Genomic DNA, 288,358 nt, shown 5'->3' with positions numbered 1-288,358 from the left:
TGATGTCCGTGACGTGCCTGAAATAGCGTATAGCGTATAGCCACTGTCAAAAACACGACTTTTGAGACACAGCACCATGGAATGGGTGACATTTCCAAACAATTTCCTGTACTTGGATAAAGTTCATGCAACACAATGCGATTCTGAGAGGATGCCGTAGGCTAACGTTCACCTCTCGTGGTCATCATGGAAAATGGAGTGAAGTCCAATTCGAGACTGACATACCTTGGCTGCTGTGAAAGAAATGAAACAAAATTAAAGAGAAGATGAAGAAGGTGATATAGACCTCTTTCTTCTTCTGCAGACAGGCTGTTAATCCCAACTGTAAAGTTCATTGGTGTGAAAAACAGATTTCTGAAATTAAGAAGTATGTATTTGGTCTTGTTGACAGTGATTGAAGAGTAAACTTGTTTTGTGTTAAATAAGCCAGTCATGATGATTGGCAGCTTTGTCAAGCAGGGCAAAAATGTGGGAGGCCGGCAGCTGCATAACTTCATTTGCTGTTTAGAGAACAAAGTCAGCACAAATTTCTCTATATTAGACTTGGAGAACTTAACCCAGCGAGGCAGCTGGACTCCTCTGAAGCGAGAATCCATCATGCCAGGCTACAAGCTATTCTCTTGTGGCTGTAGCATGGTGGTTTGAACCAATCTGCCTCCATAGCTGTGTGTAATGACAATGGCAACTCCTAATTAATGTTTCTTCACTGAAAGAAGAGGGGGAAAAAACACGACACTGAAGGATTTTAAAGATTGGATAAGATGTTGTCGGTCTTCTGCTGCCTGGAACAGGAGTCGTTTGGTCTTTGGTACATTGGAAAAGTTAACGTTGGTTGTCAATCTTTAATGGTAAATTGTCCATAAACAGCCCTTTTGCCTTTTTTTCTGTTTACAAAACGACATGCATCAGCCATGTATTCGCTCTTGGCATGAAGTCCCGCTGTTTGTCAGAGCAGGCTAATTCCTAACCAGGCAGCATGTAGACAATGAACCACAACTTGCCCTGTTAATGTGTCCCGCTGCATCACACATGAATTCCATTGACATCTGTGAATGCTGACCATTATCTTTCAATTAGAGCGGTGAATTAGAACCGTCCCTTGATGGCTGCCGAGGATTGGGATGAGCCAGTGATGGATGTGAGACAGAAATTGCCACACAAACTACACACGCCAAATTGACTTGACAATGAATAGGTGGAAATGCGAGGGCTGCACACTGAATCATGTCTTATTAGCTTTCAATTTAATCTCGTTCAGCCCCGCTGCAATTGAGGGACTTATTACAAATGTGTGGCCTGATCCACCCCATTACGTGCTCACAAACGTAAGGGCAAAGTGTTTTGGGGTAAATTTGTGAGAGCTGGGACTTCATTATGATTCCTCTTACTCTTACTCTTTTCTCAAGAACTTCTATTCTTGTTCTCTCACTGTTCTCGGAGTGTAGCACCATCAGACCCTTGTAGTGGATGACACTTTGGTGGAATGGAGGGGGTGTCAATGAGTAAGTGCTTTGATTTTTTCTGTAGCTTTCTCTCTGAGAAATTACTCCAGCTCTCGGTACTGGGCTTGGAAAGCACAGCCCAGGGTCAGATCCACGGAGACACAGGTCCCACTGGGAAACTTATTGATCACCCCGACCTCGAACTTTTCCAAGTATCAAAATCTAAAGAAAGAGAGCAGAAGAAGGAAAAAAGCCCCTATTAAATAACAACACTGAATTGTACTTTTTGTTGTAAACTTTTCCATCAGTAGGTGACATTAGATAGCTGAAATTATGTGTAAAACAGAATTTGTAATTATGTTACCGTCCGTCTGCTCTCATTTTATCCTGAACCCAATTGTCTATCATCCATTCAACTTGTTAAGTCAGTGGTAACAGTAAGCAGCCACCAGCGTGACTGGTTGATTCTGATGGTTTAAGTTATAATCCTGAAGATCTCAATCCTGGTTGATTTGGAGATGGCATGGTGGCATCAGGAGAGTGACCTGACTGTCCTCACTCCATCCACCATTGTGTCTTGAATAATAATCATGGTTGATGATGATGATGATGAGAGAACAGCTTTGTATGTTTACTGGCTAATTTGCTGCCTCATGACTGACATGGACACAAAATTCCCCTGTAGTTGTTCTATGTGGAATGGCAATGCATTTACTTGTGTTCCTGTTTCTGAACACCTTCAGAGTTGGTTTGGCCAATTACAATTCATCCTGGGTACATTTACTTCTGCACTTTCAAGTCTTCAAGTTCTTCCCTAATGCACTCAGATCACCCAAATAGATAAATCAAGTCCAGCCGCACTCAGGGGCTGAATGTTTTACTTCATGATGTCAAATTATTTGCATCTCTCGCAAATTGAAGTTTCAGTGTTCATCAAAAACTATATTTCTCATATTTCATTTCATTTACCATAGGAGCACATCGACATGATGAATGATTTTAGAGTGAACTTTGGATTTCACTGGTCAGTAGTTCACTTTGGTTTAAAACAGAGCCCGGATTATGCAGCTTTCAGTTCATTGTCTCCCAATCTCTCCACGGCAGATGTCCTGTGGCACATGTGACTGTGGGTGACACTCAGGCTTTATGTTGGATACAACAGTTGGCAGTTTGGAAGCCTGACTTGCTCTAAGCTCTTGGGTTACAAGTATACATATAGGCAGACCACCAGGGGCAGCAAAATAAGAATAACCCCTGCTTTACATAAGGTGGCTGGCCAAATGGGTATGACAAACCAATAAAGATTTAGTGGTTTTGTGACCAGAACTGGAATGTTGTTCATTTTAATCTCCAGGAAACTCTTGGCAGTGAAATGAAAGAGTTATATGTGGTGCCTCTAAGTAAAGCACTTAACTCTCAGCCGTTGCAGTGCAGTTGTCTAGCAGCCAACACTCAAAGACTGTGGATGCAAGGAGCAATTGAAGGTTTCACAACAGTATGAATGTGGTGCAGAGCATTTCTGCATGCTCCTGCACGCTCAGTAAACCTTTCTGCATTAATAGAGGTTCTATTTCACACAGGATTTAACTCCTGAAAGAGCTTCATAGGCTTGACTGCATATCTTTGCACCCTGTATATTTGCTTACCCTATTTAACCCAATGGGCACTGTGACTCTGAAAGGCCAGCACTCGATCCATTAGTCAACCATACTTCCTAAGTGAAAGCAAATGACAAGTAAGGCTAAAGCTTTAACGTGAGACCGCAAATCTATATCCTCCTAACCCATGATGCTTCATGCTACTTTTGGCTAAGAATAGAGGTCATTTGGAACTTTTAGACTGGAGAAAACAAAAGCCACGGCCTCATCTGACAGCAGGTTGGAATATATGTTCCACTGGTGCACAACCATCAGTGTAGATCAGGAACCTGTTAAATCCTAGAACCCAAAAACAAGGTATTGGCAGAAGAGAGTTTTACACAAGAAGGAATCAGACCATTTCCCACGCACATATTCTCATTCTTAACATATCCTTTCGTACTTCTGAGAGATCTGACGTTGGTGCAAATTACTCGTCATTAATTTGAGTCACCAGTCAGCAAATTTGACTGACCTTGAGCTGCAAACTTGCAAGTCCAGCTCCCGCAATTCATCTTGTAGATTTTCTGCAAATGCTTTAGGAAAAACTGAAAATGTGCGGTCACTCATAATTGAATGTACATTTGAACAGAAGTGTTGAGTGTGTGTTTGGTTGATTAGATATTTCCTGTTGACAAACCCCCTTTAAAGAAAAATAAATCATTCATGAGTCAAAGAGTTAATTTAGACTGATCCGTGAATTCTGACGTCAAGGATTAGATGCTTTAAAAGCTAAGATGAAGAAGAAGGAAAGCCTGGCCAAGCATGTGTGCATCATTGTTAATCCCTTATTCCTGCTTTTGGGGGGTTCTAATTAATTTAAGGATGCATGGCAGAAACCAAACAGTAATCTCCAAAGCTGTACTCTTTAATTCCAGCTTCATGTTTTATGACCAGTGCCTAAACAACTAGTAATACTGTCTTGGCCGGCAGCTTTCTCTCTCTCCTCTCCTAAAACATCATCTTCTGAACATTCACTCAAACACACACACACAGGTTTGCGCAGCTATCCTTATTATGACTTGTGGACAGCCTAACTAAAACCCTACCTAACCTTAACCTTAACCTAACCACAATTCACATCTTATCCCAGAGCTTAACCAGGACCTCAGAAGTGACCCTGTGCCTCTTGGGGGCCAGACTTTGCTCTCCATCAGGTCTACTAGTCCTGAATAGGCAACCAAAATGAGTACACTGACTCACACACACACACACACACACAATTTTCTCTTTTTCTGCTCCCTCCCGACATTTGCTCCCATCTCCCCTGCTCAACATAACTCTCACTTCCACTCCTACTTGTTTGCCAACTAGCTTTTTCTCCAGCTATCTCTTTAAGGTGTGATCTATTTTCAATAGATGGGAGTTTAATGAGTACATTTCTATTTCACTGGAATCTTATCATGTCGTTAGCAAAGAAGAAAAAAAACTGATGAATAATAGATCTGACGGTGAGACATCCCTGGAAACATCTCAGAACTCTGCTGGTGAGATGAGAGGGACAAGACGAGGTGCTTTTGTTTTGCAGGACTCCATCTCCAACTAATTAATGGATCATACCTGATCTTGAATCAGCATGAGGGACAGCTGACAGATACGAAGCAGAGTGAGTGAAGCCAAATCGTTTCATTTCAAAGTTCCCACAACTGTTTGGGGATTTTTGTATCCAGTGCCAGAGGAGTCCTCTTTTGGAGCTGTGTGATGTCACTTCCCACCCCAGCAGGGCTTGTGACTGGGCTAAAGTGAGCACAACCCCCCCATTGGTTCTGTGTAGTTCCCAAGGCGAGCACACCCTGCCAGTTCCTCTCCATACACAGCACTCTCAGCTCTGTCAGCTTAATTGGCTCGCCTCCCATCAGTAAGATACCCCAGCACCGTCGTAATTGGCTGCCTTTTAGCCACCCAGCCAATGCTATTGTTCAGGTACACAGTGTGTCACTATGGATGCAGTGATCACTCGCACATGAATTCTGGAACAAAAGGTCCATGTGCTGTTTCTTAACCAGTTTCCGAAACTGCGGCTATATTTCTGCCAACAGCTACCACAATGGCCTTTTTTAATGGCTCTGCGCCGACGATAGCATCTGTATGTCTCTCCATCCGTCTGGCCCAGTGTTATCCATGTGATGATTCAAGAACGCCTTGAGGGAATTTCTTCAAATTTTATCCCAAACCTCACACTTCACTTGGACTAAAGGATGAACTGATTTCGATGTTGTTTGCCGAAGGTTAAAGGTCAAGGTCACAGCCACTGTGATCTCAAAAAATGCAGTTTTAACCTCTGATCTTTACACCTGACACAAATCTTCACTTGAGGTCAAAGATGAACTTATTAGATTTTGGTGGTCAAAGGTCAAGGTAACTCAAGAATCCCAACACTCATTTTAACAACTTATCATATTTTCAACATCTCATTGGATAAAATAGTGAAGTGATGACATTTTGTATACAAAAGGTCAAAAGTCAAAAACACTGTCTCAGCATTGTTTACTTTAAATTTAAATTTGACTGGTTGGCGGAGGCATACAACCATGTGGCAGTCATTTTAGTTTTTAATGTCTGACCCTTCAAGCTAATAAATGAGCGCCTTCTTTGGCAAAATGTCATTTAATCACTGACTGCGGCTCCTCCCCATGATGTAAGATCCAATGACAGCAGCTGTGCCGGCGCTGGCGCATTGGGTGCAAGTTCATCTCATGATCTGTTCGCATAGGAAGATCATAGCGCTCCACTGAATGCAAGTCAACCACACAGACCAGAGTGAGAAATAATGATTGAGAAAAGAATGTGAGAGTAACTTTGTGTGTGTGTGTGTGTGTGTGTGTGTGTGTGTGTGTGTGTGTGTTAGAGAAAGAGATAGTTGAGGCTTCTCACAGGCTGCATTGACTGGAGCCAATTGTGGTTCTGTCTTAGTAAAGGTAGTCAATGTTACCCTGATGAGTGTCACTTTGGCCCCGGCTGGGTCAGTTACCTGCCAGTGTGTAATGAGCCCCAATGAGGGTGAACTCCCTGTTCCCCTGTGCCCTGGCCTGTCTCGGCTAATGAGCTTCTGAATATATCAGTGTGGTTGCCCCCCATCCCCAGCTTCTGGTCCATCCACCGATCCCTTTTCAGCTCACTCACCCCCCCCACCCCCTTCATGCCTTTTTCCACTCGTACCCGTCACCTTACCTTGTCACCCTGCCTCGTAATGAGCCCTCAGGAACAACCTTACATCCCCTTCCAACATTCCGTGTCTCCTAATTGTGAGACTTTGTTTTGTGGGACAGTCTGACTTTCCCATGTTTGAAGACTTTGAGATTCAAGATCTCCTCATGTCAGTTTTGAGCTGAGACGGCATCTCTGTGCTCGGAGTGACAACCTGAATCACACTGCAGCTTTCTCATCAATTCTTCTGGTTTTAGCGTGATAAATAATAATGACCCAAAAAAATGCATTTGCATTCGTCTGGTCTTAATTTGGTTCCTGTTAAGTCACGGGGGAGTGAATGTCTGTATTGGGCATCTGGTAGACTGACAGAGTCTGTCTTCATAAGAGAGAGGTGATGATGAATATTGCTATGGATAGATTATTGAACCACAAACCTACCCACGCCCCCAAGGTGTGGTCCAGGTCATGCATGGCAGGATGACTCGTAGTAAAATCTTTCAAAAATTTTGAATATGGAAAAATAGCAGTTAGATAATACGAGTAATTCTTACTGGGCGAATATGCTGTAGTTTTTAATTGGTTAGGTGATGAACTGCAAGTACAAATCAGTCTCTGTGACATGACGCTGATAATTCCACAAGAGGCATTACAACACAAGCAAACAAAGAAGGTCAGTCAGTAGAAAGTGTTTTGGGGAACCCAGAGAAAAAGAGGTGAGCCCTGAGGTGAGAGTCCACTTTGAAGTATAGTCAGCACTGTTGTTTTCCACAGATTGTCTTTCCAAGGTGACTGACCCCTGAGCAAACGTTACGAGTCAAAATATTGGCTGCCATGCATCAGGTTTAAACATTAAACACAATTTTTCTTTCACCTCAGTTGATTCGCTTCTTCACAGATTGCCCAACGCAGAAAAGTTATCAGTCGGCTGGGGGGAATCAATCAGGGGGTGACACTATTCCAGACCAGAGTGTTGTTTGCCAATGTGATGTCTGTGATGCCTGCAAAACCCGGGCTGCTGTTGCCAAGTCTCTCGATGGTGTTGGTTTTGGATTTATTTTTCATTTTAGCCCTTTCTTCCCTCCCTCCTCGGCTTTGATTCTCTCCCTCTCTCTCTCTTACCCCTTTATTTCTCTCTCTCGCTCGCTCGCTTTTCACTGTTACATTTATGCGTCTCAGTACGAACCTTGGAGAGTATTGATGTAAGAAGTGCCAGTGCTGTTTTTGGAGATGCTAACAAATAAGCTTGCTCCACAAAGGTGACTGCCAAGCAGGGATTAATGTAAAACAGAAAATATTAGTGTTCAGAGCCAGATCTCAGCAGAGAAGCAGTGCCCACTTTAATAGCCCCCCCCCCCCCTTGGTTAAGTGATTCATCTTCTCTTTCCCTTCCTATACATTCCTTTCTCTGCATTTGGCAGTATGAGTCGATACATTCATGCCATGTTGTGTCCCCTAAGGATCTGCATTATACTGAGCATAAAGAACTCGGATATCAATTTGTCCGACATTATTTGTACACTATGTAAATCCAAAGCAACTCCACCACTAATCACAAATTCCCTGCAAATTCCATTACAAACAAATAAATGAACACCTTCACTTTGAAAGACTCACTGAAGGGCTTCAGGTGAATATATATTTGAATAAACTGGTAAATGACTGTAGTAAGGCCAAAGAAATTCTCAATGCAAAATAACAAAAAAAAAGAATCAGGAGCTTATCACTGAAGAGGGGAAGGGACTTCACCTCTTTATTTCAACCTACCTATTGATCGCTGTCTGTCTCCGGAAGCCTATCTCATCCCGATACGTGGGCTGTACACAACTGTGTACGATTGAATTCTTTATCAAGTTTAACCCCAAGGGGGTCCTCAACACAATAATACAAGAACATTTGACATTTAGACAGCATATTTAACACATATTTAAATTATATTAATAATGATAAATACATAATATTTATCAAAATGGGGCTGGGCAATTAACCGAAAATGTATCGAAACCGACATCTGAACCTTGAAAAAAAAAGTCCAACATAATGTGGCGAACACCACATCAGGTTTCAAGAGACTGGAACAATCCGGATTGATGATCTGACATCATCGACAAATAACTTAATACATGTGATGTGTGCAAAGAGAGACAGAGCTGAGCACACACACACACACACACACACACCTGCAAACAAGAGATAAATTATACCCGCAGATTATATATATTATATTATGTGTATAAGATAATCGTTCATTAATTCATTAGAAATGAGAGAACATTACCATACTTATTATTATAGGTATTAATATTGGGGACATGTACAGCTAGTCCTATGATAAAAAGACATTTTGGAACAAATGGAAGGATGATATGGAATCGAATATTGGGTCGTAAATTATTCCAATCAGGAGGAGCGTACATCATCCCGATACGTAGGATGTACACGACTGTGTGCTGTGAACTGTCAATATCATGTCATCATCTACTGCTCTTAAATATTGCCATGTAAATCACATGCTGTAAAATCAAATTTCCTCTTGGACGACAGTGGAGGATTTTTATCTTATCCATCTCAACTTTCTGGAAGACTGTGTCTTAGCCGAACAATTACAATCTAATCTATAATGACGTAGAGAAATGGGGGTAGTGATCCAGGGATAATTTAAGACCAAATATCAGCTCATCTTTTGTTTTTGATTTTTTAATAAGTTTGTTTGTTGCAACATTAAACACAGAACAATGGCAGGTTTAGTCAGACATGATTGTGGTAGGATAAGTGACACTTGGCATCATTCCAGAGATATAAGGCTGTTTGTAAGAATCAGTGAACTGACACAGATCTCGAAGGCACAACTCACAGACAGGTCTAAAAAAAGTCCAAGAATTACACCAGAATCACTAGGATTGGGCAATGGCAAAAATCTGTAAGTCCTCAATAACACTTATCTAACATAAGATAATTATCGTTCCAACATTTGACTAAAGGACATATATGACCTGACACAGGGGGAAGGGGAGACAAGTGCTTTTCTCAAACCCCCTTCTCTACCCTCTCTCTAAACCCACTTCCCTTCCATGTGTTGCGAGGAGGGTCAGCCACATAAGCACCAATCCAAACCAATTTGTGGGAAATGGAGGTGGGCTACGTCTTCAGCTGATTTACTGACCGATTCACTTTACCGCCAACCGTGTTAGTTGACAAATACTTTAGCAAAACAAACAAAAAGCTCATAATTATCAGATTTAAAAACGAGATGTTTACAAAAAGAATCTCCCAAAAATGCTTGGTAGTAGGTTTTCTCGGGAAGAAAAAATATTGTTAGCAAAAGTTTCGAAATGGTTATTTTTTTATAGCGGAGTGTAGGAAGTTCATCGTGTATCCGTACCACACACCTTGCCAGAGGGGTGTTTCAGTTAGCTGTGGGTGTGACTACAAACAAGTTAGTATGGCATAGGAGGTGAAGCATCTGAATTAACAGGATAGGCTAGGACGCCAAAATAAAACAAGAAACAGTGATAATGAGAAAGACAAAACAAATAACCTTGAAGAAACATAATGAGACTTCATACTGTTAAATAATTGTAGGCTATTGACTTGCTTGCTAATTAGTGAGTATTAGAGCTTATTTAGGTAAATTAATTAACTGTAGTTTGTGGTAGCTTTGCAAAAGTGGCTCACGCATGCTTTTAACTGAATTAATTTCCTTATTATCACAATAACAGAAGATGTTGCTTATGTACAGACAGCAGAAGAGTGTGGGTGGGCTGCTGCTGAGACTTGTGTTTATGGAGGTGTACATCATGGGAATCAATTCCAGATTACCCAATCTACAAACCTTTTGCTAAACCTTAAAATGTAGAAAATATTTTCTCCACACCCTCTAGCTCTTTATTAGCATTCCCACTCCGGACGCACAGACATGGTTTTGGTTCAGTTGCTCCATACCAGTATTTCCATACATTAATATTCGTATGCATAGTAAGCTGTTCCACCAGAAAGACTTAGGACTCCAGCAGAATGCATGCAGTGAAAATGTATATGTGGGCTGCCACAAACTAAGTTTTGGTCCAGTGACTTTGCCTCAGGCTACATATGCACTGCGTCCAGACAAGAAATGGTTTATACATATGCATATGTCATCTACCAGTTTCACCTGATCAGCAAAATATAAATTTGAACAATTATACTGAATATTTTAACTAAAACATAAGTCAAAGCATCATTTCCAGCCAATCGTCATTCAGCGTTTGCTTAGAATAAAAAAAAAGTATTTCAGTGATCTACAGGGACTTACAGGTGGATTGAAGAAATCAGAAGAACCTAGACAAGACAACTCAGTCTCGAATTATGTGCATACGTTTATTTCTGCATCAGTAGCACAACAGCTTATTTTAAAATACTCATTATCTATGTCCAGAATATATAAAGTAAAATGAGGTTGTTTCCTCGTTCACTATGAAGTCCAAAATCTGGTTTCTGGAATCAGGTTTCCCAATCGCACTTTAAACTGCACATTCTAACCCAATTTGCTTCCAGAGTGGTTTTAATGTCACAAAATCCTGCCTGTACAAACAGGTATTTGTCAAACTCTACACATACATCAGTCTGCACAGTGAAGAACAAACACAAAGTTAAACTCTTGTTTTGTAGTGGAGTAGGACTTCAATGACATAACCATGATTTGTCCCACATTTTTTCTGTAACCCTTTTTAGATGCCACCCACAGATATGTTGCCACTGTATTACAGTATATTTCCAGCTAAATATTTGAACTAATTGCTAATCCAAATGAATGTGATACAGGGAAATTTACATACGAGTCATGGAAAGCATAGTGACGGCTAATTCAGATGTGATAACACTTATTTAATCATTTTTGGTAAAAAAAAAAAAAAAGAGAATCCAAACTTGAATAATGTGCTTTGCTTTGACAATGAGTATCAACGCGTTTCAATATTTATTTTACTTTAATTTCCTTTACTTCACTTTTGCCTTCATTTCAAGCCAATTAATTTTATGCTTAGCCAATTTGATGCTTATCAAATTAATTACCATACTTAAAATAACTACAGTGTAGACTATAATGAGTCTATGTTTCTTCTGTGTCAGATGGATTTTTAAGACTAGTTGAGAAACACCATGAAATTAATAACCACAGACGTGACAGATGTCCCCGATTTCTTTGAAGGTGTCACAGGCATTTTCTCCAGCGAAACCCTCTGAGTGTGGGTCTCAGCCGCTCTCTGGGAGTTTTAGTCCCTTCTACAAGTTTTGTCCAAAGATCTCCTCCAGCTTCCTGCCAGGTACAGCTCCAAAGGGACACACACATTGAGTTCACATATCGAGTAGGTTCAGGCAAGGAAATGAACTCGCCCATAGGTAATTCCATTTAAGTGCTTGAGGCTACTATCAATATTGTTTCTAACTGCAATTCGCTGGCTGGGAGTGGTGTGAGAAATATTCAGGACCAAAAGGGATGTAGAAAATATGAAATAGATACATTTAACTGAAAAAAAGATACAATGAATACAAATGGCCAAATGCTTGGTTAATCTTTTCCTCTTATGGTAAATACTGTCAAACAAGTGAATGATGTGATCTATGGCTACACTGCAAGTGAGCATTTACCCTTTTAAGGGCATATTAATATATAACCGTCAATTACAAATAGTTTCTTACTTATTTCTTACTCCTTTTTGTATGAATAGTCTGAATCTTAAAACAACAATCCAACCTTGATTGCAATTACAAATCATGCTGTATTAAATATACTGTTGTGGACAATAATCATACATCATTATCCCATCCGTGTCTGCAATTTCAGTCTATTTTAGTCCCAGCTCAACCAAAATGACATGATTTAAAGATGCTTCCCCATTCCTCAAGATGTGCTGCATGAATGGGTGATGACTTTTATGCCTTTGGCCGGAGGCATTATGTCTTCGAGCTGTTTGTCTGTCCATTCCTCCATCTGTCCCTCTGTCTCATTTTGTGAATGCAATTTCTTATGAATGCCTTCTGGAATTTTTTTCAAATTAGGTTAATAATAAACTCATTTGATTTGAATGGTCGTAAATGCCCTTTATCAACAAAAAAAGGAGACTCAATACCTTTTATTCTATTAATTTCAGAGGATGCACTATGTATATATTGTGTATATGAGTCAGGACAAACATGGATGTAGGCTCTTACTGGACTGGTTGTAACCACGACAACCATGAGGCCATAATTGATGCTGGTGAGAAAAGGAGAGATGCCATTCTAAGTTTTCCTGTCTCAGCAGGGTCACACAAATCATTACAGTGTAAGCTTCCAGTCCCTATTCTCTTTCTGCAAGATTAATAGAAAAAAAAAGTTTGCTGAACTGAACAATGTAGGATGGAAGAGACATTTGCACGAGGACAAGATGAAATGTAATGGTCTGCAACTCAGATGACTGACCAGATGGAGAGCCCTCGCTGGGGGTGACTCACTCCTCCTCTGTAGTACTCCCACTGCCACTACTTGCATCTCTCTTCCTTTCCTCTTCACTCCACCTGCTACCACTACTGCTGCTTCTACCTTTTGGATTGCTATATTTGTGACTGGGCCCATTGATGTGGAAAAAGCCATCATCTGGGCCAGTAGATCTGGAAATAGAGTACTCGTCGAGGTCGGCCAGAGACAAGCCTTGTTCCGTGAGAGCTCACCAAGCCAAGGGCGCGGGGGGGCAATGAGTTCCAGCTTGGGAGAGCCAGAGGTCTCTGCTGGCTATTTCCTCGACATTCACTGAGGAGCCTGTGGAGTTCTGAAGCTAACACAATGCTTCCAATATCACTAAAATGCTTTTGAGACATTCTCAGAAACACAGCATGCTAGATTCTGCCCTCTGACTGAAAATTTGAATTTCTAAATGATTAGGTGGAAGCAGGAGGCATGAATCAATAAAGCTGGCTAGAAGCAGCTCAGCCAATTAGGCCAACAGGGGGTATTTGACAAGTAATATGAAGTCTTATAAGGAAACAGAATGAGAAAGCTACAGTGATGTGATTTATGATTTTTGATGACATCTAATGGAAATTGTAACACTCAAATATAATTTAAGCTTGAATACTTATTGTTTTCACTCTGTGTAGTAATAAAAGTAAGGCCATGGCTTCTTCTTTGACACATTGACAGCATATTAGCAATAAAGACTAATTCATGCTCACAGCCTTCTGTCTGTACTCTGCGTGCATTTTTGCTGTATTTCTGCAGGTCTTCTGAAAGCTTATGGGTACGGACAACACGGAAGAAACTGGGCAATCCCACCAGAAACCCTGTGTCTCGCAGAGTCTTCCCAAGAGTTAAAACGAGACCAACCATAAGACACAAGGAACACATTTTAAGAATTCACCGTCCACATGTCACTTTTGTCTCTTTCATAAGAGGCACAACCTCAACCAATGTCGCCATGTGGTTTGCTGTCATAAACTCTCAACTTTGCGCTGCCCTCTAGTGGATATATTATTTAACAACCATGCCAACGCAAAGTTCGCATGAGCGTAAGCGGACAGAGATGGTTTTTTTTTAAATGTTTTTTGTCTTTGTTCGCAAAAGCAGCATAATGAGCTTTAAAACTATGTATGAAGATTCTAGTGGCAACTGAAAAAACCATTAGGTTCAGATTTTAAGAGTTGATGATGTCAGTGATCAAAAGCAAAAAATATTGTTCCTGCCATATTTAATATAATGTGCCATTATCCCATAAACATCTTCTTTTTTTTCCCATTCTAATAATTACAGGTATATTTTAACCTAAGAGATTTATGGGATCACAGCACTTAGCTCATCTGGGAGTGAGCTAACCTCTCTCCTTCATCCCACTCTAAAATGGCCCTTAGGCCCATATTGTGGCATAGTTAATGGAGTGCGCCTACATGAATTATTAACAGTGCTTACATTCCCTTCATACTTGCCATCGTATCGATATTCTGCCCTTTTGCGTGCCCCTGGGTATGTGGGCGAACTTTTACACATCAGGATGAATTGCCCTTTTCACACACATGCCAGTCCCTCTCAGATAAATATCGCTCATTCTGTGGGATGAGCGGAGAATGTTGAATAAAACATCTGACTTGCAAGAAAAGAAAATAAACCCGAAAAATATATATCCTTGCCACACTTACAGTCAACAGATCAGAATTTAAGTGCCGGTGACAACAGTGAATTGTGACAACGCGGTGCTCTCAGTCCTGTGGTTTTATGCTGCAGGGGCACCTTGAGGTGTACATTATTAAAGCATACTTGGATTTATACCGTCATCTTCCATGGGGAGTAATCTAAGAGGTAAAATCAATGGCCAAAAAACAGTATCCACAAACTATAAACCATCTCCTCTCCTGCAAAGTGCTTGTAAACCTTTTGGCTATCATTGCTGGACTCGACAGGAGAGCTCAGGGGAGATTCACATTAGGAAAATAAGAGGGAAAAGCAACCTCCTTGAATCCTTATTAGGCAGATAAGGGAGCTATTACATTAACTTTCTCTCCTAGTATGGTGGGACCTATGATTAGATTGTTCCCAGTGCAACATAATGCACTTAAGTCTCGGACCAAATTCTAGAAGCGTCTTCCCAAGGGTTCATCATTTTGTTACCTCAACTATTGATTGTGTGTGCGTGCGTGTGTGGAGGGGATTGTTTGTTTGTTTGTTTGTGTCTCAGAGAAAGCAGATCGCAATTAATATACCACAGGAGAAAGAGCAAGCCTTTAAGCAAATTCATGTTAACAGTCAGTAACACTTTACAATAAGGTATGAACATGTGAGTAGATACTGACGACTAGAAGAGGAAAGACTTCTTACAACTACCTGTAGTAATTGTGCATCCAAAAATAAAATAATGCAAATTGAATACACAAGGAACACAATTGAGCCTTTTTGGTAGTTTAACTGAGATAACCATCTGAGTAAATCACCTAAACAGTACAATCTTTTTTGGGGCTTTTAATTGGAATGCCATTTCACTTAAAACCTCAAGTCAACAGGATGTTGATGCACCTTAGGGTTTATTTAAAATTGTATTTTTCTTATTACATTTATCGAGTAGCTGTCATCACCAATGTATCATGAAATATTGTTTATTTTTAATGATAAACAATAGGCTGTATGTCGAGTGAATATTTTGAATAAAATACTTATTGGAAAGCATGTCCTTCCATTGTTAGAGCTGGTTTTCTCTGGGTATTCCATCAAGTGTGAATGTGAGTGTGAATGCTTGTTTGTCTCTGTATGTTGGCCCTGTGATACACTGACCTGATCAGAGTGGACCCTTCCCCCGCACTTGTATAGATATATTGTGATGTTATGATGAAGTTACAAAGGATCGATATTATATAGTTTATATAGAGTAACCGCTCAGTTACTACTCTTAAAGTTCTGATTTGCAGAGAGAACATAACTGATGATTAAGTAATACATAATGAATGATTGAGGAATAATCAGTAATGGCTTATGAAGAAAGTGATGATTACTCTGTTTCACAGATAATTATGAACTATTCATCACCTCATGATTCATTAATATTGTATATGTCGGTCTGTTCTCTAGCAAATACATATTACAAAAACAATAAACTGATGGATATCCTAGTTTTGTTAATGGTTTTCTAATGTCACCTCAGTTTGAAATGGTTAGTTTAAAACAAATGGAGGGTTAGGGTCTCAACAGCTGCTCATCCACAATGTTTCGCAGTCAACACTGGACTTTCTCCCGCTGAGTTTGGAGTCAGTCAGATGAGCAGTTAAAGGAAGGACAGAGATTTCAGATTTATTCGTCAGGTTTGGTCCTTAATTTGGAGTTTGTACAGTGTCATGCCTGTAAACAGACTGTCATTAAGACATTCCCCAAAGTGCTAGAAGAAACCACCGCATTGTTTGTGTAATTGATGGAGGAGCAGTGATCTATATCAGGTTTTGTTGTGTTCGAGTCTGAATTTAGATCTTACCAGTTGTTCAGCGACACCACCTTGACAAAGACAGGTTGTAGGAAAAATCTAAACAAATGAATCACCACGGAGCTGAGAAAATGTATTCACTGCCGACTTCAAGGAACCGACAGAATAATAAGCGCAAATGTATTCCAATATGGATTAATGAAAATGTGATGGTAATTGCAAAAGATTCTTCCCCCCCCCCCTCATGCAACTTTGTGATTGTTTGTGCACTGGGTAGATAGCATGGTGATAAAGTATGCTAACTACGCTGCTTAGAATAGCAGCTCTGAAATGATGAATGTGTGAAAATGTGCGATATTGAAATTAGTTAAAGCACTTTTTTCTTCTCCCGGAGCTCTCTCATTCTCTAGCCTTCCCCTTTTTTTCCCTTTATTCTCCATTGGTTATTTATCTCTCCATTCCTCCACCCCACTCTCACCCTCTCCTCCTGCCTTCCCAAACAGTCTCCTCTTTGTTCTGCCAGCCAATGTTTTCTCTCGACTGAGTCAGACTCATCCCCACCCCCCCACCCCTGAGGGCTCCGGGCATGCAGGTCCTCGGTCTCCTCAGCCTCTGTGGCTTCCTGTCTGACTGTATGAAAATGAATTTCTATGGGTTTTTAATAGACGGCCCACTCGTATACATCTCATCACTCTCTGACACCATGAGGCTGATTGCCCACAGTGAAGGCACTGGTCTGTGCAGTAACCCCCTCAGCAATAGATCCCCTCCTCTTCATCATCGGCTCTAACTCGCTCTGACCTAAGCACACAGACTTATTGAAAAGCCTGTTGTTCCTCCAAGCATCCATATACACATCTATAAATGTTTCAATTTACATGTAGCCTACCACAGTTTGGCTCACAGAAAACAAGGATTTTCTTTTCCAGACATCCTTGCAAATGCATCATTGACGTCAAATGGTTTTTCAGCGTTGGCATGAAAACAACCACCCGTATAACTAGAGTAATATTATGTACTGTATTGAAGCAGACATATTAGTGGTCGCGCAGCAGTTGTTAGAAGACTTGCTGTGTGTCTGACCCCTCCAGTGTAGTTAGAGGACAGTGTTAATAAAGCCATTATAGGTCAGGAGGCTCTGGACATATGGCACCCAGTGTTTAATCACAGCAATCTAACATTGCATCCTCAGGGTTTTTCCTTTTTTACAGAGAGAACTTATTAATTACAGTCTCCTATGTGAGCCTCGTAGCCCTTCGCTGTTTAAACAAGTGCGCCAAATGAATGCTAATGGGATGCATGGTAAAGAAAATGTGATTCCATGCACTGTTATTAACATACTTCCTCCTGATGAGCCATTGGAAAATAAATTCTATTCTGGTAACTAGCTGGGGAGTGCAGGAAGGGGCAGTTTGAACTCTCAAGAACTCATTGTTTCTCTTTCATTAGGAGGAAATGCGTGGCTTTCCCTTTCTGAAGAGTTAAAAACCGAGGTTTGGGCACAAACTATTCTTAACTCTGCACCCAGCAGGGCACATTCAAGCTATTTCTGTTCTTATGCTAATTTGCCAGTAATTGTCGAAGCCACACACCAACACAGTAATTCAAGTGTCCATATTAATGTACCCTTACAGTAACAATTTCTATTTCCAGCGTGTCAGCACCTCTTGGCAGAAATGGCATCTTTGTAAAGACCCTCTCGCACTCATTACAGCGGGCAGGGACACTGAAATAGAGCAGCATCTTTTTTCACACAGTCAAAAGCAATGTGCCTGTTGACAAAGATGTTTCATTATGATGCAATATTTTCAATTTGTGTAGAAAACTTAAGTGAAAGTGGAAGTGCTTTTGTCCTTTACAAATATGAATGAAACCTGACATTCAGCAGATTTAAATTTGAGATTACAGCGAATGATTATGAATATTGTCATCAAAAATATCAATTGGAAAAAATTGATATAATTTAAGATGAACCAAAACAAATTTTAAGTACAATTAGGAACTTTATTACATTGAAAACCGTTCAAGTCAGATAGTGGTGATTAAAGAAAAAAAGAGCTCCTCGTGAACACTGCAACAAGAGCGAGCAGTCGGTGTACCTAATAAAGACAAACTATTCCCCTTTAAAGTAATGAGTAGTTAAACAGTGGTAATTAGATACAGTATTTCTCTGTCTTCACAACTGGCCACATAAACTTTCTCTCATTTAAAACCTACATTAAAGATCGGCAAGGTGATATAAACGTTAGACGCTTATTCATCACAGCTTCTTATTATACGTCCAAGGTATTAAATAACAGGATGTAGACAAATGTTTGGGCCTAATGAAACCTGTATTTTAGTCAAGCTGCTCACAGAAACCACACAACGTGCACGCACCATAGACTGTATATAAAGATGGATAACGCACCTCCACTTCCTCCTACTATCGCATGAGGCCACAATATCCCAGATGCGAGCGATGCCATCTTGCACATTTTGAGCCACAATCTGCACAGTGGCAATCAGGGGATGGAGCCGCGGACCCAAGCTCCCACTAACACACTGGCTTGACCAATAGTGAGTTAGTCTAAGCTGTCAATCATGATGTTTCATCCCGATTTAAAAGCAGCAAAATCGAATGAAAATCAAACTTAGGCCTGGTGCACACTAGAGGATTATCAATTCTTAATTGATTTTTAAAACATATTGACAGATTTAATCCATTTTTTATGGTTCGATCCCCAGTCTTCCCCATTTGCATGCCGAAGTGTCCTTGGGCAAAGCGGTCATCAAGACCAGAAAAGCGCTATATAAATATTCAGAATATAAATAAATTAAATATATATATAAATTATAAGAATAAACACCAGACAATTTGACCAGAACATTTTCCCAGTGGCAATTGCAGGTACTTGAGATCTAACAGGAACTTCAGAGGAAACACCAACATGGAGAAGGATCAACGTGGTCAGCTGGCAGCACTTGTATGTGTTCTGTTTTATAGCGAAAAACAAAAAAAGGTAAAGAAAACTATGAATGAAGTCAGTATAAGAAAGTGGAATAAGCTTTTGCTTGAGTTTGAGTTGAGTTCGGTGTATTTCTTTTTTCTTTTCTTTTTTGCATGCAACATCCGGTTCCCAGTCAGATCGCTGTCATGCGGGTTCGCTCAGAATTCTGTCGGAGCCGGTTATCGTAAATATCATTAATGCTTCAGGTGTATTTGGGCAGATGTTCAGCTCTGACTGGCCTCCATTCGGGAAAGCCCCTGCAATTGTCTGAAAGGGCAAATCGGGTCTAAAATCGGCCTTATTATCCTAAAGTGACAGAAACCATCTTTGAGAAAAATGTATTTAATCTACCTAATCTAAATAATTTAAATAAACACATAAAGTCAGACTACTGCATAAACCTACTGCTGCCTCATTATCCCATAGTGCGCACCAGCCCTTAACGTACAAATTAAAACATCAACAGTGTGATTAGAACAAATGAAATTGACAGAAGCCATCGACTATCATGGAGGAGGTGGGATTCATGAGTTGTACTGCAGCCAGCCATTAGGTGGCGATCAAGATGCTTTGGCCTCACTTTTGAGCAGCTGTCATCTCGTCCATCTTTATACCCATTGTACAGAACAAACATTGCACATGATGGCTACACTGACATCATACAAACTGTATGTTACAGTCGCTTAATCATTCTCGATGTTTGCTAATCTACCTAAGTTGATTAAACACATAAAGTCCAACTACTGCGTGAACCTACTGCTGCCTTATGAACTTTCTCACGCGTAAAACCCAAGTTAAACATGAGCAAGGTGATTTAAATGTCGGCTCACATACACACACACACTGAGGTATGAGTCGTTACTTTGAGGGGCAGGTTTTCGCCCCATAGAGGAATCCCTCTGGTGTCTAGGCAGTGGTACACCCAGATATCCTGTGTCAAATCTTAAAGTGCTTTGAGAGCCACTCTGTACACATCTGCACTGACACTGTGTTTCTAAAGTTTTTGGTAAATGTAGCCATCCATTGGGAACAAGCAAAGTCTATAAGATCATTATTACACAGTGCACACGCACACGCACACGCACACACACATACACGACAGCCTTATATGAGCAAACTCTGTCTTTTTAGCACTGGCACTGAAGTTCTAACTATTAGTCAGAGACCCTACTGAGAATAAATGTCAGGGATAGTGCACATTTTCTGAATCCTGAATCAGCAGGACTCAAGAGGTAGTTGAGATAAAAGTTTTTTTCCTCTGCATCATCGATCAAAGTGGCCGCAGTGTTACTTTTTCTGGTTTGGTTCACTGTGTTAAGTCAAGGCAAGACAGGCACACGTTTTTAACATTTCTTCAAATGTGTTTCCTTTTTAAATCCTTGTTTGAGAATCTGTGCAGGTGTTCTCCGGCGACACACACTGCTTTTGGAGAACAAGGAGACTGAGAGACATTTTCTGACTTCATAGACAGATACTGCATTTACTAACTTGAAGACATATAATGTTTCATTTCCAGTCATCTGTCTTAATCTTCCTCCAAAGTATGTTTTTGATGTTGATTGTTAAATGCAAATGTGTAAGTAACAAACCTGAAGCTGCTCCACTAAGAAATGAGCTGATCGTGATGCAAAATGAAAAGGAGAAAATCCACATTAGGGGTTGTACGTACACTTCAAGAAATATATTCCACAAATTGTAATAAATTACAATTTAAACAGGATTTCTGCAAATAATGTGTACGTTTAAATTAAAAAATGACCAAAGTTAAAGAGTTATGAGGAAATAAGTCAGTATACAAGACTTGTACTGACATATTCATATTCTTTGATGGATTTGTCCCATCATCTTGTCTCACGTCAGTATTTGAGAGCAGCATTTGACTACAGCACAGACAGATCTGCGGCGCTGTCATTTGTAAATCACCTGTGCTAACTGAGGATGCCTTCCTTAAACCCAGCCATGTATCAAATTAAAATCAGCTTCACAGTTTCAAGATCCATAAGAGCATAGTTCACAGGTAACTTGTTTTCACACACAAATCAGGGAAATGCACTTGTATCATTTGTCTCCAGTTTCTCACATGCTATTGTTTTTTTTTGATTTTTCAGAACAGAGATCGAAGTATTTCTTGGGACAGAAGAGGTCATTGTTTATGTGTAACTATAGAAATATGAAGACCACGTTGCATTGTGTAAATTGTTCTTGCTGGTTGGTTGTTTGGCAGTGGGAGAATCAGGGGAGGGGTGATTGCCTGGACTTTAGTTTTACAGCTAGAAACCTGTTGGAGACCTGTGTTAACAAGGCACACTGTCACACTGTCATAGCAACGGTCTCCCACAACACACATTTTCTAACTTTTGTGAGTGGGGAAATAAAAGAATTGGGTGAGGGGCGACTTCATCACAGCTTCCTATTACATGCCTTAAATAATAGGATGTAGAGAAATAACAGGCCTAATGAAAAGGTAAATTATTATTTATTCACAGAAGGGCCACAATGAGGACACATATTGTACGTGATGGCTACACTGACAGACCAAATATTTGACATACACTACAACAGTTACTGTCTGTTAATCGGTAATAGTGTTTGTTAATCTAATTAGAATGAACAGATAATGTCAGACTAAACCCGAACAAGAAGTTCAAAGTGCAAAGATGTATTGTCATATGAAGAAATAAGTTATCAATGCACTTTCATATCCAATTAATGAAATACATCATTCACCCATACATGCTGAGGTAGACAGTTATAACAGTGGTTAAATGGAATGTATGTGTGGAATGTCTTTTTTATGTTGGGGTTGGCAGTGGTCTTCAGATTTACAGAGATAGGAATTTGATGACCGGACTGACACATGAAAAAATAAATAAATCTAAGGGGGGATAATTAAATATTACCTAGTTACATAACCTATATAGAATCATTCTGAGGAATATAACTTAAATTAGACAGAGAGCACAGAAATAGTCCTTGGCTCTGACCGATTTAAGGTCAATTACAATTGTGATTGATATTAATTGTAAGAATGATTTTGTATTTAATGAAAGCAAATCGCTACTAATGTTGTTTTCTTTTGTCTTGTGTTTGCGAGTCACAGGTCTTATAACATTAAATGACTGGACACAAAACCATTACAAATTCTAATTAACGTGCACAAACAAATTTTATTCTAGTGGTAAAGTGATGAATGTTAAATATTAAAACACCACATGACGAAAAAAGGAAAAGGGGTGGTAAAAATACAAATCTGCAGTGGGATAATCAGAATACAAATCTAATTTGAAGACGATATCCAAGCTCTAAAAACATATTATATGTTATTCTGAGAAGCAGCGAGTCAAATTAGTCGTATAACATATTCATTGTGAATTGCAGATAATGGTTATGAAGTACGAAAGCACCATGATCAAAAACATGTTGACTGGAGATTTGATAATTGCATGCACCCTGGGGGAATCTTCTTTCTCTTATGTTGCAGAGTTGGGTCCAAATATTGTTTTGCACTGGTTAACTGTTTGGATCTGGGTGGGGTCCAAAATCTCCTCATGAGCTGGCGTTGAAAGATTGTCTTAGCTTTCGACTCCCAGCTGTCTCTCAGGTGGGCGATTTTTGTCGAGTCTTTCTCTAAAACACCCAGAAGCTACAGCCTAGCCAATTATTGCATTGTCCTGGGGAGGCAGTCGCCGTCCAGAGAGAGTTGGGAATAAATTTGAAGCCTGTTACTCTTTTGACTGAATATGTGATTAGCTTACTGTAGCACAAAGCCTGAAATCAAAGAAAATCCACCTACAGTACAAACACCTCTATGTTTACTCAACCTTTGGACTTTGCTGGTGATTCTGGTCTTTGTTACTCTTAGGCTGTGTCCCAATTCAGGGCCTTCCTCCCTTAGAGGACGCTGTCTACAGGATGCAAAAAACCTGAAAGGCTGATCTTAAATGAGACGGCCTCGTCTAGAGAGGATGTACGTGATCTGTGTCACCAGCTTGTCGCATCCATACCGTTGTCACCTAGCAACAGAGCTGCACTTGTGTCTGACGAGATGGTGTTAGTGCTTCTTGTTTTGTTTTTTAACATGTGTACCATTCGCTGTTTGGTTGAGTTGAAGCTTGACACCAACATTTTGGTCTCCTCGCTTGCCGACACCATTATTTCTATGTAAAATAATTTGTCACCAAAGCGCAACGAATCCTTGGATAGGTTGGCCCTGAGATGGATTCACCCATCCAAGCTTTTGTTTGCGCTGAGTTGAAAAGATGCGTTGGTCGGCAGCATTTGGAGGGAAAGTAGTTGCCTCGCTGGTCTTCAAATGCAGCCCCTGAATTGGACACAGCTTTTGACAGAGCCAGGCAATCGTTTTAATTTCTCTCTGCTAAGCTAAGTCGCTGTCTCTGTGCTAAGCTACACTGCTGTCAGCTATAGACATGCTTACATACAAAGTGCCAGTAATCTACTCTTCATCTGGTGCCCAGCAAAAAAGGGAATGGTATATCCAGAAAGTCCAAAAGAGCGGTCTAAAAATAAACTATTGTTTTCATCATCTGAATCTCACTTGGTGTATGTAATATATGGCAACAGTATAATTCACACAAGGTTGCTGATGTGATAATGCTTAATTATTTTTATATCAAGGTTTTGGGGTAAAACTACAATGTTGATAATTGAGAGATATTTGATGAGTGTGACAGACAATCGCTCATATTTGGATCAAACATTACAAGTAGAAATAACCCTTTGGTAAAAAGTTTTTTTTGTATGCATTATTATTGTCATTATTACTATTATAAATATTATTAGTCATGTACTTGTTCTCTTCACCCTGCCCTTTTGGCTGATAGCTCCTAAGGTGATCGGTGTCAGCAACACCCCTTCAGAAACCATCTGGATCTGAACAGGGCGCCCTGTGTAGCAGGGCAGACCTCTATCCCAGTCTCACCAAATTGCAATCATAATTCATGAAGAATATACTCATAAAAATGAATGGGTTATTAATCAGTGTCCCCCCACTGGACTAGTACCTGCAGAAATTTTATTAACTTTATTTTGAGCACATTACTCTTCTATTACCCTGTTGGAATACACCATATTCAGAGGTGCGGCTTAATTGTCTCCATATTTCTATGTTGCCACTGAAAGACAATGATGAGGGGGTTTTAGTGGGTCTCTTAATAGAACTTCCTCTGCACGCTGTCATTTCCAGAGATTAACAGATGTGTTTGATACATTCATTACCTTCCCGGCTCAGGAAAACACAGAACTGAGGTGGTGTTTTGCATGATAACCACACTAGACGAGTCTTTCAGTTCTGTTTAAGACATTTAACCCGGGGGAAATTGATGCTGTAAGCCGAGCCACTGCTGGCAGATGGCAATAGGTGGGATGAAAAACAGGTCGTAAAAGCCTCAGGTCATGATTAAGCGGACTGCTGAATAAAGCACATTGCAACACTATGCATGTTGCATAGTGATCAACAATTGTTGGGCAGCACAGGAATCATCCGTCCCTTCCCAACACGTCTCAGGTCAGTGCAGATACATACAGAGGATTCCTAAGTCTTGTGTGTGCGGTGACTCCTGTAATCAAACGGAAACAGACCTTTAAAGACGTCCCACTAAATGCTGTGGGTAATCTGTACCTTTGGCCACGGTGGTGGTTGCTGCTAGATGAACTGGAGCTTGGTAAAACAGTAAGGCCTGACCTACTGGACAAACTGGAGTCTGAAGATACATTTCAATCAGCTTCTGAGAGGGAGAACCTTTTATCATGCAGATGAATGACTGAGCGCAAATGAAGGACTTCTTTCTTCTGCAAATATCTCATACAGGTCAGAGCAGCTGAGACCGAATGTTGCCAAGGAAGGGATGAAAGCTTAGAGAGAGAGAAAGGAAAGTGGTGACTACCAGCATCATGGCCCTCAGGAATACACTGAGGTTGGTTAATTAATACATAAATCATAAATTGTCATCATTCCTTAGACTGGGGAACTTGAGCTTCAAACTCAGGAGTCTTCAGTGTGTGTGTGTGTGTGTGGTGTGTGGGTCCGTGTGTGTGTGCATGGATTTTTGGATGACTCTGACTTTGGAATAGAAGGAGGAAAAAAAACTAAAAACTGCTGCTCTCCTCCCGTTCCTCGCCCTCCCTGCCCACACCAGCCCCCCCCCCCCCCCCCCCGAGGAGGTGATCGGACGCATCTGTTTCCCGGAGATAAAGGGCTGCTCACCACATCCCCAGAGCTGGGAGAAGTTGGCACCACGCACGCTGGCAGCCTGCTCGTGTAACAGACCCTGTCACTGACACTGAGGGAGAGACAGAGGGAGAGTGAGGGCGAAACGGGCTGAGAAAGACCAACAAGGGGAGGTGAGATGTTAAAAGGGTGTAGTCAGGGGGAAAAAAACAAATAATTCATGGAAACAAGTATTAACAACCAAACACTGAAGGGTTACATCCTCACACTGGAATGTTAATGTAAAAGGAATGAAAATAGTTTCATCTGAAGCAGAGATTTATACAAAATCAAAAATTGCCCTCAAGGACAATGTGTTTCTGCAAAAAATCTAAAAGGAAAGTAGAGGTTAACCTGCTGCATTGATTGCCTCCACGAGGGAGGTTGTGATTGCATAGGTGTTTGTTTGACGGTTAGACTGTTAGTTAGCAGGACTAGTTAGAAACTACTCAACCGATTTCTATGGAAATGTGTGGACGTGTGGGGCATGATCCCAGGAAGATCCCATTAAATTCAGTTCAACAGGCTGAGCCTAGATTTTATTTTTCACTTTCTGTGACCCAGCGAGGGTTTTAGGTATTCACTCCTCTGAGCAACCTTCTTTTTGTTACTTTTTTATGTCAATAAACTGTTATTTTAGATCATGAATAAAATGTTACAACACACGAGGACAGGTCCTCCCACCTAAACAACAAAATAGGTGTCTATGTGTGACCCCCCAAAATAAACCCTATCACCTTCTCAAACCCGACTCATGCCCAGGCCACAAAGTGTGTGACGGCTGTGTTGTTGATCTGCTCCAGCGTTTCTGCGACAGAGCTGCTACTTGAGTGTTCTGGTATTAATACTGTATTTCTTTGAATAGAAGTAAGACTATGCAGTCAATTAAATATGAGGACACTACAGTATGAAGCCATGGATCCTCCAGTCTCGCAATAACAATCTTTTTTTTTTTTTAAACTGATGAATAAATTCAGTCCACTGAAACTTTGAAGACTAATTGTGCTTACGTGAGTCTTGCTGTTCTTGGATTGTACCCTCATGGTTGAATGCACTTGTAAGTCGCTTTGGATAAAAGTGTCATCTCAATGATACTTGATGTAATGTAATGATACCCTAGAGTGCTTTTACTTTGAAATGGGAACAGGAAGAAAATATTGCAAATATTTATGTTCGTGACAGATTTAACAGATAGACATTGAAACTCACTCTCTATCTTGCTGTGGACCGTTTTCTGTAAGTTGAGAAAATATGTGAGAACCGACTCTTTTCAATAGGGGACCGCGGCACACACGCCGGCAGTGTGGCCGCTCTAACCCGATAATATGGACGCCGAAATAAAAAGCAAGACGTTCAGTGACGTACTCGTGCCACTCATGCATCCAGTGTGGCCCGGCTGCCAGCGTTTGCTAAACTGCTGCTTATATAGTCCTTATTAGGGATTATTTGCTTTCCTTTAAAGAGATGGACGTGGTCACTTATGCCACTGTCACATCTGTCTGGTAAATATGCAGCGACTGCATCTGGCTAGGGGGCATACAGCAAACAGTGAAAGGAAACCCACCTGTCAGCAGCCGTAAAAAACAACAATTTACAACAGTAACAGGGCTTATGTGGAATCCTTGATTCTAGCCTTTGAGCTAAGTTAAAGTACTTGGCAGCTGATACTTTATATTTACTGTCGGCCAGATATGACAATATCAATTCTCTCTCTAATTCTCAGTGAACAAGCATATAGTCCAACAGTTCCTTAAAGCAACTAAAATAAATCTACATGGTGAAGTGTAGAAAAAAGGACGAGACTCTAACTGTGGTGTTTAAGTCACATATTTTTAAGCATTTTAAGAAAAAAATGTAATTTCTTTCCTGTTAAGGAAATCCTCAACTACAGTAGCTGTAGGCAAAAAGAAAACCAATACTGTATATTACTGTATATGTTTTTAAATGGAAAGTGTAAATGGCATGCAATGTATTCTCTTACATTTAACACATTAAAGAGTATTTGGATAAATATTTTACTCACTTCCTAACATATATAGGCTTCTAAAACCCTTTCAAGTTTCTTTCATTACCTCATTACCTTGCATCTATCGTTAATATCTGCCTTCTAATTAATTTTCGTTTGGTGAGCTATCGCTCCCATCTCTTCACGCCTGAGTGCGTGCTGGAGGCACATGAATCAAAATACACACGTACACAGACATGCCACACACCCACCCACCCACCCACCCACACACACACACCCACACACACACACACACGCGCGCGCGCACAGTGTACACACAAGCCCCCTGAGACCAAGCTCGATACCAGTCTGTGTACAAGCTTTCCACTACAGCGTCTCTGCTTTCATTTTCCCAAATGAAGGCTGTCCCATATGCTCCAGCACAGGGAATATCAATACACCAACTATAGTATTCAAGAAGATCAATACAGTAGAATATTCTCTCTCTCTCTCTCTCTCTCTCTCTCTCTCTCTCTCACACACACTTTGTCTTTCTCCTCCTCCTCAGATCACTGGAGCATTTTTATATGGGGTCACTGTGACACAGATCCTGAGTGCTGTTATTCCCCCCGAAAAACTAATTTAGAAGTTTGGTGAGCAATGGTCTGTGTGACCCAAATAAGAAAGATGCCCTTGTATTTAGGTATTTAGGTTGCGGCTGGAGTTTTCATACGTATGAAAGATGAGTCTCTTGACAGTTGTATGCTTGGTGACGAATACATATAAACCCCATTAATAATGTTTTAACAGTTTGAGCACAGTCTTAAACTTTAGTGATTCTTAATGATGGACCCCCTTCTTCAGGTCTTTGGAGAGAGACGGAGACAAAGGGCCAGCTGCATATGCAAATCAATACCAATACAAGTAGAACAAAAGTAATTATTATGTCAGTAGTCCATTAAAAATAAATGACTCAACACTCTGCACAGAAGAAGGCATGTTTAATGTATACCTTCATAAATATGTATCGAGTGAATAATGTTATGTATTTAGTAAAGTAGTAATATTAAATAGGAGATGTGGACAGAGAGAAGGAATAACCTGCAGGAAGCCATAGACTTAAATACAGCACAATACAGAGTGTGAATAACAGCAGCAACTTCAGTTTTGTGTGAGTGGTGTTTAGTAGGATGCAGTTGTGGTGTTACCAACAACCTTAACCATTGGAGACATTTTGTGTAGGACTTTTTTCCCCCTAAAACGTCAAATAGAGTTCACGTGGACAAAGCAAACCACAAAGGCACCACATGAAGAACTGCTGGAGTTGTTTTAATGACTTAATTACTAGTATGGCAGTAGAGCACATACGTCAAGAGCCAACACCCCCTCCCCCCCCTTACATTCAATCAAGCCGCACTAAATTGCACACAATCATAGATAGCTGTCCCCTGAATTTGCCTGACTTTTGTCATCGTGATCCACACAATATTCCCTGGAAAATTGGTGAAAATGTTTAAAAACACAATGACAAAAATCTTGCAGTGTTAAAGGAACTGAAACAAAAAACAAAAAGGATTCCTGGATCTGCCAGGTCTGCACCAAATTCTTGTGGAGGGGTGCGACATTGACCCAAGGAGGAACCCTTAAAGTTTTTTTTTCTAAGTAGAGATTACAATGAAACTTGGTGGAAGGCTGTGGTAGGAAAGCATTTGGGAGGAAAGCATTACAATTCAGTGTGGATCCAGGAATTATTTGTAAAATTTTAAAATCTGGTTGATATCTATGTGTGCAATTCGGTGCAGATAAAAAAGATTAAAAAAAACAAATAAAACTTAGATATAGTATATTTTAGTGCGGTTTAGCAAGGGGACTGTTGAGCCTTTGTGGATGTATGCACTCTTCTGAATGCTAATTTAGTTTCATATAGTTATTAACCAACAGTAATTTATCCCAACATCTTAACTATTTCACAAATCTGACAGAAAACAGTATTATTTGCTTATATTTCAACATTATGTTGACGTTTCATGACAAACTGGGACAAACCGTGTGCGTGTTACAGTATATCATAATCACATAATCTCATTTGTGGTATTGTCACATAATCCAGTTTGTGTTGACAAATCCATATGTTCACATAATTCATGTCCAGCATAAGCTATTTGTGTTTCCAATCTGGCTTATTCATTTAGAACCCAATGCATGAAATGGCACCAAAAACACAGGGCTGACAGCAGAGTTAACAAAAACTGATTTGACTAAAGGAAAAATGTCAGTTGAAATGAAATAATAATGAAACTAATATTCATGTAAATGGAGTCTCTCTGTTGTTCTGTGTCCATTCAACTCTATGGCTGTTATCTGTGTACAATTAATTTTGAGCGTAATCATTCGATACACAGCGGATCAAAGCATCTCAGTGGGGCCTCTGATACAAGGGATACACATCTCCCAGCTAATTATTGATTGGTTACAACACTGTTAATGGTTGTTAGTGCAGAGCGGTGATGAAAGGCAAATCTCTGTTGTCAGTACGTATTAATGATTGTGTTACGGAAATTTAAGAGTTTCTTTCTTTCTTCTTTGTTTCCCTTGTTAAAAAATTCTTTCTAATGAGGGATACAGTTGCCAATTGGCATTTAATCTCGCATGTTGCAACTCCTAATTTAACTTGCTGCCCTGCTTTGAATCAATACCCCATTATTTGAAGTTCATTAGGGACCTATTATTGTTTGACAGTAAACTCGTTAAAATGGTGACTTGGATGGATAATTGAATTGCACACCTCCTACAGCAGAGAATGGCATTTACTTATTTATTAATTTACTTGTTTGTTATATTGTTCTGTAGCTGTGCTTGGTAACGGTTTTGTGAACATTATCTCTGAGCACTTCTCGCACAATATTTGCAAAAGGGAACATTTAGAATTTTAAATTACTGTACACGCCTTCCAAAAGACACAATTTCCTTTTTCTTTCATAACTTAGAACTATAAGAACTCATTCTTCAACAGATGCCGAGATCTTTGAATCTTTCACAACACCTCATGTAAATTCTGTTTTATAACACAAGCTTCACACCTGACTCAAGGCCACAGTTGCCTTATTTTACATGTATTACTCTGTTGAATCACCTTGACAGGATTGTTTTTTATTTCGATATGTGTTTTTAAAAGTAGGTTTTGAATAAAGTGCTATTGGCCGAATTAAACAATATTTATGCTGATGCAATATATTAAAGATATTAATGCACAAGGTGAGAATGAAAAACTGAAATAAAATGAGAGAATCTAAGCTTATCCATCACTGGCACAATTTGAGGTTTATAAATAATGAAAAGAATATTTATCTGTACATCTGTCCTTTTTCGAAGCTGTTTGGTTCAGGGTCACAGAGACGGCAGGACAAGCTGACCCATCAGTCCGTCCCAAAGTCTCTCCCCAGTCAGTCATGCCTGGAGCAACTTCAAGCGAAGGTGCCCAGGGGTGCATCCTTCCCTGTCAATATGGAGGAGCGACACCTCCTCACCTTTGAGCCTGCGCCAGTTAAATCCACTACAGTTTTCAGACCGACTGTGTCGACACCTTTAGGTTAGGGTCACAATGCAGATCACGTTCGCTATGACTCTGCTGTTTACGGTTGGCTACACCTTTGGTTGTTGCGGTATCTAATTATGTGCCATATCACAACTCATCTGCAAATCTCTTTGTCTTTTACCGGTACCTGTATCACCACTGCACCATGACGGAGACTAAACTAAAACTAAGATTCATATAAAAAATTACCTAGGACAGTGATAGATTCTTAACAGTGTCTATGAATTTCCCATATAATCCATTGATTCATCCATCATCTATACCGCTTATCCTTTTGAGGGTCCTGGGAGGTTAAAGCCAATCCCAGCTGACATTGGGCAAGAGGCCCAGTGCACCCTGGATGGGTCGCCAGTGTATCACAGGGCCAACATACAGAGACAAACAACCATGCACGTTCACGTTCACACTTACAGCGAGGTTAGAGTTGACAATTAACCTAACCTGCATGCCTTTAGACTGTGTGAAGGAGAGCAAACCCATGCAGGCACAGGTAGAACATACACCCACCAATACATAAATGCATTTTATTTCTAATTTAAAAAGTTACCGTTTGGATTAAAAAAGCTATTGAATCATGCACTTGATCAAAATATAATTTTTTGATCCTCAATCAGTTATTTTCCCATGCAGCTATAGTGTTAAATCTCAAGAAACACACATTCAACTTGAAGATGAAATCAATTCCTTATAATGAATGAAAACAAAGCAGCTTCAACATGAAGCAAAATGATATAGAATATAAAATTGTCCCTTGTAGTTTCAGTTTTTTTCTCAGAGGAAAAACAGGATGTGGTGTACTGAGCATAGCCTTTAAACTTTGTAACCATGCGAGTATCAGAACTTCACCCAACATACTCGATTACATGATGTATTAGCCTTTGAGCCTAGCTGTCTGCAACAGACAGTTCTCTCTGCTGTTAAATATGAATACATTACAGTGTATTTTTACACCGCAGGATAAAGTCACCTCTCATAAACAATAAGGTCATGATCATTTCTAATTTGTATCAGTGTAAAATCCAACACAGTTTATGACAGTTGATTAATTTGTCACTTGTTAAAATAAGAATAACGTTAGCTGTGCCAACATCAGAGAAGAGAAACCTCACAGCTATTTTAATCACTCATTCAATTTAAAGATGCGGGGGCGATTCAGAGAAACACTGGTTTCACATGGAAAATCCAGAAACATGACTGTACATGTTTGATTTGGGTAAATACGCGTACTGCACGTCTTACTGCGAGCACAAAGTACTTCTGAAGCCCACTGATGTTTCCTCAGAAATCTTCCTAGAACTAATCAGTTCAAATAACAGTGATTGCTCTCAGTAGAAAATTAATCAAATTTTCTGTCAAAGCAGCTGCCAGTTACTTAAGATCTGATCTCTTTCATTCTTTCACTCTCATATTTCCCCCTCCCTCACTTCCCCACACTCTCTTCAGGCCCTGGTTAATTAAAATGGAAAGGAAATGATTTGCAGTCAGTAATTCAGGACAACCTATAGTAGAAGTTAATTGCAGGGCACAGTGAGCCATAAAGAACATTTTCAACTAGTGGCTAGAACATAAAATACACGTTAACCTGTTGGATAAGCTAAATTAACTTACTGAAAGTGTGTAACATGTTAGCTGAGCATTTCATTTATTAGACCAAATGTCATCAGATTGGCTGAGATCTGTTTATATACAGCATTTTCTTGATTAGTAATTGATATAATTACTTCTACACATTTGGTTTTGCTGAAAACTGTGCAGTGGGATATGCATTATTTCATAATTGTGTTTCTGTAACACCCGCCAACACACGCACGTATACACTAACTAAATGTATCATTAGAAATGTAACACTCCCAGTGGGAGGTGATCTCCATATATGTTGTGTTAGTGATTTTACTTCAAATTACAAAGGAGCAATTTTCCTTTGTGATATTTATGTCTTATTGCCATTGACGCCATCTTTGAAAGTGTTTGTATGTATATTTATTTATAACATCCTGGAAAATAAAATGCATTTTTTTATGCCAAGCATTGAAAGAAAAACATGTTTGGTGGCTGGGTATATGTTTTTTATTTACAACATTATTATGTTCATGGAATTATCATTCAGCAGTTTTATGAAAGAAAAAATGCAGGATTTACAGGTGGACAATGGTCAATTCTAAGCTTTTCATATTTTAGAGGATACATGTAGTTTAATAATACATAAAATAAAATAAACACAGAGACAAAATGTAGCTTTCTTTCTAAATATTATATAATTAAATACATATATATATTAGATCACCTGGTTCAGTTGCATGGACCAGATCACAAACAGAAACAAAGAGAGCAACGGGTCTGGGGAATGCTGGTGGATTTAGGCCATCAGTTTATAGTGCCATCACAAATTGCAACTACCACCCTAAGACCAGACCTGATGCTCTGGTCCAACACCCTGCCTGTCGTCTACTTCGTTGAATTGATAGTACAGTGGGAGGCTGCTGATGAAGCGAGTCAGAGGAAAAGGCTGCGGTACACAGAGATGACATCCGAGGCGGAACAACTTGGCTGGAAAGCAATAGCTCGCCCGGTGGAGGTCGGCTGCTGGGCTTTTACAGTAACATCCACCATTAGGTTGCTCAGAGATCTAGTAATCCACAGACAAGCCCTGTGCCAGATCATAAAAGAAAGATCACAGACTGTAGAACACTGCAGCCAATGGCTCTGGATCAGGAGGAAAGATCCCAACCCAGCCCGAGGTGTTAGGGACATGCACCCAGGTCTGATCAACCTGTGATGGGCCTGCCGTGGAAGAGGGTGTCTTGTGGTTAAAAGGCCAAAACCCCTGGTGACCCTAAGGTACATAACTGAAGATATGTCCCTGAAATCCACTGGTGGTCCCTCACATCTGCTGCTGGTTGGTAACTTAACTAGTGCAGAAGACATTCAAACACACAAGTGATGTTCACCATCTTGTGCTATGTTCTAAAACACGGTTTGGTTTGTAAAAAATATGGAGATGAACTTGTTGAAGGACACATTTTGTAGGAGAAGCTATAAAACGAAGGTCCAGTCAGACTTTCTTCAATGAATTGCCAAGTAAGCCAATATCCAAAGTAAAGGCGGTAAATATTGACTTTTGCTAACTAAAACTCTTGAGTTACAATGCAAAGTGCCATGTGTGAAAGCATTCACCTAAAGTGGTGCCTGCCTCCAAGCGTCAAAGTCAGAGAATGGGGCAATAATAATAATAATAGTGGCTGTAATGAATGGAGCCAAATGCAGGTAACTTCATGAGGGGGGGGGGGGGGCCTGTATAAGAGCACCAAGGACATTTATTTGGGAGTGCTGCATGTTTGGGCCAAAGCCCAGAGTCTTATAGAGTTCTGTACAATGATTTTAAAGGCTCACAGTGCAACTGAGGGGGAAATATGTCAGGAAATCCCAAACTCATACCTGCTAAGAAAAGGTCTTACTCGTGCAAATGTGCAATAAGTGTTATGGTTTCATGGCACACAATGGCCATATAATTATTACAGTACTAGAGCAGTGCCCTTTTTTAACCTGTCTGTGTGAATGCTCCGGAGCTACTTCAGAATTATGCCATGTCAGTAGTGAGTTACTTTTTTATTGTTATTGTGCCGGACATTGTGTGCTAAGCTTTTTTATGAACTGTTTACGGTGCAGAGAGAAGTTAGAAAACTTTGTATTTATGATACCTGGTTTTATCTGCAGTGAAGATTTTATCGATAATGTTTTTCATTAAATGAAACTGAAACTTTATGACTGTTCACGTGTGTGGTTTATAACTGCTTTGCTGTTATTTTCTTCATACATTGGATGTCGGCTATTTCAATGGTCTGTTCTGCAAAAAACATAATCTGTAGACCTAGGTTCACAACTGTTCAAAATAAAGGCTCTGTAATACGGCTCAGTAAAGAGCATCACAGCAGCAAGACGAACATTAAATGTGATTCTCTGCATGTTGTTGCTATGACAGCGATCAGCTCCCATCACGGGTCACTCCGTCCGTCTCAGCCTTATTTGGTGAAATAAAACGATGAAATTATCAAAATGATTTTTGACTTGCAGTTTGACCCACTTGCCAACTGCTGCCACAGTTTAACCAAAGACGTTGAAGACAACATGATCAACTCGGTCACACACTGACTGCTTCAGAGTGCCGCCTGTTTATTCAATGTTATCAATATTGTATGAACCGCGTGTCTGAATCGCACAAAACTCAGCACTGTGCACTTCCCTTGGCCATAAACAATACACATGGCAAGTGCGAAGCCGATAAAATAAACGGTTTACAAGATATGCATTTCACATACAGACACATTTGTGAGATTAGTAGGACGCTAATATCAAATCCTGAGAAACAAAGAAGCGTTAATAAGACCAGTTTCCATGCTCCTTCACAAAGGTTGTCACATCCCTGAGATCGTTCTCGTAAAATGTTGCGATTATGGATCTAATAAGTTTGTCTACGATCTACAATACTGGTTCTGAGGATTATAGATTATTAATGAATCATTAAATCTTCTTGTTAATCAAACCACTAGTAATCCGCCATGCCAATATGGAAACACCCGCATTTGGGATGTTTCTGGTTCATTTATTTGAGCTTTTCCTTACATCACCTCATATGTCTATGATCACATTTCTCCTGTAGTTACTGCGTAAAAATGTAAATATTTCCAAAGACCCACACTTTCCTGAAATCTGTCATGTTTCCTGGATTTTTGTTTTTCCTCTCCAACTATTAACTACCTTTTTATTTGACTCTCTTTAAACCGTTTACTCTTTATGTTAAGTCAGACAAAGCATGACGACAGATAGTTATCATGTCTAGGAATAAGCATTAACTATTGTTAGCATATCTCTGCAAATTCATGCAATTTCATGCTTCTCTTAGTAGATCCAGCCTATAATCCCATTGTTCACTGCATAAAATCCAATTTGCACCAATTTCATACACTGCTGCACTGAATTTACACCAATCTACAGAATCTACCTTCAGCATTTGAATACATTTTGCACTTCCCTTATATCGTCTTACAGGAAGTGCTGCTGACAGCTGTATAGCTAGTGGGTTTTTTTGCTTTAGTTTTGGACTGCACATCCTGTAAAGTCATCACTGTTATCACACTTGTATTCCTGATTAGAGAAGTATGAAGCAAACCTGACACTGAGTCAACATCTATAATCATTTGTATCAAGTTTCAAGTTCTGTTTGTCGTGTGTAAGTTAACAAAGGGTCAACAGCACGATGAAAGGTGCTGGACGAGGAGAAACAGGTCAGCTCAGCAGTGCAAACATGTCATTCAAATAAAATCAAGGTAGAAAGAGCTTAAATACAATACAATACTAAAACTATATTCATCATGTTCATATATTCATCAAGGTGCAGTGTGACATTTGTTGCAACTTTTAACTGTATGAGTGTGTGTGAATAAGTTATTGCACATGTGTATAGTTATTGCACCGTGTGTGTATCACTTATCCCACATTTTTTCCAGAGTTGAGTGAGATAAAAAAAAGTGTTGGCCTCCTCATCAGATTGTCATGAGGGGATTATCAGTTATCCCGAGCAACAGAAGGAATTTAGACTGAACGTGAGAGCATGGAAAGAGAGAAGTGGAATATTTACACAGAAATATAATTAGATGCCAGTCATACAGAAACAAACGATAATATTACAACATTATTGTCAGTGCAGAGAATAGAATTGAAGGGTTGGTTTCAAATACACTTAAATGGTAGTAGACTGACAAAAAGATGATGTGCATCATCCAAAACAGTCAAAGGGCCTAGTCTGCTTATAGGTGCAGCATGCCGCAGCTGCAACTTCTGTGCTCTTGCATTATTGATGCTGCTGAAGTTATTCAGAAGATCGCGCCAAAGTGACATTTCATTATTTAATATCCCCAAAAATGATTTGAATATTCTTTAGGCTATCATTCAGATAATCTGCGCAACCAAAAGGCTTTATCGCCTCCTCAATGAACTGCCGATGCCAACCAGCCATAGCAACATGGAAGTCAAGCACGAAAGAGAAGCAGATGTGTGCTGCTCAATGAGAGGAGGAAATAAATGTAGAAACATGTTTTGCATTCATTCAGTCATTTGTGCGGGGGAGATGAGTTTCAATGCGATGACGCACTCGTTCAGCTTTCATTGATTCACTGAAGAAACTGCTTGTGGATGCAGTTGGGGTCCATTAACTATGATACTTTTCCCGGATGCTTGTTGTGTGGACCATTATTAAACTCCAGTTAACAGCTGCAGAAGGCCATATTAGCTAAACAGAGATTGTTGTTCGTGACACACTCTTGTATCCCAGCACAGCGAGAGTACTAAGAGACTTTGTGCCATTCTAAGACATCTGCTTTCAAACATTAACGATGCTTCGTAGCCTCTAATGGACTCTCCAGGGTAAATATGTCGATTTCTGAGAAGTGTTACACACGCAGACTTCTCTACATTTGTTTATTCCTTTTTAGAGAATTTGAATACTTTGATTTTCTGTGGGTGCAGGGCGTTGGTGCTTTCTTTTAAACTGGTCAGTAAGTCAGTGCATCACGGTATTGGTCTAAGCAGCACCCTCACAAAACAAACATTCGAATCCCCCATCCACAGAGATTGGGATGTAGCAAAGTGCATTTACTCTATTGGTGTATTGAAGTACTGCACTTTATTTGATTTATTTTCAGGCACTTTTACTCAACTACTTATATCAGCAAATATATGTACTTTGTACTCCACTACATTTTTACAAAGCATTGTGTTACATCTTCGCATTATTTAGTTATTTAATTGAACAGGTAACATTACGCCCCGCCTGCTTCAATGAAGGCATGTGTGCATTGGAAGATGCCACTGCCGGGACTTATAAGCTACACTCTGCAAGTACTTTTACTTTGAATACTTTAAGTATCTCTAAGCAAGTGCTTACTATTACCCAAATGAAAAATGTAACATACTTTTACTTGAGCACATTTTTGTCAATTTGTACTTTTAATTAAGTAAAATGTTTGAGGACTGTCTCTACCACTTTCCATCCAGCTTAGGTTAATCGTGAGAATATTTTTGTCCCCTAGATGCTACGATGTGTCAGATGCAACTTTTTATTTCATCAAGATCAACAATCAGACAATTCCATTCATCTATATACCCACTAGTCCTGAAAAACTCAATATTACGTTATCAAGAGCACATGTGCAGCATCAATCTCCACCTTATGGCTCCCTTTATTGCAGGGCCAGCATATCCTATATCTCCCTGCAGTAACTAATATGGGATTTTTCTCATTATAGGCTGTGTGATCACTAGACAGAAACGGGAGCTGTAAGTAGAAAAGGAAGAAAAACAGATGCACCACAGCAGATAAAGCGGTGTTGATCGATACCTTCAAATTCTAATAAGATTGACCCCCCTTGGCAAATTGCATTGATCTGTAAGAAAAGATGCAAGAAATAAATGAATGGACACAAGGAGATCTCCACTTGCTGCATTCATTTCTTTCTTAGTGAGAGTCACCTTGTGAGGGAATGATGTGCATATGTTGCAATTAACTTATTGTTGTATTCACATTGTTATATTCCTCCTTTTAGATGAAAAGCATTCCACGAGGCCTAACATGACTCTGTAAAATGGAGATTATATTGAACACTATAATGGCGCTCTGAGAACACATACTTCCACCAAGGTTAATGCCCTATCTTGCCATGTTAAAGCAGTGTTTCCCATTAATTATCTCAACTGTGGGGGCATATTCTAATTTGCCTTGCCACAGTTTCATAATGAACAGAAAACAATATTTACTCGTATTATTACTCTTACTCTTGGTGTTTTGCTCTGTTACTGCATTGTGTGACTGTGTACAGTGCCATTTGCCATGTGCTCACTCATGCTATCGCACGCTCACGCTGTCGTCCTTTAGGTTTTTACCGTAAATGCAGTAGAACCTCAAACCTTGAGTCCCTGCACGTGGCATGCAATGCAGCTGTCCCTCCCACACAGAAACCTTTCTTTCACTCTTTACGGTCACACATACGTCAATGCAGACAAACGTCCTGGGTCAAAGTTCACCAAAGTTGAACTCCACGCAGAGCCACGTTGTAGATTTGCTCAGCCACAGGAAGCAAACGTTTTATTCCTCCTCGCTCACACAGATTGGAAGTGGTGGTGAGGTGAAGGGGTTTCCACCTATACACTCGCATACGTGTGACCATGCCCTCTGTGTACCTGTCCCACAGTACACATTTATGTGAACAGTATCCCCACTTAAAGCCATTTTGTAATTTTATAATCTAACATAAGATATTGTACCAAAGTCAGATATTGATGATAAAATGTAATTCCGCATTGCAACATAACCGATTCATATTTGCTCAACACATGACAATGAATTCAGCGGGTGTGGAGACATACAGAGATTTTGCACCAACACTCGGAGTACAGTTTTTATGACCCTCCGATTTTTTTCAGTGGGACTGAAACTGCAAGCACTTTCCAGCCGACAGAATGATACATCAATCAAATTCAGTGGATACATTTTGAGACTAACCTTTAAAGTCACTCTGTTCTGCACAGTTAATTACAGAGCTGGCAACGTCCTCCAGTAGGGCCAATGATTCTCAAGATCAGGCCACAGGTCATTGATTTCAAATAGTTGAGCCAGTGTACTTGATCATCACTTTATGGCTGGCCTCTTCAACTGGGGATGAATATGTTACTCAGACAAGACAGTTCAGTGTACAGGCCTGGCACAAAGCTGTCGTCCGTTTTTCTCCGCAGGCACATGATCAAAAACATTCTCTAAACACGAGTCTTTGAATGCATCTGTATTGCACAGCTTATATCGTTTTGTGTAGATGGATTGTTGGAAGAAATGCCGGACTCGCTTGTTTGTCGCAGAGCGAAGACATGAGTCTCTTCTCGTGTTTGGTTCTTTCACTCCCAGTCTGGCCACAAGTTTAAATATTATTCCTTGCCAATTGTTGAAAGTCATTTCTCGCAGCACAATGACCTGGGGCCTCATTTATAAACCAATGCGTAGGATTCATACTAAAAGTGTACGTGTGCACAAAAAGGCGAAAAATGTCGTACGCACAAAAAAAAAAATTGATTTATGAAGCCTTGTGAACGCACACCTGAATCTGCCTAATATCCCGCCCTCTACACGTCTACATTCAACCATGAATGTCCGATGCAAAGCACGTCATGAATATTAAATTATGCTGCTGACCAATAGGTTCCCAAGGTGAGTGATGACAGAGTCACAGCATCAAGCGACGAGAAGAGGAAGCGAAACATTAGTGTTAGTGAGGTGGAGGTGAAGAGCGATTTTATGGGACAGCAGTGATGTCATTAATAAAGAAAATACACTGATACACTGCTGCTGCTGCTGTTACAACAGTGAGTAAGAGTGAGGAGGAAAGAAAGGCCGGAGCCTGAAATGAAAAATAAAGCTTGTTGTATCACTTGTTCATATTTTAATCATCCAAAACTGCAGGATTATTTAATTCAGAGACAGCTGTGATGTCCCTAACTTGAACACAATTATTTTGATATGCTTGTGTTTTGTACTGGGATGGTTCGGTTCTGTCGATCGATCTAAAACGGGACTCAGTTCAGCACAAAGATCACAGATCACAGATCTGTAGAATCTATATCAGCTGATCAGTCATCATCATGGGACCAAAACTCTTTGTGATCGCTGAACCCTTGTTTCCTCCTCATCCTTCCATTCATGTGCATCCATCCCGCAGCATTACGCACCAGTGTCAGTATTTATATATTTAGAGCAATCGGACCGATTACTTCACACATCAGTAGATCCTAACCTCCACTCTGGGATATTATTTAGAAATGAAAGTTTGAAAGTGAATAGTTTCTTTCTTTTTTGTAAGTAATCTCCAGTGCGCTCCGTGCGCCTGATGGAACAGTCACATTCACTGCAGTGATTTTAAAAACACACACAAACACACACACACACACACAGACACACAAACTGTATGAAAAGAGGCAGATTTGATGATAGACGCACAGTGTTAGAAGATATTGTTAATAACTATTGATGACTCCGCTGTTTATCTGAACGGAATTTGCTGTAAGTTGTTTTATATCTTTTTCAATTGAAGGTTCTTATGGAACAGTTGTGTCGCGTGAGCACAACTAACACTGACGGTTTTAATGTTAATGATGAAGTGGATCGATAATCTGCTTCAGTTCACCTCCTCACGTCTGCATCGTCATTTTCCCGTCTCCAAAATGTTCGTACGCATGGGTCAGAGTTAGCGTGGAAATATAAATGAGGCCCCTGGTTTGACATATTGACTGATTGGAGTCAAGCAGTCAGACTGAAGATGACTTTCAAACCAACTCTGCTTCCCCTTCATTCCTTTGCCAGTGTTGCATATATTACAAACTGCAATGGCTTCATTTGACACTGCAGTGTTTTTCTCTGTGATATATGCTTTATTTATCTGCCTCTTTGTGTGTTCTGCTTCTCTGTTATTCAGGAACACTCTCACCACTTCAGCTGTGTGATAAGATAATACAGCATCCATACACAGGAGCCTACAATAATGGTTTATTCAAGATTGATGTGCCATAGTCTGTTAGCCTAACATATCCCTATCTTTTGACTGTATGCGATATCAAATATTTTCTAAATAGTTCTAATAAAATATAAGTATGCAGAGGTGTAAACCCTCCCAGTCCTTGACAAGACGAGATACTACGTTTAGACAACACATAAAACTCGCTAAAACACTAGCTCACTTTATAGTCTTCTCCTGAAAGCACCTTTGAGTGCAGCTGGTGCCATAAACAATGACCATTATTTGAGCGATAAGAAAGGATGGCATGGAAAAAGCAATGTCTCTCAGTGGCTGTGCACACCGGGCTTATTTATTAATTTACTTTAGTATAGAACGAAGCCCCGGGGAGCAGAATGTTTTAAAAATCCATGATTAATGAAACATTAATCATGAATTTTGTACAGGGAACAGGAAGAGTTGTCACTCTCTATTTGGGCCCTTTAGTAGTTGGATGGAAGGAGGAGACAGGCAAAAGGGAATACAGGGATGTCTTGTGGAGGAATAACATTTGGGGTTGAATGTCAAGCACGGAAAGGAGGGAGGGGGGACAGAAAATGAAAAGGATGTGGAAAAATCTTTGGAAGAGGCCTTTGACAATACCAGGGAACATATACACAGACACACACATAGTATATATATATGTACACACACACTTTATTAATTCATTTTGGCATCCACCTCTTTGTGTTCTGCGTGCAAGATCCTCCCATGTGGATGCAAATCATGAGGCTGTTAGAACTACAATAGCACTTGTCAATATTTGTGCCAGGTACAACAACCTTCTGCTGAATGCTAAGTGCCCAAATCGAAGAGAGAGGCAGCAGAAACAGGAGACTTCAGCGTTATTCCCTCCGAGGCAAACATTCCTGTGTAGAGTGGATGGATCGGGATGGGTGGAATGAAAGGATACGATGAAATGAACACGGCAGCTGCTTCTCTTGTCAACTTCCAGTGATTTGACAGTGGTGGCACCATCGAGCGGCTGCTGATAACAGTGGTGGCGGCTTTGAGAGAGCAACAAAATTCTGCAGTGTTACCCCCTGGCATACTAATTCAGCCTGCAGACCATGTGTGAGGTTTAACTTCTGTCTGTTACTCCCATTAACATTCATCTCGGGTGATCCAATCACAAGTGGACATGTCTGCGGCCAAGACGTACTGAGAAGACATTTACATCTGATTACATCTGATAAATTCAGAGGGGGTTTGGGACTCACACGGCCACGCTCCTTTTTTTGGACTCCTGGGCCACATGGAAAGAACTGTCTGCTCAGCTGATGTCCTCTGCCTGACAAAGTACATACAACTCCCACAGTTGGTTCTCAAATCACGTAAACTAGTTTTTTCTGTGTGGAGTCTGCAGGTTCTGTCAGTGTCTGCGTGTATATCTACGGATACTCTAAATTATCTGTAGATGTGAGCGTGAATGAGTGTTTGTCTTTTGTATCTTAGCCCCAAAACAAGCGGTATAGATAATGGATGGAAGGATAATGGCTTTGTCCATTGAAACTTGCCAACAGGGATTGTGTAAACAATATTCACTGTATACACAATTTCTTTGTAAATTTACATTTAGTCAGCAGTGACTAACAAGCAAGATAAACGAGATGATAAGACGAAAAAAATACCACATCACACACTTTGACTTGTTTGTTTACATGTTCAAAAATAAAAAGCAATGTTTTTTGAAATTCTAATCATAATCAGAGCAGAAATGCTTTCACACACGCACGTTTCTATATATATAATATATTCAATAATATATGGACAATGTCATGCTGGAAATGTGTTTTTGCAGGCCTCCATCTCATTTCTGGTGTGAAATTCAAAACTGCGAGAGGCTTGATCTTGCAAATGAAAACTGAATAAGGTTGCGATTCATTACTCTGCTCTCGCCGAGCGCAGCAGTAGCGTTAGGTGGAGGAGAGGAGATGGAAGTGAAGATGACGCAGAGATGATGGTGGAGTGGATGCAGGGGGGTGGTTGGTGGCATGGGCTGGAGTGGACTTTTTTTCTTCCCTTTCTGCATTCCTGCCATCCCTTGCCCCGCAGGGCCGGGGTACAAAGACATACTGGGGCCACTAGGGTCAAGTCATTTCCTCCCTCTGCACCAATCCAGCCCTTTGGCATAGCTTGCATCTGACACCGATCCCACATCTGTCTGAGGCTAAAACCTGCTTGGCTTTTGATATAATCTTTGGCCCACTCCTGACTGAAGCTCTGGCCATCCTGATGGGAGATGCACGGCAACATCAAAAACATGACCAAAAGAGTCCCCTCGATCCCCAGAAAAGAGGCAGATTAAGAGCTGCTGTGGCTGTGAGCGATTCTGTAAAATACTTCACATGACTTACTACAGATATAGTTTTGAAGATAATGTGTCAGAAATGAATAATCATAAGTGCAAACACCTCTGGACAGTGGAACGTCACGGTGCTTGATCGGTGATACATAGCAAATTAAGTGTTGTGTTGGTGAATCAAAGGCCTTCCTCGTGTTGTATTAGAGGTGCTCACAGTCAGATGCCTGCCCCCTGCTCCCACTTGCTCCCACCCCCCCCCCTCTATCGTGTTGCTCCATTTATCAAAAGCTGAAATAATGTGGCAGGGATTTATTATCTTATTCAGGAGCCAGGCTTCATTTGCACAACAGAGACCACAATCCTCAATCTGGCATTGATTTCTTTTGATTTATGTGGAACACGCAGCGTTCGGAGGGCATGTTCATCGAGCCTGGTGCCCCCCTGTTCTCCTTTGTTTACAGTGACAGTGATACGGACGATGATGAAACATGGGCTCATATCAACACCACGAGCTCTCCCGTGGATGAGCATTTAGGTGTTATGTTGCTCAATATTAATTTTGGAAATGAAAATAACGTGTCTGATTAGCTGCAGTTGCCAGCTTTTCCTGTTGCTAGCTCTGCATCTGGCTCTACTGGAAATATACTTTTTTTTACATGCACACATGAGACATTGATGTTATTTTAGTGTTACATTGTGTATTCAAGTACACTTCAAAAGAAAACACTTCACAAGGTTTAGAAAGATGGTTAACATGACTGCTCCTCGAAAGTGAGGCTAAAGCATCTTGATCACCACCTGGTGGCCGGCTGCAGTATAGGCCATTAACTCCAAATCCTCCATGTTAACAGATGGGATATGGGCCAAATTAAAAAGTCAAAGTCACATTTTTCTCAATGATGATCTCTGACATTTATGGTAGTTGTTATCACGCTGATTTGTGTTTGAGTGTTTTTATTTGATTCTACAAAAACAAGGTGATAAACGGATGAGACAGAATTGCGATGGACGAGCACGTGTATTTGGCAGGACCTCACTGTTTTGTAGCTCAATCTCCATACACAGTAGCTTTCTGTACACACACTGGCTTCAAATGTGCAAAATGGTAGCAAATCATCGTCCAGCTCCACATCCAGTCTTTGGCTTTAAAGTTCAGTCAATTGAGGTTTGTGTGCAAAGAGAAAAAAATGTTAAATAAACAATCTGGTTAAGCAAGGAAGGAAAATTGTTGCATATTTAAAATCTCAAACTTTGAGTCTTGAATTAAAACAAGGTCATGTCCTTTATGTTGCAACTTTGACCATATAACTGTAAAGTGGACATTACAGCAGCTTAGAAGAAGCATTGACCCCAAACTTGGTTGATCATGGTAACAACATTGTTTCTTAAATGGCAGGAATCTACCAGAGAACCACGAAGAAAGCAGAGCAGGTAATTCTGCTGCCATCAGGTTGAATTTGAGGCTATTTACATTCACAGTCAACGAACCATGTAAGAACTGCTGCCCTTTCTGTTCTTAAGGTTAAAGCAAAGCTGCTTCTCACACTCCTAACCCAGAATCAATGTGAACACCAGTGGAAAGTCAGCACTTTCACCTCACAATCGTTTTACTTCCAATGTGGTAAAAGAGGGTAAAAAAAAAGGAAAATGTAACACTGACTTAAACTGCATAGTGCCTCTAAATCCTTAACTTTCCTTCGATTCAGAATATCCAGTAGGCTATCCATATTTCAGTTAAAAACATATTAGTTATGGTACGGTTATACAACTACACTGTCATCTGTTATTGTGTGCATGTCGATGAATTCTTCTTTTAAGCGTGCGAGCAGCTCGAGAGCCTGTAAAGTCAAATGTTAGAATAATGAGAGGCGATTCTATAACTCGAACAATTGCTTTTTGCTCAGCCGAGGCTGTCTCTATCTGGTAATCCTCTCTGTGCATGAGTGGGTGAGGAGTAGTTGTTACACCTCGTGAAATGATGCCTAACTTAAAGTTTGGACCTGCTTGCGTTTCTCCTGGCAGGTCAACAAGGTCCGTCTTACTCTGTCATCTTCCTCCGTCTCTCCCAACAGCAACAGCTGCGAGCGGACTTACGGTGGCAACCAGAGTATGAATCACTGCTCACTGATCATGGCTGACATGACTTGTCAGTGTTGTTTCTTTGACAATCCTTATGCATATTTAGAGGTTACGTTCGGGGGTTTGAACACAAACAACATTCATTATGCTGTACGTTAGTTAATGGTATACAGTTTGGAGGGAAAGTTGGAAGCAGCAGCAACCGGATCTTCAATCAGATTTATTGAACTTTGTATTGATTCGAGCCGAAGCCGTTGGAGGCGAGCTGTACAGGCTTGTGTGTGTTTTTTGCCTTTGACTGAAATGCTGTTATATGTGGGTGCCGTTATTGTATATTAGTAGCTTGTGGGTTAGTGAGGTCAAAGGAGAAAAGAAAAAGACTCGGTGCCTCCTGTACAGTTTGACTTGTATATTTCATGATGGATGGAGATGATTGAAGAGCTGCTGCAGTGGATAGTATGGAATATTTACTCTGGGAGAGATGATTTAGAACGCAGCAGTAATATATCATAATTAAAACTATACATGGTACATCCCTGGTTAATTAACTTGTCAAACCTATGGCTATTGTCAGCTTGTTTCCTATTGAAAAAGTGGCAAGCTTACATTGTATATCACAGAGGAATATTGTTCATGAGATATTTCACATTCAGCATGCACGTGGTAGAAGCTCTCCTTGAGTTTGTGCTGTTTCATTTCTTAAGTATTAAAACGAAAAAAGTCTCCATTCTTGTTTTCACACTAAGTATGAAGGGGAAATCGTACTGTCCACATTCCAGGTTGTCCGGAGGGAATCGATCCAGCAAGCTTTTCGTAGGAGGCAGGACACTGATAATAACAGATTAGTCTATGAGGACACTACCCGGGTTTCATATTCAAAAGCCACAATATTTGACATATTGGCACAGCGGAGATGAAAAATTGTAATTGTTTGAACACAAAAGAATAATAAGACATTGAAAATGTTTCTTTCTTTTGTTTTTCTTCAGCCAACTCTAAAAGGATATTAACAATAATGTATGTCACTGAAATCTAATATTCCAGTAATTTAAAATCATTTTTATGAAAATCCTTTATTAATCACTGCATATATTGCATCCAAACTTTCGTAGCAATTTACAGATGTTCCGTTCCGCTCCTCCATCTCAGAGGTGCTTCTTTTGTCCACTTCCACTCTGAAGCTGAGCTTGTGTGACTTTTACCAGACAGCACTCCCTGTGGTCACCAGCTGTAATGACGGGACTGTGGCATTTCCCTACATTTCCCATGATTCTCCTGAGCCAGTTCCCAAATTACATCATCAACAATCAGCCTGACAGAGAGCTGAGTGGAACAAGACCAAATGGACACAACAAGCAAGTACTCCAGTGAGGTGTGTTTACTTCCTGTGTTGCTTCAAACCCGTCAACATGTTTCCCTGTGATGAAATGTAATAGTAATGCCAGTCGATTTAGAAGTTAGTGAACTGTCAGCTCTGCAAGTGGACTGAATTTAATGAGGGTTTGCTGCTAATTTGTACACTCAAAAACCACATATATTGATTACACTGCACATAATTAGGCAACATCTGAAAACCCAGTTTCTCCTTCTTTTCAAGTAAATATTATTAGGATGCACAAGTTCAAAACCACATCAATACATTTACAGGAATCACATTCATTAAATGTCTATCAATCCAAATATAAAAAGTACTTCCCGCCATTAGCACACACATCCATCCAGTTGGAAATAAAGCACCCAGGCGCCTAAAGACACCACAGTGAACATCACCTCGGTATAAAGACTTGACATTTTCAACTCCTCCCGCTCGCTGCTGCATGCACAACAGATAAAGGAAGGTATTAAATTCACTGTGTCTCGCAATCTGTAGGGGAAGCTAAAAAGAGATTGTGTGAACTCCCTGCCACACCTCCCAATTCTGTTCCTCCTCATTCCCTATCTTCAAAGAAGGGAAAGAAAACCACCAGGAACAGGGTTTAGGTCCCGGGAGACACTCAAAGAATGGGATCTTTCGATTGCTGCATGTAATATTTCAAAATTTCACCTCCTCTGGTGATAGTTGAGGGTGGATTAGCGCACATCATTATTAGAAAGATAGTGATTTTCGATTTAAATGTAAATCAGTCTCTTTTTTTTTACAATTATTATTGTGCTGCATAACTTTAGGTGTGCAAGCAGAAATTGATGGGTCTCAAAACTTAGAGAGGAGTCCTGAAACATGAAGACAAGTCTGTCGAGCATCATGCTGGGTCTTCACTGACAACCTGTGCTGATGAATGAATCAGGAGGTGTTGTATTGGAATCCTCATCTGACACTCTGGCTGCTTTCAGACATGCACCGAACTCCAGATAATCTCCTGCCCTGATTCGGAGGGGCTGACATCAAGAAAATGTCAGAGTCAAGTTGCTGCGGAATTGAGTTTCTCCGGGCCATTGTCATTGAGGACTTTTCTCGTAAAACAACAACAACAAAAAGAAACAATACAATTAGTTCGAGATGAAGAAGAGGTTATGCTGCGCCACGGCTCACCTCAACTCTCCTGAACGGACAGTTACTGACAGCAAGTCCTGACATTGCAGACATTCTCCAACATTCCTGAGTCCGTGTCTGAAAACGTCTTCAGACACATGGGAACGAAGCCTTGAAGAAACTGCACCATATTGATCATTTTTACAGCAAAGTCTGATGCAGCAAGATGCTCTCATGAAATCATAAGGATGCAGTGATTCATCACAAACGAGGATGTACGGGCTTTTTCAGAACACGACAAGACTTTTGAAGAAAAAAATAACGTCAAACGCGGCAATAAATCCTCCGACAAGCTTCAGAAGTCCTGACGGCTGACTTGAAAAAGCATTTTCTTGGCAATCTTCCACCAATCACTGCTGTTATCACGGAATGCTTCAAATGTGGGTGACCATCCAGCAATTCCACTTTTTGTGTGATGAACAATTCTGATAGAAGATGTTATCATTGAATCGCTCACAGCAAATTCGACTCTGCCTGAAATGTGGTGACCATTATACATATGGTAGCATCTGTCAGGAGTTGGTGTTCAGTGATGGAAGACGTCCGGAAATACTTTAATGCTTCCACAAATAAATAAAACCGCAATCCCTCAGTTAAAAGCAGTTTGCTGTAGGAATCAACTGCAAATGGGCAGCTCTTTTTTTGACTTCCCAGTGAGTAGATTAAACATGTCTGCCCCAGTTTGCGCAATCGAGTTTACGCTAACAGACTCCCTGCTGCTCCTTGATGGCACAGCCACATCACAAATCAAGCTTGATAGGGACGGACTTGATGCGCACACACACACACACACACACACACTAATTACCCACTGTGTACACACTTACGCACACGCATTACCCAGCCAGCCGGTCCCTAGCTGACAATTTGCATACCAGCAATATAACCTAAAAGGTAAGAATGCACAGGAGAGATGGCTCTCAGTTACGGAAACGGATAAACACAAGCACATTAAAATGTATGTTTGGAAACCCGGTATTTGTTCGAGGTCTAAGAAACACTGGTCGCCAATTTGCATTCATCACCAGTTGCTTCTGAGAAATTAAGTCCGCACTCTGTCACTCACAACAGTTTCTGCCTGTTCTGGTGGGCGGGCGTGCAAACAGTGCCTTCGCTAAGTGTTGGGAGAGGATGACTTGGAGGCTGGTCAAATATGGCTTCAGACTAAACGGCCAGTCTGGTTTTTCGTCTGTTCACACCCCTTCGACAGGACAGAGACGCAAAAAGTGAAGATGACACAAATAAAGATGAGGGATTACACACAACCCAGTTCTGTCGGTCAAAGTTAATCAATCCTGTGTTCCAGCATAGTTCACCGTGCAAACTCTTACAACATAGAGCTTGAACATTTGACGTCACAGGGGCAGGACCCTTGAGAAATATTAACCTCCATCCATCCATCCATCCATCGCCCTGAAATTTACTTATATCGCTAATCCTTGCTACCCAAGTTATGTTTCACGCACTTGATGTTTCTTTGTGGACTACTTTGCTTAAATAGCCCTTTAAATAAACCACAGCCCCCACATCCACCACCTTATACATATTGGTCTTGCTCTCGTTAGCCCGGCCTGATTTCAAGTGACAATACTAGAAAGACTTTTAGCTTGATGCGTAGTTGTAAAATAACATTGATTTATAAAAACCTTTAATATTTACTGGTCTAGATGAAGGTTTTTACAGTAGCAGCCTGAGAGTGAGTCTAATTGGAACGTGCATTGTTGCTGATGTGGGCTCCAGTATCTGTCTGCATGAGTGGGCATTGTTGTTAGAGGGGACTTGTTTTTCATTCCTTTTCTCTCGACTTGAATTAAACTCCCCATTGACTGTTCCCTGTGTGATACATTTTTCAGCCTGGGATGGACAAAGTCAAACGTGTTTGGAAACGCTATGCTTGATCAAACAGCAGAAAACGATAGTCTAGACCAATTTCGTAAAAACAACACAACGTTGAGCTTTAACTTTAAAGGAAAAGATAGAATGTCAGTGATTTTGAAAAGGGTTACTGTACTTAAAATGTTTCAACTGACATCAGGATAAAGCTAAATTCATTTTAATCTTAAACTACCTATTTATTTATTTTAATCATAAAATACCTGTTTATTTTATCCAAATTATTTATTTTTGTCGAATCCAACACATTAAAAGTCTCTTATGCAGCATGTAGACGACAAGCTAATTGTGGAGATTGTCTTTCCTCTGTACAACACACATTGTTCGATAAAGATTTTGTCAAATCCCTGCTTGTCTGATTTTCATAACAGCGTGCCTACGTAATGTGGTTATCTGGGTCCGCGGTGACATTCCGCTGGAGAGAGCTGAACGGGATGGATGAGGGCCCCTGTGAGGGGCCTGGCAATTGAAGAAAGAGCTGAACGAAATTAGAGGGCACATAAAGTGTTTCTGACACTGGTGAATGCATTTTCCTCGGCAATTACAGCGAGATAGCTTTTATTTCATCTCTGGGGGAGGGTGGGGTGGGGGATTTCTTTCTGGGGGTGGGAGCGGATGGGGGTATTAGTGCTATGGATGTCAGCAAATACGAGCCAAATCTACAGCCTACAGTAAATCATGTGGGTTTTTGAGGATATTTTAATGGCCTGCCTTGTCCTTTACATGTCTCACAATCTGATTATTAGTAGCGGAGGACAAGAGGCTAATTGAAGTGTCACTCAGCGCTAAAGTGTTTTTCTTTTTCTCCGTTTTTCTGTTGAGAGAGGAGAGTCATCTTTTTGAATAAGTCATCAGCACTTGAAACGTAGAGATAGCAATTGATTATTTCCCAAAGGCTCACTCGGGAAAAAAAGGAGAAAAAAAACACAAACGAGAGAATATGCAGTAAAGTAGAAAAGAAAACATACATTTCTTATTTATTATATACCCAACGTATATACATACACATGTATATTTATTTTATTATAATTACTTCAGCTCAGTTAGAAAAATGTACTGTAAACAAGTGCTGTTTCCTTTCAAATGAAGGCTCCTGGATTTTCACCGCAGGTCACATTGATTCATTCCACATTCGCCCTGCATACAGTAATGCCTCGGTCACGTCTTCTGTTCACACAGCCGTCACTTAGCCGGGAGTTTAACTGTATTTTATCTGGGGAGGATGATGTAACGGTGGAAGCAAATCCGTGTGCTGGGTTAGATTGTCGTGCTGTGGTTTTTTTGTCTCGGCCTGTATCTCTGACAGCGATGAACACCTTTCATCTCAGGTCAGTGTGACACGCCGGGCCATTAATCAAGAGTGCGGCACAACAAGGGAGTGGTCAGGGCTCGTCAAAAGGAAAACAGTCTGACCCACATAACACCCTCATTCAGGGGAAATAGCCCCATTGATGCCCATAGGATCTGCATGGACAGAAAGTAAGGCATGAAAATATTATGTCAAAGCTACTGTAGCAAACGGACGGAAATTATTAGCCTCATTATGTAGCAATATGTGGACTTAATTGTTATATTAACATGACTATTAACCCTTATTATGTGGGATGCTAGTTATTGACATGTCAGGGTAAGCCAAAATGCTTGGAAACAGTATAGCCTACCAAGCTTCGGAGAAACTAAATACATTTTCACTAAGGAACCTGCAGGAATTAATATAGTTCTTTCTTTCAGTGAAGGCCATTCCCTCCCTCTCCTCTGTGGTAACTCCCTCCCATCAGCACCCCCAAAGTACCTGGCCGGAGAGCAGCAATTTCAATGTTGCCTTCCCTCAACTCTTGCATATTTTATAACGGCATTCAAGCACAGTATTAGTCTGAGCATGCTTTATTGCAACTGGTGGAAGAATTCAGCTGGAGGCTGCTCTCTGTAGTTGGGCTTTTGTGCAGCGCTACATCGCGCCGCATGTTCTATTCATTCTATTCTCCAGGGATTATCAATGCACAGTACTTACATACTGTCTGAATACTGTGCTGCTGCTTTAATCAACAATTTTCTTGTGAAAATAATTATTTTTGGGTTTTAAAGGCTACTTGCACACCATGTGATGTCTACTCTCCATTCAAACATAGAGCTGTGCTCTGTGGTCGGCCCTTTACAAAACATTGTGAATAAATATGAGAATAAAAACTAGTAAAGATTCAATATGGGCAACATTTAGGACGAACCAGTTGTGTGACTCATTTCTTGAAACAAAATAAAAATGTGTGTAGATCCAAACATAACACCAGATTGCCTTTTCCACATGCCTAAACCTCCTTGGTAAAAAAAAGCTTGATACCGGAAGCTGTAGAAACAAAAGATAGATTTACTGGAAAAAGAGGTTAAGGTGTAACACAAACACCATCTAACAGGATTCTCCACAGCTGCCAGAAAGACCTTTGGCATCCTTCAAACTGGAGAGAACGCCTTTACTTTGAAAATATGATTAACCTTTCACAGCATCACAAAAAGCTTATTCCCAACAATAGGAGCAGTTGACTTAAACAAATATTACACTTGGCTGCACAATGAGGATAAACTGCTGCTGGTAGCAAATGTGGAAAAAAGACACATGGTTTTCACACAAAGGGACAAGTTTCAAGCAGAAACCTGATTTATTTGGAGGATTTTTCCCAAAACTAAGATCAGCACCAGGACTATTAAATGACTACATGTGTTGAAAGCGTGAACAGCATTGACGTAGAATACTCACCTCAGAATTCAACAGTGAAAGGCACAGGGGAGAGTCATGGATGCTTCTGATCTGAGGTGCAGTTATTACCTTTTTAATGTATCTACAATCATGTTACATAGTAAACGGAGAAGAGAGGCATCTTAGCCTCTGTTTACACATATGTATCGTGTGTATTTTACATTAAAGACATAGTTGTCACGTCTTCTTAATTTGGCGGCCACCTTTGCGACTATTGAACATTTAGATGCATCTCTGTCCACCTTGTTCCCTATTTTTTAATTCCACCAGAATACAAGTGGAGTAAAGTGTTTAAAGCTTCAGACAATGACAAATCACCATATATGCAGAGTTTAGACCTTGGTGTTGGACAGGTAAGCATGCTTTGGGTTAGTTGCTGATGCAACAAAGCAATTTAACAATGCTGCTGAGTGTCGACATCGATGCTTCTTGAAATGGGAGGAATTCTAACTGTAGTTTTAATGCTACCAGCTGAGTCAGTGCTTGATTCAATGAAAATGTGCAAACTTTGGTTGCCAAATATCAAATATGTTTGTTTTATACAAACATACTCAGTTTATGTTGAGTACATGAAATATAATTCAGAAAACTGGATGAGTTATTATAAAATGCAGGATAAAAGATCTCAGCTCCGGCTGATTTAATGTGACTGTATACTGTCGCATGTCTGTGTTTCACTGTTTGCTAAGCGTGCAGGTGCATAACTTAACATAACACGCCCATGAAAGAAAAGTCACAACTCAGCTAACACATTCCTCTGGCGTTAAAGTGTTGATGGATTAGAGACTTTGTTATATCAGTGTAAAGGTAAGACTTTCAGTTTTGTAAATGAGATAATTGATACATACAAGTATGTGTTTTTACACACAATGGAGTGTACTGTATTGGTTTGTCTATACCCCGGCGAGTAATTATAGGATGAACTTTTAGTTGGAGCCGATGAGCCTCTGTGAGGTGTGCACATCTGCAATGATCTTGGGTGAATGGTGTTAATTGGCAACACCAAGAGCTGCTGGCATCCTCACATTATTGAGCAAACTATTGAGCACAGAGAGAGACCCCCCTGAACACCAGCTGGTGTGAGGTTGTGAGCTGGATTGTTGTACTGAATGGATTTAGAGAACACCACGCTTCAACTTTGTAGTCAAAAGGTCATATCGAAAAAGCTTATTATTATTATGGGTATTCTATAATATTTGATATATGCTAAAAAATACATGTGGGTGTGGTTGAAACCAGTAATATACAAAATATATTTTTTTTAAATAGTAAACTGTTCAATACAGGTTATATATAGAGAAAATAGGACATTTAAACAGGAGAAAATATGTAGAGAGATGAACATTAACCATTCAAGTTCCTATTGTAACAGTCCATGAAAGGACTGCTCAAGATTATAAGAAAACAGCACTACCACAAAGCAGAGTGGCAAAAGAAAAAGAACGTATCAAATAACATTGTTTTGTGTACCGATACAGGGAAAGCTGTTCTCATGAATCAATAAGTGATACAATGATTTACCAGGCCAGTGCAGTGTTATCAGGGAGGATCTGGATTAACTCGTGGGGTTGTTTGTCTCACGAGGATGAAACATCTGAGGACCCCTCCGCGTTGCATAGCAGATGGAAATACATTCAAATTTAAACGTTCCCAGCATATCATTTTCTTACGGGCCCCACATTTTCTCTCGCATAATTTGTTTATGATGGTAAAGGCTTGGCTTTGGGCAACAGGGATGCGCAGACTCTGAATTTTCAATTAAGACCACTGGCAAAACACTTACAACTGAATATTATTAGTGGAGACTAATAATGGGCTGAATCAGCGTATTCTGTCATTTTCTTTTCTGCACAACATCAGCATTTTGTGTGTTTTTGATGTTTATGCCATCCTAACTCAACACACTGTAACCTCTGCTGGGATGCTTCGCCCAGAGATATACCCTAAAGCACCACACGTGTCTATATGCAAGAAAAATAAATACATATGTTTGAGTGTGACTTTTAAAGAAATGATTTCAAATCAAATGTAAAGGCTGAAGTAGACATGATTACAATGGATTCAAATTCATTTTCCATAAATTTACACTGCTCGACCAAATATGTTAGCAAACACACATTGTTGTTTGTTTCCCTTCAGCTGATGTGTTCACTTCTCTTTCGTAGACATATGGAGAGTCCTCCTTCTTTCCTGAGGGCGAATCCATAGTGCAACATATTGCTTCTATTTACCACACACTTTGGCAGGGAACCGACGCAGCAGAAGTAATGCATGCAAAGAAGATGTCAACGGTCGATCTGTCAGATGTAAAACAACATGCCCCCAATTCCCGATCAAGAAGGGAATCCATCTTGACTTATGCAAAGACCTGTGATCCCTGGCAAGCTTTCTTAAGGTGCACATTGCTGACCTTTGCTCTTTACCTATCTCCAGATGAGCATGGCAAACAAATCCATGCTGGCTGTTTTGCATACCGTGTTAAAAAAGCCTAATTTCCATGGTGCAATGAAGACGAAATTCAAATGAGGGAGTCAAATGCCCCAGCCGCCCTGTAGCAGTGTGAACTTGACTGAGTCAGAGAGGAGCTCCAAGCTCAAACAGGCTCTGGACATGTTTTGGAAACAATGTTCTCTCAGTTTACATGAACAACTGGACATGTTTGCAAATTTTTTGCTCAGGCCCAAGAGATTTTCAGTAGACTACACTTTTTTTATTATTCAGCAAACATATGTTATTTTAATTAATTGTGGGTGAGGTTTGCAGCCATGGCTTCTTTAGTCATTATTCCTCGTGAACCAAGTTGCCATCTTTTTGCTCTTGCTGTGCAGCTTGTATTTCACTTCATTTCAGAGCATGATTACATCTTAAGTTCACATCAGCGAAGTCAGCAGTCTGTCCCGGGGAGGGCGAGTGAGCTTGCGTGTAGGTGAGACATCAGTAAGGACAAAGCTTTCAAATGAAGGAGTACGAGGCAGCGGAAAGTGATGGCTGCAGTCTTGGCTACTAGTCTTTTCTCGTTCTAAACTGGACAGCATGGCAGCGCAGTGGGAAACACTGACGCCTCAAAGCAACTGGTTTGAGTCCCATGTTGGCCGAGGTGAAGTTTGAATGTTTGTCTAGTCTCTGAAAGTCCAAAGACAAACAGACTGCCTTAAGGTTAATACGAGGCTTTAAACTGTACGTAGGTGTGAATGGTTGGGTGTTTCTGTATCTTAGCCCTGTAATACATGGAAAAGCGGTAAAGATAATGAATGGATGGATTTTAAACTGGCATTAGCGGCAAAAGTCTCAGCTAGAACTTTAAGTAAAGAGCATGAGGAGGTGTGAATCGGTGCTATACCGCAATTAAACAATTGGCAAAAAATGCCAGGCTATCTTCAGCATTTCTATTGTCTATTCCTCTATTGTTTTCCATTTGATTCTACAAATGAACCGTTCGCCATCAGCTTCCAGTTTCTTTGTCCTTGTCGTAAAAAAAAGATCGCTCTGGATGAAATGAGATGTTGTCATTCTTCCAGCTTCCTTCCAACACCTTGCCATACTGTTTAATTCCATTCATTTAGGCCCTCTGCTGTGCCACTTTGCAGTCTTGATTAGAATGAGAATCTGACGCATCGGGGCCTAGAGACGGGGCATCTCTGGGGAATCATTTGACTGACAAAGATTGAGAGGGTGTCCTTCCTTGAAAGACAACTGGCTGATTTGCTAATTTCAAAATACAAATTGATGGTAACACACACACACACACACTCGTCCGCAGATAGCAGCGTTGCAGACCTTTCGGTGTCTCAGCAGCGGAAATACAGGCCCAAGAGAAATAAACAGATATGTCACTTTCTATTTAGCTCAAAAACAGAGTGTCTGTCCGTCATATTAATGTGTCACTATTTGAGAATCAGACTGTGCATTTCATCTGCTGTAGCGACCGGGAGGAGGCTCACATTTCATGGGTGGAAATGAAGGAAAAAAGGAAAGCAACACATCTCGGGTTCTGTTTTCCCCAGGGCTGCCATATTGTTTCAAAAGTTACAATTCATGTCTTAATTTATTTAATTATTAAAGTTTGTTTATTTTTCTCCACGCATGTATTCAATTTTCCACCAACAATAAAAAAAAAAAGATACAGTGCCATGAAGAGTTTCTTCTGTCTACTGAATTGGGTTTTCTTTTCTGCTCTTAGTTTTGGATTGCTTCCCAATATGTTCTGGTGATTTTTAAGCCTTCAGGTTTCAAAGGTCACTTTGTAAGCCAACCAAATTAATTAAATTAGTAAGGGGCTGCTGTTTTGCTGCGCAGTGCAAGATGTGCTCCTCGAGCTTTGAAATGCAGGCTTGAGAAACGACTGGATAAATAAGATTTATTGCCATTTCTCACTTGAAAAGAAACTGCTTGCTTCCCTGAATAATCCTGTGTCTTGAAAGTCAGACTAACAGAAAAGAAAGAAAAAAAGAAAACAGTCCATTATCCCTGTGTTACAACCTACACTAGCATTTGCATTAAATGATAAGGCCTGGTCGGACGGCTTCAGATGTATGTTAATAAAGTTGCGGTGTTAAACCCTGTCAAACCAAAAAACTGGATATTTTGGGTGTAATTTGACGGATATTTGAAAAGAGCTTTTCAGTGCATTCTGCCATTAGCTGAAAGGCTGTCTCATTTTCTTCTCAGTTTTTCCCCAACAATTACTTTCCTTGATTTAGCAGGTTTGAACGGTGTCTCCTAGAAATTACATTTCTCGAAATCGAAACTGTAACAGCAAATGCAAACATAATTTAAACCATATTAAATGTAATCAGGATAGGTTTATGTATGTATTTAGGTCGTAAATATGTTGATATGCATGAGTAAATGACACGTTTTTTCAGTGTTATATCCACTTGCAGTAACTACAGCACTTTTAAACACTTTTTTTTGTCCCTAGTAAGCTCCTTACCATCAGCGTTGCCAATTTGAGTCAATCAATCAATCAATCAAATTGTATGTGTATAGCCAATATTCACAAATCGCTTTTTGTCTGAGGGTTTACCAAGGTGTGACGTCCTCTGTCCTTAACCCTCAACAAGAAGAATCTGAAACTCCCCAATTTCCAATCAGAAGGACAAACTTGTGAAATTTGTGGCAACAGTATCAGTGCTTGTTAAATCTGTCCTTTGTCTGTGCAACACATGACACAATCAAGTGCAACCACCTGACAACGCCGGCAGTCCTCCTCCATATTTGATCACGTTTGATCATGTGAGTTTCTGCGAGTCTCTGGAATCGTCAGTCAGAAGGATGTGGTCCTGCGTCTCCACTGGATTATTTAGTGTGTGTGTTCTCGCAATTAAAAGATAGAAAATCTGTCCTCACACACTTTTGAAATCAGTTGTCATTTGAAAATCCTATGTCGTGCAGCAGACAAACAGAAGATTAGGGAAATAGTTCAAATTGGCTTCAGACACAATGTGGTTATTTACATTGAACCAAATCCATGATCTAGCCTAGACCTTAACTGAAGTGCGCTTATCCTCTCAAGAATAAACCCCAGTCTCTGGCGTGACACCCCAGTGCATTGTACACCTGCCAAACACTTTCCCCTCGAAAACAGATTTGCTGTTGCAGTTTAGTTCTATAGAAATTGGATTTCTGGCAGACTGTGCATTATTGAGGTGGTCATGAAACCCTTAAAGGGGACCAACAATTTTACACATCAAAGTCTGTTAACCAGTCTCCAGAAGTGCTTTACTGAAAAGGTGTAAACAAAAATTAAAATAAATAAAGGTCACAAAGTGGGGGCGCTGAAGGAAATCTGATAAATTACCTCAAGTCAGCATTGGTTGGTTCTGAAGACAAGTTTGAGAAGGGAGACAAATGCATGCAATAAAAAAGACAATAGCTCTGGTTCTGCTGCATCAATTTAGATGATTTGTTTAACTGACCACCTTGAGTCTGACAATGTAGCACAACGGCATTACCCTTTTTAAAGGGAAATGTTGTTTACCAAGGGTCTGTTGTCCATTGATTATTTGATTGAAATTAAATATTTATGTCAATAACTCTTTTGCAGCAATGTCAGTGGTGGAATAAGTTGCCATTTTCAACAAGCTTGGGGATAGTGTATGTGGTGAGGAGGGCGTATCACTTCTTTTCGAACCAGATGAGATCAGCAGAGATAATTGGTTGAATACCAATGCAGTGCTAGCACTTCACTAGTTTTAAACCTGTGGTGATTGAATTGTGATTCATGCAAGCCTCAAAATTGAGCAATACCCAATTCTAAAACACTAATCTCTATTTAAACAGATTCTGCATGTGACTATACAGACTCTGTGGACGGGGTGGAGGATTTGGAAGCCGGAAGCCGTCTGGTTTTCATTTTTAATCGTTTGACCAATCTCGTTTGAGCAGACTTTTGTTGCCCGTGGGTAAACAGTCCGTGTGGAGAGTAACAGAAGTGGAACACGCTGACCGACACTGAATCAGCTTTTTAATTTATCAGCATGTATATGAAGATAGCTGTTAAAAGAGTTTAGCTAAAATTCCGTGTGGCCCTCAAACACCTACAAAAAGTATCGTTGTTTGTGTTTTGTGTGGAGAAATGTTCAACTTGTGGCCCCGACACTTTACCAGAAGCTCCAGAATATTGGCCGTTGCCACAGAGGCTAGAAGAGGGCATCCTTGCAATTGCAGCTGTTCTCATGAATACATAGGAATCACATATAAAGTTTGTAAGATCAATTATTAGTTTAGCACAGAATAGCCTTTCAACTTTTATAATATTGCACTTTAGCACAGATGGTCTGCAGTTAATAGCGTGGGTGAATCACAGGCAGCTCTCACCAATATATGGTATATCGTCATTTTGTTTTAGCTCCCTTTCCCTTTCTTTTGAGCATGTCCTCTTGACTGTGGATTATGGTCTGTGGCATAAAGAGGCTCTTAAAGGCTGCGAAGAAGAGTCCTGTCTCCCAAGTCATTTAAGATTATGCCCCCTGTGGGTGCACTGTGGCTTTAACAGCATATGAGTCCTTTACTAGACCTCACATCTTGTAATGTCTCCCCTCCGCCCGTGTCAGAGCATTATAATACAAAACATGGTGTTGCATTGTTGTTTTGTTTTCTTTTCTGAATCACTTTTTCTTTTTTGCGTTTTGATTTTTTTTTCTTCATTTCTCAGTCTAGCTTAGGAATTAGTGCATCGAGATCCATTTTTCTCAACAGTTATCATCAAGATGCATATTGTGTGCACGTGCTATAAAAACACATGCATTTTCAATTAACTTTGAATAGACGTCCTACTTTCCTTTTTGATCTGGAAATAAACCTGCTATAAACTCTTCATTGTAGGAATCAGAACTCATTTAATGTGGATGGCAACAAACAAGATGATTTTCAGCTCAGTCCCTCATCCTCCAATGTGTCCAAATATTCCAGATATTAAAAAAAGTAATCCAGGCGAAGGGGTTTATTGTACACAGCATAGGATTGTGGGTATTAGACATAGAAATTTGTTTACCTCATTTACCCTCATTGCTCAACCTTCAAGCACATAAGCTCCATTGTTATTCTTTGCCCCTCTTCGGCAGAATGCAGATCTGTTATCCTCTGGTTGAGCCGCAGAGGGGTTGTTTTTGTGTGTAGCTGTTGGTTTGGCTGATGAAAAGACCACCTGTCATGCTCGGGTCCTTTGATTAGATCAGGAGGTCAAAGGCATGGATTAAATTGATATGAAGTAGACTCCGGCCTCATGCAGCGCTCACCGTGTCATTGTCAGAGCTTTGATGTTGAGGTAGTGGGCATTACTGTACATGTTATCTCCCTACATTCCAGATTTACATGTCAGTTATTATTCGGAAGAACGATACAACGATGTATGATATAATTACTCTATTCTTAGTTTCTAACCATGTTATATAAAATCATCCAGATCCTAACATTACTAGAATGACGTCAAATTGCTGTTTGTTTAAAATTAAGTTTTACCCCCCTCGTTTATTTATTTAAATCTCCTATAATCTATGTTTTTGTAAAATATAGATCACATGTCCGTCTACCTCTGTGTGGACAAAGGGGGCGCTCATGATAAGCCCTCATTGCTTGGCTCCGTCTTTCTCCTCAGTTTCTTAGCGCACTTCAGCTTCTCAAACCAAACTATACCACGGTGAAGTTAGCAAGGACTCAGCCTGCTACGGTAATATTAACCAACGCTTTGTTCTTTGTGCAGCTTCAAATGTCAAAGTTGGACATCATCAGAGGGAGCTCAGAGAGGAGATGGTGGTCATTACTGAGGAGATTACGTTTTAACCCAGGTCCTTTTGTTGGTTGGTTGGTTGGTTTGTATGTATGTGTGTTTATAACGAAGATTACACAACAACCACATAAACAGGTTTCCGTGAAACTTGGTGGAAGGATGTGTAATGGGTGAGAGAAGAACCCACGACATTTTGGTGCGGATCCAGGAATGTTTTCTCACTTTCTTGAAGATTGTGAATTGGGGTGTTTTTTTGACATTTTAACGGTTTTCTCTGGGAATAATTCATGGATCTTGCTGAAAAAAATCGGGCATATTAAGGGAAATGATATCCATGACTGTGTGAAATTTGTTGCAGTCTAATTGAATTTAATGGGACTGTTGGGCCTTGGCGGAGGTATGTGTTCTACTGAGTGCCATCCTAGTTCTCTATTCATTTTGTTCTTTTGGTTCTTTCATGATGTGCTGGGTAGATATCAGATATTGAACTAGCAGATAATTGTTTTGATATGGACAAGTCATAAGGCTAACAGCCACGCCCACCTAGGAGACAGGAAGTGTCTTATCAGTTCATACATTTGCGTAGCTTGTAGCATCTTTGTATGGAGCATCTTTGCATATCCATCTGAAACTTTAAACCCAAATGTTTTGCATACTGCAGTTTCTTTTTTGTACCACCTCATAGTTTGAGGAAAGAAAATTATCTTTGGTATCATCTGTACCTCCACCAAGGCGGTTATGTTTTCATCGGAATTTGTTAAATAGCAGGATTATGCAAAGACTACAGCACTGATTTTCATTCAATTGTGTGTAGCAGTGAGGCATGAAACAAAGGAGAACACGATCAACTATGGAGTGGATCTAGATAAACAGGCATATCCAGGAACTTTTTCAACTTTCTTTATCGTGGTGGGATAATGCATTGGCCTTGGTGGAGGTATGTGCTCTCTGAGCGCACTTAATGTTAATGTATCATTTGTTCTTCATGGTTCTCTACTATAACTTGATTAGATACTCTGGGGATGGTAGAGAATTAAGTGTCACCTTGCAGGGAATGAATAACTTTAACATTAGCTGTTAAATGTAATATAGACTAATTCATGCAATTCTTAACATACCTGGGCTTGATGTGAGGTTTCAAGTATGGTTTCAAGTATTTTCTAAGTGTCATATCCAATGGATTTCAACCTGACTCGTGTCAATGCACACAATATCTGGTCATATATGTTAGTATGCTAACATTTACTAATTATCATTAGATTTTCGCAAATTAGATTATGGCAGGTATTTTGCCATGAATTTATTAAAACATTTTTTCATTTTATTTTGGCATGATGAAGGGGGTAGATGGAAAAATTGGGGATCAGAAAAGTGGTGGGTCTTGAGTCTTAGACCAAATTTAATAAATTTAAAGGTGGTTAAGATATTTTATCAAAAGCCACAAATGTGAACCTGCTGTTAGAATAAGCAGTGGGACGGATCCTCTGAGCACTATTTGTTTTAATTTTATTCTCAAATAGTTACTTTAAAAAAAAAAAAAACCCACTAATGTCAGAATCTGGGGGCCGTGAATATGGGTACAAAGTTGACTGGCATCCGATCAGATCCTCTAGACCGAAGTTCTCCAAAGAGGAATGTTGCTTTCCCCAGAGCCAATGCTGCCGAAACTAATTCATGTGTGGTTTTACAATACAAGACATACAGGGCTTTGTGTTATATGTGGACCCGGAACACAACAGGAAAAAAGAAATGCCCCTTTTTAGACATTTAAAGGGCAAACCCTGGAAAACTTGTTAGTAAGCACTGAGTGCATCTGGGCTTTTTATGGCGTCTTGCATCATGGATCCCTGAGTGAGTGACTATGAATCTAATTTACCCCCTGATAAAAATTGAAAACTAATGAATACCACAACTTTGGTCTTGAATACTAATGTGGTCTCGATCCGTTCCCAAAGGAAGGCGGCTGACGGATTGGCACAGAATTCAGTGCCGCCCATAGAATCTGAAAAAGAGGCAAGGGTCCCGAATGGGAGGAGGGGTTAAAACGGCACTTTTTTGTTTTGTGAATGTCTGTGTTATTTGTGGCCATAGAGGCCAAGTCGCTCCTATTCTCATTCTAATTGAGAGGGCACCCTCCTCTGTTCCTCCCATGGAAGCTGTCTCGTTCCCAGAGCGAGGAGACGAGCCTCCCAGCCTCACACTCAGCCACAGAGAGAGAGAGAGAAGAGAGAGAAGAGGGATGGAGGAAGGGAGGGAGGGAGGGAGGAGTCTGGTTAAGGAGCTCTATCCCCTCACTGTGTCTGCTATGTGAGTGGTTGAGCATGAGAGAGAGAGAGAGAGAGAGAGAGAGAGAGAGGAGGGGGGGGCAAGTGAGGGGCTGAGGAGACTGAGCGTGGATGGGGGACGGGAAACCGTGCGAGCTGGAGAGAAACAGTGAGCCTGTGTGCGCTCCAGAGTCAGCAGCAAGCGAAGGCGCACAAACTCCCACCGGCTCCCCGTCAACAAGGCAGCGTGCGAGGCAGAGCCGACCACGGGCAACTCCGAAGAGTGACACAGAGAGTGAGGAGGAGGAGGAGGAGAAGAGGAAGAAGAGGAGGCAGAAGAGGAGGCAGAGCAGGACCGGAGACAGACTACCAGCCCTCCACTGGTAAAAGGAGACACCACTGAGGGACTGTAGCATCCTTAAACCCCCTCGAACCCACCCCACCACCCCCAACCCACAACAGCACAGAGGGGCACTGTCTCATCTCGTGCATGTGCCCGTGCCTGCCAACTTCGATTTCACACTCGCCCACAGTTTTGTGTAGGTTTTGCCCTCTCCACTCCCCAGTCATGATCCCCTGGGTCCTCCTGCTCCTGTGGATCTCCGGACACGGTGAGTTTTCCCACGTTAAAGTTGCTCATTCATCCCAATGTGGCGTGCTGGTTTGATTGCTGTGCGTGTGTGACATGCTGGCTGGGAAGTGCGTCTCTGGATTTCATCTCTTGCCCGTGATGTCTGTGCTTGTGCTACCATGCTACTTGTTTTTTGTTGTTTTTTTCAAACTGTGTATAACATGGCTCTCTCGTGCGCACTGTTATGTCTTGACGCAAAAGAGGGAAAAGTCAGTGTGGCTGTCCGGGGGGGGGGGGGTGTTAGGCAGCTGCTGAATAGCCCTGCACTTTTCCCCTGTTTGTAGTTTGTCATCGCTTCCAGAGCAGACAAGTTAAATACTTCCTTTGTGGGTTTGATATTCTTGTCACACACACACTCACACTCACACACACACACACAAAGCCCTCTATCCCTACAGTCCAGTTCAGTCAAGCGTTCACTCCTGAGTCACATTGTTTTGAACTGACAGCCCTTCCCTATCGAGTCTTAACTATGGGGGATCCGGTCCAGAAGAGAAGCGGAGAAAAGATGCCTCAGACTCCTGAATAAAGTCTGGCATCCCTGGACCCGTGGACAGTGTTTCGCTCGCCTGTTGTTATTTGTATTCCTTGACAGCCTGTTTGTGGACAGCATGAGGATGGATTAGTTGTTTCCCCAGCTTGCCACCAGGTGGTTGTCTTTGGAAAACAATGGAAGTGAGTAAAGTGCAGGCGGAACTCTCCCTCTGTGGTGTCTGTGTGCACGGGGCTGAATCAGACAGTGGATGTTTGTCATTCCTGTTCCGAGGCAAGCCGCCTGGTCTACGCTCTGAGGGTCAGGGTCAATGACACAGCCGCCACCTCTCCTCAAAGTTTGACCCTGTCAAACTGGACTATGTCCTAAGGAGGGCATCGACATGAATGAATATGTGGGCGTGTGTATCTTTGTGTGTGTGTGTGTGTGTTGTAGTCTCCCAGAGGGATTTGTAACCTTTTGTTGAGGAACAGCTCAGTAAAAAAGGCTAAACCCATCCTCCAATTATAGATCTCGGTTTGTTCACACGTTGCGTGGAAATTGACAGCTCAAAGTCGGCATCACGCTGCAAACACAGCGGCAGCAAATGAGACTCGGTAAACAAGATCATTTTCTAAGGGGCTGAATTGAGCGGTTCCACATGTTGATTTATAGCCCATAACAAACCGGGAAAGAAAGGACGAAAACAAGAAACGCCACTCATCAAGTGCAACAATTTACTGTGATTAAATGTGTCTGCTGACTCATTTTTCTTGTGGAAACACAGGGAAAATAATTATATCAAGACAGACCAATTTGCAACTGACGGGAGTGATAAAGCTTCTAATTCCCTCTCAGCATCTCCTGCACTTTAAAGAGTTGTAGATCTCTGCCAGGGACTCTGTGAGCGGCGCTGTCTGTTTTTTTCTTTGCCGATGTGTGACCAGGGACGGTGACACAGGCAAATTGACCCAGAGAGTGGACAGGGCATCTCTGAGGCTTTCTCTGTAGGTCATGACTTCTGCTGCCGGACAGTTACAGGACATCAGACCTGGTACTTAAGATGCTGTAACTCTTCCCGATGTTGCTGCTTTGCTGTGTCACGTCCTCACTGGTGTCACTGTCAAGTATCTCTGTGCCATCTGTGCTTATTGTGATGCTCAATCAGTCATTAGTTTCTTCTCCTCCTCTCTGCTTAACATCTGCTAAGTTTGTGTACAACAACTGTGTGTGTGTGTGTGCGTGCACGGTTCTCTAATCCCATTTCTTGCAGGTGTATAAGCATGAATAACATCCCAGTTTAAAAAGCACATTTGATTTATTAACATGCAGCACACTTTGTTTGGGACTTTTACTCTGTAACCCTCACATTTTCAGTCACATACCATCACAGGCTTTTCCCCAGTACTGGGAACAACTAACACCATATTTCAGACGGCACCAACGAAAACGATTGCAGCGACTGGAATGAGATGAGATTGCTGTGCATTTCAGCACAGTGGGTTATTACCATAAAGTAAAGTACTACTTCCCCCTGCCAGGTAAACAGGGGATAACAACCCTGCTTCTCTATGCATGCCTCCAGGGAGAAAAAAGTGCTTCCCTGTAGCTTACTGTTGTTGTACAAATTACGGCTCTGTTTATGTGCCGAGCCGGTGTCAGCAGAAAGCTGCGGAAAACAATCTCATTTTTATGAACAAGGGGACAGAGGGGAATTGTGGCCATAGCAGTCGTATACTTAGACACAGCTGTCCTGCGAGAGAGCGCGCGGAAGAAAGAGAGCGTGAAAATGAGAGAACGAGCAGGAGGGAGAGAGGAGTCTGTCCAACCCAAATGTGCTGTAGCGCATGTAGGGCACCTTTTCTTCTGCTGTCACCTCTCCTGGCAGTGACAGATGACACAGCACCAGTCAGGAGAATTTTGGAGACAGTCTCCGAGAACATATTCACCTCAGGCTAAACTCGTACAGGACCCGGTCCATCTTCTCCCAGCGCCGCTTCGCCGTTTCCCCCACCTATCCAGTCAATACATTGTCCAACAGCGCTGGTGTTGGCTTGTGGGCTCATGATTTCAGTCCTCACCTTGCAGCGACACATCTCCCCCTCCCTGTCTCAGTAACCGTCCCTCTGTTGCTCCCTGTCTTTTTTCTGTTTTCTCTTTTTTGCCTTTTCGCTGTGAGAGGCAATGTGATTGAGAACCCTAGCCTCTGTCGGGAAAAGGGTGAAATACGTGAGAGCATTATGTTCCAATGGAGGAAGGGCAGCTTAAGAACAGTCTTATACTGGATGTGCCAGACTCTGAAGAAAATGTGCTCGAGAAAAAAATCTCACATTGGCAATGTTAAGTGTAAGAGCTCAGTCCCTTTCTCTCTGCCTCTTTTCTTCTCTGCTTTTCTTTCTCTGAGTGACACCTTGTGAAATTAATACACAAACTGTCTGGGATGAAGTGTTTTTTTGTTTCGCATTGTTTGGAAAATGATACCTTCCACTCGGGCTACCTTTGGCTCAAGGTTCGCCCACAAGGGGCAGTGCCGCTGCACAGGGATAAAATCCCAATCTTCTTAAAAATCTCCTCCCTCCACCCTTCATTTCCTCCCCCCCCCCCCCATAGATCTCGTGTTGAAACTCCTGATTTTGCCACCCGGCCAGACTAAGCTTTTTCTCAGCCCTGGAAAGCTCATCTTAGTACCCCCAGCAGCCCCTATTTCATTTACTGCTGTCTATTAACTGCTGTCTGACGACTCTAAATCCGCTTTTCATGGGCGGCAGGCTTTGATACATATTTCTCCACCAAAGTATAATTAAATGTCTTTCCATGTCATGTTTGGATGTGTGGATTTTTATGGACGGCGAAATCATTCTCACTTCTCCAAAGGAAGTGGGGGGGGGGGGAGAGAGAAAGAAATACAGCCCATTACACTGCACAACACTACTCAAACAGAAATGCCAATTTTCAGCCTCATTATTATGAATAGTTATTTGTAAGCAAGACTCGTATGTCTAATGCACGGATTATGAACACAATATTTCACAGGTAATTAATTGATTTATCCCCATTCTATCTGGATGCGAAAAGCAATACACCATTCTGCTTGCATGTTGTCATAAGCCATGCTGTTCTATTACTTCTATTTTCAACACAAGTAGCGTGACTAGTAGCTGCCTGTATTCTGGTGGAAGTCTGGCAATTAATAGGCATACGGCATATTGACCTGTTCAGGCGACTTTCCCAGTCGCTGTGCATTACTGCTGCATCGAGTAATGCCAACCTTGCCTGGATCATGTGATGCAAACACAGTGAGTGACGGATGATGTCATCGGCCCATGATGGGGCCCAGTGGCATGCAGTTTGTTTTCTTGTTTGCATGTCCCATCAAGGCTAGCCAGCTTAAGTCACCTCAGCCGCTGTGACCCCTGCTCATTTCTGTGCCACGATAGATTAAGCCCACTGTAATCCCTCTGAGCCGAGTGCCTGGTTGGATATTTATGGTAATAAGTAAACATATGAATAAATAATCTGAGAGGCTGCCGCTGGACAGCTGGAACTTGTAAGTCCCAATGTTTGTCAGCGCTTGTGGAATTAAAGAGAGATCATACTTCTAAGAAAAATTAAAAATCCGTTTTGGCAAAGACGCGCATTTGGTCGGTGCCCCCAGAGAAAACAGTGAGTTTGGTTGTTGGCTCTACAAATGTTTGATTAATAAATATATCAATCAATCACTAATTGTAGAGATAAGCATGATAGGAAATTATGTGTTTGTGGTAAGACCTCAACGCTCATGGTTTATTTATAGACTATACCAAATAAAGATGTACAATCTTCGTATACCCCAGTAACCCGCAGTCTGGATGAAAGCCTCGTTTTGAGTCTTTGAGGATTCAGGTCAGCCAGGGAAAGGAGCATGATTAGTTTGGAGTCTTCTTGGAAACCCAGGCAATGATCTGCTTCCTCTCATGCAGTCAGTCAACAAAATCAAGCTGTTTACTGTTGGGCTTCATTATGCATCCAGAAGACCCTCTCCCCAGCCCCAACAGTTTTCTTTAGCACCAACCAATCAGCCCCCAACATCCATACACCCCCCCCCTCCAGCCCCTCATCTCCTCTCGCTCTCTGAGACTCCGCCGTTGGATCTCATTCCTCGGGGATGAATTTATCCAGATTGGAGCACTCAGCAAAAGGGCATTATCCCGGATTACATGTCTGTTGGGCGGCGGTGTTAAGTTATTCAACCAGATGCTGTTGTGATCACTGGGTCACCTGTGACGGCAGGGTTAGCAGCTGCAATTCTTCATTCAACTCTTTATTGTTGCATTTCCATCCCCCTGAGACGTTATCTTTGAACGACCCAACGGAGACAGTCGTAGGTGGTCAATTTGGAAGAAAACGCGCAGGAATGCTGTTAAGTGTATGAGCATGTGGACGCCCTCACTGACCCCAGTCAGGATTTTATTTGGTGACGGATTAAAAGGATGGATTAATGGCCTCTAAATTGCAGTTTAATGCACAGGAAACAACAGGCTAAAGCAACTAAGGGCTGCCCCATAGGGCTGTGTGTGTTCAGTTGTGGGGGTGTTTTAAGTAGAGAAGTTGCGGCTCACACTGTGTTATTTATCCTGGGAGAGGACAAAGTATAGCCACAGCTGGGATGAAAGTAAAATGTTGATGTTTTTTTCACCCCGGCTGTGTCTTTTCTCTGCAAATCTTGTCTCTACCAAGGCGAGATTTTGATTGATAGGATTCTTTTAACTTACTGCTGGGTTCTGTCATTGCTTGTACAACACAGGTGCTCTACAAGGTGGGTTCAGGCATTGTAGCTAACAAGAGAAGTTTGCTCCTTTCTTGTCAAATCCCTGCTTTGCAAGTCGGAGGCATTAATAGGCCTTTTGTTCAAGACAGTCACACTGAGGAAATGTTTAACTTAAATGTTCATTGTGCCTCACATTCAGCCTTAACACATCCGAACCCCTTTTTTTAAAAAACTGAATGAAAGCTCTCACCACAGGAGCTGCATTTTTCATACCTGTTTGCCTGTTCCAGGAGGTATGCTGCAGAGAAGCATTGAGTTGAGAAGGAGGCGCACGCACACTCCTAATTCAAAAGGCACAAAAGAAAGATATATAAATACACAGCTGTGCTTTTGTTAGCTGTCGCTTCCTAGAATTGCAGTGCACGGTACAGTAAAGTGTTTACGGTGAATGGGCGACACTGCTGTGACTTAACATCCGTCACGAAGACAGGTTAGCAAAACGGAAAAAAACAAAAGATATTTGGGTGAAAATGTATAAGTGAAAAGTAATGAAAGAAATATCCTGTTTTCCATTATTATAATGGAAGTAACATCCAATACTTTGCTTTAAAATCATACATTAATGTTATTACAGTCAATGAAGTAAGATCATGTTAAGTTTAAGTTTCGCATAAACCCCAAATGTTGATGATAAATAAAACCTTCATCATTCATGTGGTAAAAAAAAATCCAAGCACATTTAAAGGCAGTTGCAGAAGCTCTCCATGCTCTGCTCATGACAAATCTCAAACAGGTCAGTCAGCTTATATCCATTAGCTAGGTAGGGTAGGGTTATATACCTACATTCACAGAACAGATTAATCAATGGTATATTTGATGAATTGCATCAATCATCAATCTCTCTGCAGTAGTTTGCATGTGAAGAAAGTTAAAGATTGCAGCTTTAATACGAAGATGAAGTTGACGCAAGATGAGATTTTGCAAATCACACAAAATGTATCAATTATTTATTGTGTTAATCACACATAGTTGTTTTATATATGGTTCTAATTTACAGTTCACATCTGGTTCAGGGTAGCTTTAAGTGCAAAGGTTTAATCTATAGATGTGCAAAATCTGAGTTGTTTCTTTAGCTGAGCAGTATGCAGCCTTGTGACAGCACCGCCATATGAAACGGCCACAGAAAGAGGTGCCATAGAAAAAACCTGCATGCAAAGTCAAGCAGAGTCATTTGTATGTAACAATACAAAAAAAACATCCAAGCAACATCCATGAATAGATTGATTGCCTTGGCCTGACTCTCTCTGTCCCATTTTTCTTAAGGATGGTGCTATCTGTGCAGATCTGCAGCTATAAGCTTGACCAAATCACATGAAAGCCTTGTCGCAGTACAACACTGCAACTGGTGTCAGGATATATGCCCCACTATTGCTTGAAACATTTGTGATTAAACCAGGCAGCCAATGCATCCACATGATTGTGAAAGGCTGTGTTAGCAAAGAGGCGAGAAGATGTATGTGGTGCTTCAGCAGAGGAGGCACTTGAGGAATTGGGTTGCTGATCTGATAACGACTTCCTAGTGTTTGGCGGGAAGTTTCTGGCACAGCTCAATATTACACCTGGATGAACTCACCCTCCTCTCCCCTGTTTTGTTCCTTCTTCCCCCATCTCTGTCCCTGTTTCTCCCTGTCCCAACACTGTCATGCCAAAGATTCATCACAATGTTTTTTCATGCTGCACACTTCACATACATTCTGTATGTGTGGCGTCTGCGCATTTGCGTCTCTGTCAGGACAATTACGGCTTTAACCAATGAATGGCAATATAAATGCAAATCATCCTTTTAACTTGTGCAAGCAGAATATGGAGAGGAAGGACACTCCTCACCTGTGGATGAGTGTGGATCTGTCTCTACCATTACAGCTGTGGTGTATGTAGCATGTACGATACTTCCATTTGCAAGCAAACCTTGAGGCTGTTGTCGCTGTCTGGACTCCAGTATACTAAATTCCACTCTTAAGAAACAGTTGCAAATCTGGGACTGTAGTGATGTGCCTCTTGCATTACCCCCTTTCTTGTATGTGTATTTGCATTGTAATAAACACGTCAAATTTTGCTCAGCAGTGCTTAGTGGATATTGTGGCACTCGCAAATTTGAATGTGACCGGAACCTTTTTCATTGTAGGGCCTTCAAGGGGCATTATCAACTGACACAAAAGTTTGCTGACACAATTTGACCTACAATCAACGAGAGAAATTAAACTTCGGATGTAGCACAGAGCAGAGACCCTGAAAACCATGTCTTTGTAAAACCACAGCCATACAAATTTGCAGCAGTCACTTGTTAGCCACAGAGTAGAGTCCAAATCATGTCCAGCCTGAACCCTCACCTGTCTCAGGATGGATGTAAATCTGTCTCAACAGGAAGGGGGTGGGGGACCCATCTGCAAGAGCGAATAAACATGAGCTTGCTGATTGGTCTGATTTCCAGGCTGCTAAAAGGAAGGGCTCGATAGCCTCTATTTTAATTAACAGATAGGAAAACAGTTCTCTCTATGGTCCCAGACACCAGTGGTGAGAGGCATGGCTTTTGAAAGGCTATTTGATTTGGCCCTGATAGCAAAAGATGTTTTATTCAGCAAAGCACATCAAACACAATAGCAGCGCAAACTGGCTGGAGATCCAAGCCAAAACTTTTGAAACCTGCCAAGGGAGGAATGTGCAGCTTTGTGAATGAAAAATGTCTAATGCTGCCACCCTCCCCCAACACTCCCATATACTATGTAGATGTGATTTCTTTTTTTTTTCTTTTTTCACCAGATGCCAAATGAGGCTTTGGGCCACCTGCCTGTCCCACTAAGACAATTGAGCAATTGGGGGGAAAAAAGGGGCCATTCACTAGTGGAGATTGCAGTGTTAGCATATTAGCCAGAAACTGCCCTGCATACCGCCCATCCCCCACAAAAAAACTCTTTCAGGACCACTAATGATGGCACTGTGCCAACTCCTCCCGCTCCTATTTGTATGTTTGTTGAGGGAAATGCGGGCGCAGTTGACCCCAGTCTGAGGAAACCTGTGACACAGGGCGCTTGGTTTGCATGTTGATAGAAAATCCTTCTGTTTGTCTCCAGACTGATTCAGTGATAGGCCTGTGGCTCTGCGTTGTTTACGGGGCAAAGCTTCATCTGGTTGAACCATTTTACAGAAAGACATCCATTGAACACACATGCATGCACGCACAAAAACACACACACACACACACACATTTCATACCCTAACTTGCATTACCAAAGCACAATAACGGGTAAGAAACCCTGGACTATATAAGCACTAGGGGCTAAACAGTATTACTGGGCTCTATAACATGCTAAGAGTAAAGGTTTGTATTGATCCTCAAACATTAATAAATCCTCATATAAGAAAATAATTGTATTGATTGTAAGCCTGTGGTTCTGATGTTTCTTTAATATGGTTCTGCTGGGATTCACTCTGCCCACTTTAATACACAGCCTATTTTTAAACGCAATAATAATGTGGAGTCACAGGCAGGTTCAGCTAAAGGCACTCCCTCGATTTATTTCACTACTGAGGGCTTCTGTCACACAGCACCTTTCAGTGCCTTTGTGCCTCTTCGATCATGAGTCCTGTCTTCATCAGCTCGGCTTCGCAAACGGATGTCGGAAACCTGACAGAGTAAACAAAGTGTATTAATGTATAATTAATATTTTTTAGTGGCCACTCCAATATTCACTTTGCTGATTTGGAGGTTGAAGAGCTCTTGTCGCGCTCTCTGATTTTTATTTTGCTTCATCAAGTGCAGTTTAATATGGTGGAGGCTAGTCTGGGCATTAAAAAATGCTAATGCACATTGGGGAGTTTAAATGATTTGCGTTCCTTTCATATCTGTTGGCAGGGGTTTCAATCTGCCTGGCGTCCTGGGGGAATTCACAGTGGTCATTGCTCAATCCCTGGGGGACATTAGAGCAAATCACAAAGGAGCACAGAAGTCATTTCACTTTCCCACTTTCCTTTGGCCACTGCCCAATGCAAAATGGCAGGAGGACTGGCTCGCAAAACTGGGCAGGGCAAACCCCTCGCCTCCCTCCGTCTCTAACCTTTTAAACCTGATTTAATCAAATCAAAATACCACAGTGCAGACCCATTTGAGACAACCTGAAGACAAACAGTTGAAGAGGAAGGCCTTGGGTAAACCAAGGGCAAGGCCATCCATTACTTCCTGGGCAACGAAGAGCACAGGGACACCGAAAATGCCTGCGGTGCACGATGATGAACAGACTCCACATCAGAGATTGGATTAGAGTGGCATGAGAGAGAGCCCTAAAAGCCATGCACAGTTTATTGAAACCTTATCTAAAGCGATAATGTTACTAGAGAAAGGGGCCATGTAATGACAGATGAGTGGACAGCGCCCTGTGAAGAGTGAACATCGGGCGAGAATGGGTATGGTGGATAGGCAGGTCCACCATGGTCAACTCATCTTCCAGTAAATGGACCATAAATTGCGGGAGCCCTGGTTACCCTACAGTGTCATCATCACAGGTATATCTAGTTTAGAGAAGCTCAGTGCTTAGATTTGCTGCAATTTAGGTCCCATTTCATCACTGATAACCATGAGGCATTTTGGGGGAAATGCCAGCGGCGTTATTGCCTAGATTTGTAGTCTCCCCGAAAGCACTTATCTCTGCTGCCGTTCGATATGTGATATATGAAATCTATATTTGATCATGCTTTTTTATTATATGTAAAATCATTTTTCTAAGGGATGTGTGGACTGCAGAGTTCGCTACTGAAGCACGGGACAAATATAGAGAGAAATGACACCAAAATATAGTGTGCATCTCAAGGATTTCATGGAGTCGTTTTGGAAGCGCAAAGTCGCATTTATGTAAAATCCTGCTCTCGTTTTTTTTCCAGGATGACGAGAGGATTTTCTTGCCGCTGAAAGGCAATGTTATTTAATAGCCGAGAGCTGATGGTAATGACAACACAATGCCTTCCAAGGTAAACACAAATATCTAGTGCTTTGGAAAAGAAGTGAGGGGGAATAGAGAACAACAAAGAAAGAAAAAAGAATGAAAGAAATATCAAAAGGAAGAGCATTCTTGTCACAAATTAAAAGATATCTGCGTCTTGCAGCCCTAATCCTTAATGCCAGTGTATTTGTTGTCTGAGTAGAGTATTTGTGCCTGTGTGCGAACAAGCACAAATGTGATTATTCCCCGCTTTCGTTGTATGCTAATTTTATTACTTCACATTGTTTGCCTATCTTCCTCTAAACAGCATTGGTTCAACCTACCACTCACTGGTTTTTCAAAGGGGTAGTATTATAACAGGAGAGATTTGTATTATTATTCTTAAAAAATACCCCACTGTGACTTTTAGCTTATGTTTCTTGATGGGAGAAGTTAATGCCCCTGTCCCAAAACTGTGTGACACGGGCACAGCAGGGCATTAAAAATGCAGAAGGGCATCTAAAGATGATGGCAGCACAGTGGGATGTTCAGAGGTGTCACCAATCCCCTCATCACCTTCAGCGCACGGCCCCTAAACTTCCCCCAGGTTACGGCCGTTAATTATTAACAAGGCTTTCATTAAAAGATGCCATTTGCTCAGACCCTGCTGTACACACTCCAACGTGGCCTCATTTGAAACATCTATCTCATAAATTTATGTTGGATCTCCGGCAGCCCTAAGAGTCTTCTCCACATGGGTGTGCTCCACATTGAGCGGAGAGTTAATGGCTTGGAGTCGACTGTCAGTCTTCATCTGCAAGCTCCCTGTAATGGCTTAATGCTTCATATTTCTCTCCTATGATGTATTTTTTGCCTTGCATGTCATATACAGTAATTAGTTTAATGGATTACTTAAATATATGATTGTATGGACGAATAAAGCAAAAATAGCTATTCGTAAGTAAAACAAGTGTTGAAACCACTTTCCAAATGTAGAAGTAATGATATATCTGTTCTGCAGCATTAGCTCAAGGACAATTCTTAGAAAGAGAGTGTAGAGTGTGTCTGGGAACTGGTACTGTTGTTGTTTACTCCAAAGCCGGCATCTTTTAGCTTCTCCGTCAGCTCTGATCCTTTTGATCAGCACCTCCATATTGGATATGAAATGGCGAATGAACGTATCTGGAATTCAAGTGACTTTCAGAGTACTGTGGCTCTTTGAAGGCTGCCAAACAAGCGACTTTCATCTCCAAAAACCAGCAGCCACCTTGTACTAAAGGAGAACAGGACAGAATGAGAGAGAAAGGCAGCATCCAAGGCTTGGAAATGGGAAAAAAAAAATAAAGTGAAGATTGCGGGGTCCTCTTTGTGATCGCGTTTCCTCGAAGGCCTCCTGCAAGGGAAATGGCATGTCACCTCACACAGCGCTTATAGCTGGGCATCTGTCAAACATGGAAATTGGTTGAAAACAAAAAAAGAGCAAATCTTGATTCCATCTAGCAGAATATTGACTTTCTGAAAACTCATGCCAATTCTTTTGATCCTTACAGAGATGACAAATTAAAATGTATAGACACTTACATTAAGCCTAGCAGGTCAAGCCTCCTTCACACGTCTGCGTAGGTGTCCCTGCAGTCTTACCGCAAATACACTATGGCAGTGTTGTTTAATTGTCATGGTTATCATTAATTATCATGGTTTTAAAAGTACAGTGTTCTCGGGATGTACAACATGCATCAAGGTAATTTACACAACAAAGCACCTGACCATGAGAATGGGGAGAACAGAGCAGGGAGTGAATCCAAAAGAGGGCAATTGAAAAAAATGTCTGAATGAGAAAGTTCTATTATGCAGCCGACCACAATGGGGAGGGGAAAAAAAGGAAAAGAACAAGGGACCTAATACTTCCACAATCAGTTATCCCTGAATTAATGATGCAACAGAAGCAGGGGTGTACCCCCGCTGAGACATGAACCAGATTTCAACCCAGAGCTCCCTCGAGGTGAGGGCCGGCATCTCTCTGACAGGACATCTGGTCCCTGAGCATGGCCACCAGGGGGCCGATGTCGCCACCTTAATTGTAATGTTTCCCTCTTACGCCCTGTAAAAAAAAAAAGAAGAAAAAACTAGGGCAGCTCTCCATAAAAGGAGAAGAGGAGAGGGGGGGGGGGGCAACGATTTGCTGGGCTGTGTCGGCATGCCACATCATTTAAGCTGACAGCTCAAACAAATTACAGCAACAGATCACTGTGAACAAACAAAGCTTAATGGAAATAAAGTGAGAATTATCAGCCAAGAAATAAAAGGGAAAGACTGAAATTAGTGCAAAGCGATTGGATGAAAGAATGTCAGGCCCACATAACACAGGCATTAAATGGGCAAATTGTCACTTCAGAGATAGGAAATGTTTGGTACTAATCATTGTCTCTGTTGAAAATGGAGAATAATGAGAGAATCCCTGAGCAGAACAAACACATGTCCTTTATCTGACTCCTAAAAATCTTTCCCCTCTGTTGCTTTTTCTCCTTTTTCTCCTTGTTTTGCCTTCCAGAAAAAAAAAGGGGAAAAAACTCTGTAGATTGTTCTGCTCTATCGGACCCCTGCTCCATCAATTCAGCCAGGCCAGAGAAAGCCTCGAAGCCAGTGTTGTTAAAGTGCTTAGGCATGTGGAAGAGAATGAGGAGAGATGGGAGGAGGTGAAATGGTATGTCAGGGCAAACATTTGTCAGGTACTATCAGTATGAGAGCCCACCGTCGAGAGACCTTTGGAGGAAAACACAGGTCAGAGTGGGTCTAAATGGACCACTCCAAATTTGTGGCTTGGTGTTGTGACTGCCTGGCGCACAGTAAACAATGATTGGCTTAATTTGAAAGAATGAAAGCTCCCACCTCGGTGAAGTGAACACACCCTGATTGTAGGACAAGACAGGAATCAGTCTGAGTCAAGCTGAGGATCCTCCATTTGGTAGAAAACAGTCGAAGCCAAATTGAAATCGTTGTAGGTGACTAATAATGTGATGAATGCAGAGTTTAGGTCAATCACAAGGTTATTTTAACTTTATGTTTTCATTCTGCCAGATATGTCAAAATGTCATGGTATATCTGCACGTCCTTTGTTTCCAGTCAGTGATTCAATGTCAGAATGGCCTGTTACTTGAGATGAAGGCATCCTTATATTTGAGTTTGTTATCTCCACACAGGAGGTTACATTTTTGCCAGCATTTGTTTGTCTGTAGCAGGATTACGCAACTCAGATCAGGGGGCAGATCCAGGTTTCTTTCTTTTTTTCCACTTTGCAACATTTCCATTGATTTCTGAGAGAATAATTCAAAGATCTTGATAAAAACATAAATAATCATATTTGGGGAATCTATATTTACAGTATGAGTGTGTCATTTTGGTGCAGAATCCAAATAAAAAATCTGGATCTATGGAATTTAAATGTGGTTTCATAAGGGGAATTTTCGGCCTTGGTGCACGTATACACTCTGAGTGCCCTTCTGTTTTTTTTATTGACTTGACTTAGACGCATGTTTAAACTCATCACATTGTATTTCAATAATATTAATATTTTATGATACATATTTTTTATTTTCTAATTATTTTCTAAAAAGCTATCATAATCCTTAAAAAAAAAAGGCTTTCCGTCCAATTTAAATCCAGCCAGAGAAGAAGATAGACAAAGTGGTGAGTGTTTGTTGGTGGTTGAAGAATGGGGTTGTGTTGCTGAATGAAACAGTGAAGCCTCTCAGCCCTGTGGGGACTTCCGTAACCACAGGCTGAAGTTGACTTTTGCCCACTTTCTTTGCCAAAACGCACTGGACCTGCCGACACCACGGACGTACAATCCCATTGCTTTTATAATGAGCTCTGAAAAAGGACTCAAGATGTCAGAAACCACAAGACTCAGGTGAAATCTAATTGAGAATGTCACTCAATAACAAAAATTAAGTGATGCGTGGAACTGCTAGCTCTTTACGCATGGGAGCTGTTTGAGTAAGCACTTAAAAATGAAACGAGGAAAGTATCTTGGGGAGTGAGGTGCGAGACATAATATGTGTGACGAGGGGATCCTGCTTTTTAGCCACATCCTCTGTGTATTTATGTCTTTGCAAATTATTGTGTTTGTGTGTGTTCCTGCGTACCCGTGTGCATCCGCATAGCATTGTGTTGGGCATGTACTCCACCGCCCCTGTGTGCTTTGTCGTGGTGCGTACGCATGTGTGTGAGTGTGAAGAGACCATAGAGGGCCGTAGAACAGAGAGCTCTGCATTTCGAAAGGTGCCAGAATGAGTTTGTCACAGAGAGCGTAAACTTGAGGAGAAAGGGGACTGCGGAGAGAGAGAGACTTTCCCCAGGCACCCAGAGTCTGTCAGACTGATTAAGTCACACGGCTGGAGTGAGAGTTGGGAAACTGAACAGGAGCATGCTAGGGGAGCAGGGGTTTGACAGCAGAGAAATAAAAAAATAAATAGCAACATGTAAGTATTAACATGACTGCATGTCACATGTGCACTTACTTATACCTGACCCTAGAGACTCACGCTAGGACACAGTGCACCAGCCTGCATCCCATCATTCCAACCCGCAGCTTCCTCGCCCCCGGGCGACACAAAGCAGGTCAGGGGCATCTTAAAGTTCACAAAATGCAACATGACAGGACATCTCTAACATATGCCCGTGTGACAGTGAAGCAAATAGATGACTGATGGCAGACTGCAGTGTCTTAGGGGGGAGAGGGAAAACAGTATATAAGAAATACTATACTTATTCCTGAAACACGAACACATACAAAATATCAGTCCACAAGCAGGCCTGGCCGGACCTTCACTGCTGCTGTATGTGGCAAAAATGCCAAGGACCTTCGAACCCTCTAGAAAGAATGGCAGACTACTGTGCCACGTGGCCTTTTAATCACCAGACTGAAAGATGGATTCTGGTTCTTTGTGTATAAATACATACCCCCGTCTGCACCACTGAGGAGTGCTGCAGACGTGTTGGTATATAGCAGAAGGGCAGCATCATTAACAATACTGAAGGCTACCGACATAGAAAACTTTTGGCATGGAGTGCAAATTAGATAAGAGATGGAGGATCTCTTCCAGTTATGCCCTCGGTAAAGCCAGGTACATAGCTGATATTCTTCACTAGTTGGAAATGTAAAAAAGGCAAACCATGTTAACTTTGTCCTCCCACGACTGGCCACCCCCACACACCGAAATTAACATCGCTCGTCCTCTGCTCCACAGGCTCCACAGCCTCTGCTATGCCAAAGCATAATCTATAGCACCTCTAGCATCAAATGCTAATTGCTCGGTTTTCGAAGGGAGAAAAGGGCCCCCTGAATTGAGAGTCATTTAGCGAGAGACTGAGTTCAGCACGGCACCGCAATGCCTCCAAGCTAATTTCTTTTCTATCTTGCAGAGAGCTCGAAAAGTGTAGTGCTGAGTGAAAACGTGCTCTCTCCACATCATAATGCAAATTTCAAACCTGCGCTTCACTTCGCGAATAATTACCGTGGCAGAGCAACACGGCACAGTTAATAGGTTCGAAGTATTCAGTCAAACAAGAAACGAGAAAACTACCTTTGTGGGGAAACGTAGCTGTTTGACTGTGGTTAGGACCCAAAATCAACGTGTACTAAACAACACTTTGGTCTTTGCACTGATGTTTATTTGTCAGACACCAACCTGGTTCCGCTGCATTTCTTTCAAAGGGGAATTGAAACAAATAGACTTCTACTGAGAGACACTGCAGGAAGTACATACCCCCCCCTTACACATGGTGCAAACAATGGGGGCAGTGTGCGTCTCTGATCAAGGGCACATCTATGTTGATGACAATGAGAAATCTGCAGGCTGTCCCGAGAGTGTTGTAACCCTGCCTTCAAAGTACTCCAGTTTTTTCTTTCCCCTTCTCCACGGCATCTTTACTGAAGCTTTCTTCCCCGTGTTGACTGAATCTTTTCATTTGTCAAGATCAGTCGGCAGCACCAATAGAGCATCACAGACCAGAAAGTCCTGATTATAGTCGATGGCATTTTGATCCAACATGCAACGCAAACACACAAAAACATAAAGAAAAAGAAAATCTATTTATGAATTAGTCTTACGTGTAATGTGTTTTTTAAATAATCATTTTTCCCTTAAGGAAAAAACGTGGTCACTGAGTCTCCAGGGTGTCACTTTGAATATTTCAGTGAGTGTATGCGTGGGTGTGTTTTTGGAGCTAATATGAGAAGCCACTTTCTCTCTCTGGCTTTCTCAGGGCCACCCACTGCCACTTCTTCTGCCCCCTGTCTGAGCCGTATCAGCCAGACAGGCATAAAGAGCAATCCTCTATGACTGGGACTGACCCCAGCGCTGTGTCTGTGTCAAGGGACGATCCAGTGGCACCAGCTGGGTCCCTCTGCCACTTGCAATACATACTTGAATACCATCGTACAACTACAGACATCGCACAGGGGTCATACTGACACAGACTTGAAGACGTACTGTGTTAGCTCTCTGGGCTATCAGAGACGGTGAGGGTAATTGTACTCAAATTAAAGGGCTGTTAGTAAAATTACTTGTTTAAAAATGTACTGAAATAAAAGTTGAAAGTTAATGTTACTGTGTTCCATTACTAAACAGGAGAAGGGGAGGGATAAAGAGATTAAGAAACACTAAAGTAATGGAAAAGGGGGAGATGTTCAAACAACATACACATCAGCAACACTTGGTAATTTGTAGCACACACCTCGTTTTTTTTAATTAGGACAATGGTGAAAATGTTGAAGAACATGGATCCACCCCCTGATCCCGATCTTTACGAAAATGTAACACCTTCTTCCCTGACCCATATCTCATCCTTCCACCAATGTACATGGAGATCTGTTTGTTTGTTTTTTTGTGTGTGTGTAATTTTGCTTATAGACTAACAAACAAGCCAACAACTTAAGTAAAAAAAGAACCTCCTTGGTATATCTGGTCCCACTGAGCTGACTGAGCTCTGCAGTCACAACTGGGCTCATCAAAAACAGCAGAGTGGAGGTGCACACCTCACTGACGGTGGAAGTGAACGTAGAAGTCACAGCTGAATGATCGACCATCAGTATTTTAGCATCTATAGGGTTTAGCCAGACCCTGCTGTTGGTCACGCAACATTGCCGGTGTGATTGATTTGAGACGCTTGACGTGATTACCCGGGTGGTGCATCAAATCGGGAAGCTTCTTCTTCTTCTCTGCTGCTGCTGCTGCTGCTGCTGCTGCTGACCTGGCTCTTCTCGTTTCGTAGCGTTCTCACTCTCTTCATCAAAACTTCATCATGTAACTTTTGTCTTTTATATAAAACATTTTCATTTTGAATGTAAAATATTTTAGTTCAAAATACTTAATCCTGAAGTAGCAGATTTTTACATTATCAAAAACGTACAAGTTCACAAATATCGCTCCATAACAGAAGCAAGAGTACAACGTATTATTGTCACTTCCATTCATCCCTTTTTATCATTTTTGTCCCTCTTTGTATTTCATTGGAAATCACCTTGAGCTACATGACAATACCACAATTACTCTAATTAGGCAGATAATGTGTATCAGTGTCGTTTCTTACTGTTGAGCCTTTAAGATTTATTACGTACAGAGGCTTAATTATGAAGATTTCCAATGTGTCGATAGAGTAAAAAACAGTAAAGGTGGTAGGTTACTACCTCACCTATGTACCAAGTACATTGTGTGCTGTCTGCTCCTGTCTAACAAAAAGCCTCAAGTCATTTATGCTCATTACTTGGGACCAACACATATTTTAATATATAATCCTAATTTAAAACGTGTTTTTAAAATACATTTACAATTAAATCTTTTCATATTTTGAAGTAGAATGGTAATATGCAGCCCCAAAACCCTCAGACTGTATATTTACACATTCAGTCTCCCTGTCAGCTGGTCAATAAAACAATATAACACAACAGCGTAATGAAAAGAATATTCCCACTGAGCCAGACACCGAGCCACAGAGCCAGCTCAGACTCTTTAATCCAGGCACCCATTTTCCTTTCGCGTCTCCTTGCAGAGTGCTCTGAACCTGCTGCGAAATTGAATTTTCCACCTCTGTGTGTACGCGAACCAGCCAAGCACTGCATTGTCAGAGTACTCAATTAGCTCCCAAGGCAGAAGCCAAAATGTTTTCCAACAGCAAATGTATTCTTCACAGGGCAAGCTCTCATTAGCATGATGCTTCTATTCCTATAGCACGGAGCTAGAGTGCCTTCCCGAGGTAGAAAACAAAACCGACAAAAAACAGCCCTGAGATTTAAAATCAGTGTCCCTCCATGCCATATCATATCATACTTTGGGTTAGAGAGTAGCCCTCAGCGAAGCAAAATGTTGACCTCTTCTTAATATGTCTCATTAGCATCAGTAAATTATCTCTCTGGTGTGTGTAGCACCTAGCAGACACATTGTGTGAGTCTCTTCCTCCTCTTCCAACGCTCAGATTTGGATCTGCATTCACATGAAGCACCGAGCTCTCCTTTGAGTCTCTTATGACTCATGAAAACAGATGTTGAAATGTTCTTGTCCTATTTTTTCTCATTGGAAAAAAAGCAGAGCATTGTAATAAGCAAGTCCTGTAATAAATCCAGGGAAACAAAAGACATTTGAGACTTTATGACCGTGAAATGTTGACTGGAAGTTGCTGTAAGTTTGCGTGAATGAATCACGTTGTTTACTGAATGCGCTGACATTGAAACAGTTGGCTGGAGCATTAGGAAGAATCTGCATTGTAGCTAAACTATTGTCTGAGGAAGTGACATTGAAGTCGCACAACTTTACAAACTTTTCTCCGGCTGAATGGTTGAAAGGAGGCAAAGGAAAAGAACATAAAGACAAAAGCAAGTCTCAAACAACTGGAGACACTTGGTAACTTGGCAACTACTCCTACTTGAAACCCACGCTTTCACTTTTGTATGACTGAAGTTGCATTGTGGCAGTATAGCACGGAGGATGTAGCATAGGCGGCGGTACTGTCGGGGGGTTATAATCTTGCCCCCCAGTGCCCTACAGTGTCCGCGCACTCTCATTATCGAGGTGCCACTGACTCCAAATTTAGAGCTCCAGTGTTTGTCGCTTGCCCTGAGCCGTGTATATCAGGCCCGGCACACACACACACACACACACACACACACACACACACACACACACACACACACACACACACACACACACACACACACACACACACACACACCCGTGACAGCTCCCATCACATGGACAAGGCATGGATATCAAATTGGATGTGGGGGGTTTTTGGTAATGGTTTGAGACTCGCTTAAACCCCATGCTGCTGTAAATTGTGCCAACAGCCTTTTTCACAGTGGGCCCTGTCGCGAGATTGGGCAGAGTTCAACAGGGAGACGAGGTATCACTCTGCCAAAGCAGCTTAGTGTGAGTAGCAAAGACAGGTGACATGGGTAATGTTTTCCTCTTGTTTGCTAATTTTCAGTTTTTAATTATTTTTCACTGACAATTTTAACGTACTTATATGGATTTTTTTTTTTCTCCAAATGTATTTCAAGTGAATCTATTAACGAACCTGCTAGTGGTTATAAATGGTGTGTTCTAGTTTTCCTATGCATGCTGTATGATGGCTGGTGAAATGATCTAATTACCCTACCATGAAAAATCTGAAACAGACAGGAGGAAAAGCAAAACATAATGAGTTAAATTGATTTAAAGTCCTGTAGCTATTCAATTTGAAGCTGGAATAATTAGAAGGCACAATGTGTGAAAGTGAATGGAAGAGGCTGCTTTTTCCCTCAATGGAAAACAGAGGTGCATAAAGATTTAAATTGAATTAAAAAAAACATGACCACTGTGTTCTTTTATATTCCCCCCCAAGGCTAAAAGTTAACTACGTAGACACAGGTGTGCGGGGTGGTTGTGTTTGTCGGCATGTCTTTCAAAGTGGACTTTTGTGTTAAAGCTTCGGAGTTAACCTTCCCCGGGCTTTTAATGGAGCACTCAGATTAGTGCGCCCTCTGTAAGGCAGAGACAGCACCGGGATTAACCTTGTTTTAAATGTGCCGTGTGAGAAAGATTGGTTGACCTGACTGTGACCTAGGCTTTGGACAAACCATTGCACTTGATAAAAACTGGCTGTTAATGGACTCCACAGTGCCAAGAAACACCCCGACGACATATGCTCATGTTTGAGATTAATATTGTTTGCCTTCCAACACTCACTACTTGCTTTAGCTTCAAATTAATTTCCCTCTTTGGCAAGTCGCTTTGGCCCCTGTCCCTTGGCAGACCTCTGAAGCAGACTCTTTTTTTTTTTTTTTTTTCATTGCTCTGAATGACCGATCTAATTGTGTGATTTTCTTTGATCTCACCTGCCTTAATTGTATAAATGTCTATAGCCGTGTGTCAACAGTCTGTGCAGCGCTTGTGTCAAGGATTTTCTATAATAGCTATTTCGAAACCTAGCATTGAAGGTACAAACAAACCCACAAAGACCAGATGAATTCGGTCTTTCTCGTCTAATCGAGACGCTTGCACATCAGACGTTTCATAACGTTGGCACAAGTGATGACGTACGTACCAGAGACGGCCCCTTATCAGGCCAGGAGAGGAACAGAGGCACTGCAGGAACAGGGGAAGGGGAACCTTTAATCCTCCCCATTAACAGAGTTCATTGCCTGGGATCGGGGCAGTTGGATTCACTGCAGATGAGCTGCACTTCCTGAGAAAATGAAACAGGATGATGGAGATCAGTGACAATACCGGCTGGATAATCACGCCCAAATCACAGCCATCTGCTCTCAATATCCACCCCGATCTACACGCACTGCCGTCAATCCTTCCTCACCAAATCCCTAAATCCCGACAATCTGTAGCACTCAGCTTAGGACTTCTGTTAATCCACCTAGCAAGCCCACATTGCAGGTCAGGAAGGTACAAGATCCCCCCTGGACCCTTCTTCCCTCTAGAAACGCTGGCACTTCATGTCCCATTTTTATACTCCATAACACTGATCCATTGCAGTTTGACGGCATCATCTCAAAGTGAGCAGGTCTAACTTTATTTGTACGTGGTAATATCTACACTGATTCATGAAGTGCGGGAAGCCAAATACATGTGCAGTGTTAGTTTTAGTCTTGAGCATCTATTTAGTTGAAAAGCAACCAGGGTTATCAGGAGATGCCGTGACAGAGAGCTTGATATGGGTGTCAAATGTTTTTGCTTTAAGGAAAAGATGTTTTTTGGATGATGTGAGTCCACTAGCAGGCCATGATTCAAAGACATACTGCTACCACAGAGGCAGAAACAACATCATCTACTCTTTTCAACAGTAACAGTACAACTATTTCACCCAGTGTATGTGTTGCTTGTGCACTATTGGAAACAAAAGGTCTCAGCCTTGTGGCTAAAGGGCAATTTCAAGGAACAGAAACACCAATTGGTTCACTGTTGAGTTTGATAGGCTGAGGTATCCTGATGAATGAAATGTACCTTGACTTTTCCTGATGAATCCACTTGGCTGCAAACCTCTACAGCTGTACACATTATTGCCTGGAATCCCACTGTTTGTGATTGGTGTGAAGCCAAAGGGGTCAGCAACCAATATCTTTTCTCTTGGAATACCAATACAGATGATTGAATAAGCAAACAATGGAGTCATACCCCTTAAAAATAATGTAACAGTTTCCCTGAAACACCCACAGTGGTTACAGCACAGAGCAAAATTGGGAAAAAAATACATTTTTGTGTAATCTCTGAAATATTATAGTTGTCTATGCCAGCCTTTCCTATGATGATTTTGCTAATGCTTCTGCTGCTATCCGTTTAAATTGTAAATCTCTGCTCGCGAAACAATAGGCTGACTGTAGCATTCTGTGGCGTTATCTCTCCTCCTGGGGCCATGTGAAGGTCTTTCTGGGCATATACATGCCAAGGCAAGGGAATGATTTCCTCCACCACTCTCAATATATCTTCCTTCAAGGGAACGTTGAAGAGCAGGGAAAATTAGCTTCTCTGACAATCGCTTATAGTGTCACTTTCAGAATGGGATAAGTAATCTTTCTTCATCATGCCATACACAAACTCGAGCTGTATTGCTGACGGGTCGTAGTTTTATTGTTTTTCTTTCTTTCTCTAGTTTAGTGAATGTTCTATTTTGGTGAATTGGACAGATGGTCGGAAAAGTTGAAGGTCTTTTCACATGTGGCCTGTGATTAGCTTCAAATGTATCAATCCCAGTCGAGTTCAATAGTATCTGCTTTCAAATTCCCACTATCAATTGCCTCCGTTTTTACAAAAACATTAACAAAAAAAAATCATCACGGATTTTGCATGATAGGGGCTTTAGTTCCTAATCTCATGGTCACACACAAAACAAGAGATGTATCCTCATTCTCAACTCTGAGTTCTGAGCTTGTGAATTCACAACGTGCATCCCAAAATTCTTCTCTGTCTTTTGGGATCTGTAAATAATTTACACTGATAAACAGTTGTGTACTTCATTTGATTCATCTCCTTGTTCGTTTAGCTTCAAATACACACAGCTAAGCTCCGGCACTGACTGCAACCCTACAGGAGACAGCTGAGTTCTTGTCCTTGATGAACAAAGGCACTGACCATCCCATTGAGGGGGAGCCTACATTCTTCGCGTCTTCTTTTGAGGCGGTGGAATCTCAAAGATGCTGTCAAATACCTCTGGTTTCGTTTTCAACAAAAGTACCCCATGAGTATTGAACTTAAGGAGCATCACTTTGGAGAATACAGTCACGTTTGTTCGTGCAAGTCCCGTCTCCTGGCTCTCAATGGATCTGCACTTTCTCCAGTAAGTGTCAAGGAAAGAGCTTCAAGGTGCTTTTGTCACTTCAGAGACTTATTACCATCTGACAGCACTCTTTAACCGTGTCATTGCTTGTACCTTCAAATGTAACAAATATGTCAATATGTGTCATTTCCAATAGCCTTCATGTAAAACCACATTTTCTGCGAACATTCTAATTCAGTTGATGAAAGCTAAAAAGTTTGATGAGTCAATGCTCTTTTTTGTGCAAAATCTTGAGGTCTACTTTTTAAGCACTGACTAGACAATCAATCAGAGGATGGTGAGGGTTTCATATATTATCACTGATACCCTTTAATGTGAGCCCCCCTTTAGACAAGACTTTTTTGTAACACCTTTATACATTCTTTCTCTTCTCTCTCTGTCAGGTTCCAGTTTATGTAAATCTAAAATGCTGCCACAACATCCCCATCCTCCTTTTGGAACTGCCTCCCAACTCTATCTCATTTGCTTCACAGCTGTGAGCTAACCCACAATGACAGCCCGAGTTACTTGGTATCTTTTGTCAGTTTTGTCCCAGCATGTTAGCTCGGCTTTTGATCATCCACTGTAGATGTTTGTTTGTTTTTTCATTTTGTTTTTTCAGTTCGAAATCTGTTGTGAAGTGTACCAAAAAACTCCATCTGCAACATCTGCTCCATATGTACAGCCGCTGCCAGCAACCGTTGAGGATTAGACCTTGAAATACAGCGAGAGATGGCATTGATTTTTTTAAAGCTCTGGAACTCTTTGAAAGAATGACCACACATCTCCGATTTTAACTCTGAGTGATGCATCGTGAGGATGTAAAAAAAAAAAAGGCAGCTATTTCCCTGATAGTTCCACATTGAAAATCAGTAGGGGTTAGGTTCATTTGCCAAGCCATTGAGCAGTTGTGGGCTTCAGTAATGTGTGCATATATATTCATGCAGCTCAAAGGTTCACAGTCTTTGCATCTGCATGAGCTGGCAAGAGGCAACAAGAGTTTACAGTCTACTTTAGGAATGATCAGGATATTGTACACAGTTGAATTGCCAAACGCTTGTGGATAGGATGTGGAACCAAAAAGCCTGGACTTAAGAGTCTTTACTGTGTAGTCACCAAATCTCCACTGTGAGTCGGTAGTACTTAGTGGAAGTTGCTATGGCAATAAGTGAAGCAGGCATGTTGTTGGGGGAATTCAATGCAGGGCGCAATAACGTGCTGTGCTCCACTAGCTTCGCAGATGCAGAGATCATATCTTTATGCAAGATTGAGCCCCTCTCCATTTAGCACCAGCTGGATTAGACGGGCGCACATATGCAACCTTCCCCGTTTGGATGATGGTACTCGGGGGGGACGTTGCATGGAACACAAAAAAGCTGACAGCAGAAATGTGTAATTCTGTCGCTCCAACTCTGTGAAGGAGATCCTCCACTAACCTCTAGGAAAGACTGTGAACAATTTAAATAGACTTGTTGTAGGTTCACGTGATGTCAAAATGTATTTTCTAATTACCCAAGGTATACATCCCACTTCACTGGCTGTTGATTTTTCTTTTAAAAAGGAGGAGGAGATAGCTTAAAATCCGTGTCATCTCGCAAAGAGGACACATCTTAATGTGCTCCCAATGATATACAATGAGGACAAAAATATGGTGAAAATTAACAAAATTGTATAAACATTTGTGCAGCAGATTTAATTACCTCCACCTCTAGGAGATTATGTTTTTTTCTGTGGTTTTCAACAGGATTACACAAAAACAACTGAATGTGTTCTCATGAAACTTGGTGGAAGGCTGTGATATGGGTCAGAGAAGAAACCATAACATTTTGGTGCAGATCTAGATCAGGGGCTGGATCCAGGAATTTCTTTTCACTTTGTTTAGCATTAAGAAATAGGGTTCTTTTCTACATTTTCCTAAGGATCTGGTATATTAAGGAGAAGGATGTTTATGGGTGTTTGCAATTTGGTGCAGATCCAAATATAAATCAGTATCTAGTGAATTTAAATGTGGTTTCATTCTCTCTGAATTAGTTTGCAAAATGAATCGTTCTTTCAGTTGTTGTGATACACAACTCTTTAGAAAAGTATGTCATAGGTGTCCACTTATTCAGTTCGACTACAAAAGTGAATGTATTAAACAAATTCATCATTAAAACTGAACATAGAATTATTCAATTTTTTCCTCCTAAAAAATTAAAACAAATTATGAGCCCTATTTATTGTTAATAAACACAGTGCTGTAAGCCTTGCTGATGACTGCAGCTTTGGCAGATGCAGCATTTGATCACATTTCCATCCAAATAAAACGATGAAATATTAAAATAAGGAAAAAAATCCTTTTCTTGTCAAGTTGTTTGGGAGATGAGCCCAAAAGAATTTCTAATCTACATTCTGAGAGTACAGAGAGCACTTGTTTCATGAATTGACTCTCACATTTACTGTAGTGTGCAACATGCATTAAAACGTAGTTACAAAGTCAAGGCGAGGATTCGAGGAAGTGGAACACCAACGACCGTTCTTCAGTGAAGATTATCTGCAGCCAGCCGGAGAGCCATCCATTTCACTGACTTTATCATTACCAGGCACAGAGTATGGATCCACACAGCAAAATGGAATAGCTGGGAAACTAATGGCACTTGACAGATACTGGTGTGCGATAGCATGCTTATCTTTGTATTATGTGAAAAGGAGGCATTATCCCTGATCGCAGTGTGTGTGTGGTGGAATGTGGGGGTGGTGGTAGTTGTGGTGGGTGGGTTTGGTGGGGGAGGGGTTGGTAAGGAGAGGGATATAACATAATGGAACGACCCATTCTGTCACTTTCAAACCAGTCATTTGTAATTGCTGGTTAAATGGTTCTTGAGCTCCTTTCTCAAGCTTTTCTCCGAATGGGAGCATGGGATTTACCGAAAAACGCACGAATCCCCTCAGAAAATGCAGTGAGTCATCCATCACCTCTTCAGTTGAAAGAGCAATACGTCTGGGTAATAATATGGTGTGTACAAAGCCGACTAAGAAAATATATACAGGTGTCAAAAAATAGCAGGGGCTGTGTTGTCTTCTGGATGGATTTCTACAATCACACATTACAGTTGTTTTTTCTCTCGTATAAAGTTTGTGTCAGTTCCTAAAGCATATAGTAAGCTCATGCTTGATTAATTCCGGTAAATGCATATGATGATGGATTCATTCCCCCCCCCTGTCTGAAGATCTCAATTGACAAGCAGTAATAGTGACAGCAGGGTTGTGAGCCTCCCCGGTCGGTGGACATACTGCCTTCTACAAGGTGGGTGGTTCCGCACCCTGATTGCTAATTAAAATTAGTTACGATTCAATTACACAAGGTCAGCGACTAAATCAATCTTTGATATGGGAAAGTCTCCCCGCCGTGTCAGGCTGTTGACAGAGGGCTCCCGCTCATCATGCACAAATCTATGATCTGTGCGTTCTCTCAGCATCTGGGCCATCATGTTTCATATATAGATAGGTAGAAAAAAAGGTTGTAATATATAAGCTTCTGTCTCTAAGTCACCTCATGTGGTAGCCACTTTCTCAAGAATGATGGACTGGGAGAACTGGGATGCGCCTCCCTCTCTCTCTCTCCCTTACCCCCCCCCCCACCAATCTGAGACTTGAGTGAGCAGCACCAGAGATTGCATTACCTCCCCACTGGCTGTTTACAAAGCCTAAGTGATAAGAGAAATGACTTAGTAAATAACTAAGACGTCCCTGTAAGCTCTCTTCCTCCGTGTGGGGGTATGTGTTTGTGTGTGCGCGTTTGATACACTCATCTACTAAACTGCTCTCAATTAACTGGGTGATTGTTTTCCCCAGATTGGCCCCAGTGATTAGAAAGTGTGTCCCCGGCCTGGTTGTGTGTGTGTGTGCGTGGGTGTGTTTTGTGGTTGTTGTTTTTTTTCAACAGTTTGAAGGTTGCTGCGATCAAGGTCGCGCTGGAGGAGAGCCTGATTAGACTTGTATAAGACGATATGTAGCATATCAGTATCTCTCCCACTGATGCTGTCAGTCTTGCCTACTGAACACTTATTACGGGGAAATCTGCTTGTTTTGATTCAATAAACTGTTTACTGAGGCATACTGATCTGACGTGGATATTGCTGATTATACACTGGAAAAGCTCATAAATCTTGCATCGCCCTATGAGATGAGGTCATTTAAATGCATGGCAGGGCGTGCTGCTAAACATCTGTATAGAAAATGATTTTCAGGGGCTCTGTGTGTGCAATGCATAATGCAATTTCCACCGTTACAACTGCATCTTAACGGTTCTCTAATTTAAAGCTGCCAAGGCTGACCATGGCTTTCCAGAGCACATTTCTTTTAAATTTAGCCTGACAGAGTGCTGTTATTTCCTCTGCAGTAAATGGCATCTATGAATTGTTTCTTTGCTGTCATTGTAATGGTTTTTAAACCCCATAACTCCTACAGTCATATGGTTTGAGTTTTGTATATCACCGAATAGTGTCGAGGAGACCCATCCATCATTTTCCAGTTTCACCACCTCCGTTACTTTTGCATTTAACAAGCAGAGCAGTAACACGGACCAAAATCAAAGCTCACAGATTAATCCGAGGCACTCAGCATGAAATTAAGAATTGATTATTGTAAGACGATTCTGCTTGGTTAACTGCATTCGGTGGCATTCGCTCATACAGACGGATACCCCATCCTGTCCCCGAGGCCGTGGCATTAATTCTCTTAGATCTGCGCAGGTGACCTCCCTGTTTCAAGATTTACATGGGTGGGATTTTGCTCCCAGTGTCCTCATACAAATAAGAGCCTCGTAGCTTAGTAGTGACAGCCACAGCTCATGTGTTGCTGTGACAGATGAGGAGCAGAGGAATCAGGACTCTCACACATGTGTCTCCTACATTTACGGCTCTGCTCCCCCCCTGGATGAACTCTTTATTGTCCATCGTGACTTTGACAGAGGTTTGCTCCAGCTGGGGTGAGATGGGAGAAGAATAAACAGCTTGTATGCTGAGATGCATTGCGTTGTGATGGCAGGCGGCCAGACAAAGTTATTGTATGTTTGATGAGTTGTGGGTTCTCCCTCCACTGTTGTGGCTCCGGCTCAGAATTCCTTAACAAAGCAGATGCGTCTGCTGTGATAAATGACCGTAATCAATGCAACATTTCCCCCCCCAAAGGTAAAGCTAAACTTTGCTGAGGTCAGGTATATCCAGTACATGTCAGTGTGTGTGTATGTGTGTGTGTGTGTTTTAGAACATCTCTGATACAGCAGACCCACATATTTCAGCACCGAAAAAACATATAAAGCATATCTTCATGGATAAGCCACTCAGCAAAAAACTCAGTGTGTGTGAGTGAGTCTGTCTGCCCATCTCCCTTGCCTCATACGTCAATTGGAAACAGATCATCTTCACACCACGGTCGTAATCCTTTACACAACGTGTGGTCCAGACAGGGGCTACAATCTTGTGATAAGTCCTCTGGGTTTACGGACGCTCACAGAGATCCATCCAGGGAGCCTCACTGGTATCCCTCTCCTCTGTCGACATTTTATCCAACAAGGTCTTTCCTTAAATAGCCATCCTTGAACTAATCTGAAGAAAATCTGTCCTGTAGATGATGATAATCAGGTTCAACTCTTTAATAAGGCAAAGGAGATAAATGCTGCCTGCTGATAACTGTTGGTAAGAGCCAATCAGGGGGAGGGTGCACTGGGAGAATAGGTAGGCTGACGGAAACCGTTTTTTTCATTCCCTATAGTTGTTCTTCATTTTGGTTGTAGCAAAGAGAATCGACTATTGGACGCAATTTCATCTTTCCCAGTTTATGTTACATTCGGATCTAGTGCTGTGCACTGAGACATTTTTCCAAAGACCCATATGGGATAGGATATCACTGACTAGGCGATTTTACCTAAAAATATTCAAAGTTTGCCCACTTTCCACACCTACATGCTATCAGAAATAAAAAAAAAAGGTTTTGGCGCTTCAGGCTTTATTTTCCAACATAAGACAATGCTTGCAGGGTGTAAGAAGGATTCAACCCACAATTCTTCCTCATGCTTTTTTAAAGGTGAATAGTAGGTGGAGGTTGGATGGTTCTCCCAGTGGATTCATAGGTAATCAATACTGGCTACAAGTTGGAAACGCATTGATGCTTTGTCTGCTCTTCTACACCACATGATGTGTATGTATGTCTACCCCCTGTCTTGTTTTAAAACACTATCCTTGTGTGTGTATCCTCAGTTTGATAATCCCCGCGTCCGAATGACCACTTGTTCGCTATTCTCCCTGATACAACAATTCCACCCCATGCACCGGCCTGGTATTTGTCAGCTTAGGGGCTATGAGGGGGCTCTGGCTGTCATTTAGCGAGACATTGGCGCATACTTATTTGCCATTCTCTTTTGAGGCTTGATTGACAGGCCGACAGCCTTGACATTCTTGCAGGCGTTGTGGAGCCTGTTATTATGCATACATTAACATTCTGATAAACACATGGTCGGCTATTGAAGAAATAATTACATGCCATCACTCTGCTGCGCTTTGTTGTGCGTGTGCGTGTAACGTGTATGCACGCGCACCGATGAATCTGCATGTTTCATCCCATAAATATGATCTCTGTTCCTCCCGTTCCTCCTCATCCGTTAATGAGTTCAGACCCCCTCTCATTTGGAAAGCAGCCCGCTGAAGCTCATCGTGCGCGGCATCTTTCAGCACCCACGCGAAAAACTTAGGGTTTTTTTTTGCACGATAAACATCTCAGCAAGATTTGAGATTTTAACTGCACAAATTGCTCACTCCCTTGTGTCTGATGCCCTTTGTATCTTGAACAGCGCTGTGGAGAAACAGCATGCAGGCTCGTCTATGACATCCAACACTTTAGTTAAAAAGGAAAACATAAGCATTGAAGTTTATTAATAGACTGCTTCTGTGCCATAACACTTTATGAATCTAGTCCTTATGATAAGTTAAGCCAATGATGGGTTCATGGAAAGTTTTATGAGCAACTTGTCTCACGAAAATACTACGTTTTTTTCAAATAGAGCAATTTTAAAAATCACACCGACTTCAACGGTGCAGCCACCAGCTCATGATGTAATAGTTTTTGTTGTTGTTTTAGTGTCTACAACGTATATAATACGCTTTGACATTTTTGGCAAACCGTCACTTTTTAAAACAGAACATTCATATTAAAGTTGGCAGTTGACTCACAATGTTACCTTGCCCTAACACAAATAACCCACTGGGCTAATTACAGTTTGGCAAGCAACATATTGACTGACTTCCCAGAGGCTCTCAGTCACCATCTGAATCGAATTCTGTTCACAGCACAATGACACATAGTATCAATCAAGCGCCTGCGTCTCCCAACACCTCCGATCTGATTGATGAGTCGTGGCAGTGAATGATCATCCGAGTGTCAGAGGGGTCGTCCTGCCTAATCTGCAGAAGTCTGACATTAACTTCTGAAAACAAGTACGCAAACGACTCATTTCACAGGCACAAAGAGAAGCGCTGCAGTGTTTTTGCAGCGCAATAGTCTTAAGACTAATATTATGTGTCTTGCAGTCTTGCACCCCCCCCCCCCCACCCCACCTTCTCATACCTTGATCTGCAGCCCTGACACTTTGTAAAATATACAAGTGTCAGCAAATGCAGTATATGCAGCTCCCGGAGCTCTCCTAAAATACCTTTATAAACCCATGAAGCAAACAATAAAAAAAGGCTAAGAGTTGCAAGTCTGGCAGAAGGTGTCAGATTATGCTATAGTCAGCCCAAGCTAATTTAGCGGTTACTCCTGAATTTTTTTGGGAGTGCTTGCACTTCATGCATGTGTGTGTATGCATGGGTGTTTATCAAGTGTACTGGAGAGCTTGGAATTTGGATACAGCTTGGGGTCAGATGACGCCTTGGTCCAGAATTTGTATTCCTGTGAAACCTGCAACACCCGTTAATTCTCACTCCATCGAGCCCTCTGGAGGCCCAATAGGGAAGGGGGGAAAAACCTGGGTAAAAGTGCAAATGGCAACATGAAGTATGTCAAGCTGACAAGTAGGACCCATAGGTCCTCAGGGAGCCTTGCTGGTAACTGCTCTCTACTAAACCCACTATTTGGTGTAGTTTGACTCCCAAGCTCTTTTTATCTTATGGCGGCTCCATCGGTGAATCAAAGACTGCAAACACTATCTCCCCTTTGTACCTTGAATAGAGCTCAGGCACTCATGGGAGAAAAAGAGCTTACATGAAAGAATACCTAATGCCTGTGTGCCAACAGGGGCTGCCCAGCACTAGAGCGGAAACCAACTGTAAAAGTGAAAGCAATGCGATGTGATCGTCAGGCTCTTTCAACACATAGTCCTAGCGAGAGTGGGCCTTTCAATTATTCAGCTTTTTTCTTTGCCCTTGAAGTGTACATTAGTCTTGTTTCATTCTCTGTGTGTTAACAAGCAATGTCTGGCCAGGTCCGGCAAGGACAAATCTGTCAACGCCATTTCACTTCATTGCTTTTTCGTAGTGTTGGGTAGAAAAAGGCTAAAGTACAGTGCTGTCGTCAGACATCAGCTAAAAGCAGCATTGTGACAAATAAATGGATGTGTTGTTTATTTTATAACACAGAGTTCCAAATCATATAAACAGACATCTGAGTATGCACAGACTTAATGATGGTGACAATGGCCATGTGTCATTAGGATGGATTTAGTAGTGTGTGTGTGTGTGTGTGTCTGTGTGTGCGCCGATATAAATCTCCCCTAATGCATGCAGACATGACAGCTGAGGTTTTGTAACATGTAGATTTCAGATTTGTTCCGAACATCATTGAATCATTTCTCAAAAAAACTGTCAGTTTCCATATTCCACATGTTACAAATATGCATTTATTACAAAGGAAATATCCACTGCTGCAAAATGTCGTGTTGTGGTAGCCATATTAAATGTTGTCAAATGGAGATCTGAAACAAAGTCATTACAGAGGAGTGTCATGATGTCACATTAATTCATTTTTTTACTATACAATGTATGCGAATCAAATAACTAGACAGGTAAAGCAGGAATGACAGGGATTTAGTCCAAACCCTGTCATTTCCCCATGTGTAGAAATACATTTCACAATTATAATCCTGCATTCCAATGTGAATGGAATTCACTTACAACAGAGAGTACAGTGACCATTTAAATGATGAATTAATAGTTATTCTATCTATAAGCTATTTGTAAAATAGGGTAATTTTTATGCTGATCAAATCATGGACATTCAGCATTCGTTGTCATGCATATTGTTATTCTAAAAAAAAAAAAAAACAACCAGGTAGTGTTAGTGCTATGACCTTACCATGGACAGTTTTGCATTTCAGCACTACCATAATAGATACAGCAATTACATACAGTGTTATATATAGCTTAGAGCAAAGCTATCTCCCTGACCTGGATTTCAACATTGTCTCAAGACTGGATCTTCAACGTGTGCCAGCCAGAACAGCTTGAGTGCTTATATTTAGACAAGACTGCCGTCTGCCCCAAAATTACTCACACTGTGGCCCCCCCTGGGAACCCTGTTAGCTCATCTACTGCTCCTTCCTTCATAAAGGCAAAGGGGCTGTGACCTTTCCTCGCCGCCTGTGATGTTTGTCCTTTGCATTGTGCCATACCTTGACCTTTTCGGTCCTTTTAGATTCCAGCAGGTAATCAATTAGCCGCTACTTAGATTATCACAGTCAAAGGTGAATGAGACTGCAGTGGGACCATTCTATGAAATATAGTTTTTAATGATTTCTCAGCTCGAGCCCTAGTCCCTTGGGTATGTGAGGTGAACTGAAGTATGAAGCACGTCTGTAACTTTCTCTTTGTGTACAGGGAGTTGGTGTGGTGTTGTGATGACGGTTGTCCTTGAAAATAATGAAAGGACACAGGAAAATGCCTGGGTTGAATTTTATTTTGCTAATGCACAAACTTCTCTTTGTCTTTGCAAAAAATGTGAGGGACTCTAAGAAAGAAAGAAAAAAGGTCTCGGAGAATGGTAGACATTTCTCAATAATACTCTTCTAGTGAGTCTATAGTGTTTCTCTTAGAAATATTCTGCGGCAAGAAAGCAGCCCTTTGCAGGATTGAAACACACCCTATGAGTGGGGAAGTGCCCCCCCAGGGACAACAAAGCCTGTTTGGTGGAGCATTGACCTTCAACCTGCAAAGGAGCCCAATGTTCTGTTGGGAGCGAGGAGCGGATGCTCATGGTTGGTTCCTCAAGAGTGGGTGGGCTGGGTTAAGGATTTGCCAGTGTTTATAGAGCAAGTATGAAAGTTATTTGGCATGAATAATATTGTTTGTACTCCTGACGTGAAGCATAGAGGACGAGGAAGCTCGGGGTGAGTCATAAAGATTCAGGGTTGGCAGCATGAAAAACAGAAGCACTGCTGGAGTTGATTGGAGATGACAGGTAGGTGGAGACTGTGAGTGGGATCCAGCCGGTTGCTGTCTGAAATCTTACTGATGAAATGGTGAGCATGTTCATTTTAAATCTGTTGAGAGGTGTGACAGGAGCAGGGGTGATGTGCAGTGGCCTGGACCACTCAGTCTGGTGGACAGCGGCGAATTGGTTGGTTCAGAATTTGCATCTCAACTGGGGTTGCGTTGGGTTGCTTGTCTTTAGCTACGACTGCAGTGTTGCTCTAGGGACAGGGGTGGCAGCCGTTCTGTTTGTTCACTATTTTGGTCAAGAATAGTAGATATTAGGACATTTTACACAATGGCTCCACAGTGGTTAAATGGATTGGCACAAAATGTTGTACAGAAGTGCATGGTTCACAGATGATGTACCCTATTGAATTTAGTAATGCCATGAATTTTTTCCTGTGACACCATTATGAGGCTGAAATTAGTTTCTTTGTGAAATTTAGGGTGCATTGTCACAACAACTGGTACACGTACAGGGTCCATGTGGTTTAATGCAAATTAGGGAAGATGTTAGCATGCTAGTACTGCACACTTAGAGCATGAAAATGATTCAACATTACTTATCTTTATCATATTAGCATTTATTGTGCACATGGTGGCTTGCTGGCATTCAAATTTAGCTCAAAGCACAGCTGTGCCTCAGCTTCACAGAACCACTAGAATGACTGTCGTCTTGCTAACTGACTTCATGTGTTGAATAGAGTGCGTACTGAAGATTACTCATGAACATAATAACAGTACACAAGATCATCCCTGAAACAATCAGTGACAAGAAACAAAGGATGAGTTTGCATTTTAGTCATCCTAACACCACTCACGTGCCTATAATTGGGGGTGCTCCTTTTGTTCTATTTGTCTTTCTCTTTGTCTCTCTCCTTCTGTCTCTACTCTCCTTCTGTCTCTCGCTCTCCTTTCCTACCCAAGGCTTCCTTTAAGCAGCACACAACACTTTATCATGCTGATGAATCTGGTGGGCCTCTCAAGGAGAGGCCGTCCGCCCATAATGCAAAGACAAATGCCCCCTGTCCCCCATCAGCCGCTTCTTATGTTTAAGGTGATGCGGCGAGACAGGTTGATTAAAAGAAGGTTAAGAGATGCGCTGGGGCCGTCACTCAGCCATCATGACGGATTGGTGGCAAGCGGGTCAAGGATGCTGCAGCCCAGAGATGGTAGGAGAAGAATGGAAATAGTCCCCCAAGAACTCCCCTTCACCTACACACACACACACACACACAAACCTGCTTTGCCCTTGCTCTAGACGTGCCACCACGGGTCAGCTGGATTTACAATCGTACAGGTGTTCACAGAGAGACGTCTGGGCCGTGTTTAAATTAAGTCAGACATTTACTCAGAACAGTGGCAAAGTCACATGGAGGGGACTGGGACCTAGAGCAACGAGGACGTTGACCTTTACTCAGTTTGTCTTACTGAATGATTCAAATTCACTGTGTTCCATAATTCATGCTAAACCGTGTAGTTTTTGGTGCAGTCTTTTCCCACAGGTCAAGGATTAGTGTGTGTGTGATTATGTGTGTTGGAGAAAAGCTTATTCCAGAATAGATTTTAGTCAAAAATATGTTTTTGTTTCAGACAAGACCCGGAACAAAGAAAACAAGAACAGCTTGTTGCATAATTACCATTAATATTAACTGGCAAATAAACTTACTTATGATTACGACCTTTTCCTTGGGTCATTTGTATGGTCTTGAACATTCTGTAGCTGTCGAAGAAATTGCATTACTAAGAGAGAAAGGGAAATGAGGTAATTCCTTCTGCAGCTGTTCATCCATATCTCGATCAGAGATCCATGCTGTCACTCTAGAATCATGTATGCCAAGAGTCTCGCGTGCACATCATCTCGGGAAGAAACTCATAATACTGTCTGAACATCCACTCACACATTCATATGCTCAAAATGAAATATGTGACGCTGCTCGAGTCCAACACTGAACCAACGCCACTGACACTGTCCTGTTTTTCGTGCTGAAGCTAATGTTATTATTGTTGCTGATGTTCCGCAGCTGTTTCCTTCCTGTCTTCATAATACATGAGTTAGACTGGCGCCTGTTATTATTTTGGAAGTGTTGGCCTTGCAACATCAAACACAGCGACTTAAGGGAGGAAGCAGGCAGCACATCCAACTAGTATAATCTCAGCAGCCATCTGTCTGTCACGCCGCCTCTGGAGGGACGAATCAAACCAGACAAAGATGTATTCTTACTTTTCTGGATTCAATTCAGATCGGCCAGAGTACGCACACTCGCAGCCTTGGTTAGCACCTGAGAATTACACAGCGAAGCTAGTTTGTTGACTGAGGAGAGTTTATCTAAAATTCACTTTTTTCCCCACTCCAATTTCATTTGCCTCCGAGTTTTGCTTGGGGATAATGCTCCGAGTTAACCGGAACTTAACCCTAATTCTGAGGGAAGCCGAATAATCTCAAATGACCACAACATCATGCGATCCCCGAGACCAACATGCACCCAGCCGTCTGCGGATTTCCATGTGTTACTGTGGGAGAAGTTTCGCTCTACATTTCATTCTGAAATGTTGAGGAGAAGATCCATCCTTCTATTTTTTTCCCACCTGCCCCAGTGGCATCTGAGGTATGCTTATCTGAAGCAGCAGATGCACAGGACTCATGGGACCTCATCAGAAAGGGTATGTGAAGGCATACCTGCAGCCGGTGAACTGTTGCCTCCATTCCTTCAACATCCTTTTGAGCCCCCTAACCCCTAGCCTTCTGGGCTGATGGATAGGCACACCAATTACATAAACCAGGCAAGAAGCTAATGTCATATGTAGTGGAGTGACAAGTTGTCTCGCATGGGAAAGGTCCCATCTATCCTCAATAAGTTTTTCCTCCAGAGCAAATGCATACCAAGTGGTGCCTCGAGAGAACAGCAGCAGACTAGCAGGTAGGGATGAGCTAGGGAGATATTAAATGGTGCTGTGGAGAACTGCTTCAGGAAGAGATTGCTTCCATACCACCCACTTGTGTGCAACCCGAAACAACAAATTAAAAGCAGTCCAATTTCAGGGGGTACGGAGCGAGTCAGAACTTTGACCGTTGAGGGGAGACGTCTTGTATTTTTGTCTCAAAATGCTTGGATCAGGGTGAGACACCAATGTTGGACTTTAGCACTAAGCTAAAATGCTCCAGCGGCGTATCACAAGTTTATCTTTATAGGGAATTTTGATCGACTTTGTAATCCATTAAGACCAACAATTATTTTTAAATGCATACTTTTTCCATCATATCGTATTAGGCTTAAACTAAACCCCGAAAATGGGTTAAAATGGTCTGGTCGGCATTTCGTCGCATGGCTGCTGAATTCAGAGCCAGGGAGGTCATGGCTAAATTAGAGCACCAATCTGCTCAGAAACACAGCTACAAGGGAATTATCTTTTCTTTTTTTTTCACCCAATTTTTTCCAGGAGAAACTTTTTAGCATTCACCAGATACAAACTCGACATGTCAGGGACAAAAGCTTCATTACTTGCCCATTTTTGATGGCCTTCGAATGCCATTCACAGTGAGCCATGCTTATGATAATAAATAGTAGTAAGATTAATGAATGCATTAGTTGGTTGTGTGTCTGAATTAATTGTTTATGTCTCTGCATTGCTATAGAGAGGAGACAGATACAGTGTAAATTGTGTCTTATATATCCACAGACCGTGAAGAGGACCAGGGGACATACAAGGTTAATTTTGTCCTGCATGGTCACAGGAAGGAATCTCACATCAGCTCTAACTGGATTCTGCAAATTGAACTGTGTCTGAGTGTGTGTTTGTGAGGGACTGTGTCCTTGACCCTGTTTGTATCTCTGTCTCACATTTAAGTCCTTAATTACTCTACATACAGAACGTGTGTCATACGCTGAGATATTTCTCCAAATTAACCACAGAATCGACATGCAGCCTTTTTTCTCCCCAGATTTCACTTCAGCTCACCTGCCTCTGCCTTTCAGCAGCCTCCGTCTGCTCTCCCTTGCTGGGTTTGCATTTTTAATTATCAAATCAAACAAGATCCCCAGATTATGATGCCGCTCATATTATCCCACCATGCCAGGTTCTGTTCTGATAGGAAAACAGTGGCTTTTGCTTTGCCACCGTTATCACTCTGCGAGCCGTTGTGTTCGGTACATCTCTGAAATCTCTCTCTTCTTTATCAGGAAACTGCAGGTATACAGTTCATATACCGTATATCATCACAGACTTCCTAAAAGCTCAGGGGTGAAAACAATGTGGTTGCTGCTCTCTTGGCTCACGGCTGATGCAGGAGCAGTGTGATGGCGGTTGTTTGAAACCAACTAACCTTTCCAACCTTGAACACAGGTTTTCCCTCTAATAAAATCTGCACATGTGAAGAAGGATAAACTTATAAACTAAATATAACTAAATATTTTGTATTTGAAACCCTTTTACCACTGGACTCAAGTTTTTGAAAACTGAAATTCCTGCACTGAATATCAGCTTTTACAAATAATCCATTGTGTTTTCTTGTGGCAGAGAGCTCTTTTTTCACTTGAGGAAAACCTCACACTCATACCTGTGAAACTCAATCTGATTTACTGGTTCAATTGTGGGTCTGTGAGAAGCTCCACGAGTGTGCTTCAAGGTTAAATGCTCAGCTCCTGCTTTTCAATCGAAATATTAGTCTTTTTTTTAGTGGTTTGTGTTTCTGAGTGTTGCTGATTAATTTCCCACTCCCACTGCCAATTTTTGGAACAAAGTCAAGCAACAAGACAACAGTGATATTATGACCAGAACACGAAGTGAAAACGAGGAGACACCAAAGCTGATTCCCAGCTCAACTTTGAGACATTTGATTAGAATTGATCCCGGCAAAGTCTCCCATCTGCACTGGTAATTGTATCACTTCTCTGTGTGTTACCGTTCCCTAATGCGGCATTTCCACTTTGTGCGAGCAAAAGTCTCCTCCGCTGAAAATAACTTGTTGAGACATTCTGCCTCATTGCCACTTGCTAATTGATAACCCTTTGAAAGATTTTTTTTTTTTTGACTTAATGTGTCACTGTTGGAAGCACAAACTTGTTTTAATTAAAATGTGACTTTTCTGGAGCTCTTCTCCATTAAGAACAAATGATGCTGAATTACCCTGATGGCCTTTGTTGAGCTGAAGAGTCGGTGGAAACAGGCTATTTGACTGATGCTACATCCACTCTTTTACATTTTTGTCTGCTACAAATATATTTTATAGCCGCTAACATGGAGAAGTTTGGAAACGCTGTTGACCCTGTTTTAGTTTGAAAACTCGGGACAGCGTTTTAAGTAAGGTTTGGCCAAAAATGGAGATGTATGGAAACAATGATGTAGACACTCATATCCATTTTCTGATTCTGAGTCTTTTTGGTCTCGATGTAGTCGTTGCAGATTCGTCAGGCTCATATCACATGAGCCCCTTCCAGAAGGAAACAACCGTCGTTAGCCTCAGCTACTAGTGTAGAATCCAACATGGATAAACAATGCTGCTGACCCTGTTATCTTTGCTTACAGCTGTTGTGCAGTTAAATTCAGCTTTTTCCAATGATACAGCTGCTTACAAGCATGTGTTGAAGAAGTGCTATTTTACAAGCAATCTGGGCACGTGCCTTTCTGTTTACACTGGCACACGCATGCCCAGTGCAGGTGAGTGGTCATGTGATATGCATTTTCAGGAGTGTTTGTTAGTTCGGACAGGGATTATAACTGTCAAAATGGCCATGTGGACCGAGATTATTTCGTTTGAAATCGCAGCAGTGGTGTGGATGTAGCTACAATCCCTTGGGGATGAAGGCAGATAGCAGAAGGGGACCATCTATATGCACTGAATTACTTCTTAAATTATATTCATAAAAGAACAACTTGAAATTTTTTTTTTTTCTATTTGCTACCAGTAGGAAGAAGTCGCCTCACTTCTTTATTTGGACATCTCTACTCTGGGATTTGCCCAACCTTACAGGTCACAGGATTCAACAACCTTTTTGGCCCAAACTTGCGACCGTCTGACTGTCACTGCCATCTTTTAATCCAGTGTACTGAATAGTACATGTTTTTGGAAACAGCCAAGGGAATAACAAATCTAGTCCCTGCAAAGCCCCTGGAAGGTGGGCAGCGGCGGAGCTGGTATTCACAGAAGGTGAAGCTTAATGGAAGCTGGGGAAGGGGAAGTAGGAAAGCTGTACTTTAGATAGGGCCAAGGAGGAGTTGTCAGCTTTGATTTATTAAGTGCAGCTCCTGCTCTGACTGCTGGTAACTTGTCAGTCCCCACATAATGGATGGGGCTCACAGCTCACTGCTCCGTGATTGGCTTTTTTTTCCCTGGACCCTGTCCGTCGGGCCCCTCATCCATCGCTATCTTGCTCCCATTTCTAATTAATTTGTTATTCACAACCTCCAGTACTTTTCCTCTTTGCCCAGGTACACAGGACCCAGCAGGCCGCTCTTTTTTTTCTCACTTTCTCCCTCCCTTCACATCCTTCATTCAATATTCTCACTAGTGTTTGACAATGCCTCCCTGTGGTGTCAAAGTTGGCAAATGACTACTTCCCTCCCGATCCCATTCTTCTTACATGGTGTCGGTCCAAAGAAATACAACTGCGCTCATCATTCACTCACTGGAAGCTTTTGTCTATATCCTTCACAGGGGAGTCGGTGATATCATAGGATTAGAGCTTCACAGAAACTTTTACCAACCTCATCCTGTGCAGGTATGTTCGGTTAAAAAAATGTGACAAGCTTCTTTAGCTATTTTTTTAACCAAATGTGCCTGAAGTGAATCAAATGCTTGGCCATTATCCCAAGAGCTCTCCATAATTTCAAGCATGGACCCAAGGAATTAAATACATACACTAGGGCTGGGGCGATGCGTCGTCGTCATACGTCGACTCGTGGAATGTGCGTCGACGCGTCGTATGAAAGGTGGCTTCGCACAGTCAAAGCATGCAGTCACCGAAGAGCAAGCTGAAGCGGAAAAAAATCGCCCACGATCTTCAATCATAGGTCACCTTTAGTCGGACCGCGGTCCGGACCGGACCCAGGAGCCGCTCTATACGGACCCAGACCTGTTATTAGATTTTGACGGACCATTTCTATTTTATCCTCCGCACTTTTTTTTGCATTTACAGTAGTCCTATTTTAACCTGCGCAGCCTTTTCCGTCTTTACGGTAGTGAATCCTGGCAGCACACGGTAGAGTTTACTTCACTGAACAAGAGAAAGTGGGAACAAAGAGGAAAGTTAAAGCTGTTTAGTTGTTAATGTTTGTTCAGATTGTTTATATGTGAAATGTAGTTATATATTAAGAAAAAATAAGAAATTGGGAAACTCAAACTACATTTGTATTAATTTATTTTCTAAACATGCACTTTATTTTTTGATTTTAGTTGAAATGTGAAAATTATATTTATTTTATTATTAGAGTACACTTCAGTTTAATGTGAAAATGAATAATAAACATTGTTGAAATACTATTGAATTATACTTACAATATTTTATTTGTCAGTTTTTGACTTCATACATACATTGATACAACTACTAGGCTACTTCAACAACTATATTAATCGAGTAATAAACATTTTTTAGAAATAAAATTAGTACGATTTATCTATTATTCGGAAAAATAATCGATAGGTGCATCCCTAACATATACATACTGCTGCTACAAGAGAGATGAGAGAGGAACAAGAGACGATTGCATTGAAACAGCTTGGGTCTCTTTCTATTTCCAGAGCCCCCACAGTTCAGACGAAAACAGACGGACTCATTGAAATACTGCATGTAATGAACAAGACGTTGGCATGCTCATGCACAAGTCTGGTCAACTTACATTACATCGATGTTCAAAGGAAAAAAAATACACAAGTTGTGTGAAAAGTTGAGGCGATGTGTAGTCCACTTTCTTTCGAATAACACTAAACCAGAGCGATAGCAGCAACATCATCGAGGTTGACAAATGCTGTTTGTCATTTAAAAAGTCAGACGCTGAAAGTGGCCAAAAGTGTCTTCAATGCTTTGCTCACTTGGGGTATAGTCTAAGACGCTGTTGAGGCAAAGCTTGCAAACACACGTGCACACGTCCGCATACGCAAAAAAAAAGAAGCAAGCCACGTGTGCCAGATCTAGAGTTTGAGGTAAGCCTCCATGGTGTTTGTGCTATGACCCCGACTCTGAGCTCATGATCGAAGTCGCACGCATACATTTCCACACACAAGCATCACACCCAGCATGAGCACTGCTGCCCTGCGGTCGGTCCCATCCACCGCGGTTCCCCCACACCGCCGTCCTCCACGATTAGCTTTGTCTTTGGCCAGATGCAGTGCAGCAGGCCTGGAGGATCTAACACACAGTGTGGAGCTATTACTTCTCCTCTATTCTTTGTACTTCAGCTGCCTCACCAGATCTGTCCACAGCGGGATGGCTTCCCTTATAATCTACGTCTTGTTTTTTTTGTTTTTTTTACCCTGATATAAAGACAGATTTGTTATTGCTTTGGACCATTTATCAACTCCTCCTGACAACATGAAACCACTTATTCAAAAACAATGAGGCTCCTGCAGTGGTAAACCTCATGGCCTTTAGTGCATTCAGCCATTTCTTGTGTGTTTTACATTGCGATGACCAGATTAACACGATCATGACTGATCACATTTGACAGGTTGAGCTCACAGTACTTCACCACAGAATCAAGTCTACTGTATTTCTTTGTATTAGCTGTGCCTTATGCTTCAGTATAACGTAAATCTAAAATTTCAAATTGTCTAACAAATTTGTCATATCTTGTTCATTGAGGAATTAATGAGGGCTTAAATGAACAATGATTTTATAATTTACTCTTTTTTTATTTGATCAATTGTTGTATGAAATGTCAGATAATAGTTTAAAAGGTAAGCTGCTGCCTACCTTTTTAAATCCATAACCCAAAGACATTAGGTTCCTCCTAACGCTAACTGGAATTTAAAATTGGCAAATGTTAATCTATGTGTAAAGGTTAAAGCCAAATAATTGTTTACCATTTTTACCTCCGCCAAGGAGGTTCTGTTTTCATCAGCGTTTGTTTGACTTTGTAAGAGAATTACACAAAAACCACAGCACCATGAAACTCAGGGGAAGGATTTGGTATGGGTCAGGGAAGAACCCATCAAACTTTGGTGCTTACCTGGATCAGAAGGGGCATCGGGGATTTTTAGTTTTTCACTTTTTCATAAAAGTTGAATTCGCAGACTATGATTTATTAATCTTGATGGAGAAAAATCTGCCATGTTTAGGGGGCTGGTATTGATGAGTGAGTGCAATTTGGGTGCAGATCCATATAAAAATCTGGATCTTATGAATTTAAATGTGGTTTAATAAGGGGACTGTTGGGCCTCTCTTCTTGGTGCAATTGTATTGCAGTATTGTATTGTAATAATTGTCATTATTACTTTACTTTAATAAATTATAATAAATAATTTATTACATTATTACTCTAACTCACACTGATTTTAAAGAACAAACAGCAGCCTTAGACATGGTTTGGTGGGTCATGCAGTCACAGGGTTCAGGCCACGGTTCATAGCAGATATATGGAAGGGGGGGGGTATGACTAGAAAGTGACAAGGTAAACAAATCCAGGTGTCGTTATTTGACAAGTCCGGACCTCAGGGGAAGGAGGTGGATTCTCTTTGCAAGACAGAGCAATCGATTTGAATAACTCTACTCTACGCCTAACGGGTTGCGTCATTTGGCCTATAGCCCTGCGGCATCCACAATCCATCTCTTATCTGTCAAGTGTGGCGTAGGGGGGCCCACCATTATTTGTGTGATTTATGAAGAATTTCATTGAAGGGGCAGTTTGTCATTCACAAGCATCCAGGATTTGGTCCGTCAATAGAGCCACGCTGGCTTAAGTGGGAGAGGATGGAGAGAATAGAAATGAGGGATGTTGGTCGGGAGAGACAGCAAGGATCAATACTTTTTAATGCTGTCCGACCATCAAGTTAAAATCTAATGATTTTAAGTTAGCCAGCCTAATAATAATCCAATTCACATTATTATTTTATCACCCATGGCTCACAGAAATCCACTTTTTCCTCATTCTAATGACACAAACTGTTTTATTTTCCTCCCCCTCGTTCTTCGATCGAATTCTGTTTTTGTCAGTATATGTTTAATAGTCAAAGGCAGATGCAGCCTTTCGAAAAATAAACAATGATGCACCGTAAATTCAGTCTTCCTCTCATTCTCATTCTCACACACACACACACACACACACACACACACACACACACACACACACACACACACACACACACACACACACACACACACACAGTACAAGCAGAGGAATAATACTGTCTCTGATGTAGGCCCATTTGAGATGTGAAGGTCAATACATGAATTGCAAATCTGGTTATCAGCTTTTGAGCGCTGCCAGTAACTTGTTTGCTTTCTCTCTTTAACACCCTGCAAGAACTTCCTGTGTGCACGCACACAAAATACACTTACCAACTCCGATGTGGCAAAACAACTGTCGGTGTGTGTAGGCGTCACGAGGAAGCTGGTTGAACCAAAATTGTGTTCTCTCTAGTTTCCATTTATACTATTCACCTTGACTGAATTTCACTCACCGGGGGTATGTCTGCTTTTGACACCAGTGAGCCTGCTGGCATATGTTCAATTAGCATGAGAACCTGTCGGAAGACTTTGTTGACACTTATACTCCTGCTTCTTGCCTCATTAAAAGCTGTAACGAATGCTTCATCCAGTATTCCAGTTTCCAATTCCACTAGATGAAGCACGCATCCGGTTGCATTTGGCTTTTCACCGCAGTCTATCTCAAGCTCTCCTGTGGAGATAATATACTGTGTGTATGTTGCATATGGTAGATGTGGCAACTGCCCCCAGCAATTAGGAGTGTCAGGTTGAATTCTATGTCGCTGCCATTACTACTTTAATCTATTTTCCCTGACAACCTGTGAGACAGAAAGGTGGCAGCAGCCCATGCAGTTGGAGCTTCCAGTGTGTTGGTTCATCAAAGTGATAAATAGTATCAGGGATGTCTGTGGCAGAGGCAGTCAGGTGACAGTATTACTGTAACGCTGCTGGATTATTTTCAAGCTCTGAGGTAAAACGGCTCCTCAATTCAACGGTGCAGTGTGCAGTCATGAGACATGTAGCGTGGCAGGATGTCTTTCCAAAAGCCTTGAGATTGATCAGTCACTGCTGTGTTGGGATTTTCCTTCCAAAGCAAACGTGTCAGTTTGGCAGAAATATGGATTGGAGCGCTCCCCTTAGTAAAAGCTGCATGCAGTAGATTTACATTCAACATTGATTTCTGCCGACAAACATTACACAAAGAAAACAACATGTAAAATAGATCAAATCTCCTCAAGGCTTCAGCTCGATGGTGATGAATGATCCCAGTTCCTGTTGCATGCCCTCATCAGGCTGTGGAAAGCCATATAGTACAAATCACAGGTGTCATGTTACAGTCAATCTATCAACCACCACGTGACTGTGTGATTGAGTGCCTAAACTTAAGCATTATGTGACTCATTGTAATTTGTGTTGGGGAACTGCCAAAGTTCCTCTTACAGGATGCTAACTGCCGAAGCACCTTGCCTTAATGCATTTTTGAGAGGGTTCCAAGTAACAATTTATTCCAGAAAATAAATAAATAAAATAATCAGTGCTTGGCCATCTATCTCACTGAGTTATTACTGATGACTCTCAAGGATAAGAATAACATCTTATAAAAAAACTTCAGTCCGTGTAGAAGTTTTGGTAAAGTGTGATAAAAACACAAATTACCCTTAAACCTGAGCCGTAGCTCATCACTGGGCAACAGCAGGATGCCATTTAAATCTAAATGAATCCTGTTTAACCCTGATGTTATTAATCTCCTCTGCCTTCAAATGGCTCTTAATTTGCTTAAGGGCTCCACAGCGTGATTAACACATGCCACCCAAATGTTTTTCTCCAAATCACTGATGTCTAGTGGCTGTGAAGCAGATCTTCAGACTGGCCATTATTCCACAGAAGTAGGATTTATTTTACTGCCTTAAGTGAATCCTCCGCTGGCCGTCGACGTGAGACCGCTTCAGTCAGTGACCAGCTGAAAATGTTCTGGTTTTACTCCCTTTCTATGTTAAGAGATGAGATTCACACATCGGATTCTAAAGCCAGATGTGTGAATTGGTCCTGTTGTATTGATTTGCCATTATGGGGATCTCATTATTCCACCTCATGGGGTCCCAAGATGTATGAGGTGCAGTAGATGCAATATCTGTGGCAGACTGAAGGAGGAAAAACAACAAACAACTGCCTTTGACGACCAGGAGGTTAATCTCTGTACACTCTAACAGCTCTCCATGGGCCACATTCCTGCAACCCTGGTGAAACTCCCATTAACATAGAGGTTGCTGATGACACTGTATCCAGCATATAGCACCGAGGACCTAGAATTAATCAGAGGGGGATAAAAGATTGTTCCATGTGTTATCGCTCGCTGCTTGTCCTTGACTAGACTTTCTGTTCTCTGTGATTGCCTTGTGTTTTCATCACGGCACTCTTTTTTTTTCTTTTCTTCGTATCACAGTAATTCAGTCGCATTTTCTCTTGTACGGTCAGCAACTATCAGCACCTTAGTGGTGCACAGCAAATTATGTCCAAGTCCTTTGGAGTTTGGGCTTTCGTTATGTTTTTTGCTGTTATCGCCAATATTGTGAAGTCAGGCTTGGGAATAGATGTGGCAACACAGGGAAAAGGACGTTCATTGTGTGCTCATACAGAGCATGAGTATAGGATAGCTATTTCTTTTCTTTTGTGTCTTTTTTTAAATTCATACCTTGAAGTTTACTGTAAGCTTGTATCTATCTCCTAATCTATTTATCAATTTCAGAACTCTCTCTGTCTGTCTGTCTATGTGGCTCGTAGATCTCAAGAGGTGGCCATCTTGTTGGCTTCACTCTCGGCATGTGTATTGTTAAGGGTCCAAGGAAGTACTGTAGGATCGGTCCAATTTGGTGCCATTGGGACACACGATTCGCTCAATATGAATTAACTGTGATAGAACAGGCGACCCGTGCCTTGCAGTCAGTGGGGGCAGAGCACTGGGCCAACAGACAATCGGAAGATTGTACGGAGCAGACCTTTACTTGCCAAAGGCATTACTGCAGGTCACTTTTGCAGTTTTCGAAAGAAAGCTGCAACCAGCATCACCAGAGGTCAATCAAACAGCCCCTTCCAAACAGACAGGTTTAGATCAAAACACTTTTGGAGAAGCCGGGCTTGTCCTCAGAAGAAAAGAAAAGGTCACAATGAATCAGTTTGACACTGGTCAAAACAACGATGACAGTAGTAACTGAAATAGCCACCGTACCCTCTTCTGGCATGACGGCTTCACGGACGAAGCTGTCGGAGCACATTCGGCCATTTTCTCATCTATGCACTTCCTTCCTCAGCCCCTCGCCTCATCTCTCCCCGTCTCCTGTTCACTTACTTGCCAGCCCTCGTTTATCTCAACAATATAATAATTTATACTTAGAAGTGAGTGGGCCAAGGGAAGCAGTGGAGGGTGAGCCAAATTCAGCTAGCGATAGTGGCTAATTAGCTACAGCTGCTGATGGGACTGCTCCTCATTGGCTGCCAGAGGAGCCTTGACAAAATTGTTATCAAATGCAATGGAAAAAGACGAGCCATTAGTGTTTTGTTTTTTAACCCTAACCCTTGCGATGGCAAAAGGGCGTTTGGTGAGAACAAATTTATGCACAGTTTTGTGAGAGTGAGTGCATGGTAAGAAAAAACAGGCTCGTGAAATGCAGCGCGAAGAGAGAGCGGGACGCGAGGAACCTGTCTGTGTACGAGCGTGCGTACTATGCATGTTACTAGTTTCACTGAGCAGCTGAAACATTTCAAACTAAATGAGGCTGCGGAGAGGAGTGGACGACAACAACCAGGGAGGACACTTTCATCTGAGCGTCCTCGCTCTGTGGCTGCTTTAACAATCCCCATGGTGAACCGGGTTGTGCTGGCATTGTGTCTCGTATATATATGTATTTTATACAAGTGGATTTCTTGTCAACCATGAATTTCTGTAGCACAATAAGTGAGGAGACCTGTTGCTCAGCCAGGAGTGGAGCCACCTCTCTATCTCTCTTGCTCACGATCCCCTGTCTCTCCGATACAATATATATATAATGTCTACATGAGGGAGACATCAGGGGCACTGGCCATTTTGTCCTGTGAGATATCTTTAATGAGGCCTTCTGGAGGGAGAGGACCACTAAACCTGTCTGCTGCAATGACAGCGCGGCTCCCCCCCCCCCACCCACCTTCATACCCGGCTATAAATAAAGTCTCGCGTATACAGAGACACAGACGATGAAGTGGTACACACAGAGCGGGTATCACGGATACTGGCACATACAAGATGTTTCCGCAGGATATTGTGTCCCGTGGTATAACGAGGTATCGCCTCATGTGACAAAATGTATCGAGTAATTTATGCAACAGACAACAAGAGTGTGGTTTCATTTGTGGTCAAGTGGTTTACGCCCCCCCCCCCCCCCCTCCTCCGCATCAAACGCCTGCGTCCTCAGTTATTACGAGATCACACTCTGACTTTTTAGTACAGCAGCTTTTCAGTATCAAAGGGGTATTTCAGGAATATGATCCATGTTTGTGTGTGGATGACTGGTGAATTTGTACAGTGTATGCTTGAAAGTGTGTGTGTGTTTGTGTGTGTGTGTGTGTAGTTTGTAGTGTCTTTCCCAGGTGTTTACCCTGGCATTAGGCCTTGGTCTGGGAAGGCTTGCCTAGGCCAGTCTGCTGGCAGCAGCTGGAGAGCGTCAGCAGATGTGAATTGTCAAGCGTTCTGTTTGGTTCATTAGCTGCTCTTCCACTTGCACCAAACACAGCTGTTGCCTGGCCCACGGAGCAAAGGGGAATGCATGTGTGCGAAAAAGTTAGACCAGGGTTCAGTTTTATATTCAAATGTATTTGGGTCTTTCTAAATATTCAGATCCAGATGAACCAGTTTGTGGCGGTGACTCACGTCTCCGTCACCTCAGTGTGGTGTTGGATCATTCCTCATTCCTTCTCGATATTGCTTCGATATCTCCCTGCCAAATGTTTGGCGGTTCTGCCAGCGAAGCAGCCAAAGTATAGATTCTGAGTAATTTTCTTCCATCTGTCAAAGAACATTTCTGCATCTCAACAGTGTGTTTGCACTGCGGCTTCTTATATCTCACTGTGTAAAGCATATAGGAAAAGAACACAGAGAGCATAGGCAATAATTTGTTAGTGTATTTCCCTCCGTATATTATTTGCAAATGAGTATCCATAAACGTGTGAGCAATACAAAAGCCACTGCCATGCAATATGTACGTATGAATAAAAAGGAGTGGCGTTGGTGAGGAAAAGACAGAATATTTGCAGATGCTGCAGCTGGTTCAAATACATCAGCAACAAACACAGGCCAAACATAAACTACTTGTTGCATGAATATGTAAATATGATTATATCACAGCTTCTGGTATGTGCTAAGCACAGTGCAGCTACAACTGTAACCTTTTGGTTGGAGACTAAATTACCTTTTTATTTACATGTATTTAATTCAACCGTTATGTTTCACACAGAAAGCACAGTAGTAGTAGTGTGGTCTGAAGCTGTAAACACCCCAAACATCCTCTAGCTACTGTTTCTTCCACTGTCGGACAGTTTCCACAAGATTCTATAAGCTTTCAGTTGATTAACTTAAGAAAATAGTGACCCTGACAGATTTTTATTTTCTGTTTATGTCAGAAATCGGAGCTGGCCACAGCTGCAGCATCACTTTTTTTAATAAATTGTATCACCTCACATAAGTATCGGTGCATCTGTTTTTGGCATTTGTGCCTCGGTGGTAATTGAAAGCACTATTTTACCCACACGTCTCTGTGTATTCAACTATTATTACTCGCCATGTCTTTCTGATATTTTCTGTTATTTACTTGTGGCATATGGACCATTATTCTGGCTGGCCAGAGCTCGGCTGTGTACAATATGCATGCAGATTGCCGTGCCCTCGGAATAAATATTTATTCAGAGCCAAGATCTGTTGTAATTAACAGGAAGGCGGCTGGAGAAATTCTATTATCCTTTTCCCTGGAGTCACCAGCTCTGCAAGTCTCAGGTCAGCTGGTCCGGTTATGGAGATGTCTCACACATGTCTACACGGAGTGTGGGATGCGTGCTCGTGAATATTTGTGTGTGTCTGCGCGCACATGTGTGTTTGGGATTGTTGGCAGAAAGTAGATACAGAGCAAGTCAGTCTACAAATGTTGTCACTACATTTGGCTCTGCCAGGAAATCTAATTGGATAGTAAATTGTTGTTGTATTTAGGAGAAAAGCTCCAGATATATAAAATCCATTATGCACATGGAGTCTGGCAGTGTATGTATAATGCAGATGAATACAGAATGCACAGTATGAATGAAGGGCACTTCTATAGCTGGTGTCCATTCTACTCATGAAAGCCAATAACAATATGATTGTGAAGATTTGTTTTGAAAGATATGGCTTTTTAGCACTTTAGCCCCAAAGGCCTTCTAACCACAAACAGTCTGTGTAACTTTGAAATGTTACAATCATTTGACATTAAACAAATAAAGTAGAGCAATGAATAAAGGCAAGAATGTGACACTGTTAAGTGTGAGAGCTGACGGAGAGGGAAAGAGAGAAGAGGAGGTCAGTGCCTGGGCGGCCGTTTACAGCAGCGGGTTCTTCACCACAGCCAATACGAGTATTTAGCTGCCCCCCCCCCCCCCCCCCCCCCCATCTCTCTCTCTCTCTCGCTCGCGTTTTAATGAAATCCCTCCAGCCTAATTAGGTGAAAAAGCACAAGATGTTTATGAAGCATTCTAGGCAGCCAATGACAGCCTCTAAAGAGCCATCGACTGCAGAAAGTGGCGACAGGGTGGATCGACGTGCCCACAGAAGGATATGCCATGGGTGTATTTACCCTGAACCTGAAGAGCTCGCACAGATGACATCTTAATAAGCTGAGCGCTATGATACATTTTCAGCAGAGCCAGTCGGCCTCTCCGGAGGACTGTTCACCAGTACCCACATCTAATTAGGTTTTCCTTTACTCCAGTGTCATTGTTCTTCCTTAAATTCTGCTGTTTACACAATACGTTTGGGTCATATTTTCATACCCATACGCTATAATTGCTTCCTTCAATGTGCAGCTTTTGTAGTAGGGGGATTGGGACTATACTTCTACTTATGTACAAATGCTTTGTAATTACCTCCGCCAAAGAAGGTTAAGTGTTTGTCTATTGTTTGTTTGTTTGTTAGTTAGTTAATAGGATTACGGAAAAACTCCTCAACCGATTTCCATAAAATTCAGCGGACCCAACGGAGAACCTATTTTGGCGCGGATCTGGATGAGGGGGCAGATCCAGGGTTTTGGTTGATTTCTCAGAGAACAATTCGTGGATCTCGATGGATAAAATCAGGCATTTTTAGGGGACCGACGACTATGAATGTGTGCAATTTGGTGCAGATCCCCCAAAAATGTCAGATCTAGTGAATTTAAATATGGTTCCATGAGGGGAGTGTTGGCTCGTAGCGATGGGATGTACTCTGAATGCTAAGGCTGTATGGTTCAGAAAACCTTATTTTGCACTGCTCCCTCTTCCAGGGATGGATCCTGTCCAGTCAGTTCTATTTTTTTTTTTTATAAACTAGTCACTTACTGACTAAGATGTTTTATTTTCTAAGCTTCTTTTGAAGAACACAATGTGCTTGAACAAAGAATCATTGTCAAAACATTATATGTGAGGCTTTGCTCAGAGCTACAGAGCTAACAGCAAATAAGGAATGACTTAAAATTGCACCTCATTGAATCAGGAATTTTGCAAGGATGTTGGACATATAATTGGCCCCTCTGTGTAAACTGTGGCCCCTCTATCGCCCCTGATTTAGAAAAATCCCTGATCCGCCACTGCTCTCTTCCTTCCCAGTCCCACAGGACCCAGGATGACAATTGAGGAGCTGGGAGTAGAACAACACATTGACATAACATGCATATAGGGTCCCACAGTCTGAGGCCACTTTCCTATTCAGATTCCTCAACACCCACACCTCCGAACAACATGAGTTGGATTGAGCTTTTTGGAGAGCAGGTCTTTATTTGTTACCACTAGGCAGCATTCAAGTGTTTCGGACATGTGCCAGAGCTGGCACTGCTGCCAGTCGCTCTCACCCAGTGAGCCACAATGAGGAGGAGCGCAGCTTTGATGTTTGTATTCACACAGCTTTTGTTTACATGTTTACTGTTCCCGGCCATGCACGTCACGTCAAAAAAGGCGCCGCTGCGACAGCCTGCATCAAACACGGGCTGGGTCAACGGGACAGGCAGGCGGGCGGAATACAAAAAAGGATGAATAACAAAAGATGTTATTTCATTATCCGTCTCCTCCGAGGCTAAAGCAGCACAATGGTACACTCTCTCAGCCTCCCCACAAATTGCCCACCTTATGAGGTAGTGGTGTGGGAGTTGGATCTCTGGAGGCCCCGGTGGTTTAGGCAGAGGGAGAGAAGGGGGGGAAACATGTTCAGCCTGCATGAGCTGCCAGCGAATCTGTTAATTAAGCATGCTAATGGTTGTAATTGTAGCTGGTGGTGAACCCAGCTGCTGAGGTAAATGCTAGGTTTAGCCCACTGGCTGTCAGGGTCCAACTTTATGTGTGTGCATATGTGTGCGTGTGTGCATTAGGTGTCGACGCACATTTTTGCGTATGCATGAGTGAAGGAGGAAGCAGGGGGAAGAGAGAGGGAGTGAGTCTGGTCTCTCTGTGGGGAGGAGGTGAGAGGTGAGCAAAGGGCAGGAAGGGTGAGGGAGAGAGGGAGAGAGGGAAAGGGAGATACAAAAAATGTTTTAACCTCATGGCTCCTCCTCTCCCTGCCAGCACCAGGCGTCACTCCTGCAGCTGCTCCCAGCAAAAAACCTCCGATAGGTGTTTGCCCTCTGCCCGGGGATTAGGGCGCTGAGGCCGGGCTAATGTCAGGTTAATGCTGATCTCACCCAAGTTGGCAGCAGGTGTACAGGGACAGGCAGGTGAAGAGGTAAATCTTTACCCTCGCTCAACCTCTCAAAGCTCTATTAGTGTTTTTATTTTTAGCTAATTTCTTAGTTTCTGTTATTTCACTGGATATTATATTCAAGGACACGCACCAGCTACATTAATGCTGGTGCATCTTAATGAAGGGGAACCAAGTCATTTACTAATCTCCAAAAAGTGAACCTTTTGTGGAATGTCAGGAGACGTTTTGTTGTCGAAGGTACACTACCGTTCAAAAGTTTGGGGTCACTTAGAAATTTCCTTATTTTTCAAAGAAAAGCACTGTTTTTTTCAATGAAGATAACATTAAATTAATCAGAAATACACTCTATACATTGTTAATGTGGTAAATGACTATTCTAGGTGGAAACGTCTGGTTTTTAATGAAATATCTACATAGGTGTATAGAGGCCCATTTCCAGCAACTCTCACTCCAGTGTTCTAATGGTACATTGTGTTTGCTAATCGCCTTAGAAGACTAATGGATGATTAGAAAACCCTTGAAAACCCTTGTGCAATGATGTTAGCACATCTGAAAACTGTTTTACTGGTGAGAGAAGCTATAAAACTGGCCTTCCTTTGAGCTAGTTGAGTATCTGGAGCATCACATTTGTGGGTTCGATTATACTCTCAAAATGGCCAGAAAAAGAGAACTTTCATGTGAAACTCGCCAGTCTATTCTTGTTCTTAGAAATGAAGGCTATTCCATACAATGGTGTGTACTACTCCCTTCAGAGAACAGCACAAACGGGCTCTAACCAGAGTAGAAAGAGAAGTGGGAGGCCCCGGTGCACAACTCAGCAAGAAGACAAGTATATTAGAGTCTCTAGTTTGAGAAATAGACGCCTCACAGGTCCTCAACTGGCAGCTTCTTTAAATGGTACCCGCAAAACGCCAGTGTCAACGTCTACAGTGAAGAGGCGACTCCGGGATGCTGGCCTTCTAGGCAGAGTGGCAAAGAAAAAGCCATATCTGAGACTGGCCAATAAAAAGAAAAGATTGATATGGGCAAAAGAACACAGACATTGGACAGAGGAAGATTGGAAAAAAGTGTTATGGACAGACGAATCAAAGTTTGAGGTGTTTGGATCAGACAGAAGAACATTTGTGAGACGCAGAACAGGTGAAAAGATGCTGGAAGAGTGCCTGACGCCATCTGTCAAGCATGGTGGAGGTAATGTGATGGTCTGGGGCTGCTTTGGTGCTGGTAAAGTGGGAGATTTGTACAAGGTAAAAGGGATTTTAAATAAGGAAGGCTATCACTCCATTTTGCAACGCCATGCCATACCCTGTGGACAGCGCTTGATTGGAGCCAATTTCCTCCTACAACAGGACAATGACCCAAAGCACACCTCCAAATTATGCAAGAACTATTTAGGGAAGAAGCAGGCAGCTGGTCTGCTGTCTGTAATGGAGTGGCCAGCGCAGTCACCAGATCTCAACCCCATTGAGCTGTTGTGGGAGCAGCTTGACCGTATGGTACGCAAGAAGTGCCCATCAAGCCAATCCAACTTGTGGGAGGTGCTTCAGGAAGCGTGGGGTGACATTTCTACAGATTACCTCAACAAATTAACAGCTAGAATGCCAAAGGTCTGCAATGCTGTAATTGCTGCAAATGGAGCATTCTTTGACGAAAGCAAAGTTTGAAGAACAAAATTAATATTTCAAATAAAAATCATTATTTCTAACCTTGTCAATGTCTTGACTATATTTTCTATTCATTTTGCAACTCATTTGATAAATCAAAGTGTGAGTTTTCATGGAAAACACGAAATTGTCTGGGTGACCCCAAACTTTTGAACGGTAGTGTATGTATTCACAAAAAAGAGAAAAAGAGATAATACTCGACACTTTCACAAAATATTCACAAAGGTTACAAAAGGGCCATTTGAAGGGGCAATGCTCAAATTATGAATGGGGGAGAAAAATCTGGCAGTTGCATTCCATCAATCATTTTTTATGTTGCGAGTGAATTGGATGTTAGCCTTGGCACGTTTGTGTGTCAACAGCAGATTGAGGCTTCAATGCAAAATTTTGGAACTTAATTAAATAGGAAGTCGGTTGGTCATGTTTTGATTGGATGTGGTATTTGTTGTCCATCCAGTCTTACTTCCTCTTGGTACCTTTTTCCTGGCTGCGATTTTCAGAGAGTTTGTTCACAGCTGTCACAAAGGAAGCGACACGTTTCCTGCTTGCAGTTTTTACACATGGACATCAATCAGCTGTTGCCACTGCATCACTACAGCTACATCACTGGTTGCGACTCCTCTGTCTTGTTGTAGTTTTAATGACTTAGGATGTAGGATCACAATAGGATGACAACATCCTCAGGCTCTTCCTACAGGAAATTTGGGCTTTTTTGACCCAAAGAATCTAAATTCAAACAACACCCTGACATGTCTTTACAGTATCTGCATGAATACAAAGAGTGTGAGAGACCTAAAGCATATGCACATTGAAATGTCTGGTGTCCGGCGTGAGAGATGGACGAGCAGTTTGCAAGTGGCGAAAGTGTAACGTTTAACATATTCACATTAGAAGCTGCACAATTATGGTAACTAGTTGATGGGTGGTTACCTAACTTGTGTGCCAAAGTTTGCCAGGCAGACTTTTCAAGATGTTTTTTCGACTTAGGGTAACAATTACATAAAAAAACGTTTTGACACAACGTGAATGCACATTGTTCCCTCTTCAGCAATAATCGTAACAATATCCTGTAGTGTGTGATGCACAATTATTTTTGTTATCTCGTGGGTGGGTTTTGTGGAGATGGATGTCTGTGAAGAATCTCCTTTTGTTCGTGATACTAACTTTTGTAGTCTGAGCCAAGCTTAAAATGGTAAAACTTGCTCTATCCCAAATCAGTAACTTTTTATTATACTAATTGCTGTCAGATAGTAAATGTTTCCTTGTTCTTTTTGAGCCACGGTCCAAAAGTGATCTGGCCCCAGATGGCGAAAAGAAACATTGCTCTTCCCGGAGATGAGAGGGGAAATCAGTGTGAGTCGGGCTCGCCTTGTCTCAGCTATTCGGACTTTGATCGACGAGTTAGTTGATGATTATTTACCATGCCTGTTTCAAACGCGTGCTAAGCAGTGGGGGTCGTCAGGACATGAGGCGAGGCAATGTTTTGTAAACCTCCTGTGATCACCGCAAGGAGCCAGGTCTGGAAATGTCTGTCCGAGACCTTTTCTTGTCCCTCTGTGGAGCTGCAGAATTCTAAGAGGAACGATCTTACAGCACGGTGATGAATGACACATACTGTGGAAGCAGATTTCTTTTCTTTTTCTAGAAATCATTCCGGCACATATCATAGCAGCATCAAACGCTGAACACAGATACTTATAATTTTGGCAGTGCAGACTCTGTATAATCAAGGCTCATTCAAACTCTTAACTGATCGTAGTTGTGTCTAAATGCTGAAATGTAAACGTACCCTGTTGCGTACGCTTTCCTTTTCTTACAACTGCCCGACTGCGTGCATAATGCAAAATGGGAGGTAATCCAATCCGGTATGGGGGAAGTAAACCTTTTTTTTTTTCTGGCAAAAACCTGTGCATCGGCTGACACACAAACTTATTGCAGAGACGTTGCATGTGCAAGGCCTGAAGGGAATTAGACGTTGATGTAATAAATAACCACTGTTTGAGTCGATACCAAAATTTAATTTGACTCAGCTGTTAAGCACAGAGGAGTGATCGAGTTAGGGGGGAGAGAGGGGGGAGAGGCTGCGTGTTTAGAGGGGGGGGGATGAGGCTGGGTGTCGTGCAGCATTGTGTGCGTAAGGTAAGAGAGACAGACCGACTGTGGCATGCACAGATGGGTAGATAGAGAAAGAGAGAGTGAGAGGGGAAAAAGAGAGACAGCTGTAATTCACAACACACACCAGCATGTCCTTCCTCTGTCCTTTTGTCTGCTGGCCTGTTAGACCCTAATCCTTTTTATCTGTCTGCGCTTGTGTTTGTTTGGGCACGTGTGTGTCTGTATGTGTCCGTATGCGCGACTGAGCGACCGTGTGTGTTTGCGATGAAGATGTCAGATGGAGCTGATTAGCTGCCTGTTACCTGCTCTCCCAGGAGATGGGGTCTTGCCACGGGCAGAGAGTGACAGATGCAGACCCATATTATTAGTGCAGGAGGGAACACCGGGTGGAATTTGCTCTTCCCAAAAGATTTCCTCGAGATTCTCCATTACAATTCATGATTTTCTTTTTTTCCTGTTTGTTTGTCTTCCGTAGTACACATGTACAGAATGTATGCTTTGTGATGTATGAATGCATGGAGGGGGTTACTGCAAGAATCCAGGCTACTTCAAAAAAGAAAAACAACCCCAAAATTGTAGAAGTAGACGCGCGAAATATCCTGGTGAACTTGCGACCTTGACAGTTCTATGGTACAAACCGAAGGTGGTTTATGCTCCAGAGGGTCTCAGAGGTACTTAGACTGCTGCAGAGAGCCGGAGGACACGGCGGCAGAATGAGATCAGAATCTGCTTTCTTGGCTTCGGGATAGCTTCTGATATTGAGCTTGGAATTACTTTCATGTAATCCATTCATTTTCATAGCTGATTCCTGGAGGAACCACATTCTGATGATTACTCTGGTAATCTCCTGTACAGGCTTAGGTCTATACATCAGTCAGCAGTGTACAGTGGGGTTTGGACATTTCCTTAGTGGTGTAGAAGGAGTCGATGATGACAACACCTGGAAAAAAGGTTGATGGTTTTCAAATAATAAAAAGAAAAGAAAAAAAACAGTGGATCTGATATGGGAAAGTCATCATTTAAAATTATTTCACAGTAGGTTTCTTTCTGGCTGCAAATCATCCAAAGGCTCGCCACAGCCATGTTCTTGATATATATTCTGACTGGAGATGAGAGGGGCTCAGTAAGGCATATATATATATATATATATATATATATATATATATATATATATATATATATATATATATATATATATATATATATATATATACATATATATATATATACATATATATATATACATATATATACATATACACACAATCCTTTGACATGGATCGGTGCTATTACTCCTTTTGACACCTGGTTCCATGTGACTAGATGGCCCACAGGCTGGACAACTAAGACGAGGAATAGGGGCAGCAGATACAAATGACCCCCCTCAGGCCATTTCTTCCGTCCTGCAGGAGAAAGGGGGGTGGGGGGACAGGGAGAGGTGCAGACCAAAAGAGGTTCAATGGGGTTACGTATTTGTAGCTCAACACCGTGTGGAGGCAGAGGTGGCAGCAGAGGCTCCATAAGGATGTGCCGAGTTCTCCACCTGATAATGATGGACCATCGGGTGGAGAGAGAAAGTGGTTAAACTAAGGGCTCTACCGACACAGGAATTCACCAGTTATAGGGATGCATCCTGCAGATTTCTTTGTTGGGCATTCTTGCCAGCTTGTGTCGTACACTCTTCGTGCAGAAACTCACTAATAGCATTAGCACATATCCGGCTTGCAGCACACTGAAAACATGAAACAGCTCCGGAATAAAGTTGTGTCTTCTTTTGACTCGGGGCGCCACGTGGAAGAAGACAGCGTGGCAAAGGGTCACGCGAGGGCCTATTAGTGAAAAAGGCCTTTCCTTGGAAATGAAGGATTTTTAGTTTGGTATGTCTTTTTAAGGTTGTTAACAGTGGCATGTTGTTTGTTGGTGAGAGGCATTATTGATAAGGTTAAGATACCCGGGGTCTTGTTCCGAGAGCTTTCTCCCCCCCCCGCCAGCCGAGCGAGCGTCATTAGCAGGCTGCAGAGGGAAAGGAGCCGCCGCTGAAAGCCTGAGTGCACACAAACCTGTGCACCAAACACAGGTGGCAGCGAATAAGGGTAGTGGGCTTTGAAGTGAAAGCGATGAGCTATCATCATGTCACCCTCTGTCCATATAAAAAAAAAAGCGGAGTGAATGCCCAGTGTGCTGCTTCTTTCCACCCACGAAAGGTCATTTGCAGAAGAGGCAGCGCTTTCAAACTAAACGTGACAGGCTTTTTCCCTCTGGGCTGTGGCTTCAGGAGCTTTTGCATTTTTTAAATATTTGTCCCGCAGCTTAAGATTCTCCGGTTACTTTTTTCATTTGACAGTAAATTTTTTATCATGTAATTTGGAATATGTTTGTATCTCAGGTGTTCTGGTGCTGAACGCACTCCGGGGAGGAGGAGGACGAAGCGACAGCGCGTGTGGGAGTGAGGAGGGATTCGTGTTTTGTTCTTTGCGATCGGAAATGTGGTGACGGAGCCAAAGCAACCTGCAAAAGGATTAAACAAAAATAATGATTAAGAATAAACTGCATCGCTACATGAGCCATGATTTCTCTCCCTAATTTATAACACTGACTTACATGTAGTTCCCTTTATTGCTGCTTTGCAAATAAAATCGTAAGAAGCGTCAGCAATTGAATCAGAACAGCCTGCCCAACTCACCTCCCTGTTAATATCTGGCTTACAAATTATGTTAAAAAGTCCATTATGCCTCGGAGATTGCTGACAGTGCATTATTGCCGGTCAAAGCGGATTACGGTGAGACAAAAGCTTCCATTGTACTTGGTCGTTGGCTCACTCAGGAGGCTCCGTGATGACCATTACTTGATATGTCAATTAGGAATTCATTAGAGCACTCTGATCCCTTTTTGAGGCCGACCCCCTCTCTCTATATGTGAGAAACCTGATGGTCATTTTCTCTGACTGTTATCCTATTAGTCGAGGCATGTGGCAGGTATTGTAACTCTGATCGCTGCCGTGTCATCCGTTAGAGAAGCACTAATAGGTACACGGGGGTGAGATGGCTACAATAACATCACTGGCCGTTTCGTGCACAACGTGGATCCCGCTATGCTCTCGCCGTGCGTGCTCGAGTGTGGTAGCGATATGAAAATAAGAGAAATGGTGCGGAGTGTAGGCCGCTTCGCACGGGTCCAAATGTCTTAAAAATACATGAGGATGAGGCGGGAGAGGAGGATTTCTGTGGAAAGGAGGGATGAGTGATTCAGAGAAAGACGGGGGCGTTTTTTAATCCGGTATGTCGCCACTTAAATCCCAGCCACTTAATTTAACCTCCTTTTGTTTAATTAACCTCAGATTTCAGAGCTAATTAGGTTCAGGTATTAAAGACAGATTTTTTATTTTTTTTTCACCCCCTCGCTCTAGCTGCTGGCAGGAGTGTGGCTGTGGTCTCGCCTGGCCACTGATGAGATCTGATCTGGCATCAGATTGAGCCTTTAGCGAAGCAGTGTGGAGAAGTGAGCAGGGAGTGTGTGTTTGTGCGTGTGTGTGTGTGGGGGAAGAGAGTTAGGGTGTCGGGCTCAAGTGTTGTGACGATTCCATCACATTGAAATGTTATGATTTTTGTATGTGCATTTGATAATAATTTTACCTTCAGCACCGCCGCACAATGAACACTATCATACTACAGAACAATGGCACCGCGGCGAACAGAACAAAAGCTTATTCTTCACATGCAGAAAAACTCATTAAGAACTGTAAAAAGGATCAAGGCTTCCATTCGGCTTCCTCTCAGCCGGTCTTGTTGTGCCTGCAGATGCTTGAAAAGGCAGTTTGCAATTGAATTGAAGTCTATTTTCTTTCTTTTTAGACCCAAAAAAATATCTGTATCTGTTTTTAGTCGAGGGTCTGATGTAATCGTTAATGTCAACTTTTAATGAAGGACCTCTGTGCTTTTTACTGCAACGCAAACATTTGCATCAGAACTATTGGAAGATAGTTGGAAGACTCCTGATTTTAATAAGGCCCTATAGGAGGACAACAGCAGTGTTCTGAGTGGGGGGGTTGGCACAAGTATGTACCGCTCCATGATAGTACATTGCCACAAGCGGTGTCCTCTCTTCACCCAGTCACCAAAGCTGTCACGTTGCGTCTCGATAGCCTGATGAGAGATCCATGGCAGTCGGCCCCCGCACTAACCTCCCATGGCCCACGAATCAATGTGCTCACAGCAGGGTGTGGGCGTAAGGGGTGCGGGGGGGGGGGGGGATAGGGGGAGTAGGGCGACGGGAGCATCCATGCTTTCTGTGGGTCCACTTGATGTGGGGGTTAATTATCGCGCCGGTGATTGCAAATGGCCGAGCCACTTGTGCAAATGCGGCGTAAACAAAAGCAAATTGGAAACAGGTTTTATACAGCCTCCATATTAAGTCCCCCGGAGGTCCCTGTCTGATTACGACAAACACAACATATGTCTCTGGGCAAGATAAGTGAGGCGTATGAAGTGGTTTTAAAGCGCAGGCCTTCACATCTATCCCTGCCTCCCTCCATCCATCCATCGCTGCTGTTTGATCCTCCACCGCCACTTAGCCATATTTAAAATTACAAAAGCCTCTCTTATGGGTGGCTTATCACCCATGTAATGACAAAGTTCAAATGTGAATCCATCCGCACAGCTCCAACAGCCATTGAAATCCTCTCTGAAAGGTGCCGGTGGCCACAGCGCGCAGCTACCATCAATTTACAAAGTATCTGGTGTCTAAAAATAAACCCCTTTTTAAATTTTGTGGCTGTAGATTGAAAACTAGTTCAACACTCTTGTGGACATGAGAGCTAAATCCATTTGACGGCTTTCTGAGGAGATGGAGTCATATTTTTAGTTTTGATTCAGATGCTGGTGTGTTCACTTTTAACAGATTAAAGTCTGTAAAGATGTCCTTGTTAGGCACTTTTGTCCATGTAACTGCACCTTTTTATCAAATGTCGATGGTATCGATTTCCACTTTTGTGTGCACAGTCAAGGGTTGGAGACGATTGTAATGACGCATCACAATCAAAGGTGATGACAGGAAATAGTTGCAGAAGAGCAACGCAGATGTCATTATGAGCTGAGAAACGAAAAAAAAAAAAGAACTGCAAGAGACAGAAACGCGCTGGAATACAGAAAAACGTCAGTATCACACATCTACGCTGCATTCATTTACACTCATCCAAATGAAACTGATGGCTCAAAATGGTCCGATCTCATTTACATGTCTTTGGTTCCTGCCACGGAAAAGTCCCGTATCGTACGTTTGTATACATCCATACCCAGAGCTGAGAGAAATGCCAAAGCCTGTAAATCATTTACTTTGCAGCTGGGTGCAGGTGACTTTTCCTTGAAAGAAACTCTTTTGATTTCTCTGGCTGTGCCTCTGATCACAGCAGTGAGCTACCATTAGCCACCTGCACATATAAGGGCAAGAAGAGGCAGAAAATCCCCCCCTTAAACCTGCATGAAGGAAAAGAGATCTGTGCATACTTTTGATCGAAGGTGTTTATATTTGTTGATGTAGTTTACTTTCAGGCCCCCACACTGCAAATTGAAAAGTGCATTCACACACACTCTAACACACTCACCTTCATCTCGCTTACAGCCCGAACCTTTGAATAAATACAATTGTCAAAGCTTTGCAGTTATCTCACCAACAGAAAAAATACTTAGTATCATCTGGTTCTCACTGTAGGATACCGCTGTAGTATTGATGTTTCTCAGCCTGCCTGACTGAGTCACAACCATCGAGACAAACAGGCACACACACACACACACACACACACACACACCTCGCAAACTTAACACGGCACAACAACAACAGAAACACAATGAAGGGCCTCTCATCCAGGGCCTCAGTATAATTAACTGGAGAGGCTGAGTTTAGGGATTACTCCAGGAGGGGCGGTGAATTAAAGCTCAGCTGATGAGTTGAAGTTTCTTAATTTGTTCTCCCCCGTAATTCCAGAATGGATTAGCAGTAGCTTTAGTCGCCTCTTTCCACCGATTAGCACGGCTCACTCAGTTTAGCATTTAACGGCAGGGAGGAGAGAAGAGAGGGGAGCAGTAGGGATGGTTACACAGCTTATGAGCCAACTTGTTCAGTGGTAAATGCGCAGCAGTGTTCAGCAGATAAAGGCATTTACTTACTCGGGAGTCAGAGACAATGAAATAGGGTCCATTGTCCCAATTAAATCAGCGTGATAAGTCGGGAAAGAACATTTTTAACTACTTAACCTCAACTGGCAAAGGTGCCACATTTTCTTCAGCCTGTATGGTTATTGAACTTCGGAGTAATTGTGTTTTTGTGTTGCTGTTAATTCTGATTTATTGCAAATATACTGGAAAACATTAGTCATGAGGAAGTCTCGAATTCCATGGGCTTGCACAGAGCGCTGCTCTTACTGTATCTATCTCTATTTTATTTCCCTCAGTCTCTCCTCCTCCCTGTCCGTCTGCCTCCGCGGCAGCACCAGGATGGAGGACTTAAGACTGTCAATTAGGGTTAAAAGGCTCAGAGGGTGGTGGAGAGCAGCCGAGTATGACGGCTGGACCTGGCACAGCACCTGATGCCTAATAACAAAAATTGACAGGGCTTGTTTTTAATTCTCCTGCCACTCTGGGCCATATTGCGCGGGAGCACAATACAGCCGGAGGGCAGAAAGCCACACCTTCAGGCAGGTTCCTCCATTATCCTCCTGCTCCCTCACATGCATGCTGGAGTGCAAGTGTTGTCAATAATAAACAAAGCTTGAGTGCCAGTCAAAAGGAAATCACCGGGCTCTGTCTCGGATGTAAGCAGCGCCAGCACAGAAGGATGTTATATTTTGTCCCTCTCCCACTGAAAACAATGTGGAATTCGAGAAAAGTGAAAGATGAGATCTACAGCTATTTTAAGCGTTTAAGCTATTTAAAGTTCAGTCCCCATCTATATGTTCTTTAGGTTATGACAATAATGAGCCTCCACTAAACCATCTAATTAAAGTTTAAAAGGATTAATAACATGATCCTTGAAAGCCAGGAAATGTAAACTGCTCAGTGCATTTGATGGCTGCAAAACACTTTGTATCGATGCTTGGATCGAGACCAGCAAACTAGCATGGCACTCGGTAGATCGAATAATACACCAAGGCCCAATATTACCCTTATATCCAGTCAAGCTGTTGCAAATTTCACACACTCATAGATATCTGCTCACTTGACGTGCCTGATTTGTTTTCATCTGGATCCATTACTTAGTCCCTGGGAAAACGCTGAAAATGGTTAAAAAACGCAATGTTCAAGAGAGTGAGTTTTTCTCTCCACAGTTGCCAAAGTGCTGCTCATTGTGGGAACTGTTGGGTTTCTCTATAATTTTTACGGTCTTGACCTTAATATGTACAGTGCCTTGAGATCATATGTGTTATGAATTGGCGCTATACAAATAAAACTGAATTATATCAATAAAAAAAAAAATCCGCCCCCTGATCCTGATTTAATGGGTTCTTCCCAGACCCAAACCACATCCTTCCAGCGGGTTTCGTGGAAATCTGCTGCGCTCTTTGTGTAATCTTGGTTACAAACAAACAGAGATGAGAAATGTCCGCACACTAGGTGATGCTCCCCCAAACGTAAGGTAACATTTTGGGCATAGGCTCTTCTTCAGACAAAGAACAAACGAAAAGAAAAAAAGTGATAAAGAATGAAAATAAAGAAAATAATAAATTAAAAAAGATTTTAAAAAAAAACAATAATGTAATAAAAAATATATATAAATAATATAAATAAGGGTTAAATATAACCTCCTAGGCTGAGGTAAAAACGTCACATGAGACAAGATGTTGTTTGGTTTTTGCAGACCCACAAGAAGCAGATCTTCTTAAAAGACAGTTTCCCATGACTCACCTCCTTAAATCTGCCTTTTGCCTCTCATAAGCTTCTCTTACCACCACAATCGATAAAAGCCCGCTCCTAATCCTGTCTCATTTCTCTCAATGTCATGTTTATAATGCATTTTCAGACGCCATGTCATAGGTGGAGAGGCCTTTCCTTGTTTTTCAAATGCTGGACTAATACAAGGATTCATAATTTGCATGTTGTTATCTAATAATAAAAAAAGAAGCCGCAGAACAAACCCCTAGAATAAAGCAGCCACACTGTAACTTACACAGAATAATAACAGGGGAGAGACACAAAGATATGAGGGTCCAGTTTGGCCTGATTGCCTGGTAACATTTTCGTAAGCTTTATACCATTGCACCATTTGAGAACAAAATGTGACTCAGACATGAAATGAAAAGAAAAGCCGTGTGAGGCTGCTGGGACCATTTGGACTCTCACACTGTCAAAACTCCCAATAAAGTAGGTGAGAAGGTCCTGTAGCCAATTAGGAAGCGGTAAAAAAACTGAGGCTCAGGTTTTATTGTGAAACAGCTTCCCTGCAACATCCTCAGGTTGTGTTTTGCCCGAGAGCAGAGGCTTGTGGAAGGTGTGTGAATACTGTATGCCCTCGCCTGGGAAATGTCACACCTGCAACCCCAACATCCAGTGTTGGATGCAGTCCTTGCTTAAGGTATAAAGTCAGAACCACTTTGGGTCGAGAGCTGAACATGTGCACTCTCATTAGGATCTCTGGTAGGTGTAGTTGGGGGGAGAATAGAAGGGGAATGTGTGGCTGACAAATTAGTGTTGCTGTAAGCACGAGCAGGCTGCCCGTCCGATTAGAGTGACGTAGGCATCTCATTGGTGGACAGCTTTCGTCAGGAAACTCAATTGCCATGGCGACAGCCTTGTGACTCCGGGTGGAAGTGGGCGGGCTTGTGACACACTGTGTCATACTTGCAGGCACTTACACTGTTATTGCTTTTGTTTATAATGGCTTGCTGTTGTCTCACCGTGGAGGGATACTTCCCCTGACTAAGAGCTGGTGAAGTGCAGGGTGGTCATTCAGCAAAGTTTGAGGAGCCTTTTTTCACTAATAAGCTTTTTATATGCCCCTACATGTGTGAGTAATTAGAGAGGGAGCTGGAATCTGTTTGTCTAGGTCTGCACGGTGGGGGTGATATAGAATAGGAACTGTATGTGTGTGTAAGTGACAGCTAAACAGAGGCAGACCTCTGCTCATGGTATTAAATGAAGGGACCCGTTGGTTAGCCAGAGGGTCCGAGTCCTGCTGACCTCTGCTGTGATCACACTCGTGTTGACAGCAGCTGCACTTCACACATGCACCCGCAGGCCTGTGTGTCCACTATCCCTATACTACTACCACCACTAATAATAATACTTATTCTAGTAATACTACTACTACCTGCTGCTTCTATAGTTACTTTTACCAATACTGCCACTGTATTAACAATAATAATAGAAATAACTCTACTACCACTACTTCTTTTTGCATTGCTCCCCCGATACTTTTCTTTTTTTTCCAGTGATTTTAGTGTCATTTTAACTGAACATATATTAACACTTACCACTTGAGTCCAACCATTATTTGGGTGATTGATATTTGAGTGCACGTGGCTTGACTCCTCCTGCAGCACTGCAGCGCCGTTCTGACCTCACCCTTTGTGGCAGGTCTTCCCAGCTCCCTCTCCATTTCACACTTAATTCTGTTATATCAAATAAAGGCTTCATGCTTAAAAAAATATCAACAAACTTCATTAACTAAAGAAAAGCAATTTAGACTGGCAGCCGGGGGGGGGAGTTTGGCTGAAACACATGACCACGAATGTGTTTGTATGTAATATGTAGTATATAGTATTTGTGTCAATGAAATTAAAAGTCTTATATAGGCGATATAAATAAAATGCATACTGCCAGTGTATTATTTCTTCAGGATTAATTCCAACAGTCTGGTCATTAAGCCCTGGGTAATCGCATCATATAAGTATTCCTCATGGTCCAGAGCAAAGGTTTCCCTCTACTCATTTTATGTAGCCCACATGTGCTTATTATGAAATGAATCTGGCAGGTAATTTTATGGTAATCAAAAGCCCATTTTCCCAAGGTTACTCACAAAGTCGTGTCGTGGTATTTTATTTTTTGGGGCATTAAACGGAGTTGAAGTTGCTATCGGGGGTATCCGTGGTAATTGCCGTTGTGCATTACAGTAAAACTGACAACAGGTGAGCAGATGATATGGACAAAAAGCCTTCTGTTCATTATGTGTCAAAGTCAGCTCTTTTATGGAGTGGGCGGAATATCACATTTCTCATTTGACCATGAGCCTCCAAGAGAAGAAAGGTTCTCCACGACTCCCATTATGCCATTCCATAATTGATCAAACACCATGAAGCTTTTCAAGAGGGATCCGTCGTCAGGTTAGAGATTTTTTATCGACAATGGGGTGCCATGTAGTTCACTGATTGGTTTCCAGGCGAGCCGAGCAGCGGATGAGAAGTGAACATGAAAAGCTGCGTTAGGATACCTGTCAAATCTGTCAGTTCCCCCGAACGTTGTGCACATGACCCTCCTTATGATGAATTAATGATTAATCAGGATTCTGAAGCAAAAAAAAGGGTCTCAGAGAGTGACGGGGGAATAATGAGATTGTCTTTGATCGTGTGATGTAAGTTCATGTCAGTAATCTGCGGTAACTCATTTGAATTCAGCTTTTGAAATTCCCTGTATAAGCTGCCAGCCCCTGTTCAACCATGATACCTTCCACATCAACAAACCCATCAGTGAATCCCTAATATATCACGGAAGACTCCAGTTACAGGTCTCCTGCTCTCTCAGGTCTGTTCACACATCCGATCCTCACTGTGGACAAACCCTTGTTATGTCCATGATTGGACTCCCTGTGTGGGAATACCCAGTGCTCTCCCCCTCTGACTGTGTGAGCCTGATGCTGTGTGGCAGGTCCGGCACTCCACTGCCTAAACACATCTGTCATGTTTTGTCATAGTGACACAACAACCAGCCGACTCCCACCTCTGTGGCAGGCTATACAATATCACACTACATCTGGATGTATGAAGACATGCGCAAATAAAAGAGGAGTTGTATTGGTACAGTAACTTCATATTGCAGTATCAAAAGCAGTTTGATTAGACGACACATGCTACACAGTTGACAAAGGCCCTGTTCAGACCTGGTATTAAAGGGATAGCTCACCGAAAAATGGAAATTTGCTCTTATCTACTCACCACTATGCTGATAGAGGGTTGGGTGAAGTGTTTGAGTTCACAAAACACTTCTGAGTCTCGGGGGTAAACAGTGTTGCAGCCACATCCAATACAAGTGAAGTAGCAGGTGACTACTTCTTCAGACGTAATAAAACAACAGAAAAGAAACTGTGTGCGCGTTAGGCTTACAACAGAGAGAGTTTGATAAAGACATAATGTCGCCCCCCCCCCCCAAAAAAAATCCAGGCATCCATCCTTTCTCACACAGTAGTGTGTGAAAATCTCTGAGATATGTGAAAATATCTGGGGGGAAAAAAAATCTTGCAGGTACTTCGCAAGCATTCTTATCTATTTGAAAATGCTCTTATTTTAAACCCTGTGCAAAACTATTTTCTTTGATTCCCTTTTCTCTCAAGCTGCTCAGCCAGTATTGATGTCAACATGTATTGATTAGATCTAGCCTAAAAAAAGTGAAACGCAGCATGGTGTGTTCTTCTGGGCCGATGTTTACCCTTTAGCATCCAAAGTCCAAAGTCGACTTCATTAAACAATAAACAAGCACCAAGGAAAGTTTAAAGTTTTATGTGGGAGTTGTTGTTCTAAGACGATAAATTCTCTTTTGTGTTATTTTTTTCTATTGCCCTGCCATAATATATATATATTAAATAAGACTCATATATATAATGTCTGAAATGGAAATGCACGATCAATAACTTATATGAAGTAAGATTGTTGAAAATAACACCTTAGCTTTTCTGGCCTTCTGAACTAAAAGGGAAAAAAAATCCATATTTCTTTTATTACATACAATACACACACACACACACACACTCCAACTTGGAAAGATGTATTAAATAAAACAAGTGTGAATGGGTGCCATGGAGAAATGTAGCATAGCAGAGCTTATTTAAAAAGGAGCCATCCTAGTATGCAGGGCGACTGCTTTGAGCCAAAGCTTCCCTGCGGGGTGTTCCGCTGGATTTTGATGGGCAGTACCCCCATGGATTAGTTTAACATGGCCACAGTGAGTATTGTGCCTCCCTGGAGGCGAAAAAAAAACGCTATTAGTGGCTCTTGAAATGAGCAACACACGCACACATCTCTCAGGAATGTGTGTGCCCACATGCTCCTTGGGCTATGTTAATTAACCCATCAGAGTGGAGAACAGAAATGTTAATAAATGAAGATGTCTGACAGGATAGCGTAGATGTACTAAGAGCAGGGATCACGCAGGAAATCTCTGGGCTGAAGTTAAAATTAGAATTAACACATTTCCTTGGCACCTGACAGGCTGACTGTCATCGTTTTTTGATCATTTGGCTTAATCCAACACGAACAGCCTTTTTTAGATGTGACTTATGTTTTACTTTGAGTGCCATGACCTGTTGATTTGAGACACACAAATCAGTTTAGCCAAGTTGGTCTAAATTGTGAAATCAAGATATATACTAGTTAAAAAATATTTTTTATATTTATTTAAATAAAAATACATTTCAGGAGTAAACGTGACTTCGGGAATCTTGTTGTTGAAAGCAATACATCTGAATTTCAGAGAGACTGAGCTATTGTTTGCACAGTGTGCCAGTGAGTAAACACTTTAAAATCCCAGGGGTACTCTGGCCCTCATGTTTTGATAGGGGACTTAGAATAACTCCAGAGAGGAAGAGTAGTGATTTCAGTGGAACGGTTCAAACGGCAGGAAACAAAGTGCCTGAAGCCGAAATAAAAACAAATATAATGTTGGAAAAGGCTCTTTTGGGCATTTACTTATTGGTCGCTAGCTCGTGGGCCGCTGTCTCTCTTCCTGCTGGCCTCAACCACTGGGTAACTGTGAAATAATTCTGTGGTCTCCGCACTGTCACCGCTAAGCACTTACCGTACAGGGGACAACAAGCTAAGTTGAAACACCCGTTCCCAGTGGCCAGGCAGCCTGAGTGACAGGGATGGAGGAATGAAAGCCACTGTCAGTCAAGATTTCCTTGCCTGTCATCAGAAATGTGGTGCCTGTCATCGCGGCGAGCCGGCGACGGGGCACAGGTGGAGCTGAAAGTGGGAGCAGCGACGGAGAGAGTTAACTGTGACTGACAGGAAGAACAGAGCAATTACAGCACCTGCCAAGGGTGTTGAGTTCAGTGGAGGTGAGGGTAATTGAGGAAGCAATATGTATCTGCTCCTTTAAATCTTTCTATTTCGATCTCTGCGTGTTTTTGTCAGATTCTCACTAGACACTGATCTATTGTCCCCAGCTCCTCGTGTTAGATACAAGAGTTCAATTATAACCAATAATTACAAGACAGTGACTCTCAGGCTTCGCTCCGGTGCCTTTTCATGAGAACCATTGCCCAGATAAATTGCTCAAAATTGCTTGAATTATGGCCAACCTGAAATAATGTTCACTGCTCTTACAGCCATTTAAATAGTATTATAGCTTGGCTTATCTTTCCTCGATAAACCATCCCCTTAAGAATCTATCCAGAAAAAATGTAAAATAACTGAGTCATGGCTTATGTGGGTATATGAAACATATACAATTTCAGATGCTTCCCACTATGATCTCTGTTAAAATCAAAGGGTCACGCTCAGAGCAGCAGCATCTCCCGGTGTATATGCGCTCTCTAAACAGCAGGAGACAAACATGGCCCCTCTCCAGGAACACAAGATGGCAGAGGCAGATGGCCAATTACATCCCATAATGCCTAATTGTAAATGATGAGGCAGGTGTCAAATTAGGCCTACCTACACATGAATGGGAACTCATGGGTAGACGGTGCCCGAGGCGGGTATATTGTGTAATCTGCAAGAGAAACTCCTGATAGTGGGGATCACCATGACTTTATACAAGAGAGAGACACATTTAGGCAGTTTGATGAAATAACCCGCAAGTGAAAAAAATGGAATATGTCAAGTTCTCCTGTCAAATTGATTTACAGAGCATGTGAAAGATGATGAGCCTGTGAACACACAGCGGTGCCGAGTTCACCAAGGTTCATTTCGGTCCGAGAGAAGAGGTTGTTGCTAGGTGTCAGAAGTTTAAATAGCTCACCAGGAGTTGTTCAGAGCAATCTTTCGAAAGCACTGACCTCTGCACAAACAGTAGATGAGGAATTTGCGGAATTTTCCAAAATTTCCCATCAAATTGATTGGTCAAAGTTAGCCTCTTCGTGCTTGGGAAACCAGAATACTTCCAGGTGTTGTTGAATGTGTTTCTCAGTGTTGGGTGTGTCACTCTGACAAAGAAAAACACTCGTTTCTTGTCTTGTGTTCTCAGTTGCCCTTACTTGAATGTATGGATTTATTACAACACAGGAAACCAAAACAAATTAAGTGCAAAAGATACATCTCAGTATTATATTATATGTGGGGGAGCAGTGAACAAGTCTATGTCACTAGAGGTCATGTCAGGATGTTCATTATCCTCATGAGAGTGGAGACTCTCTCAAGGTTCATCCTATCCCAAAACCAAGGACAGGATGGCAACTCCTGATACAACACATAAAACATCCTAATCTAAAGTAATAATAAGGGTATTGAGATATGTCCATGAGAAAATTAGCCAAGCCCAACCCGACAACTATTCTGTTTGCTGTGCCAGAACCCGACCCAATCTTGAAACTTTCCCCAATTTGTTGTTCATTTCATTGCTCAACCAATGTGACTGAACCCGACCAGAACAGGGTTCGGCTCTGGTGCTGACGGGCTCCTGTCAGTATTCACTCTGGGGGATGATGATAATTTCCAGTTGTTTGTTTGTACTCCTCTTTCCACCTGGTTGTTTAACTTATATTGCTTATTTTCATTTATTCATTTTCAAGTTTTATTAAAAGAACTGGTCCACTAATTTGACCCTTTACAGAAAAGGTAAACTGTAACCTGTGGCGGAGAACACTGCTCAGTCTGTGCAAACTGTTCTGTTTAATTGTCTCTTGTGGCTCTGGGAGGATCTTTCTAATGTCTAATGACCCTGATGATGTCATCACAGGAAGGGTATGACCCAGATGAAGATCCTAACGATGTCATCACGGTCATTACCATAGACCTGAGGAAGCTCCCGTCAGTTGGGCTTGAGACTTTCAATATTTGACCGAAAACCTTCGTCTTACACTAGGAGATAATGAAACACAGTGTTAAGTTGCATATGGGATCAGCATTTTCAAAGTCTGACTAATACTAGGGATTGCAATCATGATATCTTGGCTGCTGTTGCTCCAATTTTAAGTATTCCATTTCAATCTCCGTTGTACAATCCCCCTGTACTTTACGAATGTTCAATATTTAACCACAGGAGTACTGTTATTTGAATAATGCTCTTTTCAGAGGAAGATGTGTTAAAACATGTTCTGCACTCTTAATGTACATGGAGCTATTCCAACAGAGTGTTTTGGACCATTGAAAAAGCAGAAGAACATGTATCTGCAGTGAAGGTGTTTGGGCATCAATGAGTCACACAAGGTCATTGCTCATTACTCCGGCCTTTGAAGGGCACTTTGATTGTCTCCTCCAGTTTAAACAGGTCTGCATTGCTTTCTACTCATCTCTCTCTCCTCACAGGTCACTGTGTCCCCACTCTCCTACTTGTCCTCCCAAACCTGATTATTGCCTCTCCATCCAGACACAGGTCTTTTCTATTAATTAGAAAAAAAACCTTTTAGTCGTTGAACATACACCCCACCCCCCGGACCAGCCGAGACCAGAGTAGACTTGCCACAGACCATCATTAATTTGAGGTGTCTACCCCTTCTGTCTTTTCCCAACCCCTTGCCACCTCTCTGCGGTGGCAGCGCAAGCTCCTGTCCAGAAGCATTGAGCTGCTAAATGGCCACGGCCAACAGTCTGGAACGACCCGGCAGTGAATATTAAAAATCCATCAGGCAGCAAATCAACAAGCCAGTACATGGCAAACACTATTATTTTCATATGGTGTTACTGTCACCCTTGGCCCACCATTAACACAGCGGTGTTATAAAGAGAGCGAATCAGTGCCACTATTGAGTCTGAGAACCAGCAACCTATTAGGGACTTTTGACCTGCTGGTTCAACATTCTGTCACAGCCGCGTGTGGCGACAAGCATGTTGACTGAGTGTGTGCGCGTGCGTGTGCGTGTGTGTGTGTGTGTGTGTGTGTGGGTGGTGGTAAAAGAGACCAAATCAACAAACTTCACGATGAACACAGCTACAGGAATAAAAAAATAAAAAAATCACAGGAATCCTGAGAGCCTTGGACAAAGAAAAGATGTTGATTGCTTGTAGTCATAGCCAAAGGTTGTCCCTATAAAAGCTTGCCCTTTCCTGAGCAGCCTGGCCCCTCTCTGTTGTGGGCACGCTCGCATGCTTTTAACGACGCTCTCTAGCATCTCTGCGCTGAGCGTTCGCCCCGGGAAGACACTATTCCATTAGCCCCCCCCTCCCTCCCAACCACCCCCAAAAAAGGAACATACAAACACGTCTGATGAAGCTTTACAGCATGTAGGGATCTGCAGGGTCACATGGGAATTTAGGTTGAAATGTACAAATACACCAAGGGTGGAAAAAAAAACGAAGAAACTGTAATAGAATCAATACTCTGGCTGTTTGATGACCTCAGTGTCAGAACGCACAGCTGGAGACTTTGGAAAGACACATACAGAGCCAGACTAGATCAAGGACATGTTTACACACACACATTATGCTGCAGTTGTGAGGCTTTTGCTCAGTACAAGTGCTCTAGCTTCCCCTCCGAAATGTTGTTTTGCAGAGAAGGAAAGATGAGGGGTAACGGTCTATGGTTTATTTGAATAAGTTCCTTTGATTTGAGTGTTTTAGTAAAAATCGACTCTCTATTAATCCGCAAACAGGGAGTAGCTTTTTTTCTCCATCATTTACAAAGCGACACTTGTTTTGCATGGCGAGGACATTTGTGATAGCAATTGAATCATCATGAGAATTTTTTGAAAAATGAATTCAAATGAAAACTAATGTCCTTGAGGTTCTTCACCTTTACGGGGCATATTCACTGTTAGGGCAGATTTTTTTTTAACCACTGCCGCCACCTGTGTTCCCTCTTAACATCTAAGCTGGTGATGTTTTGTGCCTCTACAGGAGTTCTCGCTGCAGTTGTGATAAAATGGAATCAGTAAGTTGCCAGTGTAGTCTCAATGCCACGCGCAACAAAGCAACAGCGAATCCCTAGACAGCTAGCCTTGGGCAGAGGACCGTGTCCCCCTGACCCACTCCACACGGCCAGCTGAGCATCCCATTTTGCTTGCCCACTCCACAGCATATGGAAGAAAAGAGCTGCCAACAGTGCAAATGGTGGTTTAGATCCATCCGAGCCCAGCTGTCACAGGGTGGCACCTGGGGCATGAGTCTCCTCAAACTCTGCTACAATCAGGCCACGGTGCACTGAAGAGAAACCGCTGCAATATAAACCCCTTCCTCTTTCAATCTAGCATGCCATCTCTCCCAGTTTCCCCAAATCATTCGCACACACATCGATAAAACAGCGAAACGTTAACCCTGAATTGTGTGTGAATGCTGGATTTATTGTTGATACACACTTTCAAGACTCAGAGAGGGGCTAAATTGGATTTTGGAATTATAACTGTATATGTTTTCTGACAAAGCCTTCTCTTTTTCCCTTTGCAAATAAATGAACAGCGACTGCTGTCTCTAATGCTCCTTCTCTCCCTGCCACAGGGCAGACATTAGTGTCATACTCTCTTCAGTCGAGACATGTCATAAAAGACACATCAATAACCAGAGACGTCTCAATGTTCTCCATTATTATTATTCTTTAATGCAAGCAGAGGCATGATCTAATGCCTCGCACATTTTTCTCCTGCCTGCCATTGCTTATCTGTGGAGTTTCATTAGCATACAAAGCCCTGTTTCAGTGGTGGGGGTTTGCAGTAGATAGCAGCCTGGCAGTTAGCTCATCTTACTAACCCCCTTTTGTGTGCGTTTCATGCTGCCAGGGCTAAAGATGATGGTTTTGTGTCATGTTTGGGAGATTCTGTCACATTAATCCTTCCCACACACCGCTCCAAACCCAGCAGTGCACAGTCCTACTGCAGAGTTGCTCAGATGGCCCCTGATACTCAAAGCAAGAGGGTCGAAGGCAAACTGCATCCGGTGGGGGGGGGGGAAAGAGTGGGGCAAAAAAAAAGGAAGGTAAAAAGTCATTCAAGCATCTGTGCTTACTCAGCTGAGTTTTTGTGCTGTATGTATGTGAGAAAGTGAAGGAAAAAGAGATGCAGCAAGAATATAGACTCTGCTTAGATGGGCGGTTTTATTTTTGGGGAAATCATTCCACACCTCTCATAACAGGACTCGTAAGGCATCTCCTCCTATTCCACCTGGGGGATGGGGCTGGCTTTCTTTTTTGTATGCCACGCCTGTCATGTGTTTGGGGTCTGCAGTGTAAACTTGCTGCCATGCTTGGCCTGAAAAAAAGCACATCTCTATGCAGGGAGCTGCCGCCTTCAGCAGCATGGATGCTGCCTGTCCTCATCCTTCCAAGTCTCTCCAGCATCTTAAAGCCCGTCCAGCTTTCTGTTACCTAAAGGGGAAGCATCTGCAGTGTCAGGGGGAGACAGGAGCTGCAGACACCCTGTCAACAGCCTATTCATTTCCCCCTCAGTCTTGCCTCCCTGACCATTACTAGTTCTTTCACACTTAAAGAAACAAGTCAGCACACGCATGCACACACAAAATTAAGAGGGGCCGGAAAAAATATGGCAGAATTCCTCAACTTCCGACTGGAGGCTCTCTGAAGTGCACAGGGAAACATTATTTATCATGAATAACTGACTTAATTATTAATACATTTTTCTCACCCCCCTCCTGTTTGCTGCCTCCCTGCCGGTCAACTAAAGCCACTCAAGGATATTGTTTAACATAAGTACAAGTGCACTTCCCCATGTGAGACAGCTGCATCAGTGACACCATGGGAGTGAACTGGTGTTCTGGTAATTTGCCCATATGGCACCCGGTATGATAAATAAGCCTAAAATGTCAGCTTGCACCAGGTGCTGTGATGGCAACAGTAAGCGTGTGTGTGTGCTGTGTGTGAAGGTGGGTATTGTAGGTGTTGGAGGTAGAAGTGGGAATAAAAAGGCAGTCATTATAACGTGTTACCCAGCCCAGAGGAAGACACTATACCAGGTGTATAATGACATTTAGCAGCAGCAAAGAACACTGGGAATATATCTAATTACCAGTCAAATCATGGAGGGGGCTGCGGGCTGCTTCAGAAAGCATCGGCAAGCGCACATGTGCACAGACAACCCAGGAATATCCAGTTGCGTGCGATATCTGCCGACATCGACGCTGAATGCTCATGTCACTGCCGCACATTTCTGCGCCACTCACACCCAAACATGTGGAGCGCACGCTCGCACAAAAGGCTCCCCGTGGCTAGCGCAGCTGTTGGGTTTAATAACTTGCATTAGAGTAAGCACATCCCTGGAGGGTAGCGCTCCAAGATGAAGTCTAACGCTTCCATCTCCCTCGGTCACGGCACCCTATCCTTCGCACTGACAATCCAACACTTTGGACATGGAGTAAATCTAGGGCACCGTGTGCTCATGTTCGATCTCATCACAGTTGTGTAAATTTCCCCCCCAACACTGTAAAGTTATGCCTTATCTGGCTTGGGGCGTGAGGTGAGTGTGTAGAACTATTTTGCCGCGTGGAGTGAGTGTATGCGTGCATTGCGTTTGTATGTGTTCTTGATCTTCGCAGGAAATCTGACAGGCCAGTGTGCCTGCGGATTAGAGAGGCCTCTGTTTGGGTGGCTGCATAATTAGGACATCTCTGTTGACAGTGCTGCAAAGTGGCCTGCTTTTTTTCGACACTGCGAAATTTTTTCCCCCCCTTCTCTGTTCCGTCCCTCCACTTTCTAAGTCTCCCCGTATTATGAAGCGCATTGAAAGAAAACCCGTCCTGCTGCAAATATACTCAGGGATGCTGTGGTTTCTGGGACAGGGTTTTAAAAAAAGACTGGGAATGACCTTAATGAGCCCTATTGTTATATTAGGTGGCATTATGCTGTGAGGTTAAAGAGTCCTAGGTTTACAGTGACTTTTGACGCAGTGTTATTTCCCTTGAGTGTGCAGGTTCCCCCCCCCCCACAGTCCAGACTCGTGAGGTCAGACCAACCGGAAACTTTAAATTGCCTATAGTTGCGCAACATTTGTTAGTTTATGTTTCAGCCATTTAGACTGTCACCCTCTGCGGAGTGCTTCCCCGCCTTTCACCTCCAGTAATGCATGCTGGGATGGGCCTGAGCTCCCTGTGACCTTGGGTACACATAAGCAGGTAGAAAATAGGTGTTTGGATGGCTCCCTGGATATATGGTCACAAGGTTAAATGCATTACCTCCGCAGACTGCAGCAGGAACACAGGGAGTTGAACGGAGAGAGGAAATGGGGATTCTTATTTTAACTTTTGAAAAGTTTAGGCAAAAAATGACCCTGCAGGTATAGCTTAACATTTTCATCCGTCTGTGTCTGAGTCCGTCATTTGCTTTTATTAAAGTTGCCAGAGATAGGGACGTAGGCCTGAAAGCAGAAATGTATCTACATTTGTCTCCGTTTTTGTCTTTATGTTATCTGTAGTTTTGCTTCATCCTTCTGAGCTTGCCACTTTATTCTCACTTTTTCATTCCATCTGTTTGAGCTTTTTGAGTCCTTCAGAAGAGACAAGAAATAGTGACAGTTCCACAGGGAGCAGTTGTCATACTTACTGTAAACTACAACAACATGTCTAATTGAGCCGCGCAGCTCAGTGCCGTCCTCTTGCCACAACCAGTCAGGAACTGCTCTGTTGAACCGTGAGTGGAGACCCATGTGTGGATGAGTGTGCTTGTGTGTGTGTGTGTGTGCGTGTGAGTGGGTGGCGGGCTGCCTGGCTGAGACGAGGGATCCTGGCTCTGCTGAAATGCTCTATGGCAAGGTCTGTCGGCCTGTTGTGTAATAGCTGACATTTCTTCATTTGTGAACCTAATCGCTGATTTACACTCCCTCTAATGGCATGTGAAGTCGGATCCAGACTCTGTAATGGGCGAGGGAATCTAGCCAGAGGTGTCCAAACGGTTCACTCCCCCTCTCTGTCTCTCCTCCTCCTCCTCCTCCCCTCTCTCTCTCTCTCCCGCTCCGTCTCTTCCACTCTTCTGCGACTGGCTGACATCTTCTCTGCATCCTTTATTTATGCACTCTTTCATCAATGTGGTGCTCTCCTGGCAAAATGCCAAGTCCAATTGTCACTTAAGATCAAAGATGAGTTTATCTCCACTTCAGTCTTTTCTTTATTTTTCTTGCTGTGTTCCCATCTTTCCAATCCCTTCATGGGATGACTTGTGCAGTCCCTGCATGCAGAGGCTAACAAATGGTTTAGAGATCAGTTGGCTGGAAAGAATGGAAAGCAGGCTGGCGGAAAGTGAGTCAATGGCTCGGCTTAAACTGACACTAAGCAGAATCCTATTGTACACCATTTTCCCTGTGCTTTTAGGGAGGATTATGATTTTCTAAAATAGACACAATATGTTTTGTTTATGATTAGGGAAGCAAATCAATTCAAAATGAATGCATTCCATATGAAATGCGGCCCAATCAGTAACATAATAACACAACATAACATTACTGCCTGCTACCATCTTCTTATATTCATCTTGTTATGAGGGGCAGACAAAGAGATGGAGGAAGAGATCAACCATTCATTTCAGCATAAGGCCCAAGTCATTTCCAGGAAATGAACACACACTGGGCTGTGATATATTGGATCCCCTCTCCCATGTAATGGCAATCTAAGTGTCCTTTATGATTTTGTTCAAAATCCCTCGTCCTTGTGTGCTGCAACTAAACACATTAAGGCAAAATGACGGATGGCCCTTTGAGTGTAAGAAAGCGGGTGGAGGATACAATATGTATTCTCCACCCGCAGGGGTCGGGATGGGAGACTTCCTATTAATTATAATGAAAGGAATTTGCCCCACTGCATATTGTTCGGGTCCACTGGATGCCATGGTTGCATGCGCGTGTATGTGTGTGAAGGCTCAAATGTCCCACTGTGGCTCGCCAGTGTTCCACAAAACGAAAATGACTTTAATGGCTGCCTTAATAAAATGCCTGGGTCCTAATTAAGCCCTCTCCACATTTGTGGGGACAAGCTACACTCTCGCTCTCTCACTCCGCGCTCCCAAAGGCCTGTTCCGTCTCCTCCTCCAGGACGTGATGCCTTGACATCTAAACGCTTCCTTCTAATGGCTAAATTGTGTCTGGCATGTATGTTTGTCTGTGCCAACATATGCTCGAGCAATGCAGCTTGCATAGCACAAAATCTACTTTCATCTTGTTTCTTCTGGCGGCACACGAGCACCGAACCAGTAAACGTTTCACATCCTTTTCGCTCAGCCGGGGTGAACATCATTGGTCGGTGTAAACATTTTATTTGGTACTTTCTAATTGTCCTTTCTGCAGTAGCTCCTTTGTAAAGCGGAAGGCTGGGAATCTTTTTTTGTGAGTTTATCATTCATAACGTGTGTCTGTCACTGACTCATGTGCTCAACCTTTCGATAAGGAGGACGACTTTCCCGAACACATCATGAATATGAGACGCATGTCGAGTGGGCTGACCTTCTGAAATGTTCTTTAGCAATGTGACACACTGTGGTGACATCCAGACAAAGTGACTCTTTGAGATATGAAAGGTTTTGGTCATGCACACACCTAGCAGTGATTGATGGTCCCGCGGACATGGCTACGTCATTTTTTCATCCTTCTCCCAGACGTACAGGAAAACAATAATTCTCCATCTTTCACACGCACACACACACACACACACACATGCTGCACCTACAGAAAGATTGTTTACTTAATTGCAAAAATACCTCGATGAATATCTGCTCCTGTCTGGGTTGACCATCAGTAAATATATAAAATAGTGTGATAAACAGCGTCTCGTTTGATTTTTTTTTTACCATTTAATTAGCAGCGCTGACCTTCAGCTCGCACAAAGTAACCATGTGATAAAATCAGTTTGAATATCTCAACAGCACCGTTTCTACTCTTCTCCACTCTATTTCATTTTGCCCGCTTTAATCTTGTTTCTCTGCTAGCTGTCACAAGTAAATAATGAGTCGACTCAAGATGTCTTTGATTCGCACGGCCTTAGCCGGGTCACAGCTCAATTGGCACAGACAAGAAGAAAAAGAAGAAAAAAAAGGGGGAAAAAAACAGCCCATTTGCTGAAGGCTCATTAGGAGCCTTGCAGCGTGAAGCCAGGGTCACTGGATGATATGGAGCCTTTTTATTGAAAACCTCTTGATCGTGGAGATCACGGAAATATGCTCCACCATCATGGCAAAAGAGAGGGACAGTTTCTCCAGATGACAAATGATATGCCCTGGGCTTGGAGAATGAGAGAGGGAGAGAGAGAGAGAGAGAGAGAGAGAGTCGGAGGGCGAATAGAGAAGGACAGAAGAGAGAAAGAGGGAGAGAGGACATAATACTGTTTATATCTGTGTGATTCCAAAGCCTGCAGATGAAGAGTCACATCATGTCAGGCCGGTTTTGATGCATGCTGCCCACAGATGAGGCAGCTGGCGGATATACTGTGGGTAAGAAGGCAATTCGATCAACATTTCCGCCGGGGTATCAACATCAATGTTTGATAGAGTCCCATATAGACGAAAAATGCAAATAAATCATCTCCATCTCTCGGGGGCCAACTGTGAATACAAACAGGCATTAGCAAAGCAGAAGTACAGCATCTGTCCTTGCTGGGCGGCAGAACTTCCTGGACACCAGGTGCTAATCTGATTTGCATGTGCACTCAACTCATTTCCACTTCTCAAGTTGTTTCTGTCCGGTACATACAACTTAGCAAGCTGGCTGTATATGCACGCATACATAAGATGCATGACCTCATAGGAATAACACTGATCAATGAGGAGATCTGCAACAGGCACAGGCTCATACTTTTAATGCTGGACTCGCGTACGCTTGGCATTGGGTAAATCTTGACGATGCTGGCCAACAATCACGATGTCATGCTTAGGACACACAGCATAGCTGGCTTTCATGTCAACCTGCCATGTTAGCTATCAACACTTTGCTATAGAGAAGTAAGCAGGAGCTAGCACCTGCATTTCAGTAGCCTCCAACGCAAACGTGTCAGTCCATGATAACAGAAGTAGCAGAAGACATGTTGTGGCAAGGAAAGGCGTTCCCTTTCCCCCGGGCAACTTCAATTATGCTACAGTATCATGTGCCTGTATCGTCAAAGGGATGAATTCTCACAGGCGCAAATGTTTTCTATAGACCCAGAGTTATTTTTGAGTTTAAGTGGAACTTAGTTGAAGTCAATACTTAATACTCTTATTAAGAATCATAGAAAGTTTCTTTTCTCAAGTTTTCCACTGGCCTCAACCCCCATTATTCTGGCACGTCCCGTCCCTCTCATCCCTCTTCCTGCCCGTTCTCTGCGTGACGACTTCATTATCTCAGAGATGCAGGGATAAAAAAATATGCCACTGCAAATTAATGGACAGGCATTATGCATACGGCTCTATCCTGGTAATATATGTGAAGGTATTTTTAACACAAGGTAACACCGGTGCACAGGTTAAGACCTGCAACCTATTATTCATGTTCAGCACTATTTTAGCCAAGGTTAAATGTGGGTATAAAAGAATAAAGTGGCAATAATGGTGTCACTACAAGGAATATGTGTTAATGTCTGCTGCTCATTTCAGTCAGAATCACCACTTACATTCAGCACTCAAGAATTTCCCTGTCAGGCAAACACGCACCCTTTGGTTTATAAATTTTCATTTTTTATCAGGGCTTTGTCAGAGGCATTTTGCAATCCAATTGAAAACTGCCTGGTGCTTAGAACTAACACAAATGCTTTTGGACAACTATATCATATGCATGTAAGGCAGCCCTAATCTGTTACCATGGATATGTTGAACTGCATTGTGTCCACTGCTGAAAGTAGAATACCACACCACATACAGTATGTGCGGTAGGTTGTCCACAGGTCTTTTCTTTTAATTGGGAACAGTTATGACACTTATTGTCAACCTCCACTGAATTGCAGCAGCTCTCCCTATTCACTCAACTGCGGGGTACACATGGCAGCAGTATAGGGGGAAATACAAGAAAAGGTAAGGCTACAGACAGAGAGGCTGAGTGAAATAAAGTGAGACAAGAGGAGTCAGACAGACTCAGAAAAAGGCTCCGGACAGAAGGTTCAGGTTGTGACATGTTAATTGCTCCTCTGCAGCCAGGTGCAGGAGAGAGTTGTCATCCTGCAGGGTCTAAAACTACCAGCGAGTCATAGCTCCACTCTTCATTCACACTTGAAGGATAACACTGACACGAACAAACACACACACAAGCACACACACACACGCACAAGCCCTGCCTGCAGAAGCATAACAGAATCTGATGTTTATCATCCCAAAGGGCATCACGTCACATCGACAGTCCAGCTCACTCCAACTGATTGCACCAAACTTGCTCGCTGAGATGTTGCCTCACCTTCACATGCCACCATCCATTTATTGCCCTTTTTGAGCAGCAGGTCAAGCACTTGGGTACCTTTTCAGGTATCACTGCAGTTTACATTTCTGGGCATTGTAATTCCTGCCCTCCAAAATACCCCCCCCCCCCCCCCTCCTGTGGCGGCACTTTCCGCTTGTCCAAGAAATGTCAGGATGGAGAATTCTACTGCTAACTGGGTGACTTTTTAAAGCCTTGGGATTGGATATTAGGTCGTATTTCAAATGATTGCGCACATAGAGTATAAGCCTCTGGGCTGTGTGAGCGCTGTAAGGCATTGCCACAGAAAATCTGCAAGGCAACAGGAGAGAAGTCCCACTGTGAGGACTACCTCAATAAAGGTCAGACTGTCAGTGCGGGGCAGCCACTCTAATCTCCCCTGACCCGACCTTCAGTAACGCAACATTACCTCCATTAGTGTCTACAAAAGTGGCATCCCATTTCTCTATCAGCCACGTTCATATTTATATCCGTGCGGGTTCATATGTTTGTGCGTGCCTGTGTGAGAGCCTTGTGGAATTGTGCAGTTTGCAACCGGCACCCTGCCCAGCAGTGGGACAAAAGCTCTGACAACCTGTAGGCAATGGCAGCCAAGGGTAATAGCCAAAGGTAGCTCGACGAGGGCTGGAGTCACGGAGGCAGTTCAGACCAGGCGAACGGCAAGTGCACAAGAGCCTCTCAGTTCCCAGTGAATCAACTGTACAGGACCAGGACTGCTACGTGTCGAGGGGCCTCTAATTGTTTTAGAACCCACGTCATCATCACTTGAAGAAGTTTAAGATATGCCTCCACAACCCAATAGCCACTCACACTAAGTGGAGAGCTGGTGAGGACCGACCCAGGATCATGAACATGTTTAAATGGAAGATTGTTTGATATAATGAGGTATAGCTAGTCTCTTAAGAGAGCCCTACAGTAGATGGCACAGTTAGTTTATTTTTATTTTATTTCTACTTCTCATGCTTGGCAGTCTGGCTTTAACTGTCTCTATATTCCCAATGAGCTCTCATTAAGGCAAAGGCTGTCCAGAATGCTTTCTGCCCAGTCGAGCTAAATTGTGAAGCACTGGCAGTAACCTGACTTTTTTCCATCTACTGTTAATGAGATGTAAAGTGTGAAGGGAAGTAATCAGTCACACACTTCATCATCTCTGGGTCAGCCAGTGTGCGTCAGTTACTGAAGTCTGGGTTAAAAAAAAAAAAACACGTACAATGTTTGACCTTTGCTCTCAAACAGCTCAGCTCCCAAGTCAAATTGACACCCAACTGAGTTAAAGGTGTGATGGAGGCAAAGTTGCGAGGGCTCCTTGTTGATTGTTTATTTTAATAAACCCAAAAGGTGCAACTGGATTTCTCAAAGTGTTTTCACCAAACAAAAAAATGAAAACTGTCGAGAGCAAAGCTGATATCAAGATAAGGAAAATGGGAAAGCATATCAGTAGAGGCATTGTTGGGTGGGGTTTTTTAAAAGGTGGAGCTGGGAGGAGTGTGGGGGATTCAAAGCTCCTCCACTATTGGGAGCTGAATTATGGCCCCAGGCAATGCTGGCGGCAAAAGAAAGTTCAAGAGGTGTGTAAAAAAAAAAAGAGAGGAGTAATCTTTAAAAAGAGAGAGACTTCACAGTCATGTAGCCGTGATGCTGAGTTGGATGTGGCAAAGTGCCCCGGGGGAGGCCAGAAGCGCTGAGAGACAGCAGCCAGAGATGAGAGGTACCTGAGCCTCAGCATCAAACCACTCCTGTGATCCACTGAAGACTACTCTCTCTCTGTGTTCCCTCGCTGAATCCCCAGCAACGGTTAACACGAGCGATCCTCGCAGTCCGGTCAGGCTGGTCTCACTTCAGTCATGACAGACACCGGGACGCCAGGAAGAGTGAAGAAGTTCGACGAGTTGTGCCTCTTTGTCGAACTTCGTCGTTAGAAATGTTTTTGGAATGGAAAAAGTCTTCGTCGCCCTTTGAAGATGTAGGATTTTTTGTTTGTGCGAGGAATATAAATGTTTGCGAAGAGAACGATTTGTGCCATCTGTTGAAAGAAGACCGTCTCATGAAAATGTTAACTGACGAAGGTGCATGGCCCTCTGCTTGAGAAAAGGTGTAGATTTTCCCATTTAAGCAAAGTAGTTTCATAAACAGCTCTTTAAATATACAGATCTGGTTTAGAATATGACCTGATTCCGAACAGAAAGTGCTCAAAGTAAAAGGAGCATTTTCAATTAGATTTTAGGCTTTTTGCCCACTCAGTTTCTGGCAAACCTTTTCCTATCATTACCCTCCCATTTATATTACTGCCTTAAGTCTCCTAAATCCTATGACTACTGCATCTCGCACAGCTGTGCACTTTTATGGCATTTGCTAATGTACTGTAAATGACATAAAATATGACAAGCTTAGTTTTCTGCCAGCTCCAGCTTTTATATCATTTTTTTTACACCATTTTCAATTCCCATTTATTTATTTGGAGGCAGATGTGATTTTATGTCCCTGTCATGGCTGTAAAGTGCTACTTTGAAATGCAAATGAACCTTTGATTGAGGGATATTCATGAAGAGGGTGTTGTGTATGAGGTGGCTGCGTGAAAGCCAAGTCCAGGGAGATATGTTGTGTGGTCCCATTTGGTGCTGGGTGATCTATTGCCGAAGAACCACGCAGACTGGTAGAGGACGCTCTAGGACACTGCGTTGAGATTACTTCCGCAGACGGTTGTCTCGTCTAACATAATTCAGCTTTTGAGTCCTTTTTCCACCACCTTAAAGACAATGCCCACAGCTGTCTGCTTTTTTGTCCATTAAAGGGCAGATTTCAAGGAAAGGGGATTTGGTAATCCAAATTAAGTTACAGGATAGAGTGTGTGCTTATTGTCTTATATGCACTTAAAGGTAGATTGTATACTTGAAAAGTAATGGCTTTGTGCAGTCAAGTATTATGGCGGGCTCCCACACTGAAATGGATCTCTTTTCTCCTGTCTTGAAAGAGTCCTCTTAGTGGAGATGTGGCATAATGTAGCTCTGACTCAGGCCTCTTATCTCATGTCAGTGGTATCCTGCACACCTTGATAAAGCCGCCTTTCCTCCCTTGTCTTGTAATAACATTCCACTGTGTCTGACAGTTTCTGTACCGAGCCTTGCATCTCTTTCTCTCTCTCCCCACACACACACACTCACACACATGTAAGTCTTCCTCCACTTTTCCCCAAAAAATGTTTTTGTCACTAATGTTGCAGATATAGCCTGTGTGGCGATGGGTTTTGGTCAAAACTGTAATGTACTCATCCTCATCACCTGTGCTTATATGTGTAGAGCCGCTGACAGCTTACAACGTGCTAACCAGAGGTTGGGTTAAGTACCATTAATGGGACGACTGAGGCCCTGCTATTGAAAGAAGGTGCTGACAGTGATCTATTATTAATCCAACCTGACGTAGATCACTGGTTATACTGTTGTTTGCAAGGAAATAATGGCTTACTTGTAAAGGAATTAAATGCCAAGATCTATCATCTGAGGCCTCCCTTTGAAACGCCAGATCAGTAGCCTATAGGTGAACTGCATCTCGCTTGTGTTCCGATTTGTATTTTATTACAGTTTATTTTATCAGCCCAAATGCTGATAAAAAAAAAATAGCATGAATGAAAAAGCAAATTAAGAAAACAATTAAAAAAACTACACCATGAAATTGTATTAATTAATTCAAGTTAATGTTAAATATTTACATTATGAAAGCAATTTTCATAGTGTACATATTTTAATTCAAGTTTTGTATTTGTTTTTATTAATTTGATTTGAATGTATAGTTTTTGTACTACAGTGCTTCTTATGTTTGCTTTATCGTGCTGTCATTCATTTGTTTTGAGCAAATCAAAAGTTGTATAAGTGTGAAGTGAAGCACAATTACAGATAAACACGGCCTAAGAAACACAGCTATGATCTCGTCTCGGCTCCACAGTTCCCCTATCTGAATGTTACATTGTACAAGATGCAATAAGTTGAGAGATCAGACAACCTGAAGTGATAATTGCCACTTATATGTCACAAACACACAAACAGGAATACACTTTCACAGTCTTAAAAGCAGTGAAAGATCCAATGCCAGTGCAAGACAAAATTGTAATTGCAGCTGACTTGACAGCAGAACAGGCACGGATCATTATTGCAACATTAATAAGCATTTATGGTAAAAGCAGAAAGCCTGTGTTGCCTGTAATGGCCGTGGCTGAGCCACCGACGCTGTGATTTAACCTGGCATTTTGGCTGTGGCGAGCCGCTCCTCCAAATCAAGGCTAAGTGGCGGATTCATCAGTGCCCTGTCGAGATGAAACACTCGCCCGGCAGTGACACGGAGATGAGGCCCTGATTGGGACAAATGCGTCTCCCTCTGGTGTCAGCTCTCATTCACCGGTCTGAGCGCCTGGCTGAAAGAAAGACAAATGTTTTGATTAGGGGTCTCTTTCAATGTCACAGCAGCCGGCGAAGAAGAATGAGATGAGGCTGTCTCCAAGGGAAGCAAATAGTTGAAGACGATGAGAGGAAAATGGATGTCTCCACTGTCTGGAGGGTGTTGAATGGGGATTTTATGAGTCAGAGAGAGCTCAGTGAGAGCGTCTCTTTTAATGAGGCCGCATTCCTTCTTCTACAAGACCATTTCAATATGCCATATGCTGCTTGGTGACTGTTCAAAACAACATTCGTGAAAACATCATGTACGGTTAACAACATGCTCTTTGACTTGTCGTACCTCATTGTATAGTGTTTATTATTATTATTTCATTATTTACACATCATGTACCATAAATCCCACCTACGTTTATTATTTCATGTACAGTATCACTTCCTATTATCATGTACAATATCATTTTTTTATCCTTTATGTACAGTAGGCTATTACATGTTATTAGTTATTTATATTATGTGCAAAATTACATTAATTATCATATGCAATAGTTCTTACTTCTCATTTGTAATTTCTATTCCTGTTTTAGTTTGAAGTACATTCTTTAGCACTTTTTATATTTTTTTTACTTATTTTACTTGTATCTATATCTATCGTTTGAACTATATAAAAGACGTGTGAATAAGTGAAAAACACCCCGCTGAGCCCACATTCCTCCTCAGATATCACAGGCTACACTGTACCTTTGTTTATCCTGCCAGCCGTGACACAAACTTAACACGCCGTCTCAAGTAGCGGGATATTTCCTCATGAAGAGCAGAACGTCGATGCCTGTGTTCCGCAGGTTATGGCGAACAGAGCGGGCGGCAAATATACAACACAGCGTTTGCAACAGGAGCCTTGACAGACATGACGTGCATTTCAGTGGGATCCTGCAAACGGTAAACAACTCAAAGTGCTGTCACTGTTGCACTGTGAGAACCTCATCTCGGAGCAACTACTTTTTTGAGGGTATGGCTTAGTTATGAAAGATATCTTCCCCCTCTGCTCCGCTCACCTCTCTGCGGGTTGTCTACTGTAAAAAACATGTTTGTTAAAAACAAATTTGTTGAAATTGGGCACAAATAAAGGTGTTTTTTTATTGTATGATTTAGAAGTTAAACTCTTTTATGAAGTGGAGATCTTTCCCAAACCTTTCCAACACAAATACATCTCGTTTAGCTGTATTGTCTAAGGGTTGAGATATAAATCTTGATTTAATCTGACTCAAAGAACCAAAAGAAATGCTGCGAGTCTCGAAAGTCAAGGTACACTTTTATCTTGTCAGCCCTACAAAATATGAGTTATGGCTGGACAAAAGGCAGCTTAATGTGGCTTTCTGTGCCTGTGACATGTCACCTAATAGAAAAATGGGACTCTCCCTCAAAATATATGATATCCCTCATTGGACTAAGGCCCTCTCTGCACCGCATCCATCAAATCAGCCACCTGAGTCTGTTTCAAATGCTCATCATTCCCTAATGAACATGATCAATCCCAATGTTGGCTCACTTTGAACACCCTTCAAAGTCCCTTCCCCCCCCCTCCCCCTGCACAAACATGTTCCTTTTGCAAATCATCTCGTCCCGATGTCTTCACATCCATACACTCGGCAAACACTCGAGCGCCCCCGCGTCAGCGAACAGGCGACAGCGAGGCTGCTCTTTGGGCTCGGAAAACAAACACTGAAACAAATGCACCTGCGACCGGGAGCGCTGAAGACGCAGGAGGCGATGGTGTCGGTAAAAGGTGACAAAGAAAGGCCGTAACGATGGGAGTTGAGAAACAGAAGGCACCCTTCCTCTTCAATCAGGGCTCCATCTGAACTCCCAAACTCCTTCTCTTCTCCATATCCCTCCTTCATTTGCATCTCTTTTATGTCCCTGCTCCACATTATGCAAAAGTGTACACGCAAAAAAAAAAAATAAGTAGTCCAGTTTGCAAAGTGAGTCGCTCCATTTCCCTTGCACTTTTTTAATCAATACCAGCCAGGGGAAGAGGGTTACGTGGTGTTCAGTCGCATTTATGCTAACTGGAATATTTGAACTGTTCTCTTTGAACTGTAGTTACCTTGGAAACCAGCCCACAGGAGTTGCTGCTTTATAACAGTAATTACAATCATTGGTCAGACAGGGTCGTGTGTTTACAGAACAAAGCACACACATCCAGTGAGTAGACTACTTTGTGTGTATTGTGCTATTTCACATTACTTTGTCTGCTTAGAGGCTGACAACCTTGAGGACCTTCACACTGCATTAAAGAAGCATATATCATTTTCTCTATTATAGGAGATGTTGAATTGGTTGTTGTCTGCTTTGGACTGCTTTGGAAGAGGGTTAAAATCCATTCCATGGCTTTGTGATGCTTTGATGACCTGTGGAGCCAATTGTATGCACACTGCCAGGAAAGATGCAGCCTCGAGAACTTTAATAAACCGTTTGTGGCCCCTGACACTCCGGTTAGCGATGTCCATGAAATCTTGCTTCCCCTGGCCGTGTAGCTGATGATAAAGCGAGTGCCTGCAAGGCCTTCCCGCTGTTGCCATTTGTAATTTTTAGAAGTCATCATCGGAGGTGATCCGTCTTGATTGTGCCTTGGCAACTGTCATGCTCCACTAATGCACAGTGTGAGAGAGGGCATAAATACAACGTCTTCCGGCAGCACTGATGTTTATCTTCCCTGCCTCTTGAATTTGCATTCCCACAGACACATTTTTACTCATAATGGCAGACATCAGAACACAGATTACCAGTCTGCACACAGCGTTTGTTTTACAAGTGGACAGGCAGGAACAAAGGACTTGAACATTACATGTAAAACATGCCCCCTCCATTGGGCTAAGGGAGCAATAGGATATCAGTTATTAGTAGCTATTATTATCCCTAGATATTGGCAAACAATGCATGTGCAGGATACATGTTTTACCTGCCTCAAGGAGGTAATCTTTTCATCTGTTAGTTGGCAGGATTGCGCGGAAAAAAGCCGATGGATTATTTTCAAGTATTTCTGCCAGTGCAAAGCACTTTGAATTGCCTTAGTTCTGAATGATGCTATATGAATAAATGTACCTTGCTTTGCCTTTGTATTAACTAGTAACTATGTTTTATGCCCATTCAAAACGTGCCTCACATTGTCACCAAAAAATAACAGGTTCTATTTACATACTCACCTGTCACAACTGTGACACCATCAGTGGCATCACAGCAAGTGCAGTTTAAAATAAATGGGGGGGTCAGGGCTTAGAGTCTTTACAACCACTCACCCAAAATATTTCACATTCAACACTGCGCTACTCTCAGCATGAGAAAGACGGTGAGGCAGAGATTTCTGGATTTGGTATGAAGTAGCCTAAACAAACACCTTCAATTCTCCTTCAATGGCGCAATTTGTGTTAAACCTTGGTGAAAGCAGGGTAGAGAAGTTGGAATTCCTTCATCTGAAATCCCATTATTGTGGTGAACACCAGGTACCAATTCTATAAATACTATGGCAACAATCTGTGGCCTTGTCATTCGGTTTTCTTTCACTGCCTCATGTCATTTTCACTTTTCAGGACACACTGAAGGCAATTTCTGCCAGAATGACTTGAGTTTCTAAGTAGATATTGTATTTAAAGCCTCTCCTGTGCATTGACAGTGGGTGTAGACCTCCCTCTTTTGTTACTGCATGCATGGAGTTTGGAGTTTATAATGTATTTCAGTAAAGTGAGCTTAGCTTCTCATTGTCAGTCACTTTTCTCTGCAGATTAGGTGCCTGCATGGCCCCAGATTTAATTCTGAGATTAGTGTGCTGTGACATAGTCTGTCTTGTACCTTGTTTGTGTGTGTGTGTGTGTGTGTGTGTGTGTGTGTGTGTGTGTGTGTGTGTGTGTGTGTGTGTGTGTGTGTAGTGCACTGGTTCAGTTCCCCATATATCTATATTTATTGTGTACATAAAGATGTGTTATAAAAAAGATGCCAGGTTATTGTGTCAGTCATAGCTCATCAGAACTATTGCGTGAATTATGTGGTAAACCCGTATTTGTAATATGTATGAGTTGCGATACAAGACATTTGTGTGAAGCAGGACTTTCAGTGGTTATGACTTGGATCCGCTGTTCTCCTGTCCTGTTTGCAGTGATGCTCTTTCACACCTGTGAGATGTGGGAAAATTATCATTGTTATTATATCATCAATCTGAAAGTAGCTTTCAACATTACTGAGAGTCCCACAACCGCAGGCGAGGTGGAAGTCACTTCTCTAAAGAGATTGATGAATCGCACAGCAGCATGCTTCACTGACAGTGTCAAATTAATGTGATGCGGCGGTTAATTAAAGCACACAAATCACGGAGATTAGACCTACGGTGAAAATGACAGGATGCATGCTGGAGTTGTGGACTCCTGACTAATCAGCGACTCTTGACAAAGGACAAGTATGGTGAGTCAAAGGAGTGGGAGAGCTGGTCAAGGATGGGGGTATGTTGAGAATTGTGAGTCACTCAAGGCAGACGTGAAGATTTAGATAAAACAAACCATACGTCCGATTTTTGTTTTTTGTCTTTATAAGTGTTCGGTCTAGCCTTGAGACGGATAGAAAAAAAAAGAAGTCTCGCCATGTGCTGAGACGATGTACTTCTTCATCCCTGCAGTGTGTTTTTAAAAAATGGACGAGTACGGGCCCCTGCAGGGTGAGTGCATGATATTTTTCATTTGACTTATTTCCTGGAAGTCATTTCAATAGGATATGTAAGGATAACTTGATTAAGTATCTAAATTCACTCTTTTATCAAACATGTGTACCACCTGTCACCTTTGGCAGCGCTACCAGTGGATTAGACGCAGATACAAAATAAACCTCTCCCACTCATCAGCCTCCCCCGGTTTCTCTCTCCAATGCTTCCACTTCCGTGCCACTGAAAACTACCTGCAGCAATGTCCTAAAAAAATTAGATACTGTGGCCAACCAAACCTCAACAAACACCCCCCTAACTCCTCCATATTCCGAAGCCCTCCTGTGCTTCTAAATTGCTAGTGTAAAATGGCCAGGACAGAGGGGTAATAGTTTTTGATAATGATCCCGGGCTAAGCTTTGGTGCTGTGTGGCCACATGCCGCACAGACAGAATGCTGATTATTTCTCTGAAGTGGGCTGGATGTGTGTCGGTAACGGTAATTTCCAGGCCCTGATTGGCAAAGAGCGGTGAAATTGGGGGCAGTTAGCACTGAGGGGAAAATAGTGCTGAAGTGTGTGGAAATGCCGCATCCGTCCAATGGTAAACAAATTATCTGAAGTGAAATGACAACATTAGGGGATGCAAAGTGCCAGTCCACATTATGAATACGGCTCTGTGCACAGGCTTTAACTACCTGCTTTCCTCCCCGCCCGACCATTTGAAACAACTGGCCAGTCCTTATCGGAGATCTTTGGCTTCACCTCCGTAAACACACGGCATTCAATCAAATCCAGCATCAATCTAGACATAGTCAAACACATCCAGCGAGTGGCCATGGACATTATCAGTCCATATACACTGTTTGTTTTACAAGTGGACAGGCAGGCATAAAGGATTTGAACATTCAGATGAGGAAGACAGATTGATAGTAATACATGGCTCCTCTAATGGGCTTGATGGAGCTTTATGAAATATTCATTATTGGTAACTATTGTTGCAACATTGCCAGCTGCATCTGAGGGATTACATTTTGATATTAATGAGGTTGCCCGTGTTACAAAAGCCGAGCTGCTCCGAGGAATACCTCATCATTCCAAGTAACAATTTGTGTTAAACCTTGGTGAAAGCAGGTGAGAGAAATTTGAATTCCAGCATCTGAATTCCCCGATATTACAGAGAATACTAGGAACCACCCACAGCAGTCCCATGATAATAAATACTATGTCAAATATTTGAAGCCTCGTTATTCATCCTGTTCCTTTCCTCTCTAAAAGCATGCATTTGCAATGGGATTCTATTACTTAAATATATAAAAGTAAATAAATCCATAGAGATGTAAAAATGCAGAAAACATTTCATGCTTTTTTTAATATAAATGTAATTACTAGCATTGAGCATTGAGATCTTTCCTTCTAACAAGCTGAATGTTGACAGATTTTATATATGGTGATTGCACAGCACAGACATACCCATTGAGGGCATAGACTGTACCTTATAATCTTATGCAAACAGATGTAATCGTCAGCCCCTTTTACTCGGCCTATTCAAGGCGTGAATGTCGGACCTAGGCGAACACAGAATTGGGGTTCACAGTATCACAACATCACGGTGGCAACAAAATGTTGTCCACTCAAATGGAAAACTGCTTTTTTTTCTCTGCACTTTATGGAGAAAAACATTATTGAATACAATCGCTGAATTCACAACACACGCCGACATCAAATGCACGCCTGTCTATGAACCAATCAATGTCAAGTATAGGTACAAGTATAGCAAGACACAGCCTACGTACAGGCCATGGTGACAGGATGTATGTTTGTCACACAAGTCTTCAGTCCACTCCCTAAATTACAATCAAAACTAAAACTAACGGGATTGAATGTAAATAATGTCACAAAGACGTGAGCCTTGGTTGGGATCATGGTTCGGACATTCAGGTTTGAAAATGGCCTAAGTCTAGATAAAAGGTAACGTTGGCATGGTGGAACAGGATGTGAGCCTGTTGTGTTACATGCCAGGCCTCTAACTCTGGAGCCCTGGCATGCTATAACCACACACACCAGCAATATGGTGGCTTGTTACAGCAATATGGTGCCATCTCTGTATGAAACATTCTATTGTGATATGTTTGAAGAATTCCTCCTAATCCTTGACGATACAGTACGTGCGTTGTCATAATCTGCAGTGTGTCTTTAAGTAAAAGTGGCTGGTTGTAGTAAACAAAAGGTGGATAAGCTCTTCTGAAAGATTTGCACAACAGCATATAGTGTTCGATTTAACAAATCCAAAGAGCTGTAGTGAAACAAAATTATATTATGAATCTTCCCATACAGTATGTGAAAACAAACTAGGCAGATAACCTTTTTTATAACCTATTCATATCTCAGGTTTGATTGATGCTGAGTGAGAAAACCCAAGGGACTGTCTGTTGTCTCTAGCGATTTCAATTCTGATCTGTGTGCCCAAACATTTACGGAACCTGAAGTCCCCCTGAAGTCGAAGCCCATTTGTCTTACAGCAAACATTCATGTCTAGTTTTCCCATTTTATTATTTATTTATTCATTTATTTGAACCAGGCTCTTGAGTAAACCCCATTAGGATGCTTAATAAAGCGTTATTAACGTGGATGTTCAGCTCTGCGGGCACCTCCACCCCTACTCCCCCTCCTATTACTGCCAGTGATGAAGTCTGCAAAATGATGTGCTTGATTCTTAATTGAGCATTTTGGTTGTGAAAATATTTTTCATGAATAAGTGAAGGGACGGGAGTTGTCTTCGCTCCGTTGCGTGTCATGCCTGGCAGAAAATAAAGATGAGGTAGATTAGGGAGGGGCACTTTTTTTTGCCAACACGGAGATGCCCAGTGAAGGATGACTCTGACAGATGTGACAGAGATTTATTCCGTGTGGAGCCACCTTGATGTAAGCCCCAGGCCTCCCAAACACATCACCTCCATTTCTCCACTGCTGTGTCTCGTGAAGACTTAGCCAGGCTTTAAATTGAATGAAGGAGGTCACGTTTTAGCCGCTCAAGTGACAAGTGCGACCTGGTGTCAGTTTAAGGTTATATTCACTGTCACCAAAACAAATGCTCTCATCGGTCACCTCTTGCCACACCTCCCCCTTCCTTCGAATATTCTCAGCAAGTTGCTGTCTACACAGGCCATATATGGGTGTTGTGAAGCTCAGTGAAACAACACCTAAACATACAACCTGAAGCACAACTGAATATATTCACCCGGTGTAAAAGGATAGACAAAAATTCTCGCTAGTTGCTGTGCGGACTAGTAAAATAGATCTGTTGTGTCTTATCCACAGGTTGGTGCTCTTGTCAGTGTGTGAGACGCTTTGGTTGGTTATTATTGGAATTCAGGCAGCAGTGGGCAGGGGGGTGGCTAGCAGCTAGTTATCATGTTCAGCAATTAACCTGGTGGCTCAGGTGACCCATGTGTTTAGTAGTAATAATATAATAGACTCAGCATGTGAATAAGCCGAATGTATAGGCGAGGCAGAAGTTTGAGCAGGCTTTGGTTGCCTACAGGTCAACAGTCTGTGCGGAGGGCAGAACAGGCAGAACACATTGACTGAAATGCATCGAAATGTGAACAGAGATTAGCCAAAATATCGTCTGCACCACTAAAACACCTACAACTCGACTCTAGTTGGCCCAGACATCCACTGCCATGTGGTGAATTTGCCATCAGACGATAGCTGATGGGCTCAGAGATTGATAGTAGTAATACTCTTTCCATTACATATGCTGCTTATCCTTTTAGGGTCGCAAGCTGACATTTGCAAGATGCGAGGTCGACCCTTGACAGGTCACCAGTGTATCCCAGGACCAACACACTATTTAAAACCATTCACACTCACGTTCACACCGATGGACAATTTCGATTTTCCAGTTAACCTAACGCCAAACATGGAGAAAACCGGAGACACAGGGAGAACATGCTAACTTGAACGGAGAGTCTCCTCTTGATAACTACTGCACCATTGAAAATTAGCGCGTCACTCCCGATCAGAGCTTTAGGCATCACACGTTACAAATGTGGGGACGGTCAGAGGTTAACAGGGAGAGACTCACATCCACTAACATGAACAACATTTAAGAGACCGCGTGCGTACATGCACATTTAATAGAACACGAGATATAGATTATGGAGTTCAGGGTGTTGAGTACTTTTGAAATGACTGGATCTATTGTGCTAACACCAGGCTCTGCGCTCCATCATCTGACACCGAATCTTTTTTTCACTAAATTACACATGAGGCTAGAAAAGGAGGACAGGAGTGAGGACACAGGCGGGATCTAGGGAGTATGCAACCATTCATTCAGCCAACACAGAGATCTCTCTATTGTTAAATCAATTTCAGCACAGACTGAACTGTGTGATAATATCAGTCATGACTGAGCAAATACAAGAGTCCCAAACAGTTTCAGTGTCTTCTCCAAAACATGCTAGGGGATCCGTCGAGTAGCTGTCCATACGTTAGTGTGCTTCCTCTGCGTGCTGACTGGGTACAGCACAGTGCGGGTGAGATAAGCTCCTCACGTGGGAGCACAGTCAGGGCTGAACAAAGCTGTCTAGCTTTGAAGGGCAATACATATGGTGAGATAAAGTATCACCACGGCAGCATCAGCCACAATACACATGCACCTTTACAAAGGGCCTGGTTGGCCAGGGAGAAGCTGTTGAGTCTGAAAAGCTCAGTGCAGTAAATGCTTTGAAGTGCTCCCCAAGTTGCTTTAGTAATAGATGTACATTAAAATGAGGCGGTGTACAGGATTGTGTATTTGTGTATGTGTGTGTGTGTGTGTGTGTGTGTGTGTGTAGCTAGTGTGACACAGGGAGGAGAATATGACAATCATGAATCAATTTGAAAACTTCTTAAACCAGCTTCCCATCATAAGAAACTCAGTTCAAAGCAGAAAAGTGACTGGACGAGATTGTAATGGCATTTTCTACTTAAACTAAAATCAGTTTATTGTATGACAACAGTCTATCCTCCAATGTAGTTTGAAATCATACAACAAAGCTAATCAGTGTCCTTGTCTACACAAGGATAAGGAATTTCCTGTGAATATAAAAATGAAGTATCCAGGGAACTGCAGTAGATAACTGCAATTTGATACAAAGATGTAAAATAAAAGTGCACTTACCTGCTGTCTTTGTCCTGCATATTGTAATTTACTACATATTATCCAATCATTTTTTTAATAATTAGGCTAGAAAACATGTGTGAGGCTAATTCAGCATAACAGTATCATGCTTCTGTTTCTATGTGCACATGTTTGTACTACTACACATTACAATTAGAAGGAAGGATATTTCATTGTTGCCTTAGCCCAGGAGGTTTCGGTTTTGTCTACAATCGTTTCTTTGTATGTTAGTTAGCAAGGTTACGCAAAACTACTGGACTTATCATCCCGAAACTTGCTGGAAGGTTGATTCAGAGTGGTGGCAGGTCCATGATTATTTTCTCACTTTCTTAAACATTGCGAGATAGGCCGTTTTTTTTTTTATCAGGCATGTTCAGGGAACACATTTGTATGAGTATGTGTGCAATTTGTTGCAGATTGCTCAGTGGAGCATATAAGGTCCCCTTAAATTCAATCAAGCTAAATCAAATTTCACACATAATTTTCATCAAGATCCACAAAATATTCCCTGGGATAAAAACAAACAAACAAAAAAGGTCTATCTCACAATATTAAGACACTTCTCTGACCCATGCCATATCTTCCATCAAGTTTCATGGAAATCTGTGGAGTTGTGTAATCCTCCTTGGCAGAGGTGATAGAAATCCAGATCTAGTGAATTTAAATGTGATTTTATAGGGGACTGTTGGGCTTTGGCAAAGGTATGGGACATTATTGTGGAGGACAAGATAAGACGCTCCTTTATGAGTCCCACAGAAGGGAGACACAAACTCAGGAACTGTCTCAATAAAATGTAAAAGACGGAAAAAGATACTTTTAAACCCTTGCTGCAATGTGTGCTTGTAAATCAGGCTGTCTGTATGAATTTGTGTGTGTTGGGGCTTTAGTTGACAGGCAGCCTGCCATGTTTCTAACCTCACATCAGCACCACTCTGTACCCTCCACTCTGATCCACAAAACTGACCCCCCCCCCCCCCCCCCCCCATTAACACACCCTCTGCCTCTAATGGAGTTCACTGCAGACCACTTTCTGCCTGAGCATGCCGGAGAGGAGTGCAGCTAATAGCGGTTGCACAGTTGGAATACATGGGTGTGAACTTGAGCTAATGTATGCCACTAGAGCAGTGTTGGCAGATAAGATTGCGTTATGTGCCGCGGTGTGCACGGGCCCAGCCCATCTGTACAGTGACATCCCTCGTTAATGAACCAAGCTGAGTCGTGACGCCGGTCTCTTAGCGTGCGCTTCGGTCCTGGTGCCGCGCTGACACCTCTGACACGTGTACAGTGGCTTGTTTCTGTATCTTGACGAGTCTAAGAATAGCCCACACATGTTATCACCCCATAGGGTTCTTTCAACGTGAGTTTAACAAGGGTTTTGCATGAAACTGGTGGAAATTGGCAGATGTTAAGACTTTTTTGCAAATCCTATTACTGATTATATAAAACGTCTTTTTTTCATGATTTTTAATTAGATCTAACCCTTTGCTTCTTGTTTTGTTCTCCAGGGGCAGAGGCCACGTTTTCCCAGCAGCCACAGGACCTGGTGGTGGTGGCGGGCCAGCCTGTCACGTTACCGTGCACAATCCCTGGTTACCATGGCGTAGTCCTGTGGATCAAAGATGGCCTTGCGCTGGGAGTTGGCAGAGACCTCGCTGGTAAGACGCAGCATTTATCCCCCTGTCACCCTGCATTTCTCTATCTCTCTCAATTCCCCTCCATTAATTACACCGGGTAATACACAGTAACTGTCATAATCAAATGGCGGATTTTTCTCATCCAAAGCTTGTTCATGTCAACATCTGACCCTTTGCCAAACACATCACTCCATAGCCAGATAAAAGAGGCCTCATTATGGTGTGCTACAATCCGAGTGTTACATTACAAGTGTTGTAATTACATCACACGACACCAGAATCAAAAAGTCATTTCTGTCTTTGTGTTTGATGCAGACCAAAAATCCCTTATAGTGTGTTTGGCACGGAGGCACAAAAATCCGAATGAAAATGTGAAATCAGTGGTGGCAGTGGTCTTTCTGGTGCTTCAGGCTGCAAAATAGCTCTTTGAAGAGTAGCCGGCTTCCTCTAATGACACTGCACCTCATGTGTAACCGCTTCAATTGTTTAATTTGGAGTAAAAGTGATCACTGCGCTGTCATTTAGGAGCCTGTTGTTCCACCAATCGAGGCTTTATGTACATTCCTGACCTTGATGAATTTCAAGGATACACATCACTCCCCAACATAAACATTTACAACCTTTTTAAGCACTGGGCTATATTGAATAGAGAAATCCATAAAAGTAATGTATACCCACATCATTTATTGAAATGATCATTAAAATTCTTCCAAAACAGACTCATTTGAATCTCGACACACCACCCAACAGGATGTATTACTCTGCAGGTGCACAGCCTTTGTTTTAGAGCTTTTTAATTTACCTCAAACACCTTTCAGTCTGTGACCATCAAGGAGTCTTGTGTAATTGCAATTCACCGCAATATCCAACTGCAGCCGTTTTTTTTAAACACAAAAGTCTCTGATGATCAGGAATGATTAAATATGTATTCCACAAGAGATTGAGGGTCTTCTACCCTCTGACCTTTACCAAACACTCTTAGAGGGCTTCCCTGTCACTGATGCGGTCTGTAATTAAACCTCAGTGGCTGACAGAGCCCCAGTAAAGCCATCCTATTCCCTTTTCACGTCCTTATCTGGCCCTAGGGAGGCTGAGAGGTTGCAGTAAACAATGGTCCTGCAGTCTCCGAGTCTCCTTTGGAATAAAAGGGGGCAGACAGGGAGGAGAATACTTACTGGTTGCAAGAGACAGAGAATGAGAGGGTGGAGGAGGGAGCACCATTTTATTTCGGGTCAGAGTGAAACTGCAGATGCAGACTTTGTTTTATCCTCTTGTATTTTATTAATTTAACAAGACAAGACAAAGAAATCTCATTTCAACTACGGGCAAAGTCGGAGGAAAGGATGCAGAGAAAAGAGAGGAGGTTGGATCACAACACTGAAAGGAAACTACGGTAGATCAACCTTTTATAGCACGTATGTGAATAGTTTAATAGTAATGGACAGAATGCAGTATAGTCCTGACATTGCATTTCTCCACAACCAGGCCCGAGATATGGAGTCAAAGTGATCTTTCTCTCTTAAATTGTTTAGAAAACCCCACAGGGGTTCTATGAGAAGGAATAGCTGCCTACTTGGAGAAGATAGGTTGCTAAAATCAACAGCATGATACGGACAGCGGCTGAGTGCCTTCTATTGAGACGGATGACACTTTTTCAAAATAAAAGTGCTCCACAGCTGTCCTTTTTATCACCCCTGCCTACATAAACAAGCAGTGCACGCAGTAGTAAAAAGAGTGAAGGTGCATCCACGGTAAGATGTACACAATGACAGGAAAGTGGCAACTGTATACATAAAAAGTGCAACGAATCAAATGTTGCATGGAGCATTTCAATAATATAGGTCTGCTCGGCTATTCATAGAAAGAAGCTTGCGTCGGCAACGGCATGCTCCGCCTGGGACCTGTTTCCATTCACGGGAGCAGTGATTAAACCGAGAGAACACTTTTACCATTCAGTGCAAGAAATCACAGCACAAAAGCCAATGATTCCTATCTGTCCCTGAATTTCCCCATTCACTCCCTTTTGTGTGGCGCTTTTCCACTCTAATTAAAGAAAAGTGAAGTGGGCCCACAGCAGCTCGGAACATACCAATCAATGCCATGCATATGCATGACAAAGAATGTTATCTGCCAGGCGTGACGATGGCGACAATAGACAGAGCAGCCATAAGTGAATTCTCCTGGTGCATGCACGCTAAAATGGAGGAAGACGTGTTTGTGTACATTATGCCACATAGGATGTCGGAGAAGGGGCTCTTGAGGAGAGAAGCTGACGATTAAACGTTGTCAGTCTCATCTCATGTGAGCAGATTGAGCACCGGTCACCTGCTCACAGCTGCAGCTAACCTGTCTCTATCCCCTGGTGGTTACACTGTGTGAAACATGTTTTTATGGGGAATGCTATAAATCACTAGGCCACGCCTCAAGTGTCTTAACTGACACACACACACACACACACACACACACACACACACACACACACACACACACACACACACACACACACACACACACACACACACACACACACACACACACACACACACACACACACACACACACACAACGCCATTGATCCATCCTCAAGACTGAGACCTCAAGAATCCATTGCCTCCTGATGGATTCATTACTCCTTAATGGGCCTATTTTACATTGTTTGCTATGGGTAACATATTTTGTCTTTGAAAGTCGCTGAGATCTATGATCAATGGCCCTGTGTAGGCACATATCAAATGTGCACAGGCGATCAGTCTTAATGTGTCCCAGAATCATTTCAGGCATATCGACAAAAAACATCATCAAGGTGCTCATAAGGTGGCAGAAACATATTACAGTATGTTTACGTTCTCTGGAAATGAGATCATAACATTCTTATCACTTACTACCCACCACTAATGCAGACGACTTCCTTTTTGGATCCGGCTAATGCACGGAGATGAAACTGGAACAGAGCCATGTCCTCATACAGCAAAATTATTCTTAGACTGCCAGAGGCACAGATGAGGTAATTGGCCAGATCATCTGTTTGTGTAACAGAAATCTGCATAGTTTATACCTTGCTACAATTAAGACAAGCAAAAAAAATGAACGTGCACATGAATTCAACTCTGTTTCCGGGCATAGGTATTTTAAAGACTCGCTAGGCGGAGTCAAATCAAGGTCACATCACTCAGAACGTGCAATGATCATTACCCTTGTGATCCGCAATGGCATTATTGCTCTGAATCTCATCAATGAACATAAAATTGAAGCAAAATGGTTCTCCTGGTGACCTTGTGGGCATAATGGTGCTTCCTCTATTTTAGGCACTATTTCTGAGCATGAACACATGGAAAGCACTTCTTGACTCAATGGTTATTAATATTAATAATGGAAGCTTTTAGTTGTGACCAGCTCCCTATTAACCCTGTTACATTTACAACCTGTTTCATCGGAGCCCTGCCATAGCTCATGTGTGTGACACATCATAGCGAGGGGATTCAGAGAAAGGAGACGTTTAGTTTTTTTTAGATATAAACCTCATTGTTTCCCCACAATGCACTGGTGCAGCCTACATGTCATCTTTTAGTTAGCTCACTGCTTATTTAGGCTCCCTCACCGTGTCTTCTCCTCAGGTGTAATAATTAGGTTTAGTCCTTTGTCCTCCCACTTTGTCCTCCACCAAGTAGGTGGATGAAATGCAGAGAGTGGCTTAATCGGCTGTTACTCACCCCACCAGCATAAAATGAGCCCACTTCATGCTCTATTAAAGGCAACTGGGTTCAATGAAGCAACAGTCTGTAATTGGACTGTGAGCATAGTGGGGTTTTTTTTTGCCATAGACATATTCAAGGAGTTGAAAGCTGTTATACGGCTGCCCAGTTTGTTTTGAGCACTAAAACATATAACCAGCCTGTAAAATCTTTACAGTGAAAGACTGGAGTGTTTGGAGCTCTCTGAAGTGAACATGAGTCATTGGCTAGCTGTTACTGAGAAATCAATATTCTACTCTCCAACGTTTGTTGGCATTGACACAACGGTTGGATGGGTACTGATGGACTATTTTTTGGGGGAGGAAATGACAAGTGTGTGAGTCTAAAGAATGAAGTTTAATTTTTTTCCAAAGCACAAAGTTAGAGCGAGGCTGGCCTTGTTCTGCTGTAAAAAATCCTCCAATCCTCTCCACCAGTTTCCTCATTGATCCATCACTTAAAGACCACTGGAGGGAAAAGCAATTATTGTCTGGAAATTCTTAGCGTTATTTTTTTTTTTTTTTGGAGTGTAATTTTTGACCAGCAGACATTCTCATTTCACTCCACTGTACTGGATCCCCAATAATTAGAAAGATGGAGTGAGAGAAAGAGAAAAGGGATAATCTGAGACGAACAAATCCAAACGCATGAGAAATACCCCATAAAGAGCCCCAGTCAAACGCATTCTTCTTCTTGCTTATTCGCCCCGGTGGAGAGATGCACTTCACAGCGCACTCGCAATGCATATTTTGATGATAGTTAAGGGGACATTTTCAAAAATATCTCGCCTGACTTGTGTAAAATGCCCAGGTCTCATGGATATTGCTATGCTTTCTTGCATATTAAACTATAAATCATTTCACAGAGCAACACTGAAACAACTCAAACTCGAGTTTGCTCCTGTTTACGGTTGCAGTAAAATCATCATTCTCCAGAATGTAGCATCCTCCACAGCAGCTCCTTATCGTGGCCAGGTGTCCTATAAAACATGTATTAAAAATGCATTGTGAGGAAATGAACAAATGAGCAATCAAAATCTAAAATACATTCACCTATAAAGTAATCTATTACTCACCAATGAGCTATTTCAATGCAGCTCAATTAAACTCAACATGCTTGTGCAATGTAATATGGGCACATGCTTTTTACCAATTAAAACGAGTTTACTGATTACAACTGCATGATAATAAACTGCGTCTACTCAGAAGGCTACTGTGTTTCTGTTAGATTCTGTTGTTGCCAAAAAGTATGCAAAGCTTTTAAATGACAACTTTACCATCTTGCTTTTAACAAATAAAAAGAAGGATTGTGATTATGAACAGGATTGAAACTAACCAAACAAATGTGTGCGCGCTGCAGGCTATCCTCGTTACACGGTGATTGGCGACCATGTTTCAGGAGAGCATCATCTGCGTATCCAGCGGGTCGAGCTGATGGATGACGCTGTGTTTGAGTGCCAGGCAGTCCAGGCGGCCATGAGGTCCCGTCCCGCCCGTCTCACTGTGCTGGGTGAGTCCAAAATAGACACACACACACACACGCACACACACACACACACTTTTCAAACAACACCAATGAACTGGCAGCAACCACCTCCAGTAACTGTTGTTCAAAGCAATACGTGGAGATGGCTTTGCCGCATGTGCCACCTGCTTCTCACCCACTCTTTAGTTTTTCATTATTTCTTCAATATAACTGTTGAAGTATTTTTGAACACTTCTTATTCATATTACATAAGTTCTCGATATCTATTCTTTCTTTGGAAAAAAATGTAGCGAAATCAGAATTCTGCTTTCATTTGCCAACACACTGAGATGGAGGTACAGGTGTCTTGAGGAGAAAAGGATAAGTAGCCCACTAACAGCATATTCAAATATTTAACCCAAATCTACACTTTTTAAGGGCTGAGTGATAAACAATATCAATAATTGTGTATTATTAATGTAATTTCATCAATAGCAATACAGCAAATTTCCAATATATATTGACATATTGCTTATGCATTGTGCACAGTGAGGACATATAAAACATAATTGATCGACATCAGATTTCAGAAGTGTTTGTCGATCTCTGCTCATAAAGAGCTTAAAAACCAAAACCAGGAGCAAGGCCTTCTTTAAACTTAAAAGAAATAATAATCTGACATTTATCGTGACAATTATCGATATCGACTGATAGGAACATTTTTATCTTGATAAAGGTTTTGGCCATATTGTCCAGTCTGACTTGATCCTTAGCACTGGGCAGAAGCAGCACCAGAGCTCGAGGGGCTCGGACAAAAAGTGGTGCTTCACAAATCTGTGATTTCCATCCTAGAGCACCTTATTTCTCAGCTTTCTGATGAAATGTCCACCGCAAATGTATTGGTATTGTGTATTTAATCCATGTATTTGGATTAAAATGTTTTTTTCCATTTGGCAGCCGGTGTCAATATGACTTTTAATTTACAGACCTTAACATTTGCAGCCTCCATTTCCATTATTACTGTAAGCTCGAGTGGTCGCAAGCTCATAATTTATCTTTATTGGGTTTTCTTTCACCTTTGCCATTTCTGCCCTACTGGCTAACAAGAGTAGAATCCCGTCTCGTTTCCTGCTTCTTCTCTCGAACCTCAGATGCTCCACTTGAGTCAATGACAGAGTAAAAGAGAATGAGGTGAGGGGAAAAAAGGCTTGTGAGAGGGAGAGAGGGGTGTCTGCCGCGCAGTATCCTCGCCATGAGCGACTGATCCGCCTTATTGATCCAGCCTAATGAAAAGTGAAACTAACGATTTGTAGGGGAGAAGGCAGCAGGAGGAAAAAAAGAGAGGGGGAGACAAATTGCGGCATAACATTTCTCTGGCTTTCAAGCTCTCCTGCAAATGGATATGAGTGAATAATTATGGATACTTCTACAGAGAGCTAAAAATGTCTGTTACGACTGCACTGCCCTACCTTCTGCTACTGTCCATCTCCCTGTGCTCACTCTGATTATTCGGCGTTCAGCTGCTCGGACATGGAGCTTTTCACAGAAACCTTGCTATTGGATCACGGCATCAAGTAGAGGAGGGAAAATCATTGTCAATGGACTTGATCAATTCAACTGTGTTCAAAGGGCATGTAAGGGCATTTTAGGTTTTAGTATTAATACTGCACAAATACCATACATAATGCCCATTTCTTTAAATTATATGAGTATGCATAGAAGTATGACAAGGCCAATTCGTTTTTTTAAAACATTCCCATGCAAACAGCTTCCATACACAGCGGATGCAAATAATACTTCGTTTTGGTTTGAATCCCTTTGGCACTGTGCTTTCGTAATTTGGCAAGCCCCACACTGACTACTCAAAGTAATTAAAGCAACAAAAAAAAAAATGTATTTGCCAAAGCTTGTCTTAGGACTGCAAACAACATACAGCAGCAGGAAGTTCAGTACTTGGCCCCACTGTATTTAAATGAGTAATCAGCAATGAGAAAGAGAATGCCTCTTTTTGGGGGGGGTGGATGGATTGTGAGGGGGTTTTATCATTTCTTGCAATAAGCCTGAATAGAAGGTGCGTGTTTAATCCCCTGCCGAGCCACAGCTGACTCCGGAATGCACTTCCCAGGTAGAAATCCAGGCTGACGTACACACAAGGTAATGGAGGAAATATATGCAAGGCCTGTGTCACTGCAAACACCAAGCTGTCAGTTACTTGCCAGTGGTGACGGAGAGTGTCTATCGACTTGGAAAACAGCTATGGCCCCACACACCTGTGCACGCACACACTCAAACGTGCACACACACACACAATTACATAGGCATATACACAATAAGCTTACATGCACGCCCACGCCCACCAGTGCACACATACTCACACATACACCTCGCTCCTCCAAGCTGACAGCAGAATAAATCTAAAACTCTATCCTCTATCTTTTATAAGTCAATATCAGCCCCAACTCCTCGATGTGCCGTATCAGAGGGATAACTCTCCTCTTGACTTAGATAGGCTCGGGAATAACATAACACAAATATTTTTTTCTAACACAGAGAAAAAAAACTTTATTAAAGAATAAAAACTGCATGTTTTCCATTTTCTTTGCTTTTCCTTCTAAGGACTTGCTGAGTTTGTCCTTGAAAGGTAAACAGGTCACGTGACTTAAACGATGCGGCAGCATTGACCCTGACTACAAGAACATATTAAAGTAGCCAAGCGAATGCCTTTAAAATTGTTTTATATATTTTAATATTAAGTTCATAGGTGCTGAAATTAAAAAGAGGAAAACAATAGCCACACATCAACATTTAGGAACAATAGTGAGATTCCTCCATCAACAAGCTCTGACAACAAAAACTGACAGTGAACTTCAGCCATCCGAGCGTTGACATGGCTCGCAGGCTCAGCCTCAGATGCCAAAGGAGAATCAAGGTCTTGTGAATTAGTCATGAAGGAAGAGAATGGAGGGTTTTAGGTCCAAAAAATACCCCTGAGGCTAATTATATCCCTCGCAGCAAGTTGGAACTGCTCCAGACCTTTGCTCTAATCTTTCTACCTTAGGTTTGGGACCACTAGAACAAAGGGAATGGAGGTCATCGTTTTTTCATAAAGGTCTTTGGTCCCCCAAAAAAAAAGATATTTTTTAAAATCTAAGTTGTTCTGTGTGTATTGATATAAGGGGTCTTGTTTATTTGGATCTGTAAGTAAGATCCATGAATTATTATCTTAAAAGATTATGAGAATGCTGAAAAACTGTCTCACAATGTTATCCGCGACAAAATTAAATGGCTTCTTCCCGAAATCATTCCCCATCTCTCCCCAGAGTAGTTTTTGCAGTATCCTGCTCACAAAAAACACAGACAAAAACATAATCTCCATGGTGGAGATAAATCTAGCTGCATTTATTGACTCATTCCTCTCACTTCAGTGTGAGTCTCGGCGGTTTCTTCCACTCTCTTCTTCTTTATCTTTTTCTTCTCTTTAAGTCACTGACTGATTTCTAGTTAATGCAGAGGCATGGATTTCTTTGATGATTACATTTTCTTAATTTACTGTGTTGAAAGGATACACAATTAATTTGCAAAGTATTACACAGAGACTCTGTGCGCCAATGTAATCTCTCTTGATTGAAGTTTAAAATGGCCTATCTGGTATTTAGCAAAGATAAACACCAAAGATAACAAAGTGGTCAATATGATTTATCACTTTTGCACACATTTCCATAAAAAAAAAAAAAAAAAAGCCAGCTGAATTGTTGCTATCCCTGTGTAATAAATGCAGGTTCTCTCACATAAACTGACTCTCAGTTTAATTTAAGGCTCAAAGCATACGCATTACTCATGTTTTTTTTTTTACTTCAAGGGCAAGCGAGGGTGTTTTAGCACGGCTTAGTCTTAGATACATTTTTTGACACGTTTTCATAATTTTCTCTCTTATGTTCAAGCTCTGCTTGGCACCGGGTCACAAGGGGTCACACACACACGGACTGTGATCAGGCAGAAGTTGGGAAATGCTTTCAGAGGTTAATCTTACTCAAAGCAAATAACCAGAGGTTACAAAGCTTGACTCTTCATCTGGTGAAAATATTTCCCTTTTACTGAAAACACACGGCCATGTGAAGTGCTGTGTGAGGCCAAGAGGAGTTGTTTTCTTTTGTCCCCTTTATACACACCATTGCTCCTGGGGGATGACAGGCTTTCCAGCACAGCATTTTGTTAGTTTTACATTTGACCCCATTATTTTTTAACCAATACCTCGTACCCTCCATTGTTGTAATGAGTTGTACATGCAGTTGTTGCGGGGGGGAAACTTCAGAAACCCTCCACAAAATGACAGGCAGTTCATAAATTGAGTGTGAGCTGATCCTCTAACAAACATTTTTGATGGATCGTTGTGTGCAAGCTCGTTGTTTTCCTTTCCTGCATTGTTAATGTTTTGGACTCGTGCTTCAGCGACAATATTCATGTACACAAAAGCCCAAGGGTATCTTTTGTTAATGTTGCTTCCAATTGCCAACGCTGAATCAGCCATTTCTGTGGATAAGTCTGAATTCATTATTTTTCAAGGATCATGCTGCCATCCTTTTAGTAATGGAAGTGAACTTTGAGGGCAGAGTAAAAAAAAAAAGAAAGACTCTCCTGAGGAATTAGAAGTTTTCATTCTGAAAACATGACAGAAGCTGCTCCACACAGTCCATGAATGTGTATTTTGTCAAAACCACGATCCGTGGCGTTCACTCTGCTCTCTGCTGAGAGCGTGTGAGCTCTTTCACTGCTAATTTAACCAGTGATGCTGTTCACAGCGAGTGGGAACTGCTGACTAATGATGGGTCTGTAATAAAAGACATAGTTTGCAAGTGTCCTGACTATGTAGCAACGAATGTAGTTTGGCTGTTGTTGCTTCTTGGGGAAAAATATCTCAGTAAAGCAGTGGCTTCTGTATGTTCTGTTTGCCTGTTCACCTGAGCTGGGATTACTGGGGCATGCAGTGTTTCAGAGAAGCTTCTGTAGAGCTGTGTGACAGCTCAGCACAGATAGAGGTAACTTTAATTAGTCTGCTACTTAATGAGTGGTGTTAGCTCTATTACCTCGCTGTTAATCACAGGACATAGCAGTAAGCTTTTTGCGTGTGAGTACTGTGTAGATGCACATATTTTTTGCTTACCTTTTTCAATCATTTTAGATACTAGAAATTAGCTATATCCTTCTTACTGAGTGTCGCTGTGGAAATTGTGAGTGCATACGTGGTGGTGGACCACGATCGAGGTGGCAGCCGATGGTGGACTATGATTACAACAGGATTGCTTGATATACAATATTTCTACTCAGATACTCGACCCTTACTGACAATAATCCATCAATTCATTGACCTTCCATTATGCTACAAAGTGTTTATTCTAATCAATGCTGCAAATACCCTTATTTTTTGTAGTTTTTCCTTACTCCTGTTGAGGGTTAAGGGCAGAGGATGTCACACCTTGTTAAAGCCCTATGAGACAAATTGTGATTTGTGAATATGGGCTATACAAATAAAATTTGATTAGATTGATTGATAAGTGGGTTGAGCCAGATTCTGGGCCATTAAAGCTACATGTCACACTATATTCCAGCAATGAGTTCAGAAGGCCTCCAGTGGACGTAACCAATTTGTCTCTTACAAAAGCTAATTTCAGTCTAGCCATGCATCTAAGTCGAAGCACAGGGAGAGATAAGGTGTCCTAAACGGCATTGCTTCTCCGAGAAAAATACGACTGTAGTGCTTATATTACACTGCCTTTTCTGCCATTTTGTCTGAAACACGAGACGGAGTGATAACTACAACTATGATATCAGAGGGACTGTGAGCAGGTGTGCGATTATGGCAGACAGACTGCATGTAGGTTGTTTTTTTTCCCCCTCAGCATCTCGACAGAAGGAAGAGAAATAATGCAAATACATCTGTGCTCCGCAGTACAACAATACCAACTGTGCACAGGTACCGAGCTGATTTAAATTCACGCTACATAGTAAACAGGTTTGCTTCAGCTGACTCTAATTGCTATCAGAAGGGAATGATTGACATGAAGAAAAATTGAAAAACATTAGCATTTACTCATCTGGCAGACACTTTTATCCAAAGTTACTCACAAGTGAGGAACAAAACGTAAGCTCCAGCAGAGTAGGAGACCTCGAAGTAAGTGCTAAGTGCTAAATGTATTCAACAAGACAAATTAGGAGATCAGGTAAAGTGCATTGAAAGGGAATAATAAGTGCGAGTTAGGCGTGCAAGCTGTGAGAGGAGTGAGGAGAGGAGGCGCTCTCTAAAGAGATTGGTCTTTAGGAGGTTCTTGAAGAACTGCATAGCAACTTTATACACCAATGACCACAGACAAGAACAGCCTGTACGGCGATTGCCTTGTCTGCTGGAATGGCAATGCCAGTTCCTTGGAGGAACGCTGCGACCAAGAGGACTCAGTCCCAGAAGTTGCTTTTGCTAGTTGAATTTGATTCTGGTGGCCTCTGGTGGATTCTGGATCATCGTTTCGGGTCTCACAGAAGGGAAGCTCGCCAGAAGGGCATTGCAATCAAGGTGAGAGATAACCATTGGCTGGACTAAGAGCTGGGTGGCATACTGACTCCGGTAAGGCCAGGTGTTTTGTTAGTTTTTAGTGCAAATCTGTGCTAACAGTACGACAGATGCAACTTGGGGTGAGCGATGAAGGGGCAACTTTTGATCTTTGATTTATTGGCAAGAATAACCTCTTGTTTAGTCTCTAAAAGGGCTAATAATTGGCAAATCCGTGAAATAACCGTTTTTATTTTCAACCGGGGATCCCGTTATGATCCTGAGTTTCAAATTTCTCGCATCCCGTCCTTACAAACACACGTACACACATACTGTAGATACATAGCACAACTCGGCTGGGTGGCGAGCAGCAATGTCAGCACCCTCCCAATCTGTGGCGAGCAGCTTTTCGGGCTGCACATGGCTGCGCTGTGACGGAGCAGTCACAGCACATCTCTGACAGCTCTGGCATCCCCCTACTCCTCATCTCATCTTCATCCCTCCGTCCCTCCATTTTATTTTGCACAGTTCATTTGGTCGATCGTGACACCAACAAGGCCAAAGATTACTGTTTCCTTACTGTACGGCCTTTGAGTCTTCTCTTGTTTGTCCCCGATTCAATTAAATTTCCATATCTCCATTTTTCTTCAGAGCCACATCTACACTCTCAGTTCATTCTTTACCATGTGGCAAAGCACACTTTCCTGCAAATCAATCATCTGCAGCTTTTGTTTTTTTTTTCATTTTGCACAGGCTGTCATGCTATTTGCGATTGCAGACTCCTATTCTGTTTAAGAGTCAAATTATTCTGTGTGTTAGTCTCTCATTCAATCATTTCACTCATTCACTTTCCCTTGTCATGTGTGTGCATGTGCACACGCATGGCTGAAGATCTTCTGGATTTCAAACAGGTGTACAATGACAGCACTTGAAAAGGACCAGTGATTTGGGCCAGTGAGCCACGCATGTCTCCTGTATTAACCTGTGCTGGGTATTTCTCTCCTTTTGGTTAAGAATTCTTTTTTTTTTCTTGATCTATCAATCACAAACTCTGCAAGCTGTCGCAGTGGGGTGACAGGCGGCCCGTGCGAGTATTCCTCTGAAATAGACAGGCAAGTCAGGGAGCTCATTGTTGTTCAGGACACGTCCGCTGAAGCACAGCACTACAGCAGATACACATTGCTAGCCTTACCCCTCCAGCATCCTAGTGAGGAGCCCTCTCTCATTCATTTGCCTCCAAATTGCTTTTTCTCCCTTGCTCGTGCTCCTGGAAAGCTGGGGTGCTCGCAAGGTTTTAATTTGATGCTTTGGAGAGGGTCCCCCAAATATTGGTTCGACCCAAACAACCCAGCAGGCACACCGTTGGCGACACCAGTTGTTACCAGACTGAAGAGAACTTCTCAGCCATTTCCACCAAATGTCATCATCTGCCTCTCGCCTACTGTAAATTCAAGTTTTTATGTATTTAGGGACATTTTATGTGCTGTGTTTGTAGAATTAATATGTAAGGCAAAAGGCAGCTTTATGACCCTCTGGGTTTATTCAGGACCCTCTTAAGGGTGACAGGCTTACTGCCTTGCACTGTTGAGTTAATTACACATCAATATGCCTTGGTCTCATTTATGGATATCTTTGATTATCCAGTAAAAGTAAATGATCTCATTGAAGTCCAGGCTATCTGACATCAGTGTCTTTTTTTTCTGGTTGATTTCGGTCTCCAAGATGGAGCTTAATGGTCAGATAAGTCAGATAGATGAGATGATAGACCTCGAACCTTAACCCTGAGCTAACCTCATCGCCTTATAACCCATGTAAAAACTACTGCTGTAACAAAACCATGGGTGAAACTAACTCAAAGGAACCCTTTTTAATAATGAAAGTAATTAACTGTCTACTTTACATTCTCAGGTGACACCCAATGCCATACGGCTTTGATTAGTACAGACATATATTAAAAACACAAACTCTTTTGTGACTGATCTGCAATCAGTTAACCTTGATTTACACAAAACCTGTAATCACTGAAATACATCCGAATGTCAGTGTCTGTGCGTATGCATGCCAACAGTGTATGTATATGCATGCACGTGAGAATGCAAATTTGTGCAAAGTGTTGAAAGGGATTACATTATTATCCCCAAGAAGAAAAAAAAATGTAGTGAGTGGAGCAGGGTGTGCAGTGAGTCAGCCCTGTAATTAAAGAGGAGCGATCAATCTGTACCACTGACCACACTACTTATGCCAAGTCCATCGAATGGCTGCCGTAAAGAGCTAATTTAGAACCATTAGGGACTGCCGAGTTAGCAAACAGCCCAGTAATGATGATGGCTGATTCAAGTTCAAGGCTTGGCCTCTGCATAACTGTCAGACCTGGCAGTCATAAGACAGGATCCGTGGAAGATCCCAGATGAAGAGAGAGAACTACATATCTATTGAAATTAATTTTTGCTCATCATTTGTATTCATTTATGTTTTTATCCTATGAGCTTTTAGTGGTGCTTGCTTAACTAATTTAATCCTCTGTGTCCCTGGTGGGAGATAAGGCTTCAGCGATCTTGTACAGAATCGTCTTGTGCCACATGCTCTGCCTTGCCCCTTGTTAGGTCCATCTCCTTTAACTGTGTTATTTTGGGATGACCTTGCTTCCTTTTCCCCTCATAGAGTCTATCTTAGTGTAACCTCTGGGATTTGATCCTTGGCCATTCAGAGGACCAATTTAAAGGGCGTTGAGATTCCATAGCTTTACTTCATTCAGTTCAGTTATGAAAAATTCATTTTAAAAACATGAGACAATTTTGTGTGACGTTAACAATTACCTAGCAATCAAATTCAGCAGCAATAAATACTGTTGCACAAAGTCAACTTGTTTCTTTGAGATTGTCTCGGGCTAGAAGATGCAGCAGATTTGTGTGAAGGCATCAATCTTGTTCATGTCACATGTTGTCACTCCCCAGCATTCTGAGCCACACAACAGCATTGGTTTTACATTGCTCTTTACATTTACATTGCAGTTTCCTTGGACTGTTGTTCTGAATTCCAGACTGGAGTCCGGCAAAAGCACAACAAGCCTTCATTCTAGTGTCCTTTGTTGCTGCCTTGTCCCTGCTGACAAGACTCCCGAAATAGGAAATGTCATCATTATAGCTGGATGTCAACATTCATGGCGAGTAGTGGCATCCATGGACATCACCTGGGGTTTGGAGGCATCAAAGTTCAAGTATGTCTGTTTGGCAAACCTTTCCCCAGAGGAGAATAGCAAGGTTATCTGCAAACTCTACAATTCTAAAACTTGACCTACCAACAGTTGTCCTCCTCATAATCTAGTCCATCTTTTAGCTGTGGCAATCCCTAAAAACATGCCACGGAAACAGTGCTGTAACTTGAGAGACAACAGATTCAGTCCGCACTTTTACAAACTGTCTCCACACTGGCAACTTCTGCACACAGTAAGACCTCAAACACAATGAAGGACAGACAGACACAGACTTGTGGGAGGCAGGATGGAGGCAGCCAGGCATGTCCTCCTTCCCCTTGTCTGTTCACCATTCACCCACAGTGTTCTGCTGGCAGGCAGCCCTCCAGGGGAACATGACCTGAAAGTGTAGCAGTGCACTATTTGGTCTGCCTGTGACCTCCTATCTCCTATGCAGCCCCACTATGCTGGAAATCATAACCTCCTCTTGCACCGTATGCTCTGGCATCCCTCAGTGGAAAACATGAGGCTGAATAACAGCAGACAACTGAGACAATTAAAGGTCAAACTGTAACTTACTGAAACAGCCTGCTAGGTTATAATCACATATAGCCGTGTTTTCTTCTGACCCTGCAGCATGTGTTTACATTGCTGTGTGTAGAAAGGTGTAAAGGAGTATTTCCTTCAACAGCGCAAAAGGACCATGATCTCCCTTTCTCTCCAGATGTTTGAGCACGTTTAAGCAATAATATGAAATCGCCTGACTTGGGTGTGCAGTGAAGGAGACCTATCATTCCCATGCTGTCCAACACCTTTCTAATCCCCCCCTCTCTGCTAAAAAAAGCCTTTTTATGGATGCCTATATTTAATGAATGTTTCAGTCATGTGTGCAAGAGAGCAGTGACAGGGGGCCAATAACACTGGATCTTTGCAATCAACTGTCACAGTGCCACCACCGGGCATCATTTTTTTTTCATCTTCTGTAATGATGACTGGGAGGGCTTTTCTCGAACAGCCCATCTCATGATGCCTTTCACATGCTCCCCGTCTCATTTAGATGCCATGAAGTATCTCCAGCACAAGAATAATCCCGTGCCATCTCCTTCACCTCGTTTCTAGCTGCTGATGAAGGAACAGGAGATGGCCATGTTCTCACACAGATCCTTTCTCACTTGCCAAGATAAGCACACATTGTCGTCTGATGTGCAAGTGCTGACCTGAGAGCCCTCGCCTCTCCCACCCGTCCGCATATTAATGAAGAGCAGATGAAAGGGAGCCGTCCAGAATAAAACACCATGTTTCAAATTATACACACAACAGGAACCATTGAGTGGGAATTGCCTTCGGAATCACAGGGTCGCGGGTCAAGTTGGTCATCGGTTTAGTCAGAGTCCAGACTAGACTGTTCCCACACTGGTCTGATTAAGTTCTTACTCATTGCTAAATGTGTAGCAGTGATGCTTATATTGTCTGACAATTTGCACAAACAAACATTTTTCCATGTTTTATGTTATAAAAGGCATGAGTCACAACCACAAGACCAAAAACGCCAAACCCTGTGCACCGATTAACCCATAGCAAGACTAAGACCAGCTTGTGTGTGACAAAGAACCGGAGTACGACATTTCTTTGGATGACCAATTTTAAGTGCTGCTCCACTTGCTCTGTGCCGTGCCAAAAATACCACATGGCCCTTTGAATAATGGACAATTGAGCAACTACTTACTTACAGAGATACAACGTAAGAGCATCCAGTGCATCTGTTAATATATTTTGTTTTAATGAAGAAATTGGTTTAAGAATCTTTGGTTTGTTTTGATAGTTTGGCCTGTCTGACCAGTTGCAGGAAATTGAGACAGCATGAAACAATAGGAGAAGAAAAAGAAGCTGAAGTCGGTGGCAGGTTTGCTCGTAGTCCTCGCTTCAGACGATACAGTGTTTGAACAACGAGGATGTTCATTTTGCTGGTAGTTATAAAGATATAACAGTGGCAACCAATTGAACGAATTAAACTGGCCTCTCCACAAACCAATCAATGTCAAGAATAGATAAATGCAGCCCCCACAAAAGGACGATAGGTAGTATGTATGTTATACAAAAGTCTTTTGTCCGCTCCCAAAATTTGATTGTGAAATTAAAAATGAAAACTAACCAGATCAAGTGTAGACCGTTTAACAAAGACATGACCATTAGTTCAGCCCATGGTCAGGTGTGAAAACGCCCTTAGAAACTCAACCCATTGGAATTTGCTCCTAATTTCATTACAATGTGCAATTTGAATGTGCAAACAGATATGCTGAACAAAAAAACCATAATGACAATGTTTTGTTTTTTATGACACATTTTAACAATTAATCATAGTTCGCGTAAACCACAATAACAAACACATTGCATTTGTTGTGACTGCTTAACTAGAAAAAATGGCCCAGTTTTAATTTGCAGCTTTATCAGTGTGAAATCCTGGGTTTGCATTAGCACTCACAGCACGATGTTACCATTGGGGAGAGGACAGTAAACAGCAAGTCTGAAATAACAGTAACACTGTATGATGCGTTTAATTTCATGTGAATCCTTTGATTCACATTCATCAGACTTGTAATTTCCATACAGCCTGGATATCATGGGCACTGCCACTAACTATAAAGAATATTATAATAAGTGATAATTACAAAATGCTTTTGTTTGATGATGTTAAAAATAAATGAATGGCAACTAAAACTGAGCTAGATAAATGGATAACCTTTTCTGTAGAGCAGCATTATTGTATAGACACAACTGACTCTGAAATCACATCCTCATTTACGTCTGCCATGAAACAGCCCTTTCATATTTATTGTCATTAAACATACAAACCAGTGTCTCAAATGAAATTGTTCTTTCTTTCCACTCATCTCGGTGCTGTCTGACGGCATAAATCTCACCCATAACAACCTTCCTTCCAATTATGATGCTTTTGCAGGGGGAATATGGCAGCTGCCTGCAGCCTTTGATTTCATCTTGCCCCAGATCTGCATTGTAATGAGCACTCAGGTCAATCAATAATTCACTGCAGTTTCAGTTATAAGAAACAAAAAAAACAGATCGTCTCATGGGCATAACAGGAATAGGACTTTGATCAGTGCCATTTGGAGGCATGCATAGCATTGTTGTGATGCTTCTTTTGGAGGGGTTTATATATTTCTGTGTGCGCTGTATGAATGTGGATGGTTGGATGGATGGTTATTTGAATGTTCATGCAGTTACTTTATCTTTATTTATCTACTGCTAGTTTTCCATAAAGAACAGGAAAAAAAACAATTAAATCTATGTCTCACTGTGAAATTATTAGCTCCCCTGAACAAGTAACCATAAACATGGCTTCCATTCTCATAGAAACTTCATTTGCATACAATAAACTCAGTTTCTCACAGCTCTTTCTGGTGTTATAAATTCACTAATTATATGGAAATTAACTGTGTGATGAGATTCCGCGTCACTCATTCAAATCCTTGCGGGTATCATATATGAGCTAGTTTTGTCTCAAGTGGTTCAGTATATATTTTCTGCATCACAGTGTTGTGGAAGTGCAACACATCAGATAAACAAAGCTGATGCATGTTAAGTGTTTTTTTTTTTCTCTTTTACTTGCCAGAGCGCCCTCAACAACAAAACATGTTATATATCGATTAAAAACTCAATTGCACGCATACTTTACTAATGGTCCATATTAACAGAATTACTCAGTCCGTATTGATTTGCTGGTACAAATCTTCCATTCATTATCAGATGTTTATCATATCCCTAACGCCTCCCTCTCTGTGTGTCTGTATCAATAGTTCCCCCAGAGGACCCAGTCATCAGCGGGGGGCCAGTGGTGAGTCTAAGGGCTGGCGACCCGCTCAATCTGACGTGCCACGCTGACAACGCCAAGCCAGCAGCCTCAATCATTTGGATCCGCAATGGGGAGGTCCTCAATGGGGCCATGTACTCCAAGGTAAGCTTAGAGGTGTGTGTCATATCAGGTTTGTAGAGGAGCTGGGGACAGGATGGGGGGGGTGAAATGGTGGGCGGGGGTGAGCCGTTCTTCTTTTATGACAGGAAACCGAGAGGGAGAAGGAAAACAGCTACTTTACATCTTTGCAAGTCATGCTTTGCTGTAAATAACAATAGCAAAAGTGTTAAACAGCCATGAGATGTTTCGGAGTGAGCAGCACTGTGTCATTGGTGGGCGTTTTGCTCAAGCATCCAGACTGCTTTTTGAAATGAAATCCCTTGAAAATCCAGGTTGTGTTCTCATTGCAAAGGATGCTTTTTCTTCCTTGTAAACAAATGAGCTCAAGCAGATGGTAAGATCACGGAACTAACTATCAGTGACTTTGCATTTCGCTCTGGTGTTTTGATCTCCTCCTTAAGTGTCATCTGTCTCTCGCTGAATCTTCCCTTTGAATGTCCCTTCCTTGCTGCACATGCAAACAATTGGGTACATCAGTGCAGTTTGCAATGACCTAATGCATGGTGAGAGCACGGAGGAGCGTGGATGCAAGTCAATGTGTTCCACATCTCTTGGATGAGAGCTGAAACGTCTTCAAGAAACTCAACCAAGTCCAGTTGACCTGTTTTTAGCACTTGAATATACCATGACCTGGACGACTGACAATCTCCACAGACGTGAAACTTGGGTACCATTCACACCTGTACCGAGAGGTGTCCACTTGAGATTGGATCGCCCGAAACGTGTGGTAATGCCAGGTCTAAACAGGGTGGCTGATTCTCAATTTCAGATCATGTTCCTACTTTTTATGCCAAATTACGCAATAGCCACAGTTTACAACATGTCTGTGTCAAGATCACCATACACACCACAGACTCTTGATTGACGTTAGCCCTCAAGGCTAATCATGCAATCAACACTGTCATGTTCTATTTCCATTTAAACAAAGGACATAAATAGACGAGGCACTTTAGAGCACTAACACCTCCCCCGCTTTGCCTCGCTCCCTGTGCTGCCTCATCCCATTATCGGCTTTTTTCAAAGAGTAGATAAATGCCATTGATTGGACTGGGGTACAGCACCAGGCCGATTTGAATAAAATGATTGCTTGAGGTGCCGCTAACTAATGGTGGGCGGAGAGCGCGCGCTTCCTGCCTTCACTTCCTCTCATAGCGGCGGCAGATGTGAGGACATTCTGTGCTGGTGCAGACGATGGATGCTCACATGCCCGCGCTGAGCACAAGTATGTCCCTCTTCCCTCTTCCCTCTATCGCCGACCATTAAAAAGCAATGGGTTCGATTAAAAGAAGATGACTCTTTTTTTGGGGTCCGCAGAGCAGGCAGGAAGGGGACATTTTGTTAGCATAATCATCTGCTCCGACGGTCTTCTTATATCCCGCACATGAAGAGGACTAATGTGAACAGCTGTGGTGGGGGATTCGCAGGAATGGCTCTCCTGATGGTGTTGTATCTAATGATATCACTGACCCAAAGATAATTTCCCACCAAGGCCTCCAAAAACCTCATCTTCCTGACCTCTTAGAAAACTATTTACTGGACCAGTGGTTAAAGAGAAAGAGGATGATTAAAGCTATCACTTAGTAATAATGTGTGTTAGGTTGACTATATCAGCGAGTCACTGAGTTGATGCATTGCTGATCATTAGTGAGGGCAGCTTGAAAAAACTAAAACAGAACTCTGAGTATAGCAAGGAGCTGGCACCCCAAATAATCAAAAGGCAGAAGGTTGTCCCATTAAGGTGAATGGTTAAAAAAAAAGATTATAGCAGTGAAGGCACAGGACACTATCTGAATAATGTCCTCTCTCTCCCCCAAATACTCAAATCCCATCTGCCACCAGTGGAGTTTCTCAGTGGCAATCAGCAAAGCTCAGTTTGTAACACGCAGCCTCCAGGTCTGAGCTGTGGTGTGGGGGGGTGCTCACTTGCTATATGATATGTTTGCACCGGAATGGTACAAAGCATTTGTAAAGAAGGATGATGCATACTAGAAAGTCATTCTCCCCAGTGTGCAGCATGCTTTTTCAAAAAGCTCCAGTGGGAGGCAGAGAGGTGAACTGGAGACCAGGGATTTATTTTTAGTGTTAGGAGGTTTCAGACTAAACAATATCTCTAAATATAAAATAGTATATTTTATACTCTTTACTTTGCAGTACATTCATGTAGATGTTTAACACAAGGGGAAATTGCTGAAGTTCCCATTATATTAATATAATCTTTATATATATATATATTCGATGAAAAATAAATACACCAATTAGTTAATTAATCCACTTTTTAAGGATCTCAAAAGATTTTTGCATGTTGATTTACTTACATTTGTTAAGCTAAATATATTTAACCACAGTGACAATGGTAAAAATTCATAAATATACTGTATAATAATAATAATGATAAATGCATTTGTATAGCACTTATCTAAACAAGGTTACAAAGTGCTTCAAATAAAGGTCGATGGCAAAATGAGGAATCGATTGTAATAAAAGATTCTGTTCAGTCCAACTCAGGAACCAAATCATAACATAATAAGGTCGAGACCTTAAGTTTATAGAGAAAACCCAACAGTTCCCACAATGAGCAGCACTTTGGAGAGAAAAAGCTCCCTCATTAACTGGGAGAAACCTCTGGCAGAACCAGACTCAGTGTGGGCGACCGTCTGCCTCGACCGGTTGGGGTGAGCAGAGAAAATGGGGAAGAGAGGAGGTGGGTGGCATAGAGGGAGAAATGGGGGTGGGGGGTGGGAGAGGGGGAGAGAGAGATCAGGAACATCACACTTGAACTCTGTAAGACTGATTGTTGTAATGAAAATAATTACAAGTTGCATGTTAGAAATGCTTTCCTGTAGAAATACGTTTTGAGCAGCGATTTAAAGAACTGTAATGAGTTGGCGAGCCTAACCTCATCAGGCAGGGAGTTCCAGAGCCTCGGGGCCCTGACAGAGAAAGCCCGGTCCCCTTGAGTAGCCAGCCTTGACCTGGGGACAGCCAATACACGTTAATACAAAATTTCCTACCATTGTACATGACTTGGGGGTCTCAGTGTCTCTCAAATATTCGAGTATTGACCAAATTAGAGAACAGAAGGTAAATATGAGTGTACATGGAGCTAAAATAAAGAGACAAACCTACAATAGCATCCATAAATATATAGAAATAAGCTTTGTCTTCTGCAATGTGTCAAACGCTTAAGACCTGTCAACACCCTGCAAAATATTCATAGGGGATGTCAGAAAGTGTTCTGATCCCAATCTGAGTGATTTGTTATTGGTTATCTTTTGATACAGAGTCCGACTTTAATATTTGATTAAACATTCTCTGTATCTGACACATTGAAATAGCACAGCTGTACACGTAATTTAGACTTTTACACACCTTATTCTTTATGAGCATCTTGATCCAAACACTTAAGGTCATGAGTGTAATTTACTGAAATTATATAAACCAGATTTTAACCGATTTTAACTCTGAGAATTGATTATCCTGTAAACTATCTTTGAAAAGCACTGACGGCGCTGTGCAGCATAAGCACACAAACCGACATCAACCAGGTTTAATTATTGAGAGCTGATATAACGAACCGTCGACAACATCTGATATTTTAACCAGAGACAGTGACACTCAGAAACGGCTAAAAATCATAAGCTGCAGCTGAACGTTTTCGACACTGACTTGCTAATGATTATTAGCGTCAGAGCTTATGAACCTTTCCAACCTCACTGTCTGAACTAGTGAGTCACTCACTTTTATGGCAAAATAATCTTTCACTCTCACACGGTGAAAAACGCAGCACTGTTACTCTGAACTGTAACATCCCTAGTGTGGTAAAAATCGACACCAACTGGAATTCAGGATTAATATGAAAATAAGGCAATGTCTAAAAAGCAATATCCATCTTGCATTTTGATAAATTGACATCAGAAAAAACATTGCAGCTGAAATTCCAAGTGAACACGGTGCTGGTTTAGGACTAACACTGCATTAGCTTGGCTAGCAGCACATCAAGTTTTATTTAGTAGATAATCTGTTTTGTTCTGCTGGCTTTTTTAATTAGAAGTAAATCCGGTTTCGTAAGAGATTTTTTAAGCCACCGGTCGGTCTTCTCCCGAGGTCAGCCACGTCTTACGTTAAGGGTTTTCTTGGCAGTTGTGGCGGCGAGGAAGAAAACAATCTATCTCCAAATCAGAGCAACATTGACTACATGGGGTACCGCTTCTACCACTGATAACAGTTTTTTTAACAACAAAAATTATTGTTTGGTACATCAGTTTGCAAAAAAGGGAGCCGACAGCGTCTGCTAATATTTGCTGACACATTAATCAGATTAGTAAGATGAGGAGTGCCGCTTTGCTGTGTTACTTTTACCCTCCAGAGGTCAGAAATCATATAATGCATCTTTAAATATACATGAAAAGACCCGAGCCTTTCCATCTCAATCTTGTTACTTTTGTCATTCCTCTCCCAGTATGGTTAAAAGTATTCTCCGCATGGCCTCCAGGCAGTGATATGAAAATTTATCAGTTTGTAATGTGGCATGGTGTTCAATTCAATGCAGCAGCCAGCTAACCCCCTTTTCTAAGATTAATGACTTCAGACAGGTCCAGAGCGACGAGGGAAACAATCCTGACGGTGTCAGAAAGGATATTACATTGACATATCCTGTGCCTGACAGCTAATGCGTTCTGCTTTAGAAGTGGCTCACGCACAGCTATGAATTTCATCACAAGGCTCCTCACTTACAAATGGACTCCATCTATAATTTCTTTTTACTGCAAAATTCTCACTAATGACACGGTAATTGTATTTTTCAGAATGTGCATATATGCTTAAGCAAAAAGGAAAGGCACATACATAGATTATAGTTTTATTTAATAGAAACCCTTGCATTAGAGCAGAGAAACGTGGAGATAATTGCCACTGTTTGACACAATGGGAACGAGCAGCTTGCTGGTGATTAATGGGTAGCATTTGAGACTGGTTGAAATATGTAGCATTCCTGAACTTTGAGAGAACACGCGCTTTCAGTCCTGACACCTAACTTACCTTAAAAGCCTTTCAAGTGCTTTTGATTAAAATGAAAACCTAGTATACATAAGTTAAGAACATTACATTCAGAGACGAATTGGCTTGGAGACCAAAACGTTGTATATAGACCTTGAGATTGAACATGACGTTTTTTTTTGTGCGATAAAAATCTAAGAAAGGGAAATGTCCTTGAAGCAACCCATACATCTGTGAGGCTAATCTACAGGTGGCAGTGCAGTAAACCAACTCCACAGTGAGCTCCCTATGGCCACCATTGTGTTTGTATGTTAGGAGGATGTTTGATGTCCTTGACTATAACTGGTTCTTCTTTTCTTCAGAAGACACAGAGCAATAATGGGCCTCCCTTTAAGAGATGGCAGGGAAATGCATCTTGACTTTGTGGTTGACCACACTGTGCCCCGTTGCCCACGCAATTTGTTCTAGTCAGTGACTTTGTTCTGTCCCGCACTGGTTAACATAGACTCCCAGAGCCCTCCCCTGAGCGCTCGGGAGAGAGCGAGAGCTACTGAGCGCTACCAACCGATTCCAGATGGCTTCCACAATGTAGGGCTCAGAGGATGAGCGCTGAAAAGAAGATTGATTTCCTTTGTAGAGTATGACAAGCCATGCACTGGAGCGCAGCTCTCCAGACACACAAAAGAGGCTAAAAAATATATATATTTCTCCTTTTTCTTTATTTTTTCACATCAATCGGCATTGCAATCAGGTTGGGCTGCTCTGAGGGTTTGCCTCTGGATCCCTTTGGACAAAATGTGTGTATTCATGAATTTGTTGCTCTTTTTTCCCAGTTTTGCTGTTTTTCCAGTTTTACACCTTCTCCATCAAAGCTAATCTTGTGAACTGTTTCTTCCATCTCTTTTGTTCAGAATACCTACTTCAAATTTAAGCTGTTGAAGACACAATGTAGAAAATCCATTTATTGATAGTGGAAATGATTCCATGGTTCCAGCCAACCTTACTTTAATTATTTACACAACTGCCTCCACTGCTACTTTGAACTTCACTCAGTCCTTCTTCACTCTTTGCAGAGCTTGCTGCGGGATGGTAGAAGAGAAAGCACTGTGAGCACGCTCTACCTTTCAGCCTCCAACATCGAGACAGGCCAGCACATCGTCTGTAAGGCCTCCAACAAGGCAGTTCCCAATGGCAAGGAGACCAGCGTCACAATTGACATCCAGCGTAAGCAAACCACTTCTTTCTCTCTCTTGCAGATTTATTTTTTTTAAGTTCCTTTGTTAATGATTGTGTGTGTTTGTGTGTGTGTGTTTGTCTCTGTATGACATGCATTTCTTTTTAAAAAATGTGTTGTGTTTCAAACATAGAGGCGTGAAACTGTCAGACAGGCATGGATGACAAACACTCTAAACATAGGATTCATTTTAGGCTCTGATGGATATTTAAAATTGGTTTCCATTCTACTTTCATACCATGTAGGTGGGTGGATGGATTGGTGATGAGTCACTTTTTTTGTTCTTTATAATGAAATATCAGAGATGTCCATCTAGAATGAATGGGACCGTCTTCTTCTTGGTCCAGCTACCTGCCTGATGTGGCACTATGCACACTGTCTCCACCTCTTTTATTTCCCCGCTCATGCCATCAATCTTTTTGATGAGAGCATGCACAATTCCCCTCTAATATAGACAAAGTAAGCCCAGCGTGTAAAACACATTCAGCCTCGATTGTCAGGGAATCTTTTTTCGATCAAGAAGCATTCACAATAAGGGAAGGGCTCTGAACAAAGGGATTTTGCATCACTCACAGCCCCTTCAACACCATTAAGTATGACTAATAAAGCAGAAAATGCTATTTAGAGAGCCATTATGACTGACGGCCCCATTCTTTTCATTATGTACACCACAAGAGGCGAGCATGGCAAGAGCGGGCACGGCACGAACAGGCCAACTCAGGCGCGGGAGTAAAACTGATTAACAGTTGTTAGTGTCTGCAACCCTTGCAGTTTGTCCTCGTCCTTTTTTTTTTTGTCACGCAGTCAGAGAGGGAACGTTGCCCACGTGTTAACTGATGTGTCACCATGTATAATGATGTGTCTCTGATAAATGCTCGCCATCATATCGTCACCCTTTTCTTCTGAATGAACCCGGAAAAATGAGTGCAGCCCATTTCTAATTAGCATTCCAAAATGTGCTCTTTACACAATTAAAGCTCCTGAAAACATTTTTTCGCCATGCAAGATCAAACTGAGCGACAGCAGAGACTAATTGTCGAGATTCAGATTGTCTCCCAGAAGGCTTAGCCTCTCGTTTCTCTGCCTCCACTCCCCCCCCCCCCTCAGCAGACTTGACAGGTAAAGTGTTCAGCACAGTTCAGCAGAGCCTCCGGAGTTTCTCTTCCAAATTAAGCTGCTCCTGAAATGAAACACACTGTAATTGAACTTTGATCCATTTGTGCTGGGTATCAATTTGCTTAGTTTCAGTGCTGTCTAATTTGATTTAATGTTCCTTGGCTTGCCAACAGCATTTTAAACATGCAGTTTTTACACGTTTAAAAAAATATAAGCCCTTTTGCAGATGCACAAAAAACCTAGTGTCTACTGCAAGGACATATGCTTACATGTGTTCTGATGTAAAAAGGTGTTGAGATTGCAATCGGTGTTTTATGAAAACAGATGTTGACAAAGCTCAGTTTCTCATGATTATTCACATGCATGTCTATTTTTGCTCATAAACGTTGGGGAAGTGATAAAATCCCATTATATTGTGACAAAGGAGTATTGTGAAGGTGGAAACCTAAACCACTTGAATGTGAATGCACCACACTTTACAAAGAAAGTGACTAGAGAGTAGCACCCAGTCTTTCGGTAACAATACGCAGCTGTTGAATAAATAAATGATGCAGCACTTGCTCAGGGAATGGTAGCAGCTGACCTCCACATTGGTGTGGATAGGTCTGGCCTATGTGATGGCTCCTCCACAGAGGTCTGTGTGTGGCAGGACAGCTGTGGTAAATATTGATGGGAAGCAGCTGTTGTGGGGCAGCGGCAAACTAAAATGTGGGTCATAATTCAGGGGCCGGATCCTCCAAGAGTGCAGCCAACAACGGTGGATGTTGAAATGACCCGAAGGCTGTTATGGACGTTTTCTGGAAACTGGTGAAAGGAGAACTCAGGCAGCAGCTGATGTCTTATTCAGAAGATTTGAATGTAGACTTGATGCATCGAGGAGACCAGAAGGTGCAACAATATAATAACGCTAACAGAACAACATGAGCAATTGAGTCTGAAGATGTCTCCCCATATATCTCCCTCTACTTGCGTCACCCATTCTAACAGCACATGCATGAATTTCTAGAAATGCTGTCACTCTCTATGTTACATGTAGTTGTTCGCATCCTATTGGATAGTCAAGCCTTAATATGCATTCCTAAGCTTCAGTTGGTTGTTTGTGACACTGTGATTAGCGACCTACACCAAACGCTAACAAAGAGAGTTTTGTTTTACACATTTCCCCCGACCTCGAACAAGTTACCTGACTGTTAAAACACATCTGACATGCCTCCTGGGACAAAATGTGACATAGCTTTCCTCCCAAGGTCCAGAGGTCTTCACGTAAACTGGTGTCATTCAATTCAGGGAACTCAGACATCCCCAGTGTTGATTATTTGACTTTGAGCATTGCACTTTGCTAGAAAAAAAACATCCTTGCCAGGCACATGTAATTGAAAAGTATGGGTTTCGTAGTGCAGTGGTGCTGCTGTCACGTTCCAACTGAAAGGGCCTTCACTCTACCATTTACAAGTTTCAAGTGTTTTTACCAGTGTCTCGTAACCACCTGAATCGGAGCTTTATGACGTGGTCATGCTATAGTTCCTGACTTCATGAGTTGTCAATGACCACTTTAATGCGCAGTGCACATTTGGAGAGCATTTTTATAAATGTGATTTGTCCGCCTGTCCTGATGTATTCACTGTGCAGGCTTTGCAAAGGATCCAAAGCATGAATTTGGAACACAGTCAGCTACAGTGAGCAAGGAGTAGTTTGGACACAGCACCGACCTACAGACAGACTCCGAGGTACAGAGGGAGACACAGTATGTCTTCCTCAAATCTACCCCTAATCAAATATGCTGATAATGCCATTCAACAGATACAATTATTTGATTATCCTTTTGTGCTTGCAAGTTTTCACGAAAGGCTTGATTTTAATGCTTAATTAAATAAAAATAAATTTGTTTCTCAGTTCATAACTCAGAGAGGGAAGCATTCATTTATTTCTTACATTGATGATAATCGTTCAACAACAAATCAATGATGAATGCAGAGAAGAGGCAAGACAGAAGGGAATCAATCGCACAAGGAACAGAGACCTCTCTTGCTTCTGCCCACTCTACAACTTTCTCAGTGAGCCTTTCTTCGAGAAGGTGAAAGCCATCATCCGACCTATCAATGCAATGGTTCCCTCAGGCGCTCCTTGTCAGCTTGTGAAATAAATGTAACGCTTGACCATCTCTTCTTTACAACTCTACAAGGGTGCTCTCGCTATTCTATAGCAAGAGCCAGTCACGTGCCAGGATCTAACAGTGCCGGCTCATAACTGTTGGCAGTATTCAATGCTTCCAGAAAAAAAAGGAAAACGTAGCCAGCAGCAAATCCAGCAGTGATGTACAATATGTGCAGCATAAACTTGATCTCATCAAATATTGCTAAATGTTACAGTACTTTCTAAAGCCACTTCTTCTAAGGGATAAACATGAACTTAATGACATTCGTGCTCATATATCCATCACACAAAATGTAGATGTTGCCATATGACAGGCTACATTTAAAGCTTACAAGGGTAAGTGATGCTGCAGTTTGGTCATAATTCATAAGATAAGTAAACCGCTTTTGTCAAAGCAGCTGGGAAGATGCCATTTTGCATACTAACGATATGTTGTGTTGCTGCGCACACGTCTTCAGTGACGGTCCAGGGTTGCGTACGACAAAGTGCAGCCTTCTTCTATGCATTTGCATTTTTAAATCAATAATTAATTTATAATTGGTGCTAATGGAAAAGTAATTCAAAAGATTATAACTGAAGAAATTAGTAACCTTATCACAGGTTTCTTAAGACACTGTTTGGGTGAATGGTTTTTCTGTCATGATGTGTTCTCAACTATAGAATATTCTGCAAATACTGCATTTACATATACCATACATATGGCTACATTTAATTTCAGATTTAGCAGAGGCCTTTATGTAAAGAAAAATGCAACTGTATTACTTGAAACGTGAAATACCATGAATGAAATACAATCATAACTGGTTGCCATTTTTAGTGCAAATATTACATTCTGTTTCATGTCCCTTTTCACGTTGTGTTCTGCAATGTCCGTCTGGCTAATAACAAAGATGGAGGGATTAATAGCAGTCTCTGGTGAACGTTTGCTGTTCGTCTAAGTAGGACCCTGGTGAGGGCCGTAAAACAGCAGGTCACTGATCTGAAGCCAGACTGCCCTCTAAACCAGCACTGTCCCTTGGAGATCTGATTGAACCATATTATAATTTACTCACTGAAAAGCCACTTTAATCTTTGGATAGAAATTGTGCCCCATGAATGAATGAATTCAAACATTGAATGCACACATTTTCCGTTGAGATCAACTTGCCTGGCTTAAACTTTGACCTTAGGGATCATTTCGAAGCGTTCAGTCTTGTGAAAGCAACTTAGGTGTTGGCAGTCTCACCAGGTTCAATTTCAAGTGTCATTTTATTTCTCTTTTCCTAATCAGCCATTGGAAATTATGCGTTGACAGCTATTGAATACAGGGTTAATACCTTTGCAAATAGTTCCCAGGCACCGTGTGAAAGCTGTATTGAGCGCAGAGAGATGAAATTGATATTGATGCTCTCATCAAATACTCAGTAAGACGGCAAATAAGCAGATTTCCCCAAATAGCTGTGTATCCCCGGAAAATTTGGATTTTATCCAGTGAGCATTCACACTCTGTATAAATGCTGGCATTGGCCATTTCATCATTCTATTTCTCTTTGTGTGCAAGAGCCAATATTAAGAATTAAAAGTTTCATGTATTTCCTTGCCCTGAGTTATCTAATTGACCGTATTAGTGAGATAATATTAATAGCAACAAAAGTAATTAAAATCTTCTCCGTCTGTATGCCCTTTCTCAACATTTTGTATTCCACTCGCTTCTGAGCTGAGGTGCCCTTTTTCTCGCCGCTCCATCCTTACAGCAATCCAAATGAGAGTAATCTAAAGACAACCCGGCGTGCTGCTCTACAGCTTAGACCCACCTAAAATCCAATGCATTCCACAACACCATTTTCTTTTTATCATCGCTTTAATGCTTGTGAGTTACATCCACCTCAGCATTTTCACTCCCACAGAAGTTCATACCGCGTTATCTGACCAAGGGTTAGACAAATTAGCATCCAAATACATTATGTACCGGTGATGTTGCCAGAATGAAAGGAGTTTATAGCCATCAGAGGTGATTCAGAACCCGGGATAGACTGCTGACTTCAGTTGTCCATACCAGTCCATTAGCTGGCTGTAATTATTTGATAGCAGAGAGGTGGCTACTCCCTGATGCTTTTTTTCCCCAGCAACTTGCATTACACCCTTTGGACTTTAAATCACTAAACTCTCCTAACCCCCCCCGGCATAAAACCACTGCAGTGAAATATGATTCTGATGCTGCAGTTCCATGTCCCGCTGAATCCCACTCATCACACAAGTTAAAATATTCTCGCGTCCAGCTGCATATCTGCAGAGCATCGCCCCACATGTGAAAAGGCTCCTTTCACACGTGGTGGGAAGTGAATGCGCTGGGGAGCTTTTCCTCTGTGTTTGCATTGCAAAACAAGCTGAGCCATGTGGGGGGGAAACGAATGCCATTTGTTGAGACTAATTAATAAAGAACATGCAGATGTGCAATTGGGGAGGATTTGTTTTTGGTAGCTGGCTCAGCTTCATGCTCTCCCTGCTTAATCAAGCAGATAATAGCAAATTCAACAGAGACAGCATTTTGAAAGTGAGAGGGAAAGAGCAGGCTTTCAAAGAGCAGGCTTTAACGATGCTGCGATGCGGAGTTATCTTGTGATCTCATATGTTAAGACATGATTTCTAAATATCACACTTCCAATGCCCCGAAGATCCATCTGATGTTCTAAACTGAGCTTTGACAACTATCGTGCGATGGCATCTGTTGCAAAACTTTGATGCTCCCGAACACATCCAGACCCTCGCAGATGTACTGCACGGGGCGCTGCGTGCTTCAAAATTTCAGCTGCTTCATGATTAGCAGAGCATCTGCCTTCATTAGATTGAGTAAATTCTTATAAATATCTCATGATCAATATGTTGAACCACAGGTTGTCAGTCTGTTCTCCCCTGAAGTATTCCAATCTCCCAACCATGTGACAGTTTGCCCATATTGCTGAGGCCATAAGCCACAAGCTGATGGCCCACAAACAGCTTCCCCGTCCCACAGAGGGAGCCGTCACTCCTGGAGTTTTGGGCTGGTCCTACTGGAGAACAGCTGTCCACAGTGACCCGGAGAGATTGGAAATTGAGCTTTAAGAAAGGGAAGAAACTATTTGTGTTGGCACTGTCTCCCGGAAACAGAGAGAAGTTGGAAGATTGTTCCAAAAACACCATCTGCTCTCTACTTTGAACCAACCGATCAAAAGCTGTCGGGCAAATATAACACAACCCATCCCCCAACCCATTCATCCTGTTGTTTTCACCGAGGCACCGATCAGTCTTACTATCCCCTTCTCCTCCATCCATCCATCCATCCTTACCTCCCCCTCTCTCTCCCCCCCTTGCTTCTACTCTCCTGACGAATCTGAGGAATTAACAGTCTTGCATATTGATGTGCCGTCGCATGATGCCTCAAATGCACTCGCTCAGCAACTCATGCATTTATACATCACAGTCGCAAATGGACTTCTTTATTAAGTAGATGTCTGTCATATCTGGAAGGTCAAAGGTCAGAGAAGTGACAGTCCCAAGCTTCACACCCCGAGGCCGTCGCTGGCAGACGTTTGACAGTTGTTGCTCCCGTGGCTGCCTTTGCTTGCAGCTCTTCGGGGAGATAGAGCAATCCAACACATTGCTCTCCTGACTTAGAAGTAGATGTAAAGTCGTCATGGCACCACCTCTTGCTGAGAGGAGCTCTGGTCTTTAAGGGAGGGTCCGTTTTTACGTCTCAATCATTTAAAAGAACTTTAATTAGTCGCCAGATTGACAGTTATGGGAATTTGTGTCGCTGGAAGTCTCTTGGCAGCAAGACCAGAGGACAAAAAAAAGGGGCATTATAGAAAAGTACAGTGTAGAAATGCCTTTACTGAATAAGGCCTTTGAATTATATGACTGTGGCTAATAATGCAGACACCACCTCCAGATCTCCCTCACTGTTCTTTTTATGTCTACCTCTCTTTGCTGTTCAGCTTCTCGCTGGATTTTATTCCCAACCTCCACCACTGCCACATCTGTCATTTTGCCCCTGAGGTTCCCTCTGCCCACAATTTGGTCCACGCAATTAACTGCTTGCAATGCTAAGAAACACCAACTGGGCAGCTAACCCTGCTGCTCAAGGCATAAGAACGTTTACTACTGTTTTATTATGACACACATCCGCTTGGCCTTTCATACGCACACATAACCCAACTTACAAATGCAAACACACAGACACACACACAGTTGGCTGCTCAGTATCTGGAGAGACTCGCTGGCGCACAGCGGACTTCGGTCTTCCAGGATCCACAATGTTGTTGTTTTCTTTCCTGGCCTGGGGAGAACTGGCACAGGTGGAGCTCACGGATTTGAAGGTGGCAGAGTGGTTGGCAGGGTTGGGGGGGGGGGGGCGCGCAACTATCCTGGAGGGAAATGAGTCTGCTGATGGGGGATATGGTGTGTGTAGGCAGCAATACAGCACCTGGAATCCCACACCCCAGTCCCTCCACCCTCAACCCCCTTCTCTGGGGCTCCGTGGCAGCTGAGCCAGCCCAGAGCATCTGCACAGCTACAGGGTAAAAGGCAGTTTTCCTACACTTCGTACCCCCCCCCCCCCCCTCTTTCCTTCTCCCCCAGATTCACTCTCCATAACTATACACAGTGTCATTTGGCTTCACTACAGCGCTGTTTGTGTGCCTCTTGAATTCTGTGTGGATTTCTGTGCCCACTGCTGCTCTTCACATCCGCATCCAAACACTGTCCCTGGTTAGTGGATTCGTATTACCGAACACAAAGCACATAGACTGAGCACACCTTTGAAACAGATGGTGGCGCCGGCATCAAAACACAGAACCAGCTCTTTCCCCCTGTGACAAGTCTCACAATCCACGATGGCTTCCCAGTATGTCAGGCAGTACAAATCTCTGTCGAAGTGGCTTCTCAGAAACCCTGCTAAGCTTGTGCCATGTAACTGCATTTGATAAGACAGGAGAAAGTCTTTTTGGTTTTTTTCAGTGTTATATCATAGTTATTTTGCAGCAAGTTCATGTACATATCAAAACACACAAAGTCACACTCGGCACTATAGGTTAGTGTCCATCTGTTTGTGTATGGCTCTCATATCTCAAGAACTGTTTATTTAATCGACTTCACACTTGACATGTGAATTGTTAAAGGCCCAAGGAAGTGCAGTGTCAAATTTGGTGTGATGTAGACATGCGATGTTTGCAACCAGCGTCACCTCAGGCCAAGCAAACACTGTTGCACTAGTGTGTGAATATGACATAAGACACTCATGTTAGTGCAAGACCAAAGGAAGTCGAAATGCAAAGAAAAATGTACTCCCATGAATACATCAATCATATTTGATTTCCTTTACAGCTACAGAGTCATTTAAATGTATATGTGTATGAATTGTTCACTCCATCCACTTGAATTTAGTGATGCATCTGATGATATACTCAGAACTCCTCACAAATCCTAACAAATAGCTTCACCTACTTGAAATTCACTCCCCGAGTCTGTAGGGTAAATAGCTGTTTGTTTCACATGGGACAGGATTGATATGGAAATAAACATGTATCTTCAAAAAGAATCCCACCTTTGTCAATTAGGATAATTTAAGTTGTTTATCACATTTGCATAATCTGCATGTTTGTTATTCTAAGAACTGTTTTAATTGCGCTGTATAGCAGAGGAGGTTCGTTGTTCTTAATTGCGGTGGATTGCAGTGTGGACTATTCACGGTTTGCAAATTGCCATTTAGTGAAGCTCTTTATTAAGTCAAGATCCCTTTGATTTGTTCCTTTTAACACTGCTATGGAATATATGAAAATAAAAACAGCACCTTCTCTCCCACACCTGTGAAAAACATGACAGCATTATTCCACAATGGGGCTTCAAACTGCTGAATTGCTGCTGCAGTGTTATTTTAGATACTCTGAATGACTTAGTGGTTTTAAGTGGAGTATATTTACCTACAGTACTGTATCTGTTGTACAGGTACATAAAAGGTTGCAAATTGTTTTTGGGTCATAATGAAAAATAAATATTTGGGAAATGTAGGTATCCTGAATAAAAGAATCAGAGAGTTCATTTCGCATGTCTGTTTTCTTTTGAGGATGCATGTTTTTTGAAGTTGCTTATAATTTGTCTATTTTGTCTCCTTGACAAAATGTGATATACTTTCTATTTTCTCTCTGAGCCTTTTCCTGAAAATGTCAACAACATAGTGTTTGTCTCAGACTTACAGTTCACTACAGAATGTTTGAGGAGGCTGCCAGTTCCGTAATTGGTTGTCTTTGTGTCTCTGTTTTTTTTTTTTTTTTCAGATCTCCCCCTCGTCAATCTCTCGGTGGAGCCTCAGCCTGCTCTGGAGGGCAACCTTGTGAAATTCCACTGCTCTGCAAAGGCCAACCCTCCTGTCACACTCTACAGGTGAGAGCAGATAACAAGTGTTTCACGAACACACACACACACGGGCAAAACATGAAAGATCCTGCAATGTCGAAAAGAAAGAAAGTGCTAACTTTGAACGTCGTCCTCCTCTCTGATCAGTTGCTGATGGTTAATATTTTTTCACATTAAGTCAACTTTTTACACTTCATTACTGATGGCATTAATCATTGCCAGACACCTTGTTATGATGCCATCACACAGCTATATCTGTCCACACTTTGAACTGATGAGAGGGAGGGGAAAAAAAACAATGCAACACTGTCATGCTGAAAATTTTAATGAAACTATACACCTCGGAAAAATCGTTTGGGGAAACCTTGTTTGTGTTCCAGTGGGTTGCAGCAAAGCAATGTGATGCTTTGCTGCATATCATCTCCCTTGGACATTAAATGTCCATCAGTGTGTTGGAAGAAAGGTGGAAATACAACATCTGATGAAGCTGTCAAAATTACAGCTTTTTCTGAGATTGGGTTGTGTTCTGTGGTCTACAGTAAAAAAGAAAGGTTCCCCCTGGGGTCCGAAGTGTGTGTGTGTGGGTATGAGCGTGTGTGGGGGGTGGGGTATAGTATATTTTGTGTTAAAATTATATTTTGTTGAAGTTTCTTCCTCGATTATTTTAAATACATTATCTTAATATGACTTTAATGTTAATGCAATGTGGTCATTTGAATGCGATAGCGCTTGGCACATGATCAAGACTCTGAGGAAGGTTTGAAACATGCCTGAAGAATAAAATCTTGCATGAGGCAAAATATACTTTCCAAAAATAGACTTAATCATCATACTTTATAGAATTACCCTTTAAAAAATCTGGTCCCAGCTTATCAGGCATCATTAGTACTCTGAAGTGGTGAGACGGATGTCTCTGAGAGGACGGAGACAGACGGGGGGGGATGGGGCTGAGTTGTTATTGCAGTTTCTAAAATTCAATATTAGAGAAATTCTTCATACATTCAAAAGAGTTGTTATCATTATCATTATTAATTATGAATTTACTGTCCAAGTAAGATAATGTCTGAAGGGATTTCAGTGCTCCTTTGCTCTCTTTCATAACTGGATATAATGTCCCTATGTACATGTGTGTCAGTGAATGTGACAGTTATATAGAGCTACTCTACCTTTTTAATATCATTGAAGAAGAGAAACTGTGGATTAGGAGGTAGGTTGGTGGTTCGATCACCGGCTCCTCCAGTCTGCTTTCTGAAGTGTCCTTGGGCAAGATACTGAACCCCAATTGACCCTGACAGCTGAGTGAATGGTGTGTGATAGAAGAAATGGTGCATATAGTGCTGTTGGGACGTGTGTGTGAATGGATGAATGCGACTTTTAATGTGAAGCGCTTTGACTGATCTGGAAAAGCGCTCGATAAATACATTTAATTGTTGAATACATTTATCCAAAAACTCTATTGGAAGATCAAATCTGTTAAGCCTTAGCTTTAGGTTTTTTTTGGCAAATACATACAATTAAAGATGTCCTACTTGATTTTAAAGACCAGTGGTTTTCTGCATTTAATTCAAATGTGAACCCACCACCTCACTATTAACACCCTTACTTTCCACTTTGTGGCACTAAACATTAGCATTAGCCCTAAATCATTAGCAGAATAATCCTGTGAGAATATAACTCCTCGGGATTCTGGGACTCTTGTATTCAAGTAAACAAAAGACTAATATTGTTTATGAAAATAGACTAGGTCAGTCTCTTTATTCTTCAATCAGAAACCAAATCATATACTGTAAAACTTTGTTGCAGCAGGAACACAGATAATACAAATAGAATAAAGTCTGGCATGTTTCAAATCAAGTTAAAGCAAAAACAAATGGCAGCAAACTAAACAAATGCATAGATTAAAAGAGAGTACGACTGAGTGATTCCAAAATCCATAAGGCTGCTCTCGTCTCCTGCTTTGCCAACACAACACTTACCGATGGACACATTCTCAATTGCAGTTGTTAGTATTTCTTCTTATTATATGTGTAATTGCAATAAAACAAGAAATTGGACATTAATCATTCTCATAAAATATTGCATGGCCCTCCAGAAGTGTAATACTAAAGTGATTTGTCAAGAGATGGTTTTCTGTGTGGGAGTTTTAAAAAGCCAGAGAAAAAAAAATAAATTGAATAAAATCAATGGCAAAGGGAATTGGCCGTCTCTGAATCTTGTAATGGTACTGGGAAATAAAATGGATGTACAACACACTCACAGGTGGCAAAATAGAGATGTTGCCTTTTTGATGGATTTTTGCCCTTTTGAAAAAAAAAAAAAGTGGGAGGAGGGAGGGCAGAGATATTGTGGAAAACAAGGTTTGTATTTGATCGTGTAGGTTCACAGCAGAGACAGGACGTATATATTGCGCCTGCAGTGGGATTTCACCTCCATTGTTATTAGTCTGGATCAATGCTGGAATCAGACTTCTCCCCGGGGTATCAAGAGCTAAGACGCAGTGGCAGCAGAGACGACTTTTTCTTTTAGCATGAAAACTACAGAATGAAAAAAAGATTGGCGGTTGAAGCCGAGGTAGACTAAAACACCACTTTCCTACTGTATCATTTATGTCTTCCTTCCTTGCTCTCGCCATCTCTCTGCTGTCTGGCTTCCTGTCAGTCACACAACCCACTATAGGACTGAATAATATCTGTAGGACTAATAACTTCAGAAACTTCAAGGTTATACTTTTAGGTTATACTTTCTCCGTTCTTGAGTTTCGTAATCTACCATTTAGATGTATCTACAATTTATACAAGCACGTCAGGACTCTCATGCACCAGTGGAGCTCAGGGTATGGCAGACGGGGGGGTTTTGGGCCCCATAATGCTTGCCTGAGAGGTTTCGATGAGGGAGAGCCCCCCACAAATTCCCCCTCTAGAGAGCAATATCACAGAGGAGAGCAGGAAGCTGGTCAAGCAGTGTGGGGCCATTATTCAGTGCTAATACACTCTGTCTCCCCAGATCAGATACAGCACAAGGACAGAACCATTCTTAGACAGATTTCTGCCTCTTTTCCAACCCCAAGAGAGCCATCCATTCCCAATGTGCACTGCACCACTTTGCCATCCTCCAGTGGCATGGGCACTTCAGACACTGGTCCAAGATAGTGGAGGGGTGGTTGGTGGTGGTGGTGGTGGGGTGGGGGTGGGGGGGGGGGGGGGAAGTAGACAAAGCCACGGTACTTCCTACAAGCCTTTGATTGCCACACTGGTTCAATTAATGTAACATGAAAGTGGGGAGTAGATATAGCTCTACGGATACATGAATCTTTGCCGTCTCCAGGGGGCAGTAAAGAGGAGAGGGGTGGTCAGGGGATCGGAGAGGACGGGGGGGGGGGGGGGGGGGGGGCTGGAGGAGAAGATAAAAGCACTGCTGAAAGTGTGAATGAAGTAAGAGTAATGGGCATGTGTTCCAGTCAGCTCTCAGGGCTTCAACGCACTCCGAGAGATAAAGGCGAGTGGGTCGGAACATCTTCATTACTGTTTATAATGGTAGGAGGGCTAACTAGCACACACCACAATCACTCATCCACCCTCTGATGAAGACACCGAGGGTTTTCTCAGATCCAAACAAGAACCCGCCAGAGAGTGGAGGAAGAATAATAAACAAAGCAAATCAGGTCCCTCGTCTGCACATGCAACCATGCACAGAGCCACAACAACCCCCCCACCCCTCCTTTGTATGGCACTGCAGCGAACATCCCAATCCTCCCCAGCGTTTGAAGTGAAACCAAAATTACAATACAAGTAAATAAATTCTGGATTTCTACAGTCAAAGGCACAAGGAGATGTTGATGTTCACATAATACATTAATTTAATGAAGTAAACTAGTTGTAAACCAGCTGTTACGTCCATTTACATGTTAAAGTTCTGGTTTATCAGCGCTGTGGATATTACATGAATACGCTGTACTTATTACTACATAATCACATGAGTACTCTGTAGTTTTTAGTTCAGTATTACGAGTACTCTGTAGTTATTGCTACAATATTATAGGATAGCTAAGTACTCAATACATTATCATCTGAGTGCTCATTGGTCATTACTACAGTATTACATGAGCACTCCGTAGTTTTTACTACATTTTTAGATAAACGCACAGTACTCAGTATAACTATCACATGAGTGCTCAGTTGTTTTTAGTAGATTGTTACATGAGCACAGAGTAGTCATTATTACATTATTATATGTAGTATTATGTAGTTATTTCTTAATTATGACTTAAGCACTATGTAGTTATTACTACATAATAACATCAGTATACTCAGTTGATATAACATTATTATTGTTATTAACAGAGTACTCAGTAGTCATTGCTACCTTAACAAAAGCGCTCTATATACTTCACTATTGCATGAGCGCTAAGTAATCATTACTACATTACATGTCTTTATTTTCTTTCTACATTATTACATGAACACTCAGATCATTATTACTACATTATTACATAAGTGTGCAGCAGTCTTTACAGCATGAGCACTCAGTAGATATTAATACACTATTTCATATACTCATAGTAGCCATTATTTTATCTCAACTACATACTTGTTATACATACAAGTTTCCTGACTGCATCTTGCAGGGTTGTTATGCTATTTCAATGAGAAAATCTGTCCACAGATGGACAGACAGACACCTGCCAATGCTCAAAATTGGTTTCTCCAGAAACCAGTTACACACACGCAAGCAGACTGTGAGATGTGCTTCTGCTGAATTGTTTCTTTGCTTTTGACTGTCACTGTGACCGCCATAGCTTCATTCTTTGCACTCTTAGATGTAGCTAATTGATACATTTTGCTTGAAGCCACCGTCTCTTTTCGGGCACAGCTACTATTCCCTAACCACATTCATTATGCCTACATTAGCTGCAGCCAAACTGCAGTGCATTGATTGACTGCAATGATTAAAATGAATGAAACCAAGGACTGTTACTTTATACTGCTGGTACCTAAGTAACCGGGTCCATCCCCTGAAATGTTTTGCTTCAGTAATTCGCAGCACAACCAATAAATTGTGGATAAATGTGCACATTCCTGCAAACATACAAATCAAGCAAGTTGTAAACCAGCCTGAAAAGTTGGCACCAAAGTCTGCAATATCACCAAAAAGTTCAACCTATCCCTGGGAAGTTATGACAAATGCTTTAGGTGTTAAATAAGTCACCCGCATACCCCTAAGGTTTTAAGTTATTCCCAACTTTCCCAACTTTTTTGGGCTATCCCTACGTTTTCAGAGTTAATATCCACACGTTACCGGACAATAGCTTTGGTTTTCAGATAAATAGAGTATAACGTTAAATTCATTAATATGCTTTAATACCTTGACAGATCATAAAATAAGCTCTGTAATTTAACTCTATACCAAAGCCACTGCATGTTAAAACTGCATAAACCTGCATATTTATTTTATATTCCAATAAGAATTCGCCAGTCATCACTTTGAGTGTGCACGTTAGGGGGAATGGAACCACACTGTGCTGTGCTTAACCATGCTGATAATAACTGTAGGGCTGATTTACTGTGGGTCTTGTTGCTGATGGCACAGATACTTGTCTAATTTAATTGTTACTGTTTTATTGCCTTAATCACATCCTGCAAATACAAAACTACCCCCTCCTCCCACCACGTTTCCTCGATCCTCTGCTTCCATTAACAGCGGACCTGTTTATCTGTATAACAGTGTTAGCTTACGCACGCGAGCGCACACAGAAACACACACCATGCACTCAAGAGTGTGCAAGTGTGCAGGATTCACACCCTTTGTCTGAATCAAATCACCGAAAAGGATACGGCAGTGTAAAGTGAGTCAGCTATTGAGTAAGCTTTGCTCTGGCCCTTTTAACCTCCCAAAGGGGAATGCAGGTGTTTGTGTTACCCTGGGCCAGCTATGTTTAGACACGAGTCTTGGACAAGGCCCAGCTCACCAACAGAGCTCTCTCGTGGTCCCTGTGTACGATGGAATTCTGTCTCTGCTCCCTCTAACACTGTCAGGGGCTCCCAAACCTGGCTGCGGCATCCTCCACTCGGGAGCAGCCGGCTGCCCGAACATCTGTGCTTACCGCCTTACAATTCCTACAGTATGAGATAGACGATTGTAAGTGGAAACAAGTGACATTTTGATACATGTGGAGTTGTCATAAGCATCACCGGTATTATTGTTATTCTCGTGATGGTAAAGATAATAAAAACCTTCTACATCACGGCATAAGGAGGCTTTACTTGCCCTGCAGCAGCCGCAATTTCAATTCCAACCTGGCTCTTCTGCTGCGTGTCTTCCCCCACTCTATATTTCCTGAGGTGAGATTTTGTGATGTGACTGAAAGATCCAGGATGGCAACTAAATGGACCTTGAGGAGACATTAGTTCCTTTTTTGTTTTGCCCATGTGGCATCCAATAACAAGAATGAAACTTTGAAACTCAAAACTCTTATCCGTATCATTCTCATCATCATTCTAATCCTCAACCTCATCACCATTATCATTGTTGTCATCATTGTAATCATCAACATTATTGTCTTCATCATGATGACTACAAGTGTCACCAGCGTAATTAATATCATCCTCATGTTTATCGCCATTGTCAAATAAACAGCAGCTGAGACATCCATATTGATATTCATTTTTACACCCTGCCATGAACATTAACAGTCATCATCATTAACATAATGGTTTCCACATTTTTTAATCTTTCCATATGTAGCAACCGCTTTCTCCTGTGCTAATGTTTGGAGCTCGTGCTGCTACTGGAGAATTTGGCCGAAGCAAACAATCTGCCCTAATTGAAAGACTTTTGAAAACATGTGTTGTGGAGCTCTCAGCTGTGTCCTTGCCACACAAGAACACAACTCTGAGAGGATCTAGTGCTAGGGGGGGAAAAAGCTCCAAAAAGTCCCATGAAGCCCAATTAGAATTCTGCTTCACTTCACTTACTGACTGAATGGGGTAATCTGTTCTCATTTAAATGATAGCATTTCAGTCAAGCATGGGGCCAGCTTAGTCAAGGAAAACAAATGAGTTCCCTATTCTGTAAAAACTGCTCTCAGTACTGGCAGGAATATAAAACTGAGACGGGCACCGGTTCCGTTGTCATTGTTTTCATTTGCCACATCAGCATGCAGCAACAACTCCATTGTCGGGGACGGCAACGTTTAGATGCATGATGCATTGTAGATCCCACAGCACTGTCTAAAATTTCCAAAGAGATCCGAGACATCCACAGATGCCTGCGCTTCCCTTTTATAAATGGGCCTTGTCTGTTGAAACAGCACAGAGCCATCCACATCACGCAGAGCGAGACGCCGTTGCCCGTGACATCATAAAAGTGCCGCCGAAACACTCGGGGAGTGTCTGTATCCCTGTCACAGGAGCCATCATTCACAAACACAAACAGATGTTCTTTATGTGATCCCGTGTCAGTTTATTAACATCAGCTGTTGTGTATAATACAGTATGTGTCAACCAACGTCTTCAAAAAGGTGGAGGCGCTCCCCATTTGTCATTCTGTGATTTGTTTTTCTTCGCTGGCACCCTGTGCTGCACTCTTTGCCTGGCGTAATGAGGAACGTGCTGTCTGCTCCGAATCGCCGGGGAGCTTTTCACAGCATGGAAGGCTGCCACGAAAATATGCTGAAGCCAGCACAGAAAACCTGCCCTAGAATGATGATTTATTCACACAAAAGAGAGCTATTGACACAAGGAGGTGTGAAAACCTGCCTTAATGCCTTTTCCCCCTTCTCCTTCATTTCCTACCATCTCTTCCTGTCTCCCCCCCTCCCTGCCTCCTAATCCTCACACCAGGTGGGCCAAAGGAGGAAGTATAATCAAGGAGGTCTCTGGAGACACGTACGAGGTTATTGTAGACCATTCCTTCTTTACGGAACCAGTCTCCTGCGAGGTTACCAACCCTCTTGGCAGCACCAACATCAGCCGTAACGTTGATGTTCACTGTGAGTAGCTCCTTAAGCACCAGGTGCATGCTTTTCAGTAATGCCAGCAACGTGCGAATGCATGATTTGGGATTTCTCTGCACAGTTTTTTTCAATATTTTCACACTGACCTCCAAAAGCTAGTGCCACCACAGCTGAAGATTCATGATGGGTGAATCATAGACAGTTGACGATGTTTGTTTCAACAGTTGGCCCTCGCATGGCTGCAGAGCCTCAGTCTTTGCAGGTGGACCTGGGATCTGATGCCGTGTTCAACTGTGCATGGACGGGCAATCCCTCCCTTACCATAGTGTGGATGAAGAGGGGATCTGGTGTGGTGAGTACACTGATTTCTGTGGTGCACAATAGATCAAAAGCTGCTTCTCTCTAATGGAACCTCTTTTTGAACAAGGTACTCTGAGTAGTTATTTTATGTCATCGCCGTGTTTCTTTTGAAATGTCCATTAAAGGTTTTGAAGCCATTATAGTCCCGGCCAAGAGGCAACCTTGTCTCATGAGATCTGTTGATTTGAGCCGCAAATTCAGAATCATTCCACCTTTGCTTCTGTCAACATAAAAGGCCAAAGCCAACCTCTTCACTCTGCTGAGCTCAGACCCTAAATTGGATTTTAATAATTGAGCAGAGGTGCCCTTTAAAGGTATTAAATGGTCCATGTGCTGCCTTCAGTTTTTCCCCATAGCCTTTCCTTGTTGCTATCTCATGCAAAGGTGTGTTTTTCCTCATTGCATTTGATGGTCTTTGACGATTTTTTATCTTGCTGCAGGTTCTTAGCAATGACAACCTCCTGACACTGAAATCCGTGAGACAAGAGGATGCTGGGAAATATGTTTGCCGCGCTGTGGTCCCACGTGTCGGAGCCGGGGAGAAGGAGGTCTCACTCACTGTCAATGGTAAGCTGTATTATTGATATGACTTCCACACGGGCGCACACCCACAAAGTTGTCAAACGCGTACACGTACAAGTGTGAATCCCCAGGTCTGGGGGGTCAGTGGCGGGAAGAAGAAAGCAATTTGTCACAGGAGTCAGTGTTCTGCTTCGTCTGTGGTTTACAAAAGTCTTCTCCCTTCTGAAACTTCCAAGAGAATGTGCTGCTTTATTTCCTTCATGTAGCAGTTTCTTGGAGACATGGTTGATTTTACCAGGCAGGTACACACACAATCCATCATACGAAACAGACACACAAACACAGAGCACAACGATGTGTCACGTAGTGTGCTCATAAAAATGTAGTTTTTGCTGACAAAGGTAAAAGCTGTTTCATCAACAGTCATCACCGTGAAGCCTGTAACTGGTAAATGCAATAAATATAGACATCGTCTTTTCTAGATGCGGTCACACAATTCTTAAATAGGTGAAATGTGCTTCAATGCTAATTATATTCTGCATGAGTAACAGGGAAGCTGCCGTTTTCTGAGGCACTGTGTGACTAATGAATACCAGCCTTGGTGGGAGACCTGGCAACTCTCAAACAAATGACTTCATTATCAGTGCTTGATATTCAGGGAGCGATGCTTTGGTGTGGCAGAGGTTATTAGCCGTGGGATTTACATGTCTCTTATTTCCCCCCCGTGTCCATCTGAGAGAAGCATGGGCCAAAGGAGGGTGAAAAAAAAAAAGTAGAGAGGACTTTAAGATGCGGAGATAAAAAGCTGATTGTGTATCATTGTATGTTTTGAAAGCCAACAAAAGGCTCTGCCTGTAAGCTCGGCTGATGTTGATTTGGGGATGATGATACACCAAGTAGCGAGAAAAACGTGTGTGTAAAGATTTTCTTTTCAAAATCCAGACATCAGCTTTGAATATCACAGAGAATGGGATACCAGCATCCCCTCCAGCGCAGGATCAGAACCGTGGCTTTCTGTGAACCGCAATCAACTCCCTCCATCTCAATTCAAAATCGAGGCGGAAGAGTAAGGAAGCAAAATCATGACTAATTCTATTGTCTCCCATTCTCTGGATGGCAAGCCATACTGGCATCCACTGTGCAGCCTTAATGTGCAAACAGAATACATTATATCCAGCGTACCAGTTTATTTTGATGCATCCCCTCTCTGCTCATGTAACTATGGAGATTGTGTTGTGTTCAAGAAAGATTTCACGAGAGAATGAAGATGGATTGTTTTAATAAAGACTACAACACCACACAACTCTGGCAGACATACAACAAAGCAGAAATGGCATGTTTATTTAGTCTCTGCGGACTTCATTCAAGCAGGTTCTGCATGACTTGTAGTGTTTTTATTTGTTTGTTCCTCTACTTTTTTTTTTTCCATCTTGCACTTCCCTGCCTGGATTGGTATTTGACATTCAGAAGCCTCCTTTCTTTTTAGCCTTCTGAATAATTGAAATTCATCTTTTTTCTTTTTCTTTTTTTTTTCAAACCACACGAGGAGTCCTGAGTCATTTCGTACTCTGTCTTTGAGGCGAATCAGATTGCCAGGCCTGTGAAAGTGCAAACACTGCGGTTGAGGCGGTGGAGTTGGGAGTGGGAGGCGGTGACAGGCGGGGGCTCTCTTCGGCGGTTCGTGGACCGTCCTGTGCCACCGTCTGAACAACAGAATAATGTGTGCGAGCGCTCTTTAACCAGCCTGTAGGCCCGTCAGTGAGAGTCAGCAGGACGCGATTGATTCTGACAGTGATTAACTAGCATAACGGATGAGTGAGCTTTTTTCGGGAGGACGACCCACGATACAGTAACATTTCAGGCGACACTGTGCATATTCAGAGCGCTCATGATGCGACAGTGTCTGCTGCACATTTGGATGTTTCGCTGCTGTTTGTTTTCCCTGCAGTTATTCCCCCCCGATTCCTTAATGCCATCATTTAAATTACATGTGTTTATAATTTGTCATTCTTCTGTCTCCCTCCTCTCTGCCGTTGTGTGTCACTGACTCCCACTGTGGCATACCGCATAGACGCGAGGATTCCTGCCTCCCCTGGGGAAGAATGTAATTTAATTATAATCAAACAGCTAGCAGGGGAGGCAGTTTGTGTTTAAGTCACTAATGGATACATATTGCCTACTCCAGTCAAACATTTTCAGAATGCAAAGCATCCCTGCGTTTCGTGTGCGTCACATCCGTCAAGTGGCTTCATGCACTTAAAGAAGTGGGCTTCTGTGCACGTCCATGCATGTGATTATTTACATAGCATACAAAATATATGCATGTTTTTTTCCCCCCCACAGTCCTGCAGAAGTTGGAATTGAGAGAAGTTATCTGACATGCTTGAAAGGATTTAGCTTGTGTATGCTCAAGGACCTTATATCCATGCAATACATATTAATTAATATATCCATCAGTACAGCCATTTATGTTTGTAGGTATGCGAGTGTGTCTTTGGGCTTAGCAATATGTATAATTAGACACATTTCAGTGCTTGAGCAGCCGAGGGAGGGAAAAGTCCATTTCCACAATAAGAAACGGGGGGTTTGAGAATCCGCCCGATATCCCACAGAGCACTGCGTGGTTATAGATCTTTTTTCTTTTGTGATGTTCCTCTTTCTAGGCAGCCTTTATGTACACAGCTAATTAGCATTCCAGCCTTCTTTAAACTGGCACTGACATTGTATAAGAAAGAACGGCACAAATTAATGAGGGTGGAAAACTGCATTCAAGATGAAGCATACAGTATTTTATCTCACCAGTTAAATCTAAGCATCATAAATTATAATCTGGATTTCAGGGCTTCAATTTCACTATTTCACATCATGTGTACCTGTCACTTGAACTCTCATTTATTATGTGTAAAAAAAATACCTTTTATATATTCTCTCACCATCTCTGCTAATTCAGGAAATCTCTCTCTGTCTGTATGTGGCTCTTCTCTCACAAGAACCGTCATCTTATCGGCTTCACACTGTGTATTTTAAAAAGGGCCACGGAAGTGCAATTGAATTTGATACGATTTGGACACGTGATACATTCAATTGTTGGAAACTTGAAATAAGCAGGCGATCAGAGCCCTGTTGCAGCGGCTGGGACTCATCAAGTTAAGTGACATTGTTGATGTTCACGACAACAGCAAAAGGAAATTGATTGTCTAGTTCCAGGTTCTACACACGGAGTCGAGCTTCACCAAACTTTAAATAAACAGATGAACGGCTCTGCAGGAGCGGTGGTGTAGCTTCAGGGTTGTGTGGACTGAATCCAGCAGCAGGTCTTGACTAATATCTACAACTAGCATCACCACAGGCCAAACAAACAGCCCATTCCAAACGAGCATCTTTTAGAACAGGCACTGCACTGTTTTTTTTTTTTTAAAGTAGATCTGCAGAATGGTTCATTCACACGTTGAGATTCATGTTTCATTGCTGGAGTGCAACAGCTTTTAGTCAAACTGCTCTAAGGTTCCTTTTAAAATATTTGACCACACAGGGGTTGAAAAATCTCCATCGGCACAACCACTGAAATGGAAATGAAGTCTAGTAAATAGCCAGAGCTGATAATAATGTTCTCAATGTGTCTTGACAAGTTGCAAATTTGGATGACGCTCTAAAAGTGTGTTTCTGGCCTGTTAATCTCTACTGTGTTAATACTGTAAAAGTACTTTGCAGTACAAAGTGAACACTGTGTGGATCACTCCATGCAAGGAAAAGAAATGAGGTTGAGAAAATACATTCTGGATTGCGGCCAAGCAGCCAAATGAGGTGAAGTATTCGAGGTAGTAAAAGTGTGTGTTTCTACAGAAGTTAAACGTAATGGCTGCCTCCGTTCCACAGTTCGGGATAAGAGATAAAATGCGTCGTGATAACAGCTCCTCACCTGCTCAGACACGATCATTGTTAACGTGATATAGTAACTGAAATGAAAAAGCAGGGAGATTAGGCAAACATGAGCCGTAATGGTTCTGCCCCAGTCTTGCAGCAAAACTAAGTAAATAGACCAACAATTTAAGAGAATGTAAGAAAAAACTGTTGTATTAACCACTGTAATGCAATAATTTACTATTAAAAATGTCAATGGAAGCAATTCTCTGATGTAAATGAAGGGTTCAGTGTTTGTTTGTTTAAGTAGCGTTTTCCATTTTAGATGTTTTATCCCATTAAGACTAAAGGTGCCATATACAGCATGTTCTGACAGACATTTGAGAGCTTTGGCTTTAGCTAACTTTGGCTTTCATTGTAAATTTTTGCCTTTTCCCTAATCTGAAAAAAAAAAAATCTGAAACACAGGCTACAAGCTCCAACAAATAAACACACTACATGTATACATTCCGCCTCTCCCGTTAGTATCTCAGCAAATAATGTATTTCATCGGTCACATGTCTTGAAAATGCGCACAGGTCAACACAATATCACACCCAGTCTTAAGGCTATATCAATTAATCAATTAAAATGATTTTTTGTTCATATTCGCAAATCACAATTTGCCTCTTAGGGCTTAAGTGTCCTCAACCCTCATCAAGATCACACACGATATTTAGAACATTGATGAGAAAGACGGTAAAAGAAGAGGTAATGGCAATTGTAATGACAGTGGTATTGCCAATAATGGTGGTATGTGTGAGAAGCTAAGCACTCTAGTTGTACAGATTATCCACCATCAACCGCCACCATGATCCACAACCCCAAAATTCACCATCCACAATTTACACACAAGCATATGTTGCATCCGATCTAAATGGGTTCAACAAGTATGCAGTATTTACATCTACATATATTTAAAATCTCGAAGTTGTTTTATTTTATTTAACAAAATGACAGCATGTTCACAGTAAGAACTGACTCCAACAGGCAGCTTAAGCACGTAGGCCGGGTCTCTGCAACCATGAATTTGTCCCAGAGGAAAATGTGGTCACCAGTGACAATACAAGACATTTCTCTTCTGTTCCAGCTGCCCTGTGGCTGTTTGTACTCTCTTTTATCACACAAAGAAAAGGTATAAATAAAAAGTAGCTGTGTCGAGGTGGTGAGGAAATGTGGAGCTTTAGTTCAAAGTGGATGCCTCCGTTTACAGAGGAAATGTAAGCCGTGGCCTTTTGACTCCCACACTGATATTGTGTAATCAGACTGCAATGTCCATTCCAGGGTTAACACCTCCTCAAATGAATGAGCAAAACATTGCACCCAACATTTTGATTACCTCCCCTGCTGCTAACATTGATGTTGTAGAGCCACCCACCTCCCTGACCCACCCACCCACATACATATACTTACAACCCAGGCTGAGCCAGTGAGATAAAGCTATTTAATTATATTCCTCATTTGCAGCCCTAATCCATAAAATAGATCTTCCCCAGCCACTTCCCAGGCCTTTCTCAGCCGTCATGCAAGTCATCGTGTTGCATGTTGACAGTCAGAGCTCATATAAACCACATATTTACGTTTTCATCTCCTAATCACAAGTTAATACATGCACACCACACAACTGCAGCAAATACAGGGTCTAAAGTCAGAGGGCACTGTCAGACTTTTTGGTCCCCACTGTACACGCTGTACTGATACTGTAGTTCCATGTTGGCAAACCAGTGAAAGCAGGAAAACAGCTTTCAATTCATTTTTCTCAAATTGTCTGCTGCATTCACTCTGCAGCGCGTAGCAGCTTCCCAGCTTCCTCCAGTAGCATACCAAGGCGCCATCTGGCAAAGGCTCATTAAAATGCTAATTCATTTTAATAAGAGGCAGGTAATAAACTGCAATTATGTATCGTCAGAGAGATGGCAGAGAGCGGGAGTTTGAAGGAAGTTGGCAGTGAGTTGTCTCACTAATCAAGAAGCTGCCACACTTGCCACCCCCTCAAATCCACATTCTTAACCTCCAACATCACAAGAGACATGCTTAATATTTGATTTTAACACATTTTTAAAGGCCTTAAAATAAAGCATAAGATGGACCCTTTGCCTTTGTTATTTTGTGTTTCAATTTGAGGGAAATTACAGGTGGTGAGAGGGGAGTGGAGTGTGGTACTCAACCAAAGAAACTATTTTACCAACTGATTGGTGCACTCAATAAGTGTATTAGAATCACTCTACCTCGTGGCCCTATTAGCTGACATGTATCATTAATTCTGATAAAAAGCAAGTATTTGTAGCAAATTTAATCAGCATTAGACCAAACTCGTTGAAACATGCTGATACGTTTGCTCTAAAAGCCTCAAACACAAATTTAGATGATATTTGGTTGTCGTTGGCTGTCGAGCTACAAGCTTCTATTTGCAATGTTACACTCAACTTATTTTGTACATATACATTCAACAAAATATAGACACACCAATAAATAGCAGTCTCCATTGGGTTGGGCAAGTTTGACATTTTCATCCTTCCTTCCTATTGCCAATGATAGTGGATTAATCCTGGAAGGCTGTTGGTGTAGCACTTTGTTCTTATGAATGCAACACTGGTGATTGTCCAACAAATGAGAATTTCGATCAACCAACCGAAGACAGCAGAACTAGTGTGTTTTTTAATAATATCCATGATACATCTAAATGGTTCAAGATACATTTGTTTCAAGATTAACAATTGTTCAGAATGTGCTGATCATGCAACTTAAAAATAGCTCAAGGCTGCTGATTCAAAGCCTGCATGATTTTCTTTCATATACGATTGATTATGTTGGAGTGGGTCTAGCTGGACGTGTGTTTTGTGAAGAGGTCCAAATTAGAAATCTCAGAGCGATGGTGGAAATCGAGAGCAGTGAGAAATCTTATTGCAAAAGTTAGTTACGTGCGAGCCTAGCGTGAGGCGCATAATCATAAAAAACGTATTCAATATAACAGAAAAGGAAATGAACAGAAAAAATATGCCGTTTGTGTGGAGTCTAATTTGATTGAAATTATGCTGCTTTTGGTAAAATGCTGTACAAAGTAGAATGTCATTCAGTAGAGTTCATTTCTCAGCCAGGACTCAATAGTCCCCATAAATTCAATCTGTGGAAATGTCCAACAAATAATCATCTCGCAGTGTTAGAGAAAATGAGAGAACAGATTCCTGGATCCGCTCCTGATCTGGATTCACAACAACATTCATGTTTTTTTTTTTTCTTCCACCAAGTTGGGTCGTTTTTGCAAAATCTTGCTTACAAACAAAATAGGGTGAAGACATTCCCTCTCCTTGGTAGAGGGAATTAAATGGAAATTAAGGCATAAGAATAATACAAAAATATGCTTGGGTCATTTGCAAATTCCCCCTCCAGCATTTATTTTTGTATACTGTGTCTATGAAAATATAGAACTAACGTAAACCTCTGTGCTTTGCTTTTTCTTGTAATTTCCCTTGGAGTGAGCTCTTCAGGACCAAAGGGGAAATATACTTAAAAGACAGAATTGGGTCATGTGTGACATCTTGTCTTCATATTAGCACTGTCACCTGGTGTGAACAGCCTCCAGACCAGATGGGAGGCAGACCAGTCGTTTAGGCTGAGCTGCCCTTGTCAGATGAGATCTTGTAGCCTGACCAAGGTTTAACACATGCTGGCTCCACGGCCGTATACCTGCAACTGCTGCTAATGAACGAGACCCGATCACACCGTCTGTGATTCTAATGAAAACATTCCATTTAATCAAACGTGATATCGGAGAAACCTGAATCAGGCCGACAGAGCGTCTTCTAGACATAAACTGTGTAAGAGTGTTACAGAATCAGCCCTATATCTGTTTCCATCCCTTGGCTTGGGTATATATAGAATGTGGGGCTTGATGTTTAGTTATTTTCTGACCTGTCGGTTCAGGGGTCGGACCTGCCGCCAGCAGATTGATTGAGGTGAAACACCACAACAAAAAGGTGTTATCTCCCCACAATGGCATTTTTCTCTTTTCATCTGTGTAGTCCTGATTACACTCCAAAGAACTGCTGTAGCACTCTCCAGCGACGTTTATCTCAGCGGGAGGAATCAAACAGCCATAAATCAACCTTCATTCAGTCCTGGCGTGTCCTTGGCCAGATTGTACCATGGGATGAGGCATGTTCGTGCCGCTACGCAATACATTATTCCCCCCCCGGAGTTCCAAATTACTGAACACCTCGGGTGTTACTGCCTGGAACATGGGAGCCATTACACCATAATGTGCCACAAGATCTGGATTGAGCAGATTTGTCATATAAACATTTATTTAATTATTCATCTTCTCAATTTCTGTGACTCATCTTCAAACTTTGGTTTTTATGATTTTTTTTTTTCTCTCTTTTGCAGGGCCACCTACTATCTCCAGCACACAGACACAGCAAGCGTTACACGGAGAGAAGGGACAAATCAAATGTTTCATCCGAAGTACACCTCCTCCAGACCGCATTGTAAGTACATCTGGATCGCTTACATTTTTTTTCTGATCTTACCTTTGTCTCGATTTTGATCCCGATGCTATTGCGAGGACACACTTGAAACTACATCGTAAATAGGTATTTTATGTCTTTATGGCACCTGAGCATTAAAAACACAGTAAAATGACTGTTTTATTTTCCACTGCTCTCCCTGAAATATAATATCTGACTAAACTCTCTTGATCTGTTTACTACGCGCAGACGTTACGAGCAAATAAAAGGCTGAGGAACTTTGTTTGTTTTCATAAGGAAACGTGGGCTTGAAACTACAGCGTCAATCCTCAGTTTGTCATTTAATCCGCACTCATGCTCTGTTAGCACTGATCCTATTAAGATTTATGGACCTCATATAAACAGCCTACTCTCTGAGCTCACTTTGCCCTTATTGCTAATATGTTTGTGTACAGGTGTGCGTGTTTGCAGACGCACGTGGTTAATTGCAACACTTTGTCATCTAATGTGTGTTTTTATTATATTGATGTCCAGAATTAACTAGCAACATAATTAATAACAGGTTTATTTGAGAGGTGTGCTGCGGAGCCTGGGCTGCTGGGTCTGAAGTGTCTATCCTGGATTTTGTTTATTTAAGAAAGACGTGTCAAACCATTCAGTAACACTGCATTTCCTCTTCTTTACTTATCCTCCTTTGCATCCTGCGAGCTTGAAGTTAAATGTGTTGTTTATTTGCTAGCACCATTTCATCTTTCTCCATCTGTCTCCAGCATAATGAATTTTTTTCACTTAAAAATCAGGAGAAATTAATCATGTTATTCTTCACCCATAGTGAATGCAGTCTACACTAAGATGCATCACAGTAGCAGCCACTACATGGCACGTGTTAGATTATCATAACGCTGCATAAATAAACCCGTTGTATGCAAATATCTATTGTTATATCCTACGGTTCTCTCACCACAGCATTTCAAGCGTCAACACAACCTCATCCCATCATATCCATCACTCCCTCACACTGAACGGATTGTCAAGCCTGTTTGTGTTTTGTTACATTATTATGTCAAAATAAATGTATTCCAGGTATTCTATTCTTCTCCCCTGTCTATCAAAGAGACACCAAGTGTTAATTAATTTGAAGTAAATGTGAACGTGTAATGTTGCATGTCACAATGAGTTTGTGTAAGCAATTTGCCTGACATTGCCTGCATCCAGGAACAAACCGTACAGTATCTGCAGTGTACTGGTCTGTAGCTCAAGTTGTTTTAGTTCCATCAAGATCCAGTGAAAGGAAGTGGGACTAGAATGTATTTGACTATAAACACAGCTTTTATCATTGCCTTTATTATTTCTGAGAGATACTGAATGTGCAAAAGGTCAAAGGGTCTGAATATTTTGCAATGTGTCTTCCACTGCATTGTACAGGAAGAGAAAACATTGTCTGTGTTGTGTATGTAAAGGTTTGTTATTGTTTTTAAAATGTAATCAGTAATTTGTATATTTTCAATCTTGTTCTAATCAATTAGTGTACTCAGAGTAATATCAATATCTTGAGTCCTCAAACAGTGAACTCATACAGTTCACTGTTTTATAAATGGTTGCTTGGTGCCTCTCAACAGCCAAATACAAAAAGCATAGTAATTCAAACACTGTTGTGAAGAGAGACCCGCTTGGAGTTCGCGCAGTTCACAATTACCCATTAGAAATTAGCTCTGTGTACAGATACTGCAGATATCTCAGTCAGCTGGCAGCTTGTCAAACAAAACAAAAAAAGGTGAGTGAAAACATTTTTAACCACAACAGAGTTCAAAAGTGTTTTAACGTCCTCAACAGAATCACTCAGCTCTTCACCCTACACAATGAGCTAATGCATTTGTATTGATTCCAGGAACTCATTCAACCTCAGAGCAGAATAAAACCAGCTAGCCCCTCGTTAATACAGCTTCATATATTCATGGTTGTTGTGCGGCTCCATTTAGCAACATAAAGAACCCAAGGACATCAGGGTGAAATGATATAATGACCAGAGCAGCATCATCCAATTAAACAGCTTCTAAAGCAGCATCTGAAAACAATATATCCGCTCATCAACACTTGTGTGGAGCGGTGGTGTGTGATGGTTTGGTCACCTTTAACCCCTGAATGTGAGAAATCCCTTGTTGAGTCACTGCCATAACAAGTGGTGGTTGTTGTCAGGGGTCAAAGTTGGTTTCTGTTCTTCTGGTCACGGAGTATATTGAGATAGCTCACTAGCCTTTGACGTGGGAGAACTTTCACATAAGAGCTGTACAAAAGGATCTTTCATTGATCAGTTAGTCACTATTATGCTTATTGGATGTGTTTCCAACCCATAGTAACAGTACGAATCTACAGCCATGGTTGCAGAACTGTTGCTGTACCTAACCAGAGCAGTGCTTTGAACTAAATGCTAACATGCTAACAGCAAAGATTAATGATGCTTATTATTACATTTTCAATGGATTGATCATAAACTAATTTGAACAAATTTGACCCAGAGGAAACATCACAAGGTCGACTTTGTTTTTTTAGAAGCCATAATTATTCACACAAATTTCCTGATAAGCCGTCCGATAATCTGTGAGATATTTTAGTCTGGACCCACTGAGAAAATGATAATCAGACTCAGAAATACTTTATTGATCCAAGGGGGAAATTGAGTTACAATAGCTCCATGCAAGAGTAGAAATATAAGCATATAAAGATTTTAAATACAAAAATAAAATATGAAATATATACAATGTGCATTCTATATGCCGTCAATGGTGAATGGTAAATGCTCTGTGTTTATGACCACTTAAAGCACTTTAGAGTACAGCCTTGCCATTTACCCTTTCACGCAAACATTCATACAGTGCAGCAATGAGCAGCACTTTCTCCATCGCTCACCACTCACACACTGCCGGCACAGCCGTTAGGGGCAATTTGGGCGTCAGGACACTTTCTGCAAGTGGAATGGAGGAGACAGGGATCGAACCGCCCGTCTTCTGAGCCACAGCCGCCCTGCCTGTACAGCCAAACTGGTTAGATGGCTAAAAACTTGCAATGGCTGTTGTGAAATGAATTGAAAGCTGAATCTTTGCACAGACATTCAGTCGATTCCTCTTTATAGGCAGCTGCTCTGCTCAGTCCCCCCCCGTGTTTATGCATTTGCATGTGTTGTCGTTGGACATTTATAGGTAGAACATGAACAAAAAAAAAACAGGGACAAGTCAGGGACCCACTTTTCGTTTAGTTTCTCCACAGCACCTCTAGTGGTCAACTACATCACACGGTAAATACCATTGCGTCTGTCTTTTCTCAGGCTTGGTCATGGAAGGAAACCGTGCTGGAGTCTGGAACATCCGGCCGCTACACAGTGGAAACGGTCACCACAGAAGAAGGAGTGATCTCCACGCTGACCATGAGCAACATTGTCCCGGCTGACTTCCAGACCATCTACAACTGCACGGCGTGGAACAGCTTTGGCTCTGACACCGAGATCATACGCCTTAAGGAACAAGGTGGGAGCCAAGGTTCGACAGGTTCCACCTTCCTCTTCTTCAGATCACGTGACAGTGGTTTTTCAGACCGTGACAGATGGCCGACGGCCACAGAGCTCCGGTGTTTGCTCACCTGTGTCTCTAATATATTGTCCGCTTGTGTCAGTGTGTTTGTGGGTGAATGCACTTTTGTGTATGTAATTAGGGGGGGGCTAGGATTTGATTACTAATTAGTAATTCATGAATTTTAACACGAAACATCAACATGAATGAACAACAAACGTTCAATTAAGGCTGGGCAATAAAAATTATATCAATAATTAGTGCAATAATATTTTTTTATCAATTGCAATGTAACAAAAGTTCAATACATATTGATATATAGCTTATGCATTGTGCAAGCTATGTAATATAGCTCAGAATTTATCGACCTCAGATTTGTAAAATATGTTGCTAAGTGTTTGTCATTCTCTGCTCATAAAGAAGAGTTTAAAACCACAACCTTTACGCAGGAGCAAAAATCTGTCTTCAAACTTAAAATAAGTAATAAGGTGACATAAACAGTGATAATACAATTGATATTGACTGATTTAAAAAAAAAAAATTATCTTTTTTTTTCACTTTGATTTATATGTAAGTTCAAAAAATGCATTTTACCAATTGAGACTTGCTGCATGTTCACACTTAGCTACAGTGCATGGCCTACATTCTGAAGCGTTTGATGTACAGTTAAATGTGATGAGGTCGCACGATAAATTGCTTATAAATTAGTTTTTGGGATGAAATGCGGCTCCCTGGTAAATTGAACTGCTGACCACAGACACACTGCTGTCTGAACTCTGAAGTACGCTGTGCCTGCTGAGTCCTTTACATTCAAGAGAAACGTAACGCGTGTATTTTGCTTCAAAAATGAATACTTCTTATCTGTTGACCTTTTCCCTCCTACCGTCGGGAAAGGCTGTTTTTCTATCCACTTATCGCAAATGATAAATTATAAGCTGCTTATGTGAAAGTGACATTGATCAATGGAGACATTAAATAGGCTTTAATGGCGTAGGAAGAGTACTTGGTTGTTTTGCATTTGTTAAAAATGCGAGAAGGTCATAAATGTGGGCTGGTAACCCAGGTCCTCATTAAACCAGACTTTAATGAGGACTTTTAATGTTGCAGCAGCTTATAGATGTGTGCGCCTGCAGCTTTAATCTCGTCCAGGTCGCAGACACACACCGTAACATCCGTTGCAGAAACACACAAACATGATTACGCTTAAACGGATGCACACACTCTTGCACTCCACTCGATGAAAATAAAAGCCCTCAGTGAAACGCTGCGGTTTGCCCAAATGAGTGTAAATTAAAAGTTATTAGACAGTAGGATAATGAGACGATATTAGTGGGAAAATGTTTATCCGGCGCTGGCAACAAAAGGTTTGGTAATTAGTTTTCGTTAAATTGAATTTCCAGTTATTCCAGTCGTTCGGGCGCAGCGTACAGAACATTTTTTTTTTTCGTGTGGCACTGTGCCTGTTTATGTTTTTATTACATGAGCTTGTGCCTGAGGGTTAATGTGAAATGAACTTACAGGGATAAAGAATCGCATGTCTTCCTTCACTTCCCTTTCTGTTGGAGAGACAGAAAAGCGGGACGGACGAGGTGCATGTGGCAGTGTGAACGAGAAAGGTGGCCTCTGCATTGGGCTTTGCACTCTTGTCGTGTACCCTGTATTAAACTTAATGTGTATTTGAGATGTTTGTGGTATGTTATTATAGGAGAACGTGTCTCTTTGTTGTTCCCTACAGAATCCCTCCCGGTGGCGGTGATCATCGGCATTGCCGTGGGAGCGTTCGTGGCCCTTATTGTCCTCATGGGCACCATCGGAGCGTTCTGTTGCACCCGCTCCCAGAGAAGTACGTTTCCTCTGCCCCGTCACACCCACTCCAGCATGTATGCCAAAGTACTGTATGGTCCCCAAGCACACCAAAACATGTCCATCCACTCGGCTGTAGATACTGTTTTTACTAAACACAAATTGGAAAAGATCGGCTTATAAAGTTAAGTAACCTTGGCTGTGTGCATCAGCTTTAAAAAAAAGATATGGGGGCAAATATAAAAAAAAAATAGACACTGACAGCTGCTGCGAGAAATTCCTGTCACAAGATAAATTGCTGGAACATAATGTCAAACTTAACACAAGATAAAACGCCTTGTTGAGATGGACATCTTTTTGTGGAACAGAGATTGTGATAAGGGTTCATTTCATGCAATCTCAGTCTGGCTGCATTCGCTTCTGAGGCTATTTACAACCTGCACCATGTTCACTCACCCACCTATGTTCCAAGTGACTCTGGTTAGAGACAGTCCCCTGTCTCTTGCCAAGAATCAAACTGTGCTACTGGTCCCCTCAGCATGTCTATTGTCTGTATACTACAGAGGAAGCGCACCTGGTTATGCCCTCACTGCCCGTCTCCATCTGTGCTCACCAGAGAGAACTTGCAAGCAAAATTAAGACAGAAAGTAAGACTTTGTTATATGACAGTATCATCAGCATTGTCCCAAACAGAATGAGCCCCCGTGCGGAAAGGCTGTGTGGAGATTGCATATGTATGCGGGAAAGATAATCTTGTGTTGGCAGGAGACAAATGATTAATAATGCTTTGTATTGTTTTTTCGGAGGGAAGTGGGGGAGCTCTTTGCAAAAAAAAAAAAAAAAACTGGGATCTTTGCTAAATTCTATAAATGCTGGAAACTGCCCTGGGGGGGAATTATGTCAACAAATACAGGACGGTGTTTATCCAGCTTATTGAGTTATGTGTGTCGTCTGTTTGTGCCAGATCTGAAAGGAGTCGTCTCGGCGAAGAATGACATCCGTGTGGAGATCGTGCACAAGGACCACAACGCGGCTCGAGAGAACGAAGAGCACACGTCCATGAAACAACTGATGGTGAGTGTGAGTGTCACAGCATACTACTTTCCACTTCTTGTCCCTGTTCGGAGAAATAAAAAATGAGCTTCTTTGATGCCTCGGCTGTAGCTGGAGGCGGCATGTCTTCATGCTGCATGTATGTGAGCGTAATACCTCAGGAGTGCATTGGAAGGAATTTCATCAAATTTGGTCCGTGTGTTTACTTAAGGATAAACTGATCCGATTTTGGTGGTGAGAGGTCAATGTGACATCACAAAACGTGCACAAATTATGACAAAATACACTTAAGACACTTATTTAAAGTTCTTCCAAGTCACCACATATATTATACAAGTTTTGGCAGCCATGGATGTAAACTGCAACTTGACCGGCTGGCGGAGGCATCGAACAGCGAGGCGGCAATTCCAGTTTGATATATTTTGCATTTGCTTCTTAAGCTGACAGTAATATAATGAATGCACTTTATTATTTGCTTTCGCCGTTCAATGTGGAATACATTATCTCATGACTAATGGAAGAAGAAGAAAGGCTTGTTGATTGTATATGTGCTGCAGTCAAAGCACAGGGGCTATATTTATCAATATGATGCCAGTCGTTGTACGAGCAGAACAGACCACAATACATTGTAACTATGGAGATCCTGATGAATACCGAGTAATCCTACAGTGGGTGTACCTCTGTCTTTGGAGCCGCACCAGTGTTTTAGCATTTGTGCAGTTTGCTCCGGGGGCCGAGCTATTTGTAGTTTGAGGTTTTGGATTACATCTTCTTTCAAAAACACTTAATGCAGTCAATACTAGATGTAAGCGCAGGGAAATGATCTTAGCTGCCTCGCAAATCTACATTTTGTAAAGATAAATAAAAGATATTTATGGATGCATTATTAATGTTCCCTGCCAGCCTCAAATAAAGGTGAAACATGATCTGAGTGATATTAAAAAATAGGAACCAATCATGAAAATGAAATTCTTCAGTCTGAAAGTGTGTGTTTTTTTTAATTCGAAGTGGGGGAGAAGCTACACAGACTCTCAGTACACTCTGCTTGATTTCTATGCAGGTGGAGCGAGGAGAATTCCAGCAGGAGTCTGTTCTGAAGCAGCTGGAGGTATTGCAAGAGGAGGAGAAGGAGTATCAGCACATTAAGGTATGATTCATGAAACAACGACAACATGAAGGCGTGAGCGCGGGAGAGCAAAAGATGGTGCGAGAGGGAGAAAGGGAGAAAGGGAGAAAGGGAGCCTTTGGGGCAGAGGTTGGTCTTCAACTCTGGGACCAAAATAGCAGGGGGGAAAAAAACATTAATCCCTCTCCTGCTACACTTCTTCTAAGGAGAAGTCCACAGGCGAAATGACTCCTGTTAGAGGTCTGATTTTATTAATTAGTCTCCCATCAAGAGTGGTTCAAGAAATCAGAGGCTGGTTGGGCCCCTGAAGCTCTAATGTAAGTTATTACTTGTACCATATAGATGGAGAGTGGGCTTTTTTAAAGAGCGTGTAGGACTGGGAGAAGTGCTGGGGATTTATCAGATGTGCTGATTCAGCTCTTTCCGCAGCATTTCTAACCGCTCACAATTTGGAATAAACTCACCTTTTGAAAATCGTTTTTTTTCCCCCCAACACATTCCCAAAAGGAGCAGAAAAGGGTTATGTGACACATCAGAGCCATTGGGACCTGCATACAAGCCGTTATCCAGTCTATTACACACATGTTTGACTTAAGAGGGAATATGTGACTTTCTGTATTTCTTAAAGCAGTTTCATCATGATACAATATAGTCTTGATTTTTAACGATACAATATTTTCGATATCACAAAATCTGCCACAATATGTTTCGATTCAAGACAACTCAGTGGCCTGTGATGGTTATGAAATAATATTATATGACCATTTTTGGGTAACCCTAACCCTTCTTTTTAATAAAAATATACTTCATTTACACCCACGGTAAATGTAAGCATAAAGTGTCAAACATAACAAAAAGAATGAACTGGTCAGCAGCAGTAGAACGGCACATCCAAATAGAACATGCACATCTACAATGCTTTAATGCTTCATCACCAAGTTTCATCTGTGTGCTGCTCAGTGGTTTAGTTTTCACGTCCTATTAAGCAAAACTGAAAACTTTTAGTGCATTGAGTCTATTATTTTTACTTCAAATGCAGTTGTAGTCCTGAGACATTCCAGTTGTTAGAACAGAGCAAATGCAAACTAATCCCTCAGTTCAGCCTGTTTTCAACTCTCTGTTAAACCAGACAAGCCCCGAAACAGTGATCCAATCTGTCAGGTTCCATGAGGCATATGGACCCAGGATGCAGAGTTTAAACAAAAGGTGTCCTTTTAATTGGAAAATGTCTTTAACAGAAAAATAACAACAAACGCAGGAATCTCAAAAGTCAAAACTGAAAAAACACCGAGCACACGGGGGAAAACACCAGAAGTTTACAGAGACCAGAAGAAGCAGGGGACGCGAGCACAGGAGATGAAGTATAAGGACAGGAGATCACGGCAGGCAGTAAGACAGACATTAAGACAAGCACAGGAGATCACAACAAATATTACAACGACGAAACGACAAGGGGAAGCACAGAGACTTATATACACACACAGGGAAGGCAGGGGCAATTGAACACAGGTGGAACACATGAGGACTGGTGCAGACAATCACAAAGACAGGAAGTGAAGAAAGAAAAAACACACTAGGAGCAGGGCCTACAAAATAAAACAGGAAACAGAACACGGAGTGGGGAAACCAGAGACACAGAAACAACAACGCATACAGACATAAACACAAGGACATACATGAAACACAAGGAGGTACTAATGAACTGAAAACACTCTTCAAAAAGAGGCGGAAACTAAACACTCAAGACAAAACCATGACATTATCATTGTGCAGCCAAGTGGACATCAGCATGTCAGACAGACTGCAGAGTGTGAGTCACAGCGCAATTTAGAATTATAACAGGACGTTTTAAAACTTGTGGTGGCAGGTAGCAAGAGACAATAATGATATATTTAGAAAGATGATAAATGAGTCTGACCCAGGGTCCTCCACCAGTGTCCGATGGATGGCGTCTACTCTGCGGTGTGGGTCTACATCCTGTGTTATCAATACTCCTACAATAGTCATGCTGCTGGAGTTCTGCAGACTGGTTCTGTACATATAAAAAAGACTAAAACGCTGCTGTGGTCAGATCCATCCAATTGTGTCTTATCCAGTGAAGCCGATGTCCAATGAACGCAATAAAAACTGACTTCAGTGCTGTTTATAGCCGTCCGCCCATTTACATAGCCATGAATGGATCGGCTGGTGCAGACGAGGCACTTTGCTTCCAGTTCTCAGATGAAAGCATTTTACCGCTTGCAACTGCAATAAATGATCCTTGTGTGATTTGGCAGGTTGCAGACAGTCTTCTATCAAGGCCCCTCGCTCACTTCCTGTTCGTCTAACTTCCAGTAATGTTGTTAAGTCATCTGCTTCTCCTCTGTGTGTGCTGCTGTCCCACCAGTGAAGTAACTTTGTTAATTAAATTACTAATTGGCAATTTTCTCATTTTAAACCGTCGATAAGAGGTAAAATCGGCCTTTACACACAGTTACTAAATACATAAATTGCATGTAAAAGTCAAAAAGGTCACCTGAAATCTTTTAAAAATACATTAAAACACCCTCTGTGCAACAATTTCCTAACATTGCACACTCATGCAAGAGAAAAACTCAATATTTCTATGTAAGTTGTTGCTCAAGTCCTTCAAATACATGGGGGAAAGTGTTTTCCATCATCCCTCTGTGCTATTCATGTAAATGCACAGGTAAATCAAACAGAGGATTATCTCAGCAGGTGTTTATTCCACCTCTGACCCGCTTTCGTGTCGCCAAGACTGTAGATGAATTATCACTCCGCAATTCATATTTAATTTATGATATACAGCTAATATCACAATTCTGGTCCGATATGTGCAAGGTGGCGTACTGTAGGTGGGTGTCAGTTCAGACTCTGCAGCAGGCTGGAGCTTATCAGTGACACAGAAACAAATTCTGTCCCCGTTCATTTGTCCTCTTGTCCGAATTGAGTGTTGGCGTTGGCTCCCTGCAGTGTGCCTCTGTTGTGTTTGCCTGCTCGAACCAGCACCCCTGCCTCCCTCGGGCTGAATTTTTTTTTTTTTTGATCCCAGCTAATGAAAGCGTGCTTGAGGCGAGAGCAGAGGGGGGACGGCAAAACACATAAAGGCCAGACGCAAACAACCTCCCTTTCTGTCTGATAATGACAAGCATAACGAGGATCCTCTCAGGTTCTCGCTCTCATTTCCTCATTATGAGGATTCTTCTGCTCGCCGTGCTTGACATTCACATCCATTCACAGGGGGAAATTGAAAAAAAAGAACAGATACACAAACACACGCCTGCCCTATCTGGACCCTTAGCAACAGCGTGGTGCCTGCAGACTAACACACAAGTGACACAGTCGTAGCCTCACAGGCCATTTCAGTGCATACATGAAATTACTGACACTATGATCCATTGAGGTCCAATTAAAGCTGGTATGTGAGTAAACTTTGCAGTGACATGTAGGATGCCAAATCATGAATCATTGCGGCCCACTTAATTAGCAGGGAAAATGATTTTTAGGCTAGTATGGGGGCTGACTAAATCCTAGCACTAAGATCTGCTGCTGTTTTTTAGTCTTTCTCATGATGCACACAGCAGCCTGTTTCCTTATTTATTTCCCAATTTGAAGGGTAATTACAGCTAGTTTGACCTTGGCTGTGGTGAGCTTCGAGGAGAATACATGAGAATGCATATGACATAAAGGGATAGTTTCTTTTCTTTGGACTCTACTTTGTTATTACATATAATTACAACGATATAAATAGGTGTTACAATAAAGAGTTTGACGGAGACAGAGATTTCTGAAATTATTACATATATAAAAATAATAATAGTCTTTCTTTCTTGTGTTTTGTACAGGACCCAACAAACGGCTACTACAGCGTTAATACCTTCAAGGAGCACCACACGCCTACCATGGCAGGGAATCAGTCCACAGAAGTTAGGAACCCCACCAACACAGGTACCCTGGGCAAGCAGCGAGTACCGACTGGCATGTCCTTCACCAACATCTATTCCACCCTGGGAGCAGGTCCCAACCGCCTGTACGACTACAGCCAGCGCTTTGTGCTGGGCATGGGCAGCAGCTCCATCGAGCTCTGCGAGCGGGAGTTCCAGCGCGGCTCGCTCAGCGACTCCAGCTCCTTCATCGACACACAGTGTGACAGCAGCGTCAGCAGCTACAGTAAGCCGGACGGCTATGTGCAGTTCGACAAAGACAGCAAGGCATCAGCCTCCTCCTCCTCCCACTATTCCCAGTCATCCTCGCAGAACTCTGACCTCACGCGGCCCCTGCAGAAGCGCATGCAGACCCATGTCTGACCACCAGGGAGGGAGGGTGTTTCACCAGGCTGTAACAAGAAGTCTGGATTGTAAAACTGTGAAACAATTAGCTCCCAGGGGCTGCTAAAGTAACTGTGTTACTGTGTGTTTCCTCTGGACGCCTGCAGACGACGGGACTGGCTTTAACCCGCCGGGTGACTTGTCTAGACTTCTCAATGTCCCACAAAAGTGGATCAAGAGCCTTATTTTTTTCATGCTTAACTCATCAACCACCTTCATTTTTTAAACACAAAATCAGAATTGTGCCACAAAGAGGTTATTTGCCAACACACAGGCTCGGAGTCTATATATTCAATACTTGGCTTTCACAGTGGGATTGTTGAATATGAATATGAGGCTTTCGTGTGACAATCAGTTCCCATGGCAAAGACAGTGTTTGCCTTTTGAAGAAGAACAGAGTTTGTTGTTACGAGAGTTGAAGCTCTCAGCACGACCGGCACGATAATGAGTGCGAGCCAATGTCCTGCTGCTCTCCTGCAGTTTGAAGCACAAAAAACGAATGTGCACTTGGTTTTAGTTAAAAAACGATAACTCTTCCCTCACCCCCGGCTTCCCTTCCAACTCTGTATGCTAAGCTGGGCTCGTTGAAACTCGTCTCCTGTGTAGGTGGAAGAAAACTTTCTCCATGTGCCCACAGACGTCTCGAGCGACGAGAAAGATCGGCGGTTTTTTTTCTCTCCGCAGCTGTATCTGGGCCACAGAGCCGAGGAGATAAAGCGGGGCCGAGATCTCATTTTAAATCACTGAGTCATTATTTTACTTTGGCACTCTGTGATTAAAAGAATATCAGTGTACATATTTGACTGCAATTTCTTTTTTGGCATCTAATTTCTGACTGATTGCCCTCATTGAGGACTCTAAATGAGACACGAGCGCCTCTTCTCCCCCCATATCTTCTTTGCCTTGAGGGTCTGTTTGAACTGTGTCAATACAAACTTTGACAAAGTGAGATAGACATACAGCATCGGCTCCTCTGTCGACGGGGAGTTGATGTGAACCGCGACAAATCCAGCTCCGAGGCACCAGCTTCTCGCGCTAACGCCGCAGATCAGCGGCCATACACTTGGGAATTAACTGTTAAATGAAATGTGGACATTATATTTGAGCCGAGCTCCTTATTGTGTTGTTATCCCATTGCTGTCGTCAATAACATTGTTGACACTGGAGCTGCTGACTGTATGCCTACCAGCGACCCTGCTGGTCATCGAGGGAAATCACATATATGGGGAAGGTGTTTCATTTTCTGCTGTCTGCTGTTCATCTTGGGCTACTGTGGAGAGAAATGCTGACGTATTCCAAGTGCATCAGTTTATTTTGTTGTCTTCGACACTGTATGTGACATGTGAAGTGTATTATTTGATCATGGAGGCTGTATTGGTTTTAGTCTAGATTAGAGACAGACTAGTGACTAATCATGCAGAAACACAAACTCATACTTTACGTAAAATTTCAAAGCGATTCTTACGTCAATTGTGCAATTGTTTGGTTTTTTTTGCAGAAGTGTGCATAGTGCAGACACTGTTCAGTATTCCGTCTTTATTTTAGCCTGGATGCTACCAAACATCACATTGTTTCCAATTAAATTCAGGCCTCTAAACCAGACAGAAACCTAATACAATTTGCCATCAGAAGACACTGGTGTCTTCTTAAGCTCCCTTAAAGCATACGTTGACTGATAAGGGCAAACCCTTTTACAGCAACCATTACGTTTCTGTCACAGCCACGGTTGCGCCTCACATGACTTTTGATTTCAGCCACCAAAAGCCTCATATGTCTGAGGTTCACACACACACACACACACACACACAAAAACACAAACACACTTTATAGAATCAGCCGGGGTATCATTTAATCAGGTCTTTGAAGTTCCTGGAAAAGATCTGCAAAAAGCTGGAAAACAGTGGCTCGCGGTGGCAATGTCACTTTTGTTTTCTTAAACCAAACCAAAACAGAACACAAAGCATAATATGATATATATGATCTAATTAGGTCGTTTTTTTCAGTATGCTCCATGGTGCCGCAGTCAGTTGGGATAAAGCGAGCCTGAAACTATGAAATCTGACTCCCGACCTGAGAAAAACCAAGCCAAGCATTTCTAACAAACGCAAGTTGTTGTTGTAAGCACTTTACATACGATTAGATTCAAGGCATTTGAATGGGGTTTTCCACTTGAGTGGCAGTGGTTTGGACTCTAATTTTACAAATGGATTGGCGCCCATTGTACAGCTTAAGACAAAAAGCTCTGTTTCAATGCTGATAAATCCAGCTTGGCACTTAGCAGACTGTATATAAATCTCCAATGCTGTCTCTCTCTGTATATAATTTTTTTTCTCCTGGCTTTTCTTTCCTGCCCAGTCAGACTTTCCCTACATCGGGAGCTAACAAATCCACGTGGCTTCAAAACTGTACAGGCTGACAATCATTTTCTTTTTTCCGTTGCCTCTTGCTTGTTTCTCTCAAATTACATGAAAAGCTTGTGCGAAGAGTTTCTCGCCTTACCCAGATCTCACAGGGGAAAACTCACACTCTGCACACAGAGCACACAGGAGGCTATAGGATGAGAAGCGGGAGCTTAGCTGGGACAGCTTTGAAGTGAGATGCAGTAAGAGGTTATTATACCTTCAGCCCTTCTGAGAGATGCCCAGATGCCCAGAAATATATTACATTTGGCACCATGATGTCTGTCAAGTATGCTTGAGCCGGTTTTTTTTTTTTCATTTATTTTCCTCAGGATTTATGAGTGCAGGACCAAATTCTTACCTTGATATCGGCAGGAGTCAATTACAGTCTATCTACTGCTACAGTGACACAATTTTCATTTTTATTATTATTTGCATATATTATCCATCATTTTACATCCACAGCATCCAAAGTCAAAAATGCCCCCCCCCCCCTCATTCAAAACTTCCAGCACAAGACACACATTCAACAATAAAACAAGCAAATTTGCCTCCAGTCGAAAGGTTTCAGATTTCCTTATCTGTTGCCGCTCCCACACTGGTCCAAACATAATGCATTTTCCCAGTCCAGAGAATCTGCACTCTGCACAGCAAACATAAATATTTGATCAGCCCCAGCCTTCTGTCCCGACCCCCCTCCCGCACAGCAGCGGCCACAGTGGGTGTGAGAGCTCCATAGGATGCGAGTGCCATGTCCGTCTTTGGGAATCGAAGCCCACGTGGGGACGGAAATCTGCCCCGCTCACCTGTGGACGCTCGCCCTGGCCGGGGCTGGCGGTGCCTGTTTGTCCGGCCAACACGCAGATGCCAGGGCAGAACAGATGAATAAACACAACGATTACAAAAGGGGTTGCTGCCCTTTCCTGATAAAACAAGAGCTACGCTTTCCAGAGCAGAGGATGCAGGTCTCTCGTCCAGTGACTTTAAAGGTAATGTGGTGAGGCACAGAGGTTATGAGCAGTGTCAGGTATAGGATAGGTGTTTGTAATGGAGTCTCTGCGCGGTGGAAGTACAAAAAACTTGCCTCGTCTAAATAAACTGGAAGAAAAGCGGAACATTAGTTCTGTCAACACCTCACCTACGTGTGCATATGGTAATTTACAAAAGTCTCCCTGATTGTGTGACGGGTGTTACTGTCCATGATAGAAGAGAAGAGAGTGAAGGTGCCATTTGAAACTCCCGATCGATCATAATAACCCTTCTTTCTTTACTGGGTACATGCTTTCTATGACTCTGTTTCTCTCTTTCTCTCTCACTTCTGTTCTTTTCTACCAATCAACCTTGTTAGTACTTTAATGACATACTAATGTAAGGGCTGGACTGGGTAGTATTTGCAAACGTCCCCCAGAGTTTGCTTTAGCCTGAAGGGCACACCGGGGACGCTGTGTGGTTTGGTTTCGCTGCGTCCAGTGTACAATAAAGCCACAGAGAAACTGAAAAAATCATTTGAAAGTCAAATGAGTTTGCTTCTGTGATTGGTTGAATCGTTCTGTATAATGCAAAACAGTTTGCAAATACTACAGGACCCAGGTCAATACAAAAGTACTGAACTGACATGGTCATTTGAAGAGTTTGTATAAATAATGAACCATAAACATGCAGTTATAGTGATGAAAAGACAACATGTAAATTCTAAACGGTGAACTGCTATTTTCAGGCGGTGGCCCCTCTGTATCTAAGAAAAAAAAATCTGAAAAAAGGTTGTATTTTAACTGTTCTGGTCTGTGAATCTATGATGCTTTTGCTCTGTATATTTGGAGAATAAAAATGATGTTTGAGTTTGAGTCCCTTTTGCTCTTTTGTCTGAGAAAGAATGACTGTGAGCAGAATGAGCGATTACCATGTCTGTGGCCATATTCACCATTCGCAATCAGTTTTGGACAGTGGTTTCTGTAAGTACAACTTTGGGGGAAATTATAAAAACAGCTCCTACTCTTAACATTGCTATTCTTTTTCGCTGTAGTTGGCTGTTTAAGCCTGTGCGAAAATCCACTGCTAAAAGGTCCCTATATCATATCGGATGTAGCAGATGAGGAAGATTTTCAGAGGATGCTAAATAAAATATTCTAGAATTAACAAAAACAACACAATCCTAATTACATCACCAGCCTGTAGAACAGAGGCCATCACTCAGTTCCGTCCTGATCAGCTCATATTCAGTAGCTCAGTTAGCCGATTAGCTACTAGACTATTCTATGCCTGGCTCAAGTGTACTTGTACAGTATTTGCTAAGAGTGCGCAGACTGTTGTTTATTCTTCCCCCACTGATATTTCCTCGGCAGTCAGCGGATTCACACCGTTACATTTACATGCAGCCCTTTAATCCATTAATAGGACCATTGCAGTCTTACTCTAAATTAAATGAACTCACATAAACACCTTAGCTTGTCTTTGAGCACTGGCTCCAATCCTAGAGGGCCAAAACTTAAAACAGATTTGAATTCCCTCATGCATACAGTCAATACAATCCAAGGGCAATTACTCTTTAGCTGGATTAATCCGCTTGCAGGCTGTATGGAAACATACTGTAGCATTTCTGAAGCCCCACATCAGGAACAGTCCTCTGATTTGCGAACGCTGTGCGGCTTAGAGGAGGAAAAAGTACGCCTTTCACCGCTATACACATCAAACTGGTACTCCGCCAGACAAAGGACTCTACGGCAAAGCAAGTGCTATAACCCGTCTGGTCTTGATATTGAGAATCCATCTGCCGACAACACGATTCCCCTGGAAAAGCTTCCTGTGCTGAATTTAAACAAGTACAAAAAAAAGAAAAAAACAGAAAAAGGAATAGATGTGTTTGGGCAAACATTATACAAACAACAGTTTTCGGATGTGTGATGGATTTGGCTAATCACGTAGAACTCATTACTACTCAGATCTAGGGCAGACATTTGCTTGCAGTATCGTTTTAAACCCTTTCCTCAGAGCTAATTGCAAAGCACTAATCATTCATGCCCACCTCTCCTGACAGAGTAGAAAGCTTTGCTGTCTCTCCGCGGGCCTCACCTCTTCCAAGAGATACACTATTATTCCAAAAGGACTCTTAAATAACTCTGCAGCCTTTCCTCTGTCATGAACTACCTAGGCAGATAATTGCATCTAGAATCCAATTTAACAGAGGCAAATCATTTTGAGCGAATGGCAGACATACTGTAGTGTTAGGTGCACCAACGCACTCCATTACTTAATCATAGGCAGGTATTTTCATGCTGGGAGAGTTGGTAGAGCGACGAGGCTGAACAAGACGTGAAGTGACTAAAAATCCTGTCAACAGAACTTGCATATTTTGGTTGAGGTCATTATGCTGTTGTGCGTCTGATTGAATTGTCAGACTTGTTTATAGTCTCCAAGGGAGTTGAATGACATGTTGAGGCAAAACCTCACACTGCTGCTTCCTTAAGGCATCGCTTATAAAAACTTTATAGTCATTTATTTATTAAAGGTAGGGTTGGTAAGTTGTTTCAGTAACACTTTTTATCTTAGTTGTTGAAAACCTCTTCACGTCCCCATTACCATCAATTAATTAAAAGTCTTCTGGAAAAAAAAGAAACACAGCCATTGTCTGCGGCCCCCACAGGACTCTGATAAATCCTTTCATTTGGACTGAATGATCGGCTGGTGTACCTGTCTGTCACTGGCCGACCTGCCTACCTGTGCTCTCACTGTGCATAACCAGAGTCTTCACAAGATGGAGAGACATACACCACTGCAGCAGAGACGATAGCCAGAAGTTAGCCTAGCTGTTGTCAGGCAGTGAGCATTCATGTGTTCTGGGGCCTTCACGGGTCCGTCTTTGCAAACTTGAACCCAAAAGCTTGATACCTTGACCCTTGACCTGTTACCATATGACCTGCGACCCGACCTTTCACCCGTGATAAAACATGCATGCTGCTACATGCACAGTCACTCAAATCAAATGGGTTATGGCGTCCTTGTCCTGTGTTGGTGGTTGAGTTGTGTTCTTGGAACAGCATATGTCCATCACCTGTGCTCTTGCAGCACTGTGTTTCCTCAGCGACAACCTGACTAGCTCGTGGCTACAAAAAGCTACATCGTGGTATTGTTCACAAGCAGCAAAGCCACTGAGAGCATATTCACCAGTGGACATTTTGCTCTTTGTGTGTGTCATGGTCTGCACCACGGCTGCCCCTCCCTCCTCTGTGTGTGTGACTGGATGTGTGAATTATGTCTGACTGGTGCGGCAGGTTTGAGACGACTGAGTGTGTGATTGGTGTGTTAGGTTTGGGGCGTGGTTTCTCCCGGCAGGAGAAATGAGATGTCATAGACTTTCTCAATAAAATCAATTATCTCGGCTGACTAGGCTTCATATAAGCTTATCTAGATGTAAAACATTCTGCACAATCATTTGATTTCTTGATTTCTCCCAAAACGAAAAAAAATAATGCTTCAGGTTCGCCCACTGCCTGTCCACGTTTTATTTAGTTTTTATTGTTGTCTATGAATTTATGTAAGTATAATTTGTACCTGTTACACAACTTTTTTGCAGGTTATCCAACCCTACGCAGGACAAACAACACAACCAACCTCAGTCTTTCAGATTAACATGGACTCTGAAGAGTAAAGTAGAAATATAAAATCTCATCCACTATCTGCACATCAGGAGGAGTAGAAATTGCAGAGACAACACTCCCAGAAAGCCTCCTTATTTCAAGGTAGTGCGTTTGGTAAAATCTAGTCGCCTCATCACTCTTGGACATGACTTTGATTGGCAACTTTGTAAATCTTTCATACCAGGCAGGTTTGTATCATTTGAGATGACATAACCTCTGGATGCCTCCACTCAGCAGGGCTGCATTATTTAAATCAGGAGGAGGTGGCTGTGTCCGTGCGTCCTGCGAGTCCTGCACATGTGAAATACCCCGCTTACTAAATGATAGACATTTGAAGACATGGCAAAGTATGTTTTGTTCTGCAGACACATTTGTAATACACACATAAATCAAGACAAGGGTGTTATTTAAAGTGTAACCCCCCGACCCCACTTACCTGGGGTTTTTCAGGTTGTGTGAAGTAGAGGCTTCTCGGGTCCAGAGTTCCCTGACGGCCAAGACCAGGCTAGTTCTGAACCGTTTGAACCACACAGCTGGGAATGAAGCAGTTGTGTCTGAGGAGCAAGGTGGTCCCGAGCCGGCAGGGGTGTGTGTGTGTGTGTGAGACCGCCGGTGCCAAAGCAGCCCTTAATTATGTCGATTGAATACATAAGCATTGGTCCATCAAAGAACAGTCATATAGTTAGGTTAAAAGCTCTCTTCCTTAATAAAGTGAAGTTGTCTCTACTGAGAAAGCTGCAGAGTTTAAGCAGCCATGATGTGTAGGTTTCTCTCTATGAAAAGAAAGACAAATTAGGAACTTGCAGGTGTACGATGTGAACATAAACAGCAAAGTGATTCCTCACTGCAAATACAATCATCTAAGGCTGCATTCCATCCTTGGATTTATCCTCACCCTTGGATTTCCTTTCCTTTTTTTCTTTTCCCCCACAAAGTTTCCCAAATAGATGCTTAGTCCACAGTTGAATTACTATTAAAGAGCAGCTCCCTGCCAGATCCTGGGGGCTAAATAAAACAGAAATTCTCATGGCCTTGCGAGGGCAGTGAAAATCGACCGGGGGTGGCACAATGTTTTTTCTGCCGTAGGAATGTGGATTTAAAGTTGGTTAAGATAAATAAATCGCCCCTCCTGATTACAAGGCGACTGCAGAGTCAATCCCAAGGAGCATCTTAAATGAATTATTGATTCCATGACCTTTCCCTGTGTTAAGGTTTGCTCTTGCTTGTTCCAGCTCTGTTGACTGGACTCACACTATGGTCACTTTGGATTGATCAAACATGAGCTCTCCATATTAGACTGTTAATTGTTCTGTCTGTATTTGCACAGTATTATAACAGGTGAGGCCCGGGGCCATGAGCCAGGAGGGTGGAACATGCCTCAGCACACACAGGCGTCTATTCGTGTCTTTGAGCTCTTTCTTTTTGATTTATTGTTGAAATGGTATTTTCAGCAACACAAATGTCAACTACAGTCAACATACAACGTTTTAGAGTTATTTTGTTTTAATTATATTCTCCATCATGCACTGTGTGTTTGACAGGGCATGTTGACGGAGAATCGTCTGGATCAGCTCCTATGGTGCCGATCTACTGGAGAGAAATGTCAACCAGTTAATCTTCTGCCAGTAATGAAGTGATAGATGTGTCTTCTTTGCACGGACGTGCTTTAACTTCATCTCTGGCGTGTTGACATTTTGCAAATGTAGCAGGCTGAGTCCGAAGTCGCTTATATGTGGGAAACAGTCAGGAGGGTGGCATGAGAAAAAGAAAACCGGCCTGGCCAGTTGTGAATAAAATGAGCATGTGCGCACAATCATCATTTTCTTAATTAAGATTTGGTTTGTACTTCAGTAGTGAGGGTTTTATTCTAATAGTCGGAGCTCTTAAATTGCTTTTCACTTCGAGTGCATTCAAAACAAATGGAACAGCCCGCAGACGTGACATTTGGAGTGCAAACCTCTCTCTTCTATTGCAAGTCCATTTGTTAGACTCTTCCCTTGGAGTTGGAAGCATTCGAGAAAGTGTTAGCACGTATGAATACTAATAAGACACGGAGAGTGGACACACAGAGAGAGTTATATTATCAGCTGGCTGCGACGCGGTTGTTTAGAAAAACAACAACCACAACCTCTACCGGTTAATTCCTGTAAATCACAATGAAACATTGCCTATTGCAGTTTGAAGAAAGGCGCTGATAACCTTTATTTCACTTAATCCACCGAAATAACAGATTTTTGTGATACAGAAAAACAAGACCTTGGTCTGTGATGTTATCGAGAGAGAGGGGCTGGAGTCACTCCAGCGATAAAGAGTAGAGGGATGAGCTTTGGTGCTGCTGTTGATCAGCTTGAGAGGAAAGTGTTTGCACAAATATTGGCTCTTGTGGTTTATAGATAAAGTGGGTTAGTCTTTTTTTGAGCTGACAAATTATGTCCACTTATATATATATATATATAAGTGGTCGTACAACTTTTACACTTGATACTTCATAACGAGCACAAACACATGCAGTGGAAGATGATCTGGCTGATAAGTCGATTGACACTTCAAAGTTTATACAAATCATCCTTTTCCTGGGCTGACAAAATCATCCTAACATATCGTTTATGTTTGACAATAAGAAACATGTTGACGTCACGATGCCAGCACATCAACATGATAAAACAGTGTGCCCAAGATCAAGATATTAAGGGCAATAGCAGATATATAACCATTAAGGTAATCATAAGTCGGAGGAGACAGAAAAGAGGAAAAAGTCGGTGATGATCAGCAGTGGATCTCAGCATGGTTTCATCCTGTGTGTAAGAGAAGAGGTGGGTGGCTGACAGATGAGCTCAAAGTGTCACAGACGCTCTAGCAGCATTAGATGACTGACAGTAGGCAGATGGCTTCCATCATGCGGAGCCACGAGTGGAGCAGGGTAAAGACAAAGAGACAGAGAAGAGGTGCCCACACACAACTCTGCAACCCCTAATGATGCTAACCCTACCCCCACCCACTGTTTGGTCGACTGAGCGCCCCACATGGCTCCCATTGCACAGCTGCTGGCACGGACGTGAATCACGATGCTATGTTTCTGCTCGCTGGATGGAGATGGCGGAGGGGGGGGGCCTAACTGTGGGTGTGTGTGTGTGAGTGTATGTGTCAGAAAGGTCGTTTGTGTGTCTGTGTGGAAGCGGGGCACATGGAGATGCTAAAATGGGTCAGGGATAAGAGTGGCCAAGGCTTCACAGTGGGCCTGGAAATGCAGGTCGGGCCAGGCCCCCTTTTGCCCCCACGGTTCACCCCAGAGCGTGAGGTCCAGCGGAGGGTGTAATAATGCCTTAATTGTGCCACGGATGGGAGTTATTGAGTTATTCACACAAGCGTGGAACAAGGGGGGGGGGGGGGGTTTAGGCCCAGGGGTTGTGACCAAGCCTGTAGTCAAGGAAGGAGCAGAGAGACAGTAGAGAAAACAATGAGTCATTTCTCTAATGAGCTGAACATTCCCCCTAAGTGTCTCTTGGTCAGTCAGATGTAAACCATTCACATTACAGAACAGCCTCGTTGGTGACACTATGCGAGCTGAAAGTTACTAATTAGGCACACAAAGCAAAAACACACAGCTTCGTGATGCAAAATGTCACTGAGTGTTAATGCTATTTAAGTATTGTAATGCGTTTCTTTCACATTTGTCTGTTTGTTTTTTTTCCTGCTTCCTTTTTTCTTCTTTGAAGATGAAAGGCACTTCATAAAGACTTTGCTTATCATTTTAAAGTTGTGGCAGATTTGAAACCAAATGTTTAAGATCTGATACCAAATGTATGAGACGTTCACAGGTTCTTATTATAAAGCCTGAGCTCTGCTCATGTATGTGAATACGTCACTCAGGGATTATGTGTCCATACTGCCCCCCTGTGTCCACAAGTGGTGACCAAAATTGTTCTGCCCACAGATGAACAATATGGGATTTATAAATATTTCTAAATATCCGAACAATAACATAAATACTGTTAATGTAACTGACATGACATGACATTATGGTGAACCTGCTTGTTGTAACACAATCAGAAATCATTATGTATGTGTTATTACAAAGGATGAGCTTTTAATGTTGGTCCCGGAGCTGCTGAAATTTTACCAACCTTATTTGCATAATGAAGAAATTCAGAGCTCATTTACAAATATGGAGCAAAATTTTTGACGCTCGGAGTAAAATGTCAAGCGTAATTAGGCCACCGAATTAGGTGATTGAAGAACAACCCTCCCATCTGTGATGATAATTAGAGGTCTGTGGATAGAAGGTGTGTGGAAGTCAGGCAAATATCTTTCAGATGCAGCACACAACTTCATCCACGGGGAGCAATTTTCACCCGAGAAGCCACTTATGCAATCGTCCCTTGTTTAATTAACCTTTGGTGCTGTAAGTGTATCATTTGTCCCCACACATCAGTCCAATTCATCAAGTCAAAGAGACGCTCAGTTTAGTGATGGTGAAGTTACTTATTTTCTGGATACAAAGGGGCTCTTAGGATTAATTTGCACTTAATGTTAAAAATTCTAATTATCTAAAAAAATCCCATGTGGAGAACAGTCGGGGCGCAGTGAAGTGATAAATCCTTTCGATTGGGGAGCTGAAGAGAGAGAAAGAAAGAGAGAGAACGTGGACTGAGGAGAGACAGCAAAACAGTCTGTGTGCATATTCAAATGAGAATTAATTTAAATGTCATCGATGGATGATTAGGAGACAACAGAACAGGTCTTTAGTTATTTAAATGTGGTTTAAAATCATCTGTGCACAGAGTCAGTGGCACAAACTGCCAGAAACACATTTAACCGTCCAGCCGAGATGCCGACAAATAAAGTAAAGCGTAATTCTTAGTGTTGGTTTTAACTTGTGTGATAGGTTTTTCGGCTGGCACCTCCTACAGGAGTTCAATGGAGGGCAAAGTCAGTGCTGCTAATTTATTTATAAACCCATATAGAAAAATGATAGAAAAAGGTAGACATTTAATTTATTTTCTGTGTGTGCAGCACCAATAAATAGATATAGAGAGGGAGTTAGTAGGCAAGGGATGAATAGCTCCAGCTTTCCAGTTAAAAGCTGTTAACCCCACTTAACTTGTGCTTGGGACAACAGGATGGGTCCTCTGAGATGGTGAATGTTGTCGATGGACATCAGTATTGAATGTCCAAGGATACACAAGCAACACTAAGGTGGCGGTCTCTATGGGGGTAGGGGGTAGGGGATTACCTAAGCGATACAAGACTATGACTTGCTCCAATATAGAGCACAGCAAAAGACAGCATGTCTCCGTCCACCTCCGCCAACTGCTGCCACAAGACCCACATTATCATGATTGTTTGTGTTTCCTTTCGCTAAGAGTGATGGAAATGGACATTTCTATCTTCTATTCAGTAACTTCTATACAATAACCATTTTTTGTCAAGTTGTCTCTGTTGTTGTCTCGGAGAGTATTAAACTGATATACTGACAGTGAGATATATAACTTACAGCCTTGCAAAACATCCCTGCAAGGCCATCACAGAGTTTATGTAACCACAGTGTTCCGCTCCTGTGTCTGAGGACGTACATTGTCTGTGTGTGCAACAGCCCAGCCTGATACGTGGATGAGATGCCGAAGTGAATAGTCAATCTTACCTATTTTTATAGCTTTAAATAATCCGCTCAAACATTAAATTCATTTAAAAAAAAACAAAATCCGAAATTTGGTAAAGTCACTTAAACTCACTGTGTGGTTTGCACATGTATCAAACATCACTGTATCAGTGCCACAGCCGCTATCAAGCAGAACATGTACTCTTAACCTATGCTGTATTTTTTATAGTTAAATACCATGAAACATCTTTACAGTTAGTTACAGCAATTTGCATGGCATTGTGGGTAAATTGCATGATGCAATACGTCATCTACAGTAGCTTACTGTATATTTACGGTATGGAAAGGGAAGGTTTGTAGGGGATCTGTAGGATGTATCAAAAAAGATCGAATATATACCAGTACCTTGTGCATACACAACATACACACTCATACTATATGGCACCTTTCATTTTCCTTGGTATGGTCACAGAGGTCAGTAAGAGAAAATAGTTAAATTGTCAAAGATTTTGATGTCCGTTCAGGTTTCTGAAAGGCTTTGATGGAGTATTAAGTTATAGATACCCTTTGCTACCTTTGTGAGCATTTCTTACTCTTCTGACCTTTCAGAAATGAATATTTTGTGTAGCCTTGTTGACCAGCGGCTCCATCGCAAAGAAAGAAAGAGGAGTTATATCACAAGATCCAAGGCTACATTCCTTATTTAACCCACACAGAACAAATGTGAAAAGTGAAGCAAGAGCCAGTAAACCTCAAAAGCTGTTGTATTTACTGTTAGGTAAGTGCAGCAGGCAAATTGGATGATGATCAAATACAGCATTATTGATTAGATTTCTGTGTGGGCCAAGATCCTGACTTTATTTGGGCATTGACATGATGAGTAATATCGTGGTGAGTGTTCCATTACACACACACACACACACACACACACACACACACAAACTGCCCCAAGGCAAATCACTGTTATATTTTAGATGTAAGATGTGGACTGCGAGGGAAAAAATCCAATATCTACAGTAAGAGGGGAAAGTATAAGACCTGAAGAGCGTGCACTAATTCAAACCAGAGTGCAATAGGTGCAAGGCGAAGGCGAGCCGTCTGAGAGTGATACCTGTCGAGCCCAGAGGCCTAATACTCAATACTGCCAGAGGACTCCTCGCAATCCCATAAAAAACAAAAAAAAAGGAGGAGTAAGAGCTGTTGGAGGGCTGGAAAGAGGAGGCAAAAAATGGAGGCTTTGCTGGATCTGAACAAAACGTCCGCAGCACAGCACTTCAGAGAAAATTGAAATTCATTGGAGAAAGAAGTCAGCAGAGACAGACAGAGACTGAGGGAGATGCAGTAGGTTAGTTTCTCAGTTAGGGGATTCTTCAGTTTCATTCTCCCCACATGTACCTGTTCTTGCAGAGAAGAAGGGATTTTACACATTAGTCAGATAATACAACATAGACGAGTACATATTTAATTTTCAGGCGTCTAAATCTGAAATATTAAACTTGCCTTGACAAGATGATCAGTAATTTGCCTCGACCTCCTGGCGTCTCTACTACAAAGGCCAACCTATTCATTTATTTCCCCACGTGGCACCCACTTGATCTCACCGTCTCATTTGCTAAATGAAGCAACAAAATTGAGTTTTTAACAACTTAACACAGAGTTTGCCTCTAATCAGTACATTTTGTTGGCTCGCTGGCCATGTATGACTATGTCTACTTGTCTTGGAACAACTTTTAGGAGTTCTACAAGCGCACACAGCCAACTTGACTTGCCGGAGATTTCACCTCTCATCTAAGATCTGTCTTCAGTTCTTGGTACGATGTATGCCTTATTTTCTCTCACATCTTTCCTGGAGAGGCTCTACATCGGCTCATTTGGCAAAATTACACTAAGTATGGATCTGCTACACTGCCATGGGATTCTGAAAGCTCATGGGAGTAGAAAGTTGGCGCCTGCAGGTGGACGACGAAAGCTCATCAACCGAACCTCCTGGGACAGTGTGTATAGCTCATGGTGGAGATGTGGGAGGTGGTGTTGTGTGCAGCGCTGTGTTTGAAGGACAGAAGCATGCAACAACATTTGAATGTTTCCCCGAAGGCAAACTGTGTGATCAAAATGGAAACAAAAGGGTAGCCAGGCCAACAAAGGCCTGGAAGCTGCTCTTCATTTTAATGGGGGATGTGCAGTCCTATACTAAATACACAAAAATAGCCAGTGAACTAAATTCTTTAATATCTGTATATGTGAATATCTAGGTTCCAGATTGTTATGTTGCCTGCTCCTTGGTGCCTTGACGCTCTCCTTTGCACAAGTGCATAATGCATGTTTTTGAATTTGACCTGAACCTTCCGTGATGTAAGACTTGTCCAGATAAAGTGGTGTCTTGTAAACTGGAGTAAAATGAATGGTGCAATATTTTCAGGTATTGCCACAGAAAGCATATTTTCGATCTATAAAGTGAATCAAACTGTTTTATTATACGTGAATAAACCTGTGAATCGTGGCCATGACATGCAGGCTAATCAATTAGTTCTTATTCAATGCAAAAAGTGATGAGTGGGAATGAGAAAGTGTGTGAAAAGCATAAATGGCAGTAGGTATTTTTATGAATATTGATTGAAAAGGAGAGAGAAAGAAAAAAACCACACATGAAATCGACAAAAAATGAATGTATGAACATTACAAAAAGAGATTCCCTACAAACCTTCACATATCTTTATTTTAATCACGGCTTCTCCGTTTAAATGTCTCTTTCATTATGAGCCAGAAATTAATCAATGAGAGGTAAACCCATGATTAACAATCAGACTGTGAGTTGAATTCAATAGGCATCATTATAACTGACTTCACCATCACTAGTGATTAACTTGAAATAAAGCCTGACATTTTAACTGGTCCAACTGGACGTCCTCCACCTTTTTTTCTTAAACATCGGGGATGAGTTTTCTGTGCTGCACCATCTTTTGCATGTTACCCACAAAGCAGCATCATTTACTTTATTATTATTCATTATTTCCATAATTCCTCATGCTGGTGCATTCCTCGTGTCATTTTTGCCTGGTTATGTTGTTGTGTGAGGCTGAGACTGTTTGCTGAGAGCAAGCATGTTCAATTAGCTGTAGCTACTATCACTGATGAAAAGCTGCTTCTTGTGTCGGATAACAAATTAAATAGTACAGGTTTTAAAAAATGACTGAAAACTCATTAAATTGCACATTTTTTGCTCAAAACACTCAAACGGAGTGGTGGGAGTTTAACTTTTGTTTTGAAATCATCCTCTTGGGGGGGATGATTAATAAATGTATGAAAAACAACAAAAAGAAACATCTTTATACAAAAGCTGCACATTGAGCATTTTAGAAAATCGGAATTTCCGCTGATACACATTAGAAATATGATCCATCATGAATCAGCGTGAAATCTAAAACCTTCACTGTTGCAGTTGAATAATTAGGATATTGTTCTCCTGAGTCTTCTGCATGTGAGTAATACTAACGTAAAAAAAAAAGTACGAACACAAGATGGTTTGTTCTGGTTAAAACTGCACCAAATAAATATACCCATTACCTTAAGAGCGCTACAATAACAATATGTTATTATTACGTATATGATTATCATTCACGGGGCAACCTTTACTGTAGGTCGGGTTTCTCTGGTACTAGAGTAAGTACCAATAATCATGTCGACATGTAAATGACGTGAAATTAGACGAGATCACACAGAAGAAGCAGCTTTGATTCCCGCAGCCTGTTCTGTCTGGTCAAAAGAAGCTGGAGGCATGTGGGCTGCAACATCTGTAGTCGGAGAGATAATTACCAGTATAATTGGATAAAAATGTCAATCAAATCCATGGTGGGAAGAGTCAACTGCGGAGAATAAAACTCCAAGTAAGTAGGATGCACGGAGGCTTTCTCTGCAAACACAGTGAAACACACATTTACTGCTCAGGTTCTGGCATCGAGAACAGCAAACTGATCTCTTTGCCTCCTTCTCTGACCCAGACGACAGCTACCGAAATTGAAAGTCCCGACGCCGGTTCACTCTGGGCTGCCAGACATCTATGTGAAGATAACAGAAAATACTGTCTGAGGCTGGACTGGCCTCATTTCAAGTAAAAATGACATAAGAGGAGCAATCTGCCGCTCCAAAGCTGTGGCCTGATGGTGGCGGTGGTGGGCGAGTGGACTGAAACATGCGAGGCCGATGTTATCATTCACAGGCAGACAGAGTGGGGGGGGGTGGGGGGGGGAGAGGTGAGCTCACTCCCTCGGTGCTTGTAATTAAAAGCCAGGGAGTCATGTAGACTGGCAGATAATGTCCACCGATATTTGCAGGTGTCCAGCGTTGCACTGTCGCTGTGTTTCAACAGCCGAGCTCCGAGGTTAATTAAAAGAGCCACGGTCTCCGGGCCCGACTCCGCCGGGCTCCAATGAGAGGCCACATAATTAAAGTGTCACCTTTTCATTCCCCCATTTGTGCTGTTCACCGTGCGTCCTGGACTGCAGGGCAGAGGTCCAGCGTGAGCAGAGAACATGCAGCTGTAAAGCATGAGACGGATCATTTTTAATGGTCAGTGGCATCATCAGGGCTTTGCCACGTGGAAACAATGGCCGAGGTGCTGCAGGCGGTGGGAGGCGCAGTTGCTGGTCGGAGGGCTTGACTCGCCTGCGCTCACACACACTCAGAGTGAGCTCTTTGTTGTGAGACCAATTGTTGGGACAACAGATTTATTCTGTCTCACAAACGAATTCAGATTATTGCAAAAATATCTATTAAATAATGTTGTTTCGCTGTCTGTTAATGAGCAGCAAAATACAAATGTGGTGATCTGGTGCCTGAGATGTTATACCCAAACGCGATGACGCGATGCTTTTTGAGGTGTTACAGTAAAAAGTTAAGTTCTTCGTCCCTTTAGGGTGCTCCAAGCACCTGTACCGTAACACCTCAAGTAGACAAGCATCACATTTTAAGTGGCAGATGTTTACAAGTGATGGCTCACTTAGTAAGTAACTCTGCTTGTACCAACATCCATTGTCGTTTAATTCCACAGTGATTGTTTTGCCATTGTGTAACTCTTGCAGTTCTCACTTGTGTTTTCTATTAATGCCCTTGTGTGAGACATCTCGGCCACCGCAGATGAAGGAACAATTTTTTTCATTATGTCTGACATCGCGACATCAACATTTTGTGAATTTATTATTTATTACTAATACAGACCTTTCTATGAGTGTGTAGTTTGTTGCAGCTGGATTACATTTGAGGGGACTATTGGGCATTGGTGGAGGTATCTGCTTCACTGAGTCCATTCTCGATTGTTATTTCTCAGCAAAGTGAAAAGTCTATTATGGAAACACATGAATTGAATATCCTTTTATTTATTTATTTTGTATGTTTTCCATTTCATCCTTTTTTCCCCCTAACTGACATCTGACATATGAAGCTGTCATCTATAATCTCCATTGTGTCGTCAAAAAAATCTTTCGACAAATATAAACAGGGGATATTTTCCATCAAGGGCTCTCACAACCTTTAAAAGCTGTCTTTCTGTGACACTGTCACTCCACTGTGCCTGCACCGCTTTCCCCTTTTTCTTGACACAACATATCGTGCTCTGGAACACACCTTACTGTTGCACACAAATTGTAAAGCTGCCGCTGAAGACGTTCCTCATTTAAAAACATTTTCCCCGTGTCATTTCCCACACGATGGCCCTCGCACGCTACCGGGGATTGCGTGGCGCTGGCGTATGAGAGCTGGGAGAGCTGGTGCTGTGCTGTCATGTCTTCACCAGTCCCCAGTGTGTGATACTCCACTGAACTGTGTTCAGATTCAGTGACCCACTCTGACTATGAGAGGCCCAGTGGGAGCCAGTGCCCTACTCACTGCACAACAGGTAATTATCACCGTCACCCAATAAGTGGTGTATTCAAATGAGGAAAATTGATATGTAGATGAGGTGCTGTGCCTGTCACTCCCCCATGCATGCAAACATTTGCCACATGCACAAACAGGAATGGGCACAAATGCATATTCGTGCAAAAACACACACACACACAACTCAGAGCTGAAACAATTGTCGAGCAGATGCTGCATCACACAGACGTGGAATCTAAGATATGCACACAAACACTCGACATTCAAAATTCATTTTCACACCAGCAGATTAGGATGCAGAGGACATCCTGCAGTGCTTTTTATTAACATACGCCATCACACCGGGGGGGCTCTGAGTTGCTAAGCAGAGCATCACCAGCTCTACAAAAATTATTTATCAAACCTTTTTCAGCTCCCATTACTTCCCTGCTCAGCCATTCTGACGGTTCCTATTCAACAAAACAGGGATACCAATTTTAAGAAAGGCTGTCTCACTCAACTAAAAGCATTTAACTGATCTGTGTGCTCACAGGGTAATACAACCCTAAAAGCTGCAACAGCATAGCTGATCTACTCAACTGTAAATAGTTGTTATTTTCCAGCTGAATTTTTGCCATTTTGTAATTATGCAATATGAAGATGAAGCAAAGCTTGACCTTGCAAGGGATTTGGGGCAAAGCATTTGTAAGAATGACATCACCACTGGTTGACAAAAACACCCCAACCTGTATCAACAAACATTTCACAACTTTGCTTTGCTGCCTTAACGTAACCACACATTGGCCACAGATATGACAGTTATTGAGGAGATACTATGACTCACTTTTTAATTATAACGTGGGTCATTTCGGAAGGTGCTGATAAACAGTTGTTGACGATTCTGTCACGGTGCAACTTATGTTGCCATTTGGTGTCATGATGGTCATGGGCTGTATTTACATCGAGCTTTTTGTTAAAGTCCTATAAAGTACAAGCCACATTCACCCATTCACACACACATTGGCTTTTCCTATCACACACCATTCACACACTGCCAGCACTTTGGGTTTGCAGTGTCTTGCCCATGCACTTCCTCATTCGGACTGGGGGTGCCGGAGTTAAGACCACCGACTTTCTGGTTAGTGGACGACCCAATGTGTTTAATACTACGACAAAATCCACACTGATTTGAATGATTCTCTGCCATGAGATACAGAGAAACTCTGAAGAGTTGGAAGCAGCTTTCACTATATGCTTACATTCATTTGAGATTTGTTTTGAAATCTTATGTTGGTTTATTTGAATTAGATTTGGACTTGGTCGATCCGATTTACTTTTCCCAAAAGCTAAGTTTCCAGTGCACACCTCCCCTGGCTCTCTGAGGAAGAGGAGTGTCTTTCATTTGCTTTTGTGTGGTCGTTTTTTTATGCACTTTTGTTCTTTCTGACAACTTCCTTATGACTTTGAGCTTGTAGAGAAACTGTTCCTGTTTCAGTCGGTGGAGAGTGAGAGGTCAGCATATTTAATACTTATATTTAAAGAATTTGAAACATGAGATTTTCAGGCGTCTGCAACACATACCTGCAAGAGGGAGTTATTATGAAATGTCAGAATCGAGGTGAATGATGGTACAAAGTCTTTTGAAATGGTATACAATGAAATTAAAGTGTTCCCAGTTTATAAAAGTAATTAGTATTTTACAGCAAAACAAGTCACAATACCAAGTAGAACTCTTTTATCCTGAATATTAGGAGCATAATTGAAGATTTCTCAAGACTTAAAGACAACAGGTGAAGAAGCGTCTTTTCAAGGGGATTTGGAGTTTCTCTTCAGGTGCTGCCATGCCAACCTGTTGGAGCTGCTGAGTTGTGTCTGTGCCTCTGTTTTTGATAAGACGTGGGCGGAGCTGCTGCACACAACAGTTGCATAGTCACAGGAACAGATTGTCAAACTTTCCGACTCTCAACCGATCATCATCCGAGCTCGCGGCCCAGCTGGTGGTACTCCCCTGTGATTTTTCCCTGTTTCTGCAGGCGCCATGCACCCACACAGATCTCAGGCTCCCTGTGTCCACTGTGTTATTTAGAAACTAGCACTCATCCTGCACAACAGTCGAGTGCCCTCTGCCCTCTGCCTGTATATTTAAATAACATGTACACAAGCTGTGAGTATATTTCACAACAAAATCACGGGTTACGAGTACAGGTGATTCAGTAGTTGCCTAGCAACATTTTTTTTTTTTTAAAGCGCCGCATTACTTTGTTTAAAAAAATGTAGGCCTCATCAAAAGAGCAGTGCAACCTGCGAAAAGCGACGCTCTGTCTGACTGGGGCCTCAGGGAGCATCTGAAACTAGTGAGGGTGCACGAGTGCAGACAGAAAGTGATTGTCATCCACCAAAACTCATTAGCTCCTCGTTTATGTGTGTCTACTGCTGTTTTTTATAGAATAATCGTCATAACGGGAGCAAACACAAACACAAATCATCTTTCATTTTCACTTCTATAGAAACTGATTTATTTTTGTAAGCAGTGAAGTCGCCCTCTGCTGATCATTTGATAGAATACAGGTGTCAGACGTTTCTGCATTGGCTTCACTTTTTAAACCGGAGTATCCATCCTTTGTTATATAGAGTCTATGGGTGAGAGGCACTACAAGCTGCACAGACTGTCATTACGCCACTTATCACTCAATTGACACATGCATGCTTTACACTCCAGCAAGTGCTCGGCCCACTGTACATTGAGAAAGAGTTGGAAGTGTGTTGTAGCAGAGTTTTTGCAGCATTGCAGACACGGAAGATAGAAGACAGTGGACGGCACAATGTGTCCAGCTAATCCAAGGCTAATAAGAGCTTCAGAGACTTGTTAGTCAGACACGAGGTTCTGACAAAGCCTCTCACTTAGGCAAAGTATAATCTGACTGATGTCACACTAAGGCTGTAGCTTTAATACATTGTCTATTGTCGGTAGCAGATACACAACAACCTTATTCATCACAGTAATGTAACATAAGCGTTTCTCGCACGGAAAATAAGTGGGGCATAATGAAGTTTTAGACAAGAGCAGCCACCTCCAGCTCGATCGAAGACGTCTTCACTGAGAACAAACTTGACCATGTTCCCTCTCCTGTCTTTGTCAGTGGCAGGCACAGAATTAATTAAAGCAGGGCTTCTCTCGAGCATATTCTCTAATAAGTGTCCTTGGCTGTGTGGGTGTGTGTCAGGCATCTTTTCATAAATAATCACAGAGTGCTTCTTTTTTTGTTCTTTTTTTTTTTTTTTGCAGTCGGCCATATCAAACGCGCCTAAACAAGGTTCATTACAAAGTTTAAGGGTAATGGAGTCAAGTTGGCTCCCATTCATTATGCAAATTGCCCACACCAGAACATAAAACAAATGTGTCTTTGAATTTGTGTTGCCACAAAATGAACAGCAATATTGTTGGAGATTCAGCACGTTACTAGCATATTCCAGCAGTAATTGGATGCATATATGAGGTTTATTGGGGTTTTTTTATTTCTACATTTAAATTTATTAAAATATATGATTTTAAATACCCTTGTTTCAGGGCAGCATTATATTATAGCATTTTAAAATCTTAACCTCATTAAATGTAAAAATCTAAAAAACCCACATCATGTTGATTTGTAGCCCGGCACAATAAAAGGAAGGATACATACAAATGGATGCAGCACGGCCTTGGTCTATACACTCTTCACACACACACACACGCATCATTAGCAGCAAGTCCGATAGTGGCGGGTGGTAGCTGACAGGGAAGTGTAGCCTGTTGTCTTCACTTAGCTTCATCAGCAGAAAGCGAGGAAAGCACCAAGTCCCTGTCTGCGGGGCCCAGTTCTCAGATCACTAAGATGCCTCCCCCGGAGAAAAAGACAGCCGCTGTCAAACACAAACAAATAGTTCTTGCCCTGACAAGCACTCAGACAGTTTTCACCTTTCTCCTAAACAGCAGTCCAGAGTCAAAGCCGCGGCTACGGTGCTCTCTGTGTGTTATCGAGATTTTGCTTTGACTGTCAATGCACAAATACCATTTTCTTGATCACGTGCATTTCAACTATAGTCACTAACACGTTCTGCCCCCGTGCAAGATGATTTAATGGTTCGTATCAAGAGAAAGTCATGACAGGTGTATTTTAGATGCTTTCCCTGTAAATCTAAATACTTATTAGGAATTAAACAAGTCTATGACACTCATAAGTTATGTGTCATGCGTTGTTTTTTTTTGTCGATTTCTCCACAAATACATGCCAAGAACGAACATTGACCCGGTGCTGTATTAAAGTGCCTCAACTGAGAATCATCATCTTTTGTTTATGAATTCAACTTTCCCTATGCTGCATTTATACCAAACACAAAGTGACTTGTCATGTCTCATTCACTCGCTGTACTAGCACGAGCAATGTAAATACACCTTCACATTTTCAGCCATTGTGTGTCCACAAGATCAGGAACACACAGCTCAGAGACTTTGACCGTCTTCTTCAGGAGCTGTGCGCTGGATGTTGTTTCCAGTGCTGCCTGAGGCTGACCAGTGGCCAGTTTTATTACCTGGTAGCTCGGGTCAGTGTCAGGACTGTCTCATCTCGCCTTGCTCCCTGAGTTATGTTTTATTAATCACGCAGTGTTTTCCTGTGTTATTAGGCTAACTCATGTCTTGTCTCACATTTCTCATTTCCCACTTCCTGTCAAGTTTCACTCGTGTGTGTGTGTGTGTGTGTGTGTGTGTGTGTGTTCACCTGCCTCGTCCTGATGTGTTTCACCTGTCTGAATGTCCCACCTGTGTCTAATTGTGTGTGTGTGTGTGTGTGTGTGTATGTGTGCGTGTGTGCGTGTGTGCGTGCGTGTGTGCGTGTGTGTGTGCGTGTGTGTGTGTGTGTGTGTGTGTGTGTGTGTGTGTTCAGTTACAGTTCAGCCTTGGTTTTCCCTTTGGAGACCTGCCCCTGATTGGTGAACCGTCCTTGTTTTTGAGTCTTGCTCCTGTTTTGTCTCAAGTCTTAACAAGGTCCTGTTGCAGGGGCTACATTTGCGATGCTGATTGGCTTTCGTGACGTCATGAAACACTATATTTTAGCTGGAGTTCAAATATTTCAACTCGAGCGAGTGAAGCCTATGAATTAAGTTGAGTGAGTGTGTTGTCAAGTATTTGCATTGACTTTATATGTAATCTCATGGTGTGAAAAATTCACTTCACGTTTGGTGTGAACGTATCATTAACATAACGTAACATATTTGTAATATTCCACAGTTTAATAAGGATTTAATCAGGATTCAAAATCCAACACAACTCAAATCTGTTTTGGACAATAACCATCAAATCATCATACTTATTTTAATATTCATCTTACAGTTATTGGCCGTTAACAGAAAATATGAAATTTGCACTCGTTGCGACCTTTGAATATTTTAATTTAAAATAATTGGGCTCCCAAGCAGAAGATGCACTTATATTTAATGTTTTGCACACTAACAATTTCTTTTGGCAGGGCCTCATATATTTATGGTTTTACTGTTGCTTACACAGGGAAATGTGATATTTTGGTTTTGAGCAACTGTGTACGACATCACTGGTCCTGCTGCTGTGTGGATGATGACAAAAGAAATGACAGAGTCTGTTTAAGGGTGGGACTCACTCATAATGACTCCAATGCTGTTTTTAACTGTGCACTGGACATTTTTCTGAAAGTTTACTGGAGGGGTTATATGAGAGGACGCATTGCTCCAGACATTTTCTAGCTGATTAGAAAAAGTAACAATGAGCGAGTGAGCATGTTGATTGATACAATGAAAATATACACATAGAAAACACAGACAAAGACGTCAACGTGGAAAGAGATTTAAGAGCTTTTGCTAATTAGGGCAGAAGGAGATGTCGTAAACAAAAACACACAATTTCCACTCTCCAGCATGTCCTGCCTACCCAGGCACCACCCCCCGCCTGAATGTTCTGGACATTTGGCTGTTGTTGTGATACGTCTGACTTGAACAATCTCCTAAGATACAAACAAAAATGCCACACCTCTGCCAAGGCCCAACAGTCCCTTGAAACGCAATGTTTTGCATAATCCTGCCAGAAGACAAACACACCAACAAACAGACTAACTGCAATGGAAACAGAACATCCTTGCTGGTGGTTATAAGTGGTTATATTATCTGAATGCCAAATTATATTTTGTGGTTAAAACATAACTCTAAGTACTACAATTGTGTGATTTGTGGGTATTTGTGGAATTGAAAAACTGTCACACAATGTGGGAACATAAGGCGATAGTCATGTATATCTGGAAATTGCTGTTGTTGTGACTCGAACAATCTCCAGCTGTGTTGCTGCTGTGAAAGGCAAACTCTGGAAAATGTTATATCTGCTTTAGATTTTTTTCCTGGATGTGTAGACCACCTGTCCCATCTGTGTCTGTAACAGAAAGGTGCTACCGATCAACTTAAGCTGTCAAAATATCAGGTGCAGCCATCTGATCTGGTTGATGGCTTGTCCCTGTGGTCTTGCCCATGCCCCTCCAGCGCTGTCCCCACAGGATTTCCCACAGACTTTACAGTTCAGTGGTCAGGGCTTGCTCATTGACTCGTGTCCTCTGCCATGCTGACATAAACTACAGGCACAGAGGATGTCACGAGAAGTCACATGGTGCTGTCTTTCCGATAGCGAGTCATAGGAGCAGATAGTGTCTGTGCTGGGCTGGAATGCTACATGGAAAATAGCAGTTTGAGGAGGTGAAAGGGGGCAGAAATGGCACTTTGAAGACAGGCGGGTAAAAATAAATGATACGGCGCACCTGTATGCATGTATGCGCCGGACGAGGCGGCACAAATGGGATTTCCTGACCTGCTCTGAGTGCAAAACATGAAGATAGTTGATCCTCTCAACCTCTCGCTGCTGTAACCCTTGGCAACAGCCATGAAGCGAGGCAGACAGACGGAAAGGTGCAGGTAATCCAAGAGAGTCAGGAGTAGCCAGACAAGCCAAGCAAACAAACCAAAACCACCCACTGGATGGAGGATTGGTGCAGGAGCATCCGGTTTAATGTCTCTCTCCCAGGGAAAGTATCGCTGTTGGTTAATATGCCCTCAGATGAAGAGTCTTCGGACAGAGTCAAGTGAATGTTACAACGGAGCTACTGTTGATCCATTTTAAACTCGTAATGTGCCCATGATGTTATAATATGTATAGAATAAGCACAGCTATGTGGCCAATGCTAAGTAAGAATGCAAGAAATTACAACTCAACAACAGGTCCCTCAGCATTGGTCATTATGAATCTGAGAACAAAAAAAGAAAATACACAATTTCCTGTCTTCATACATACACTGATGGTTTTGTTTTAATGGAATTTGTAGATTGAAATTAAATATAAAATAACCGACTTTTCTTGTAAAGGTTGTGGTTGTTTCCAGGTGCCACATTAGAGTGAAAGAATACTATTTAGCTAAAAACTGAAGGATCAAAGACATTAACAAGGATGTTTTCAACAAGTCAACAAAGAGCCAGTTTCACTTTTTATACAACCTTACTGTCTAACAGGCGGTGCTCCTTAAACCAGTGACATTGGGTGTAAACATATTACAACGAGAGGCATGATCGGCATGATCACCGCTCCGCTCTGCATCGATTATTAAGCATCACAGCGAGTCGTGTAAGCTGTGTCAACAACAAAGCCACAGGTTTGAACTCTATCTAGGTCAGTGAGTTCTGCATGTTTAGGACACGCGGCTGCAGTCAATACAGATAAATCATTTAATACGGCGGCTCACACAGCGCAAAGAGCCTTCCTCATTTTATATGCATCAATTCATACATACATCCTACCGTGTATAAGGATCCATGAAAACGTAGATTTACCACCCATGATAAGGGTCCATACATAAAGGCATACACTCGCATCATGCGGTTTCATATTATCTGAATGCCAAATTATATTTTGTGGTGAAAACATAACTCTAAGTACTACAATTGTGTGATTTGTGGGTATTTGTGGAGGGCTTTTTGTACTTGTTGTTTAGTTTTGACAAATTATGTGTAATTACATGAAAACATGTGTTAACAATTCAGAGAAAAACTGTTACACAATGTGGGAGCATAAGGGTAGGAGGCGAATCTGACATTTTTCTATTCCTCCAAAACCAAATCCTGCTTGACAGATAAATTATTATATATTAGCTAATGAGCAAATGATTTCACCAGGGAAGTCTATGTGGAAGATTTAAAAGAAGAAAAAAAAACATGTGTGGGGGGGGGGGGGCGTTGGAACAGCACCACACTCTCATCAAGAAAAGACAACAAATGGAAGATCGCCAGACATAAATCCCACATGGCCCAAAAGAACTCATTAGGACACAGAATCAATAGCTAGTTTGTTAAATGGAAGCAAGGCTGAGCACTGCAAGGCCAGTCCCGCAGCTTTCACTCTGCGCTCCTTTTGACTTTCGGCACCTTTCACCACTTTTACACCTCCCAGTGCATCCCCCTGCCTTCCTCAACCTCTGCCCATCCATCCGCGTGACTAACCAGCTCCGAGGTTTTAGACCACGTCTCTTGTTACAGTATCTGAGCACAGGAGAGGAAAGCATCCATGTGCGGAGGCCGATTTCTCCACATCCACCCCTGCCAATTCCTGCTGCTTTGAGACATCTTTAATAAAAACCCAGCACACCTTCGAAATAAGAACACAGGGTACGTGGCTGAGGTGTGGTGAACTGTAGCGTAGAGAAAATAAATTGTGGATGTCAGAAAAAAACAAAACACCAATGTAAGTTTGGCAGACCGAGGTTGTCTTTATTCTGAATGTGTGGATTTTCTTTTTTTTTTATGCCAGCGACAGCGAGTGGCCGGAGGCATTATGTTTCATGGTTGTCCGTCCGTCTGTCCCATTCTTGAGAACATTACATCTCAGCAACACTTCTGAATTTTGTACAAACCTTCAGTCTCACTCAAGGATGGATTTTTTTTTCACATTTTGGTGCAAACATTTAGTTGGACTCAAGGAGGAGCTGATCACAATTTGATGGTATAGGGTCAAGGTCACAGGGACATCATGAGCTTGTGGATGTGATATATCAGGGACACCCATCAGGAATGTCATTACATTTGTCAAAAACATTCACTTGGACTCAAGGACGAACTGATTAGAATTATGTGTTTAAAGGTTAAATGGTTAAAACCCTTATGTGCTGCGTGAAGGCGATGTCTGAAGAATGCAAGTCGAGAATCCTTTCAAATTTGGCACAAATGTTGACTGAGACTCGTGCGTCAATTGATTAGATTTGGGTGCTCAAAGGTCAAGGTGGGCTCAAAACACATCCATTTGGCCTCTTGAACATAACATCTAAAGTCTACCTTCAGCAAAGTTTGACAATTTTCAAATTATTTTACGTCGTTCGATTTTATTGTCAAACGTCACAGTGAGTCTCTTATGAGTTCGAGAAAACATGTAGACTGAACCTGCACTGGTTGGTGGAGGCATAAATCCACAGGGCAGTAAGTCTAGATTCCTTTTAAGATGAAAGAACCAAACCAGATTTAAATTAAAATGGAGGTAAACATTGCATTGCCGTTTTTTTTTTTCATCCACTGTACCCTTTACTCTCACGTCTGCACCCGCAGTGGCTTTATACTGTGTTCACCGGTTACCTTAACCTCAGGCTATATGCCATTTCAATTTTGACAGCTCATCAGGATGAGTGGCAAGTGTTGGTGAGGTGAACTTTACCGACCGAGGCGGAGCAGAGCAGGACTAGCGTGCTTTATGCCTCAAGGTGAGAAGTTCTGTATTTCTACTTTTGAGGTATCTTTCCAGTAAATGTGTAGGTTTTAAAAAGCCTGAGAAAGTCACAAAATGCTCCTTTACCCTCTCACACCAATGAACAACGGGGCTTGCTTTGCGCTAAATGACTAAACTGTGTGTGTTAACATCAGTCAGACAGAAGACAGCTTTCACAGTTTCACCTGCTGGGGTCAGATTGCTTCAAGTTTCATCATGTCTTCTTGGTGTTCACCTTGACTGAATCTCTTATGGGAACTGGGTGAAAAAAATGCCTGTGTTTTGTAGTTAATAAAGTTAATAATCTTTAGTAAGTGCAGGACCTGTCCATCATCTTTGTTTTTATGGCATGCCTTTCTGTCTGGCTGTCTGTCTGTCTGTCTCCTTATCTGCTGCATAAGTTTTGTTTACTGCTCCACTGCCGTTACCTAAATAGGTCGTTATCTGTTTGGCATGAAGGGGAGCGGGTAAGAAAAGGAAGAAGTGATAAAAGTAAAGACAAGGGGGGGGGGGGGGGGGGGGGGTGTGAGAGGATAATATGTGTAGAAAGAAGATGAGGACAGTTCAGGGACTTGAGGCATCGGTTTATGCCAATTGCCTTGAATGCCTCATGGAATACAAGCTTCCAACCGGCTGCAGGTGGTTGGAAACAGGAGTGGACACCAGTAGGGCTGAGTGATAAAACAATATCTATATTTATTGACATACAATTCCCATTAATAGAAATATAGCAAAAGTCCAATATATTGTGGAATAATACGTGTGCATTGCACTTGCACAGTTAGGATAACACATTATCGATTAAGTGTATGTGTTGTCTGCCAATAAAGAAGAGTTTAAAACCTCAACGGTCACTTAGGAGCAAGAAACTGTCTTTAAATTGAAATAGACCTAATAATAATGTGACATTTATCCAAATTATTGATATCAACCGATGTGATCATTTTTATCTTCATCATTTTGGGCCGTATTGCCCAGCCCTATAGAAACCACTCTAACTCTTGCTCTTTGTTGAGCCCTGAGCGAGACGTAGCAGCTTCCTTGACACCGTGTTATATCTAAGGTCACGGCCAATCAGCCATGGCCCAGCCTGGCTCCCCCGTCTGCGCACTTTGCTAAAGAAGGAACTCCAGTCCATTAAGCTTAGCCCGCCTGTCAGTTCCAGTGCTAAAAGCTTGCCTTGGTGACCCCTGCTGACCATTAAGCTGTAGACTCTACTGAGTCCCATGGTTTTTTACTGCCAAGGCGCAGCATTAAACTTATACGGTGTCATACACAAATACTATATTATATCCTCCTGCCACGATAACACACATAAAGGCAGCCAGTGAGAATATGTGGCTGTTAGCAGTCAACAAGCATCAAACAGCGCATGCACAGAGAATACACAATAAAGAAGACCAATCAGATGCTAAAATATATATACATTGGGGCTGTCAAAATGAACTAGTTAACACATGCGACCCGCTCCATGTACCCATACCCGGGCCCCACTCACTCGCTCAGAGCGACACACGCAGTGAGATCAGAGCTCGTTCACGTGAAGCAGCCGGTCAGTGGCTTTGTAGAAGAACAGTGAAACACAGAGTTTCTCTGGTCTCAGCTGCTCAGAGATCAGCTGCTTCATGATCAGAGCAGAAGCTGCAGCTGGTTTGTACCGAGCTGGAGTTTCTGTGTCCTCCTCCTCTCTGCTCTCACTCCAACTAATAAACACTCCTCACTAGTTATCAGGACCTGATCAGTACATGAAGTCACTTAGTGTTTGTTTGATTCGCTCCAGAGTTTATGAGGCTGCATTTAAACACCATGAAAAATGACTCGTCAACATGTTGTGCTCAGTACAACACGAGACGTGACGCTCACAGTCAGGACTCAGTGTTAAAATGAGCGGAGCGACACACAGACGTGATCCGACACCATCGATTCAGAACCAGACACATGACCGGACGTTTGTCACCTAAATCATCCCAATGAAAAATTAACTATGAACGTGAACTAGTTCTTTTTAAGTGTGAACTGGCTCAACACTGCTTCTACAGATGGGCTCAGATTCAGATTTCACATTTAATTGTGTAAAGGTTTGGTTGTTTGTTTGATTAAAAAAAGAAAAGAAAAACGTTTTATTCAACCATCCTATATTTGCTAAAAAAAAGAGCAAAGGCTAAGATGACATATTGTTTAGGATAAAGTTTCTTTGAGTTTGATAAAAAAAAAACATGTTCTAAATAACATCCTATGTTTGCTCAGAGGCATAGCAAAGAGACAGCCACATTTAATTATGGCGTGGTATGTTTGAGTTTGATTTTATTTTTCAATCTTGATAACTCTATCATTTGTACTTGTCATCAGTAAAAAAACAAATATTATATGTATATATCCGCCTTCTGTCATTTATCTTTCCGTTCCCACAACAATATAAAGAAATGGCATTTAGAAATGGTGATTAATCGTGATTATTCGTGATTAATCACAGCTACCCTGATTAATCAGATTAAAAATTGTAATCGTTTGAGAGCCCTAATATATATATACTAACCCACGCAGTAAACAAAGGGGCATTCGTGCTTGGTTGACAGTGATTGGCTGAATTAGCGTCATCAAACTTTAAAGTAGCCTAAAAGCAAAGTCTACAATCCTGAAAGTGCTATGCTGGATATCTCAAATCAACACCCACAACTGTGCTATAGCCCATGAAGCCTCTATTACCTCCCTTTAGTGCTGCTAATCAACTGCACATTCATAGTAAGTACAGACCAGGGGCCTGAAACTTGCCTACGCCACTTCTCACGCAAGTGTTGGGATTTATAAAAACAAACTTGATGGGAGAATGTGCACATTTCCACAGATTATTGATCCACTTCATCATTAACATTAAAACCAACAGTGTTATTTGTGCTCTTGCGACACAACTGTTCCATAAGATCCTTCAATTGAAAAAGATATAAAACAACTTACAGCAAATTACGTTGAGATTCCATTAAACAGCCGAGTCATTAATAGTTATTAACAATATCTTCTAACAATGTGCGTCTATCATCAAATCCACCTGTTTTCATACAGTTAGTGTGTGAGTGTGTGAGTGTGTGTGTGTGTCTGTGTGCAGTGAACGTGACAGTGCCATCAGCGCACAGAGCGCTCAGAGGGCACCACGAAGAATTTCAAACTTTCATTTTCCAATAATTTCCCAGAGTGGAGGTTAGGATCCCACTGATCGAAAGAAGTAATCGCCCCTGATTGCTCTAAATATATATATATACTGCCGTGACACTTCCATTCACGGACACCATTGATAGAGGAGTGCGTGAATGGAAGAATTAGGAGGAAACGAGCGGTCAGCGATAACAACGAGTTGTTGTCCCATGATGATGACTCATTCCAAAGATCTGGGATCTTGGATCTTTGAGCTGAATTACACAGATTGACTCGACAGGACCGAACCATCCCTGTAGAAACACTCACCACTCTGGCTTATTAGCCGACAGGTCTGTGTGTGGTATGATTAACAATGTATAATATTTACCTTTCTATGTAGAGCCTCTTTTCAAATTTTTTTTCGATTGGGGACATCACAGCTGTCTGTGAATTTAATGATCCTGCAGTTTTGGATGATTAAAAAACGAACAGGCGATACAACAAGTTCCCTCACATTCTGACAGTGTGAAGGGAATATTCTTTTGCCTCCACCTTTGAATTTGATTTTTTTTTACTCACTCTTACTCACTGTATTATCCGCAGCAGCAGCAGTGTATCAGTGTATTTTCTTTATTAATGACATCACTGCTGTGGCAAACAATCTCTCGCTCTCCATCTCACTAACAAACACCTCTCTGTCGGTGTTGGAGAGTTTCTTCTTCTTCTCATCACCTGATGCCCTGACTCACGGTGGAAACCCATTGGTCAGCAGGATAATTTAATAATCACGAGGTGCTTCGCATTGACCATTTATGGTTGAATGTGGGCGTGTAAGAGGCAGATTCCCGTACGCACGTCTCCAGGTGAACTGTTGTTTATAAAGTGAACAGGTGTGTTCAGGTGTGCACGGTTTTATGAATCTGAATCTTTTTTTGCGTTCGGCTTTTGTGCACACGTTCGCTTTTAGCATGTATCCTACGCTCCTTGACGTTTTATAAACGAGGCCCTTGATCCTGTGGTTGCCTCCATTCTGTCTCAACTGTATTTAATATTCCTGCAGCTGTTCAAGCGAGTTGATAAGTAGTTGTAGCCATTTCAGGCTGGAGCAGACAAGAAGACACGCAGCTCGTCTTTCTCAGTCGTGACTGACAAAAGCAATTAGATAAACTGCTTTTATTTTCGCACTTCTTCAAGCTTTTTAAGCAAACCTATTTTTTACCTTAAAATAGCAGCTTCAAAATGACTTTGATGATTGACTGACTTGGGATAGGGAGATTGGTGCCACTTCTATTCCCTCTCCTAACTCTGAGTGCTTGTTCTTGTGCTTTGTAACTTTGGTGAGCAGGTACGATCTCCTGTGAGAAGTGTGTTACTGACTGATTGTTGTAGCTCAAATTGCTGCAGTCAGCCCCACCAAGTTCTAGATGTAGTGGTCGAAAGTTTGAGGTGACAGTTAAACACCAATCGGGATCACCGCATATATCCAGAATAAACGGGATGGGAGGCTGACGGTTCCAAAATAGACAATTTATTCATTTCAGCCAGACAACTCATGTTTATTGTGTAGTTAGTGTTTGGCGGCTCCGACTTAATCTCTCCCCCCAATATGATTACATAGATATGATGGGAGTGATGAGCAAATACTTGTAACCCCCCCCCCCCCCCCTGTCGGTGCCTACAGGTGCATGCTGGGGAGGTGGAGGGGCTGAAGCAATTGGCCGCAATACTGACGCAGCAGCGGGGCAAGCAAAGAGAGTGATGGGAATTTAAATAGACCGCCTAATAATGTGGGTGTGTATTATGGATGGTTGTGGAGAGTGAGGTATGTCACATGATGTATGTCACATGATGTATGTCACATGATGTATGTCACATGATTGGAGCAGTGCAGCTCGAGTTGGCTGCCTGAACTAGCTCATAGGCGTCGCTCCATTTGGACATGTGCAACGTCTGGAGTACTGGCACTCATTTGATATGGATAGCAAATATAAAAGGTGGAAGAAGTTAAAGGCTCAGGACCCAATTAACAAAGCTAAAATCGAATGCGTAAAACGACCACTGCACACTTTTAGAATCCTAACACAGGTGCAATTGCACAAGTGGATTATCACTGCAAGCGATCCTATACCATAAAGTAATAAAGGAGGGTCTCTTATTTACGGAGCCAATAACTCACAAATCTGTAAGCCATTACACCAGGATTGCACAGTACCCATCAACAGTATTGCACGTCGCCAATTTAACCAAGAACAAAATAAAATCAAACAAAGAAACCAGTAAGAAAACTAATTCTTAAAACGAGGCCAAATAATCTAAATGAAACCTTAATGTAGGAAAAAACAGTGACAGTGAATAACCTGCCTGATGGCAGCCCTATGAAACAGACATGTAGTATTAGGTCACAAGGTTGTTAAACAAGTTTATCAAAATGTTTCATAAAATTAACAAACATAAAACACACTAGTATGCCGTACCTTTGATTCATTAAAATAGAGCAGAGACCCACGCCGTTCTTATTGTCTTGATGACAATTACTAAACCAGGAAAAGAAATGTATACTCAATGTAACAGATATATAATAGTATAAACTCTTGATATATGTCAGGAGCATCACTGTAGGAGATCACAGCGTGCACATAAGGTGACGCTGAAACCGCCACACACACACGACTGTGCTCTGGGTTCTATGGACAGAAATGTGTTTCATGTTTAAGCGACGTTTTCTGTGTGATCTCAAATTAAGTGATAGTGACTTTCAGTTAATACAACTCTATTGCTTACAAACCCTTGGCGTTCACACCTGCTGAGCCCACACCACGCTACACTTCTTTATACGACCGGCAGTGGAGAGAGAGAGAGAGAGAGAGAGAGAGAGAGAGAGAGAGAGAGAGAGAGAGAGAGAGAGAGAGAGAGAGAGAGAGAGAGCTTCTACCAGTGTACCTAACTAATCTCCCCCCGCTCCCCACGTCCTATAGGCATCGGCGTTCTGTCGGTGGACCTATAAACAGAACTGGGAAAATAAATGAAGAAAATAAATAAAAGAAAATCTTATTTTGAAACCTATGCAAAAAGTGATATTCAGACTGCTAAAATGATCCTGTTTTAGCTACAGTCACTTGAGGCTTTTATTTAGAATCAACCCCATTACAAAGAGTAATGTTAACCTGTATCTGTTAAAAACACTGAGAAGTCATAAAAATAAAAAAAAGTGTTTATCTCTAATATTCAGCGAGGAAACTTTTAAAATATGAAGAATTCTAAACAGAGTTTGGTGATCGTGGTAATATCCATCGTTCAGTTGTGTTTCCGTACAGTGGGGGGGCCTACACAGCCAGAGCTCCGGTCAACACATTGATGGACTTTGCTTGTTCTCTACAAAAGACCACTTAATCGCTCTGACACGGAGACCTACAAAATGAATGAATGTGTGGCAGCAGAGGGCGCTGTTGCTCAGCAAAGGTTACATTGTGTTGCTATAAAATGGCTCACAGGTCAGGTAACTCCACTATAGGCAGAGCTTTCCAGCAATTTCTTGCAATTTCGTGAACAAAAATTCACTTCTTGTAGCCATAAACACATCATGTTAATCTGCCTACCTGTCGGACAAACAATCTTACTTAAATACTTAGAATACAAAGAGCAGTGATTGGCGATGGAGGTGTTACAAGCGATGACGAGAAACGTTGGGCGTGGTGGAGGAGATAAGGAAGAGGATCAAGCGTCACCATAACAGCTAGTACGGATAGACAGGGGTGGAGATACTGGACACTTTTCCTCACCAAGGGGTCTTAAGAGGTGGGAGACTCATCCCCACTGAACCCCCTTGCTCAAGCAATTACAAGGCAGAGGATCACAGAGGCCATGACTTCCAACTCCGGCTGGATCAGCACCTTCTGAACCTGAGCTGAGCCTGTAGGTAAGTCCACAGAAATCCAAAACAGGACGGGAGATGCAGGGGATGGGAGCTGCTTGCAGAGAGCAGAGGTGTTTTAATAAGTCTATAAAGGAGTCATTTTTAATGCTGTATTTTGTGGTATTTCCCTGAATCGCATCACATTACAATAATATGAAACTGTTCAACATCTTTCAACTCAAGAAATACCATGGCCTGCTCCTTTGTGACACAATCTTAACAAACGAAACACTTGAAGGAAAGGTAAGGTTGAAGGCCTGTGGCTCTGGATGGCATTACATCAAGCTTTTTTATTTTCCGACTGACTGAGAGTGTTTCAGCCTTGGCATTTTTATGACATGGCCCAGAGCTTTCAAGTCATACACCTCCTTGATAACATGAAAATTAAATATCACCCAGCACACTTTCCAGTCTGCAGCTACCCTCGAATTCTACCAGGCTGATTTCAGAGTTCTTGTAATAAAGCTTTCATAATCTGCCTATCATTAATATTTAACATTAATGTAAAATTAAGTCACAGCAAAGTTGGTATTAACTTTGAAAAAGCCATCCTTCCGCGACTTTTTGGTAGTTTCCTTCCCTTTGCAGGTGGAGCGCAGATGGATCTTTATCTGAAGGGACATAAAGCAGCCTAACATTCGGTTGGAAAGCTGCCCCGAGTGTTTCTGTACATTGTTTCTGGCTGTTCCACACGCTGACCTTCAGAAACTTTGTTCAGCGGTAGGATTGTCTGAGCTGATATGTTAAGCTGATTTATTTATGGTGGAGATTTATGGTCGACAGCAGGTGTTAATGGGAGATCTGCCCCGGTTACCAGCCGCATAGCTTTAGATTTATAGTTCAGAGGTGGATTTTGTAATTTGCGGTCGCCATCATAGCACATATCAGCGGTTCTCAACCTTTTTTGGGCCAGTGCTCCTCTATACATCATCCAGGTCCCTTACCAACCCCATCAAATAAAATGAAGGCTATTTGTCTTACCCTGAATATTCTTTTTCCTTATTATCCTTTTTATTATTACAATTATTACAATCCTCGTTACTTTAGTTTTTACTTACACTTACACACTTACACACTTTTCGCATTTGTAATTGTGTTATTACATTCTAATAATTATTATCATTAATAAAGCATGTAATTGAATGCCGAATTGGAACGTCATTACCATTAGTTTTCCAGGGAGCCCCCAAAAAAAGTCATGTTAATAGAAATGATACAGTGTTAAACAAATGCAAGGGTAAAACCTTTGACGTTCAAATTTTAATTAGGTGTCATTATTGATCACAAACAGCAGCAGATCCGAATTGCTACTCAAGAAACATCATTATTGATTCCTTCAACAGAAAAGAGGGGCAGCCAGCCGAGGAAAAACACAGAGGCTAATGGATAAAACTGGGGGATTTATATCTTAACTTATATGAAGGAAATAAGCATTTTTTTGTGAGCCCTGCTCTGGGTGGTTTTCTGGCAGTTTCGGCACCACGGGCAGCAGAGAAGTTTCTTTAAGCTTCAGTGCACCTGATGCCATCACAATACGGGACTGCATGTGGAGGACCTGGCCGTACTCCTGTTGAACTCTGTTGTTGGGAAAACAAGAAGCAGCATGGCATTGTTGACCCACATGCTGCCCCGACCGGGGGTGCATAAAGTAGCATGGGCCTCATCGTTGCATTGGTTTTTGATAGTCACGTCCAAGCTGCCGATGTTCCAGACGAGAACATCTGGGTTAAGGCGGTCCCTGAAGTGGATATCTGTTTGGGCCTTAACCCTCTTCAGGTGATCAGTGTGAAGGAGGAGGAGGAGTCAGACATCATTGAGAATAACCAGCTGTTGTGCACACGATCAGATTTTACTGCTAATATGTCTACTAAGAAATCTTTTTCTATATCTACAATCCATATGATGGCATACATGTCACATATTATGCATGTCAACCTTTCATAATAACAAAGCAGGTTTTTGAATAAAGTTTGGTATGACATTGTTCTGTGCTATTCTGGGAGAATTAAACCTGGTACCTTCATTTCATAGTTGTGTTAAAGATGTTTAGTAAAAAAGTCTATGAGTTTATTTATAAAGCTGCACAGAAGAGATGCATTGGCATAAACTCCCCCGTCTCAGCTGGAGAAATCGCTTTCCCGTCTTTCAAGTCTGACAGCAGAGTATCTCTCTGGTAAATCTGTAACTGCGGCGATAACACAGCGTTGAAGTAGCTTTTCAAGAGGAAGAAGCTCTTAATTTCCTCCGTGGGGAATGCCAAGAAAGACAGCGTCCATTTACCGAGTTGACACATGAAACGCCATGTTGGAGAAATTTTGTAGATGACATGCCCTTCCCTTGAAGGTAGCATGAAGACGCGCTACAAGAATCTGATAGAAACGCTGAAGTAAAGACATGACACCGTCTCAGCTTGTTGCATTGGTGTTAACTGGCAGGGTTTGATATCGCAGACCACATTCCTTGGAAGCAGTTGCAAGTTTCAACTTGTCGACCCCCAAGAGCGCCTCAAAACCCCCCCTTTCAAAAATATTGCTTCCAGCACCCCCCGACGTTCTCCGAACACCCCCTGGGGTGGTAGCGGTGCCCCTGTTGAGAATGTATCGCATGTGAACTCACCATGTTGTGATTATCCTGTTCGCGCTTATTTATTCACTTTCTGCATCCAGCCATACACAGACGTTCAGAGCAAAGCAGTGACTGTCTGATGAAGTTTTACTCCACAAATCTGACCGTAGCTGTGCACATTTGTTGCTGTGACTGTCCAGTCAATACAAACCTGTACAAACCAAACCTGTTTACTTAACAGGACTGATGTCAGCTCTCAAACAGACGCTGCCCTTGCTCACCAGATTCGTTCATGAACCAAAGTCAGACAGCAGTTATCCTCCTAACCCGTGGATATTACTCCTGATTCCTACTTACTGCAGACTTAGGGGAGCTGCTGCAATGTAATAACGGTCCACAACTTTTAGTGCCTGTTACTGTTAATTGTTTTTGCATTTTGTTTGAACTTCTTCTACCGTCTTATTTTGTTATTTACAAGAAGCATCCTGGTATATAACATGGAAAAAAACATTTTTATCACCACATTTTTAATAAAGATGCACCGACTCATCCTACAGAAAGGACTGAAGGCTCTGCAAGATGAGAACTAGACACGAAAGGTCTGTGTTTTGTTTTTTGGACATTCATATAAAAAACTCAAAGAGCAAAGCGAAATATTCAACATCCACCCCAAACCCTCACCTTAACATCAACTCTCCCTCAGGGTGAGAAAAACCCTCCGAAATTAGTGCATTTCAGCAGCTAAATGTTTGATCTGAGTGCTTGTCAGGGCAGGTGTAAGCCTATGATTCTCTCTTATACCTCTCTCACTCTTGAACACTGAGAGGGTTGTCAGATGATGCAAAGAAAACCCTCCTAAAGGGCGAGCATTAGTGACAGAGGAATTGAGAGCAGGCAAGGGAAGTGAGAGCCAGAGGAAAAGAAAGATCCCCCTCATCGAGGTTATTAAGAGAAAAGAGCAATTCCCTCTGACAGAGAGCAATGCGGTTTGGGTTCTGGCGAGAAGGAAGCCGAGGCTGAGGAGCACTTCAGAGCATGATCGGTAGCTGATTCCTTTGAGTTCTCTCCTCCAAATGAAGCACACTAACTAGTTTGACAACACACCTGTTTTTCCAGCTGTTAATTTTTTCTGAAATTAAAGCGTATGAACAGCAATTGGAGATGTTCCATCCAGTGGTGTAGCGGTGCCTAGAGAAGTGGGTATACTCCTAATTATTATTTTTTCCCATCCAGCAAAGGATAGACGTATTGACATGTACTCTTGCATATTTAGTTCACCCAGAAATGGGCAAATTGTCACTTAATTTCCGATGCAGATTTTGCATCAATACTGACACACAGACTTCAGGGTGATGCAGCTACACGATGATGCATTTTGAGTCAACTCAGTCGTCTGTCTTCACTTTAATTTGTTCAGTCAGGATCATTTTGTCATGATTTACCCATTTTTTGGCACAATGGGAATACAGTTATGCTTTGCTCCATTCTTTGGATGTTCCCTGGATTAGCCAAGCAGCATTCTAAGATAAAACAGGGAACATGTGCAGAAACCCCCCCCCCCCCCCCCCCGGTGGGTGTAGCAGGCAAGATACATTTGTTCAAGATGAATATCGTCTACCACGACCTTGTTTGGACTCCGTGCTAAAAGGTGGAGGCTGGGGTGGAGGCTGGGGTGGTGGAGGCGAGCAGCTCAGAGGTAACAGAATGCCATGAAACCTCGTCTGAGATCTTTGTTTGGGTAGTTCACTTCATGTTTAAATTTCCTTTAGAGGCTGAATTTAGTCTAATTTTAATTAGTTTGGTTAATCGGGGGGGTCAGGTAAAGGGCTGGTGATACATATTACCAGGAAGACAAACATAGATATAACTGCCCTACTCTTCCTCTGATTGGCTCACTCGGATATTCTTATCCGAACTAACCAATCAGAGGCAGAGTACGGCGTGTGATGCTTTAGGAACTCTGACACTGGGGCCTGTCCAGCATGTACCTTGCATTGGCTCTAGCTCCACCCACCCTGGAGGGGGGAAAAAATGCAATAATGTTCACCTTTTCTCCAGTTCCCCCCCCAGCTAGCTCGAGTCTTCCATCATGTGAATCCACCACCTGGTTCTGCTGCTCTAATATGTTTTGGGTCATTATCCTGCTGAACCCCTGAGTCTGCCTTCCTTTGTAGTCTGATAGGACCATACATTGCTATGACGTGCAGTACAGTGTTGTCCTAACAAACAGGATGCTGTAACACTGCTTGCCTTAAAACACTTTGTAAAAACGGAACAAGCAACTAAATTCAGGGATCGTGTTAGAATTCAGTAACTTTGAAGGATTCATCTACTTCTCTTGCTGCAGGAATCTTAATCCAATATGGGCCTGTTTTTTTCTATAAAATTGACATCTTTTTTTTGACTTTGGTGAACTAAACTTGTTTTCTCCATTTTACCTCGGGCATTTTATTGCTAACCTTTTACAATTTAAGGTTATTTAGTGGGGAAACTTAAAATCAGTAGTGTAAAATGTCTCAAATTCTACAAGCAGCACAAACAAAATAGAATAAATTCCCATTATTTAGAAGCTTGTCTGAGGGGAGTCAGAATACACAAAGCTCTGCATCATTTCCACCATGACATTTAAAGTCAATGCAATACCACAGAGCTGCTCAGTATGACAAACATGGCAGGAGCATTAGAGTGTGAAAGCAGCAGCTTTTCTCTCTTTTTCTTTAAATGTTCATTTATACTGGACTCTCTCCACTGCTGCTTCTTTGGAGCCATCTATGCAGGATATAATTTAAATCAGCTGTCTGATTAGTATGACCTTGGGAACTGTGCTCATTCCACTGTGTAACCGTCTGCAGCTGAAGATTGGTGTTAAGTTTCGTCAACACTCCTCGGAGCAACTCTGGAATATGTTAATTAACTCATTGATTGAGGTGGGCGGTTCATTTTAAAAGCAGAAGTCGGGGTCTCTGGTGTGGGAAGACAAGAAAAGGAAAAAAAACACTGCTGTGCATATCAATGGCTAACATCAGTAGCTTCTGCAAACCATAGTCCTTCACTGCAAGGACACATTTAGTATCTGTTCCTCATCAAGGCCATACATGCAAAATAAACCAGCCACGAGTGTTTTTGCCTCCGATCCTCTTGCATTAATTGCTGAATATATAGTCAGTGGGGGAAATACAACAGGGAGTTCTGCTTTTGAACTCATTTAAGAAACTGGGTTAAACTTTTTATCATTAGTGCCATTGCTTGTTTATGTAAACACAAGGACAACAGCCAGCTTCGAAAGTCAGTCAGGCTTCATGTAGGAGGTTCAACATCCAAGAACTTTATTAGGAACACCAAACAAATACCGAGTAGATCGTCCCTTTGCTCTGGAAACGGCTTCAGTTCTTTGTGGTATAGATTCGACGAGGTGTTGGAAACTTTTCCATTGAGATTCTGCACCATGTTGACTTGATCTCATCATTTCTACAGATTTATATACTGCACATTCATGCTGCCAATGTCCTGTTCTACCACATCCTAAAGGTTCTACCGGATTCACGTCTGGTCACTGAGGAGGCCAATGAAGTTCACTGAACTCACTGTCATTTATTAAACCAGCTTGAGATGACTTTTTGATGATGGTAGTAGTCACAAGATGATCAAATGTGGCTATGAAGGGATGGACGTGGTCAGCAACAATAGTCAGATGGTCCTTGACATTCAAACCATGAATGATTGGTATAAGGGGCCCACAGTGTCTTCAGAGAACATTCCCCACACCATCACCAGCCGGGACTGAAATCACAAGACTGTCACAGCTCTGGCAGTGACTCTGTCTCTGGCTGTGTCTGAAATCACCCACGCGTTCACTACTTCACCATATACTGACTTCTATGTAGAGGACCATACATTGAGTTCATCTGCAAAAGAAAAAAACATTGTCACATACTACATGGCGCATTTTTCCTGAGCCGGTAATTACGTCATTTTCGCAGAATTACGACGTACGGCAACGATGACGGGCCGGTGGAAAATACCACATTAAATTAAATATGTATTTGACACTTTAGTATTAAACATTTAGGTAAAAAGCATATTAAGTGCCCATGTTTAAATCTATAAATACTTTTTTGTCTTGTGCAGGTCATAAGAAGCAAACTACACCATCGGAAATATTAGGAACTTAAATAATTCTGATGTCGGTCTGTGAAAATGCTTTGAAAAGAAGAAGAGAAGAAGAAGAAGTGGTAGAATCACCAGAGAGATCAAGCTGAGACGTGCTGCCCTCTCTCCTCGTCTCACCTCGTCCAACGCCGCAATGCATGATGCTAGATGTTGCTCAGTACGTGATCATCAGTTGTGCACTTCTCTTCAGTAGTGTAAACGAGCCGTAACAAAGACTAAGAGGTTATTCTCACCAGAATCGAGTCATCTGTAGCCTCGGCAGAAATACAGCTTCATCAGACCAGCTGACATTTTTCCTGGTTTCTGTGAGCCTGTCCACCGCTGCCTCTTTTCTGTTCTTGACAGGAGTGGAGCCTGATGTGGTCTCTGCTGTTGTAACCCATCACAACCTTCTACTCAACAATGTGTTTCCATCTACAGGAAATGCTTATCACTGAATGTCTTGAAACTATTAGAATGTTGTGTGTAAAAATCCCAGATCAGCAGTTTCAGAAACAATCTAACCAGCCCATCTGGCACCAACAATCACGTCGCAGTCAAGACACTGAGATCACCCATTTCAGATTTTTCGACATGAACATTAACTTCTAATCTGTATCTCTATGATTGGCTGATTACACGAATAAACAGTAATGCAGAGGTTCTAAATAAAGAACTGAAATTTGAAATTATGATTCATTTATAATTTTTTGGCAATAGGATGCATTTTTTTATGTCCCTCTCCAGTGGCAAGCTTTTTCTCTCCATCCTTGGACTGACACACTTTGTGCATCAAGCGAGAGGTAATTGAAAAGCGCAGAATACAAATCTTTTCAATCAGATTCCGAAGGCTTTGTCATCTGACTGCGCGGGAAAATGTGCTGATTGCAAAACAAAGCACGTTAGGTTTTGCATCAGACAACAGTGCTAATGTGACGGGAATATCATTCAATTCAGTCTTTGATTGTCACACAGGTCCCTCGGCTTGTTTGTTTCCATGTGCATATGATAAGCATGTACTGCATATAAGAAAACAATCTAAAGAACATGTATGTGCCTTTGCAAGTCAGCTGTCATATTTCTTTTTCCACTATGTTTCCAATGACAAAATACAGAGTAAACAGCGCTCGCAATGCACACAAACATAACGAAGACTCAGTTGTGTCGAATTGCTCAAGGTCACTCACACACTGAACAAAACATTATTATTTCATCAGTTTCCCTGACACTCTTCCCGTAGTTGAATGGGTGTTTACCTGTATCTCTTTGGTTGTCTAACTAACGTGGTTTATTGGTGATGATGTTGAAAAGTTTGTTTCTCAACTAAAGGGATAAAATCACAGATAAGATTTCCCGGAACCTGCTCTTGTATTGTGTATGTATAAAGAGCAACTCTGTCATCCTGTTCAGCATTTAAATAGTGTTGTGTGTCAGACTGTACTGTCTTATTCTGGCCTAATCAATACCCAGCTGTCAGCATTGGCTTAATATGGAGCACAGACAGAGTAACAATTATCCAAGTCTAAACGTCCACACACTGTGCACATGTTTGACTTGTACAAGAGAGAGGAAGAGAACGAGAGAGAGACAGAGGAATAGAAGTCACTGTAATGTCCTCGGAAATCATGGAGACATAGCTGTGTGTGTGTGTGTGTGTGTGTGTGTGTGTGTGTGTGTGTGTGTGTGTGTGTGTGTGTGTGTGTGTGTGTGTGCGTGCGTGCGTGCGTGCGTGTGTGTGTGTGCTATTGCACAGCTGTCTTTGTGAGGACCAGTTTGAGTCCACAACCTACCGAGTGAGGACCTTTTGGACGGTCCTCACTTTGTGACCCCCCTAAAATGGACTGTTTGCTGCTTAAGACTTGGCTAAGGGTTAGGGTTAGAATTAGGTTCAGGCATTTAGTTTGGATGGTTAGGGTTATGGTAAGGGTCTGAATGCATTATGCCAATAAGTGTCCTCACTAAGACAGCTGTACAAACGTGTGTGTGTGTGTGTGTGTGTGTGTACCTGTTTTTGCTTTGTCTTTAGGACGATTCCCAGTATAAACACGGACCTTGTCAGGACCAGTAGACTTCATGGGGACAAAAGCCTGGTCTGATGAGGTAAAACATCTTTTCTGGCATCCTGGTTATGGTGAGAAATAAGGTTTTGGTTAGGCTGTCCACAATGAATGGAAGTCAATGCAAAGTCCTGTGCAGAGGATGGCTGTGTAAACCTGTGTGTGTATGTGATCCAGGTATTACGAGTGTTGTGGGGACCAAGATCTGTTTACACAGTCAAATTATGGGGACGCTTCCTTATAGGGACAAAAAGCAAGTCCCCATAATGTAAATCATTACATTTTACAGTGAAGACATGTTTTAAGTTTTAGATTTAGGCAAGTAGTAACTATAGTTAATATTAGAGTAAGTCTCTCATTGTGCGTCAATAAAATACAGCAATATTACAATAAAAAACATATAACTATGAAGTCATCGAGACACGACTGTGTGTGTGTGTGTGTGTGTGTGTGTGTGTGTGTGTGTGTGTGTGTGTGTGTGTGCGTGTGCTGTCTCTGTCTCATCTGTCTGAGAATATGAGTCAGTGCAAGATAACATAAATGGCATCATGAAAACACATCATTTAAAAATAGTGTTGCACGATGTAAAGAGACAAAGCAGCCAAGCTTGACATCATTTCATTTCCATTAGCAGAAAAGCCACCACGTATGCTGCTCATCGAATAAATATGTTCCAGACTTTACTGCCATCCTGTTCGGCTGGGTCGTGTTTTCACCATTCCACATGTACAAATGATTTCTTAAAGCTTGAAGTTGGTTTTATTGCAGTGGGACGTACACGGTCATCAGGATGTTAAGGAGTGCTTATGGGAGGAGGATATTCAAAATGAAAAGAGAAAACAGACAATCGGAGCAACAACCCAGTGCTGTATTGTTGCTATTGACATGGTTGTGTGGTACACTGCTTCTATCCAGCAGCACAGGTAACACAGAGTTACCGCAGCACCACCGTCACTCTGCTGTGTGCAAATCTCTCTGAGACAGTGTGAGAGAAAGCCGCTCCTCGTGTGCTCACTTTGACCATCTGGGAGGAGGCTGTCCGGCAGTAACACTGTCAGCGGTTCTCTGCAGTGCAGCACTAGCTCCATCTGTTGGAGCTGCAGAGGAAAATCACATCGCTCATTTCACAGCACTGACAATTATTGTGATGAATGATAGAGCAAAAGGACTGTGGTCTATTATGGACTTGAAAAAGAGGCTGCCAACAAAAAAAAATACTGCTGCAGGGGCACAGATTCTGTATCAGCTGGAACACTGTTGTCCTGCCATTACTCCTGTAATGTTCACTGATGTCATGCACAGCGTCTGCTATTTTATAGTCACCGCAATTTATGAAACTGAGCCGGAAGCATAGGGTCTTAATTTTAAGCTACTTAGAGCTAAAGAGACCATATATGACTGTGCAGAGCCAAAGTGTCTCTTTGTAAAGGCCGCTTTTGTTTATGATATTCATTTCCTTTAATAATAATAACATTTATTTCTACAGTGCCTTTCAGATTTTGAGTAACAAGGTTCTTCACAAAATAAAATGTAACTAAAAAAAAGCTGTCAGTTCATAGGCTGCAGCAATGCAATAAAGCAAAACTGTTAAATACAACATTCAATAAATAATGTTTAATTGACATCACTTTATATGCCAAATGTTCTCATATATTTATGTCTAACAGGATCTTTGTGAATAAAGTTAACTTGAATATGCCAGTGTCCCTCGTTTCCAACCAGCAGGCTTTAAATTGACCTGGTTTGGTATTTAAAGTGTTTTACTGTATCATAACTCAGTTTCTGTCAGCTTTAGTGGAGGGAGAGAAAACCCTTTGCTGCTTGCATGTGATCACCTCTTTATCTGAGCTTAGAGAACTACTGGGGGAGACGATCAAGGTCAGGCTCCTCATTACATCGCTGTTGCAGAGGAGGCTTCTCGACTGAGCAGAGTTGTAATAGGTAGGGCAGGTGTTCTCGTGCTACAGCTGGTGGTTTCATATTGAGGTTCCTACAACACAGTGTTTGCTGGAGCTCCTGCGTAAAAAGGAAAATGATCACAGCAAGAGGCTGAAAGACATGCCATTCCTCTGGGATCACAAGTCAAGCTGCTCACTGACACTAATTCTGTGTTGGCGGGTTTTAGCCTGAATGCGTGTTGACTTCTGTCCCGTAAAGCTTCTGGTTGCAAATGCAAAAAAACATTCTGAACTGTTCTTTTGAGGGTGTGATTAGGAATGAAGGGTTAGGAAATTAGAGACTGTTAAAGTTGTTGTTGTTTTTTCAATTATTTATTTATTGTGTTGTTATAAATAAAGATTGGAGCTCACTTAGCACATAAACTCCTCTAAGGGAACAGGAATGAAGAACTAAATAATATATATATATAGATATATCTATATATATCTATATATATATATATAGATATATATATAAATTCTAATACATTGGCTACCTTTGATTCAAAATCTTGGAAGAAATGCCAGGATGGTTTATTGGTTTAGAACTGTTATTGAATCTGCTACTCTGGTTTCTTTTTTTCTATTTTGTACTTTTTCTAAATCATAGTGGCAGGGCATGACACAAAATGTTCATTAAATCCATCAATCAATAAATCATATACTATACACCTATTTGTATATACATAAACATAACCACATATATCCACACCTACGTATATTATAGTTTTCTAACGTTTCCAGGCTACTAGTTTGTATGACATCCCCCTTTATTAACACTAAATATATAATGCCAATAACAGTTCAGGTTATGACTCATACAAAAATATGTTCTGCAAATCTTAAATGCTCTGCAGCTCTGGTGGATTAAATTACCACCTGGCTGCCACAGAATTCCCAATAGTAACAAATAAACCCAGTGATACATGTTTTAATGTAAAAGTACATATCAAAGGTCCCCCCCCCTGATGCTGCTTTTCTTTGCTTTTGGACAGTTAGCTCACAAAGACCTCTCATCTATACACGTGGTGGGTTTTACTCACTCAACTTAAAATGTGGTTAGAAGACAGTGAGGTCTGTATCCCTATTACACTCATTGAGATTGTGTTGTCGTTTTGGTTTTATGTGTTTCTGCAGTAATTGTTATATTGGCCCTACACAGGAACTACAAAATGAGCCATATTGACCAAACTGGAACATTTATGGAGAAAATATGTACCAGTGTAAACCGTCTCTGCTCCGTAAATAAGCCCAGATTAGATTTCCACGAATAATTAACCGACGTTTTACAATGGCTAATGTCTGCGCCTATAAATGAGATTCCAGTCTGGAATAAATGAGGGATGATTTGCCTTACAGGGCTGTAACATCACTGTGGTGTGGGTGATCCCTGGTTTCTGAGGATTGCAGCCTGGTTTCAGGGGGATTACAAACACAGTCATTTATTTTACATGCACACAATGTGCAAATGAACATCTCACCTCGAAATAGATAAATAACAGAATTAGCCTGTGGGGAGGTGTGCATTTCTAATTAAACGGCGCAGGTGTAAAATCTAGGCAGCACATCTGTTACGCAAATTACAAATGTTCACTCAATGGAGACCGGATAATGTTATTTACCAGGCACTTTGTTTTTCACTTGTGATTATTCTGAAATGAGTGCTGTTTTTTCACAGATAATACTGCACTGAGCATCTCTCAGCGATGATGTATACATACTGACAGACATATATTAACACAGATTTACATTTTCTCCTGTGTATATTTTTTTTAAAAAGAGGAGCTTTGGGCCTTGCACTCCAGGCAGGGACTCGTGCAGCCGTGCGTTTGAAGATTTGATGGCAGGATATGAAAGAGAAAAGAGTGCCTGGCGTTTGCTTTAATTGAAGCTATTGACAAAGAGAAGGTAGATGTGAAATGCACTCAACTAGATTTTCACTTGCATGTTAAAAGCCACTTCTTTTCGACACACTTTGATTCCTTATGACTCCAATTGTCTCCAAAATCATCATTAATTCATCATTATTACAGGTCTGGTTATAAAGCAATTAAAATAAGCATTCATGCAGACCTTTCTTTCTTTCATGTGTGAATACATGCATTTACATGTGGCTGCAAATGAAGGACGTGCTAACAGATCTGTGGCAGCAGACATAACATCACAGTTACTTTAAGCGTGTGCTGCTATTGTTGGGTTGAAATGAGCAGAGAGGAGGTCTGTATGCTTTTGAATTGGAATGAACTGCTTTTTATTAACAGGCCATTAACAGGCTATTTTGTTGCATATAAAAGTGGACGCTGTCATCCTCGAAGCTTTTTACTGCAGCGTACACAACAAATGGCTCCGGTTACATCATCTTCTGACTCGGGGGCGCAGAGATATGTCGCTATTCTGCGATGCTTGCGGTTTTACGGGATTGTGCACTGAAAACCACAAGACAGCTGGTGTTTCAAAATGTTTTTTTCTAATATACCCAAACAGCTGAGAGCGGCCGAGGGACTGTTTGTTCTCTTCAATGGCCACTGGATGACAGAGTCACTTTGTGGGCCATATGCAGCCCTAATTAGTCCTTGTCATCCTCTCCAGAATGGACTGAGCCCCACTAAAGGGAGGATGAATGACTGAAAGAGGGACACTGAAAGTCGCCTAATGTGTAAGATGATTCCCTTTCTGTGGTGAGGTGAATCTTAATGAGAGGAGAGAGCCACACATATAAACACTGAATTCAGTTCATGACTTTTCTGTTGGTCTGTATTCTCGGGAGTGAAACAGCATGCTGCCAGTAGAGGGCATCACTGAATCACTCCTAAGCGTCAACAGCCCCAGACACGCATGCACAAACTCTACATATGTTGTATGGAAATAGAATGTAAATCTCAAATCCCTCGAACACAAATGTAAAATGAAAGAAAAGACAAAAAAAACTGTGACGTAACGTATCTGAGCCGGTGGTGTGTGAAACGAGGGTGTGCAAAATGAAAGAAGCTTATATTTTGTAAAAAACTTCCTCATACATGTTATGAGATTATTATATAGTTGCTCATATTAACTATAGTATGTGTTCAGAGTGATGAATGGGTGTTTTCATCTTCTGTGATCAGCCGGCTGTCAGTTTCAGGAGCCGCAAACGCTGAGACATTTTGTACCTTTGTATTCAGTAAGTGAATAAATAAATTCAGATTTCTGAAGTCTATATATTGTGTAATTATAGAAAACACTTAAACACGTTAAAATTATCTCTACGTCCTTATCAAGCACTGTTTAGCTGCATCAAAAGTTACATTCTGGATCACAAAGTAGTATTTGAGTTCAGGGTAACATGAGGGCGTGCAGTTGATGAAGATTTTTAATTCAAAATAATGGTCTTTTCTGTAAAAAATCTACAAATGCACAGAAAAGACAGCTATAGAAACATTTATCATGTCAATTTTATGATTTTTCTTTGGCAGTGTAAAGAAAAGTGCTTGACCGAGTGAGTCCAGTCCGGAGCAGAAAGCAGAATGGCCTGACCGAGAGTTGGCACGGCGTGCCCTGTGCCACTGCCCCCCCTCCAGCATTTGGCGATGCTATATCACGCCCAGCCCTCCCCCTCGTTGATCAGAGGCAAACTTGCCGACGCCACAGTGTCGCATTCTGGGGATAGCTGCACATAGGGACGCTGTGATGTGCCACCTGGCCCTCGGCCCCTGTTGGTCGGGAACTCTCCCTGACCTCTCCATTAAAACTCGTTTGCCAGTGAGGGCCACGTCAGGGAGGGTCTCCGAGGACCACTTGCTCGCATTCTCCCCGTGATGAGGACGGACCAGAGGACGGACCAGAGGGAGGGTGGCGACACCTTTGCCTGCCTCTTCTTCACAACAGGCTCGTGAGGCCCGCCTGGCCCCAATGAACCACACAGTTGCTGATCGAAGATTGTCACATTTGGGACGACTCTGTGCCTCCTCACCCCGATGACCAGACGGTCTAAAGCACCATGGCCGCTGATATATGCAAAGCTACTGTGAAAGGAATAATTGTAAAACTTGATCCGGAAACACTGGAATTTATAATAAAGAATGTTATTGCTTCTTAGTTTATTACTATGCACACCCCACAAAAGTTTAGAAAGCATGGGTAAAACTGTTTGAAACTTTAATACAATATTCAGCATTTCAGACAATTAGAAATATCGATAAGTCATATGCAATAAAATTATTTGGATGCGATTTAGTCATCCACATTATATTATTATTATTATTATTATCATCATTATTATAACAGTGTTGTCATGACGACACTGTTATAATAATGTCCATAGACTGAAATAATTCACATTACCCCGTATTTATATGCTTCAGACAACACAGTCGGTTCTTAAGTGACTGTCCGTGGGAGTTTATAATAAATCCTCATTCTTACTTCTCACTGGATTCCCACTGTTGTGGCGAGTTCTAGGTGCAAAACAGGTGTTTGGGTTGTTTTCAACATGCAGTCACCTAGCCAGCTCAGTCGCAGACACAGCATTTACACCCACAATAACATGTGCTATTAGACCTCACATGTAGCCTACACCATGTTTGCCTGAGTACTCCTCTGCAAAATGATAATATTTGTCCATGAGAGCTGGGAGTAGATGCTGGAGAGCCCCTGACACTTGGTCCGACTGGCTGGAACGACACTGTCTCCACCTGTTGCAGGTCAGGGGCTAATGCTTTACGGTCAAAGGTTGTTTCCACAAGGCTGATTTTGAACTCTTGCTTTCTGAGGCCCTAGCAGTTCCCACCCGGAGTGCTGAATGTTTGAATCAACAGTTGAAACCTATCGCCGATCTGCTCTGGTGTGGGGAGAAAATGGGCAGCTGATAATGCTGTCTTAAATCTGCATGCAACACAGACTATTTTATTTGGTGTAAAGTGCTCTTCTTGTCTTCAATGTGCCAAGACAGGGGAACGAGCCACCGCTCTTCTGGTTGGTGAACAACTGGTTCTTTCTCCTGAGCCACAGTCCCTCCTAATGTGAAATTAGTCATATTTTCTAGGGATTTATTTCTATTAATAAGAAAAAAAGTAATTGCTGGCCGAGGTTTTGATTTGGAAAAAGGGTAAATGTCGTCACATCTGACATCACAGAGTTGGCCGTATGATCTCACATTCTTAGCTGCAGTGACAATAGAGGGCACGCCAATGTGAGTTGGCAGCATAACAGATAAATGGACCACATTAGAGCAAAAACAACTGTTGTGTGGTTACTGGGCTCCCAGAGTGCGGGGCTATGTTCAACAAAGCATTGTAATGAGCAGATAACTAGGCCATCATATAACACATCCCCAAAATACCATGGACTTGTAAGGCTCTATTTAATGGTACGAAGGACGTATGCCACTTTTAGCCACGTTTAACTCTGGGATGGTGCACCTCAGGAGGATTCAGAGGAATGGCAAGAGGCTAATTAGCTTGAAAAACAATAGCTCCCTGATCACCATTCCATTGTGCTCCCCAGCATTGTGCGGCGGATCTGATTACCAACTTGTGATAAACAAGGAGCTAAATTGGATGTGCAGTTGTTGCCATTGTCCCCGATTTCTGATACCCAAACCCCCCGTGTCCTTTGTGAGCGGTATGTACGAGCCAGAACGGACAAGCCTGAAAGAGCCCGAAGTCCCTGATGGAGTATAAATGTATGGTAACTGACAGGGAGCGAGAGCTGATACAGTTGCTTTGCACTCTGCGGTCACCTTCCTCTGGCAGGGCCTTTGGTAATTAAGACCCTGAACGCAGTCCAAGTAGTGGGCTGCTCAAGACAGAATATTAATGTAGCTTTGATTGATTGAGTCAAAAGTGATTTTTCGCGGCAGAGTGTGGGTTGAGAGCCAGCTGGTCTCGGGTCAGAGAGCCGGACGGTGGGCAGATGCTTACAGGCCCTCTTAGCCTCTGCTGATGGAGCAGAATTGATTAATGCCCCACAATTAGGGAAACATTAAAAGCCGCGTTTTCCGAAGCGCATTTCAGTGTCACATAATGCACGCGGGGCATTTTGTGTATTCCCAGGCCAATAGAGGACGGGGCGGCTCGGTTTGCATGGAATCCACACTTGGCAAATGTCCACCACATTAACTGGCTGGTATGTGTAGAGTTGACTCTTAATGGTTCGGCTTTTAGAAGCGGTAATGTCGTGGGGGTTTAGATATAAAGATGTCCATGTCAACAATATAGAATAATTGTATTCTTTTTATAATGGACGTTATTTTAAAGCATATAACGTTCTCACATTCTTAAGTCCTATGATCTGAAATCAGACAGCTGTGAGTTTGTCATGTGTGGCTTTTGACCTTAATCTAATTTGCTTTTCCTTAGTTAAAAAGTTTTTTTAAATTTCTTAATTTTGCCCACAGCTTACCTCTCAGCTTGAAAAAAGAAACAACGACGCAGAGGCAATAAAAGCATTAGCATAACACATCTGTTCCTCTTTGCAATTTTTAATGTCTTTGTATTTAAGACTGTATGCCAGTTTTATAACCTCAAAAACCTTTTTAAAATAAAAGCATCCTTATTAGTCATCCCTCTTTAGCGGCACGCTGCTTCTGACTGTGTCAGTGTTGCACAATGTGTAAAATTGCAGGTGAGCCGCTAGCTTTGTTTCAAGTACAAATCAAAGGATCGCTTTTCAGGATAGTTCTGAAAATGGCTTTTTATAATAGTCTTTTTTGTGTTTGATTGTCTTCTTCTCTTTGAGACAAGGACTTGATAAACACCCATTTTCTCGCCTCTGATTCTTTCAGGCCTGCGGACCGACTTTACGGATTCCTGTACGTGATCCTCAACCTCCCCGAGGACGTGCAAGGAGCCAGGGAATGTGTCCTTGTTACTCAGCAGGCAAAGTCTGTTAAGGTCTTGTAACAAGAAGCCCTGAGCTGAGACACCTCGTGGATTTCTGCCTGTCAGGAATCTTCCTCGAAGGAAGCCAACAATAAAAAGGGGCAGAATAAAAGCTGTAGGGCAGTGAAAAATCTCCTCAGATCACAGCTATTTAAAAATGTTCTTTTATTGTATATGTATAATTTATTGTTCCTAACTCATTTAAATTAAATCTAATCAATCATTTGTATAGGACGTATTTACAAATCACCATTTTCCTCATAGGGCTGAGTTCGGCACTTCATAATAAACTTCAAAATAAAGTAGTTAAAGTCATTGACTGATTCACTCCACAGGTGACGGTTTCCACTATGTGTCATATTTTCCTCCACACTATGTAATGGAAAAGCTCTCATCAAATATTCTCATTGGGTAGATTCTTATGATATGACAGAGTGCAATCGATCACGTCTCTTGAGGCCTCCTCCTGTCTCAGGCCCGTACGTGTCTGGAGAGGAGACAGGGTCGCGGGCCAGTGACAACTGCAAGGCGCTAGTGAAGTGTCGGAGGCTCGTGCCGCTGGGACCTCTGAGCCATTCCTGGCATCCTGCTCGAGCAGGCCCCCTGCAGCACGCCTGGGAGGTCCTATCCCAATGCGCGTCCCTCACTTCCATTGCCGCTGTCGTTATTATGTCTAGAGGCCGCTCTTGATTGTGTGGAAACCCCCCAAAAAAACAAATCAACAAAACAAAAGGGGAGAGGTGGACAAAGGGAGCAGGCTGCGTGGGACCGACAGACTTCTCCATCTGTTTTGAGCTGTCAGCCTTTGGGCTTCGGAATGATTCCACTCGGCAACACTTAGGCACACACCCTGTGTATATCCATGACACTGTCGGCTACACTCTGATTGAGCAAGTAGTGTCTTTACTGCGCTAATATGAGATAACTGGAATACCTCAGGATGCATTAGATCACCAGCGCACTCTTATCGGCTGTGATAATTGAAATATCGTGCAGCAGTGAGGCAAAGCAGCTTCTCCAGCATGACAACTGTTAAAATACAAACAAACACTAAATGTCTGACATGTAACAAAGTTGGGTGTTTCTCTGTCATGTTTTTACAAGACAATATGAAGATGTTCCATTGTTTTAAATGTTTGTTTTTACTGGGATTCAATAAGCTATCGTAAATCCTGCTTGTGCAGACATGGTGAGACAGGACATGAATTATCGGTCATGGAAATCACACAGGCGCAGGTGTTCATATCAATCACAAGCATAAAACAGCATGAAAACAAATAATGCATCTCCTAGCAGATAGGATCAAGTCATGAATATGATTATTGACATGGCAGGACTGAATGTTAACACAGATGGATACGCTGTCTCTGTACTTCTTCAAAATAAACCGATCCCACCTGCTGATTGCATGATGTCATCATGGGTGCTGACACTGGGATACTTCAGTGTTGTGGCTGCATCCATAGAAATGCAGCGAAACCTTAAAGCAAAGTAACAAAACTGGAAACGTTTGTGGTGCATGTTGCAAGAATGATTCCATAGAAAAGTGTCTCATTGGACGCTTTTTTACACCTTTTATTTTTTCAGAAGATTTTGGCAGAAAGAGTAAAGAGTTCAAAAGTTCATCAAAATGTTCTGGGGTTAATTTGTTGTTTTGAAATGTAGCAGGAGGTCAAAGGGGGTCAGGATTAAGAGTTCAGATATCCTTAAGAAGGATCCTCTATATAGTTTAAGCACAAAGATTCACAGCATACAATTAGCCTCTTTAATCTCCTGATGACGGATGAAGCCGACGGTAAGTTTCCCATTGAAAATAAAAAGCTGTGTTGAGCCCAACTCAAATCCGTGGGCCTACTGAGGATAACGTTTGTGAATGAAATGCGGGCGGGACATATTTTCTATACTCTCTCATCAAACTTCACGCTGTACACAACTGTGTCATTAACACCTTGTTTTCTGCTGCTGTTTTATTTGACACATAGGTGTCATGGGAGATTTACGGCCTGTATAACGGAGCCATAAACTCAACGTGAGCTCTGAGAGAATGTCAGCCCTGAAAAAATACACCCAAACATCTGTAGGACGATGCAAGAGCCCCAATAAAACCCAATGAGTTATTGTGAGGATTGATTATAACGTAGAGGCAGATAGTTTGAGGTCAAAGCTCTGCTTCAGCTGGATGCCATACAAAGTGTGGAATCTGTAATAAGGGGTTATCATGCTCCATGTTTGTTAGCAATACAGCACACCTGGTAAAGACCACTCCCACTCGTTTTTTGGAGGCCTGCCATTATTGGACATCTGCTGTTGTTCTTGTTTTGTAGTGAGTCAAGAGGATGACATCAATAAAGGGCCCGAGGAATTAATGAGGAAAGGGAAGGAGGGCATCCTGGCTATTGGCACATTCACACCTGGCCGCAGATTCTCAGAGGTGCCGAAGCATGAGAGCATTGTGCATTGTGCTTCTGATGATGGTTATCAGCTCGTCTAATAGTGGGTATGGACCAGCCTTTCTTTTTCTTTTTACAGCGTTGTTTAAAATCGATATTTTCAACAGATCCAGCTGTTCAAATGTTGAGCGATAAGGATACGGGCCATGTAACATTTCCCTTTAGTTGTTGTGACTTTCTTCATGGCTAGAACCTCTCATTACAGTCTATTGACGGTAACCGACTTGACTACTAATCAACGAGCTGCTGTAATGAGAAAAATGCCAATAAAGCCAGTGACGGTTGACGACAACCGATGTATTTTGCATCTATAAATTCCTGTTTCATCACAACATGACTGGCAGTCTAATAACAGTCTCTGGAGCCGACAGCCAGGGCAGAAGGGTCAGCCAGGAGCACAGGGTCAACTGCTAAGTATCCATCACAGATGTACAGCAAATGTACTGCAGAGCGGATATTTTCACCTTTGTTTAAAATTCAGAATCTCGACTATTGTCTCCACATAGAAGGCGCCATTCACAGACAAATGGCAATATGTGTGTATCTGTCGAATATGTCATGAGCAATATTTGCAACACTTCCTGTGGCTCTTTCAAAGTAAAAGCACTCTAGTGTTTCTGTTGACTAAATCCCTTTATTAGTTTTGACATCGTTTGTATTGTTATTGCAGGACCAGAAGATGCACGTTTTCATCCCGCAGAGTCCTGGCATTTAGTTGAAAACATAGGCTACTTTTATTCATGGAGATACAGTGATCAAACCAGAAACCTTATGTATCAGCTCCCCTGCAGACACGCAGCAGACACGCTCTCTGTGTGAGCTGCAGCAGATCAGCGACGCAGCCGTCACGTTCTGCACACACACACACACACACACTTTGGCCTAGATGTAAGGTGTTGAAGTTGCAGCGGGAAAAAAAACTCTTCATGCAATTAAGTCAATTACTAAATTCACATCTTTCATGTCAATCAACATTTTTCAGAAATGATGAAGCCTGTTATCAGGTATCATTTTCATTACAGCCCTGCTATAATTGTGTGTTTTTGTTGTTAGAACATGTTAGTATTTAACTGGTATACTATTATTATTAATTATTTTTGTGTATGTCAGGATTGAAGAGTATTAGACCACATGATGTCAGAGGTTTTTTGCATTGGCATGTTGCAACCTTTGATCTCCATTTTCTGCCACAAACTTTCCTTTAAATGACATTTCACTGTTTTACTAAATGTGTCACGTCTCCATCAAGGCTTTGGCACCGGCGTTTGAAGCAGCGTCCACGATGAAGCCATACAGGTGCCTGAAGAAGAGCTCCAGGACAACAGGCCCTAAATGCTTGCACTGGACCATCACACCAACATGAAACAATGCCTGTGCCACATCGCTCCCAGTCCGCTCAACTGATGGGTAACTGGAGTCGCCTTGAGAGGAGCCCCGTGAAGCGTTATCAGGGGTGGGAAGGGGGTGTGAACAGCGGCAGAGATGCCTCCGAGGTCAAGCCTTTAATAATGATTACAAACTGGAGCTGGCTGCTGGAGCGACAGGCTGCAGCTGTGGGCCGGCCGGCCTTTGAAGTGCCCCCCGCCTGTTGCAGGGTCCCAGGCCCCCTCGCATGAGGAGACGCTGGAACTATGTGGCTGCCTGTGGGAAAGAATGTCATGCGACGCCAGGGTGACGGAGCGCAGGATGGCTCGAAGGGCGGCGTGGCTCGGCTGGTGCTGCTGGTGGGCTTGCGGCTCGGGCGGGTTAGGGGACCGCTGGGGATGGCACAGGGGGATGAGGGAGAAAAGAACAAGGCTGAGTGCATGTGCTGCTGTGGCCAAAGGCTGGGTTCTTTGGTTACACACACACACACTCACACAGGGTGGGGGGGTCCACAAAGTTACTGCCAAAAAAGCTCAGAGAGGTTGAGTGTGACAGACAATGTGGCTGCACAGTTTATGCCGTCTTATTTTTTCTAAATCCGTTTAATAAAGACACATCAGTGCTTCCAGATTTGGAACATTAAGTTCTCGTAAAATTCAAGCGTTTCCCTTGTCTCAAGCTCGCCATCATAAACAGTTCAAGATAATCCCAGCTATAGTGTGTGTGTGTGTGTGTGTGTGTGTGTGTGCAGGTCTTTCCATAGTTATGAGGGCCAATTTTGGTTCAATACTATTATTGTGAGGACATTTTGACATTGTGAGGACAGTTTGGCTGGACCTTACAAAGTCATTGGGCTGTTTGAGGGTTAAGACTTGGTTTTAGGGTTAGAATTAGGTTTAAGTTAGAGTTAGGGTAAGGATTAGACATTTAGTTGTGAGGGTTAAGGTTAGGGTAAGGGGCTAGGGAATGCATTATGTCGATGAGTGTCCTCACAACTATAGAGAGATGTGCATGTGTGTGTGTAGGTGTGTGTGTGTGTGTATAAATGGAAAAGTAGAGTGGTTCACATTGCAGCAGCAATGTCATGGCAAATAATTCAACTCTTACAAATTAAAGTACTTCCTTGATAAAACTACCACAATTGTATATGTTGTAACATATACACCAGGTTTAAAGTCAAAATGGTTCAATTTATACGATTAATACTATTAATATTAAAATAATACAGATTATTACAACAGCCTTAAACTCACACTTGATGACATTTTGTGATAGCAACACCAAACAACACATGTGTTTGGACGACACCAGAACACAATAAATACTTATATATATATTCATCACATAAATATAGAGATGCTCCTCAAACTTGTAGCGTTCAACAGGAAAAGAGAATGGAAACCTGTTGTAACCTTGATTGCAAGATGCTTCGAACGTGAAGCTCACAGCGGGAAGATTTATGACCGATCTACTTAATTACTACCTGCCCGATGATGCTACCGGTGAATTATTATGCACACATAGTTTCTGGCCATATCAGGGCAACATATCAAATTATTACTTAGCTTGCAAAATGAGCATTGACAAGAAAACTGCCATGATTTGCTGCGGTGATGATGCCGGTGGGGAAGTATGCAATTATCTAACTGCTCTTGTTTATCTGTAAAGCTGTCTTTAATTCCAGGCCTGCAGTATATCGTTCACACTGAAACCTGATTTTTTTTTTTTTATTCAGGTGTAACATGGTTCAACATGCAGCAACTACATGAGCAGGAAATCCACACTCGAGGTTGGAAACGGGAGGAGTTTGACTAAAAGCGTATATACTTGAAGGTCCAGATATTTTTGCTTTTCCCAGCCTTCATTAAAATACATGTTTACATGTGTGTAAATAAATTCTGACTGTAGCAACATTGTGCCACAGATAGAAAATGTAATCTGTGTGATTCTAAATAGACGTGCACAAGAAAAATGAAGCATGAGCACATTTTACACAAATATTTCCAAAAGTATTCATGTAAAAAATCCACCACAACAGAAGTAAACTTGAACACATTCTTGTTTTCCGTGTATGCCATTATGAAACTCATTATATCAATTTGGGAGTGATGTCGTCTTTTGAATTATAATAACAGGTTATTAACTTGTTTGTGTCTTTAAATGGTTATTGCAAAATAGCATTACGGCGTACATGCTCATGGTAATAACCAAGAGGCACTGAACCGAAATCAGGCGGAGATGTGTGATCTCAGCGCAGGTAATAACTTTGAATCTTTTTTTTTTCTCATCTTCCTCTTCAACAGTCACAGATTTGTGTAAAGCTGCAATGAACAAGAGATGCAATCAAAGACACATACAGATATAATGAGGAAGTTTTTACTCTGTGTAAAAAAAAATGAAGGGCAACAGCTCTGAGCGCAGCAGCAGCCATGACATCATCCCATTCCATAACAATGATCCATTGTGTTGCATGGGCTCCTGCTCCGCGGCAATGGCTGTCCATAAGTTTTATTTGGCATTTTATGGCCGTTAGATCACAGCAGCTCAGTGCCGCGCTCAAAGGTGGGCGCTCCACGATGGTCTGCCGAGAGGGGCTGCAGGACAGAGACTGGGGGGGGGGGGGGGGGAGGTTGGTCGGGGTCCACTTCTGGCGAACATTGTCCAGAGAAAAGTGAGAGCATGAGATGGAGGGAGGGATGAGAAAACCCAGCGGGAAGAAAAAGGGAGACCACCACGGCCAACGCAAGCTCCCGCGTTTCAGCTCAATTTCTTCCTTGATGTGAGGGGCTTTCATCTCCTCGGCGAGGAAATCTGTTTCCCCCCTCAACAGACACACGATTGTGGAAATGATGGTGGAGCGAAATGGCTTAATACACCGCAAATCCCCGTTTCTCTGTAGACGGGGGAGAAAAAAGATCTTTTATACAAAGACAGAGGTCTAACGCTGCATCTCATGTTCATTTGAGAAAGAGCTTTCAGGAGGGGTGGTATCCACCAGGCTTCATATCATTAGAGACTTCGAAATAGTGCTCGTAATATCAGCAAGAGCGTGATGTCACATTGTCTTTGAGACGCGGAATATGGCTCCTGCACGACTTCTTCAAATATCAAGTATTATAGGCAGCCGATTAGCAGAACTTCAGTAATGACATCTGCGTTTTATTGAGGAAAAGAATCCGATAAAATAAAGAAAAACCTAACTCAAACTGAAAATTTAATTTAAACAAGCGTCCCATTTCTCTGCAGTATAGTGGCCATGGCTTAGTTCTAGATCGTAAATACTTTTACTGTGTTAAGCTCAGTCCAACTGAAATAAAAGAGCAACCAGGGGACATGTAGACTGTCTCTGTTGTTGTTGGAGTGAGTGAACATCTCACACAGATGTGTGAGATGTGCATGTCAAAGTTCTAAAGACTCACAGACAGAAATACAGAGTTTATAGAGAGCAGAGGCCAAGCACACTTTTCTTTACATGTCACAAGGGAAATGATGGCAACATTAGCTTTGTTTGTCTTTCTTTCTTTCTTTCCTTCCCTACTTCTTCCTATCTTTTTTTCCAGACTCAAGCTGTCAACGTTCTGCTCAGTACATATTTCTGAAATAATCCAAGTGCATTTTGAAAATCCACCTGTGTGCATGACTTGTACATAATTGAAAAGCAAACATAGTTCAATGGAGATTAAAGCGTGAACTTAATGTTATTACATTGGCGACACGTCCCCGTGTTCAGATATTTTTAACTACCCTGCGGCACCCCCCACCCCCAAAACCCAATTTTTTACGACCCGATTCATAAATGAAACCATTCTCCACAGAATGTGCCCGTGTCCTCTCCTGTGAGCAATAACAAGGCCTCGCTCTGATTGAGTGTGCCATAATGTCATTTGGATATTAGGCCGGCTTCGCTGCATGTGTATTGGCAGACCTGCTGGTCTCTGTGCTCAAATCAACCACAGGGCTTCAGGATAATGTTTCCCTCTACCGCCATTAATATCAGTGGCTTTAAATACCGCTGAGGCCGCGACCAACAAGTAATATTGTGCTACCTGGCACCTCTGTCCGCTGACATTAAATCCTATTTCTTATTCAATCTTGCGTATGTCGTCATTTCAAACGTTGCCGTGGTAACGTTGACTGTTTGCTAACACACTGTCAGAGGGAGGGTGACTGACGGAGTTGGTATTTGACAGAGCAGACACTCGAGGCCTGTTTGAGACGCAGAGATTCAACAACAATAACTCACTGTCAAACGCTCTTTGCATTGTGACACAGCTCTCCAGCTAAATACAAAATGTGGAACTGAAAAAGGCCCAGCACTCTCCTTCAATTCAAACAAGCTGCACTTAACTACACACACCCATTACAGACCTGTAAATATTTCTATAGAACTTCACAAATATATTGAAAAACCTCCTTCTCCCCCTTATCCGAAAACTTTTATTGGTTCTTCCCTAAACCACACCGCATCAGTCCACCAAGTTTTATGGTAATCCTTCTAACTAATAGACTAAAAAACCCTAACCCTGACAAACAAACACATGAGAATATAAAATCCTTGTGGAGATTATCACAAATAAGATTCAAGTTTTTTTTAAACATGTTTAAAATAAAAGTATGTATATCAGCAATTGAGAAAAAAAAAACACCACAAACAAGCGGACTTTAAAAACAAAAAGTTATCGAGTCCTTCCCCCTTTTTTTCCATATTTCATAAAAACAATTAGTGAACTCCTGCAAAAAAAAGGGAAATCTGTAAAAGTTAATTATATGGCATATTAGTAGTTATATTTATTGTGTTTCTGAAGGGGGAAAAAATGCAATAACCTGCACTAAATCTTGGCTGATGAAGATTTCATTAAATTTTATTTAAATTTCAAAATGACTTCAATGACTCAAAAAACAATTTGTGCTGAGAGAAAAGAAAATGTGTGCAAAAAACCAATCCATAAATGTCCCTTGGTTCTGATCACAGATTTATCAATGTTCTTATCAATTTGTTCACTTTGTGATTATTTAACTGATGTGTTTTGTTTTGTAGGAATGAAAAGCATTTGACGCAGCAAAACAATTTAAACCCTGCTCCTTTGTGGTTTCATGTTTTTACGATCGCACCACGCAACTTGCACGGATATAAAAGAATGGGCCCCGAGTTACCTGGTGTGATCGCACTCTGCAATTAGACAAGTGTTCTCATTTGCTGTATAAACATCTCCATTTTAGCGGCGTGACTCATTCGAGGTGCACTGTGTAATTCGGCGCTGGCATCGAACGTATCCTGTTTAAAACCAGCGCTGGCCAGCTCTCATGACGGATGAGACGGATGAATTATCTAAGCATCCTCGCTCCAAAATGAAATTACAAGGGAGAAACGGTTTCCCCTCTTGTAATTCCCACATCTAATCCGCCACTTTTAAAATGACACCTTTTTATTTTTCCTCAACGGGATATCTGTGCATGCACCTGCACGAGATTCTGTCATGCAAAGGTCACAGATAATAAAAGCTTTTATGTGACACGTATGCTTCATTGTAGCTTGTGGAGTGATTTATTGATTCAGGGATGCTCAGATTGAGGGAATGAATCACTGATCGCCCCCTTGATTTATTGAATGAATGACGAGAGATGTTTTTGTTTTCGCTACAACAGTTTACTGCTGTAATACGCCTAATGCAGTGCCCCCTAGTGGCAATGCAATGGGTATGACCACGATTTGTAGTGCTACATGTAAAAGAAGTGACTACAATCTCTTCTGAGAGTGACTTCAACCTGATCGGTGATAAAAAAGAATAACAATTAAACTTTATTTCTGTAGCAC

The 288,358-nt window shown here is 42.0% G+C and overlaps 1 protein-coding gene across 8 annotated transcripts; it reads left to right on the top strand.

Moving 5' to 3' along the window:
• Positions 1 to 63,634: 63,634 nt before the first annotated feature.
• Positions 63,635 to 227,284, top strand: kirrel3b (kirre like nephrin family adhesion molecule 3b). Of its 8 annotated transcripts, none has more exons than XM_034605486.1 (16): positions 63,635 to 64,145; positions 161,858 to 162,007; positions 167,077 to 167,226; positions 180,731 to 180,888; positions 186,975 to 187,125; positions 196,696 to 196,801; positions 204,613 to 204,761; positions 204,950 to 205,077; positions 205,526 to 205,652; positions 213,894 to 213,994; positions 217,296 to 217,494; positions 219,272 to 219,379; positions 219,903 to 219,986; positions 220,304 to 220,413; positions 221,453 to 221,539; positions 225,364 to 227,284. In XM_034605486.1, exons 1-16 carry the CDS (start codon positions 64,025 to 64,027, stop codon positions 225,823 to 225,825), a joined length of 2,391 nt encoding a protein of 796 aa, XP_034461377.1. In that variant the 5' UTR covers positions 63,635 to 64,024; the 3' UTR covers positions 225,826 to 227,284. The 8 variants fall into 8 exon arrangements, with proteins under 8 accessions (XP_034461377.1, XP_034461376.1, XP_034461375.1 ...); XM_034605485.1 differs by having other exon boundaries at positions 220,304 to 220,419; XM_034605484.1 differs by having other exon boundaries at positions 217,296 to 217,506.
• The last annotated feature ends 61,074 nt before the right edge of the window (positions 227,285 to 288,358 follow it).

Source organism: Hippoglossus hippoglossus, chromosome 13 (genome assembly GCF_009819705.1).
Source record: "Hippoglossus hippoglossus isolate fHipHip1 chromosome 13, fHipHip1.pri, whole genome shotgun sequence".
Lineage (NCBI taxonomy): Eukaryota > Metazoa > Chordata > Actinopteri > Pleuronectiformes > Pleuronectidae > Hippoglossus > Hippoglossus hippoglossus.
Note: the sequence above shows the minus strand (reverse complement) of the source record. Positions and strands in the feature narration are given on the sequence as shown.

What these genes read in the sequence shown, in the direction of transcription:
- kirrel3b (XM_034605483.1), top strand. Translation starts at nt 64,025, where the DNA reads ATGTGCCCGTGCCTGCCAACTTCGATTTCACACTCGCCCACAGTTTTG. An exon ending in AGTTGGCAGAGACCTCGCTG is followed by an intron (nt 162,008 to 167,076) that starts GTAAGACGCAGC and finishes TGCGCGCTGCAG; the next exon opens with GCTATCCTCGTTACACGGTG. An exon ending in CGCCCGTCTCACTGTGCTGG is followed by an intron (nt 167,227 to 180,730) that starts GTGAGTCCAAAA and finishes CTGTATCAATAG; the next exon opens with TTCCCCCAGAGGACCCAGTC.